Below are 216835 nucleotides of genomic sequence, written 5' to 3'. Positions count from 1 at the left end.
GGGGCGGAGGGTGTTTGGGTGCGGCGGAGGGAACTGGGGCAGGCGGGACGGCTCTTAGCCCGGAAGGTTAGTGGCAGGTTGGCGCGGGGCGGAGGGATGTTGGGGCGGGGCGGGGGGATGTTGGGCCGGGGCGGAGGGTGTGAAGCAATGATGCTGGAAGGCGGGGCGGAGGCCGGGCCTCATCGCCAAGCTCCTGCCCCACCCCCCGAATTGGGCGTTTAGGGCCGACCGGATTCCGAGGTACCCTTCCCTGGGTACCTGGCGACATTAGCCTAGGGCCCCGAGTCCCCGAAACCACCATCACTGCTCCTACATTTCGATCAGGCCGCTGGTGCCGGCCGCGAGGCTTCTAGGAAGGGAGGTCCCAGCCCTCTTTGGAGCCAGAATGGGGGAAGATTCCAGATCCCCTAAAGAAATATAGCGCCGGACACAAGCAGGATTCCATCTCTAAATAAAGTTGTCTTTTTTAACTTTTTAAGTAAAAGTTAAATGTGTCTTTTTAAAGCACATTTTGCCATTTGCACAGTTGCGGGAACTTCGTGCTCCATCGTATATAAAACCCAAGCTGGAATAGCGGTAACCTAGGTGATAACTCACACATACGAAATAGTGGTGGACGAAGCTGTCCTCAGGGTTGTTTCTATTTATGTTGTCCCCTCACCCCCAGGTCTTCAGAAAAGATGTTTTTGAAGACATTCTCCGGTTACCCCCCACCCTATACGAATAGTAAAATCTCCCTGCTCTGTTTTCACTTACTCCTTTGCGTCCCCGATTAAAATGTAAATTTTTAGGGGGTAGGGGCTTTGTTTTGTTTTGCTGTTTCCACACACCTAGAAGGTGCTGACTAAATAGCTGTTAAGTGAATGAAACAATTTAAAAGATGGAACTTATAAACATTTGCTACTTTATATTAATGGAACAACGTCTGAGAGGTTTAAGAATTAAAATCAGAAGGTTAAGTTCCTGGATTTCACATCTAAGATTTTTCTCCATGTTTAAAGGGAATAATAGGGGCGCCTGGGTGGCTCAGTCGGTTAAGCGTCCGACTTCAGCTCAGGTCACGATCTCCCGGTCCGTGAGTTCAAGCCCCATCTCAGGCCTGGAGCCTGCTTCCGATTCTGTGTCTCCCTCTCTCTCTGCCCCTCCCTCATTCATGCTCTGTCTCTCTCTGTCTCAAAAATAAATAAACGTTAAAAAAAATAATAAAGGGAATAATAATGATAATAATACTTTATGTGTTATTTTGAGGATTGTGCCTGCACAGTAAGTGGTATATAAGTGTTAGCCATTCCTACTCATCCTTTAATATCATGAATAAAGCTCTTGGAAATGAACACTGAAAAGAGAAACGCTGGTAGCCAGGACCTGACTGAAAATATTTTGCATCTCGTCTCTGATAATGGACCTTCAAATAATACAACTACAAGTATTTACTTCCTTTTTTTAAAGTTTATTTTATTTATCTTGACAGAAAAGAGATAGGTAAGGGCAGAGGGAGAGAGAGAGAGAGAGAGACAGAGAGAGAGAGAGAGAGAGAGAGAGAGAGAGAATCTTAAGCAGACTCCACACTGTCAGTACAAAGTCTGATGCAGGACTAGATATCACAAAATGTGAGATCATGACCTGAGCTGAAATCAAGAGTCAAAAGCTTAACAGACTGAGACACCTGGGCATCCCTACAAGTATTTAATTATGATAAAACGTCACCTTTGCTCACTGAAAACAGACATATATACTCTCCATTTACTCCACAATATACTTCATTTTGAAATGTCTTATATAGTACCTACTAAAACTCAGGTTGAGACCACAGTTCAAAATGATGGAGTGACTCACCATTACATATTCTTTTGGTTCTATCCTGAATCAAAGTTACCAGATGCAATTCCATTACTTCAGCTCCATGCAGAAATGTCTTCACGAAGCATAATGGACTCATGTCCTTAGCATAAATTAAGATTTTTATACCACAAATGGCCATCTACATTTTTCCTGCATATTTTATAAAACTTTATCATTGTTCAATATCTTTAGTAGATCCATGCTTTACTACTTGAGTTCAGGGCTAGAAAAAAGTTTTGTTTCTCCCGATAGATACACATGCTCAGCTTTGAGAGCTAACTCATCATATTCAGGCTTTATTGCACTCTCAGGAAGCTTCGAGCTAAATTTAATAGTCGGTTATAGCAACTATTCTGGTTTTTTTTAGCATTATAATTACTGCCATGACCTCAGAAAACGACGTATTCTTTTATCCCTATTTTAATGATTTGATTACCCCAATTGTAACTAAGATCTTGTGTCTTGGTTAAAGCTGCCTCAAATATCTTGTAGTAGGCAACTCAACAGGCAGAACTGTAAGTTGGGGCAATTTGTATTCATAGTGTCTTGACCATATTTCAGTTCAATCTTAGTCCTCAAATCCACTTAAAAACAATGGGAAGGTAATGTAAAATGTAATGTGTCTGCCCCCCCCCGCCCCCATCAGTAAAGACATCTTTAAGTGATGTCTTTTGGAAGAGAAAAGAAAGCAACTAGACCAAATTGGAAAAATCACCAAGAAAATAGTCATCTTCAGCATTCATGGTTATTTACTGGAAAAACTGATTTCAAGTTTTCTCTGAATAATAGCACCTTACATTTATATAATGCATTGTTATTTGAAGAACACTTTTACACTGACTTCAACAATTCTGTTTACAAGAGAGTAGTTTGAGGCTAAGTAGCAGTGCTATTGACTCCTCAAGCTTTTATGCACTATTAACGTCCCCTGAAAACTTGAAAACATAAGGTACTAAGTGATGATGGTTAAATCCCTAAGAGGTGACTGGCAGAAGGAGGCTGGCACATGGTATGGCTCTGGATATAGCCTGCTGGGAATTCCTCAGAATTGGGTGCATGTAGGAAGCTGGGTGTGGGCAGGGAGGTTGGGGGGGGGGTACAAAAGTAATACCACATTTTAGCAATTTATCAGATAAGGCTTTGACATACCTACGTGTAACTCACAAGATACTAATGAACTCACTTGAGCTTTGTTTCTGGTAGTGCTGATAGATTCAGAGTTACTCAACCATCTATTCATTCATTCAAAATGCATGCTGAATAGCGATGAAGTTATCAGGCACAATGCTGGGCAAGGGGAATCCACCAGGAGCCAGTTGTGCTCCTGTCTCCGTGAAGATTACAGTCTAGTGGGAAGCCGGATAGGCAGGTACAGGGTGCTGTGAGAATGTATAGGAAGAGGGAAGGGCACCCAGTCCAGATGTGTGAGGTTTTGCTAAAGAGAACATGCACTCACTCAGGTCTCTGCTTAGGAGTTAGCAAAGATGAGAAGCAGGGGAGAAATGGATGGACAAGTGGAAAGGCCTCCAAGTGAAAGAAAGCAGGGCATTTCTGAGGGACAGAAATTAATTTTATTTGCTATGGGGGAATTCTTATATATTCCCGGAACCAATATTGGAAAACCCAAATTTTGAAGGTAGGACACATGAAGAAAAGGAGAGAAAAAGTTTCCTCAATTTATCAATACATAGGTAGCATTCTGGGTGATTTATTTTATTAAAATGAAATTCTTCTGTATTTAATAAAGACTAAAATAATGTAAGGTAAGGGCTAGAATAAAAACCAGATAATGAAGCTCCTCTTTTTCTTGCTATACTCACTGAGGCATTGATGAATTTACTTTAAATTTTTCTCTATGAAGTAAATGGGGGAAAAAACTCCTAAATTACTTAGCCTTCTTCAATCACATGTTAATTTCGATGAAGTTCACTGATTCCTTCAACGCTGATTAAACACCTACTCTGTGCCAGGCTCCTTACTGGATACCGTAGATTCAAGCTCCTGGGAGCTTAGAGTCTAGTGGGAAGGAAATAAGCAGACAATTTGAATCCGGTACAGTGACACTCTGGGCCTACAGAGGAGGGGGTTCCTAACCTGGATAGGTTGTGCAAGAAGTCTTCCCTGAAAAACCCTTAGTAAGTCTTGAAAGATAAGGAAGAGTTAGCCAGGAAAGGGGTAGGAAGTCAGCAGAAGGAGTAGCATAAGAAAAGGAATGACAAAACGTGGTGTATTTGGGAAACTGCAATTAGTGGTGACATTTAAAACGGGTATGAGTTAGGGTATGACAAGATCCAAGGCTGGAGAGAAAGATGTGGGGGTGGTAAATGGCTCTGTTTGCCAGGCTAAAGAGTTTAGCTTTTTATACCCCAAGGTATGAGGTATCACTGAAGGATTAAATTTGGCAGTGATAGAAGATTCCAGTTTATTATTTTTTTAATTCTTATTTATTTTTTAGAGAGAGAGAGAGAGAGAAAGAGAGAGAGTGGGGAAGGGGCAGAGAGAGAGACACACAGAATCCGAAGCAGGCTCCAGGCTCTGAGATCTCAGCACAGAGCCCGACGCGGGGCTCAAACTCACAAGCCGGGAGGTCATGACCTGAGCCGAAGTCGAAGGCTTAACTGACTGAGCCACCCAGGCGCCCCTGAAGATTACAGTCTTAAAAGCCTGTTGGCACTGTGAAAACCGGCTTGGAGGAAAATAAGATTCGACACTGGGCGACTGCTTAGGAGAGGTTGCAGACATCTAGGCAAAAGATGACGAGGCCTGAACAGAGGCAGAAACAATGAACAAGTGGACAGATTAGAGATTAAGGTGTTTGATCTATAAGACTTGGAGGCTACTGAGCATGCAACTCTTGATCGCGGGGTCATAAATTTGGGACCCATGTTGGGCAGAGAGATTACTTAAAAATAAAATCTTTAAAAAAAAAAAAAAAAAGAATGCTCCAAAGGGGAACCTGGCTGGCTCAGTCAGCAGAGCGCGCAACTCTTGATGTCAGGGTTGTGAGTTTAAGCTTCACGTTGGGCGTGAAGCCTACTTAGTTAAAATTAAAAAAAATAAATAAATAAGACTTGGAGGCTAGTGAACTGTGTACAGATCTAAGTAGGTGATGATGCTATCTATCACAAGGAAGAAAAAAGGAGACAGAAGAACTTTTTCCTCTTAGGTTTAAGGGCTGTTGGTGGCAACTGCTGGGGAGGAGGACAGATGGAGAGCTGAGTGTGAGTTTCAGACTGTATTTGATGTTTCAGGTACCTGTAGCAGATCCCAGGGGAGATGTCTGGTGGGCAGATCGACTTGGAAGTCTGCCCATCTGCAAAGAGGTTAGTGGCTTTAAAGCAACACAAATCTATTCTCTTAAGAGTTCTGTAGGGCCAGGTTGGTTCCTTTTGGAGACTTTAGGAGAAAATCTCTTCCCTCACCTTTTCCAGACCCCAGAGGCTACCTACATTCCTTGGCTCACAGCCCTTCACGATCACACCTTTTCTCCCTCTGTTTCTGTCATCACATAGTTTCCATTTGATTCCAACTCTTCCTGTGTCCCTCCCATAAAGACTCTCGAGATTACATGCTCCCCACCCTCCGATAATGCAGGACAACCCCCCATTTCAAGATGCTTAACTTGATCATATCTGCGAAGTCCCTTTCCCTGTATAGAGTAACAATCACAGGTTTTAGAGATTAGGACATGAACATCCTTGGGGGCCATTATTCAGCTGACCACAGAAGTTATGAACATTTAAAAGCCATGAAAAGGGATGAAATTATTTTTGGAAAAAGTGGAAAACCAGGAGAACACTGTCACAGAAGCCGTCACGAGAACATTTCTAGGTAGAAGAGATATACTGCTCAAATGCTGCCAAGAGGTTAACCCAGATAAGGACTGAAAATTGTCAGCTACTTTAGCAACTAGGCAACTGTAAATACAATGTCAGTGAAGTGGCAGGGGTGGAAGCCAAACTGGAGGAGAGCTGAGGGATAAATGAAAACTGAAAAACTGAAGACAGTAACTGCAGTCAACTCTTTGAAGAAGCTTAGCTACAACAGAAGAGGAAAAAGGGCAATAGGGGAGACAGAGACGAGGCCAAAGGCTGGATCAACTTCCAAGTTGATCTGCCTACTAGACATCTCCCCTGGGATCTGCTGCAGGTACATCAAACACCAGGGCTGCTTAGATGCTGAAGGGACAGGGGTGACACAGGAGAAGGGTGTAAAGGTAGAAGAGAAAGAGCTGCGAGTTCTCTGAAGGGTAGGGGGGGAGGAAGAGTTCAGAGAAGAGGCAGTGAGTGGTGCAAAGTGCACAGAATGGAAAAGATGCCTCTATTCCAAAAGGAAGGAGTGAGGATGAGGGTTGGCGATGGGCAGCCAGCCCATAGGAAGCTATCGGTTGGGGAGGAAGAGGTGGCTAAGAACCTCGTGTTTGATTGATGCTTTTCTCTGTGAGGCAGGAGGTGAAAGACCTATCTACTATGAGTGAAGGGAGAGAAGTAGGAAGCTCGAGAACCGTGAACGTTCAAAATGGTGGTGGGCTGAATGCGAAAGGCTATGGCCAGGAATGTGCACAAGCATAGTGGCCAGGAATGTGCACAAGCATAGTGGTAGGACAGCAATAGGTCCAGGGCCTTAATCCATGGGTTTTGGAAGGGAAAACAAAACAACAGAAACTACACTTGTGAGGACTAAGAAGGGAAGGCTACAGTTCTAGAATAGAACAACCTCAATGTATGCTGATGTAGGTATGAGCAGATGTGGCCATTTTTCTAAGTTTTAAACAACTTCAAGTCAGATATGTTTGCTAACATATCTTAAGTCTACCACGGTTTGAATCACACACACTTAGCAAACTTGAAGAAACATTTTTTAAACGTGCAGTCCATTTCAGAGTCGGGGGTGTTTTCATTATGTAGTTTTTATTTTAGACGAACATTATTGTAAAAAAAAGTTCACCTGGAATAAAGTCCATTAAAAAAAAAAACACAGCATCAGTTATCAGTATACAGTTAATGAATTGGCTTAAACAAGATTAACCACATGACAGGTTCACTTTATCTGCAGGAGCTTTTCACAATAAGCCGTTGAAGCAAAAAAAAAAAAAAAAGAAAGAAAGAAAAAAAAATGCCGAAACATACACAATAGGACAATTCTATGGAAAGACTAGATATTTCCCACTAGGGGCATGATTTTAGTCAAATCGTTTATGGCGTTTTGCATTAAAGGAACTACAGTGTCAGCTGCAAACAAACAAAATAAAACCCATCTGTAAGGCCATAGGAATGAATTATAATAATTAAATTCACATTTCAAAAAAGGTAAGAAAATGAAACAAGAAGTTTCTATTAGTTCTTGGCAATAAGAAATGCAATTGCATATGGCACAAGCATTGCAAAAAACAAAGTAAAATTTGAAAATATCCCTAAAATAACTGTTTGCTAATTTTCACTTCTGTAAATTTCAGTCATTTAGAATTTTTTCATATTGAACATGACTCCCGTTAATATTATTAGTCTAAAAAAAAAAAGACTGATTCTCCTGTAAAATTGTGCTGGGATTTAAATTTTTATTAGCATATCATGTACCTCTAGGACAAGGAATTTCATTTTTAGACATTCCTTTTTCCTCCCTTCTTTGGATATCACAAGAAGGAAAAGGAATGGTCCTTTCTGTTAAAAGAAAAATTCTAAAAAACCCGACAGCAGAAATGAGTGCTTAAAATCTGAGCTAAGTAAACCAACGTAATGAAATGCTGTTTTAAAATTTGAAGCTCAGAAGTCCATCTTTAAAGATTAAGTACTAAATTTATAAAGAAATCTAAGTCATGAACTAGAAAAGAAAGTCTCCTTAAATGTATCACTTACTGTTCACAGGAAAAACTTTGTAAGTCTTAATACAGATTCTCAGCATTCAGAATCCGTAAAATGGAGTTATAATCTCTTACTTAGAAATTTCTGCAAACATTTATCTATATTGCACAGCTAAATTTCTTAATGTAGACAGGGCGAGAATACCTTTTTTGCACTAAGTGGATATGACGTGTATGTTCTATTCTAAAGTAAACTATCTCCTACCTCTTCCAATGATGTCTTTAGTCCAAAACAAAACATAAAATCTAAATGGTGCCGGATGCTTAAAGGCTGGCTCACTGTTTTTCTACCAGGTATTAGAATACTAGTTAGCTAAATGAGGTATAATTAAAAAATAGTCCTTCAGAGTAAAGAGTATAGTCTTCGGAACATTTATAACAAAGACTGCACAAAATGCTCACGTAAATAGTAAGAAACCCTGTGGCACCTCCTAACCGACGCACAGGTGGTTATTTTCTCATAATCTGTATGAAGTAAAACATAGCGAAAATAAATTCCCAGCGAAACGTCTTACAATCAACTGGTTTACATGCTAACTTAGTTACAGCACATTTTCATGGTCTGTCATCCTCAGACTCTATTTGAAAAGGTCTAGTCCAATCATTGTCAAAAATTCGCACACGGACAATAAAGTGCAGCCACCGAACCACTAACTGCTGCCAAAGTCTGCGTGTACCTTTCCCCTAAGACCACAAACATGTTCACGCAAAACTAGATTTCTTCAGTTTCAGCAGGGAACAGACAATTATCTGTCACTAAATTCATCTACAAATAGAAAAAATAATGCACTGTAGGTACATTATGAAGCAAAGTGGAGTATTTATTGGGGCATTTTACCATGCAGAAAGGGAATTTCCTATGGTCTTAGCTCAAATTATATACAATTCAGCAAAGCTACATGTAAGAAAATAGCAAGGACAATTTATTTCTATATAACAGAGCATATATCCCCAAATTGCTGCTACTTCAAAGAGCACTTTTAGACTCATCACTTTTACAGGCTCTTTCAAAGGGAAATTCATGGAGACTAATTATTAACCCATATAAGACAAAAGAAGAGAGAAGGAATAAATCAGAAGCAAAGCATTCTGTTAAAAAAAAAAAGTCTAACCACAGAAAATGTCAGTTTTGGTTTGCAGACAACCCCTGAGATATAAACCAAAGTGTTAAGACACCAAATAGTCAGAGGTAAATTACTAGAATTACATTCATACATGGTGTCATAGCACTTGCCTTTTAGAAAGTACTTTGTTACCATTCAGAAAGCTTAACCGCTTGGATATTTTTTCGGAAAATTAGCAAAGACAAGATGTTTCTAAGAAATTATTTTTTCTTTCCAAAAATGTATCTAATTTTAAGATGGTAGATGTACAATCAGCTTTCAATCGAGCAATTACTGATTATACTGGGACACCAGCAGGTGCCTCTAAACCGATAGGTAAATAAAAAAAAAAAAAAAAATCAAGAAGGCTGAAATTTGTCAACATTAAGTTTAGCGTATCCATCAAAAATAGCTCTGGTATATTTGCTGCTGCTAAACTGGACGTAAGTTTTCAAACAAGTACTAAATTAAGGTTGACTGGTCCAAGCATTCTAACACTATGTCTTAATTTGAAGCACAATGCTCTGTGGTAACAAGCAATCCATTTCCATTTTCCCCTCCACTCTAAACTATCAAGCATGGTGGTACCCTCCATGAAACAAAAAGGACCTAACAGGAAGAGTGATTATTAAGAGAGTTCATTTCCCTAATCACCGATTTATTACTCCCTTCTGTGTTTTGACACTGAAGGCTAGGATAAAAGCAATGTCAAAATTATCTGAATTTGGCACATCTACAAAAGGTATACCAGTACCAGTGTTTGGTGAGAAAGGCAGCTAAGCTCTTGGTTGGCTTTGACCCAAATGACTGGACCAAGTTCTGTAACAATGAACCTGAACAGATGGAACTGGGTTCTACACATTCAACAACAGCTGTTTTAGAATGGAAACCTTACTCATATTTTCTCTAACAAAAGGGCAAGACTTTTCCTAGAGGCTGCACTAGGTCTAGGTCTAATTATCTTTATTTAAAAAAAAAAAAAAGAAGCCCAAATAAAACCAGAATAAAAAATCTTTATGTTTACCATCACCAAGAGCTATCTCTATTAAATTTATATCAACAAGTTAATCTCTCTCCCTGTAGGTAAGCTTTCTACGAACAAAGGTCTAAATATAATTCTTGTTAACTCTTGCAGACAGGGATTACAGTAGGAACTGGGTATTACAAACGAAACCAGCAAGCTAGGGAGTGAACCTAAGAAAAAAATATATTACATATGCTGATGTGATGGAACAATAGGACGCTGAAATAAAACCCAAATGGTACATCTCTCTGCCTGTATAAAATTCAGCTCAAGAAGTTCACAATTAGAAACAGACAACAATGTTCAAATATGTTATGTTTTAGATAACTGAGCAGTTACAACAGGTCAAAAATAGGAAAGAACAGTGAATACAAACCCCAGGAAAAGTGAGCTTAAGGTGATTTCCAAATGTAGCTTCTACAGATGAGGCAGAGGTAATCAATTGAAAAAGTGATTTCTTCAGCTACCCAAACTCTCTGACCAAAAGGCCAGGAATGAAGCAAAATTCTCAACCACCTGGAGAAATAAATTGCGGCCTCTGATGAATAGATGGACATTTTTATGAACTTTTAAGATGAATTTTATCAGAATTTAATGATTCTTATTGAAGGAAATCACAAACTAGAGCCCTTAAAAAAATTCTATCAATGCAATAACATTTGGCCACATGAACCAGACCCAACATCTTTTAGTTTTAGCATATTAATCTCTGCGTTAAATGTTTTACTTTTTTCAAACACCCCCAAGTGCACAAGTTTGTCTAGAACTTCACAAGGCAAAAGTGTGCAGATACGAGTCTGAGACTGTGCTGTAGCAGGGAGAGGCTAACACTGATGTGCAAAGTGAAAAAGAAAGATAGCAGCTTCTGGGACAAACCAAAGAAAAAACAAGTTAAGTCCTGCGTATGTCTCCACTTCATTGCTTCCATGTTTGAAAAAAGGAGCCTGTTATCTTTCTAGGCCACGAGGCTGGAACCCACGTGGCGTTCTGTGTCGAGAAGTCTAGGTTCAGTGGTGTTCTCCGCAGCAGCCGGGCGGTGTGGTTCTGAGGCTGGCTGACCTGTGCTTTCAGAGAAGCCGGAAAGGGTCCTTTAGGTGTGCTGCAGTCTCTCAGAAAGAGTTCATCAAAGTAGCGAGCAACGGAAGAAACTGGTCTTCTTTGATCGGTTTTCTGTTATTTTCACTGGTCCACCTACCCCTGATGAATTGCTGTCATTCTAAAAAAGGGAAGATAATAAAGTTACCATGCAAATTGAAGTTTCATGGTTTGGATCCAATTATCTAAAAAACACAAATATCAAATAAAACCATAAATGCGTATTCAGTAGAGTTTTTTTGTTAGAAAGTAACTCGTTAGGCTCTGACATTGTTTCTTTGGAAATGGTGGATTCAAACGGGAAAAATATTTTTAGGATAGCACCTTTTATGTTAACAATATATTAGACAGGAAGCTCCTATTTCCAGTTCAGAGAAATTATAGCCAAAGGCCTGTAAAATTTCAAGGGTAATGAGGGAAACGATGTTAAGATATTGGTATAGGCAATCCTCTTGTTAGATGTAGGAAGAGTTGGTAACATAAGGTATACAATTATATTCAGGCTTCAGGTTAAAACAAACCTCCAATGTGGTCCTAATGATTCATCACTGAGATCGTGTCTAATTTAAGCAAACGTTAACAACTTTAAGATCATAATTACATATAGATATAAGTATCTGTCGCATGAAAACTAAGCTACATAATTTTATGGCAAAAATTTAATTTGTGTCATTAATATTTTAATTATTCTGGTCAAAATTCCATTAAAGACCACCTTTAAGAGTCAGATGAAAGAACTGAGGCAGCTGTGGTTCAGAAGTAAGAAACGTGAAGAAACAGAAATAAGAATCAAAGCTCAACCAGGTGAATACGTGAGTCCAGAAAAAAAGGAGGCAACGTGAATATATCATAATCAGGCCTATCCTTTTAATCAAATAAAAGCACGAATCAAATTAAACAGCATGAATAAGACCACAAATTTAACAAATAGCATAAAGAAAATAAAAATGATAAGTGATACAAACCATTTTTCTGTTGAGTTTTGTCATTATATCCCGTGCAAGTGTAAAAAATGCCTAAAGGTAAACCAAACATTTTATTATTATATGTGTATAGCATATTTTAAAATAGAAATGTGGAATTTTCATTAATTCATTATAAAGTATATTATTTGACACCTTTTAATCGAGAAAAGGACATAACTACAATCATAGTACACACTTGAATAGCCTCTTATTTTTCAATGATATCGTAAACACTTCCAGTGTTATAAAACTGTCATGCATTCACTCACCAAATATTTTCTGCACATAATATCCGGCACAAGTTTCTAATGTGACACTGGCTGAGTTATGGGTAGCTTTCTCGGTGCACCAAGAGCACCTAGTGGGGCGGAGGCTCTAAGTCCCGCCACGTCCTCAGAGAGGGACACAGCACCTGGTTTAGGAGATGCTGAATATCTGTTTAATCACTGAATGAATACCTAGAGCTCTAGAATCTGTTTTCCCAAAAACCTCTACCTTTTATCTCCAATCTCCTCCCTTTCAAACTGCTTTCACTCTTGTACCGAGAATATATCATCTTCCATGTCTTAGCTCAGCTAAATTCCCCACCATGGAAATCAGTTCAAATGGAAGCAGGACAAATCTGACTAATCTCACTTTGTGTCTAGTGTCTCTTGACCCAAACCACACATTTTTTAACTATCATCTCTACTTTGTTTCTACAGAGCCAGGACTTTTTCTTTTTTAAGATTTTATTTTTAAGTAATCTCCACACCCAATGTGGGGCTTGAACTTACAACCCTGAGATCAAGATTTCGCACGCTCCACTGACTAAGCCAGCCAGGCACCCCTCTACAGAGCCAAGACTCTTAAAGCACCTTCAGTTGTCTCCATGCTAAACCCACTGTTGTCACTTTCTTTGTTCCCAAACACTCCTGATACCCCCAAAGATGTTCAGCAGGATTATGTCCAATCAAGCCAAATAGAAACAATGTGACAACCGCTATCATCACTCATTATCAGTGTTGCACTGTCACACTGGTCACCTGTGGGTCTAAGTTTCTAAAGAAGCCCATCCTAGTTCTTATGACAAGCCAACCACACTAAGTTAAAGCTCTGGGCAAACTGCTAATTTCTGTAGAACACCTGGTCAGAATAAGCAGCTCAGGCAACTCCCCAGCTCTGTGTTTCCATAACTCAAAGCTTGCTCTAAGCCACAGGTGTGAGTAGGGTGCACAAAAAGAGACCTACACCTGCTCCATTAAGCCAGGGTATGGAGTTCATTCTGGGAGAGCAATCCTATCTGGGCCATCTCAGTGAACACATTTTCTTCTGTCTCTACCAAAGAGGCTCCCCTTTTTCTGCTTTTTTGTGGCAAGCGGATCTATGCTTATCTATGCTTATGTAAATAAATCAAAAGAAGCTTCCTGTTTCCTAACACCCATTAGCCAACCCGGAAAAAAAATTAGTTTTATTGAAAACAAAGAAAAAGTTCTGATCAGTGTTCACTAGCCAATAAAGTCATTTCAATCTCGATTTTTAGCCATAATGTTATGGTGAGTGGTGAGTAGCCTAAGAAATTAAATGTCTACAAAACCATCAACATTATTGTTTATTGAGTTACATGTATTAACGCACATATATCATTTTTGTGATCAGTTTAAAAAATGTTTTTAAAAATGAAAATATTATTAACCCCCCAAAAAAAAAGAAAAAGAAAAAAGAAAATATTATCAACAACTCTGCCGGTGATAAATAAAATCTATTCTTAGAAGTCTTTAGATGATTTGGTTGTCTTTAACAGTTAACTTACTGAAAATGTATTAAAACTACTCTCTGATAGACACACTTATTTCTACTAAATACTGCTGTGTTACAATGTATCATGCTTAATCTAAGGGAACCTGTTCAATATACGGTCTCTCTCTTGAGAGAGTACCGACATGAAAGTAATTAAGACTCTCCTGCTACAGGCTACTATAGTATGACAGGAACCATGATAAATGAGCAGAGGACACTATGCTTGGTCAGCGAGTGCAGGATTTCCAGCTTCCCAAACAAAGGGCAAAGGTGAACTTAAATGGAACTTTTACCTTCTGTTCTGTGAATCTTAACTGAGCAATCTCATTATAGCCCACATGGAGGCTGGGTGCATTTAACAACCTGAGTCCGCATAAAGTGAGAAGCACAGAAGTTCACAAGATGGAGGTGGAGTTCCCACAAGACATTTACTAAGAAAATGACAAGACGGGGTGCTTGGGTGGCTCAGTCCGTTAAGCATCTGACTTCACGTCAGGTCATGATCTCGCAGTCCGTGGGTTCGGGCCTTGCGTCGGGCTCTGTGCTGACAGCTCAGAGCCTGGAGCCTGCTTCAGATTCTGTGTCTCCTCTCTCTCTCTGCCCCTCCCCTGCTCATACCCAATCTCTCTCTCTCTCTCGCTCTCTCAAAAATAAATAATAAAACATTTAACAAAATTAAAAAGAAAAAAAGAAAGAAAATAACAAGTCTTGGACAGTTGTTTGAACACAGGTACCTAAGCTCTAATGCTACCCCAGAGAAGTCATCAAACATTTCTTTCTTACCTCTTCTACATTTGTACTGGATTTTGCACTTGTCTCCAAGAATTTAATCCCATAGTCAATTGCTAACTGAAAGGCAAACAGAAACATTTAAATTCAGTTCAATTTGCTTCAACATATAAAGCATTTCCATTTTCTAGGTTTCTCAAAGTCCCAAAGGTACAGTATGCAGTTGAGAACTCTTGTGGTTCTCAAATTTCTTTGCTTTCTTCTATTTTTTGAAATGTAGACATCCAACTCATTCATCGTAAGTAAAATGGCACTGCTTCCACTCAAAACACCATTTGAGTACTTCTTTTTTTCTATTATGCTCCAGTTCTCTAATATACTTACAAGAAAAACTGTGATGGGCAACTGGGTGGCTCAGTCAGTTAAGCGTCCGACTGTTGGTTTCAGCCCAGGTCATGATCTCATGGTTTGTGAGATCAAGCCCTGCATAGGGCTCTGCACTGATAGCATGGAGCCTGCTTGGGATTCTTTCTCTCTCCCTCTCCCTCTCTCTCTCTCTCTGCCCCTCCCCTATGCGTGCATACACTCTCTCTCTCTCTCTCAGAATGAATGAATGAATGAATGAATAAATAAAAGAAGAGGAAGAAGAGGAAGAAGAAGAAGACAAAGAAGAAGAAAAAGAAAAGAAAAACCATGAAACAGACACTCGCTCCTACCATTAATTTGGGATTCATTGACGTCTTTTATCTGCTCCCAAAGTACAACTCTCCCAACAGTCACTATACGGACTTTTCATTTTTTTTTAATAAATTGGTGCAGGAGATAATGAAAGCTTAAAATACTAGGTACTCAATGCTTTCGTTTTTATTTGGTTTCTATTTCCATCTACTCCCAAAAAGCTCCCAGTTCACTTAAAATACAAAGACTAAATGAATGTTCATAGGGGAAAAGTTTGCAGTCAGATTTAAAAACAAAATGTATTTTGTATGTATCACTAAAAAAAGGCACAGCAAAATTCCAAGACTTAAAAATTGAAGCCTCTAAGTTAATTTAGAAAATGTTAATTTAGAAAATTTAGAAGTAAATATGTACATATAATAAAGGTTTTTGCTTTTTTTGCAGGATGCAAAATAGAGAAATCCCTGTAAATGAGATCCACAGCTTTGATGAGTTACAAGCAATTTATTCATAATGACCTAAACCTAATGTGTAGTAAAATATTCTTAGGGAAAAAAAGGAACTGGACTATGATTACTATTTAAACTTCACTTATTCTATTACTTTTACTTGAAGAGAATGATTTACTTGACCTTTAAAACTGGACATTTTCACACAGATATGGAAGAAATAGCCTGAACTCTAAGCTGTAGGAATCTGAAAAAGGACCAATTTGTATCTCCCAGAAAACAGCAAATTCTTCAGGAATGAGTCATGACTACACATTATATGGGGATGGATCTCGAATACTAATTCACAACATTCAAGTATGGATTACATCTCTTTGTTGTTTTTTAAAGGATTAAAATCACAGATACTTTTCAAACTGAAACCAATAATTAAATAATACTAAGAAAATAAACGCTTAGTGTGAATAGATTCCAATCTTTATGCATTCAGTTCAAATTTACCTTCTCTCCTCTTTCTTTTGACACTTGTCTTTTGTCATTCATATCACACTTGTTACCCAGGATCATTCTTTCAACGTCTGAAGAGGCATGCTGCAGGGAGAAAATAGTACGTTATAAAAACAGCCTGAGAAAAACACAGGTATTCAATAGACAAATCCTAACCTGTCAGAAACATATCCATAAATTTAATAATAAGACAAGCTTTTACTCAACACAGGGTCTGATTCAGAGGAAAATGTAAAAGATGGGAGGAGGGAAGAGCTACAGCTTAAGAGTCCGTGCTAACTTTTCCCTCAAAGGCTTGCGGTCATTCTCATGCCTTTTTTTGGTACATGAACAAACAGAAATAAAACGGACGGTTAGTCCAACAACAAAACTTCCAAATATTAGTTTAGAAGGAAACTAAAGGATTTAGAAGGATTACCAAATATTAGTAAAGAAGGGGGGAAAAAAAACCCAGTACTGAGTGGGCCAATGAGGAAGGGACTCTGGCTTCTGAACTACTTAAAATATAAATTCATGTAGGTTAATATAAATGTGTACAAAATGATTTTAAAGTCAGATTGCTTTCTGAAATGTCAAAGACATAAAAACACATCTTAATACCAGTCAATCTGGAATTAAACCAGATTTCAAATACGTTAAGATGGAAAAAATGTTAGAAGGGAAAACTGATAAGATGTTGGAATAGAGAGGTATCTTTGCCAGTCCAACGGCAAGAACCTGGGGGTCAGATGTTAAAGCTCTCGGAAGGAGCGCAAGCAAGTCTCTTCTGTTTTCTCATGTGTGAAACGGGGGACTTGGATGAAATTATTTTCAAGATCCGGCCCAAGTTTAGAATTCTGTGAAACTGCTGTCCTGGCTGTACCCCCCTGTCTGACAGGGTCACCAGGCTGGCAGCACCAGAGATCTCTCCCTCTGTGGTGCTCCTCAGAGCGAGGGGGCCTGACCTGGCCGTGCCCTACTTCGTGGCAGCTCAGCCGCCTCTTCCAGAAACAGAAGGAGCCCTTTCAAGTACTCAGCAGGGCTCCTCCGTAGCATCACCATTCTCTTTCCATACATACCTCTTCAATGTTTCTTATCCAGTTTTTAATATTGTCGAAGGACTTTTCATTTGTGATGTCATAGACCAGCATAATTCCCTGTGACAAGAAAATAACATCTTTATTTAGTACTTCATATACTTAAAGTAATAGAATATAATGGCAGTGTACCCCTACCCTCCAGAAACCATTTTTTGTCCTGTGTCCTTTTTAATGAAATACAATAAAAAATTTAAAGTACAGAGAAGCAAAAATAAATAAATAAATACTTCCATCGTCTCACCATGTAAATAGATAGTCTGTAAACATTTTTACTCTTAACCTTTAATGAATTAGTGATTGCAGTAAAGGTGATACACCCTTTCTACCAGACTTCATGTGATAAGAATCAGCACTAACTGGAGCTAAAAGGGTATTTAAGTTAAAACAGAGATAATAGCATTGAAAGAAAGAGATAATCACTTCTGTTGTCTATTTGTTTATTACAAGTAGAAATGTCTTGCTTCTTACCCCTATACTAAGATTGTAACCATACTACTTTCAAATTATTTCCTGGGACGTCTGGGTGGCTCAGTCAGTTAAGCATCCTACTTCAGCTCATGTCATAATCTCACAGTTCATGAGTTTGAGCCCCACATCAGCCTCTGTGCTGACAGCTCAGAGCCTGGAGCTTGCTTCAGATTCTGTGTCTCCCTCTCTCTGCCCCTCCCCTGCTCGTGCTCTGTTTCTCTCTCTCTCTCTCTCTCAAAAATGAACAGTTAATAAAATTTAAAAAGTAAATAAAAATAAAATTATTTCTTTTTTTTAAAGTTTATTTATTTATTTGGGGGCGGGGGGGGGGGTGGACGGAGAGAGCAGGAGAGAGAGAGAAGCCCAAGCAGGCTCCGCACTGTCAGCACAAAGCTTGGTACAGGGCTCAAACTTGAGAACCACGAGATCACGACCTGGGCCAAAAGCCAGACGCTTAACTCACTGAGCTAGCCAGGTGCCCCAAAAAGATAATTTTTAGGGGCACCTGGCTGGCTCAATTGGTAAAGACTCTTGATCTCAGGATTGTGAGTTTGAGCCCCACGCTGGATGTAGAGATTACTTAAAAATAAAATCTTTGACAATAAATAAATACAATAAAATTATTTCTTTTTATATGGGCTAATCAAAATGTCACTATCATCTACGTAAATCACAGACACTTAAAACAGAATACATTTGTTATACAGGTTTAATGAAAAGCAATGTCATCGTATCTTTAAAGACCCTCACGTCTGGTATTTCTAAAAGGCTTATCTTCTAAATGTATCAGCCGATGCTTGTAAAATCTCTATCACCAGACCACACTCCTATACTAAGTGCTAGATCTACCTATCTATCCATCCATTCAACACATATTTAGCGAGCACCCACTATGTGTATGATAACATACTTAGTGCTACCAGCAGTGAACAAGATAGACAAGGCCCCTTCCTTTCAAGCACGGCTAGCAAAGAAAACAATAAACAATAATTATACTAGTAATTATAACTCGCCATTGCTATGAAGAAGCATGGGGAGTTTTATATATATATATTTAATATATATATTAATATTTAATATATATATATATATATATATATATATACTTTTTAATGTTTATTTATTTTGAGAGAATGACAGAGCGGGAGCAGGGAGAGGGGCAGAGAGAGAGGGAGACACAGAATTCGAAGCAGGCTCCAGGCTCTGAGCTGCCAGCACAGAGCTCAACACAGGGCTCGAACCCACAAACCACGAGATCATGATCCCAGCCAAAGTCAGAGGCTCAACCGAAGGAGCCACCCAGGCTCCCCACCATGGAGAGTTTTGAATATAAATGCTAATCTAATCTGGTTGAGGAGATAGGGGTGGTCAGAGAAGGCTTCCCGGAGAGAACGACATTAAAGCCAAGACCTGAGGACTGAGTATCAAACTTGAATTGGGCAATGGGGTTGAGGCAGGGGTGGAGAAAAAACCCACAGTGCCCAACACACAGTAGAAACATTATAAATATCTTGCTGACCAGAAAGGCCCAGAACCCACTGGATTGACTAAAAGAAAGCCATCTTGGTAAGAGTGAACAGATCCAATGGGAGACAAGATGAGGCCAAAGAGACAGACAGGGTCAGGCATGCTTTGGAGACCAACGACTGGATATCAGCTCCCAAATATCCCCTGTCGTCACCAAAAACCCAACAAGTGAACCCAAAAGCAGGTTGCCTTTGTCCCCTCCAAATCTTCTCTTCCTCTTTGTACTCGTTTTGATAAAGAGCAATATAACCCTGCCAGGCCGCCCAAGCAGACCCCTGCGAGTAACCTCCTCACAGCCAGTCAGTCACTAAATCCTATAGGCCCAACAATCGCAATATCTCCCGATTCTGACCCCCGACTCGCACGCACAGCCTTATTCATATTCTCATCTATTAGCCTTTACCTGAATCGCTGGCATTGTCTTTAACTGGTCTCCCAGCTTTCACAAAAATCTACAATTGCTCAGAATGTGTGGAGGAGTTCTCAAACATCTACAGGCTATTGACCTGATTAATATTATGAAGACCAACGGCAAAGCATGCAGTTACTAAACACAGAACATAAAAAAAACAAAAACAAAAACAAAACCTTTAAATGTCTTGTTTTCACATCCAAAAATGTATCGCCCCCATTGTACTAGACTCTAGCTTGGATCCTCTCAACTTGACAAATGAATATTCATGTTTTACTTTCACCGGAAGAGTTACAAAACCCTAAAACACACTCACCATGGCTCCTCTATAGTATGCTGTTGTGATGGTTCGAAATCTTTCCTGACCCGCTGTGTCCCTAAAATTTGAAACAAAGGAGAGAGAGGTTTTAAAAGTTATCGCCGGCATCACCAAGGAGAGACCTTAAGCTGTGGATATAATTCTGGTCTGCTCACAAAGGCAGTGGTTTCAAGGGAAAGGGGAACGAGACGCAGCGGGAGCCAGCTGTCTGTGAGCTGGAGGCGGTGGTGGCCACAGGAGCCTGTCAGGAGCTCACAATGACTTTGGTGGGAAACTTGGTCCTTGATGATAAAAGCAGCAACAGGAAAATACATGGCCCGGCTAGGAACTGGCATATTAGTCAAACACACGTGGGAGAGAACAGAGAACGGTTCTAAATTCTGGGACCCCTGGAGGTAGTTATAATCCTTTCTATAAACGCCTAATGACTAAGGCATCTAGCTCTCTTGACCGAAAGTCTGATTTCTGTACAACGCAAGCAATTGGGCTAGACTTACTACTGTGGAAATTCTGCTCAGAACACACTAAAATGGATCTCCTCGAGCACTTTTTCAGCTATAGAGCCTGGGATTAAATGGGAGCCTGGAGTTTAACACATAGCGGTGACGATGCTTCCAAAGACTTGAAAATACAGACAACGCTTCAAAATTACATAAACTTGAATATATTCTTGCTTTTTAGCTGATGGCATTCTATGAAAACACATCCTGAAAAATTTTTTCAAATTTCTCATTATGCTTATTGAAGCAATCCCTATAAAGGGAGTCACATTGACTTGATATCTGGGAAAATCAGTATTTCTAAATTTGGATGAGCCCCAGAACTAATTCACTCCCTGTGCCACTAAGGCAAGTTAAATTGTAGAATTTAATTGCAGGGGAGAGCGAGGCATTTGTGGAAATGTACTAGAAATCGAATGCATACCAAACCCAAACAAGAGACGAAGGCCCAAGAGAAATATCATAAATTAGAAACAATAAATACCTTAACATTTATATCCACCTTTCCAAATACTTTCCTCTGGTGCTCCCATGATGCCCCACCACCCAGTGCAGTGGTAGGATGACCACCATCCTCACTGTGCACGAGAGGCAACAGGCTCAGGTAGGCTACGGTCTACCACTAAGCCACTAAGCAGCTCGTCGCCTTGAATGACACTGGAGCATCCAGGTCTCGGTTGTTTAGTGCAGGGCCAGGGATCACACCACAGTCACCTTATCCTGCTGTTCTCTCACTGATCAGGCCTAGATACACACGGCACTGGTTTGGTATATGGCAAAGAAATCAGGGGGAAAACAAGCCAAGCACCTTTGAGCCAACTAACCATATTTTGATCTAACACACCGCTGCATTTGGAACCAGCTCTGCCGTGAGGATGGAGGAGAAGCCCTGCCATACTCAATGTTGGTCGTGAAGACTGAATGGAGACTATTTTGCTGCTGAGAGTATTGATAAATAGCGCTATGATGTTACATGAAGTTCTAATTAGCTGACCGACTGCAGGCTCCTAGAAAGGCTTCTTATTGCTATGGTCAGGACTGTTCGGCACAGAGTCAGAAATTCTCTTGGCTTCCCCCTAAAATTTTTAAAACTATCTTTAAAATATTTGGCCTACTAAACATCAATAGATGAAAAGGGCAACCTGTGGTAACCTTCACAATGTTTCCCAACAAATATACTGGGAACCACTCACTATACTAGGCTAATATATGAAGCTTGACATCCTGCTTCAGATTTGGGTAGCTGTCCCAGCTTTAACATTAACCCAGACAAATGCCCTCAGATGGACTTAACTGCTCTAAGTCCTAGGTTCCTCCTCTGTAAAAGAAGGACTAGTGGGTTTCAACATGATGCTCTAGTTCTATTCTTGTTCTGAGATTCAAGGAAGAAAACAGCCTAAGGAAAAAGCTGATATATATTACTTGACTATTTTGCCCTGCCTCCTTCTTAATCTATACTGCTCTAAATTTCTAAGCTTTGTCTACTCTTGTCATCATCGCACATTAGATCAGTCCAGTGTTCCTCATTTTTTTATTTAAAGAGGAGAAATATGAAAACAGATTATAAAGTATCAGATCGGGAGGGGAACTCCAATGTCTTCAGTCCAACCAAACAATTTATAAATGATGAAAAACAGGCCCTAAGAAGGCAAGGCACAGGTCCAAATCCTCAGATTAGAGGCAGAACCTAGAACCTAGATCTGTACTTCCCACAGAAGAAGCCATTAAGGCTTCTTACGGCCTGAATACTTTTGCCTTATCTGATTTCAAAGCTGCAACAACTACAATGATAAAGTGTATGCGCTCTTTAGATTCTAGTTTCCTTCCCTACAAAATTAGTGTTTGTGTAGAATGAGTTCTCAGATCTCCTCCAGCTGTAAGGTTTAGTGGCTTCATTCTTTACCTTCTCATTCTCGGTGGCGACACCTTTGAATATTTACCCACTTCCCCTTGGTTCTGATAAAGAAAAGACGTTTTAGTGATCACAAGTTACCTCTAACTTACCACAATTCACATTTTTTCACATTTCAATTCCCACTTTCAATTCCCACTTAAGGTAGAAACTGTGTATATAATTTTTGTTTTACTTACCATATCTGAAGCTTAATTTTCTTTCCATCTAGTTCTATCGTTCTGATTTTAAAATCAATTCCTGCCAGAAAAAGAAAGAAAGAGATGCTAAATTTCTCCAAATATAATCCAAGTCTTATTAGGAAAAGGACAAAGATTTCTATTGAAAAGAAAAAAAGTCTCTCCAACGCACTGGAAAATGTGAACACAGAGAGGGTGTGAATGGTATGTTTCCTCTGAATGCAGGCTGAAGAAAGGAATGCTAATTACTCTGCAAAGAATTCCCACACATGTTAAATGGAACGTATTATATGCCTCATTATTTTGATACAAATGGATCACATCCCTCAAAGTTCTATAATTTAGATAGACTGAGAACATGCCATATTTTCCACTTCCTGATATACATATAAACAATGATTCCTACCCCTCTGGCCCATCTTTCCCTGAGAAACACCGTGGGACCTCTTTACAATGTCTTCCTCCGTCTCCTTCCATTTGTTCTTTGGGATCTGCCACTGGCTAAGGGAAAAAACAAAACCCCAGGCTCCCAAACCTGCCTGTTTGAGCTCAGAGATGGGAAAACCCGCATATTTATTTTACACGGCTGGCAAGTATCTTATGCACATTTTAATAAATGTTTCTCGCATCTTACTGACTGGGCCTGACATAGCTAGAATGGTTTTTAGCCCTGACTGAACTTTGGAAATTACCCGGAGAACTTTAAAAACCTACTAATGGCTAGGTCTGCTCCTTTCCCCAAATTCTGAGATTCTGACTTAGTTGGTCAAGGGTGGGATCTGTGCACTAGTAATTTTAAAAGCTCTCCAGGTGATTCTAACCTTTAAATAACACTCAAGCGGGACCGTGAGGTAGTTTGCGAAAGTCATTTGGGGCTCTGGCACTTAAACGTTCAACGCCACCCTCACCCATTTTCCCCCCACTATGTAGCTCAAAACTTATTTAGCAATTTCAATTACAAAGAACCACAAAGTCTTTGACGAATATCAGAATGCTCTATCATTTTACCAGAAATAAGCTGCTACCCTCTGACAGGACAAGTTAATGAAAACAATTCGAACACAATTTGCTAAATCCTTCATCTGGCCACTGAGCTTTTAGATTTCCCTATTCTTTTGCATCCTGTACAGAATCCCTTAAAAGCAGCCTCCAAGACATTTCAAGAGAATATGTCAATTATCCACTATATTGACCTAACCATCAAATGCAGTTATTTGCCGGGAGAAGAGTCTTCAACGGCTAAATTACTACAATGTTTCTACATATAAACGTTGAGAACACACAAAAAGGCTGCCATTTTGAGGCTCATTAAAGTCTCAGTCACTCTCCAGTCATTTAAAACATTTAGGGAGTTTTCCATGGACTCCGCCTTTTGTTTTCTGTAGAAGGACTATCTTTCTGTTATTTGAGGCGGTTCTAACATTATCTGTGAAACTTAACCAGCTTTTCACAATTCAGAGGTTTTCAGCGTTCGGAAGAGTCGTGAGCTGTGGGGGTTAGCTTTTGTTCACGCCACTGTCAGGAGCCAGCTGAGAGACACGTGCATAGAACACAGTCAAATTAGCTCAACTTGAATTTAACTAAAGATGGAAAATGTCGTTTATATTATTATTGAAAAGCACTGGCCCTGAAAGCCAAAAGACCTAGACTGGAGGTAGGAAAAGGTGAGGGGACCTAATTAGATAAACTAGATAATGTGTCTGAATGTGATTTAGAAACTCTGAAATTCCAGATAAATGTAAAATATTACATATTCAGATGCTATGATCCTACAGATCTTGTCACTTCACATGTGAATTACGGTAAAAGCGTCCCAGGACTCTGTGCCAACATCTCTCCTGGTTCTATCTCCCCTGCATGCCACTGCAAGAATAACTGTCAACAATCTCCGTGGTAATGTCACCTCAATCTTTAAGAAGCTATGGGCCCAACTCCCTCTGCCTGGAAATACGGCCTTTGCCACCAGAGGCACTGCTCCCCTGACTCGAGAACCCTCAGAGCCTCCCTCCACCTGCCACCTTCTATCTCTCTGCCCCACACCTCCTCCCCTCCGCACGTGCAGGGCCACTCATGCCCCCAGCCTTCCCTGAGGATGCCACCTGTGGGTCCTTCCCCTCCTTCCCCCCTCAGCTCTCTACTTGGCCACGTCCATCCCTTACATAGCAAGTCCTGGCTTAATCCTGTGTTATTTGGTTTTGTTAACACACTCCTCTGAATTGCTCTCAAATCAAACAAGGACTCCAGCCTCTCTTTGCTAGTTAGGTTGCATGCAGAAACATGCATAGATAATAAAAGGTTAAATACTCTTATGAGAGGAAAGGTTACATTCTACTAAGTGTGAAGAGAATTAAGAAAACCTTGGAAATTCTAAGTTTTCTTAGCACACCATAGTAACAATAGTAAGGATGCTAAGAAATCTATTACAATATGAAAATCAAGGTCTTTACATTACAATTAGTTTGATAATAACATCAGTAGACTGTATGGTGGATTAACACTCACTTTGACATTTAAAGGAAAGATAACTTCCTGAGACTACTCCAGAATTAGAAAAACCAGTCATAATACAGGGATACAATTATATCAATCAGGATGCTTTGGCTGCAAATAACAGAAAGCCCAAATCAAACTAGCTTAAAGTAATTTGTTGACTCATATAACAAGGCCAGTGATGAGTTGGGGTTCAGGGATGACTCAATTCAGTAGTTCCGGCTCATTTCTCTGTACCTCCTTGGGCTCTGCCCTCCTGGGAGTATCAGTTTCATCCCCTGACTGATAACCGTTCCTGACCACCCCGGCAATACTGAGAAGAAAAGAGATCATCTTGTGCCTCTCACTGCGAAGTGAGGAAATGTTTTCCCAAAGCCTCCAGCGACCTTTCCGTCATGTTTCACTTCTGGAATTACAACCATGAGAATGTCGTGTTCTCGGGACTAATGCTGAGTTCAGAAACCAATCACTGCCATGGGCAGTTACCAAGATTGAATTAATCTAAACTCATCCCTAAATTTAGATTAATCAAAACCCATCCCTGGAGCTGGTCACTTCCTTGACCCACAAGACTGCTAAAAACAGGAGAGAGTGGAAAAGCTGTTGAATTGGTCATTGTATCTGTCAGAATAATACTCAGATCTACCAATCAGTAGAACTTTATATTCATAGCTATATGAATATCACTATCACTACAACCCTGGCGTGAATGTTACTAAGATTAATGATAAGTCTAGGACTTCATCCGGTGTTCAGCCACAAGCAGAAAATATGAAGGAAAAAAAAATACAATGAGCAAACCAAGCAGCTGCTATGACCTCTCCGCACTAGATCATGAGCTTCACCGTCCGCGAGTCCCAGCTCCAAAGGAGTGGCCTGTGCACCAGGCCCAGATGATTCGAGACCACGAAGAAGGAGGGGGCTGTCTGTCATATCAACAGCAGCAATAACCACCACAGCTCATTCTGGCAGGAAGGGAGCAACTTTTTTTTTTTTTTTAAAGAACTATACAATCTAAAAACATAGCTTCTGAAGAGCATTATGTTTAGGGTAAAAAAAAAGCCCTTCACATTTCAATAGCCTTTTAGAAAGCATCATTTCTTGGCAGTACATAATATGATAACTCATCTTCAAAATGATGACCCTGAGTCATCCCAACTCATGAGCAATCCATCAGCCACCAGGCTTCGTGCAGCCTGCCCAGCTGGCCACACAGCCCAACACCTACGTTCGGGAGACAAGATTCCAACACTGTCTCCACGTGTACTAGAACATGCCCCAACAGTAATTTTTTGATGGCTTTAAAGCAGTGCCAGTTTTTGTCATTAATATTTATCTAGTCAATAGGAAATCTACATTATAAGAAAACATTCCCAAAGGACTCAAAGCCATTTTTATTTTGAATTTATTTATTTATTTAATTTTTTTTTTTTTTTTTTTGATGTTTGTTTATTTTTGAGAGGGACAGAGACAGAATGCGACTGGGTTGGGGCAGAGAGAGACGGAGGCACAGAATCTGAAGCAGGGCTGCAGGTTCCGAGCTGTCAGCACAGAGCTGCACATGGGGCTCGAACTCATGACCTGAGCCGAAGTCAGATGCTCAAACGACTGAGTCACCCAGGCGCCCCTTTATTTTGAATTCACACACACACACACACACACACACACATACTTTTTTTTTCTGAATTGATTCTCATGCTAAACAGTTACTCATAACTGATATATACATTATAAGGAACCAGGAAAACTAGCATGAAAGGAACCATAGAATTCTAGGCTTGGAAAGAATCTTAGAGATGGATTAGTCAGTCCTCCCTGTGTGCCTAAGAAAACTGAGGCCCAGGGAGATATAGCAACTTATCCACATTGGCAAAGACTAATTGAAAAGGGGTTAAAATCAAACTTGGCATTTAAAGATCAGGCCTTCCCAAAGAGATGTGTACGAGAATGGCCATGTCTCCCTGGGGAGGCCTGCTCTTTAAGGGTCTATGGCCTAACACTAGTGACAACGGCGGTGTCCAGCAGTGGGAGAATCCCTTGGTACAGAGGGGCTATCCAGGAGCAGCAAACAAGAGTCACACGAATCAACATGAGTGAATCTAAAAACATAATATGAAGTGAAAAAAGCGACTGCAGAAATTTCTCACAGTCAAACCATGCCTACAAAATTTCAAAAACACCAAACACGGTACTATGTATCATTTGTATATACATCTGTGTGTAATTAAAGTATAAAACACATACACGAGAATGACTATCAACAAAATCAGTATCGCTGTTACCTCTGGAGAGAAATGGAAGAGGAGGGATTAAGGAGAGGTTCAGAGGGACTTCAACTCTGTCATTTATTATTTCTAAAACTCAGTAGTGGTGCCTGGATGTGGAAGTGTTTTATATTAGGTGTACTTTTGTATGCCTGAAATTGTTCATAATTTTTAAGGAGTAGTTATTTAAAAAAATGACATCTGGAGACTCTCACTCATTAATAATAGCAGAAAAATCAAACCAAATTTAGAGATGAAAGGTAACTTAAAAATCTTCGTGGGAGGTGGCAGGGGTGTGGGGGAAGCAGGCGTTACCCCACCCCACACTGCTCAATATACAGAGGGCCTGGGAGCCCTTGGTGACCAAACGTGAGTGATAGCAAGATTAGATCAAGGTCAGAAAGTGAGGGGGCAGATCAGGGCCTTGGGGCAGCAAGGAGTGCTAGCCACTCAGATTTCAGGCAGGGGTTCAGGAGCATTTCCTTCCCTGCCTGGAGGGAAAAAAAAAAAAGATTCTCTTTCGGCTAAGAATAATGAAAGAATACACATTTGGTCTCTGTTGGGAGTGGCACTCCAGGAGAGGAACAAAGGAAGGAGTTCTGATTTTCCATTCCAGTGGGAGAAGGAAGAGGATAGCCTCCCTCCCCGCTCAGGATGGGAGAAGGGGCTATGCCCTGCACCTCTGAAGAGAAGGTAAAGTTGTACTTGAGGTCTCTGCGTTGTCCAGGGTGACCCACAGGAACAAGAGCTGGCAGAGACCTGGCAGTGAGGCTCCAGGGAGGGATATGGTGTGAGCACTTGGCCTAAAGCACTGCTTATCAGATATTTCTCAGAAACCAGTAGTATAGTTGGAGGCAGTTGGAGGGAGGGCCTGGCCATCAGAACAGAGGGAAGGAACCTTTGAACTCAACCCAAGCCCACAGTTAATAGACCTAGCAGGGCAAGGAGCTTGGAATGAGCAGTACTAGGCCACCCTTCATTCCACAAATTAGGTCTAATTTAACATGGAGAGGAATAGATTGACAAAATTATTTTACACAATGTCAAACTAGTCAGCCAACAGATGTTTTATTTACTATCATAACCTTTTTCTGCTTCAAGAGAATAGGTAGGTTGCCCTGGGTTTGTGAAAGGGTGAGACACCCTATGCCGGGGTGTGGAAAGGGTATGAAGAAGGACTATTCCTGGCCTTTGGAACGCCAGGGCCAGCCAGTTGTCCTGACCTTCAGCATCGCTGTGATCGGATGCATTTTTGCCCTGTGGGTACTGTAGCTTAGAACACACACAGCTAGGGGTGCCTGGGTGGTTCAGTCGGTTAAACCTCCGACTTGTGCTCAGGTCATGAACTTGCGGTCTGTGACTTCCAGCCCCATGTCAGGCTCTGTGCTGATAAATAAGCTCTAGGGGCACCTGGGTGGCTCAGCTGGTTGAGTGACCGACTTCAGCTCAGGTCATGATCTCACGGTCCATGAGTTCGAGCCCCACGTTGGGCTCTGTGCTGACAGCTCAGAGTCTGGAGCCTGCTTCAGAATCTGTGTCGCCCTCTTTCTCTGCTCCTCCCTACCTCTCTCTCTCTCTCTCTCTCTCTCTCTCTCTCTCAAAAATAAATAAACATTTAAAAAAATGCAAATTCCCCCAGCCCATGCAATCTGAAATTCTGGGGGGCAGAAACCTGGAGTAATTTGTTAAAGAAAAAAAAGAAAAAAGAAGTACACACATAGCTCTCTCTTCTACCTTGGAACTGTCTTGGGTTACTTGGGGAAGTCAGCTCACCCAGGAAAATCAGGGATGGAGAAGCAGCAGGGACCTTCAACTGATGTGTTCCACACCCGGTTCCCACTCAAGTTCTTTTATAAAAAGTCCACTCTGGCTGCAGCCAAGAGATCCATGAAAAAAAAAAGAAGTCCTATTTCTGGGACATTCAGTCTTTCAGTGAATGACAGCAATGCAAGATTCCAAAGCTGAGTTTACTCACAGCGCCAAACATACATACATATATCAACAGCCAAAAAACAACGGGGTATCTATCCCCTTTGACCCACTTTAAGAAGCAGAAGTCCAATACTGCACTTTCACAATGAAACAGGGGAAAAATGTACTTTGTTTCAAAAGTACATCTGGAAACATCTGTGATCCCAGGCTATCGGAATATGGGTTATGTGGTTGGTCTATTTACATTTCAGAGATATTCCAGAAATAGAAGAAAGTTTCCCAAATATTGAAATCCACTTTAAAGAAATGCTACATCCACTTCCTCACTTGAGATTGTTATTATTAATGATAAAGATGCAGTGTAGACAGATAATGCCAGTTTTGAAACTTTGACAACCTCATTTTGCTTTTTTTTGGTGGACTTTCAAACATGGAGATTAATGAGATTTTAGAGTAGCTGACTTTAGGACAAATAGCTAAAATCTCTAATTAGGAAAACAGATTACTGAAATAGGAAAAAAGAGCTTTAAAATATTTTTTTTCCAAAATAAAAAGGACTTGGAGAAAATGAGTAAAAGTAAAAATAAAGTTAAGAATGTTACTTAGATGGAACGAGAGGAGTTCAAGGCATTGTTCTTTTCTAAATACACATTCTGTAAGTTCACAGAAGTATTTTCACCCAGGACCAATTTTGCTGCATATATTTAGAATCATTTAATTTTTTATTTTGTTTATATTCAAATTTACAATCTGGTTTCTTTTTTGAAAATCAGAAAGTCTAAAATTTAGGAGGAAAAAAAACATTGAAAAGTAAGCTTAGAAGGCATTTAACAACAGTTTCAAATGATCACTGGCAGCCAAATATGTTAGTTTTGTTATATCCAACACAGGAAAAAGAGGATTTTTTTTTTCAAACGTGGGTCTGCAAATATAATCTGCTCTTAGAAAAGACAACTAATATGCCAAAAGAAGACAGAGGTATTCAGATTTCTTTGGTTCTTCTATTCTGTGAATAGGAAGCAGTAAATTAAAACTCTTTTATGGTATAAATAGTGACACATATTACTCCTTTTTGCTGAAAAAGGTGCATGCACATCTTTATACTGTTTTAAAGTTTTCTACTTGTTACTGAATTAAACTCAACTCTTGGCATTCTTGGCATAAGACAGCTGTACCCATACAATTTGATCATACCAACAAAAGATAAACTCATAAACTAATTCTAGAAATTAGGAAGAATTTACTGTTTTGAGCCATATACATATGTGCAACAGATACAAAAATTGTGCAGATAGGAATAGTTTTATGTAAGGTCTGTATTTGAGAGTCTCAAAGGGCTTTGTAGATTAAATTATAATGATTTAATTAACTCTTAACATGTCTTTGGGAAATTATAGGGCAAAATAACAAATTATTATATATACCAAGTGATAACTGCTAAACGAGCTACGTGTTGAATCACATAAGGGGGAAAAATACAACAAAAATAGCAAATAAGGTGCAATAACACAGCTACAACTCAGAAAAAGTAGGCAGAAACACCTAGAAAAGATTGAGAATTTTAAATCTGATTAAGGGGCCAGCAGAGATTATCCAGCATTATCAGCATTTGAGAATGGCCAAATGAATACATGACAAGTCTCTTTTGCAAATCTTGCGTTTTCAAAAGGAAATGTGTTTTAAGTATTACTCAATCTGGAAGTAGCTACGTCCTTGAAGTAGTTAAAATGTAAACTTTAAAAGTTTTGAATGAACAGATGTTTTACCTTCAATAAAATCTTTTTTCAGAAAGAGCCAAATATATGAATTAAACTTTTCTTGAAGAATACAAGTTCAGAATGTCTGAGATTTCCACCCCTTTCCCCATTATTAATTCATGACCATGTCAAGAACCATACTGCTCTCAAATGAAACCACCTGCATCACCTCTGCTCCATCCACTGTTTCTGAGAAAGTGTCCCTTTGCAGTAGGCAAACACAACCCCCCCACCCCACCCCCCAGTATGAGTCACTATCACTTTCCTAAACCTGGAATTTCCTTGTTTGTATTTTGACAACTCAGGGTCAGGTCCATTTCATTTAAGGGTGAAGGGAATACAGTGGTTATTCAGAAAATGAAAATAAAAAAGCAATTCCCTGATTTGACACACTGTTGCTATGGGAAAACCTTCTGCCAAATCACTGGAATCATCACTGGAAAAAATTACAACTACATTCCAATGATGTCGCACCAAAAATGCAGTAAAACTGATCCTTTAGATCTTTCTAAGTATTGACCATGTATCATATTTTCCATTCATTTGGAGGCAAATGAAAGCTAAAAAGAAAAAATACATATAAAATAATATAACTAAGTAACAACATGCCATGGTGCAACTATCTAGAAACAAATGATGTATTTTTTTCCCCTTTGGGAACTGAGTTCTTAAAAGAGTAAACACAAAAAAGATTGTTATGGATGTAATGTATCAGTTAGCAACTAGGACTGAAATAAAGTTTGGCTATAATGTTAGCATTTTTCAGGAAAATTTCCAAATCACTCGTTTAAGAAAGATTTCAGCTTATATTGGTATAAAAGACAAAATTTAGTCATCTCCCTCACCAAGTTAATACAAATCAACTTTTTTTTTTTTTTTAATGGAGGGAAAGGGGTAGGGTCTGTACCAAATAACTGCAAGCTGAAGAGAAGAATCATCAAAAGTCATCATCTCTTTCCTGCAATACCTACCTCACCCCTTCCCATCTTCTCCCGCTGATTTTTCACTAGATAAAAGGAAAGTGATCAGAGATTATAAAATAAACAAACATAACTGCAAACTCACAGTGCTCTGAATCTAGTTAGCAAAAAAAGCCTTTTATTGATCAAAACCAACATCAATGCCACAGAAGTAGAGTAAAATTAAGCAGCATTTACAGCTCACGGTAGCCAGGGTGACAGATGGGTAATTATAATAAGCTATTGCTAATGAGTAAGGTTAAAACAAACAGATGGAGTATATGCAAGTAAAAGGATGACACGAAGATCAATACAAATGGCATGAACAGAGTATAGTTTTTCCCAATCAGAATGAAAATCTTCTGCAGATGATTACATCATCCTGATTTGTAAACATACTCCCTTGTGATATAAAAGTAAACAACACCACCATGAGCTTCATGCGGAGGAAGGAAACACTTCCATGGGGCTATCATGTATGTATGTATGTATGTGCGTGTGTGTGTGTGTGTGCGCGTGTGTACATATAAATATATATGGCCATCCACCTCTACGTACTTAAGACATTTTACTAACTTCAGAGGGTGATAAAGGATTCTGTCACCTACTACTTCTTTGGCTTGACTTTTAACAGAACACAGTGAGGCCAATAGCCAATACCAACTGAGTTGGTAAATCCAAGATCTTCTCTCACTCACATTTCAGATCTACAGATGCAGTCTGGACTAACAAAGGACTAGAATGATTCCCATTTCCTTTTGTACCCCTTGTCCCCAGCTAATTGCCACTTTAATCTTCAAATACAAGGAATGAATAATAACTCAGGCAAAGCATAAAATGAATGAGTTGCCAAAACATGCTACTTCAGAGTTTACGTTTGATCATTATGCTCCCTACTTCCAAATCCCAGTGTTTGGGGATTTGGGGTTAGGAGGAAAGTGTTTGGGGTTAGGAGGAAAGAAAACCTGAACAATATTGACAAGAGACCATTTCTAAAAAGCCATCCTGATATTTGAATGGCTCAGAGAATCATCCAGCAGCACATAACATAATTTTTCTAAAATTGAAAAAACACATTTCAAATTATATTTTATCAACTTGTTTTTATTAAACCAACATCAAAGTGGAACACCCCATTCAAGGCTCCCCATCCCCACCCTCCCCATCTGACCCTCAGGCATCAGAGCAAGAAAACTAACTGCATAGTTTCCAATGACTGGTCCTCAATCTTGGGTAAAAGAATTATTCACTTTATGTTTCCCTTTACCCACTTCTTTCAAAATAGACCATTCTTCCCAAATCCTGGAGAAACGCATTAAGGATCACCGAACGTTAGCACTTGTCTTTCTCAGGTAAGGTTTTCAAAGTTGTAAATATAAAGTATGTTTTTTAAACAGGTCACAAGCAGGAGGTTGCTCCAAATGACAAGCATGTAAGATACAAAGGACTCATTTGGAGGTCTCTAGTCTGATCTTGGGTCCTGGAGGGCAACGACCTGTATTTCCCACAACAGAATACCTATGAGTGAGCTATGTCTTCTTTTAGGCAGGTACGCACACACTTCCTTGAAAATAACACACACCCCTTCAACATCCCCACCCTTGACTTCCCAATGCTAGAGTAGCCACTGAAGGCTTTGTGTCTTTTTCACCATGAAGGAATATTCTGAAGCTATTAAAAGCAATCCTTGGTCATTATCAAGGTTATACAGAGACTAGGGGCACCTGGGTGGCTGGGTCGGTTAAGCGTCTGACTTTGGCTCAGGTCATGATCTCATGGTTTGTGGGTTCGAGCCCTGTGTTGGGCTCTGTGCTGACAGCTCAGAGCCTGGCACTTGCTTCAGATTCTGTGTCTCATTCTCTCTCTGTCCCTCCCCAACTTGTGCTCTGTCTCTGTCTCTCAAAAATAAATAAATGTAAAAAAAAAAAAAGATCATACACAAACTTGCAAAACAAGTATTATAAAAGGAGCAAAATATAAAATGCACTATGTCTTTAACATTGAAAAAATATTATACGTGCTATATATAGTTGAAGCAGTACTCACTACAACTAGACTTCAAATTCTAGATTAAAGAAGCTTTCAGGGGCTGCCCTTACAAAATCTTACCATTGAGTATAACGTCATTTCTTTTTTTTGGGAGGGGGAGTTGGGCAAGCATTTAAAAAGCACACAAAATAACCAATTCACACACGCCATCTGAAAGGGTCTTAAGACTGCAACCATCACCTACCAAACAGACTAGACAAATCTATCCCTCTTTCCCTAATTCCTTCAGTTCCAGTTTACTTGCTATCACCTGCAACAGAATGTATGGAAGACAAAGAAAGGGATAAAGAAACGGAAGCTTACTTTTAACATGATGCATCTTTGTGGCTTCTGCAGAAACAAACCCAAGAGGAAAGACAACATCTGAAGATTTCATTTTTCCATGCTCTCCCTGCCCCTAATTAACACAGATAATTCTGAGTTCGCCATACTATAATTTATTAATCATATTCAATTAATCTAATCAGCTGTAAAACAGGAGAGGGCAACAGAGCAAGCTCTAATAAACTGAGCTCACTGGACTTCAAAAGCCGCTCAGCTGAGGCTCATGGTGAAATCCCACACATACAAAGGGCAAAATTGGCCTTGGTGAATCATCTGCTTTGTACATTTTAGACTCATTTTTCTACTCATAAGGACCCATATTACAATATGGTTTAGAAAAAAGAAACAGGAGGTATATCCAGATTATTTTAAAGTCAACTCAGGGGTACAGAGGGTAGAGAAATCTGGCCTTTGGTGTGTAGCAGGTGAATCAAGTCAGAGTGTTACCATATATAAAGAGTTGAGAAAAATTAAACAAAACGAACTTGACCATTGAGGTAAAAATTCTACCTCTGCAATTGAAAAGATGGTATTTTACAATGTTAAATTCATCGACCCAGTTTTTGGCTGATCCAAACGAACACTGGCAGCCCTGTTAAGTGGAACCCTCAGTTATTAACATGAACAGCAAAAACAGAACTATCCACTCACATGATCACTTTACAGACACAGCGTCATTTCGAGGATGTCCTCAGGCAAGCCTGGGGCAGGATTTCCACATCTGGTGGTCACAGTGTTAGCGCTCCCAGTTTGGACAGCGCTGCCATTAGGTCAGGAAATGCGTACGACAGCGAGGCAAAGGGCTTAAGAAACACGATACATAATGACTGTGTATTTCTAACCCCAAATGGGCTGTCAGCAGAATGAGGAACCTGAAGGAAAATGTCACTGGCCATTCTGGGAAAAGAAGAGATCATCACCACTGGACTGCAGTTCTTTGCATGAATTTCTGAAAGTAAAAGAAGAAAGCAAGACAACTGCACATTCAGAAAAAACTGGTATTTAATCGACTTCAGACCAACCACTGTGGGCCTCAAGGCTGCAGTCCACATTTGGAGATTACTGAGGGCAAAGAAGGAGCAGACTCGGACCTTTTTCAACTCTGTAACCAATTCCTCAGCCGACCTGCGACGAATTATATACTGCCTGACTGGCTACATAGGAGACCTGCTAAGGAGCGCTCGACCGCATACGACACGCACAGTGAGGTTCAGCTTAGTCAAATGTCAATCAAATCAACTAATGAAAGGGCAAATTTTAGTATTTAATTTGATAGGAAGTCTTGAGCCTGACCTGAGCCTGACTCTGTGCTAGGCACTGAGGAACACAAAGACGAAACGTTACGGGCCCCAAGGAGCTCCTGGGCTACGACCGATCAGTAAAATGTCTTACTGTGAAAATCCTATGCCTCACTTGTGTCTTTTGTTAAGGATAATATTCTAAGGTCTGCTCCTCAGGAGCAGGAACTAATGACAGATGATGAACCAACAGAAAACATGATTTCCTAAGATACGAAACTGGCTGCTTTAATTCTGTCATTTCCACAAGCAAGCGTATAATTATCTCCCCAAAGGCTGAAAGTAAACAAGTGGCATTTGTCTATCACAAATGGCAAACATGGTAATAGCAATTTTTCACTGTTGTTGAGAAACCAATTTGACTGAAGGTTTAGGGCAGTTAAAAAAAAAAAAAAAAGGAAGGGGAGGCAACTGACTGGCTCAGTCAGAAGAGCATGCTACTCTTGATCTTGGGGTTGTGTTTTAAGTAACAGAGATTACTTAAAAAAAAAAAATAAGTATGTAAACTTTAAAAGAAACAAAAAGGTGGGGCGCCTGGGTGGCTCAGTCGGTTGAGCGGCCGACTTCGGCTCAGGTCATGATCTCGCGGTCCGTGAGTTCAAGCCCCGCGTCGGGCTCTGTGCTGACAGCTCAGAGCCTGGAGCCTGTTTCAGATTCTGTGTCTCCCTCTCTCTGACCCTCCCCCGTTCATGCTCTGTCTCTCTCTGTCTCAAAAATAAATAAACGTTAACAAATATATATTTTAAAAAAATAAAAAAAATAAAATAAAAGAAACAAAAAGGTACTATACTATCACCTTCACATTCCCTCCTCCAGTGATCATACTACAGTCTTGGTCAAATTTGAAATTTTCTCTGTATTCTAAGAACTTTAGTGACTAGCTGAAAATCAAAATGAGCAAATACAATATTCACAAGGAATGACGTATTAAAAACTCTGTCAGTTTAAACCTATGTTGGCAAAGGCAAAGGGGCTTGGCAAACCTCTGCAGCTCAGCTGTAATCTTGAGTTCCTGACTCCAAAGTCCTTCATCTGATAAGCATGATGAAATTATACTGAAGAGTTACCATTTACTATGAACTAACTACAAGCTAGGTATACCCCAAGGAAATAGCTAACATTCTCCCCCATTTCACCAACGAAGAAGCTGAGGCCCAATGAGGTGTCTAAGACGACAAACGGGTGGCTGGCAGAGCTGGGCTATGTGCTCAGCTAAGTCTGCCTAGCTCCCTTCCTTGGGCTGTCCGCTATGCTAAGGATGAGAATTCTGTGACTCACATGGTACTAAGAGGGGAATCCCTTTCAGAGCCCTTCCCCACCACGTGGTACTAATTCACATTGCAAAATATTGGGGAGGAGCCAGCTTCCAACGCAGCACTGGAAGCTGAACCTAGTTCCAGATCATCTCTGTGTCACAAAAGGATAGGTCTGCTCTGAATGGACCTGAATATTAGGTATTCATTCTTTGAGTCCTTTGAGTATGCTTTGTAGAACCACTGCATAAAGAATTCTTTTTCCGGATTAATCTGAAATAGATCAGATCATCCTGACATCTTTCAAACTGGAAAAGACTCTATCATTGCAAGCTTATTTTGAATCAAAGTGAATCTCTCCTCCAAGGCAAGGCCCCAAATAAAGGAAGTTCGGGAGAAGGAAGAAGAGGCAATTGTCTATTCTTATGACTGAAATCCATTTCATGTTAGTCTACAAAACAGGGATTGGGACACTTATGCTGCCCCGGGGAACATGCTCTTGGTTCTGTAGGAAAGCAAGGAAGAACCAAAAAAGTGTGGGATACTGGGGATCATCAGTGGTCATATGTACTTCTTAGCCACTTGGAGGGTAACTTTGAAATGCACATTAATTTCTCCCAACATGAGATGAATGCTTTACATAACTTGTCTCTAGCTAATTGTAGTTGCATCTTCCAATTCTGAGTTTATAATGAGAAAGAAACTATGTTGGAAATAACTACAAATGCTCATAAAAAAATTCAAATATGACCAGCTGGTAGACTGTTCTGAAGCTCCAAAACCAGTCCTCTTTTCACTACATCTCATTGCTTCATTAGGAGACATTTAATTGGATAATGATATGGGCTATTTTATACCTATTTCTTAGGCTGCACCACAGGGAAAAAACACCATAAAAGACAAAAGAAAAACTTTTCTTTTAGCAAAGTATATCAGTCAGAGTCTGATTGGGGGAAAAAGAACCTCCTGCAAGTATCTGTAACAGAAGGAATTTAATACAGGGAAATGATCACTTAAGCCATGAAGTTGCTGAGAGCCAACTAAGAGATGATGAATAGTTTGGCAACAGCAGGAAGCCACGACCACCCCTAAGCTAGAGAGACAAAAGGAGGAGATGGTGTTACTAGAGCTGAAGGTTCAGAGTCACCCAGTAAGAGGTGAAAACTGTGGTCCCAGAGAAAAAAAACCTCTTTGAAGAAGCTACCCACAGCAGAAAGGGAAAAGGAGAAATACCTTGGTGTCTCGTTTTCTCCTCCCTTCAAATCACCTGCCAGTGTCTCTGACCTGTCAGCTAACCCAGGAGCCTGGGCAGGAAAAGAGGGAGGAATATAGATGAGGGAAAACTAACCAAGAATATGGTTAACCCTTCGCTGCAAGAATGAAATGTGTATTACTGTTGTAAGCCAGAGATCTGGGGGCTGTGTAACAACAAAAGCTGCATGATAAGCAAACACGGTTCTCCATTAACATGAAATAATATTGGGGCGCCCGAGTGGCTCAGTCAGTTAAGTGTCCGTCTTCAGCTCAGGTCATGATCTCACGGTTCGTGAGTTCGAGCCCTGCGTCGGGCTCTGTGCCGACAGCTTGGAGCCCACTTCAGATTCTGTGTCTCCCTCTGTCTGCCCCTCCGCCGCTTGCATTGTCTCTCGCTCTGTCTCAAATATAAACAAACATTTAAAACAACTTTTTTAAAAACATGAAATGATATCAATAGTTATTTTCAACAACTGCTTTGAGGAAAACTTTTCCACCATTAATTTGTGAGCCTGGGGCAGAGGGCAAGCACCCGTACAGCTCTCCAACTGTGCCCTGGTGCTGAAAGAGAAGCACTTGGGGAACCTGTGTAGGAATGCAGCAGGAGGAGGATTCCTGTGTAGGAATCCAGCTGGAGGTGCGAGGCCATTATGATCAGCCCTGGCCATTATGATCTTGCAGCTCCACAATCAACTGGGCAGTTTGGGACGGGATGACCTGGTGAACTGGGAGTGTCATATGCTGGCAAGTCAGGAGCCAGGCCTTCCAAAAAGGAAGTCTGTCACTGAGTCAGCGATGTTGCCAAGCCCTGAGCCCAAGCAGTCCCAATATAGCTCAAGGGTAACCACTGACAATGGTGACTCCAAGCTTTTTGCTTATAATACTTCCATCATACGACTGGCTTCCAGCACAGTCTTTACAGGACAGTCTCATAGTTACTTATGATCCCTCCCTTCTCCCAAAGTAGACTGTAAGCACACGCAGCATGTGGGGTACCCTTTCAGTTTATGAAACTCTACAATTATCCATACATCTTAAAATACATGGTCCCACCCAACAAAGCCAGCCTTACCTTTCACAATTCCTCAGAACACACCCTCAGCAATGTCTCCTTCATGCTCCACTCTGATATTCCCTGCCTCTGAGCATTTGTCAGGATTCCTCCACTGTCGGGAACATTCTCCATCCTTCCCACCGGAATGCTGACAATAACTCAAGACTCAGTAACTCCACCTCCTCTTTCTTCCAGATATCCTAGCCGATTCTGCTCACTCTCTACCCTAAATTTCTACAAAATTTAGAATAAGTATCATTAGAGATGGCATTTAATTATGCTTGTTATTTCACATGATAAGTTTTGCCTTCCCAATTAGATTTAGGCAGACAACCTAGCACAGTATGCAGGTGAATGAGTAGGTACTCAATTAATGTTTACGGGGATGAATGAAAGAGAAGTCCTTTAGAAGCAGGAGCCCTGGAAACTCCTTCTTGTTTGCTAAGCACATCACAGGCACTCAATAAATACTTCTTGACATTGATTAATTACTTCTGGATACAACCAGGTTCACCTATCTCCAAACCGATCCTACTAGAATGCATCTTAATGACTGACAAATTATGTTACAAATTTGGATAATTTTAGGTGATAAAAAGAAACAAACACACAGATACACGAACACTAAAACATTTACATAACTGAGAAAAGAACAAATCACAAAAGACAGTATTAAGCACACATAAAATAGACGTCTTTTTATTTTAGAATGGAAAAAAGACAATAGTGCAGTCTCTTCTAGAGATAAGGGACTGAATGAAAGGTTCTGTTACCATTGTCTCAACTCCAATCCTTAAATAGTAACCTGTTAATTTAGACAGGCTTAGGAGTGGAAGTGATTTTTAAGAATCTTGGGGCACCTGGGTGGCTCAGTTGGTTAACTGTCTGACTCTTGATTTCGGCTCAGGTTATGAACTTGCAGTTTGTGAGTTCGAGCCCAGCGTTAGGCTCTGTGCTGACAGGGTGGAGCCTGCTTGGAGTTCTTTTTCTCCTTCTCTCTCACTCGCTCTGTCTCTCTCGCCAAATAAATAAATAAACTTTAAAAATTAAAAACAATAAAAATCTACACACGAGTAAATAAATACCACTTCGGTAATTATATCAGGAGGACCAATAACATAAGTGCTACCACTAGGGGGGAAAAAAGAATTGGGTATTTCGTGTTGGTTAGAGAGTTTTACTTTCTTCCCAAACCACAGTTTTCTTAAAACTCTGGCAACAATCACAACCATATGTTGCAGATGTCTCTGCTGCATAAAAACTGCTGCCAATGCTCCAACAGCCAGAGTGGCTTCCAGGGCCCCCACTTAGAGAAGAGAAAGCAGGAAACGAAAAAAAGGAGAGAGACAATGGGCTCATTACCCAAAAAGACCCTAACAAAAACAGAGCAAGTCAAACCAGCAGCCGAAGCCCTCCATCAATAAAAGGCTCAACAGTTAAAAGGCCCAGTTTTCTTTCACGGGGAAAAAAGGGTTTTATCCGATTAAATACAGCCTCCAGATAATTGCTTTAAAAAAAAAAAATTGTTTTTTAACTCTTCATGGCCAAATGCAGCCACAGCAGTGACTTCCCAGCTTTTGTGACCCACAGCTAAGAAATACTTTTTATATCACACCACATTACACACATACACATATGTGTGCATGTTATACATGTTATATAACTGAAACAAAAGTTTCACAAAATAGCAGTTGACTTTTCCCCCTTGTTACTTTTCTACATGCAATGGACTCTGTATTTCTATTCTCTTATGTGCTGGTCTATTCTCTCTCCCTCCACTAAAAAAAAAAAAAAAGTTGGTCTGGACACTCTAAATTGACTTCATGACTCAATAATAGGTTGCAACCCATACTGAAAAACATTGGCTTAAAGAACATGGTGGAAGTCAACCAAAGGTCATATGCTCTTTCTTTTTAGAAAATCCATTGCTGATAAGAAGAGGCCCCTCTAGCTTCACTTTTTAATGACAAAGAAAGAAAAAACAAAGACAACTTCAGGGCCTAGCAAGCACTAAAATATTTGTTAACTTTAATAAGCCATTAAAAAGATAGTGTGTGTTGTTGTTTCTGTTTTGTGGTTCAAGTAACATAGAAAGGAGCAGGGAACTAAGTCTTAAAGGAGAAAAAGGAGAATTCTAATAATGGAAATACTGCCTGGGCAACATGCCCAATTTTTTTGAGCATAACATTGCCAGAGGTTTAGCTTCCTGTATCACCTGAGATGCTTTGATCCATCGGCCTAAGGCCAAGAAGAAAAAGAGAGAAAGGCCCATCACAAAAAGGCAGAAGAGGTCAGCATGGTTTGGTAACTGACCATACTCCAAATGAATGAAATAGGACTATACCTTTTAAATGAGGAAATGATTGCCTGAAAAATCAAGGATCCCCATTTAAATGAATCCAGAATGGCTACAGCGCAAACTGTACCAAAGAACAAGAGGCAGTAAATCACAATGAGCGTCAGATAATTCTGTATAATGGAATCAGATAAAATCCTTCGAGATACTCTCCTGAGACGATGGCTCACCCACTCAGCACAGAACGATGTTGACAGCTGTGAGACAGACCATCATTAATAGAAATAGCTATCACGTCTCAAGGGCCCACTGAGTGCCAGGCACTGTGCTAGGTACTTACTATACTTTATCACTATCCTCATAACAAGCCTGCACAGGGGCTATTAAGCCCCTTTCACACAAGTAGAAACTGAGGTCCAGGTGGAGAAGGGCAAAAGTCCAAATGAGAGTGTGGAAGAGGGAAGTGTATGAGAGAGGAAGGGTCCTGGAACTAAGTTATGCAGACACCAGTCTTCAACGTCCAGATTCCTGGTCCCTGGCTGGTGGTTTGGGGCAAATGTGGTATTTGGTCATAACCACCAACAGTAGGTACCTGCCCTGTTTGGAATCGGGAAGCAGCCAAGAATCCTGTAGAGAATGCAGACATCTGACAAGAGATAGAAGTCACAAGGACAGAAGAGCTTTAGATATCCTGTTCAATTTTAAAGACCTTAATTATGAAACAAGAAAAGTAATATAAATACTATATTTATATTCCATAGAAAATATTTTTTCTTTAGGAAAAAAAAAAATACACCACTACATGTGGTTAAGTTAGAAGGGAAAAACCAGAAATGTGAATTCTCAAAAGCAGAATCTCGAATCACAAGGGTTACACAAGAAAAGAGAAATGAACTGTTGAACTGAAATCGGAGGCAAGAGAGCCCGCCCTGGTCACATCCATTGTCAGATGCGCGAGATTTGGATGAAGTCAGAAATGGAGCACACCCATTTCTAAGGAATTCAACACCACTGCAGAATTCTTTTCTCAAACTGAAATCAAGCTCTTGGATAGTTACATTAGACAGACTCTTTATCTCCCATGCTGTAATACCTTGAGAAGAATGACCAGTTTGGATTTTTCAGCACTGGAAATTTCTACATTTTATAAAGTTGGTGCAGAGAAGGAGGCCACTTTTGTTTTGTTCTCAAGAGCAGATATGAAAGACATATAAGAATAAGTGGAAAATGTAGAAAGTTACCAAAATTTACTCATTTTAAGTTTCAATACTCAAAACAAAGCAGGTGGAAAGAACTCATGTAAGAATTGCCCTTAACCAGAGGAAGACTTTTATTTTTTCATGTTTTTTTTTTTTAGTGTCCATATTACAATTTAAATTTACAACTTAAGCTTTTATCGTTATTTTTAAATGTTTATTTTTGAGAGAGAGAGAGAGGGAGGGAGACTGAGCGGGGGAGGGGCACAGAGCGAGATGGGGACAGAGGATCTGATGCAGGCTCCATGCCTACAGCAGCAAACCCTACACAGGGGGCTCGAACTCAGGAATGGTGAGACCATGGCCTGAACCGAAGTCAGATGCTTAACTGACTGAGCCGCCCAGGCGCCCCATTATTATTTTTAAAATGAAAGCTGCATCATCTAAATTCATAAATGCACAGCCTGCTGAATTCAGAAGAGGCACACATTACAGTTTTGAGCATAAATTGAGTGACCAAGTGAACAATAAATTCCTTAGGCAGTACAGGGGCTTTTCTGGGCATTTGGCACTATTTGGAAGACCATGATTTACCAAACACCAATCCACTGGCCTAATCTACGATTGCTCCCCTAATCTAACCTCTGCCTCCCTTCCCACATGCCACCTCCCTACACATTCACTTGTTTTGGGTAGTGAAATAGTGCCAGGAAGACATTTATTCTCACTGGATTTTATTTGAAGAAAGAAGTCAGAAAGCAACTATCTTGTAAAACTTAGTTACAATTGCAGGTACCAGCTAGGAAGTAGAAAACTGAAAATTATTTTAATCTGTGTATTAAAGGTTAAATTATCCCTAGTTTTGAAGAGATATTAGTTAGAACCTAGAGAGTTTCCTTTTGATTTCAAAGGGGAGAATGGGAAGAAAAAGGAAGGGACACAGGAAGAGTGGGGAGGGAGGGAAGCAGGAGAGAGGGAAGACTTAGATACTAAAACATGCTTTAGGTTTCTGCCAGAGTCTTACAAAAACCTAACACAAACCTCATAGTTAACTACTGACAGTGGCATGTGCTTTTAATTATATTCTGAAAATGTGCAAGCAAGCAAGGCAAAATTGTATCATGGTTCTCATTTACATTTATCATTCCCTCTCTACGGGAATATATAATCACATACAGACATCTGTGGATGATTATATGTGAAGACGAGCCTTTCAAGATCAAGTTTAAGAGTTCTAGTGTCTTTCTTCCTATTCATATACCAATCGGGAGGCAATTCACTAGAGCGGTTTTAGTGAATAGGGAAACGTGAGGAAGTCCAGAGGCGATCTCCCCACCATGTATAAAATTTTTATAATAATTTCCCTGATCTCTACCCTCCTCCTTCCCACAGTAGAGCTCAGAGATGACATTTCCTTTCCGTGTCTATGTATAAGAATCACTTTGTACTTCACAACACTTTTCTTTGTGAGGATTCTTTTTTTTTTCCCTTGAGTCAAAAGCAATGCCAAATTATCACTACAATATCTTGACTCTTCTGAGACTCCAGCAGAATTTCCCTTCCCCTAGTTGAAAGTGACATTTTCTAATACAAAAAATTTCCAAGCAAAATGGGGTTAGACTAGAATAAATATGAGTCACAGGTGAACATAAACCGAAACAGAAAAGGTGCTGATGAAAATCCCTCCCTTAACAACTTTATCTCACAATGCCAGTGGTTTAAAAATGACAAACACGGTGACCTATCCAACAGCAACTTAGGTATCAAGTTTTTGTTGCTTTTTGTTTTTTGTTTTTGTTTTATTTTGTTTTCTGCTGTGAACTAGTTTTGCATGCTCCGTTTGTTATGCACCAAGGATGCTTTTATACCAACTCAGGCAGGACCACAATGCATTGTGCTGGGAAGACAGGGCTCCTAGTGATGTTGAACAATTAATTAGGGGCATTTCACCTTCAGATAGGATACATATGAGAGACACTGGTCAGTCAATATGGGACAATATGAAGGAAAATGTGGTGCTTGGCAAAAACAAAAACAAAAACAAAAATCCACCAAAACCATAACTGGATTTAACTGGGGGCTAATTTTGAATTCTACCACACTTACTTTTACTTTTTTTATTTTTTTATTTTTTTTTTAATGTTTATTTATTTTTGAGACAGAGAGAGAGCATGAATGGGGGAGGGTCAGAGAGAGAGGGAGACACAGAATCTGAAGCAGGCCCCAGGCTCTGAGCTGTCAGCACAGAGTCCGACGCGGGGCTTGAACTCACGGACCGTGAGATCATGACCTGAGCCGAAGTCAGAGGCTTAACTGACTGAGCCACCCAGGTGCCCCTACTTACTTTTACTTTTAACAAGATATATTTAAAGGAAGTATTTGCCAACTGCAGTACCAAGAAGCCTTTAAAATTTTTTTTTAATGTTTATTATTTTGAGAGAGAGACAGAGATAGAGCATGAGCAAGGGAGAGGAAGAGAGAGAGGGAGAGACAGAATCTGTAGCAGGCTCCAGGCTCTGAGCTGTCAGCACAGAGCCCAACGTGGGGTTCGAACTCACAGGTGGAGAGATCATGGCCTGAGCCAAAGTTGGATGCTTAACTGACTGAGCCACCCAGGCACCCCATTACCAAGAAGCTTTAAAGAAAATTCAAATTCAGGCTCTCTCTAGGGTCTTACATATTCTTTTTTGTTTGAATGACCAACATAGTTAAAATACGGTAAGATTAAATAAGCCAGTCAATAAGAGATATACCGAGTGTATACAGCCTAGAACAGAGGACAGTTATAACATCCCAGTGAGACAATAATCTCCCAACCTCCCAACATGTAAAGAGGCAAGAATTTTGCTACAGTTTCAGGAACATCTGTTCCTGAATTTCCCCATAATCTCGGCAATTTCTATACTTCTGATGTACAAAGGATGTTCTATTATTTGTTCCCCTGTCAAAAAAGAAAAGTAAGGCCAGAGAAGTCAAAAGAGATTTTAATGCAAAAAACACTTAAGCCAATGAAAGTAGAGTTGATCATTCATTTTTACTTGGGCTTTTGCAGATAAGCCCTCCACATCCCCAACAAACCAAAGAATCCTCCCCCAAACTCTAGCCTTGCTTTTATCCTTCAATACGGCAAGGGCTCCCATGGGTCACCGCGCAGTAGTATCTTTTGGCAAAAGAAGTTTCTCTAGGTTGAGTTAAGGCCTGGCTCTTCAAAGTTAATTAGAACCATACCACATATCTTGTCAGTATGCTGCTAGAAAATGCCTGTGGTATGATGCTAAACTTTCATTCTCCCCGAGAGACAATTCAGTTTCTCATCTTTTACTTATATACCTGTCACTCGTAATAGAAAACAAGTCTACAGTTTAAAAAAAGGAGGCCAAGAGCTGGCCCAGTGGTCAGTGCCCACAGCTGTGGCTGCCACCGTGGCCAGTGCTACTCACTTCCCCATCCCTTTTTCAGGAGGAAAGGCAGGACAGAAGAAGGCGTGGCACACCCTTCCTTCTCCTGCCAGGGGCTTCCGTGTCAGAAACCCTGCCATTTTCTCCATGTCTAAAATGATCTCAGCACTTCAGTGGGAAATGGGGAAACATGGCCCCACTGCGGATGGTCAGGAACCCAGAGAAGAAGGTATTTGGCACTGAAGAGTGCCTCAAACATATCCTAGGAGGCTGAGCTGTTTTATATGTATTTCTCATCCAGGTGTGCTTTTGCAGAATTCAAACGCAGTAACCAAAGATTTGGGGGGGGGGGGGGGGGGGAGCGACAGTAGAAATAGACAAAGTGGGAAGAAGTGACAGGCCTGTATATAGACACAGAGAAAAACCTCATGGTCTTGATCAGGCCAATGTTCACAGGGTGCTGACAACTCTAGGGAAGGCCAGAAGCAAAGAAATCGTAACCGACCACCTGGGGCAAAGAACATTTTCAGGGCCTCCTCTGTCGAAATGAAATCAAAATCAACATGCCAACAACGATTTCACAGGTTTCACAAAAGATGTCAAATGAAATGTGTAAATTTCTCAATTTAACCACCGCAAACACAGCAGACCTTAATCCAAGACTCAGATATCTGGAGCTGCTACAGTCTAAGATGAGTGTGTCTTTAAAAGATAAATGGGCAATTATTCTCAGCACATTTTAATAAGCAACTGTAATTTTAATTTCAGAATCATCAAAAAAAAAAAAAAAAAAAGAGTCTGAACGAATACTTTTAAAAGACCCTTTCCTCCAAAGATGAGAGCTTGACCTAACTACTTCATCAGCACCAGGCGAAGATTTCGGTTCCATGACAATTTTTTTTGAGCAACAATTATGTGCCAAGTACAATGTCTGGTAATGCAAAGAACACAAAGAAGAAACAAGCTTCTGTCCTAAAGAAAGTTATCATGGGGGTGGGGAGGTGGGGACGCAGAGAAGGAAGCCCGTTCTACTTGAACACAGGAAGAACATGGGAGATGTCGTGCACAAGTCCAAAGTACTACAGGGTACCAAGTACCACTGAAGAAACAGGAAGCACCTTCCAGTGGTGGAGGGCTGGGAAAAGGCTGTGACATGGTGACACAAAAAAGGAACATCCGAGGAGCATCAGGAATGAAAGGTAGGATGTCTATAGGCAGATACGAAGTGTGTTCATGAAACCACCCATTCTGGGTAGAGCAGTGATTCCTAGAAAGTTTAATTTTGTGAACCGGTAAAGTTTCCGGGGGGGGGGGGGGGGGATAGTGGTAGGGAGAAGGGAAGAAGTTGAAAGAAGGAATATTCTAACCTAGGAACTGTTATTCCATAAAATTTGCTGGGCTGGAAATAGGCTTTTCTCCCCCAGAGAAGCAAAACAGCAAGAATTCTATTGCAATTTATTTTTTAATTTTTCAGATGTTAGTCAGATCAATAATGGCCATCTATCATCACCATCATTTTACAAATAAAAGAGCATTTGAATTCCAAAAATGTAGGAAGCACATAATCTCGGGAACTTAAAAATGGCATTTCTTCTCACAAAAGGGCAGCTAGTAACCTTACACTGGTCAGGCAAAAGCGTGGCCACAGCCTGCTGGGTACACCTGTTTAGGAGGCCCTGGGTTTGGATGTAGGACTCCTTTAAGAAACAGTAGGAAATACAGCTGACGCCTCACTGTAGGGAGTTTGGAAGGATACACTGAGAAAATTATACTCAATTAGGCAAAGTAAAAAATAAGCCTTTTAAGAGGAGGGGTAAGGAGGTGACATGATTAATACCTAGAGCTATGCTCTATTGTGAATTTGAGCAAAGTGGACAGAATGGAATGGGGGCAGGGGTGTTGCCTAAGTGATGATGGAAGTGCCTAGGCCACCTAGGGGACGCTGCGAAGTCCAGGTGAAAGGTGTGCAGGGCCTATATCAGGGCGGTGGAAGACAGAAAGGAAGGGACTCAGCAACGCATCATATGCAGAATTTGAGGAAAAGGAAGGAGCCTAAGATGACTTCCAGGTCTTAAGCCTAGATAAATGAAAAAGTAAACAACACGAAGCTGACGGTAGTATTAAAAGATATACAAAAATTCATGAAGGGGTATGAGATAAGAGGATGAGATGAATTCATTTGGAGGTGGGACATGCAGGGCAGGAGTTTGGGAAAGGCTGGAGATATAATGAGATAGAAAGCTGGGGAGTCCCACATGGAAGGCCTTGGAAGGGGGCAAGCCTACCTTGTTCATCACTTGAGGATTTTCTAACCCTTTCTACATTGCAAGCACTGTACCAGGTGCTAGGGATACGACGAAGAACAACAGATCCAGCACCTGTGCTCCCGGAGTGCCAACCTAGAGGGGAGACAGACCTTCACGCAGTAATGACGCAGATGAATGTGATTACAAAGTGTATTAAAGTGTCTAATTTCCAAAAGAGAAAAAAGGAAAAAATCGAGAATAGACACTTGGAAAATGACTCCAATTAAAAGGTGAAATGAGGCTACCAATGGAGACAGAAGGCACAGTTAGAAGAGTAGGAAGCAAATTGGAGCAGACAATTCCTGGAAGCTGGTAGGAGAATGAGTTTCAAGAAGCAAGTGATCGACAGTGCCAAATGCTGCTGAGAGGCCAAGGGGGACAAGGACGGAGAAAGGGCCACTGGCCCGTTCAGTGAGGAGGACAGGATGACCTGGACGCAGCGGTGAAGCAGGTGGAGCAGGATTTCGAGGGGTTAAGGCGTGAAGACACAGAAAAGTGCAGGTGACAAGACTTCTCTTTCAGGGAGTAAAACAACAAAGGAAAGGAAAGGAAGAGATGGGGGGGATTGAGGAAACAATACATTTATGGGGTCTCCTTGTTAGACTGGGAATAATTTCAACAGGATTGAAAGCGGAGCAGAAAGGGCCAGCAGAGGAAGAGAAAGAAAAAAACAGAAGATGCAAGAGAGAAGGGGACGACAGCCAGGGCCCCGTCACAAGAGAAAGGGAAGGTGTTAACAGGAACATCAACCAACAGGTCAGCACTACCTCCTTGGAGAGAAGGGGAAAGGAAAGTTGGGACAGTGAAAGTACCCAGAAATCAGAGATGGCAAGAAAAAACGTTGAGGAAGCTCTGGTTAGGAGGTTGTGGGGTCTTTTCTGGAAACGATTGGGAAGAGATGTGAGTGAGCCACATGTACAGCTGGGACTTGAGAAGATGGCATCTGCTGCCAACTCTATCCATTCAACAAACATTCACTGAGGGCCTTCCATGTTCCACAAACTGTGCATTTATGGCTGAGCATAAATGAAGTTAGCAGGCATTTGTTCTCTGGGTAAAAAAAGAAACAGACTGATTTTGTCGCTCTTGCGTCTAGAAAAAGACCATAAGCAATAACAGGTGATAATTACACATCCTTTGAAGCTTATGTATGTGCTAATGGATGAGATGTCACTACTCAGGAGCCCAAGATCCATTCCTCAGAAGGAAATAGATGGTGTTAGTTTACTTATCCCACAGATACCGTGGGCCTGAGCATCAGATAAACCACCTCTGAAGAGACGAGTCATGGTTCCTGTCCGCCAGAAGGTCACAATCAGAAGTGATGTTCTGAAAGCTTCTGCTCTTTCCACGATTTTGGCATATTTCACTGTTTGGAGCATTAACTGAACCCACCATCACAATCTTTATGTTTTATTAGAAGGGAAGACTCTGGCCACCTGAAGGTTGTTAACAAGATACTTTTCTGGATGCAACATAACTTTGGGGAATGGACTGGACCAGAGAGTTCCATGGCATGGTTTTTCAGTGCCATTAAACCTCAAAATGAACTTAAAAAAAAAAAAAAAAAGATTTTAAGTAATCTCTAATAAACCCAATGTGGGGCTCAAGCTCACAACCCCAAGATCAAGAGTCACACACTCTACCAACTGAGCCAGCAAGGTGCCCCAAAATGAACTTTCTTAAAACCACTGCAGCTTTTAAAATTACAAATCATAGAGGCGCCTAGGTAGCTCAGTCAGTTGAGCATCTGACTTCGGCTCAGGTCATGATCTTGAGGCTCCTGCGTTTGAGTCCTGCGTCGGGCTCTCTGCTGTCAGTGCAGAACCTGCTTAGGATCCTCTGTCCCCCTTTCTCTCTGCCCCTCCCCCACTCAAGCTTTCATTCTCTCTCTCAAAAATAAAATAAAATTACAAATCATGTATGTGTCCCTTCCCTACACATAATTCTGCATATGTTATTTCAACTAGAGTCACAATAAAATCTATCTTCCTTACACTGGCCCTCGAGGCCCTTCATGACCTGGTCCCTGTCACCTCTTGTACATATTGTTTTAATGTTTAAAAAAAACTGAAACAAGTGAAGAGCATCTCACCTCATCCTCGTGGTCCAAAGCAAGTACTGTACAAAACCAAACCCAATTTCAGTTTTATGCTTACCATGTTCATGTCATCATTCATTAAGTACTAAATATCACAAGGGGGAAAATTGTGCTTCACGCTCGTACTGACACATTTACTCCCCTAGTTCTCTTGATAAGACAGTTTAATGATTAAAAAGAAATTAATAGCATGTATCAATATTGTAAAAATGTGATTAATGACTTTTTTCAGATTAAAGCATCATCATCTTGATTATTTGGTAAAGAAAAACCTATCAACTAACTTTCAAGTTGGGTAATTTACTCCATTAGAATCAGCGAGGGTGTTTCAAGATTTAATGTATTGTTCAAATTCATGTATGCAAACAAACTCATTAAAATTCAGGAGACTTCACTCAGAAACTCGCTCCACTTAAAATTCAGGGCCCTAACAGAGGACATTGAGCTGGAATATTTAAATTGAAACATTTGTCCCTCCTAGACAGGGTATTTTGCACTGTTTTTTGTTTTTGTTTTTGTTCTCACCCAAAGGAAGAATTCAAGATGCCCTGGGAGTCTGCAGCGGCCAGAGGCTGCAGAGAATTTGCTCCTTACATTACACTGACATGCTGTCCCTGGGTCAAGGGCTTGTTCTTGGACACCTCCTTTAACACCAGCTAAGGCCAGGGACAATCACCTCCACTGTGACAATGAGGCTAAAGACAAATATTTCTAATTCTAGCTTCATAAAATGCATGTGGGCCTCAACCGTAAGAACTAATTCTCTAGAAAACTGCAGCACACCTCATTAAGTAACCAAAATGTTCCCATTCATAATTTTTATGGAACTCATTCCAACAAGGGCTTCCTAAATTACCTGGAAAAAAACAAAACCCTTCAGTAATTACTGAGACTGACTGCATGCTAGACCCTATGCTAACTGCTTTACTATAGTACCATCATTAAACCACCTCGCAATAATCCTCTGCAACAAAGGAAAACTGATACCAAGGAGGTCAAAAGACTTGGTGATGTCACCACTTGGTCACTGGTCAGAAGTGGTGCCACGTTGACACCGCTTCCTTGAAGATAACTAACCTTTTTTTTTTTTTTAATATTTCTGAGTTGCTGGTGGCACAGAAAGGCACAGTGGTTAAAAACACAGACTCTGGAACCAGACTGCCTGGATTCAAATCTGAGTCAGTTTTACTACTAACCGGCCTATATGCCCCAGAGAAGTTATTCAACTATTTTGTTTCTCCACTACTTCTTTCAGAAAATGGAAATAATAACAACGCATCTAAGAGGTTGTTTTGTGAATTACATGGATCAATCATGAAAAATGTTAATCCACGTAAAATGCCTAGAACTGTGCCTAGTATACAGCAGACACTCAATAAATGTTCGCTCTTATTGAAAGCAAGTGCTGTAACAATGAAGCCTGAGGGATTGCCAGTGTCCTCCCTCACAGCTGTCTGGGTCTACCCTCAGTGAACTGGGACTGAGTTCCCTCACACGCACTCCTCTTTTGTGTGTGTCCCACATACCAAAGATAATATACACACTATAATGCATTTCATTCTCAAAATAAAAAATGAAACAAAAAACCTAAAAGGGAGTTCCCATCCTTCCTTGATCAATAAAGAAAATGCTTAAATAATTTGCCCAAGGCTCTCAAACAGGACTTCACTTGAGAGTTTGTCTCAGCAGCCCAAGTTCGTTTATCTACACCATGTTATTTCGTGTTCTTAAGTCTATTTTTCCCCTTTGTCAGTGAATCCTTTGGTTATCACTTAGGATCAGAGTTTTGGAAGAGTCATTTGAGTGTACTGAACACTCAACACGCCCTTTTTGCTTCTGAAGAAATGGGAAGGCCAAGGAAGTTGACTACTGACTTGCCCACAGTCGTATACTGAAAGCCACTGCTACAGTAGCACAAGGCCACTTTTTTCTCTCTGATGTTGGTGGCCTGCCTCTAGGAGGATCTCAGCTCTGCTCCTGAGCTTTTAAGGGCTCAGAGAAACAAAGGACCACTGTAAAAATCAAGAATGCAAAGGCTAAATGAGAGACCTAGGGACTCGCCAGCAGGCAACTTCATGGGTTTTAGCAAATGGACTTTGTTTTATCAAGTTTAGCTGCTTGGGCCTTTCTGCTTTTTGGCCCACAGCAGCATGCTGCAGACTCAGGGCTAGCAAACAAATCAGGTGTTAGTCTAGCCTACAATGTCACCGTGATTCTGAGGAAAGCTGCCAAGCAGGGCTTTACAAACAAAACCCAAAGCAGAGACGATTTCACCCTGAAAAAAAAGAAAGGGACAGGCTAGCACGAAGTCTAAACTTAATTTGTCAAAGGAAAGAAGCTCACAATTAAAGCAGCTCTTCCTAGCACATCGCCATCTATCTAAGGCCAACAACATACAAGCATAACAACCAACGGCCGCATGTGGAGAGACAGTGCTGAGATGCTGGTATAATTAGTTCCCTTTTCACAAGACAGTTGGATTCATAATTAAACTCTGTCCCTTCCTGCCCCCGTTCTGCTGTGCACATGTTTGCCTGCTTCCTAAGGGATTGGGTTAGAGGCCAGGAGACAACCCCAAACCGCAAGTCCACTGACCTCCCAGGGCCAAGAGGCAATGCAACGCATGTCTGCGTTAGCCGCGTGGGAGCTTGTCGAGGGAGAGGCTGATTTCGTCTTTCCGTGCAATACACTTCTCAAGTCAGTTTACACAGTTGTGACAGACCGTTGAAAGGCCCTGCTACTCCAGCCTAAGTGCCAACACACTTGGCCCCATGGAAAACTCCAGGACCCATTCTGAGAAGAGCAGGTTGTTGTGGACAGAGTGTGCTCATGGCTCGTCTAAGACTCATGTGACTGATCAAGTCAATTACTCTCTCAGAACTTTAGCTTCCTTGTCTAGAACAGGGAGATAGCAACTTCTGTCCATAGAGGTGATCATTGAGGAGTTGAACATGAGGGTCCCAGTGAGGTAGGCAACTGATACTGTCTGCTAATCTAACTGGTCTCTTGCATAAAACCCTCAGTGACCCCCGCTGTTCTCAGGACAGACCGTTAAGCGGGTTTAAAGGCCCATCACAACATGTCCTCTAATTTCTGTTCAACTTTACCTCCCACCTCACTTGAGGCTTCAGCCAGACCGGATGTCCTGAGTTCTTCCAGAAGTTGTCTGGTACACCTGCAGCGGGGGAGCCCTCCTTCCTAGCACCCTCCCATTCTACCCAACTAAGTACTCCTTCGGGTTCTGATCTCAGCTTAGACGCCATTTCCTCCTAGAAGCTTTCTCTTCTGCGCTTTCACAACCTCTTATGTTTACTTTGGAGCCGTCTTCATCATTGTGTTAAACTGCCTGAATACTTGTTACTCTTTCCCCCTCTCAAAATTGGTGGACTAAATAAAGTTGCTGAAGGAGTGAATGTAGTGAAAATGAAAATGACTTCGTTTCTGACAGTAGTAAATGACTAACAAAATCTCTGCAGTTCTCACCCTAAGCTTTGTAAGCAACCTCCCCACCCGCGGTCTCTCCTTTTTACTGGTGAGAAAGCAAAGATCATGAGAAGAAGTTAAAAGACTTGACCAAAAGCAAATGGCTAATCAGGGGCAGAGATGTGTTTGGCCCCTACATCTCCTGGTTCAAACACTGAATTTTTTACTACAGAATGTTGACAATGTCCAAATTTTATGCTATACCACTGGTGTCTTTTCATAGCAAGGGAACTGAAGGCAGATGATATGCAAGAGTAAAGAGACTTGACGTCTGAAAACTGATACCCAAAGCCTGGCTCTGGGTGACCTGGAGCCATCTCCACGCCCGCCGGCCTCAGGCTCCCCAAGCGTCAATTGGAAATTTAGCACCAACATACCTAAGCAGCAAAAAGTTTCCTACCTTTTTCGATTATTTTTCACCTACTTGACCATGTTTTATGTGAAGAAAATGAGAGAATTTGAAAATACTTTATGCGTCTCTTCTCACAGAAATATTCTTTACAACCTTCACATGGTTATTTTTCTGGTGACATTTAGCTTTATTATTCAAAGCAAAGCATTTTTTAAAGACAGAATTCAAATTCTTTCAGCAGTCTCCTTAGGACTACAAAAAGTTTAACCGATTTACAACATCAACACAGGCGTGGCTTGAATTAACTAGTGCCATTATTTCTTCCTTCTGTCTTCAAGTCATCAAGACACTAGTGTCCACCTGCAAGAAGAACCCTCGTCCACAGTCATTCACTGAAAGGACAAACCCTTTTTTCTTTACAGACACTACTTGATTTCATAGACTCGCAGGATGATGCAGCCAGAAGAGACTATGAAAACCATCGAAGCCTGTATCTGCCTTTCACAATGAGAAAACAGGCCCAGTCTAACTGTCCTTGGGGAGGGGCTTAAGCAGGGCTGATTGGAAACATGCACCAATTGTTTTTCAGAGTACTATACATTCTGCAATAACAGATAATTGGAATAAAAACTGTGATAAATCATATACTGAGATCACAACACAAATTTAAAATGTATTGAGGAGGGCACCTTTTGGGATGAGCACTGGGTGTTGTATGGAAACCAATCTGACAATAAATTTCATATATTGAAAAAAAAAACAAATTTAAAATGTAATGGTATTTATCAAAGTTGAAGGCTGAAGGGCCAAGATAGAGACACCCCTCTGATATTATATACATGCATGTCTTAAAATTTGATTATAATAGAATTTTCTGGAAGTGAAAGAAATTATTTTGCTTGTCCCACCAATTTTTCATGCTTCTGTATGATTTGAAATTTTCAAAACAAAAGTAAGTAGACAAAATAGGAAACACACTTGCTCAAATTATTTTGTTTGTGGATGACACTTCATTTGTCACTGTTCGTGTTACCGGCTATGACTGAGACAAGCACCAATTTTTTACTAATGAGTTCGAAACAATGTAAGGGAGCAATGAAGTCAAAAGTCACTATTAGTCCTCACACTCTTTTATTTGTTTTTTTTTTTTTTTCAGAGTTTATTTACTTATTTAGAGGGAGAGACAGATTGCGAGCAGTGGGGGAAAGAGAGAGGGGAAGAGAGAATACCAAGCAGGCTGTGCTGTCAGGGCAGAGCCCAACATGGGGCTCAAACTCAGCAAGCATGAGATCATGACCTGAGCTGAAATCAAGAGTCAGATACGCAACCAACTGAGCCATCCAAGCATCTCTATTTCCTTTTTTAAAGATTTTAATTTTAAATAATCTACACTCGACGTGGGGCTCGAGCTTACAACCCCAGGATCAAGAGTCGCACACTTAACCGACAACCCAGCCAGGCGCCCCAATCCTCACACTTTCTTTTTTAAAGTTTATCTTGAGAGAGAGAGAAAGAAAGAAAGTTAGCAGAAGAGGGGCCGAGAGAGCGAATCTCAGGCAGGCTCCGCACTGTCAGGGCAGAGCTGGACGCGGAACTGGAACTAACGAACCATGCGATCAGGACCTGAGCCAAAGTCGGATGCTCAACCTACCGGGCCACCCAGGAACCCCCCAGTCCTCACACTCTTACCGGCAGAAGTTTCTAACTCCTACCCAATAGTTTCTCCAACTGCTAACAAAAGCAAAAGAGACTAAAGGCGTAGCCAGAGAAACTGACAGGGGGAGGAGGGTAGAATGTTGTTTTCATTCTCTTCCCTCTCCCAATCCAACCCCTCTCCCCAAACCCTGGTAAGGGTGAGGTGTTAACAGAGACTGTACTGAGACAGTGGTCTGAATCATTCCAAAACTGAAAGAGTTGACTCTCAATAAAAAATTATTTTCCATGTCATCTGAAGATTTTATTCAGAGACCTTTAGAAAAGAAAAAGTAAAAAATTCTTTGTTGAAAACCATAAACAGCTACCCCATCCAAATTCATAGGCAGCAAACAAATTACAGTAGAGTTAGTCACAGCTCACAATGCAAACTTTTTTTCTTCTTTTTTGTGATGGACTTTGTGTTTTTGTGTATATGAGATTACAATATTGTGTAATACCTATTCCAGACAAATTTTGCACAAGGCCGTAAGAAACAAACTCTTATCATTCAACCTTTATTTATTTATTTATTTTTATTTTTTTTATTGTGTTGATTTATATTGAGAGAGAGAAAGAGAGACAGAGTACAAGTGGGGGGGAGGGGCAAAGAGAGAGAAAGACACAGAATCCAAAGCAGGCTCCAGGCTCTAAGCTGTCAGCACAGAGCCCAGTGTGGGGCTTAAACCCACAAATCGTGAGATTGTGACCTGAGCCGAAGTCGGACGCTCAACTGATTGAGCCACCCAGGCACCCCTTATAATTCAACTTTTAAATAGATCATCCTAAATCTCACGTCAAAACTTGATATTATATTTTAGAGATTGTCCCTCTACATTATATATCAGGAAAACATCTATAAGTTATTAAAATAATTACTGCCAAGTTCTTTGCCAAAATATGCAAAATGTGGGGAAGTCATGCCAGTCTCAGCTCTGCCAGCAGAAAGCTATGCAACACTACACGTTGCTTAACTGCTTTGTGGTTGTGTTTATCATGATGAGGCGGGATTTCATACCTAACCCGGCATTTGCAAAGTGCTCTTCAGTCCTGTAATGCTGTCACAGGGCTGCGACTAGCACTGCCATAGCCTGTCTCTTAATGATAGCAAGACTAAATTTGATGAACATGAGGACATAGAGAGCTTTAGCATTTTTTCCTGGGTGCCAAGAATTAAAATTCTGGGCTGAGGAAGGAGAGCTACTTGGAAAATGTCCCAAGGTTCAGCTACAGGTAAGTACCAGAGTGCCTAATTAAACTGATGCAGAATGCTACAGTCAATACAGCAAGAAAATAGGTGTTTCATTGCAGCCAAGTAACAGGTTGGCTGCAGAGAACAGTTTCCAATTGTTTCCACCACTTTACGTTGCTTTGCAACACTTCTTCCTCTAAAGACAATCAGGCACCTTCCCTTAAGGTTCTTATTAATTCAACTCAAAACGAGACAAATCCCCAAACACAAAACCGAGCAGAGGAAAAGGACACGTTTCTACATACAGTATATCCAATTATCATTCCAGGATAACATTTTCACTACTGAAATTTAGCCCTAACAGGATGAACCACAAATAGCTACCTATTCACTTGAGAAAAGAGACGGCAAATGTGTAGGGCAACGCCACCCATTCTCTCCCTTAGTCACCACCGCAGAGGTCAGGAATCCATCGGGCCCTTGGTCTTGGTGAGCTCAGTTAGGAGCTCAGAACTCCACACCAGGCAGCATGCCAGGGGGCCACTACCAACCAGCCAGCCCTGGCATTCGTGCTGAAGTCTATTTCAGCCCGGCTCTGCATATGCCTCAACACACCATGCCAAGATATTGAAATGGGTCTTCAAAGAAAGCCACTTGATGACAGTAAAGCCTTCACTGAAGCCGTAAAAATGGTAATTTTTTTCTACCTGATGTAATTTTAAAGTGGCAATAAGAGCGGAAGACGTAACTGCAAACATTAGTTTTACTCTAGACGCTATGCCACTCTGGTGAGATACACAAGAAGTTCTATACAATAAATATTTATAATCATCTTTTGAAAAACAGAATTTGGCTTTATTCAACCCAAATGCCCAGCCTGGTTCCAATCCACTCGCTACCTTGTCATTCAAACAAGCACTAGGCAGCATACAGACACAAACAGAGCTCCATCTGCTAATTAAAACTGGGCATGAAACTGTTAACAGGCATCTGTTGCATTGTGTGAAGCTAATGGGCAGAGACAAAGCTGAAAGCTCTTCTGAAGCAAACCCAGTGATGCCACTCATTTTCCATTTGGTATTTATGTCAGTGGGGGGTGGGAAGCGGGGTGTTAAACAGCTTATTATGGAGACTGAAAGATAAGTGATACCGTACCTAGTCTAAAACGTCCCTTTACGTTTTCTACTGGCATTCTTGAGTTAAGAATTCAGATTAAGCCCTTTTGATCTTATCTCAGACATACTGTAATTATAATACTATGGAAGGGAATAATAACCAAAACTCAAGCAATGCTGTAGAGCTCATACAGTGTTTTCACAATTCATCCATCCAGCCATTCATTCGTTCAGTTGATGAGTCATTTAATACAGGCCTTGGAGATTTAAAAGGTGAATAAAGGCTTGATTCCTGCCCCTATGCAATTCACAGCAACCCTGAAAAGTTGGTATAATATTATTAGACTCTATTAGAGATGAAAGAAGTAAGGCCTAGAAGAACAAGTGACTCACCAAGGCCAGAACACTAGGAACGGCAGATGCCAGGACATGAACGGATCGCAGACCCCACTGCTCCTCCTAATTCGCCGTATATCTCCCTAACACCAAACATGAACCAGTCCACTTGATCGGCTACTTGCATTTCACAAACTCCCTATTATGTTATGTTCCACAATATTACTCACCCCTGCAAATCTACTTCTCCATCCCCACTCCAACCCTCCCCTCATCCTGTATCAAATCTCTTTCCCGCAAAATATTCCCAATTCTACTACACCCAAGAGAGCTGGGCCCCAGATGGCTCTGTGTGCAGGCAGGCAGACCGAGACTAGAGCCAGCCTCAGGCCACGCCAGCAGCCCCCTGGTCTTCCACTTCTGGCTCCATGGTTCTTTTCTGATTCAGTTATGGGACTTAATTCACAGATCAACTGCTAAATTTGTCCTGGTCTTCAAAGGCTAGACTTATTTCCCCCCAAGACAATATCCAAACCTGTTTCCCTCCAGCTTTCTCAGTGGGTCCAGACAATGCCAGTGCTGTTGCCCAGAGAACCTCCTCCCTGATTTGCGGCCACATAGAACAGTTGGCAAAACTCTTTTTAAAGTGCACTTATTCTTAGGACATATCCATATTGTATCCAAGACTCAGTTTCCCCACACCCATTCTTAATATGTTGGATGGCTTTTCTCATGCACTAAAACACTGATTGAGGAGGTAAATTTAACCCTTTATTATCAAGCATTAAGTTCTACTTTTTCTGAAATAGTATGGTTATCAAAGCTATCACTTAGATGGAAAACCTCCTGACAGCTTTGAAAGAACACAATGACATTAAAATAAAGCTTTATGTACAAAATGTTCAACTTGAAGTTGCATGTTCCTTGCATAGTTTTGTTTGAGAGTCTGAAACCAAGGAAAACAACTATGAAAATTAAAATCAACTTGCTCTACATATCTGGATTATGCTCGGCCAAATGTTGATAACATCTTGGATAAAAATGTAAATATGACAAAGTTTGTTTTTCAGTCAATAAGTCTTGATAAAAGCCTTGAATTGCTACCAACCAAAAACAGTTTTTAATTTGAAGCTGGGGTTGACACACTTTTTCTATAAAGGAACAGTGAGTAAATATTTTTAAGCTTTGTAGAACACATATGGTCTCTGTTGCATATTCTTCTTTGTTTTATTTTTTAATAACTCTTTAGAAACGTTAACAAGCATTCTTTGCTTATTGATGGCACAAAAGCTGCAAGCCACATTTGGCCTGGGGGCCACAGTTTGCCAAGCCCTGATTTTAGGAAAAGCAAATCCAAGAAAAAAAATGCACTGTTACAGAATAAAACATGGAAAAGTGCTCTGATGAGACCAGGCAGCGACAATTAACCAGCACACTGCCATTAACATGATTTCATTAGTTATTTTGCACATGGAAGGAACGTTAATGACAGGATGCACTTTGATCTTCCAATCTGAAACTATGGACACAAAAGAAAGGGCAAAGGACAGCTATAATGTGCTGAGTTATCCCAACAGAAATTCCTCACAGAAAAACGCATGTGCAAAATCTAATTCCTCCCTGGGAAAGGCGGTGACTTGGATTTATGGAGGTGATCAGACTGATCAAAACTAGCAGCAGCTCGACTGTGAAAAGTGACACAGACTTGAACTAAGCTCTGCTGCTCCCGGCTGCGTGATCTTGACGCTGTCAACTTCACCTTCGTGCTCCTATTTACAAGATTGGGGCAAGGGTATAAAGTAGATAATTTCTAACTCTTTCTGCTGTCAAACTATGACTAAACTAAATAATGAAACCACTCAGGAAATACCCTAACAGGAAGAAGGGGGGAGGGCAGGGGAGAGACAGCCAGGGGAAGACGCTCACGCTGTCCAGTCAAAGGACAGGGCTAGGTTTTCTCTTTCTGTTCCATCAGTACCTTGCTCAGGACAGGCCTTTCCAAGGTGTCAGTATGGCCTCATACGGATAATAAACTGCACCCACATCCCATAGGAATTAGGATGCAGAGCTGACTGTACTACTGTTTCCTAAGTGTCTCAATGTCACATTTTACAGACATTTAATTAAACATTAATTATGATTACATAAGAGGTTGGGGGGAGCTAATCGAAAAACTTTTTTCAGTTCTCAAACAACTGAACTGAAAGGCTCCTTGGTCCTAGGCACTGGGCCTATAATTTCAAGCGGGTAAAACATCCCTACGCAATAGTCAACAAATATTATCCGACTGATACACTGAAGGATCCCCAATAGGCCAGGTGAGGGAAAATGTACCCTCCACCACCCCCAAGAGCAGAAAGGAAATGAGGGAAGCCAGGGTATCAGAGAAGGTAGCAGGACCTTAGAGAAGTAAGAAGAAAGTTCTTGTGTGTGTGAGACAACAGTATCTGAAATCAAAATGACTGTCTCCTTCCTGTCATGATGGCCGAACCACTATCCAACAGGGTCTAAGGATGGCAGATGCCTTTTTCAAAAAATGACTTCCACCTTGACAGAGCAAAATTAAGACTTAACGTGTATCCTCATGGGGAGAAACAAGCACACATACGTAGGTACCAAAGCACGAGCGCGCGCATACGCACACACACATACACACAAACACACACACACACACACACACACACACACACACCCCTCGGGCATTAAGAAATGACTCTTTCCTGTGACGTTGACCTTATCAAGTTTTGTCAGCAAGGCTGTAGCAGAACCTAGGAGAAACCCAGGAACTTACACAATTGGGTACCTCAAAAAACAATTATGACTGGAAGGAGATAGACCACCAACTCTTACCTCAACAACTTCAGATCACCTGGGGATGGGGGAGGAGGTGGGGAGGGGGAGTGGACATGGCTATTAGAGATGTGGACACTCCAAGCCTACGTTTGTGGTTAGTGAAGAATGTGTGGAACTTTTTTCACTAGAATGGTGTTAACATTCACCTTCTTTTCCCAGCTTAATTTCAAGTGCAAAGCATTAGGTTTCAGGTATACAAGTTTTCCTGCTGTTTGAAGGCAGTGTGATACCACTTCCTGTCGGGTTCTGGGGCTAAGTAAGAGGCATGGATTTCCCCTCCTCCACGTCAACTGAAGACACAGCTCAGAGCCTCTTTTAACCACATCCACCCCACAGAAATATAAAGAGCAAGATCACATACGAGACTCACCCCATTTAACGTCTCCCTTCTGTTCTACACAGTTTCAGGATACTGGTTTTCCTGCCTTCATGGCTGCAACCCTTCACCGAACCAATTGCAATAATAAAAAAAAAAAAATCCACACAAGAAAGATTCTAAGCCAACAACATGAAAAGTAATTTTTAAAAGCTACTATCACAAAAGGAAGCAGATACTCTTAGAGGAAATGTGGAACGAAAATTAGGGCAAAAAAAAAAGGGGGGGTTACTAATAAAGCTATTACAAATGAGCAAAAGTCATCCAAGGAGCTTACCAGAAACAGCATCAGCGAGACTCATTCACTTTCGACACAGAGAATGCTTCTGGGAGGGTCACATAGAGAATGGACAAAAGGCTACCCACTCCACTTGTTAGAAATTGTCCTTTACCATCTGGACTGCAATATGCATTCAACAGTGAAAAAGGTTTATTTGGGGTTTTGAAATTAGTACCAGCATCAAAACTACTGTCCTTTGGTTGCTGTGACAGCTCCCACCAAATCTCTTGGGAATATACTTGAGACATGACATTTAAAATCTGCTTCCTCAGAAAAGAAAAAGTCCCACTCAAGAATGACTGCCAAGAACTTGCAACTCAAACTTCCCTAAGCCCAGACATCATAACATGGGTGGGGGGGGGGGGGGATCAGAGCACTCAATCCATATGAAAGAGGCCAGAACAAACAAACAAACAAACAAACCAAAGAATTTTCCAGCTCTTAATTTTAAGAGCACTCTATATCCAAATATTCTTTTTTTAATGGTAAATAATCCTTAAAACATACAATACTCACATACAATTATTACCATAGCACTAGCCCCGTAATAACCCCAGAAGTTCATGGCGAAATATGCTGTAAGAACCATGTGAAAGGTGCTTAAGTGAGCTACTATTAGAAACCACAGACATCACCCAACCAAAAGCTAAGATTCTTAAGGTACTTAATTAACTGCAGCTATTTAATAAAGGAAATGATGTTAAGGTCACTTGTATAGGCAGCTTACAACCAGTTTTGGGGCGCCTGGGTAGCTCAGTCAGTTAAGCGTGTGACTCTTGATTTTGGCGCGGGTCATAATCTCACGGGTGATGGGTTTAAGCCCCACACTGGGCTGCGCACTGACAGTGCGGAGCCTGCTTGAGATTCTCTCTCCCTCTCTGTCTGCCACTCCTGTGCTCTTTCTCTCAAAATACATAAATAAAATTAAAAAAAGAAAAAACACCAGTTTGATTTGCTCTTCAGCTTATGGTAAGTTAGAGATCTCTTTACCTGGACACAAAGTCTTGCCAGTACAAAAGCAGAAAGGACAGCTCCCAACCAAGATCAGGAAAAACTGAATCAATTGAAAGCAACTGGGGGAGGGGGGTGGGTGGGTACAGTGCATGTTGTGATTCATTTAGCAAGTAATAATTAAAACCAAAGCAAAATGCATAGGAAGGCAGGCAGAATGTAAGATCAATTCCTCTGCTGAGAAGTTATTAAACATTCAAGCCCAAGAATTTAAAAAGTTGGGAAGTGTTGCTTCTTAGGCGATGGTAGTAAAGGAGTGAACCATATTTTCCTGACCACACCATTCCCAAGAGTCACCAATTCTCTTAACACCCGTTAACACTCACACAACAATTTAATATCCTGTAGACATTATTCCACCCTTAGTCACTTTTTGCTCTTTCTCTGGCACTTGATCCGAAGGAAGAAGAGGGAGAAAATGGTAAGCAGTGTTTTCGGTTACTGCAGAAAGTCCTGTGCCCCACACTTTCCATTTCCCCTCCCTTTCCCATTTTCTCCGTCTTCTCGGTACACCCGCTCAACTGTATATTCCGCTTCCCCTTTTGCCTCCTGTCTCACGCCCAGCTCTCTTTTACTTTCTCCACCACCTATCCTCACTCTGGCCCCCTGAACTGTTCTCCCCATCCTGCAATTTTGTTCTGCCCCTCCCAGGAGGAGGGATCCAGACCTCTTGCGGCCAGTGCCCCCAATCCCTCACCTCCTGATCACTCATTCCCTCGAATTCCCTTCCGATTGTCGGGTTCTCACCTCTCTTGTCCCTGATGTCCTCCCTTCTTTTACTTCACGTCCCTCCTACTCCCCCCAAAGCTTCATTTCCCCCTTCACATTTCCTTCCTCTTTCCTGTCTTTTAATCCATTTCACACCCACTATCCCCTTCTCTTTCTCCATGAGATTTCGTGTGTCCCCCCCCCCCCGCTCCAATCACTTTGTCCTGCTAAGACCCTTCCCTGTCACTCCCCCAACCCTCTAATTTCCCCCAATACCCCCAGTCCTTGTTCCACTGGTTCCCCTTCCTTTGCCCCCAAGTTCCCTCTTCACCTCCCCCCTCCTCAGCCTCACGTCCCCGCCCGCCCCTCTCCCTCACGCCTTCACCCTCTCCCACTACCCTCGCCACCCTGCCGTCCCCGGGGTCCCCTCCCTGGGGCTCCCAAGCCCTCCTCCAGCCCTCTCCCCCGCCGCCTTGCACCCGCCCCCCACATCTCACTCCCTGTCCCCGGCCGCGGCCCCTCCCTCACCGATGGTGGAGATGAAGGTGGTGTTGAAGGCGTCCTCGGAGAAGCGGAATAGGAGGCAAGTCTTGCCCACCCCCGAATCGCCGATCAGCAGCAGCTTGAACAGATAATCGTACGTCTTCGCCATCTTCTCGCTCCGGCCCTCTGACCGGGGAGCTAGAGAAGCGGCGGAGAGAGGCGGGGAGGGGGCCGCGGGCGAGGGGGCGTGTCCGCCGAGCCACCACCGCTCGCCCCGCCCTGAGACCCGCCCCTTCCCTTGGAGAAGGCCTGCGCGCCCCGCCCCACGCGGCCAATCCGAGGGGGCTTCGTCATCACCGCCCGCGTCCCAGGGCTTGATGGGATTTGTAGTTCCTTTGGAGAGTCTCGGGCGTGCCCAGCGCGGGCTGTCCGAGCAGCCCCAAGGGATATAAGAGGATCTGCTCGGGCCTCGGTGACCCGGTGGATTAGACGTTTCCACCCCTGCCGGGAAGGAGGGTCCCCTTTCGAACTCTGCGCGTAGTGTCGCTGGAACTCAAGTTCACCGTTTTCTTTGTGTGTGGGCGCCTTTCAAATCCAGACCTCGGAATCTGAGTCCCACGACTCCCGTAGTCTCCGGTCCGGACCCGGAGCAGAGATGCCTTCTTTGCTTCATGCTGCTGTGGCGCAGCCTGTGGATTATCTGCAGAGTGCGTTATCTGGCTTCTCCTGCAGTTCCTTATCAGCACCACCTCAAGCCCCCTCCCGCAGCTCCTCAGTTAACAGAGCTCCAAAAGAATGATTGCCGTTCTAACTTGAACCTCAGCTGTGTTCTCTTCACGGCACACAGACCAGAGCCAAATACAATTGGTATTTTAGAGATCTGTTGTGCAGACCGCTCCCCTCCCAAGGCAAGAGGATGGATAAAAAAAATCTGGAAATTGAAAATATTAAGGCTTGTGCTACAGGTCTATGTCCTATAAAATGAAAATCATTATGCGAGGCCCGAACTATGACGTTGGGAATGAGAATCGGATTTTGTCTTGGCTCAGCGACTCAGCTGTTCAATCTCTGCGCCCCAGTTTTCTCATCTGTAAAATGGGCATAAAACAAGCATTTCATAGGGTTGTAAAGAAAATTAAATGAAATACCTAACATAAATGTTTGTGGTGATAGTTACCTTCTTAAGCCCTCTCTCTCCATGGATGACAAATGAAGGGGGGGGGGGCAGCATTGTCATACTCAATGTAATCCTTTATTTACTGTTTTAGACTATTCTATAATTGTTTTGTGGATGTATCATTAAGGCCTCTTTCATTTGCTACTGGCAGAAACCCAACCAGAACAAGTTCTCCTGGAAAGGAAGTTTCCTGGCTCAAGTAAAGCCACAGGGCAAGGAATGGCTAAGGAGGTCTAGGACCAGAGGCTTCATCCAGTCAGGGTTCAATCTCCCATCTCTTCTCTCTTCTCAGTTTTAACTTCTAATATGTCAAATACCTACAGATAAGACCCACATGAACAAAAGCTCTTCAGAGTACTCAATAATTTTTTTTTTATTTTAGAGAAAGAGAGCGGGGAGAGGGACAGAGGGAGAGAGAGACGATCTTAAGCAGGCTCCATGCTCAGCAAGAAGCCCAGAGAGACGCAGGGCTTGATCCCACGACCTTGGGATCATGATCTGAGCTGAAATCAAGAGTTGGTGGCTCAACCGACTGAGCCCCTAGGCACCCCACCTCAATAATTCTTAAGAGGATAAAGGGGTCCTGAGGCCAAAATATTAGAGAACAACTGGCCTAGGCATTTACCTTAGATCTAAGGAAACACCTTATGGAAGGTTAGAGGAGGTTATTAAGGAAACCAGTGGACTCAACCATTAGTGGAATAAGGAAAACACTTGGGACAGTAAACAAGATGTCAGACTTTCCTTCCTTCCTTCCTTCCTTCCTTCCTTCCTTCCTTCCCTCCTTCCTTTCTTTTAATGTTTATTTTTGAGGGGGGGGGAGGAAAGGCAGAGAGAGAGGGAGACAGAGAATCCAAAGAAGGCTCTGAGTTGTCAGTGCAAAGCCTGATGTGGGGGCCCAACCCACAAACTGTGAGATCATGACCTAAGCTGAAGTTGGACGCTCAGCCGATTGAGCCACTCAGGCACCCCGACAGCAGGCTTTTCTAAAACACCTCAAGTGGCTTGTGACTTTATATACAGTGTCAGTGATACTCCATTCTTAGTCTTGTGGCAGAAGATTTGGTTGGTCTTAGTATTGGACTTCACCTTCCATGTAGAAAAAAGATGAAATGTGTCATTAACTCATACTTATTGGTAATACAGTACCCAGAGAGTTGCTGCTAATAAAATGTCTAGTTCCTAGAGCCTGCCTGATGGAAACAAAGGTCTAAGGAGGTCAGTGTCAGTTTCTGCCCCGTTAAGGGAAGGGCTCTGTCCTCCGGCACAGGCTGAGCCTCCTTGCCCCAGTCAGTTCTCGTGCAAGTCTGTGAATTTGGCCTCAACCAGGGCTGAACAAGTGTGAACAGCTCAGTTCTATATCTGCACCTTCATTCTGAGAAAGAAGTAGGAAAAAAATCTTCAAAGACCAGTGAAATCTTTCTTTTATAAAATGTGTATTGATTTAAAATAAATTTTAGTCCTACTATCTGCATGCAACTGTTGCCATTCTTTTTCCGTATGAATAAGAACATACAGATGTGGTATAGAACTTAAGTTCAGAAAAGAAGTTGGGGCACCTGGGTGTCTCAGTTAGGAAAGCATCTGACTCTTGATTTTTGACTCAGGTCATGATCTCACAGTGGTGAGATCAAGTTCTGCACTGGCCATAGAGCCTGCTTAAGATTCTCTCTCTACCTCTCCCTCTCCTGCCCCTCTCCTGCCTGCTCTCTCTCTCTCTAAAGAAAAAAAAAAAAAAGAAAAAAAGTTAGAGTTAAGAATTTTAAAGTCCCTAAATTTCCTTAGGGGAATTTTTTTAATTGATGGGAATTTAAAAAAAAAAATCTGTCTTATTTTCACTTCCCTGGTTTTTCTCTATTACCAAGTATATAATATTGGGACTTTCTAGGTGGTAAGTCTGTGCATCACTGTTGAACCATTCACAAATTTTGATATGTGGGCCCTATTTCAAGAAGAATTCAAATTTTTCTCTTTATGCATTATTAATTTTTAAATTTGTACAACAATGTTACTTACAGAACAGATTTGGTGGTAGGCACAGTACTATTATATCAAGAGGCACCTGGATGGTTCAGTCAGTTAAGCGTCCAACTTCGGGTCTAGTCATGATCTCACAGTTTGTGGGTTTGAGTTCCGTGTCGGACTCTGTGCTAACAGCTCATAAGCCTGGAGCCTGTCTTGGATTCTGTGTCTCCCTCTCTCTCTCTTTGTCCCTCCCTACTCACACTCTGTCTCTCCCTCAAAAATAAATAAACATTAAAAAAATTTTTTTTAATCAGGGTACTTTTCTCAAAGGACTGGACGATAAGTTTATTTGTAGAGCTGAGAGTACCACGTGTAACTGATCACTGATTGCCACCTTGCTTTCTTTCTCTCAGTGGCATTGGTGACCCCTTTCAAAAAACCCATGCTACTGTGCTCTGAGGAAACCACATCAGTATTTTTTGCCAGTTGCCCAGACCCATCTTTGAAATGCTGCATCACTGCAGAGCACTAGGAAGACCAGCACATTCAATCTGATTCTGTAAATATTTACTGAAGCCTTTGATAAGGTTAACATCTACATGGCAGCTTGACTTACAGAAATCTCGATGTCCAAGGAGTTTACTCTCTGTGGTTTTTGTGAGACCAGCACTCTTTCTTCCTGCTTTTGGTAAGTGCTCCTCCCCCACTGATGGCTGTGAATCAGGGTACTCTACTCCTCCAGCCAAAGAGGTGGATGTAAGGCCGAGCTGGGTGAACCTGAGTTCTTCCCGGTGAATCTCCTGATGAGGTGGGGCAATGATACTGAAAGGAGGTCTGAATGGTGGGAGGTCTGTGTGAGCTTCAGGCTGGTTTTGAACAGAGCTTTAGTTCGTTTTCCTGTATTTTCTTGTTGCTGCCCTCCTCTATGTGTTCACCATGTCCTTGGACTGGCTTTCCTCAGGACCGCCATGTTGCACAATTCCAAGGGCATTATTCACATCTCACAGTTTATTCATATGGGGGATCAAAGGCTCCCAAGAATCTACACATATTCTTGAGGGTCTGTGTGTTCTCTAGGCAAATTTTCAAATTTATTCAAGCACTCTTTAACTGTTTTGAATTGCTCTATAGCACTTGAGTGTAAGAAGAGTTACCTTTCTTAACTGCCTAAGTGAAATTAAATTTGGCTGAGACCCCTACCTGGCAAGGGCTGGCAAAACTGGTATCTACCATTATTGGGGCTTTTCCTCCTCTTAATTATATCCTATACGAATCCAGGAGCTTACATGGTCCTGAAACACTAGGGGCAAAGCAGCTTCTGATCATCTGTCTGCACCCAGCAGTGTGGATGCTTCTGCCCAAGCACTCTTGGGTTCTGGTCCTCTGCCATCTGTTGAGCACAGCTGTCCCGGTGGGCTACAAAGATGTCCTTCATGGTGATTATTTTCACTGGCTGATGACTCAGCCATTGAATAAGTTCTCTCTCTGTTATCTAATAGTTTGTGTACTTCTTTGTCTTCTCCCTTACAACTTGAGCTCTTTGAGGAAAAGAACATTTCTAATTTCTCACTGTGTACCCCAGTAGGTACTCAATTAAGCTGTCAAATAAATGAATGAACACCTGATGATCATGCCAGTTTTCTAGTTTTTCAAACAGCTGGTTCACCTTCAGTTTATTATTTGCTTGGGTATTTTTGGCCTCACAAATACCTTTCTGGTTGTACTCTATAGTATATTTATATGTTATTCATTCTGTAAGTATACTGTTCATTGTTGTGTTTAAGAAATCAGTATGATTATATCTTACTTCTCTAGCTTGTCAAGATCATATTGAATGATAATCTCTCAAAAATACCAATTTCTCCTATCACCTGTGTGTCAGCCAAAAACATGCTATTTGTTTAGTGATATTCCAGTGAGACAATTCTATAATTATCTTCATCAGAGAGACAAACTGTACCTTTTCCACCCACTGATGTTTCCTGAGCAATCACAGGGTGAATAATGTCCATTCAAACAAATGTCCATTAAGCTCACCCTATGAAACCAGCTCAGCAAGGCCACTTGGAGAATACAAAGGGATCTATCATATGATCCCTTCCCTCAGTTTGCTTCCCATCTAATTGAGGGGAGAATCCACAAGTGACAAGTTCAATAATAAATGGGAGACCAGTATTTGGCTGTATACTCTTCATTTATTATGATGGGTCAGGTGTTCATTCTGATTGGTTGGCTTTTAATTCAGATTGGTTAGGCATCCATTTGACTGGTTGGGTGTCCATTTTGATTATTTGGGCATACATTCTGATTGGTCAGGCTTCCAATGTGATGGATCAAATGCTCTTGCCAAACAGATGGTTAAATATGTTGCATATCTCAACTAGATACGAAAGTTAAATAAAAATGATATGGTACAAAAATTGCTGCATGAAATTACAGTATCTGCTTGATTAACCAATTTCTATAAACCTAGCTTTTTAGAACAGAGTCAGTAGGTATATAACAAAGGTGTAGAGGGGATGAGAAGATAGTCTGCATCGTTCAGGCCTGAGTTAATCAATGTGACTGAAGGGGAGGCCATCTATAGCATGGGCCCTTAGAATATGGGCAAGGACCACAGCCAACACCCAGATGAAGGCAAAACTCCTTTCCTGGGTGTCAGGAGTGAATACCTAGTCATCTACAATGCAGAAGAAGCCACCCAAGTTGCAACAATTCTGAGTGGCTCCATTTCTGGGCACTGTCCAGCCCACAGAAAGGGGAGGCCAACCTTAGCCTGCATAGAGAGTTGAGATCAATATTTTACTCTACTAAAGGGTGGACTGGAAGGAACCCATTCCACTACCTCTTACATTATTTCTTTTTCTGATAATAAAGTTTCTGACAATAAAATATTTCACAAAAAAATAATAGAAGATTCTAGTAAAATTCATTCCTTTCAGTAACCTAGACATTGCTATGTAGGATTTTGTGTCAAATAAGGCATATGCACTAAATACTATGCATTTTTGGGTGGGGTTTCTTATAAGCGTGGGTGATTAAAGAAAGTTTTGGGACCAACTTTAAAATGGACTTTGATCCAATGGCAAAGTCAAGATACGCTGAAACTCACAATCAGCATCCTAATAGGTATTGAGATGCTTATGGCAGTAAATAATAGAACACTAGATAGCTTGAATAAGAAAAAACATTTAATCACACACTAAAACAATCAGATATAAAACTAATGACAGGTGAGTAATTCAGCAGCTCAAATGACATGCCTGGTACCTGGTTTTTCTCTCTGTCATTTTCTTAGTAATGTTTCCTAAGTAACACTTATTTCAACAGGCCAGCCCAATGTGGTTGCAAAATATCTTCCTGAAACTCCTGAGACTCCTTGCTTCCAGATTCAATTCAACAAAGCAGGATGTAGAGAGTCCTCTTCCTCAAAAGTTTAAATGAATACCCTAAAACTGAGTTCCACGGGACTGGACTGCCCTTCCATGAATCAATCCCTAGAGTCTAAGATTCTGGCCTACACTAACTGGAGTAAGGCTGAGTGTAGGGTCAAGCTCAACCTAAATCATGGGATTCTGTTAGAAACAGAGAAAAGAAGAGGAGACAAGGCGACAGAAGCAACAAAGGAATACTATCACCTGTTTCAGTGTCAAGTGCATATTGGTTTTTGTACTGAGTACCTCTAAGTGGTTAGTTATGTTGGAATTTCTGCAGAAGTCATGGAGCTGAATCCAGGAAAATTCTGACTTGTTCTCTTATACAAATGGATTGATGTTGAACTGGGAAGAAGAGGCAAGAAGGAAATAACTTTGCTTAAGAAAGAAGGGATAGGTGGTCCAAAGCCAGAATTAACATCGGCACTTACACACCTGGTCCCTTTCTACCCTACTTCAGCAAGCAGCTAAGGTTAAACACTTTAGCAGCCTTGAACTTTCTAAGTTCTGGGGTTTTGTGATGGAAAGAGGAGCAGACAAAGCATCAGGTGACTGGGGTTCTGTTCCCAGCTCTGCCACTAACTAACTCTGTGACCTTAAACAAGGACAACAACCTTTCTGTGTCTCAGTTTCCTCGTCTGTAAAATGAGGGGAGTTTGTTTAGATGATTCCTTTTTGTCTATAAAATCCTTTAGGTGTTAAATCCAAACCCCTGTAACAGGTGACCCAAGACCTGCCTTGGGGATTCTGGTTTTACAGACATTGGTCTCCCAGGCCAACCAAACACCCTGTTGAATCAAGGGGATTTATCAACAGCCCCAAGGCCTAGCGGGTCTCTTGGAGGCCAATCAGGGTGTGGTGCTGGGAAAGGAGCCCAAGACACCTAGTTCCTTGTTCCAAACAGCATTCAATTCACCCTATGACTCAGTTATCGTACTTCTCTCTTTCCAAGGAGTGCAAAGTTTCAGTCCTCTCTGTGATGGCAACAGCAATTTATTAGGTTGCCAATCTAGAAGGTTAAGAGAAAAATGAGATTCTGCTTTGTATTTTGAGCCATATCCAGTTATATTCCTGCTTCCAATTCCTATTTAATATGGATAATCATTTCCCAAATAACCTTAAACATAGGCTTCCCCCCCCCCACCTAATTTAACAGCAGCAAGGCACCCTTAATCAGGGTGCATGTTGAATGTTCCAGAACCTAGGATAAAACACCTTACCTCTTTAATTCCTTGCCTCTCACTCTCCAGACAGAACTGAAGCAGTTAGTATGAAATCAAGTAGAACTCTTTGATTACTCATTTTTAAGATGTACAATTATAAGTGATGGTGACAACATAATAGGATGCTAAAGAAATAAGGCTGAAGAGGTGATTCTTTGGGGCCAAGATGAATATTCAGATTAAGAAAAACTGCTAATGAAATCCCAATCACATAGTAATTTCCCACGTATTGCTTTCTGAAACTCAAGTAGCTATATGGCCTAATTAGGCCTGTTTGGGAGATTATCACAACATCTTATTTCTGCCATGAATGGCATCATTCAGCATTTAATATTCATTGAGGCTTTTATGAAACAGAGAGGTTTCCATATGTCTCTAGAGCAAAACATTTGTGTTTGCCATCTGCTACTCAAGAGTAGTTTTTGTAGGAAAAGAATGCAAATCGCTTGGTTCTTTAATTACTTTGGGGTTAGGCTGTACTATAGCTGGGACTGTGGGACAGCCAATTCACTGAAAGGAGCATACGGTTGTTTACTTAGCCACCAAACTTAAAGAGTTCTTTACAAGCAAACGGCATGAAAAGAAATTGAAGCCTAAAACTATTTTTGTCCTTTAAACTCAAGGCAAAGTCCCTTGTGAAGTGATGTGTGAGACTTTTATAAGTTGGCATTAAGGAGACACTATCTAGGGACACTGGACTTTGAGGTTGTTATAGCAAGCCTCAGTTCTCTTTTCTTAATCTTGACACCAAAGGAATATATGACTCAATACTTAAAAAAAAAAAAAAAAAATCAAAGGATCTCCATGAACTCAGTAAAAAAAAAAAAAAAAAAAAGGAATTTACTCTTGGTCACCCAGGAGATAATTACTTGGGCTTTGGACTCTGTGCTGTTCATTTTGCCTTTCCCTCTTTCTCATTACTTTCTCGAATTGTGGATAATTCTCTGCTCAGTAACACCTTCCTAGCCAATGGATACACACCATTAGTTTTGCTTAATCAGGAGTAACTTCAACTGAGAATTTAACCCAACGTGGAAACCCTGGAGCTTAGAGAAATCTATAGATCTCAATTACTGATGCTCTTTGGAGCCCTCACAGTAAATTTCATTCACTGGGATTACTGGAATATAGAATGTAAGAAATTGACAAATCAAAGGGACCTAGTTTGGCTACTGACTATGAGATCCTAACCTCATGGACTTCTGTTTTCTAAGACTATTTTCTGCTTGAAGATGGTATAGAACCAATGAGTATAGAGATCATTTATTGTTTCCAAAGTTTGTATCTCAGAATACGAAGTGAATCAGTAGGTGAAACTAGAAGAATGGGTTTCATGGCCAAACCCTTTTGACAAATTCTGCTATCACAGTGTTTTGATGATAGGGCTTCTCAGAACACTTAATATGCTGATGTGCTTTGTGACTCTTCATAGTCTGGTGCTGAGTGCGGCTTTCCCCACACTTGTGCTCTGAGGCACCTTTTTGATGGAGCACCTTATGGGACCTATGTTCAGTATATATGTCAGGAAAGTGATTTCATCTGAACCCTAGTTTTAGATATGAAGATTGAGCTGTAAAGTCCTACGGTCATGAAGAAAATCAGCATGTTTATAGGAAGGTGTCAGGAAGGGAGGCAACATCCATTTATCAGAGTTCCTGCTGGACTGAGAACATCTGTCCCTGTTCAGGATTCTCCTGAATCCCAGGGCATGGCTCCCTCATGCTACCTCTGTTACAATCACACCCATGGAAAGATTAGCCAAGGGGTCTAGGGTGCTGTGATGGCTGCTTCCTCCTGACCTGGGGCAGTTGACTTGCCCCCAAGTCCTGGGGGACAGACATTGTACTGAACTGAAATGAAAATCACCTTATGTGCAGAAGGAAATTTACCCAGCATTCTAAAAGTGCAAAAAACTAGATTCTTTTTTTTTTTTTAATGTTTATTTTTGAGAGAGAGAAAGAGAGACACACAGTGTGAGTGGGGGAGAGGCACAGAGAGAGGAAGGCACAGAATCCGAAGCAGGCTCCAGGCTCCAACCTGTCAGCAAAGAGCCTGATGTTGGGCTTGAACTCACGAACCATGAGATCATGACCTGAGCCGAAGTCGGATGCTTAACCAACTGAGCCACCCAGGCGCCCCCAAAAAACTAGATTCTTAAATGAACATTCTTGAGGCTGAGTTTTTTCAGGAAATAAGGCTAATGCCAGCGGTCCTGGGTGGCTCAGTCGGTTAAGCATCTGACTCTTCATTTTGGCTCAGGTCATGATCTCACGGTTCATGAGTTTGAGCCCCAATTCGGGCTCCATAGTGACAGCGTGGAGCCTGCTTGGGATTCTTTCTCTCTCTCTGGCCTTTCCCTGCATGTGCTCTAAATAAATAAACAAACAAACAAACGAACTTAAAAAAATTTTTTTAAAAGGTTAATGCCAAGTAATTAAGCTAACATTTGTGGTTTTTTCTTTTGTATCATTCTCTATTTTGAGTGAGTTATAGGATGTGTTAAGGGTCACATCACACCCAGACCAATTTTCTACATTGACATCTAAAGTTCTGTAAAATGGTCTGTGTAATAAAATGTTTTTAAAAATAGATTATTTAAATTTCTTGAGGGCATGAATTATATTCATATTGTATCCCTAATGACCACCACAGGGCTTGGCATACATTAGGCACACAGTAATAAATATGTTTGCATTCATTAGTAAATTACAATCTGATGATTAGACTTTAATAATGATAATAATACATTAATGGTACTAATGACATCCTATCTTTCCAAAAATCTCAAAGATAAATTCCTTGACCTGGTTAAGGTTTAAAAGCAGAAGCCAGTTAACACTCCTTATTTGTAACCTTCTATTTCACAAACGGTTGTGCTGTGATGCGGTATTTCTTTCAGGAAATAATAAGTGGGATCACTTCCGTGTTTGACTTTTGAATACATGTACATAGACTTAGATGTGGAATGAGTCCATAGATACCGACTCCTATCTTCCAGTCATTGTAGAATTCCCCTGTCAGCCAGTTGGCCTGTATTAAACATCCCCAGAGATAACACACATAATAATAATCCTGAAACAATGTGTGACCCTGGAGGGCCTACTGAGTCATCAAAGAAGGATTAAGTCATGTTGGTAAATTACAGTTTTTCTGTATATTCATTCACTTAATAAAAACAATTTTTTTTAGCCCCTACAATATATAAAGCAACTCACTAGGTACTGTAAGGGCAGTAAAGAAACTGATACAGACCATCCCTTAAGAAGCCTGTGGTCTTAGAGGAGAGGTGGGGCACACACATAAGTAATTACAATGCTGGGTAAAATTACAACATGCTGGTAATGTGCTGTTGTGTTAATTTACAGTTCTTTCAAAATTAGCTTATTTTTCTTTCAAAACTGGTAGTCTCTAGGTAAGCAGATTCCCCTGTGAATTAGAATGCCCCATCTCCTGACTATTCTGGATAAGCAGCATCTGTGACATCAAGTTTTATTCGCAGTGATCTGCATTGTCTGGGAGCCATGCTTCTTGTTATATAGCAGGACAGGGCCATCCCAGGAAGGTCTTATTGACCAGCACTAAGTCCCTGACGTTGGACATACAATTCACTTGAACTGGATGGGTGAGGAGGATGAATCACAATGACAGGAAGGTGGGTACTTTGGGCAGCAACATAGTAATACAGGGGTCAAGTTGTTAAGTGACAGCCAAAAATGGGGTCAACATAGGCACACAAATTGTCCTTGGCTCGCTGAGTAGCTCCCTCTGAACAGAGAGTGGGTCTGTGGGGGAGAAGGTTGTGGGGGCAGTAGGAGGATTTATCGGTCCACACCCCAGAAGTGACCATTACCTGATGATGTGAGTTGACTCTTTTTTTTCTGATTTGAGATATATTTTTATCTCCATTTAAAAAAAATTTTTAATGTTTATTTATTTCTGAGACAGAGAGAGAGAGAGAGACCATGAGTGGGGGAGGGGCACAGAGAGAGGGAGGCACAGAATCCGAAGCAGGCTCCAGGCTCTGACCAGTAGGCACAGAGCCCGACTTGGGGCTTGAACTCACGAACCGTGAGATCATGACCTGAGCCGAAGTCAGTCGCTCAACTGACTGAGTCACTCAGGTGCCCCTTTATCTCCATTTTAAAAGCAAAAAAAGTAAGGAATTCATTTACACATCCAACATCCCAAGATCATTATGGAAACACATCTTTCATACATTAGGAACGATGCTGTCAGAGAAAGTTGGTCTAAAGCCTTTCTCTGAGCCAAGAATCCAGAATTTAATACGGTAATCACTCATTTTTTTTTTTAAGTTTTATTTATTTATTTGTGAGAGAAAGGGAGAGAAAATGCATACATGAGGGGTGGAGGGGCAGAGAGAGAGGGAGAGAGAGAGAGAGAGAGAGAGAGAATCCCAAGCAGGCTCTGTGCTGTCAGTACAGAGCCCGATGCAGGGCTTGAAATCATGAACCTCAAGATCATGACCTGAGCTGAAATCAAGAGTCAGACGCTTAACTGAGCCACCCAGGCACCCCAATACTGTCATCATTTAAATATACAACAAATTAACATCAAAGTATACACTTATACATTTCCTTATTTACAACTTTTGCCTTCAAAATTGATGATTAAAAATACTTTTTATGTATGGACATAGTTTTTTTTTTTAATTAAATATTGTAAATCATTAAATGAAACAGATGAGTTAACAAGGAAACTCATAATTTTAACTTTTTTGTATGTCAGGCCAGGACTGGGATCATGACTCTGATTCTGAGGGGCATGATGAGGACAGAGGGATCGGTTTTGTCCCCCAGCTCCTTGCAAGTTTGGCTGACCAAAGAGCAGGGCAGCAGACACCCAGTGTCCCAGGGATTCATGCTTCTCTTCTTCCTTCCACTTGGTCCATTTTGGGGAGGCAACAAAAGGGTCATCTATGCTAGGATCACCACCTAGAGCTTTGGTATCTAGCTTTTTATGGGAGCTCAACCTCTCTGGTAAAATATTTAATTATGGAGTTTATTCATTTGATTCTTGGCCCTTATACCTGCCGGAGACCATGCCTACTGCCCAGAATTATCTGTGGGAGGCAAACAGTCAAAACACTTGAAAACAGCTCATGCCTTTTGTGTTTTATAGTTAAGTAGCAATTACTTATGGTATCCAGATTTGTGCAGACTCCAGTATTAACTCAGACTTTTGACTTATTTGTTATATGGCCAGATAGCATTTGTTCTCAAGTCTTAGCAAGAGGGTCCCTTCCCCTGGGGCCCACTCTTTAGAGAACCCTACACTTGCCCTCTTTTGGTCACTATTCCAAATTGGGCAGGGAATCCATAGGCCAGGAGATGTATTCATTCAGAGTCATGCTCCCTTTTCAGAATATACTCCAGATACCCACACCCCAGAATTCTCAGCCGAATGCCCTGCTTCCAGGAATGGTATGGACCTCATCTCCAGATCTATCCTTCTGAGGGTGCACTGTTTCATTGGTGTGGCACCACAGCCATAAGCAATGGCCAAAAGGGGGTGCTAACATGGACAGAGCTTGAACACATGGTCTGGGATCCTCATCGCATGTGTATGATGCCTTCATGATATGGGCCCTGCCTGGGGCGGTTGGGGATGGGGGAAGGAGGGGCGTCGGTCCAGGCCAGGACTGCTCTCCCTAAACCACCACATTCTGGTGTGGAGCTCTGTGGAGCTAAAATATTCTAAATTTCATATCAATTTTTTAGGTCATTATAAATATATATCTGTTAAGGTAGGAAACTTGCTTGTTATCTTCATCTATAATTGTTAAATATTTAGACGTAAGATTTGTGGGCCTCTGTTTTCACTCTTTTCTTTGTTTTTGTTGTTTGTTGTAGTTGTTTTTTTCCCCACTTTTTTGCACTCTAAGCCCCACAAATTATGGGACTAGGACCTCTCTTAGAATAGGTTTGATTTTGGGCTTGTTTAAAATCTTAATACAGGGGCGTCTGGGTGGCTCAGTTGGTTGAGGGTCCAATTTCAGGTTAGGTCATGATCTCACAGTTGGTGAGTTTGAGTCCCACATTGGGCTCTGTGCTGACAGTTCAGAGCCTGAAGCCTGCTTCACATTCTGTGTCTCCCTCTCTCTTCCCCTCCCCTGCTTGTGCTCTGTCTCAAAATTAAATAAACATTAAAAAACATTTTTTTAAATAAAAAATTTTTAAAAAACTGAATACAAAGGATCTGGTAACAGAGGGTTGAAATGTGGGTGGTGGGTGGGCAGCTTTGTCACCAGGTCAAATTGTAGCATGCTCATAAGCCATGTTCCAACTACGTCCCAATGTCCTGGTCCTGCTCCCTGGCCTGATAGGGGAAATTGTGTGTGTGTGTGTGCATGTCTAACATCCACTGGGAATCAGAAGAATATGACTTGGCTGTTTTCAAATAATTCAAGCCCACATTGCTGCTCTGCTCTAGGCTGCTGCTGTATCCCTGCCAAAATGCTCTTCCCAGTTGACTTCTTTAACCTGCTTGGAGTTAAGAGCTGGGCGCCCTGAAGGCCTCTTCCAGGCGAAAAAGAATGAATGAGAAAAAAAGAATTAGGCCAAACTTCCTTGATTGAACCACTTCACTTCGGCAAATCCCTAAGCCTTTCTATCTGTTTTGTAGGGGGTCAAGTGAGTAGACTAATTCGGTCGTACCTTCGAGGACATTGAGTGGCAGGTTTAATTAATGATGACTGTGAATGGGCTTTGTAATGTAAAGTCATACATAAATGAAAGGGGCACTACAACTATTTTTTGCCAAGTCTGGAGTGCGTCCTGCTTTCCATTGCCACAGTTAAGCCTCTAAGTACTGATCACAGACTGCTGCAGACTTCAAGAGTGCAGAAAAGCACAGCGGGGCTCCCATTACCTGAAGCAGAAAGCAGGGTCGGTAATTCAGGTGGAGAACTGGGGCAAGTAATCAGTGCCCATCTCAGATTCCTGGATGGCCGGTGGCACCAATATCCACTGGGTCTAGCCGGTGGCAGATGATGGACTGGTTTCTGCAAGCAAAGTTCAAAAACAGGTGTATCCATTTATTCCTGGAACCATTCTGGAAAGATTCTTGAGCTATCAAGCATCACATCGAGTAGAGAACTCTTCCCAAAGGTCTCCCTTGGACTTCTTCCTATTGTCTCTGCCTCAGTTTGCTGGCTGACAGCTCACACTAGAGGTGTTTTCTTCAGGGACAGTGTTTACTGAAAATATGCAACAAGAATCAAGCCTAATGAGGATGCATTTCTTCCTTTAAAGTCATGTGTCTTATTTATAGGGGTCACATTCCATGGTTCACTTAAACACATGGCTATATGATTTACCAGAAGTCATACTGGCCTTGCTAAGCATTCCACTTTGGAACGGTTGATTACTCTGGCTAACATGGGATTTCTGTGTCTCTTACACTACTCATCTAACAACATTCATACGCAACAAATCCTAACATTTACGTAGTAAGTGAACATGATTGCTCCTTCTCTTAATCTCTGCAAGACTTTATGTTTCTAGGATGGTGTATCATATGTTGTAATTATGTTTATACAACCTCTTATTATTAGATAATCTGGAGCTCCTTTAAAACCCCAAAAGGGTCTTAATCATTGTTACATTGCCCTTTACATCAGTGTCTTCTTTATAGGAGACACAAAAATACACTTAATCAAATACAATGAAAATGAAAAGACCTAATGGGTGATGAAAATGATAGGAAAGCCTAATGTTCATAGGGAGTTTCTTTCTTTCTTTCTTTCTTTCTTTCTTTCTTTCTTTCTTTCTTTCATTCTTTCATTCTGTCTGGGGAGCTTCACTTTCAAATAATTTTTAATTTAATTTAATTTAATTTAATTTATTTTTAATATAATTTACTGTCAGATTGGTTTCCATACAACACCCAGTGCTCCTCCTAGCAAGTGCCCTCCTCAATGCCCATCACCCACTTTCCCTTCCCTCCCACTCCCCATCAACGCTTAGTTTATTCCCAGTTTTTAAGAGTCTCTTATGGTTTTGCTCTCTCCCTCTCTAAACTTATTTTTTTCCATTCCCCTCCCCCATGGTTTTCTGTTAAGTTTCTCAGGATCCACATAAGAGTGAAAACATGTGTTATCTGTCTTTCTCTGTATGGCTTATTTCACTTAGCATAACACTCTCCAGTTCCATCCACGTTGCTACAAAAGGCCATATTTCATCCTTTCTCATTGCCAAGTAGTATTCCATTGTGTACACAAACCACGATTTCTTTATCCATTCATCAGTTGATGGACATTTAGGCTCTTTCCATAATTTGGCTATCATTGAAAGTGCTGCTATAAACATTGGGGTACAAGTGCCCCTATGCGTCAGCACTCCTGTATCCCTTGGGTAAATTTCTAGCAGTACTATTGCTGGGTCATAGGGTAGATCTATTTTTAATTTTTTGAGGAACCCCCACACTGTTTTCCAGAGCGGCTGTCCCAGTTTGCATTCCCACCAACAGTGAGAGAGGGTTCCCGTTTCTCCACATCCTCTCCAGAATCTACAGTCTCCTGATTTATTTTAGCCACTCTGACCGGTGTAAGGTGATATCTCAGTATGATTTTGATTTGTATTTCCCTGATGAGGAGTGACTTTGAGTATTATTTCATGTGTCTGTTGGCCATTTGGATGTCTTCTTTGGAAAAGTGTCTATTCATGTCTTCTGCCCATTTCTTCACCAGATTATTTGTTTTTCGGGTGTGGAGTTTGGTGAGTTCTTTATAGATTTTGGATACTAGCCCTTTGTCCGATATGTCATTTGCAAATATCTTTTCTAAAAATTTCTTGTTGGAATATCTAAGTATATTATATTGGTTAAGATCAAAATTCTTCTGCTACAGCCAGACCTAGGCTTACATCTTAGTTCAAATGACCATTTATGAGTTCTTGGGAATGGTACTTAACAGGCTCTGTGCCTTAGCTTCCTCATCTGTAACATGTGGATGACATTTCATGGAGATGGTGTAAAGATTAAATGAGATTATCCATATAAAGTGCTTAGTGCCATGCCTGACACGAAATAAGCAAGAAGTAACATTCAGATGATATCACTGTCATCACCATTAGAAATTGTAGGGGGAGGAGTCTTGGGTGCTCTCAGAGCCTTAGAGTATTGCCTCCAGATTTCACAGCCTACCCCATAGTTCCCTTAATATGCCTTATAAATATGAAATAGGAAACCACATAGGTTAGAAATTCCAAGTTTTCTGCTTCTAGCTCCTGATTTCAGATTTTACTCTTTAGATACTTTAAGTATGAGTAAGATAGTTCTCATTCAGACATAACGTAAGGGCTATTTAAAAGGCATTTTGTTGGTTGTAAAATATATTGCTAGGCAATGTGGGCCCTTGGAAATGGGCTTAGCTCCAATGTACTTGGTAAGTCTTTAGTTGAAAATGGCATCTCTCCTCAACATGTGGTCTCTAGATCTGATTGTTCTACGTGAACAAAAAAAAAATTTTGCATACATTTACCATCACTTTGCTGAAGTTTGTGGAGAAGGTGTTTTCAGTTAACAAATATGTCCAGCAAATACTCAATGTTTCAGGGAAAAGACAGAACAACACTGAGGCAGCCTGAGGGGAGGATTTAGACCATCAGCTGCCTCACCAAAGGCAGTCGCGACAATGTTTGGAGGGAACAGGCACCTTATGGGGTCTCTCTCCAGCCCATGCCTCCTTTTCTCAGAGCTTCCCTGACCCTCTTGCACAGGGGTGGGCCCCAGGAGTCACTATCACTCCAAATGCTCACAGACTGTTGGAGTACACGCTCGTGACCCAAGCTGAGACAACCAGATTCTCTTGCCAGGGCATCTGGAATTGGGACACAGGCCTTCGGGTCAGTCACTATTGGCCCTGGAAGTAGGACAGCATATAACAAGGGGCTGGCATAGTCACTGTCATGATGTGCCCTGAGAGGCAGAAAAGCTGGGATGTAGGGAGAGGAGGCTGAAAGAGTGTCAGGGAGAAGTAGAGATGAGAAACCAGGTCACTCCTGAGAGAAAAAGGGAGGTGGCAAGAGAAGAGCTGTCTCCATTCCCAAGGCCTCTCAGGGCTTTGTTCTGACCCCCCCTGAGGCCCAGCTGCCCTTCCTGCCCTGGCCCATGTCCAACACACTCTCCACCTTAGCTCAGGCAAGCTTAAGATGTATCTGTTACGTGAAACCCAAGGACTCTTGGCTGAGGGAGTGGTCTGGCAGAGAGAGAGAGAGGCTCAGCCAGGGATTCTGGTTGCACAGGCAGGGTCTGCCTGATGATGCCCACCCTGGTGATCCCATCACAACAGCCTGCCCAAATCGGACATGCACACGAATCATTTTTGCTGACGATAAAACCGAATGGAACAGATTCATGGCTATTCTTGAAACGACGTTCTTAGTCACTTCCTGATGTACTTTCTTGTGTAATAGGGAAGAAAGTGGCATTATGGATGGCACACCCAGAATTTTGTCTAACCCTGAATACTTGTACGGGGGCATATGTAACTGCAGCTGTCACCGGTCAGGAATTTTGCAGGGGAAAAATAAAAACCAGATGGGCACTGGTCGCTTTAACGATCTGTCTGTCCCCATTCTGGCCACTTGACACTCAGCTTTGGCTCTGCCCCAGATCCAGGGGCAAATCCTATCTCTAGGGAAGGTTTCAAGGAGCCCTGTCTCAGGAGTTCAGGAGACACTGTTAGGTTACCCTGTGACTTGTTCTCTCATCAAACTCTGGTTCTGGCCTCTGGGCTTCAGCCTTCACCCAGGGATTGAGTTGGTTAGATTCCCTGTCACAGGACCTGACTCCTTGATTCCTCAGGCTTCAGCCCCTGCCACCATAACCCAGGCAGGACCGTGGCCCCTTCAAAATCAGGACTGTAATTTGCATACACCTATTCTGTGTAGGTAACACACCTGAAACGCAGACCAAGCTGGGGACCTTGCTACCTGCCCTTCATCCTGTGTGACCCTCCCCCACTGCCACTCGGGGTCACTCACACTGTTATTTCCAAAATCTGCCCCCCCACTTTCACTGCTGCCAATAGTCACATTTGCTTCACTTATGAGACACCTTCTTTTGGTACCTGAATCTCTCTAAATTGCCACATCGCTTGTTATTACTCTGAGGGTCCATGGTCCTGCAGCTCTGCTGGCCTGGAAGACCTCTTCCCTATCACTTCAACTGGGCACCAGTCACAATGCCTAGCACTTAACAGGTGACAGGGAAGCAATGTGGTGGAATGAGCATGGGCATCTTGAGCAGACTTAGGTTCAAATGCCTGCTCCTTCACTTACACAAGGTTCTTAATTCCTCTAGAACACAAAAGAATCGTTGAAAGGATTATATGAGATAATGTGTCTGGCAAGATTTCGTAGTTATTTGATAAAATACATCTGCTTTTCTTTCCTGAACTTATATTTTTTAACAGCTTTATTGATAGTCACATATCATACAACCCACTGACAGAGTGCAGTGCAACGGTTTTTATTATATTCACTAGACTTAGGGTTGTTGTTGTTCTTTTTTTTTTCTCTTGAGGGGAGGGGAGAGGGGGAAAGAGGGGGAGGAGGGAGAGAGGGAGAGAGAGAGAGAGAGAGAGAGAGAGACAGAGACAGAGAGAGAGAATCTTAAGCAGGTTCCATGGCCAGCACGGACCCCAATGCGTGGGGCTCGATCTCACAACCATGAGATCATGACCTGAGCTGAAAACAAGAGTTGGTTGCTTAACCGACTGAGCCACCCAAGTGCCCCTAGACTTAGATTTCTTAAAATGCAATTAAAGCATGAGAAATATGAGGCTTAATAACACTTAAAAAGACTTAGGATGTTAGTCAGCCATACGGTTAGGTAAATAAATGGTGCAATGCTATTATGCTGCCAAGAGAACTTATGTGATATTGGACTGTGCCGGTACACATGTGATGATCAGAACAAGACAAGCAATGGTTCCCTGTGATTCAGAGCCGACAATGTGTTCAGTCATTGGGCCTGCTGTAAGAGGGATGTGGGCAAATCGGAGCATGACCAAAGAAACATGAAAAGGGTGATGAGAAACGGCAAATACTCTGATATTCATCCTGGAGAAGTAGATTCTAAGAGGAGGAGACCCTGTCCTTAATTAGCTCAGGGCATTCAGTTGGAAAATGAATGACATGTGTTTCCTGTGTTCCCTTCCTAGGCCTGAAAGTCAAGAGGTGAATTTATTTTATTTTATTTTATTTTTTTTTGTTTATTTATTTTTGAGAGAGAGACAGACAGAGCATGAGTGGGGGAGGGCAGAGAGAGAGGGAGACACAGAATCGGAAGCAGGCTCCAGGCGCTCAGCTGTCAGCAGAGAGTCCTACATGGGGCTTGAACCCACAAACCATGAGATCATGACCTGAGCTGAAGTCAGACACAACCGACTGAGCCAACCAGGCGCCCCATCAATAGGGGAATTTAAAAGCAAGCAAACTTCGACATAAAAGGATTTCCTCTTGAAAATAGGAATGGGTTGGCCCTTCCTAACCTGAAATTCCATATTTAATACGTTGCTACATTATTAGCAAGTCCGAGAGCAATGGCTTATAGAGCTTCTACTCTGTGTAATATGCTGTGCTCAGGTGATAAAATGATCCAGCAGGTCAGCCCTTCTTCATTTAAAGCCAACCATACAGTTTGTGGGTTAGTCTAGTAGTTCATTCTTTCTCCTATTTTTGATTCCTGCTTTTGATGTAAGAGAAAAGGATGCCCCAAAGTGTCGATATGGATATTTTATTAGCAGTTTTGATGATGGTAGAAATATTCCTAGAATAAGACTTTGGCATTACCTGGTCAGGAGGATTATGCTCTCCTCTTCCCGGCTCTGTGTAAAGTGACTTCATTTTAGTTCTTGAAATTGACCACTGTGGAAACATTTAGGGAAGTCAGCAAACACTACAGATCAGCAACATAACTCTCCCCCATCTTCCAGGGTCCCACTGCTTCGAGTCTATGCTACACAATGACTGCAGAGCTGGCACAATTCACAATGACGACAGACCTTCTACTACATTTTTGGACTATGTGTCTCTATGAAAGATATACTTAGGGCCAATGGTATTTAACTTTCACCTAAGGGTGATTTGGAATTTAAGTAGTTTAACAGAGTTAACTAGTTTCAGATGAGTGGAATATTTAGGGGGAAATATTTGGGGAAGATTAGACTCATTCTCAACTGCCTTCTAAGTCACATCTATTTTTCCTAAAACTTGTAATAACCCAGTCTATATATTTAAAGAGTCTATAGGGAGACAGAGCCAGGACTAAGACCCTCTGGAGCTGGCAAGATAAGGCTCTCTGCTGGCCAGTGCTTGTCCTGCATGACAAGTGGCTCCTTGTGCCACCTATTGGACTTTGAAAGAACAGTCTCTCAGGTTTTGATTGAAAGGTAAGACACCAGCAAGTATTTTCTGCAGCTGGAACAAATTCATGGTCTTCCCTAAGTCAGAACTATTCTAAAAAGCTAGAATTTTACAAGTCACTAAGAGGGAAATCATCATCAGCCCGAGATTCACAGAGCCAACTGATTCCTTTGTAATCAACAAGCTCTAGGAATTACAGTTGGCATTGACTGAGCACTTAGTATACTGTGCACTTTACAAGCATTACCTCATTCTGTCTTCATATAACCTTATGAAGCAGACATAAATATTTTCATTTTACAGATAGGGAAACAACACAGTTAAGTGGCTATTAGGCTTAAAAAGTTTCTGCATTGCCTGCCCGTTCTGTATACAGACATTCTGCAAATAGTTGAGTAAGTTTTTAAATGTGAATAAACAGAGCACCATTCTTCTTAATACTCTGAGCCTGCTGACCCATTAGCCTTTTAATCAGCTTTTATCTAATGGGAAAACAGAATGATTTTCATTTATTTTTGCTTGAACATGCCTTCCAAGGGAAGGCTATACTATCTCCATATCACTATATCACTGTAATATCTCATTAACCTTATAATGACTTACACTTACTTTTTCAGTTTCAGAAAACAAGTTAACTTGGGCTTGGCCAGAATTCTGTGGTCGTTCGGTCTTCTCATCACACCAAGTTGAGGCAGAGGAAATACCAAAGGCATGCATCAAGAAGGACCTATAAAGTTATGAGAGAAAAAGAAGGGTTATGGATAAAGCAGAGGGAGAAGAGTTAGTTCTCAAAGAAAAACGATCAAGCCAGTTACATTGAGTAGATGGCACTCTGGACATATTCCTGTGCCTATCATGCTACTAGACAAGTGGGGGAATGACAGCACATCCTGATCTTAAGAAGCCTATGGACTTCTAAGGAAGAGAACACACTCAGAGGAACATGAGAAGCATGAATCTGCAGTACAAGAACTTGCAGAGAAAAACCACACAAGACAGCAGTGGTCATTGAGAAAGGATTAATGTAGGCAGTAAGTGCTGCAGAAAAGGGAAAGGTTACATTTGCATACATTTTTGCTGACCCCAGCATCTTCATAAAATATCTTCACTGTGAGCTGTGGGGAGACAGTGAAGTATGAGAGAACACCTGGCCTCTCAGTAGCTCACTTCTCCCCTGGAGACTCAGGCAGGCGATGAGAGGGTTTGCAGGAAGCAACAGCTGGAGAGACATGGAGACCAAGCACCCGGCCATCAAGGCAGGCAAGATGGTGCTGGCAGGTCTCACCTGGCTACCGAGTCTTGATGTACCAAATATTAATGATTTTTTTTCCCTCTGTATTTGTCCTTCATTCTACCTTTCAGCAGGAGTAGCCTGTAGTTCTTCTGGGCTTTGCTTTTGAAAATTTTGAGCCCTCTGGAGAATGGAGAGTAGTAGTTCTCAACCTTGACTCCTCCTGGAATTACCTGGGGAGTTATAAAAAACACTGCCGCCTGGGTCCCACCTCCATGTGCTCTTAAACTGACCTGGGATGCTCCTCTGGTGATTCTAATGTGCAACCAAGTTTGAGTCCCACTGACTTAAAAGGTTCCTGGACATAGTAAGAGAGAATAAGATCTACTAAAATGGACAAAGCATCTTGGAAAAGGAGGGAAGAGGGGAACTTCCATGTTGCAATCTAGAGAAATAGCCTTGATTTGTTGTCTGGAGTAGTGGGAATCTGGGTTCTGGTTTTCGTAGAGTTCCACAGAGGAGGTAGGAAGGCTCCAGAGAGAATGCCAGTTGGTAAATCTAGGGCAGTGTTTGTAGGTCTGGGATCTGCATGCAAATTGCCAGGCCATCTTGTTAAAATGCAGATTCTGACTCAAGAGGTAGGGGGTGGGGCCTGAGTCTCCATTTCCAGAAAGTTCTTAGGTGATCCCAGTGCTGCCCATAACATGTCAAAGATCTTCATGGCTAGGACTCTAGGCTGTCTCTCTTAAGATTCCCATTTCCATCTGAAGCCACAACCTGTTAAACGTGAAGTGTTCCACAGTCAGGGGCAAAGGACATCCTTCTGTGACCTGGTCTGATTGAGAGCTGAAGGGCAGACAGACCCATCTACAGATCTCCAAAGCCTGGCAGGCTAAAGAGGAGCATACCCTGGCAGGGGATCCCCATGTCAGGGTCCTGGTAGAGTACAAATGGCCCACTCAGAAGAGATGACTGAAGATAGCTTCATGTAGGTATTATTTACAAGGTTGAGGCAGGGTTAACAGAAATGAACAAAAGATGGTGAGATACCATCCCTCAGGCAGAAGAACCAAAAGAGGAGAATGTATTGACTGGAATCCCATAAAAGCTGTAGGAAAGGGACACCTGAAACAACTGTTTCTTTTATTTTTATTTATTTATTTACTTACTGGGGGAGGGGCAGAGAGAGAGAAGGAGAGAGAGAATCTCAAGCAGTCCCCACACTTTCAGCACAGAGCACAACACAGGCTCCTTCTCACAAACCATGAGATCATGACTTGAGCTGAAATCAAGAGTCGGATGCTTAACCAACTGAGCCACACAGGTGTCCCTTTATTTTTATTTTTTAAGAGGCCTCACACCCAGCACAGAGCCTAATGAGGTACCTGAATTCAGGATCATGAGATTAAGACCTGAGCTGAGGGACACCTGCGTGGCTCAGTTGGTTAAGTGTCTGACTTCAGCTTAGGTCATGATCTTATGGTTAGTGAGTTTGAGCCCTGCATTGAAAGCACTGAAGGTGGAGAACCCACTTCAAATCCTCTGTCTCCCTCTCTCTCTGCCCCTCTCCTGCTCACACTCTCTCTCTCCTTCTCTCTCAAAAATAAACATCAAAAAAATAAAAGACCTGAGCTGAGATCAAGAGTCAGACACTTAACCCACTGAGCCCTAGGTGCCCCACAACTGTTTAACTTCGAGAAGCACAGCCACATGAAGAAAATAGCCCACCATGGATAGATCCAGGGGAGTGAATACCCCAATATTTCTCTTCACCCACCTCGTGATTTCCTACTAATACCTCCCATTGGCCCAACTCAAGTAGAAACCAGAGGACAAGAGAACTCAGCAGATGCAGTCCATCAAAGTCAGCTTCCTGGGCACAGAGAAGGGTGAAGGATGGAGAGGAGATCAGATCAGGGGAAACCTAGCACAATCTCCAAGAATGAGGTGAAATGTTCTGCCAGGCCAGACTACTTAGCCTGTTTAGGCTGCTATAACAATATACTCTAGAGTGGGTGGCTAAAATAACAGACATTTATTTCTCACAATTCTGGAGGCTGGCAAGTCCAAGATCAATGGTGTGGGCAGATTTGGAGCCCACTTCCTTGTTCATAGATGGCAGTGTTCTCACTATGTCCTTACATGGTAGAAGGAGTGAGGGAGCTTTCTCAGGCTTCTTTAATAATGGCACTAATTCCATTCATGAGGGCTCCATCCTGATGACCTAACCACCTCTCAGTGTCCTCACCTCTCAGTACCACCACACTGGGAAGTTAGGATCCAACCTATGAATTTCAGGGGGACACAAACATTCAGCCTATAGTACAGCCCAGTGGGGCTCAGCTTCTGTCAGAAATTCAGCTGGCATGGAAGAGAAAATGACAACAGAGTTTGCACCTGAGACTCTTACCCCTTCTAGATGGGAGCTTACCTGAGAGTGTCAAACATCCTCATGAATGACAGGTGAACTTCAACCCCCACAACGGAGCTTTTGGGACAACGATCGTGATCCTGTTGGAGAACTGGTGAGCAGAGAAGAGGCGAGCTTTCAGAAGTTGGTGTTGATTTCAGGAATGTGTTGAGAGTAAGCCACTCAAGCTTTGAATCCTGACAACAGGTGGAGCACAGAGGAAGAGAAAAAGAATACAACCATGTGACAGTTTGCTGATGACACAGATTTCTCTGAGTTTCTCAGAAAAATACTTAGGAAGGCAGGAGTGTGAAGAGTTATCTTTGGGCCCCACCTCGTACCCCGAATTTCTTAAGACAAAACGAATCTCCCACCATCTTTCTGGGAAAAGAAGGGCACAAGCCAGAGGCACGTCCCCACTCCGGGGCAAGTAGGGATCTGACCTATTTAGAACTGGTCTTGGCTAGCCTGAAATTTAGCACCGGTTAAGTTCCTGGCTTAATTGGAACACCTGTGCGCTTTCCCAGTGTCTGAAGTTGACAAAGGGGGAAGGGAGCGGAGACGGCTGCGCACTTGTGAGGCTGGTACTGAACGGGAGATAACAGAAGCACTTTCTCGGACGTGGCCAGGTAGAACCGCTGGGGAGTTCTCAGCAGTACACAGAATTCCAACTGGCACTTTGGGAAGTCAGGTGGGGGCTCCTTCCGCCGGATCCCTGAGAGCAGGCTGCCAAGGCAAAGGGCCTCTGGGTCCCTTAATTGGCCAGCAGTGCAAAGACAGCGGGACATTTTAGGAGATGCTTAGCTTTGGAGGAGGAGGCAGAGTTGTAGCGTCCAGGTCTTTCTGACCTTGAGTTTTATTTCCCATGCAAGTACTGTGTCTCAGAAGTTGAGGGTTTTGACACTGTACGGGGCATTAGTAAGGAATGGAAGCAATAACTAGTCAGAACACTAGAAAGTGTTCTGAGGGGGGCGCCTCCTGGCTCAGTCGGTTAAGCGTCTGACTTCGGCTCAGGTCATGATCTCATGGTTGGAGGAGCCCCACATTGGGCTCTCTGGTGCCAACTTCAGATCCTCTGTCCCCCTCTCTCTGGCCCTCCCCTGCTGGTTCTCTCTCTCTCTCACAAAATAAATAAACTTAAAAAAAAAAAAAGTGTTCTGAGGCCTACTGCATATCAAGTGTCAAAATCAATTCCAGGTTAATTAAAAAGTTAAAGAATGAATACCACAACAAAAGAATTAGAAGAAAGTTTAGCTGATCCTCACATGGCCAAGGCCTGTGAAAACACAAAAGCAAAAAAAAAAAAAAAAAAAAAAAAAGGAAAAACCAAGTTTGAAATAAAAATATACATGCAAAATTAAAAATTTCTGTATAGTTTTCAAATCACCAAAAAAAAATTAAACAGGAACTAATGAGTTGGGAAAACACTTGCAGCATATGTGATTACTGGTTAATGTCATTAACACAGAAAGGAAGAAATGGATGATCACCTCAATGGAAATATGTGAACTGCCAATAAGCACTGGAAAATATTAATTAAATAACAGTGAAATATGATAAAATATCATACAGTTCTTCAGGATTGACTGAGATAGGGAAAAACATAATATCCAGTATTGCCAAGGGTAAAAGAAAGGGGCATCTCAAATATATATAACTGGAATGTAAATTGGTTTGATTTTTCTGGAGGGTAATTGATAGTTTATATTATTATTATTTTTAAATGTTTATTTACTTTTGAGAGAGAGAGAGCATGTGCACACAAGTGGGGGAGGGACAAAGAGACAGGGGGATAGAGGATCCCAAGCAGGCTCTGTGCTGATGACACTTTAGGTGCTGACAGCACTGAGCCCCATGTGGGCTCATGAAGTCATGAACTGCAAGAAGTCATAACCTGAGCCAAAGTCGGATGCTCAGTTGACTGAGCACTCAGGGGCCCCAGTAGTTTATATTATACACCTTACAATGTGCATAACTTAAAAAAATTATTTTAAATGTTTATTTATTTATGAGAGAGAGGGAAAGACACAGAGTGAGAATGGGGGAGGGGCAGAGAGAGAGGGAGACACAGAATGTGAAGTAGGCTCCAGGCTCTGAGCTGTCAGCACAGAGCCTGATGCGGGACTTGAACTCACGATCCGTGAGATCGCGACCTGAGCCGAAGCTGGACGCTTAACCAAGTGAGCCACCCAGGCTCCCCAAAATGTGCATAACTTGACTCAGCAGTTTGTCCTCTAGGAATTTATCTTAAGGAGATAATCAAGGACGTGTACAGAGACTTACCTACAAGAATGTTTACGACAGTGTTATTTTAACAATGACAAATTCTGAGGAGGGAGTACTGAATGTTAAGATTTGACAGAAATGGGGAGCAGCTACATTGGTCTTCATTATTGTATTAGTTTCCTACTGGAACAAAAAACCGTAAAGTTAGTGGCTTAAAACAACGTACATTTTTTAAGTCACAGTTCTGTAGTTCAAAGTCCGACTTGGGTCTCACTGGGTTAAAACTGAGGTGCTGGCAGGACCGTGTTCCTTCTGGAGACTCCAGGGCAGTGTCCATTTCCAGCTTCTAGAGGCTGCCCGCATTCCCTGGCTCAGGCTCCCCTTCTTCCATTTTCAAATCCAGCAACACAGCATCCCTCACACCTTTCTTTCATCACCGCATCTCTTTCCCTGACTCTTTGTCTGTTTTCCTCTTCCACTTTTAAGGACCTTGTGATCACATCGGGCCTACACAGACAATGCTCCTAGTTAGCTAATTAGCAAGCTTAATTCCAGTTGTCATGTAACCATAGGTCCTGGGGATTAATGCTGAAGTCTTTGGGGGTCATTATTCTGCCTACACTACTGTATTATAGTTCCATATACTTATCTTCATAAAATGGTATTTTGTAATATTTCAAAATCCTAAATTCAACGTCCACTTTTGTGTATGGATGAAAGGAGGCTATATATTGATAGTATGAATGCAGTGTGCACATTAAAAGTCATAATGTGGGGGCGCCTGGGTGGCTCAGTTGGTTAAGTGTCCGACTTCAGCTCAGGTCATGATCTCACAGTCTGTGAGTTCGAGCCCTGTGTCAGGCTCTGTGCTGACAGCTCAGAGCCTGGAGCCTGCTTCAGATTCTGTGTCTCCCTCTCTCTCTGCCCCTTCCCCACTCATGCTCTGTCTCTCTCTGTCTCAAAAATAAATAAAAATATTAAAAAAAAAGTCATAATGTGGGAAAACATGTAACACGGAGCAATGTTCATTATATAATGAATGGGGGAAAATAAAGTCTACAAAAGAATATGCACAAGATAACAATTATGTAAAACCCAAACCCCAAGTGTATTACTGTTTACTATGCAAGTAAATAAAAAATGTTGGGAAGGTCAAAATGTCAATAATGTTTGTCTCTGGATGGTCATTTTAATTTTCTTCAATTTTTCTCCATTTGCCAAAATGTGTGAAATAAAAGGTGATTGACAATGTTATCTAGCACATTTTTCTCCTTGGTATCCTTTTAATTACACTTGCTCACATCCATCCCTCAAGTTCATCCTCATCAAAAATACTTCAGTTCAAAGGGGCACATGCACCCCAATGTTTATGGCAGCGCTATGAACAATAGCCAAAATATGGAAAAAGCCCAAATGTCCATGACTGATGAATGGATAAAGAAGGTGTGGTATATACATACAATGGAATACCACTCAGCGATGAAAAAGAATGAAACCTTGCCATTTGTAACAAGTGGATGGAACTAGAGGGTATTATGCTAAGTGAGGTAAGTCAAGCAGAGACAGATATGTAATTTCCCTGATATGTGTATTTTGAAAAACTCAACAGATGAACAGAGAGGGAGGCAAACCATAAGAGGCTTTTAAATACTGAGAACAAACTGAGGGTTTGGCGGGGGGGGGGGGGGGGGGGGGGGGGGGGGGGGGGGCGGGTAGGTTAAATGGGTGATGGGCATTAAGGAGGGCACTTTTCGCTGGGGAGGTGGGGAGACACCTGGGTGGATCAGTCAGTTAAACATCCGACCCTTGGTTTTGGCTCTGGTCACGATCTCAAGGTTTGGTGAGTTCAAGCCCCATGCTGGGCTCCATGCTAACAGTGCAGAGCCTGCCTGGTATTCTCTGCCTCCCTCTCTCTCTGCCCCTCCCCCACCTACACTATCTGTCTCTCTCAAAATAAATAAACCTAAAAAAAATTAAAGAAAAAAAAGGCAGGCACTTTCCTGGATGAGCACTGAGTGTCATATGTAAAAGATGAATCACTTGGTTCTACTTCTGAGGCCAAGACTACACTGTACATTAACTAACTTAAATATAAATAAAAAGAAAAAAAAAAAACCCACCACATTTCAAGTCTGGCTCTCAGTGACACCATTTTTTTCAGGCCCCAGTTGTTCGCGGAGGCAGGAAGGAACCATGCGGTGAACTAAGCCTGGCAGCGAATCCTGCTTCTTAAAAACTTCAGGGCGAAGCTAACCCAAGGCACAGCCGCATCCCACAAAGAACTTAACGGGTACCTTGGAAGGTGGATGCTCAAGTATAGGAACCCTTCATAATTTCTCCAACACGGGTTAACGGTTTCGATTGACGCTACTATTTTTTAAAAAAACAGAGAACGGCGGCGACAGCCGGGGACCTGGCGGCCAGGACCGTGGCGGGGACCACCCACAGCGCCCGCCGGGTTCCCCTACGCCGCGGGGCTCAGGCGGCCGTCAGCGTTCCCCCTCCGCGGCCTAAGCCCCAGGTGGTTTCCCAGCCGGACACACCGCCTGAGCCTCACTCCGGGCACCGCTGGCTCGACGCGGAGCCCTACGGCCGGCGGCCCTGGCCCAGGAGCCCGCGAGGGTGGTGCGGTTCGGGCGTTCGGCACGAGGGGAACCTCAGGGCCTCTCCCGCAGCCCCTGATCGGCTGACCCGGCCGAAGCCGACCCCCACCACCGAGAGGAGCGCCTAGAGCGGACCGGCCCGCCGGTCCCGACGCTCCGCTCCGCCCAGCCGCCTCTATCCCGGAAGTTGATGCAGCTCGCCAGATCGCGTGCTGCTCGTTAGGGGTGTCGCCTTAGAGATCGGGACTGGCTGGGATTGCGAAAGGATCAACATGCCTGTGAGTTGTTTACTTTCTGGCTTTCCGTTTATTTCGGGCTTCTCTGTCTAGGGGTCCTGGGGGCGGGTTAGCCCGACGCTTCCGCGGGCCCGGGGGTCCCTGCCGAACGCATTTCAGGGGCGCGGATCGCGCAGCTCCTCCGCGCGTGGCGGACTTGTTGGGACTTGCCTGGACGGCGCGGCGTGTCGGGCCCTGCCTGGGCGTGGAGCGGGAGGACCCGGGGCCGCCCAGTGCTTAGGTCTCGAGTCCCTAGCTAGAGGGACACAGCTTCTCGGTAACACTCAGCCTTCTTGGGTTTGGGTGGGCGCTCGCGAGACTGTAGTCTTTGGAGTCTTTCTGCTCTCCTTGTGCTTGGTGGTTCTCTCCTCGTCTCGGAAGCGATTTTCTGTTGGTTTCCTTTTTCAAAACTGTCTTCGCAGTTACCTTACTTGTTAACTGCATCAAGGACAGTCAGGCTTCAGCCGCTCAGAGTTCCTGTCAGATCAGATGTTGAACCCCGGGGGCAGAAGTCACCCCCGGGTTGGCACCCTCCGGTCTACCTCAGCGATTTCTACTTTCAGCGGGTGCACGGTTGGGGTCAAGTTCTTACTTAGCACCACAGTGTTGTTTTTATCGGAGACTGTTACTCAGCGGACTAAAGAAGAACGAGATTAACCTTACCATATGCTTCTTGATCGTCCTAGACCTTTACCGGGACGTAGAGAACGCAAGCATTATAAAAAGTATGGATTAAAGTTAACAGGCTAAAAAAATAACAAGTATCTGACATGTTGCGTCGGCTGAGTATGACTTTTATTCCCTTTTTTGCGTGTGTATTTTAAGTGTGGTTAAATCTGCCACCATTGTGGATTCCTTCTGGGAATAATAATACGTTTTTTTTATTCAGTTGGCTAGAGATTTACTCCACCCGTCCTTGGAAGAGGAAAAGAAAAAACATAAGAAGAAACGTCTAGTTCAAAGCCCAAATTCCTATTTTATGGATGTAAAATGCCCAGGTAAAATTTCAGATCTTAATTCCTTTCTCAAGGAAAATTTCTGAAGGGATTGCTAATGTGGTGTGTATGTTTAGATCCCTTAGGACCCTTTGTTGACTAGCAGTGGGATTACAGAATTGGAATGTCAAAAGGGACAGTCTCCTAGTAAACTATTCAAACCACGGGAGAAAGATTTGGGGGCGGGGGTGGTGAAGAGGAGACTCCAAAGGGGCTATGACATTTGACTTACTAAGTGTTAAGCTATGCAGATGGTTAGTTTTCTTGAAACTAATCATGAAAAGTATGTTGATTCTTCAATGTAAAGCTGTGCTGCCCAGAGTGGTGGCCATTAGCCATAGGCAGCTACTGAGCACTGGAAATGTGGCCAAAATGGGAAATACTCCTTAAGTGTAAAATGTACACCTGATTTTTAAGATGTAGCACATATACACACAAAAACCATATTGATTACATGTTGCAATGGTAATAATATTTTGGAAATACTGAGTTCAATAAAATATATTACTAACTTCACCTGTTGGCTTTTAAAAACATTTTTTATGTGACGTTAAATATGTGGCTTGCTGTTGCAAACATTAAAGTCTTAATCTTTTACAAAGTCTTTGCTAGAAATATGTTGAACAGTATGCTTTATTTTCTTCTGCTTTTCGCTTTCAATTTGCCCTTTTTCTAGGTTGCTACAAGATTACCACGGTTTTCAGCCATGCTCAGACGGTGGTTCTTTGTGTAGGCTGTTCAACAGTGTTGTGCCAGCCAACGGGAGGAAAGGCCAGACTCACAGAAGGTATGTCATTTGGCCGTTTCTAACCCAGTGATGAGATTTTATGATTATAAATGTCTTCCTTTGCTAAAAACCAGTTTAAAAGAAATCTTAAATTCATTATTACCAAAATAGTTGTATCTTTCATTGTATGCTCTTTCAGTAAAGAGTACCCTGCTCAGATGGCTAAGTTTATATTCTTGACTTTGTAAAGAACTCATGTAACTATTATTTTTCTTAGTTTGGAACACCTAATTCTGTTATAGTCATTTAGTTTGTTTAACTTGGAATATTAAACATAAGTCAAAATGGAGCCAAACAATAACTATATACAATAGGACATACAGATTTTTAAAACCATAGAATTTTAAAAATTCCATCATAAATATTTTGTTTCATATATAGTTGACGCATTTGACTGAAGACAGTTTTCATCATTGCTGGCTAAGCAACAGAAAACTAATGTATAAATTAAAATGCCAGAGGTTTTGATTTGTGAGTACCTGCTTAATTAAACATCTCATTTAAAAATTTTTATTTATTCATCTACTTATTAAAGACTTTATTTTTAAGTAATCTCTACCTCCAGTGTGAGGCTCAAACTTACAGCCCTGAGATCAAGTCACATGCTCTACTGACTGAGGCAGCCGGGTGCCCCTAAAAATCCCGTCTGAGTTGCTCTTTCACTTTTGTGCACCAAGAAAAAAAAGAGTAATTATGAATATTGTTTTCCATAGTAGTACTTACAGATTTATAGTTCCATAATTATATTTGAAATTTGCTTGTGATATTTTGGGGAGTTGTGAATTCCACATTGTTCTCACCAGAAGAGTTATAAGTAGTTTGGGAACTGATCTAAAATCTATTTTGTGTGAGCTGGTGAGATCTAAGTATGAGGTCAGCATACGATATTTAAGTGTAGTGTTGCTCTCAAAAGTATACTTGCAAGAGTTTTTAAACCTTTATATCATGCCATGATCTTGGAGTTTTGTGCCCATGTGCTGATGGATGATTAATAGGGTATTAGAGTTTTCCTAGCAGACTTGAAGAGCATCCTAATCAAAATTAGTTTCTTGGGAAAGTGATTCAAAATAATTCCTAAAAACTAAGATTGTATTTTCTCATAGCTGGCGTTAAAGTTTTACCTGTTGAATTTAGGCTCATGGTCTTATGTAGACTCCAACATAGCATTTGAGAAACAGGAATAATAGTTATAGTCACATCAGAATAAATTCAAATGTACAAGATTTATTATAATAAAGTTCTAGTATAAAAGGATAAATAACATATATATGAATGTTAATCTAATATTCCTAAAACTTTGTTTTTTTTTTAACTTAAAAAGTACTTTTTGTCATTAAAACCATACTAGAGGTAGAGTACACTTGTTTAACATGCTCTTGTGATTCCTTTGCAGGGTGTTCATTTAGAAGAAAGCAACACTAATGATCACACAACCTCTTGAATTTGTGTTCTATCGCAGAAAGCCTTATCAGTTCAATAATTCCGGTTAATCTACCAAGATAATGTAATTATGTTTAATTTTGTAAGGTATACAACAGTCATCTCCTATTTTGGTGTCAGTTTTTCAATAAAGTTTTGATTATGGGCAAATTCCCCTTTTTCTTTTTTTTAAAGTATGTGTGAATATGCTATATGTTTATATGTATACTGTGTCTGTGAATTTGGTATAAACATTTTAAGAAGTGTATTCTGATTAGTTTGTCTCATTTCAAGACTGGAAACCCTAAATATTTGATTTTCAGCCCTTTTCCAAATTGCTGTCAGTGGGCTAAATAATTAAAAAATGGAAAGAAGTCCATTATTTGTTAATTCTAAAAATAGTTTGCTATTGCAACTATGGAAACACATTTACAGAAGTACATATTTAATGCTGTAACAATCAGAATAATTACAGAGTAATTATAATGTAATGGTTTGTGTTTTTGTGGCCCTAACATGCTGCATAATTTAGTAGAATAACTGCAGCTGGGGTCTGAGCTATAGGAAGCTCCTTTTGGGGTAGGAAATTTGAGAGGAGACATCAGGAGTAGCATGATTTACCCCAGGATGTCCTGGTTGGGAATGGTAGATGGCATGGAATTCTCTGATCCAGACACATGAGCACCCCTGATTACAGATGTGTGTTGAGTGGCTCTGGTGTCTCCTTGTCATTTTGATAGTTTATGGAGTGATCCTAGGGAGCTAGGAAGTGGAGTGTATCTCCCTCTGGCCACATTGGACTGCTTGTATTTGATGTGTTATCTTTAAAATAGGCACTTAAGATGGGCCTTTGCTATCAAGAGATGTTTCTATATATTCACCCCCCAATCTGGAAGGCTGATCCTTAAACATATTCATATACAAGAGGAATGTGGCACAAGAACTGAAAAACTTGGGGCACCTGGGTGGCTCAACCTTTTGAGCGTCTGACTCTTGATTTCTGCTCAGGTCACGATCTCAGGGTCTTGGGATTGAGCACTGCATTGCCCTCTGCATTAGTCTCCATGCTGAGTATGAAGCCTGCTTGAGATTCTCTCTCTCTCCCTCTGCTTGCTCTCCCCTGCTTGCCCTCTCTCTCTCTCAAAAAACAAAAAAAACTGAAGAACTATCCAAAGTTTGGAATGTCTTTAATATATGGAGAAGTAAATAACCCAAACGTTTCCAAACTTGCTTGGTTTATGGTATCTTTAGAGTCTCAGTAATTTTTTCAGAGTTCCTTGGCCAAAACAAAACAAAACAAAACCTAACAGTTAACATTAAGTAGTTAGGTTCTAATACATGTAAATTAAAAACAAAAGTGGTATTTTTTATCTCATTCTTAAATGACCACATTAGTAATCGAATGGGTGTCCCTTTTGGGCACTGCACGGTTTCTCAAAATTGGGATCAGACTAGACAACTGCCGTCTCCTTTCTTCCACACTGATTTTTGCGTAGTACTTGCTTTTTATCACAGCAATGACCCAAAACCCAGCTTCGCAAAGATATGACATCATCAGGGGTGCCTGAGGACCTCAGTTGGTTAAGCATCTGACTCTTGATTTTGGCTGGGGTCCTGATCTCATGGTTCTTGAGATCGAGCCCTACATTGGGCATTAGGCTCTGCACTGACAGCGTGGAGCCTGCTTGGTGTTCTGTCTCCCTTTCTCTGTCCCTCCCCTGCTCAGCTCTCTCTCAAAGTAAACATGGAAGAAAAAAAAGATCTGATACATCGGAAGGAATGTGGTGTCACATATTAACTACCTGGAACTACAAGTTGGCATGGTATCCAAAAGATATCCAGTATCAAAGCTTTTCTTGTGCCTCAACTCACCTCAGCTTGCACAGTTCAGGAAACTTGGCCCCATGGAGAGCCAGTGGGGATGGCAGCCTATTGAAATGGAAAGGAGCAAAACCTGTGATATCTAATCTAGAGGGCAAATCCCTGAAAATTTCCTTGGAAATAGTACTGAAAGAAAGGGTTTGTACTTCGAAAAACATATCCAAGGATTAAGTTATGGAGATACTTGGCACTGGGAAGTGAATGGTGTATTGACTTTTACTTCATTATTAATCCAAACAGTATTCCTGGGTTTGAAAAATATGCAATAGAACACTAGGACTTTTACAAATGTCAGAGTCTGCCAATAGACCTTGTCATTTAGCCAATAGACCTTGTTATTTACTGAATGCTTTTCTTTAATACTCTTATATTGACATTTTTTTAAAATGTAAACTTTTTAAAAAAGGTTTTAAGTAATCTACACCAAACATGGGGCTCAAACTTAAAACCCTGAGATCAAGAGTCACATGCTCTAAGGCCTGAGCCAGCCAGGTACCCCAGATGTAAACAGATTTTTAAAGGAAAACTTTCCTCTCTTCTCTAAATAGAAAATCCAGTTACATAAAGATAACAAAATAAAATGGATTCTTGGCTCTGACCTGGTCAGATGACAAATGGTTTCTTACCTGGTGGCGCCTGCAAATCATCCAAACAAGTTCTTGTTCTTATCCTTGTTCTTGTCCTTGTTCTTCTTCATACGATGTATATAGAACTCAATGTTGAACAGTGAACATTTCATTCAACACGAAACTCAGTGTTTTTTAGTATATCCACAAGTTGTACAGCCATCACATAGTCTAATCCCAGACTATTTCCTTAGTTCATGAAGAAACTCCATATTCATTAGCATTCACTCCCCATTCCTTCTTTCTCCCAGTTCCTGGCAAACACTAATATATTTTCTATCTCCATGGATTTGCCTATTCTGGACACTTTATGTACATGGGGTCACATAATATGTGACCTTTTGTGTCTGGCTTCTTTGGCTTAGCATAATGTTTAAGACGGCCATCCACACTGTAGCATGTATTAGTACATCATTCCTTTCTGTGACTGAATAATACTCTGTTGTAAGAATATACCTTCTGTTTATTCATCAGTTGATGGACAGTGGGTTGTTTTCACTTTTTGCTACTATGAATAATTGTACTATGAACATGTGTGTACAAGTTTTTGTGTAGACATAAGTTAGATTCTCTTGGGTAATATACCTAGGAAAATTGCTAGGTTATAGTAATTCTGTGTTTAGTTTTTTGAGGAAATGCCTATGTTGCAAAAAGGCTGTACCATCTTACATTCTGACTAGTGACGCACAAGGGTTACAATTTCTCTACATCCTCACCGACACTTGTTTTTATCAGCCTTTTTGATCGTGGCCATCTTACTATGTGTGAAGAGTTATCTCACTGTGGTTTCGATTTGCATTTCCCTGATGGTTAATTATGTTGACCATCTTTTCATGTGCTTATTGGCTTGTTTTTCTTTGGAGAAGTGTCTGTTCAGATCCTTTACCCATTTTTAATTGGGTTGTGTTTTATTGTTGAATTGTAAGAATTCTTATATACTGTAGATATTACACATATAAACAATTTTCTCCCATTCTGTGGGTTGTCTTCAACTTTGTCCTTAGAAACATCTTAAATTCTTATGAAACCTAATTTACCTATTTTTTTTTTGTTGTTTCTTGTGCTTTTGGTGTCATATCTAAGAAATCATTGCCTAATTCATGGTTATGGAGATTCATGCCTGTTTTCTTCTAAGAACTTTCTAGTTTTAGTTCTTACATTTGGACTTGATCCATTGTGAATTAACTTGAATTGTTACATATGGTGTGAGACAGGGGTTCAACTTTATTCTCTAATTCTTTTTAATGGTTGCATACCATTCTATGGTATGGAAGTGCCATAATTTATTAAGTATTATCCTGTTGATGGGCACTTTGTTTCTAGTTTGTTCCACTGTAATCAAATGTCATAAATATATTTAAATACGTCTTTAGTAAAGGTGCTTTTATTTCTGTGGGTTAGATTTCTGGGAGTGGGATTGTTGCTTGGAAAGATAAATGTATTTTTCATTTTAATAGGTAATACCGATTGCTTTTCGCCAGCAATATATGAAAACATTCTCCTCCTTCTCCATCTCTTCCACTAATAAATGGAATCTAAATTTTTTGACATTTTGATGACCATAAGGTTACATATACATCATTGTAACTCTAATTTGTATATCTGCTTACTGAGGAGTGTGGGAATGTAAAAAAGGCAAAATAAGCTGCTATCTTCCTAGAATTCCTTCTCATTTGCCTTTTCTTAATAACACCAGCAACAACAACAACGACAACAAATTCTCCATATTAGAAATATGTCTAAAAAGAGTTGGAATGCAGTTTCCTGTTGCTGCTGTAACAAATTAGCACAAATTTAGTGGCTTAAAACAGCACAAACTTAAATGGATCATCAAACTTAATGGATCATCCATGTCTCTAAAAATAAAACAAAACACACACACACACACACCCCAAAGAGAGAGAGGGAGAGGGAGAGAGAGGGAAACAAGGAAAACATAAACTTATTATCTTACAGTTCTGGAGATCAGAAATCCAAAATGGCAAAAATCAAGGTGTTGGTGGGGCCATGTTCCTTCTGGAGGCTCTGGGGGGAGATGTTTCCTTGTCTGTTCCAGCTTCCAGAGGCTGCCTGCATTCCTTGGTCCCTGACCCCACATCTTCGTACCTCTGCTTATGTCATCACATCTCCTCTGGCCTTTACTTCCTACCTTCCTCTTACAACATTTGTGATTACATTGGGCTCACCCAGATAATCCAGGACAATCTCCCTGTCCAGGATCCTTGATTTAATTACATCTGCAATGTCCCTTTTGCTGTGTAAGGTAACTTATTCACAGGTTCTGGGGATTAGGGCATCCGTATTCTGCCTATCACAGAATACAAAGCTTTAAAATTCTATCCCAGAATTTAAAACAGATTCTGGAAATGTGTCTTTGTAATTCTCAGTGGAAAAAAACTTAAATCTGGGCACCTGGGTGGCTTAGTCAGTTAAGGATCCGACTCTTGGTTTTGGCTCAGGTCATGATCTCACAGTTTGTGGGATAAAGACCCAAGTCAGGGTCTGAGCTCACAGCATGGCCCTGCTTGGGATTCTCTCCTTCCTCCCTCTCTGCCCATCCTCTGCTTAGGTGCCTGTGTGTATGCATGCAGGCTTGCTCTCTCTCTCTCCTTCAAAATAAATATATAAACATTAAAAAAAAGAAACATATAAAAAAACCTTAAATCTTTGTCTGGAAGGGTTAGAATTTATAACTGCATTTTATAGAGAAAAACAGTTACTTTTATAGAATAATGACCTTACCTTATAACCTCTTAGGAGTTTAATGCTACATTTTCTTAACTATAGGCATAAATAATTACATCAAGTTAAACCCAGGCTCAGATAGCCTTCGAATCTTGTTTCTAAGGGAAGTCCGGAATAATTTTCTCAGTTTATCTCTTCTACCTATCCTAGCTCAGTTCCCTCATTGCTATACCAAGTCTATTGTTATTTTCTTGCTTAGCAAAACCTCACCTTAGGATAAGAATTAGGGAAAATAGTCCTGTCAGGTTTAGTTAAAAGCCTACCTTCAAATCTTGCCTTATGGAAGCAGTTTTAGTTTTGCTTATTCCACGTGAACAGAAACTTAAGCTGTCACTGCCTTCTGGACCCAGAGTTCACCAGACATTAGCTTCAGCTCTGCTCAGTGTTTTGTGTTTGTGTTCTTCAGTCCGTGAATATCTTTCTCATTTTCCCACTTCCCATTTTATATGCCATGCTCTGTATTTAGGAGGTGGAATGTAAGAACATGACTCTACTGTGCCACCTCCGTCTTGTCTTTATATTATCTGTGCAGTAATGTAAAAGTTGTGTACCTTTCTTTATTTTCAGCCAGATTTACTAATTAAAATCCAAATATATATTTATTTTTATTCATTTTATGTACCTTAAGAACTTACTATTTATTGTTTATAAACTATAAATATCTATAGTTTTTACTAACCTATTTTTACTATCTATAAAATTGCATGCCACTAAGTGTGACTTTTATTGGATCTGTAAATTTTTAGAGACTTTTTTTTTTTTTATGGGAAGGCAAGATAATGGTTAGAACAGGCTTTACAGCCAGATATACCTGGGTTTGCAATGAGTTCCAATGGCTAATGGTTGTGTGACCTTAGGCAAAATAAGAATAATTTCTACTTAATAGAGTGTTTTGAAGATCAAACGAAGTAACGTATACAAAGTGCTTAGCACAATGCCTGACACATAATAAGCACTTTGTTAATGGTATGTTTTTAATTAAAAAGGATCCTATTAAAAATCACGTACTTTCAAGTTCTATTTTTCTCTAAATTATTTACCCATCTCATTACCGTACTAGAGTATAGTTATGTTAACTATTTTAAGATTTTTTTAAAAGTTTATTTATTTTTGAGAGAGAGGGTGTACACACATGTGTGCAAGCACAGGGGAGGGGCAGAGAGAGAGGGAGGGAGAGAATCCCAAGCAGGCTCCATGGTATCAGATACAGCTGGATGCCAGGCTTGATCCCACAAACTGTGATATCATGACCTGAGCCAAAATCAAGAGTTGGCACTTAACCGACTGAGCCACTCCGGTACCCCCACAGTAAATTCTTGAAATACTTCATTCATTTATCTTATTCCAGATAGCACAGAATGTAAGTGGGAAATTTACATTAGAGAAAATCCAAATGGCTAATGGTTAATCATAAAAAACTCCCTATTCAAATATTTTTGACCTACAAAAACAGCAATTTCATATGGTCCAACCAAGAAAAAGATGTTCCTTACAGCACTGCCTACTAAAAAAAAAAATCTGTCAATAAGAAAACATTATGCGATATAGTTAAGCAATGTAATATTTTACAGCAGTTAAAATAAACTGGCCAGATCACTGAACAATGTTAAATTTAAAAAGGGAATGTATAAAACATGTATACAATGATGCTATTTATATAAATGTAAATAATACAAGTTAATACTGTTATTAGATATGGATACATACATGGCTGTGAAAGAATTAAACAAGGAATTGGAAGGGTAAATACCAATTCCTGATAGCTGTAGCCTGTAGGGCAAAAGGGCTGGAACTTTGGGTTTGGCATGAAGGGGTCTTCAGCTTTATCTCTTATGATACTATTTTTTTTAATGAAGAAAATTTAATGAAATGTTAACATTTTAAATTCTGGGTATTGGGATTGCCATATGACTCGTGTGCTTTCTGCTTTTTTTCTGACTTCACAAAAGTTTAATAAAAATAAAAGATCAGTTTAATACAGGAAGGTAAGGAAAATAATTTGTAGCTAATGATCACCTTGACAACTTGTAAATTGCAGGAAAAACAAAACAAAACAAAACAACAACCCCAAATACAAGAAACTTGTGTCAAGTTCTCTTTAGTTCTTTTCCCTAATATTAAGGATCCGCCACACCAGAGATAGCACTCTGGGAGATATGTACATTTATCAAGACTGTTTCTAACAATATTGAGAAAAGAAGTTATCATGGCAAAAATATCTAAAACAGGAATTCTTTCTTTTTCTTTTTCTTTTTCTAAAACAGGAATTCTTAATCTAGGGTCTGCAAAGCCCTGACATTTGCATAGCACCTCATTTTCTGAGCAAGTTCACAGCTCTTCTCAGAGCTTTAAGAATCCTACAGAAGATGAAAAACATCTAAAGCAAGTGCCTTGTTCATAATACACACTCACTAAATTCACAGGCTCTTCACACTGTGTGGATCCTCCTGCACCTATAGTTCAGTCACAGGGCACTTCTCCCCAATGCCCAGATAACGTTCTTTCCTCATCCTTTTCCCCTAATTCAAATGTCCGCACTTTGGAGCCTCTGAGCAGTTCACTCTGCAGTCTGTACACAAGTTTGAAGCATACAATAACATCACATGATCAGGTTGCAAGCGTATGTATCTTTCAGTATCAGAAACATTGATTTATTTTTATTTTTTAAATGTCTATTTACTTTTGAGAGAGAGAGAGAGAGAGAGCGCGCGCACGCAAGCAGGGGAGGGGCAGAGAAAGGGGGACAGAGGATCCAAAGCAGACTCTGCGCTGACAGCAGTGAGCCTGATGTGGGCCTAGAACTCAACAACCATGGGATCATGACCTGAGCTAAAGTCTGATGGTCAACTGAATGAGCCATCCAGGCACCCCCATTTTCTTAAATTACCATAATTTTGGGGTGCCTGGGTGGCTCGTTGGTTAAGCTTCCAACTCTTGATTTTGGGTTGGGTCACCATCTGATGGCTCGTGAGTCAGAGTCCCACAGTGGGCTCTCTGCACTGACAGTGTATTCTGTCTCTGTCTCTGTCTCTCTCTGCCCCTCAACCACTTGTGCTCTCTTTCTCTCTCTCTCAAAATTAAATAAACATTAAAAATAAATAAGTTGCCATAATTTTATTGCTTTTAGTCACAACATATTTTAAAATTTAAACATTAAATTTAATCAATTAAAAGAAGGCATGACCTTTTCACGTTTATCAAAAACAGCATGGATTGAAAACTTTGACAAATATGAATACAAGACTTAGAGATCAGAAGCCAGAAAGGAATAAGGAGATCAAATGGATCAGTTATAGTGAGAGAGCTGCTTTCTCTATACTTCAACCAACTCAGAAACATCCATGTATTTACCTTTACAGATCAAAGTGGAAAGTGAAGAAACAGGCTTAGGGCTCAGAAGTATAGAAAACCCCTCTTTTATTAGAGTGTAGGAAAACTTTGCTATCTTTTTGAATTTTCCTGAATTGAGTGTATCCCCAATATATTCGTCTATGGCTGTTACAATAAAATTTCCTAATATGTCAACGCTCTAAGAAACCATCTGCGGAGCCAGTCTCCCACACTGAATCAGGGTTGGTCTGTGTGATCAGAAGAATTTGTCGTAAGCGATGGTAAAGGACTTCCAAGGCTAGATTATAGCAGACATTGTGGCGTTTACCTCGTCCTCTCTTCAATTACTCAACTTTGGGGATGCTATAGGACAATCAAGCAGATCTATGGCTAGGTCCATGTGGTGAGAAACTGAGATCTCTTGCCTTAAGCCAGTAGCAAGTAATGGAGGCCTCTTGCCTATAGCCACATGGGGAAGCCACGTTAACATAAGATCCTCTGGTCCCAGGCAAGCCTTCAGATGACTGAAGGTTTTGCTCACATAGTGTCTGTAACCACAGGACAGACCCTGAGCTACAACCATTCAGTTTAGCTGCGCCCACATTTGTGAAACACAGAAATTGTGAGATGGGATAATTTGTTAATGCAATAGATAACTAATGCACATTGTACAAAATGAAAGAAGGCAGACGAAATAGGCCACATATTGGATGATCCTATTGATGTGAAATGTCCATAATAGGCAAATCCAAAGAGACAGAAAGTAGGTGGGTGGTTTCCATGGTCTCGGATGAGAAAGGAATGGGGAGCAATTGGTAATGAGTATTTCTTTTTTGGGGTGAAGATGTTCTGGAATTGAATGGGTGTACACCTGTGGATATACTAGAAACCAATGAATTGTACCGCCTTAAAAGGGTGAATTTTAAGGTATATGAATTGTGAATTGTATCTGAAGTATGTGTTTTTTCACATTACAGATTTGTGACCTGGAAATAGAGTGTGGCTGTAACAGAAACCCAAAATGTGGGAGTGGATTTAGAACAGAGCAGGGGCTGGAAGTTGGATGGACTTTGAAGAGGGTGTTAGTGAAAACCTCAGGAGCCTCGAAGAAACCCTTCAGAAGCATGATGGCCTTTGAGGCTGAAGCTGTGGCCTTAAAGGACAGTAAGGAAAATCTTATTGGAAATCGGAGGAAAGGAATTCTAATTTTGCAGTGGCAGAAACACTTTTGGCCTGCAGGAACACAGAAAGTAGAAAATGTGCCCAGTAAACGGGGGAATCCAGCTGAGATGTCCAGTGTTCAATGTGCCTCCTGGCTTCTTCCTGCTGCTTATACCAAGGCACGAGAGACATAAGCTAAAGGAAGGACTACTTGATAAAAAGAATCAATAATGGATGGTTTGGAAAATTCCCAGACTCTCCAGATGGCAAATGAAGCTGAAATTAAGAAATGGCTTCAAGGCAAAGATAAAATTTAGGGCACTTCCTGGAAAACATGGTTTAAAGATGAAGCTGAGGTCCTGACTATAAAATCCTTTCACTGCTGGAAGAACCAAGATGGTGCCTCAGAGGGCTATATAAACAACAGGGTTTATTAGAAACAAGTGTTTCTAATGTTTACTAACATGAACCTGCCCCCCACCCCACCTCCCTGTGAGATTTGTAGGAAACTTGCCAGGTTGAAACAAATTATATTGGCAGGAACACTACTTAGACTGAAAGGACAGAGCACAAAAGAGGCCTTTGGGCCTCAAACTTATATGAGCAGAAAGCAGGCTGAGAAAGCCACTCAGCTACCAACACATGCTACCTTTCATGAACAAATTATAACTCAGTGGGCGGAACCAGCGGCCTGGAGAATATAGCCAAGAACAAAGAATTATCCCCAGGCCTTGAGTACTAATCAAGGAGCTGCCAACCTGCGTCTGGTTGGATTTCAGAATTGCTAGAACTCATGTATGTCTTCCGTTTCCCTACTTTCTGAAGAGGAGGGTCTATAGCAATAACTGTACATATGTTGTGCCATTGCATGTTCCACATGTGGGGAGCAAATAACTTGTCTTTAGTTCACAGATCTCAGATACAGAGGAACTATACTTCAGGAACTACCCCCAAGGAACCTTATCCATACCTAGACCGGATTTACACGATAGATACTGGGCTATGAGCGGATACTATAATGGAAAGAAATTTCTGGAAAACTTGGGAGGAGGTAAGCGTATTTTGTATGTAGAAAGGACATTAATGTAGACTTGTTAAAGATAATTCAGCTAGGACTGACATTTGTGAATGAGCAAGGAGAATACCCTCCAGGGAACTTCAACTTGGCAGTTTAATTTTAAATTTAATTTGACGGAGGACATGTATGCCCAGGACTCTATAGAGCTACTAACAACATCTGGCATCCAGTTTAAGAAACATGAGGAGGAAGGAATTGAGACCCAGTACTTTGCAGAACTTCTTATGACATCGGGAGTGGTCCTCTGTGAAGGGGTCAAATGGTTATCATTTCATAGTGGTTATGACCTTGGCTATTTAATGAAAATCCTGACCAACTCTAACTTGCCTGAAGAACTTGACTTCTTGGAGATCCTTTGATTATTTTTTCCTGTCATATATGATGTGAAGTACCTCATGAAGAGCTGCAAAAATCTCAAAGGTGGTTTACAGGAAGTTGCTGAACAGTTAGAGCTCGAACGGATAGGACCACAGCATCAAGCAGGATCTGATTCATTGCTCACAGGAATTGCCTTTTTCAAAATGAGAGAAGTATGAAGACATCAGTGCCTTTTTCTCAGTTGGTTGTTATGCTGAGAACATAAAAAATCTTACGATTTTTAGAGCAGAGGTCAGACTGTGGTAGATGACCCCCCATGATCTCCATCCACTTCCTAATATTCATACCTTGTGTAATCCCTCCAAGATTGTATCATGGCTGGTCTGTGTGATCTAGAGAATATAGCATCTGTGATGGTAGATGATTTCTGAGGCTAGGCTATAAAAGACACTGACTTCTGCCTGGCTTATGGCTCTCCCTCTTTCCCTCCCTCTTTCTCTGTCCCTCTCTCTCAATGTCCCTCGAATCACTTGCTCTGGGAAAAGCCAATTAACATGAGACTAAGATACTTAGGCAGTCCTACGGAGAGGCCCACATGGTGAGAAACTGAGACCTCTAACCACCAGTCAAGCGAGTAAGCCATTTTAGAAGAATTTCCTCCAGCTCAGGAGAAGCCTTGAGATGACTACATCTTGTCTGCAACCTCATTAGAGACTGGTGCCAGACTCACCCAGCCAGGCTACTGAATTCTTAAGCCTCAGAAACCTTGAGTTAATTTTTTGTTCTTTTAAACTGCAATAGATAATATACAGTTTCTCATAAACTTGTTTCTGCTGTCATATTAAAATAACAGTATTTGAACTTTCCTGTAGAATGACATTTGCTTTATATTACACGTTCAAAAATATATTTTTTATCAGAATATTTTATTCAAGAATTAACACGTTTTTTCAAAAAGTAAAAATAATAGTTACTTCCCTGAGTATAAAGAACTAATCCTACAATAAAAGACAATTACAAAAGTAAGCAATTAGAGGTACATAATTCTCTGCATTCAATTATACTCTATTACAAATCTATTTTTAAAAAACCTCATGTATTTTGGGATTCATGTTTCCAAAGACAACAACAAGAATAAAACAGCTCATTTTATACCTGTGATGTTAAGATATGTCAGATCTGTCCTTATCAAATTCCAGAGCAATCTTTAAAGCAGTGTTGTTGAGGCCAACCGATTGCATGTTACATATGATAGAAACAACTATTCCTCTTGGGGGAACCTTGTTATTTATAGCTTCCGCATCCAGTTCTTCAGGAAGGACCAGCAGGACACTGCTGGCACCCACTGCACCTCCAGTATGTGAGGCATAATGCCGTTGCTTCCTACAAGAACCATATGTTTGCTTCTTTTCCACGACACCCCATGCCATCGCATATTTACCCTCTTTATCCCAAGACATCTCTGTGTTAGGGACTGGTGTCCAAATCATAACCATCGTTTCTGGTTTGAGATATCCAGGTAAAAGATTTTCATGTGAGTTCTTAAACAGCCCGACTTGGTAACCATACAGCATTGCATTCCCAAATTTCAGAAGGTCACCCACTGTAGACAGAAATCCACCACCAGCCCATTTATAGGAGTTATCCACGTAAGGTGTGTTGACAAGACGTCTCTTTTTATTGTAAACGTAAAATCTAAAATGAAATAAGAATGGTCATTAAAAATTTAATAGTCTACTACTGACTTTACATATGAAAATGAATAGGAAAATATGTACATGAGACAGAATGTGTTTTCATGGAGCGATCATTCTCAGAAACCACTGATTTTCAGTATGATTCAGATTCTAATAAAAACATAAATAATTGAGTAACCAAAGCATAGAATGTGTGTTTTTTCCCCCCTATTGGCATGGCTTGCCCATTCTGAGTGTATTATACTTTTAATACTGGTAAAAATGTACTGATTGTTATACATGATACATTTACACTGTGCATATGCAAAAACACTTCTTGTTTGGTAGATATTCCCAGTCCTTGGGGGCAATGAATCATGTGCCACATGTAACTTTTATAACTACAAGTGTATACATCCGGATATTTAAGAATAAAATTAATATTTGTAAGGAGACTACATCTCCTGGTTAAAAATGCCATGGGAATACTATGTGTAGCGATGTCACATGGTACTTTCTTGGTGTAGTGAGAGAAAGTGGAGTTTGCAAAGCTGTTTGAATCCCAACTCACCCTTCCTAGCTAGTAAAATATGCTTATTTTATTTGACTAACACTTACACAGCTCTTATTTTGTGCCAGGCATTGTTCTAAGAACTATGTAAGTATGAACTAATGACAGTTGGAGGTAGGTACCACTATAATTTCTATTTTACAGATAGAAAACTGAGGCACAGACGGTATAAATTAACTGGTCCCAGGTCACAAAGCTTGTAAGGGGCAGAGTTGGATTCAAACCCAGGCTGTCTGTTGCCTCTCTGCTTCAGCACCCTAATCTGTGAAGTGGTGACAAAAATACCTGCCTTGCTGAGTTAGGAATGCGTGCCTGAATCCCTTTGCACATTTCTGGTAGCTACCTAACGTTAGCTTTCATTTACTCACACACTCAACAATTACTGGTGGAGCACTTACTATGCATGTGGCACTGCTTAGATGCTGGAATGAAATGTTAAACAAAAGACACCAAGCGCCTGACCTCATGAGCTTTCTACTCTAATAGGAGGAGACTGCACCATCCATATTAGGTAAATGGAATGAAATCACACAATAATTAGACATAAAATGAAACGTGGATCAGGAGAATCCGTTCTTTCAAGATGCGTAACAAAATGTGCTCTCAGGTTTGCAGTGTGCTGTCCATCTGTGGTGACCTTCATCTTCTTCCCACCTTGGCTATTCCTAACACTGTCAGACTCAAGCTCACCATTACTTTCAGCTGCTTTATCGGCAGGGTCCCGAACTCGGGAATTTCTTCCTGGGACTGTGATTTCCAGTCCTGCCAAACTCTCCAACTGAACCTGCTCTCTTGCCCTCATTGTGACTATTCCCCCTGGACTCCCATCTATTCCCCCTCGACTCTTCCCCATCTCCCCAGGTCTTGGAGTTCCTCTTGATCTCACCTGACTTTCTGTTTTAGCCTGAACTACTGTTTCAGCTGTGGTCTTACTAGCACCTTTGGGTTCCTCACTCACCAATCTGCCAATCCTGAATAAATTTAGGCACCCCTTTCTTTGGATCCTTATCTGCCAAGAAAGGCTGCAGATACTCACACAACAAAGCTGACTGGTCTCAAGTCATACTCTTGCTAAGGGTTGTCACTGCTGTTACCAAATCTCCTTCTTTTCCTGGTTATTATCTGGTATGTTCTTCACAAGAGCTACTTCCAATCTCTTCCACCCTTGGTCATCCACCCCTGGCCAGTGAGCAGACAACTATATCCTTTGTTTTACTGAGAAAATTCCAGCCTACTCTAGGTGCTTTAGATGGCCTCAAACTTATCTTTTGTCTTTTATCTTAAAGTGCATTTACATTATCACGCGTTATTGTCTCCTTTCCGGTCACTTATGAAAATGTCCTATTATTTTTAAGACTAATTCTACTACCTGCATCTCTGACTGCCTTTTTGCCTCTACACCCTTGTTCCACCAGTTCTACTTCCGAGATCATTTTATCTCCTTGCAGTCTATCCTCCACGCAGAAGCCTGAGACTGTGTCTCCCTCCCCCTTCTTCCATCCATTTGAAAACTTCCAATGGTTACCACTTTGAGGACAAAACCCAAGTTTCTTATGATGGACTACAACACAATTGATGGTCCTCAACAGAGGCAGAACTAAGTCCTTAAGGGACATTTTTGGAGGCATTTGTTTAGGTGGCACAATTATTAGAGGGCTCTGACATTTAGTGGATAAAGGCTCAAGCGTCCTAAACTTCTTATGATGTATGGAAAAGTCCCACAAAGTGGTATTCTCCCATACCGTGTAAGACCTTCCACTATCCCACCAGACACTCGTGGAAGTAAAAAATCTATTTATAGTGGGCTGAGCCTCAAACCTCTCCATTTGGTACATAAACACAAAGTACTTTTTGCATGTTTTTATTCTACGATGCCTTTTTCTTGAAAGTAACTACTGTGAAAACTGAAGAAAGACTGCACTTTATTTTGCTCAAACCTTTAGCCAGAGGCGGCCAACAAAGGCATGAGTTGAAGCACCAATACAATATACCTGTGGTGGTCTGCATTTACAGTTGTTACATTTACGATGCTTTTATGTATTAAGTTGCATCTGACTTTATCATGTCTTCCAATGTTCTGAGTAAACAAACATATTGAAATATCTACTATGTATTATAAATTACATTTCTCTTATTTCTTCTTTATTTAATGTTTATTTATTTTGGGAGAGAGGGTGACTGAGTGCGAGCAGAGGAGGGGCAGAGGGAGAGGGTGACACAGAATCTGAAGCAGGCTCCAGGCTCTGAGCTGTCAGCACAGAGCCTGGCATGGGGCTCGAGCTCACAAATCGTGAGATGATGACCTGAGCTGAAGTCGGATGCTCAACTGACTGAGCCACCCAAGTGCCCCTCTTCTTTTATTTTAGAGTAGTGAGTATATGTTATATGATCTACAACTTTCCTTTCAGGATATTAAAAGAAGTATTATAAAATATTTGTGAAATTAAGGGGCAGAGGGTCTAATGGCATTGAGACTCACCATCCAATATGATTTTGTCCCTCCTTCTTTGATCTCATCACTTAGAACATCTTCCGTTGCTTCTTTTGTGCCAGACTTATTTCTGTATTTGCAACAAGGCAATTTAGCCTTCCTTATCAGTCATGTCTAAAACCAATGTATTTCAAATAGATCCCCTACCTCTCTCCATGTTACTCTTTATCCCATGTTCTCTTTTATTTTCTTCCTATCAGTATCTGAAATTCTTAGCCTGTTTGTCTTTTTCCCATAAAAGCAGGAACCTTACCTATCTTGCTCCTTGATGATTCCCCTATCTAGAACAGTATTTGCCATCCACTGAGTGCTCATTAAACGTGTTCAATATAGAGTGGCTCAGTCGGTTAAGTGTCTGACTTCAGCTCAGGTCATGATCTCACCATTCATGACTTCAAGCCCTGTGTCGGGCTGTGTTCAGACAGCTCAATGCCAGGAGCCTGCTTCGGATTCTGTGTCTCCCTCTCTTTGCCCCTCCCTCGCTCATGCCTCTGTCTCTGTCTCTCTCTCTCTCAAAAAAAAAGTAAATAAACATTAAAAAAAAGTTTTCAATACATGAAAACATCACTTGTTGGCCAAATATTTAATGGAGACACCTTGGAAGGCACTGGAGAGACAGGTTAAACCATACACCGGCTGCTTTCAAGGTGCTAACAGTCTTGCTGGATAAATTTCAAAGCACTATATGAATCACCTGGGGATTTTGTTAAAATGCAGATTCTTCAGTGGGTCTGGGGATGGGGTAACATTCTGCAATTCTAACAAGCTCTCAGGTGATGCCAATATTGCTGGATCCTGGACCACACTCTGAGAAACAGGTTGTGGGGTGATTAGCAAGATGGATGTGAGGACTCCTGAGCACTAGTGAGAGTGAGCCTTGTTGAAATGGCCGATTACAGAGGCCAGGCTGGGGAGCAAAGTCGTTCTTTTGGCTGAGGCAGATAGTTTGAGGGGATAAGTGGCAGAAGGTGATGCTGGAAGACAAGACATGGGCCAGGGGACAGGTCACAAAGAACTTTCTATGTCACGCTAGGAGCCTTGACTCCTTCACTTTAGTTCACAAAATGCTCTGGTTTTCTGTATCCTAAGGGGGGGGGGGAAGCCTTTTATCTTTTTATCCTCGTTACAGCTTCCAGTTGTCAGTCCTTTCTCTCTTCTCATTTACTTCCCAACTACACAGAGCAGCCCATACCTTCTGTTTCCACGCACTCACCCTCTCTAGTCATTCAACTCCTTAAAACCTGGCTTCTGGTCTTTAGTCACTCAACAGTTCTCTTGTAGGTTTTCAAAGCTCTCCTAATTCCCTCATCCAGGCTGTATCCTATTTGCCCCTGCAGCACTGTTAACCAGATTTTCCTCCAGACTCCCCCTTGGGCCAGTCTGCTCTCCGCTTCTAGATCTCAATCCCGATTCCCTACATCTCCTACATCTCCTTCAATCACCGTGGCCCCGCTTTCCCAAGTCTTCTCTTCTACAGAGATAACTATAAATCTCCATCAGTTCCACAGCCCCTGTTCCAAATTACAATCAGATTTTCTACTAGCATTAATAATTCTCAAATCTGGTTTTGGGGAAAGGCAGGAAAGTTGTTTATCAGAATCACCTGTGGGCCTCCCCGCTCTCAAAATTGTACCCTTCCCTCAAAATTCATAACTTTGGAGGGAATGTGGGCATATATAATTTGAAAAATCACTCCTTTCTTCCTTCCTTCAAGAGTGTTATATGTCCCCTAAAAGTCTGAGGCATAACACTGGGAGAAGCAGGGGTGGCCAAAGGTAAGTGCTTTGAAGATGGGCGGGGGTGGGGGTGGGGAGCCTACAGAGAATCTTAATATGCTCTCTTGAGAACCAATGACTTGATATGTGTTTGGTCTTCTCGTTTCTCATAATGAACATGTCCAAAATTAAATTAATCTCTTCCAAAACTTCTTCTCATATTTCTCATCTCCATTAAAACCCTGGTTGACTCTCTTGCCCTCAACTCTCACATCCATCAAGATGCTAAATTCTATGATTCAACTTCTGCTTTGTGACTTACCCTTTTCCCTTCCTTCATTCCTATGGCTTCTCCCATATTTTAGGGCCTTCTTACTTTCTTCCTGAACTCTGATTACACTTCTAATTCCAGCCAGTGAAATCGAAATGAAACCACATAATAGAAATACATTTTCTCATTGGGTAATGTATGTTTTACAGTGAACTCCAAATTTGTAAACTAGGGGAGAACCACCAGTATATTTTGGCTGATAATCAGCTGTGAGTAACTTTCTTTTAAAAGTAAAGCATTCCAAACTGCTTATATCAAAGCTGGAAATTAGTACTCCTCAGGCATTCCTCTTTTAAAATATAAAAATATGGAGAATTTCAGACTCCAATCAAGAATTCCAAACTTTAAATAAACAAATTCTAGGCTTTAATCTCTTGATTCCTTTTCACAGAGAACAAGTTAATTACTTTTGGTGAAAATAATTTTGTTCAGCTAAAAGATATGTTTACCATTTCAAATTCTTAAGGAATTTCTGCTCTAAAAAGAATGGAATATAGACACAAGTTCTTGAGTAAGTTACTGAGACATCTTTGTAACTGAGTAACTGATGGAATAATGCCAGATGACAAACAGCCTCTTCCTACTTATTTAAGAATCTCTAGATTCTGCACAACAGCATTATATAACTATAGAAATCTATATCAACTTAGAAATTGAAAATATTTTTATTTTTACAATGCTTCTTAAATCCCTTTAGAGATCAATATGCACCAGTTCATGTTATATTGTTATGAGAAGTTTAAAAACCCACAAAATTTACAATGCATATTATAAAAACCAATCCCACACTTTGACATTTAGCATTAACATTTGGATTGAACCTATTACTTGAGAGCCTATCAGCTAATGGCACAGAAAAGAGCTACCTAAGTAACAATGCTTAATTATGGAAGATACTGTAGGAAACAAAGCTAATAAGCAATAATCACAAAGATAATAACTGGAGGTACAGACCATATCTACACTGTCAAACTATAGCAAACACTTTGGAAAGCATCCATTGTATTAGCTTTCGGTCCCATCCAATTATAAAAGCGATTTTTGTTGCCAACTATTATGCCAAACTCAGAAAATATGAGCAGAGTCTAAAAATAAACTAATGAAAATAAAAATCTTAAAAAAAAAAAAAAAAGGGCGGAGCACCTAGGTGGCTCAGTGGGTTAAGCATCTAATTTTGGCTCAGGTCATGATCTCGCAGTCTGTGAATTCAAGCCCCATGTAGGGCTCTGTGCTGACAGCTCAGAGCCCGAAGCCTGTTTCAGATTCTGTTTGTCTCTCTCTCTCCCTCAAAAATAAATAAACATTAAAAATTTTTTTTAATATTCTTTAAAAAAATAAAATGAAAATAAGCTAATGCACTGACTAGGGATTCCCCTATCAATAAATTGAGTGTCTTTCAGTACAAGAATATTCAGTCCACTCCCCCCATGGGTATTTGCTTAAAGGGTTATTTAGTTTACTTGCCTATACAGAATATACTTGTTATACAGAATTAATATATCTATTTGTGTATACTAAGTCAATGTTCCTCATCTTCCATTTAAGAAAATCCCAGTTTTATTCAAGACATCAATGTATCCAGCTAAAAACTAATTTCTCTGCATCTCTTACAGCTAAGTGTGGCCTGTTGCTAAAATTGTGGCCAAAGAAATATAAGTAGTATTTTGGGATGGGATTCCAGGGAAATACCCTGAACAGGTGACAGACACTGGGAGGTATTATTTTAAACACACAGATATACACACAGAGAAGTGATAAAGATGATACGTATTTACTCTTGGGTTATAATAACTCTAACAAGCCTGTTATGATAATATAAATATGCTTAAATTTATGATTATGATCAAGGAGTCAGGAGACTAACAAAGCAGTGAACTTGTTTAACATAAACAAATAGAAACATACACATTTACTAAGTTTTACTTTAAGATTTTTTTGTCTTTAAAAAACCGTATCTCTGAAATTTCCTTATACTCCCTGAACTCACTTAAAAAGCTAGTGCTTTCAAGCTCTTTTAAAATAATTATTACCAAAAAAAGAATCAGAGTTGAGTTTTAGAGGCCCAAATAGATACTGTAGTAAGTAAAACAAAAGCAAAGCAAACAGACAGACCATTTTCATAGGTAACAATATTCCCTTCTTCTAGTGCCCTGTTTCAGCAGCCCATTTACTAGAACTAAAATGAATCAACTACCCCTTTAGTTCCACTGGGTACTATCAAAATCTAACAAATCAGAGCTGACAGGAGCCTTTAACAAAAGAAATGGAAACCCATGGCCTTTTCTTTTCTTTCTTTTTTTAAGAATGGGAGATAAGCTGAAATTAACTCAGCATCATATGCCATATTTTGATTTTCGTGCAAGACACGAACAGCAAGTAAGTGCCCTGCAGTCTGTACCTTCATAGAGTCTTCATTTTCGGTTTAGAAAAGAAGCTCAGTGATTACACGTAATGTTCTCTCCCCCTTACATATAAGTATAAGCCTTATCAAATGCCTGGATCTAAAACAAAATAAGGTCATGCATCTATGGCATCTTTACTAGAGAATCATTTTAGATTCAATTGACAAACTCCGGCATTTTCTTATGCTTTCCAGGAGAATGTAACGTGGGATCTAAAAATAATAAACACTACTTGTTTGAAGAGGTTGAGAGCCATAGGCCATTTTAAAATTAAAATTCATTGTTTGCTGCTAACCTAATTTCTTTTAGATCCAAAAAAACCTCTTTTAGGCTGATTTGCAATGTACATTTAATCCTTTTAAATAAACTGGTAATTTTAAAATGGCAATTTAACTAACTATAACAGAAGACTGAACAAAACCAATAAAGGGATAAGAAGATAAAGCTAAAATAATCCACTATGAAAGTACCATTAGGCCATTTGCAAAGCATGAACTAAGAAACATATACAAAATAAAAGTAACAGTTGCTTTGTTAAATGTGTTACCTCTCTAACAAACCAAATAGTAATGAGTGAAATGCAAAAGAAAACACAACCATACAACTCATCATAGTCATTAGTCTCAAAAATTCTCTCCCAATACCCCTTTTACAAATCACTAGTAAAAATTATGATAAAATTTTAGCTTGATACATTTCAATTAAATGACTCAAACTTCTAGAGGGGACAAACCTATCAGTGCCACCTCAAAAAGCAATTAAGTCACCATCACCAACAATGGGATGGACTGACCTCATGTGACTTCTGAGAGACATGACAACTAAATGTAATGTATGTACCTGGACTAGATCCTGAACCAGAAAATAATTTTTTTCCCCTTTCTTTTGCTATAAAGGACATTACTGGAAGAACTGGCAAAATTTGAATAAGGTCTGTAGATCTGATAGAAGTATTGTGTTGATATTCATTTCCTGAATGTCCTTATTTTTAGAAAATATATATTTAAGTATTTACGGGTAAAGGGGCACCATGTCTGCAACTTATTTCCAAATGGTTGAGAAAAAAAGAATGAATAAAGCAATTGTGGTAAAAAGACAACATTTGGGGAATCCAGGTGAAAGGTATATGGGAATTCTTTGTACTTCATCTTGTGACTTTTCTATTAAGTATTAAATCATTTCAAAATTGAAAAACCATTAAAAAATAATAAAAGGTAAAGTATTAGCTACAACATAAGAAAAGAGATGATGGAAGAGCATATTATAGATGCCCATGATAGGTGCAATTTTGGTTCAATTAATAATGAGTTGAAATTATTATTGCTGTCTTTCATCTGAGGAACTTGGGGTACTTTGCAAATACATTCAATTTCTCTTACTTTATAGATGGAAAAACAGACATGCGGAAAAGCTCTAAAATGTGGCACATGTGATTTTGGAACGGAGACAAGGAAAGTTTGACTTTTAATGGACAACACAGCGTTAAGATGTGATACAGCTAGACGCACCAGACGGTATCATTTACCTTGCTCTATTGTAAATCACTGGCTCATTTTCTTCCTGCACAGTTGTCAGCATATCCAAGTCATGGAATATTTTCTGCATATAGTCCAAATATTTATATCCTGAAGCTCTTTCTACTATGGCTGCCAGTAGGGTATAGCCAAAAGTTGAATACAAAAACTGACTACCTTGAGACATCATTGCAAGGGGGAGGGAAGAAAAGAAAATGCTTCATTATTATTTACAATCATAAAACGGTTCCTACTGAAAACTGGCATACCTTTACAACTGGGATATTTGATATGTTAATAAATTTTGTCACCTTTGCAATGGCCCTGCTTACTCCATGATTCAATGAAGATCAGAATACTTAAAATTTCACATGAATCTACTCCTTCTGCGATAATGAATAAGCAAACTTATCCTTCCTCAAAATTAAATTAAAATCCTTCAAACTGGTAACAAAACAGGAAGGGGAAGAAAAGCAAATTTGGTTTCTTGAGTTAACGGTCTTGTTCTTAGTATATCTAATACTCATTGTTTAAGGCATGAATTAGTTGTGTACTTTCTTATTTTAATAAAGTATATGTAGGTAGAAAGACTTTGTTTCAAATATACATTAAAATACAAATATATATTCAAATACAGATACATTTCAAATACATACCTTTATATCATTTGGGATTCTGGAAACACAGATTGTATGATCTGTGCTAATAATTGTAACCTGATTTTTTAAGACAAAATCCAGAATTCTATTCCTTTGTCCTTGTTAATTATACCTATATAATATGTCTTCATGGTAGAAAACAACTTTGAAAATAGAAATGGAATAGAAGTACATAAGCTTATGGTAAATTCAAAGATATTAAGTGGTTTTGGTAGGCATCATACCAAAAAATATGTTTACAAACATTTTTTGTAGTCAGCTTTTTGGGAAATAAAATTAAGTTGATGAAAACTATTTTCTCTAAGGAGGGAAAGCAGAAAATAAGTGGAGCAATTTAAACACTAAATTAGACACTGAACACTGACATATTGGCAATATTTTATCATGCCCTCTTTGGTCCAGATTTTATTTGGAGAACGTTATAACATTTCTCCCTAATTTTTCAAAAATCTCTTGATACAGAAAATCCACTAAATGACTGATAAGGCTAAATCTAAACAACTTGCTACCTGGAGGGTAGGCTGTGTCAAGAACTACAGACAAAAAGGCCCACACTTGTCTAACAGCGAAACCCATGCCGCAATCATCAACCACATCCAGTGCTCTCGGGGTGAGATCATCTTAGATTGTCTGAAAATTAATACTTCAATAATGATGACTTTGTTAAGAGAAGGAATTAACACTCACCAGGTTTAAAGAACAAAGGGTCATTTTTAAATAATCTTAGTGATTCAATTGAATTTTCAAACTTTTCTTTCAAATATAATTCGCCTTGTTCAAAATCATTCTTTTTCTTGCCAGGTTTTAAATTCCGGCCTTTGGCATCATTATCTTGCTCTATCTTAGCTTTAGCAAAGTCACTCTTTTCATTACTTTTGCCTCCTTTTTCTTTGAACTCTTTTTCGTGGTCAGATTCCACTGTCCCTTTCATCATCTTCGAGGCTTTGTAAGCTTTCTCTTCTTTCACCTTTTTCATGTCCTTTTCATAATGACGAATTCCACTTAAATGGGAGATCAACAATCTTGTTGTGACAGAAACCTAATTGTAAAAACATGGAAATTCAATTATAATATTAAACTGTATAATAAGAAGTTAGTAGCCTTAGAATAATGCCTCAGTACTGTTTTCCATTTTAAACTGCTGCTGGAAAAACATGTCATGTTCACATCTTCAGCCTTAAGTTTCAGAAAAATACACAATCACTTATCATCTGGATAAAAAAAAAAACTTTAATCCATTAACAATCATTAAAAACAAACTGAAGAATCTTGTGAAACATTTTAAACCATTTAACATGCCGTCAGTAAAATGAACTATGAGTTTCATCACCTTTTCACCTTCGTATTCTTTTTCTGGGAATTCAGGAACATAATGTTGTACTGGAATATCAAGATCCAGTTTCCCAGCTTCCCACAATTTGGCAACAGCAACCATGGTGAGGCTTTTGCTGATACTGGCAATTCTCATAACAGTCTCTGGCTTGCAGGGTACTCGGTTCTCAACATCAGCATAACCTAAACCTTTAGAAAAAGAAAAGCAAAAAGTCACTATTAACAGGCTTCATGGTCAAAAGAATCTTCAGAAACTGAAGCAATACTATCTTAAAACATCCCATGTATTTATCTAAAGGAAAAGATATTCCACTTAAAAAAATTTTTTTTAACGTTTATTTATTTTTCGAGAGAGAGACTGCGAGTGGGGGAGGAACAGAGAGAGGGAGACACAGAATCTGAAGCAGACTCCAGGCTCCGAGCTGTCAGCACAGAGCCCGACTCAGGGCTTGAACTCATGAACCTCAAGATCATGACCTGAGCCGAAGTAGGAGGCTCAACCAACTGAACCACCCAGGCACCCTGATATTACACTTTGATGAAAAAGTCAACACTTAAGGGATGAGAACCTCAGTAACACTGCCAACAGTAAGGCTAAGAATCTTCTAACTGAGCCAAAATTACACACTGTGCACGATAGCAATTTTCTATCTGCTTCAGATCCTAATTATTCTTAGTTTATCTCAACAATTCAGTTATTCCACATTTCACATAAGTTATTCTATATTCTTTAAAGAAAACATCTTTGTTCTCAGATTATATTTATTTTTTATTCTTGAGTTTCCATTAAATTCCTTAAAATAACCACGCAGGAAAAGTAAACGTGAGGGGCACCTGGGTGGCTCAGTGGGTTAAGCAACCAACTCTTGATTTTGGCTCAGGTCATGATCTCACAGTTTCCTGACTTTCCCTACACCAGCAGCCCAGAGCCTGCTTGAGATTCTCCCTCTCTCTCTCTGCCCCTCCCCTGCTTGCACTCAGTCTCTCTCAAAATAAATAAACTTAAAAAAAAAAGTAAACGTGAAAAGGTGTCCTGCAAACCCAATCTAGGTAACCATCAGTTTACCTCAGCTGCAAACCAGAAGAAAAAAGTCCTAGAGAAATTTTTAAGTTTGTTTTTATCTTCTGGAGGCTGAAAGTGTGAAAATCTAAGCGATAACTGAAATCTGAAAAGAACAAAAAGGATACAACGATTGTTTTTAAATTGTAAATGTAGATTATGCTGAAAAATATTTACATAAAAATAAAGCCCCCACCCATAAAGCTGACATTTATATAATTTATTATATTTTTTATAAAATTAGTATTCTGATTAGGCTATAATTATACTTGGGAGAAGAATCATTTTTCTTTAAATTCAAAACCTTATTGTTCCCATCAACTTCTCTTAAAAATATTCATTCCTTTGGGGGCACCTGGGTGGCTCAGTGGATTGTGTCGGACTTTTGATGTTAGCTCAGGTCATGATCTCACGGTTCCTGAATTCAAGCCCCAGCACTGGGCTCTGCACTGACAGCATGAAGCCTGTTTGGGATTCTCTCTCTTTCTCTCTCTCTGCCCCTCCCAACTCACTCTCTCAAAAATAAATAAACATTAAAAAAGCACTCAGCCCTTTATTTTTTAAAAAATGTTTATTTATTTTGAGAGAGAGAAATAGAAAGCAAGGGAGGGGCAGAGAGAGAGAGAAAGAGAAGAGAGAGAGAGAGAGAGAGAGAGGGAATCCCTCTGCACTGCCAGCACAGAGCCCATCACCCCGGAAATCATGACCTGAGCCAAAATAGGAATTAACTGACTGAGCCACCCAGTCACCCCACAAGTACTCATTCCTTTAAATGATATCTGACACATTTCCTAAAAGTAGGGTTCTTAAAAACCTGGAATGACCAGTTGGACCAATTCGTGTGCATTGGGTAAGTAAATCAAATTATAAAATATGCTTTGATAAAAGTATCATAAAATGATTAGAAATCTCTCTCCCAAAGTCTCTAGTTTTTGTTTGGAAAAACAAAAGTAATAAAGCAGATTGTAAAACCCACTAAGAGAATTATGCATACCCCTAGTTCTTAGTGCATTTTACAGAACAGGGGGCTCAATAAATTAACTAAAATTTAACTAGCATTAAGTGTTATCTACAAATATGCAGGAGGTAACAGATTGTTCTATATACAACTTTCAGGACGGTAAATCTGGTCCTTAGACACAAGCCGTCTTTATGATTTCAAGAGTCACGTTTAAACTTTGCTGTTTACAGAAGGCCCCATTCTTTATTCCGTTAGAATTGTTTTCTCTACAACACGTATGGTCTTAGGAAAACTGAACATTTCATGGGATTCACTCCACGCGGTAAAACATCAAAAGTTCATTCGCCAACTGGCACAAAACAAACCACTAAATAACACTTTTCTGAGCCCACCTTCTGACCAGACTTCTTTTCCATCTACAGAGACTCCAACCACTATGCCAGGGGCGCCCACCTCATCCTAAGAGCGAAGGGGAAAGAACAGACAGTTCAAAGACAGGCGGAAACACCTCGCACGCCCGCCAGCGCCCACCTCTAGGGCCTTCCCGAGGCCCCGCCCTCACCCCGCCCCTCCGCCCGGACCCCGCCCACCCCGGCTCGGCCAAGACCGGCGCTAACGGTGAGGGGCGTGCCTGGTCTGCACTGAGGGCGAAGGGGCGGTCCCCGAGGCGGGCGAGGTGACCTCCGCCCCCACTTGGGCAACCCCCAAGAACGTCTGACCGTGGCCGGGCGGCCGGGGAACGGGAAGTCCTTCTCGGAAGCCGACCGCAGGCATCCCACCGCCTGGGGTGGGGTCCGCTCGGCCCGGGAGATGACCACCAAGACGCCCCATTCCGGGGTGACGCCGGTGGCGGGGCGCCGGGTTCTCGGCAGCCTACGCCCCCGTCTCCGCACCTTGATCCGGTGCAGCAGGTCGCGGCTGCTGTCGATGGCTCTGGCGAAGCGCCGGGTAGGGGGCAGCATCGGGGTCTGTGCAGACCACGGAGCGAGGGGCTGCTCCTGCGGCGGCAGCGGCTCCGCCTGGGGCGACGCCTCGGGGTCGGGGGCCCCTGGGGACTGCGTGGGGGCGGCGCCCCTCAGCCCGCCCGCCAGCTTCACCCCGAGCGCTAGCCCCAGCCCCAGCCCCAGCCCCCCGACCCAGCCGGGGCCGAGGGGCGGCAGGCCAGCGCGGTGGTGGGCCGCGCGCCGCCCGCGGCCCCAGGCCCAGCCTCCGGGGGTCGCGGCCCGGGCCGTCACGGCTGACAGGAGCCGGTACATGGCGTCCGCTACGAGACCGAAGCCTCGGAGCTCGCGCAGGCCGGGCGGGCGGCAGAGGCGCGGGGAGGGGAGGGGACTGGATGGAAATGAGGAGGCGGTGACCGCGCGCAGACCTTAGCAGTCGACGCCGGATTCGGGAGCGCCGATAGCATCGAGCCTTTCCTCTTTTCCCTTTATCTCCTTGCCTGGTCTCTTTGTTGATGTTTCTTCTTTCCCCGCACCGGTTTTCTCTTCTCTGCCTCTCCTCAGATCAACTGTCACCTCCTCAGGGAAGCCTTCCCAGTTGCCATCCCAGCGGAAGTACTCGCCACACCTTTTTGACCCCCCAGTGCTCACACCTCCTTAATAATACTTAACGCTTTCATTGAACTTATCTGATTGCTTACCATACAGGCTATGACCTCTTTGGAGAGCTGTGACTTTTACTTTTGGATTTTCAGCTCTTGGACCAGCGCCACGTACACAGCAGCCACTCTGCAGGCATCTCCTTCCACCGCGCCCAACCCCCCAACTCTCTCTCTTGCCATGTCCTTTCTTTATGCCTCATTTCAGCTCCTTCCATTTACTTGAGTCCTTTTTAAAATCTACTTTTGGAGGTCCAGCGTTACACCACATCAAGCGTTAAGTTATATGCAGGCCCATATTAAAAACAATTTTTCTTTTTGCTGCAAACATTTAAACGTTTTTTTGCACTTGAAATAATTTACAATTAGCTATCATTTCTGACATCTGTAGATGATCAGAGATTACTGTGAAATAAGAAATCTAACATCAAATTGCTACAAAAAGGGGCGCCTCGGTGGCTCAGTCGGTTAAGCCACCGACTTGGGCGCAAGTCACGATCTCACCTTCTGTGAGTTCCAGTCCCACATGGGACTCTGTGCTGACAGCTCAGAGCCTGGAGCCTGCTTCGGATTCTGTGTCCCGCTCTCTCTCTGCCCCTCCCCTGCTCACACTCTCTCTGTCTCTGTCTCTCTCCCTCTCAAAAATAAATAAACATTAAAACATTTTTTAATTGCTACATGTAAAAGGTGTATAATTATTGCTGAACAAGTAATGGCGATGTTAATTTTAAAGATAATTAAACACTTATCCATTTCAATTTTACAATTATGCATATTTAGTTTTCAATATATATATATATTTATTAGGGAGACACTGGGGCTAAAAAATTATAAAGCACTGGGGCTGCTAACAAAGCCACTACCAGCAAGAGATCAGGGTATCCTAGGACTCAGGGGTTTGGCACTGAAACTCACAGAGGTCTCTAGAGCACCACCTGCAGTTAGAATGGACAGGTGCATTCTATCAGATGGTATTGCTGGAAGCCCCACTACTCCAAGCACATGAAAACAAGAGAACAAAAATACAAAGGCAAAAAGGTAAAAGACATAGCTAGTGGTGGTCACAATGAGCTCTCATTTTAGTATTCTTTTTAAATTTGTACATATATTTTATGTACTCTTCTGTACTTCTCCTTGGATCAAAAATGGAATAGAAGCACAGAGCCATGCAGAGAGCAAAAGGCAAGTTCCTGGTGGACTTCCAGCAGTTCAGAAGCAGGTAGAGGCCACCCATAGTATAGCTTCTGTGAAGGTAACAGAGAATAAATGTTCTCCATGAGAGCTGAGTACCTAGGAGGCAACCTGACCAAACAGCTGGCAGAAGTGTTGGCTACGTCTTTACTATCACCATGGGGCAAGAGCCCAGAACGCCAATATTTTAGCTTGCTCTGGACTGGGACCACAGACACCAGACAGAAGAAAAGTAAACTTTTACTTTAAAAAGTAAAGACAGAAAGAGGAGGGGAAAGATAGGAATAGAGAAAAAGGAAAGGAAGGAAAAGTAAGAAGGAAAGAAAATTTCCATTAAGTATAAACCGGCAAACCAAATTTCCTAAACATATGAAGGAAAATATTTCTAAGAAACACTGGCAATAATCAAAAAGTGAAATACCTCAAACAAATGAAAGCAGTAGGACAATCTATAGGAAAAGAGAAAAAAGAAGCCATTCCCTGGTTAAAAAAAAAAAAAAAAAGGTTGATAGAAGACAAAGTATGTTTTTTTCCCGAAGAATCCTCGAAGAGAGAAGTGAATGCCTAATATTCACAAAACAAGTAAGGAATTATGAAAAAATAGGAATAAGTGAAACAACAAAGATATTAAAAAGAATTTATCAGAAATTGTGGAAATAAAAAATCTTGAGAGATTTAAAAAGAGCATCTTTTCTGAAGTTGGAAGTATGAATTTGGTGGGCTGCCTTTATGTGAGGTCAGTTTTTGTTTTCCCTCAATGTTTACTTTTGCAGGCTAACCTTCTCCAGCTGCTCTAATCGTTCTTCATATCTTAAGGTTTCCGGGCCCCAAACCGGTTCTAAGAACTAGCAGACACTGTGCTTAAGGGTCCACGGTAAAGTGAACCCATCATCTTCCCCCTTCTGGACAGTTGGCATTTTCACCAGTTGAATTGCAAGACTGGTTCATAATGAATATGTGGTCAGCAATCAAGTCTTTTTGTTTTGTTTTGTTTTATATAAACAATATAGTCAAACCTAGCTTCCCTTCTTTAGCATGTACTTGCAAGATTGATTAACCTTTATCTTACCTGTTTTGGTTTAGTATTTCTTTTTGTTGTTGTTGTAATTTTTTAATGTTTATTTTTGTGAGAGAGAGTGCAAGCAGGGGAGGGGTAGAGAGAGAGGGAGACACAGAATCCGAAGCAGGCTCCAGGCTCTGAGCTGTCAGCACAGAGCCTGACGCAGGGCTCGAACCCATGAACCATGAGATCATGACCTGAGCTGAAGTTGGATGCTTAAGCGACTGAGCCACCCAGGCGCCCCTGGCTTAGTATTTCCATTGGCATTATTTTTAACCTAAATTCTGTCGCTGTCTATGTTATAATAACCTTTTGGCTTTCATATCATCTGCAAACAAGATAGGCAAGCCTTCCATCTTGTTCAAATATTGAATATGACTGGACCTCATACAGAACCCACTAGTCCACCAATAGAAACTTTTCTCCAGGAGATCAGAGATCTAGTAGCCAGTACTTTTGATGTGGTTGTTTAAACGGCTGGCAGCCCATCATTGCTATTTGTGACCTGCTAGTGTGTGATGTCCTGAAAGTACTTCTGTTTCCTCTCCTATTTTCCTCTTCAGAATGTTTCCCATTGCACGTTTGATCTAAGGTTCATTGAAGGCTTTTACAGAACCCTACTCTTAATCATCCAACACATATTTATGGGTATCTGCTCTTTACCAGACAAAGTTGGTGCTAAGGTTACAATGGTTACTCAAAACAGACACATACCCAGCGCCCCTAGAGATCACAGGCAGGAGGGTAAGATATTCATGAATCATATAAACACACAGATAAATGTAAAATTCCAACTGTAACAAGAGCTGTGAAGGAGGGGTGCATAGTGTGTTGAGAGGTGATAATGGTGAGATTTGATCTAGTATTGGAAGATTAGGGAAGGTTTTTCTAATGAGGCAAAATGAGATCTAAGATCTTAAGGATACATGGGAATAAACTTGGTCCAAGCATGGACAGAAAGAGGAGGAAGTGTCCCATGTAGAGGGATCAGCAACAGCAAAGACCCTGTGGTAGGAGGGAGGAGGGTTCATTCAAGAAATTAAAAGTGGCCATGGCGGCCGTCATGGAAAACAAAGGGGAAAGAAGTGAGAAATGAGGCTGAGCACTGACATTCAAGATCTTATCTCCGCTTTGATTCTTTGGAAGAAAGAATATTCTTCTAGAGCTGCTTCTTGCCACAAGTCCTATTCCACCGTATCTCAGTGCAGTATAAGCAATACTATCTGTTTTCTAGGGAGACTTTCAAAATTACTTCATCACTCATACACTGTGCTTTGGTGTGTAGATATCAGGGGTCATAACTATTAGTTAATCAGCTTCCTGCCCAACCTTCCAACCACAAGAATTTCAGAGCACTTCCTCTTTCATGCTGCTGTTTCCTTTGTTACACTTGTGGTACCATACTATCTGGTTTTAATGTGTTCTTTCGGTAGTTTATTCTTTCATCCCTTAAAATTTAGTTGAGGGTAACTTGACTTTGGATGGCAGCTTGAGAGTGTCTATTAGCTGTTTAAAAAAATGCTTGTAACTCATGACCCAGCAACACCATTTTAGGTTGTACACTCTAGAGCTATGATTTTCAAAGTATGGCACTTGGACCATCATTATTAGCATGACCCGAGTCATTAGAAACGTATATGTTCAGGTTTCACCCAGATCGACCTACTAAATCAGACACTCCAACAGGGGTGCCCAGCTATCTGTGATTTTAAAAGCCCACCAGCTGATTCTGATACATGCTACAGTTTGAAAACCACTCTAAAGAAATACCTGCACAATTGTATCTGATAACTTTCGCTGTTAAAACAATGACTTGACTCACAGTTCTTCAGACTGGCAGGTGGTCTGGACTCAGGTAGGCAGTTTTGATTTCCTCTGGCCTCAGTCGTTGTCAACAGTTCGTGCTGGGTTAGCTGGGTCTGGTTGGTACAGGATGCCCTCAGAAGACAGCTCAACTCTCTTCAGTGTGGTCTCTCTTTCTCCAACCAACAGGTGGGCCTCAGCTTGTTCACGTGGTGGCGGATAAAGACCCAAGAGAGAAAAGGAGAAGGATTCAAGGCCTCATGAGGCCTAGGCTTGGAACTGGCACGCTGTCTTGTCTGCTGCATTCTCTTAGCCAAATAAGCCCACGGTCATCCTAGATTCAAAGGGAGGAGAAACAGACGTTAACTGCTGATGGGCAGAGCCTCAAAGTCATATTGCAGTGGATTCAGGGAGGGTGAAAAATTACAATGGATACAGAGAAGATGGCCCGTTTTTGCAATCTTTCACACACGCTCATACAGAAACAATGCAAGGGTGTTTACTGTAGCATTTTTAGTAATAGCAAAACATTGGAAAACAACCTAAATATCCTTCAGTGAAGGATGGGTAAGTTGTGGCACATACATACCACGTGGATACTCTGTATTCATTGAAAGGAATGGGCTAGGTCTCTCTCTAGGTTGCCTATAAGAAATGTAAAACAACCCCCCCCCCTTTTTTTTTTTAATTTTTTTTGTAACGTTTATTTATTTTTGGGACAGAGAGAGACAGAGCATGAATGGGGGAGGGTCACAGAGAGAGGGAGACACAGAATCTGAAACAGGCTCCAGGCTCTGAGCTGTCAGCACAGAGCCCGACGCGGGGCTCGAACTCACTGACCGCGAGATCATGACCTGAGCCGAAGTCAGACGCTTAACCGACCGAGCCACCCAGGCGCCCCATAAACCCCCCTTTTTTAATGAAAAAAGAAAACTGAGAAGCGAGCGAATTGTATATAATAATACCATGTATACATTTTTAAAACCTACACAAACAATATTACGTATTTTTGATGGGTACACATCTATGTTTTTGAAAGTTTTTTAGGTTTAAAAGTATATACAATTAACCCTTAAACAACACAGGTTTGAATAGCATGGGTCCACTTATATGTGGATTTGTTTTGATAGAGTTCAATACTGTAAATGCATTTTCTCTTCCTTATAATTTCCTTTTTTAAATGTTTATTTATTTCTTTTGAGAGAGAGAAAGAGAGTGCGTGCACACATATGAGTGGGGGAGGGGCAGACAGAGAGGGAGAGGGAGAATCCCAAGCGGGCTGTGTGTTGTCGGCACAGCTCAAACCCATGACTCGGGGCTCAAATCCATGGACCATGAAATCATGACCTGAGCCGAAATCAAGAGTAAGATGCTTAACTGACTGAGCCATCCAGGTGCCCCTTTCTCATGATTTTAACATTTTCTTTTCTCTAGCTTACTTTATTGTGAGAATACAGTATATATAATACTTATATATCTGTATCTGTATATGTCTGTACATATACGTATATATCTGCATACATATATATGTATGTATCTAAACATATATATGTATCTGTATGATTCTATTTATATAACATTCTGAAACTGACAAAATTGCAGAAATAAAAAACAGATTAGTGTTGCCGGGGTTAAGGAGGGGGTTGGGCAATATAAGAGATCCTTGTGGTGAGGATCTATATAGAGATCCTATAAGGGGCAACATACGAGATCCTTGTGGTGATGGAACTTTTCTCTATCTTGACTGCATCAACTGTCAGTATCCTGGTTGGGATACTGCCCTAGAGTTTTGCAAGATGTTACCACGGGGAAACTGGGAAAGGGTATGCGAGATCAGTCTCATTTCCTAGAACTGCATGTGAATCTACAATTATCCCAAAATTTTAAAAAGCTTATTTAAAAATACAAGATGTAGTGTGAACCAGGATGAATATGCCAAAACTGAAATGTAATCATGCACATCCCCTACTTAAATGCTCTAAAGTGCTATTTCTCAACAGGAGAAAGTCCAGACTCCTGTGGGTCGTCACGTGGTAGGATAACCTATTGAGAAACTTTTTTTTTTTTTCTTTTCAGAATTGGATTTACCACAAAGGAATGAACGACATTTCCTTCTCTGCCAAGAGGGTAGCCAGGCCCCTGCAACCTGAAGGTCTGGGCTTTTCTTATCCCCCAGGGGGCAGTTAACAACTGTAACTGGTTGTTTAAGAGATCTCAACCCACCAAAGTATAAACAGAGAAGGGTTTGTTTTTTTCCCAGCTATCTACTTTGCTTGGCTAAATCCCTTTCCAACTGGGTAGAAAGGAACTTTAGTGACATCCCTGTCTGGTCCCAAACGTTTTCAGTCACATCTAGCTATTAAAGTAGTGTAATTTCAAGGGAACATTCAGTTGCTCTAGGTACTATTTCCTTTGCCAAGTGCAGTTCAACACCCTCTCTCCGGGAGCTGGGCAGGCTGCCTCTTGCACGGAGGCCCCTGGCAGAGGTTGAAGGGGGGCTTTGGCTTGCTTGCTTTCATCGCCCTCTCCCCTCCTTCCAGTCCCTCACGCCTACACTCACCACCAGGAGCAGTTGTGGAGTCAGGGGGCTGACGGGAGAATGGTGGTTGGTGCAAGAATGGTGGCCGGTGTGGCCCTGGGTTTGGGCCATGCAGCTGGCGGAGCCTTAGAGAGCCTGCCCCCAGAAGGCACGGTTGCCTGTGTACATTGAGCGGGAACTTCCAAAACCCATGGCTTTGCAGAGCTCAGCGAAGGTCTCCCAGACTAAGTTGGAGGCTGAAAAGGTTAAGTGTCCAGAGAAGAATCCCACCTACAATAGCCTCCACAGACCCGGGGACTCCTCGCCCCTGGCAGAGCACCACAGCAACAACAACCATAGACAGGGGTCCAGCAACACAATCCCACAACTTTCTGGGGCTCTTGTTTAATACTAAGGTGGTGTAAGGAGTCCCACCCCCACAAACAAGATCCATCTAGTGCTTTTTACCAACCTTGATGGGTTTGCTATGTTTGATTTGATTTATGCAAATGAAAGATAAGGCATTATTTGTACCCTCAGCCCCATGGACACTGCCATTTTTATTGAGTAAATAAATGAGTGGAATAATTCATTTCTGTTACATTCTGTTACATTCTGTTACAATTTCAGCACTGAATCAAGGTGTAGTGGATATGTGTCATTCGGTTGGGCCCCTGCAAAAACACTTTTCCTTTCTTTGAGAGAATTTCCTCTCTTCTGAATTCTGCCTCCTTGGGGAATAAGGACAATCATAGCAAATGCTTACATAGTGCTATTCTGTGCCAGGCACAGGTCTAAGCTCTTGACGTATATTTCATTTTAGCAGCGTGCCAACTCTAAAGGCAGCTAGTGTTATTATCCTTGCCATTTCCTACATGAGGAAATAGAGGTACAGGGAAGTGAAGTAATTGGCCCAGGAATTTATTTTCTCAGTCTTGCTTCACTTGGTGGCAGGTGTGTGAAGTAGGCTCCACCAATCAGAGGTGCCCGTTTTTGGAAGCTGGTAATGCCATCAAGGGTGCTTCCCTGGGTGGCAGTGACAGGAATTCTTGTCCAGTGTCCAGTGCCTGTCTGGGCGGCAGGGCCGCCCCACTGCAGGCCTGGGCAGTGTTCCAGGCTGCGCACTGCTCTCAATTTTCCAGCTTTGGGGAGTGCCCTAATATTAACAACTCCATGCGTGTCTCCTGTACATCTGCCGTCAGGCATAATTAAAAATAGTGCCCTTTCCCTCTCAAATGGGGCGAGAAAATATATGGTCATCCCACCCAATATGTTTCAATAAACTCCTTTTCTACTTGACCTGGCTACAGTGGTCTTTGTAATCTGCAGCAGACAGTATGCTCCCAACTTTCCCACCGCCCTCACCTCCCACTTCTCATCAGGGCTCTTATCTCGAGTTCTCAGAGAACAGGCTACTGGTTGCCTCCAGGCCTTTGCACAAGCTTTTGTTTCTTCCCGGAAAGTTCTCATCAACATCTGGGGTTTACCCAGCAAACCCCGCCCTGGAGGGTGTGGGTCGCTCCCTTCCTGCCTCCATCTTGCCCTACATTCCTCCATCGCAGCACTTAGCCCTGTGGTACAATTTGACCTAACTCTTTGGATTTGTTTTTTTACCCAACTTTTTGGATTTGCCAATGATCCGTGAATTCCTTCAGAGCAGAGACTATTTCATCTGGGTTTAGCCCTAGTGCCTGGCACATGGTGAGCTTTCAACAAGTATATATTGAAGACTCTATATGAATGAGTGTAAAATTGTACTTTTTATAGAAAAATAGTTGCAGTCTGCTACTCAAGTTCCATCTTCTAAGGTTTTCATTTGCTGGTTTTGCTTTTTAGCTTGAGAGAATCCTACTGGAGGACTAGAAAATGGAATTCACCCGGGGAGAAGACCTTACTAGCACTGGGCCATCTCACCCCCTGAGGGAGGAGAGCTCACCATCATTGGACTTTATTATGTGCTGGCTACTTGATATGCATTTGTACATTGAGCAGTAGGTATTATCTCCCTGACAAGTAAGAGAACAGAGGCTAAGAGAGGCTAAGTTGCTCAAAGAAATAAAGTCAAATGGAAGAATTGGAATTAGAATTAGGGTTTGCTCCAGGGTCTATGCATTTTCTTGCTTTGTTCCCTGGGGATTTGTACAAAGTGATTCAGACAAGGGAGTGTGTATGCATTTGCCATGTAGATTTACAGAGGAGGCAGGGCCACAATAGCTGCCTCCACCCTCCATTCCCTGCCTGCCATTTCTGCATACTGTCTTTTCTGCCTGCTTCTTTGACTCTATCTTCTTTTTTTATTTTATTTTTATTGTTTAGATTTATTTTTGATAGAGAGAGAGAGACAGAGCGCAAGTGGGGGAGGGGCAGAGAGAGAGGGAGACACAGAATCCGAAGCAGGCTCCAGGCTCCGAGCTGTCAGCACAGAGCCCGACGCGGGTCTCGAACTCACGGACCGAGAGATCATGACCTGAGCCGAAGTCAGAAGCTTAACCGACTGAGCCACCCAGGCGCCCCTGACTCTATCTTCAAATGGAGACAAAATAGCCAGTGGTATTACTTGAGGATTGCAAAGCTGGAAGGCACATCAGACATTATATAGTGTGGTGGTTTTAGTGGGATGGGGCATTTAGGAAGGCATTGAGCTATTTTGTCTTTTTTCTTTTTTTGCTTATCATAATTGGGGGAGGGAGGAGGGGGGCCCCTGACATTTAGTGGAACGGGGCCCAGGATGATTTTGAAAGCCCTTCACTCTGTGGGAGAGTTGTGCTGGCAAAGATTTTCTCCGTGACCAAACTCTGGCCAGACCCTTTTGAGCCCTCCTCTCGACTAGGCCTCAACCTTGGCTATAAAAAAACCCCCATAAACCGACACTAACAGTTTCTAACAGCTCAAGGCCATATCTCTAGGGGGACCCTCCCCTCTAAGGTGCTTGCCTGACAAAAATCAGGGCTGCCAAAAGCATTTACTGTTTGTGTCAGTCAACACCTGAAGATAGGCCATCTGTCTCCCAGTTTCTATGGGTGTGTAGGAACCTAACTTCAATAACTAGCAGGTTATTAACAGGTTAACTAGCAGGTTAATTCAGATGCCTTATACACAAACAAACTCTCTCAGCTTTTTGTAATTTTTCACTTCTCTGATTCTGTTCATTCTGCCCCCTCCCTGTACCCTCATTTTTCCTTTAAAATACTCCAGCACCTCTGTATAAATCTGAATGGCCCTCTGCTCTTTCCTCTACTGTCAGTGGTTCCTGAAGAAAATCTGTTTCACCACTTGAACTAATGCCCTACCGTGTTTTCTTTGATGGTGCACCGTGAATTGTTCAGCCCCAAATACTATCCTTCAAAAAGAGATCCTTGTTTTCAAAAATAAATTTTTAAAAATGTTTTTTTAAAGTTTATTTTTGACAGAGAGAGAGAGAGAGAGAGACAGAGACAGAGACAGAGCATGAGCAGGGGAGGGGCAGAGAAAGATGGAAACACAGAATCCAAAGTAGGCTCCAGATTCTGAACTGTCAGCACAGAGCCAGATGTGGGACTCGAACCCACGAACCATAAGATCATGACCTGAGCCGAAGTTGGCTGCTTAAGTGACTGAGCCACCCAGGTGCCCCAGAGATCCTTGTTTTCAAAGCGAGATCTTATACATGTGTTCACTTAGTGATAATTCATTGAGATGTATACTTATAATTTGCGCATTTTTCTCTCTGTATTATATATATGTGTGTGTATTTATGAGAGAGAGAGAGTGAGAGAGAGAACATGCAATGAGCGGGGGAGGGGCAGAGAGATTGGGAGTAAGAGGATCTGAAGCAGCCTCTGTGCTGGCAGCTGAGAGCCTGACGCTGGGCTCAAACTCACAAACTGTGAGATCATGACCTGAGCTGAAGTCGGATGCTGAAGCGACTGAGCCACCCAGGTACCCCTGTATTTTATATTTTCATGTAAAAGTTCATGTATAACAAAATAAGAACTTGAAAAAATGAGGGGTGCCTGGGTGGCTCAGTCAGTTAAGCCTCTGACTTCGGCTCAGGTCATGACCTCGTGGTTCATGAGTTCCAGCCCCACGTCGTGCTAACAGCTCAGAGCCTGCAGCCTGCTTCAGATTCTGTGTCTCCCTCTCTCTCCTGGCCTTTCCCTGCTCATGCTCTGTCTCTCTCTCTCAAAAATAAACACTAAAAAAAAATTTAAGAAAAAGGAAAAACTTGAAAAAATGATAATAAAGCATAATTTAAGAAATAATCATTGAAACAGTGTTAAGTGGAAAAAGTAAGACATTCTGCTTTGCAGTAGTAAAAACACAAACACGTATAAAGACATGAGAATGTAGAGGAGGAGGAATTTGTAGGATTACGTGTGTTTTTTAGAAGTATGTTATTTAATGGTGTACTTAAAACAAACTTTATTGAAATATAATTAAAATATAACAAGCTGTATGTATTTAAAGTGTACAGTTTGATTAAGTGTGAAACCATCAATCACAATCAAGACAATGAACATATCCATCATCCTCTTTTTAAAAATTTTTTATAAATTATTTTAAAGTGTTTATTTATTTTTGAGACAGAGATAGAGTGAGCAGGGAGGGGCAGAGAGAGAAAGGGAGACAGAATCCGAAGCAGGCTCCAGTCTCTGAGCTGTCAGCACAGAGCCTGATGTGGGGCCTAAACCCACGAACTGTGGAATCATGACTTGAGCTGAAGTTGGATGCTCAACTGACTGAGCCACCCAGGCATCCCTCCATCATCTTCTTTACAATCCTTTCCTGCCTCGCTAGTTGTTTCCCTATCCATTCCCTAAGCAACAGTTTTTTGGCACTGTAGATTAGGTTGCATTTTTTAGAATATTATGTATGTGAAAAAATATGGCATGTATATGCCCTTTTTTTTGTATATCTTCTTTTACTCAGCATAATTATTTTGAAATTAATACATGCTAACTCATGTATTAATAGTTCATTCCCTTTTACTGGTGGGTGGCATTGCATTATATGGATATACCACAATTTGTTTATGTATTATTGGTTGATGGACATTAGAGCTATTTCCAATTTGTGATTACTACCAGTAAAGCTGCAATGAAACTTCATATACAAGTTTTTGTGTGCACATAGGTTTTCATTGTGCATAGACCTAGGACTGGAATTGCTAGGTCATATGATAACTCTATGTTTAATCTTTTGAGAACCTGCCAGATTGTTTTCAAAGCAGCTGCATCATTTTACTTTCCCCCCAGCATTGGATGAGAGTCCCAATTTCTCCATATCCCTGCCAATACTGTCTTTTTGATAACAGCCATCCTTGCAGGTGTGAAGTGCTATCTGATGTGGCTTCGCTTTGCATTTCTCTGAAGGCTAATGATGTTGAGTTTATCTGTCATTTGTACTTCTTCTTTGGAGAAACGTCTATTTGGATCCTTTTCCCATTTATATAACATTCTTGAAGTGACAAAATTATGGAAATGGATAACAGAGTAGTGGTTACAAGAGGTTAGGGACTGGGGCAGGAGGAGGAGAGAAGGGAGTTGGGAGCATTTATAAAAAGCAACCTGAAGCATATTGGTGGTGATGGAACTGTTCTTTATCTTGACTGCGGTGGACACATGAACCTACGTGTGTGATTAAATCACACAGAACTAAATACACAGACATGCACAAATGAGTATGAGTAAAACTGGGAAACCTGATGTGTATTGATGGATTGCAGTTATATCAATGTCCTGGTTGTGATATTAATACTATGGTTTTGCAAGATGTTGCTACTGGGGAAAATTGGGTAAAGGGCACATGGGATTTCTCTGGATTCTTTATCAGGGCATGTGATCTACACCTATCTCAGAAAATAAAATGTTTAATTTAAGAAATGCAATTAAAAAGAATCCTCATGATTCATTCTTCAACGAAACATAACAATTCTTAATATGTACGCACCTGACAACAGAGAGTCAGAGTCAAACGATGTAAAGCAGAAACTGACAGAACTGCAAGGAGAAATAGATGAATCCACTGTCATAGTTAGACACTTCAACTCCCCTCCATCAGAAATGGACAGACAGATCCTGCAGGCAGAAAATTGGGGATGACACCACCGAAGTCAATAACACTATTAATAAATTGGATATAATGGACATCTACAGTTCATTTTATCCAGTAAGAGCAGAATACATATTTTTCTCAGGCCCATATGGAACATTCACCAAGGCAGACCCCATTCTTGGCCATAAAACACAAAACACACCTCAACAAGCTTTTCTTTAAAGTTTATTCATTTATTTTGAGAGAGAGAGTGCATGCACAAGCTGGGGAGGGGCAGAGAGAGAGAGAGAGAGAGAGAGAGAGAATCCCAAGCAATCTCCATTCTGTCAGTGCAGAGCCTGATGAATTGAGAGATCATGACCTGAGCTGAAATCAAGAGCCAGATGTCTAACCGACTGAGCCACCTAGGCGCCCCTACCTCAACAAATTTAAAAGAATAGAAATCATACATCTGCTCTCAGACTCTAATAGAATTAAAATAGAAATTAGTAACAGAACAAAAATTTTAAAAACTAAAAAAAATTTTTTTAAGAAATTAATAATAGAGAATAGCTAGAAAAATCTCAAAACATCTGGAGACTAAACAACACAATTTTCTTTAAGAAATGTTTTTTAAAAACCTTTATTCACTTTTGAGAGACAGAGAGAGACAGAGCATGAGCTGGGGAGGGGCAGAGAGAGAGGGAGACAGAATCTGAAGCAGCTCCAGGCTCTGAGCTGTCAGCACAGAGCCTGACGTGAGACACAAACCCACAAACTGTGAGATCATGACCTGAGCCAGAGTCAGATGCTTAACCAACTGAGCCACCCAGGCACCCCTAAATAACACACTTCTAAATAACACATAGATCAATGAAGAACCTCAGGGAATTTAACTAAAAAACTATTGAACTTGGGGTGACTGGGTGGCTCAGTTGGTTAAGCCAGCAACTGACTCTTGATTTTGGCCCAGGTCATGATCTGATGGTTTATGAGATTGCATGCCCCCGTTGGGCTCTGTGCTGGCAGCATGGAGCATATTTGGGATTCTCTCTCTCCCTTTCTCTCTGCCCCTCCCTGCTTGTGCTCTGTCTCTCAAAATAAATAAATAAACACTAAAAAAACCCCACAGAAACTACTGAACTAAATGACAATGAAAACATAACTTCTCAAAGTTTGTGGGATGCAGCAAAAGCAGTGCTTAAAGGGAAACTTATACCACTAAATGCATATATTAAATAAGAAAAAGAATCTAAAATCAGTCATGTAAATTTCAATCTTAGGAAATTAGAATAAGAAGAGCAAATTAAATATACAAAATAAGCAGAAGAAAAGAAATGAAAGTCAGAGCAGAAATCAATAAAATTGAAAACAGAAAATCAATAGGGAAAATCAATGAAACTAAAAGCTAGTTCTTTGATTAGAAGATCAATAAAATTGTTGAGTCTCTACCTAGGATAACAAGAGAAGAGAAGAGAAGAGAAGAGAAAAGAAGAGAGAAGATACTAATTACTAATATTAGAAATGAAAGAGGAACATCACCACAAATCCTACAGACATTAAAAGAATAATCAAGGAGTACTATGAACAAGTCTATGTCTACAAATTTGATAACCTAGATGAAATGGACCAACTTCCTGAAAGACAGTCTGCCAAAATGCACATAGAAGAAATGGATAATCTGAGTAGGCCTCTATATATTAAAGAAACTGAATCAATAATTAATAACTTCCTAAAACAGAAAGCACCAGGCTCAGATGGGTTCACTGGTGGATTCTAATAAATATTTAAGGAAGAAGTTAAACCAATTCTCTACAATCTCTTTCAGAGATTAGAAGCAGAGAAGAGGGAATACTTGTAAACTCATTCTATAAGGCCAGAATTACCCTAATACTAAAACCAAAGTTATTACAAGAAAAGAAACTATAGACCAATACCTCTTATGAGCAAAGATACAAAAATCTTCAACAAAATACCAGCAAATTGAGTCCAACAATGTATAAAAAGAATTATATACCATGGCCAAGTGGGATTTATCCCAGGTATGCAAGGATGGTTCAACATTCAAATATCAATTAATGTAATCCATCACATCAACAGGTTAAAGAAGAAAAATCATATGATCATATGGATAGATGCAAAAAAATATATCTGATAATATCAATTTCCATTCATGATTAAAAAAAAAAAACCCTCTCAGTTAAGTAGGACTAGAGAATTTCCTCAACTTGATAAAGAATATCTATAAAAAACCCTACATCTAACATCATAATTGATGGTGAAAAACTTTCCCACTAAGATCAGGAGCAAGGCAAAGATGTCCCCTCTCAGCACAGCTTTTCCACATTATACTGAAGTCCTAACTAATGGAATAAGACAAGAAAGCATATAAAAGGTTTACAGACTGGAAAGGAAGAAATAAAACTTTTGTCTGTTGATGAAATGATCATCTATGTAGAAAATCCATAAGCATTGACCAAAAGCTCTTGGAACTAATCAGCCATTATAGCAAGGTTTCAGGATACAAGGTTAATATATAAAAGCTAATTTCTTCCCTAATATACTAACAATGAACAGGTGGAATTTGAAATTAAAGACAATACCATTCACATTAGCACCCCTCAAACAAAATACTTAGGTATAATCTGGAAAAATATGTACAAGACCTATATGAGGAAAACTACAAAACTCTGATGAATAAAATCAAAGTAACTAAATAAGTAGAGAGATATTCCATGTTTGTGGCAAGGAGGACTCAATATTGTCAAGATGTCAGTTCTTTACAACCTGATATATAGGTTAATTGCCATCCCAATTAAAATCCTGGCGATTTATTTTGTGGATACCAATACACTGATTCTAAATTTTATATAGACAGGCAAAAGATCCATAATAGCCAACACAATATTGAAGGAGAAGAACAAAGTTGGAGTATTGACATCACTCAATTTCAAGACTTCCTTTAAAGCTACAGTAATCAAGTACTGGCAAAATAACAGACAAATAGATCACTGGAACAGAATAGAAAGTTCATAAATAGACCCACATAATTATGGTAAACTGGTCTTTGACAGAGGAGCAAAGGCAATACAATGGAGAAAAGATAGCCTTTCAACAAATGGTGCTGGAACAACTGGATGTTTATATGCAAAAAAAAAAAAAAAAAAAAAAATCTAGATACAGACCTTACACTCTTCCAATAATTAACTTAAAATCATCACAAAAACAAATTAAGAATGAAAAACTATATAACTTCTAGAGAATAATATTGGAGAAAATTTAGATAACTTTTGGTCTGGCCATGACTTCATAAATACAACACTAAAGACATGCATGATTCATGAAAAAAATGGATAAGTTTGACTTCGTTGAAATTAAAAATTTCTGCTCTGCAAAATACACCATCAAGAGAATGAGAAGTCACAAAGGAGGAGAAATATTTGCAAAAGACATATCTGATAAAAGACTGTTATCCAAAAAACAAAACCTACAAACCCTCAAGCCGAAAAAGATTGTTAGTCAAAAATATACAAAAAACTCTTAGAATTTAACAATAAGAAAACAAACAACTGAATTAAAAATGTGCCAAGGATCTCAGCAGACCCCTCACACAGATGACAGATAAGCATATGAAAGAGGGTTCCACATCATATGTCATCAAGAAAATGCAAAGTAAAACAACAGTGAGATACAACTACACACCTATTAGAATGGTCAAGATCTAACTGACAACACCAAATGTTGACAAGGATACGGAGCAACTCTCATTCATTGCTGGTGGGCATGCATAACAGTATAGCTGCTTTGGAAGACAGTTTAACAATTTCTTACAAGACTAAACATATTTTATCATAATCCAGCAGTCTCTCTCCTTGGTGTTTAGCCAAAGGAATTGAAAATTTATGTTCACACAAAAACCTGCACATGGATACTTATAGAAGCTTTATTCATAATGGTCACAACTAGGAAGCAATTAAAATGTTCTTCAGTAGGTAAATGGATAAATAAACTGTAGCACATCCAGACAAGGGACTATTGTTCAGCAGTAAAAGAAAGAAATGAGCTATTAAGCCACAAAAAGATGTGGAGGAAACTCACATGCATATTACTAAGTGAAAGAAGCCAGTTTGAAAAGTCTACATACTGTATGAATCCAACTACACGACATTCTGGGAAAGGCAAAACTATAGAGAGTAAAAAGATTGGTGCAGGGATTAGTGGGGAGGGAGGCATACAAAGGTGGAGAACAGAGGATTTCTAGGACAATGAAACTATTCTGTATGATACTATAAAGTCATTAAAATTTGGTCAAACCTATAGAATGTACAACACCAAGAGTGAATACTAATATAAACTGTGGACCTTGGATGATAATGATGTGTCAAGGTACGTTCATCATTTGTAACATACATACTGCTCTGGTGGAGGATGTTGATAATGGGAGAGGCTATGCATGCGTGGAGGCAGGAGATATATGGGAAGTCTCTGGAATATTCTGCTCAATATTGTTGTTACCCTAAATCTGCTTGAAAAATGGTCTCTTTTAGAAAATGTAGGGTGCAAATGAAATTGTGATGAGTTCTGAAGTGGGTTCAAATCCCTGCTCTGGTACTAACTGTATATTTAAAAAAAATCCAAACCTCAGGACCCTCAGAATGTTTTCATGTCTTTTCCTGAATGTGATTATTGCACAACTTCCGATTTCTGTCTCCTGCATGTAGACTTCTCTGGTTAATATCCGAGCTAAATGTTCTGTCTTTTACCTTGATCTTTTGTTTGCCAATCACTGTCCATGTTGTTTATTCTGATTTAGTTTGCAAACCATTGAAGGCATGACTTTGTCTTACATATATTTGTGTCCCTCATATACAAAGTTCAGCACCTGTTTTATGACCTGTTGGGTCTGAATTTGGGTGATGAGTCCTGAATTTCAGTTTTTTCATCTGTAAGGTAGGACTCATCATAATGACACTGAATGTTGTTGTGACAATTAAGTGTGCTTGGACCTGTAAAAATGATGAAATATAAACTTTAGTGAGGGGGCCAGCTGATGAAGAGTACAAATTAGAACTGTTTATTCGGCCTGTAATATTATTTTTAGTGAAAATTAAAACAAACAAACAAACAAACAAACACCCAAGATGTCAACTACTAAAGTCACCAGTTCTTTTCCTGCTGCATGTGAACTAATCTTCCAGTTTCTACTTAGATGGTTTGTCTTGCTCTCACATCTCTTTTCCTTCACTTGTCCACTTCATTGTTTGGTCACTGCCTCAGTGATTAAAGACAAAATAGGAATTCAATTCCTGTGCCTCTCCTGGATTGGTACTGACAGAAGGTTAACGAAAAACCCTGTCTTGAAATGTCATAATGACCTTTTTAAGGAAAGGAATCAAGTCACACGGGAATGCATTCTCACTGGAGTAATGAGAATGTTAAACACCCGGGAACTGGAACCAAACCCTGCACTGCCACCCATGTCTCCTCTCTACAGAGCAGCAGGGAGGCTAACACTGCGCTCTGTCGTTCTGTTACCGTGGATGACTGTTTCCCTACTTAGCGACTCAGCTGCGGGGGGCCTGACAGGCAACCGCACTTGACTGATGGGCGAGTTGTGCGGCAGAAGGGATCTTGTGGAGGGTCTTTCAGGCAAGCGATTTCTCTCATGGCCTTAATAACAACTAGCCTCAGATAGATTAACTCTGGGGAAAGTAGAAAGGATTTTTTTTTTTTTTTTTTAGGTCCAAAAGGCAAAGAATGAGTTAACAGATTGCTGCAGGCATCTATTTTAGTCTCACAGCTCTGAACAATTTCCAGCTGCAGATGTTAAAATATCCAAAATCCATGGAGAACAGAACAGATGACATTATTCATCCCGCCTATGCTGCTCTGGGGGCCTCCTGCAATTCACAGCATTTGATGACTCATGTGAGGAGCAACACTGCCTATGCTCCCAGCCCGCGTACTGTTCACTTCAGCTCATAAAACCTTTTATAGACAGTCACTGCAGGGCCACACTTCCAGGCTGGGGATGTACAATGATGAACAAGTTCCAGGGGACCCTCAGGAGCTCACAGCCGAGAAGGCAGGTGGAGGGCCCCTGCACGTGGTTGAGCAGCCTCTGGCCTGCACGAGGGTGCCTGGGGAGGGTGCCTGGGCTGAAATCCAGCCTCTACTCTCATTGCCAAGCCACGTGTCTGGCTCTGGAGGAAGGGGTGCCTTTTTCTAATACACACAAAGGAGCAATGTGTGTTCCCAGGGGCCCTGGATAGAGGTAGAGGCCTAGAACTCATTCATACAGGAACATAAGTGCTGTAATAGATACAGGTATCGATAACTATGAGAAGGAAGGAGAAACAGGGAAGGAGTCAAGAAGAGTGACAGAGAGGAAGGGACATTTCAGGAGGGCCTTGGAGGAGAACAGGAGGAACAGGAATTCACCCTGTAGAATTGATGAAAGAAAGGCAAACAAGGCAGGGGAAACAGAGTGAGCAAAGGTGCAGGGACTTGACAATATTGAGGCCTGTTTCTGGAAGAGAGGGTGGTTCAGCCTGGCTGATGGAGGTGAGGCCAGAAGGTAGGCAGGTCTGCTAAGCCACATTGAAGATGCTGGGCTTCAGCCAGTAGGCTGATGGTTCTCAAACTTTGGTGTGACACATGAAAGGCTTATTACAAGTGTAGTTTCCTTGGCCCAAGCCCCTGAGATGAGTTCTGACTCAGTAGGTCTGGAGTACGGGGGTTCTTAAGAGTGAATACTTGGGGCACCTGGGTGCCTCAGTTGGTCGAGCGACTGTCTTCAGTTCAGGTCATGATCTCACAGTTCATGAGTTCGAGTTCCGCATCGGGCTCTCTGCTGTCAGTGCGGAACCCACTTTGGATCCTCTGTCCTCCTCTCTCTGCCCCTCCCCTGCTTGTGCTTGCTTTCTCTCTCTCTCTCTCTCAAAAATACATAAACATTAAAGAAAAAGAGTGAACACTTAAAAATGATTTTCCCATTGGATTTTGATCCAGTGGTCAGAGGAGAAACAGCGGTGAGCTAGAAGGGTGTTCAGAGGAGTTTAGCCAGCAAAGGGTCTGCCAGAGAAAACGACCATCAGCTGCAAAGTTGAGAGTGGGGGCAGGTGGTGAAACCCACTTTGCCAGTACATGCTCTATCTGAGAGGGGCACCTGGGTGGCTCAGTCGGTTGGGCAACCGACTAAAGCTCAGGTTATGATCTTGCGGTCTGTGACTTCCAGCCCCGCATCGGGCTCTGTCCTGAGAGCTCAGAGCTCAGAGCCTGCAGCCTGCTTCCGATTCTGTGTCTCCCTCTCTCTGCCCCTTCTGTGCTTGCTTTCTCAAAAATAATAAACAATAAAAAATTAAAAAAAAAAAAAAAGAAAGCTATCTTGGAGACCAGCCCTTAATTAATCCACACTCAAATGCAAAGGTCAGATAACAGTTTTAAACTGTGAAGAAAGCAGACAGTAGGGACAGAGGCACGGACTTCAGGCCCAGCTCTACCCACTGTGGGTTGGGTCACTTCAGGCTAATCATTTCCCTTCTGGGTCTCTATCTGTACAGCAGTAGGACCACTGAGGCCCCTCTTGGCTGTATCATCTGGGACTTTGATCCCTCCTAGTGAGAATTCATTGTATAAAAGGATGCTGGAAAAGAAAAAAAAAAATCTCTAATAGCGGAAATTAGAATAGGCTCAGAGTTGTTTTGAGGAAGGGAAGTTCTTTCTTTCTGAAACCTTCTCAAGCCTCTCTGTGCGCCTAGCACAGCACTCTGCACCTTGTAGGCACTTAGTACATATTGCTTAATAATGAATAGCATCCAGAGGGTCAGAGTTGGCTCATCAGGACAGGTCACATCTGAAACTCCTCCCCTGTGCTTTATCCGGCCTATATTATCAACGGGCATTTAATGTAGTGACCCTCCTATTATCCAGACATTCATTAATTAGGGTTCTCGATTATCTGGATGTTTTAAAATATTCTCAGGTAATGTTAACAATAAACCTGAGCTATCTATATGTGATTGGGTGGAGGGAAAGAATTAGAAATTTTAAAGGTGATGAAAACTTTCTCTTGGACTTACACAGTCTTTAAATATGCAGACTGTGTCTTTAAAACTTGCCAAATGAAGGTAGTTACGTGGGATATTTGAGAGTATAATAGAAAGCAGAGAAAGCAGCCTTTGGTTTAGGAAATGATGTTCCTTCCTGTCCTAAATCAAAAGACAGGTATAAAGTTCCTTCACTAAAAAAAAAAAAAAAAAGTTTATTTATTTTAGGGGGAGAGGGGCAGAGAGACAGGGAGAGAGAATTCCAGCATGCTCGACACAGTCAGTGCAGAGCCAGTCGTGGGGTTTGAACTCATGAATGGTGAGATCATGAACTGAGCTGAAATTAAGAGTCGAATCCTCAACCGACTGGGCCACCCAGGCGCCCCTGAAGTTCCTTCATTTATCAGTTTGCAAATTGGAAGAGTCTATGGCTAGAATGTAGTTATGTCTAGAACAAGGCAGTAGGCATGTTACACTCACTTTGGTCAAGGAAACGTGGAAGCTGTGACCAGGAAGGCATGAATTTAGGAGCTGTTCACCAGTTGAGGCAGAAGCTGTTGGTGTCTTGCCCATATTTCCATGCCAGCACCTGCAGCTCTGTGCCCGTGAGGCTTCTCTGGTGCCACACATTCTCAGTCCTGCACATGAATGTGGCACACAGGAGATGTCAGAGGGTCATTGCCATGCCACCCTCACTCCTGTGAAAAGACAGACTGTTGGGGCCAGGTGTATGCCTTAATTCCCTTGCTCCTTGGATAGAATAATTGTCTTCTAGAGTTCCCTGAGGGTTAAGCTCCAGATGGGCACAGTGGTGACCTGCACGATCACACGTCATTCCTTGCCCTGTCTCCCCTCTCTACTGTGGCTTCCTAGAATCATCTCCCAGACAAACCACCTACACTGGAATCCTTGTCTCAGGTGCCAGTTCTGGGGGAACCCAACTGAGACATCAGGCCACTGGAAGTGTGATCACTGAGGCCGTTGATTTGTAGCCCTGGGGCTAACAAAAGACAGGGCTACCACATGGCTTACACAGCCCTAGAGAAAGTAGCTGGAGAGTCCCACATAAAAAGAGGTGAGCACAGGAGAAGTGCATGGACAGCAGGGTGGTGGGGAGCAAGAAGGTGGGAGAAAGCAACCTTGATGGGATGTCTACTCTGGCCCTGAGTCTGGGTTCAGCATTAGACATACATTATCTCTATCAATCTGTCCAACAACACTATGAACTAGGAAGCTGTCACCTCCATTTTACAGGTTAGGAAATGATGATCGAAGGAAGTTAAGTAACTTGTTTACAATCACGTGACCATCGAGTGGCATAGAGAAGGGATTTGAACTTCGGCCTCTCTGGTGCCAGTGTCTCTGCTCTATTCCCCAGAGCTCACCGAATAGCCCACACATAACTAGCAACTATCAGTGACCAATGTGGTCTTTACAAAGAAGAGCCGGTGGTTCCGCAGGCCAGGCCGGGCTCCCCAGTGGAAAGGACCTTAGGGAAGCTGAGGTCAGTTGTCTGTGTTTCCCACTCAAGTGTGTACCTCTCTGAAATTCATTCAGAAATGTTCCATGAGAAGCTGTTTGTGTGCCAGGCACCTTGGAAGGACCTAGGTGCACAGTAGTGAGCAGACTTGCCCCAGCTCTCATGAAACCTAGAGACCCATAGGGAAGATGGATCTTCGTCAAATAATCACACTCATCAATGTGTAATTAAAAATGAAGGTAATTGCTCTTAAGGAAAGAAACATGGCTAATGAAAACTTAAAACAAAGAGACTTGTTCTAGATTGGGGTCCTCAAGGGAAACTTTCCCAGGAAGTGCCATTTGAACTTTGCTCATCAGGCGGGTGAGGGGAGGGAAGGAAGATGCTGTGAGGTTAACGTGGCTTCAAGCCGAAGGGGATGGACAGGAGGAAGGTCAGGATGAGGCTGTAGAGGTGGCCAGGGGCCAAGGGAAGGGTTTTGAGTTTCAGCCTAAGAGCAAAAGGTCAGACTTGGGTGCTGAAACCATCGATTTAGTTAGAGCGTGGAGAACAGACTCTGGGTGAGGAGAGGGCAGAATTGGTGCAGAGCAGTTAGGAGGCTCTCAAGGTAACAAAGGCAAACCATGAGTGTGACCTGGCCACCGGGGTGGCAGTGGAGGAGAAAAGTGATTGGTGTGGAAATTTGGAGGTAAAATCCATCAGGGCATGGTGGAAGTTTGAAGATGAGGGCACAGAGGGGAAGATGGTAAAGGTGAAACCAAGCCTAATGGCTTACATAAACTCCTATTAACTGAACTGATGTTTACATTCAATTGCAATGAAACACTGTTAAAAGGACAAAATGCCCACTCTTGTGTACTTTATGACAGGCCTGATGAGAACAGCTGCCTTGCATGTGAGAGGGTTGCACATCCTTATGAACCTCAGACATGACCATGGTGGTGGCTTCCGGAAGAAGTTTACATATCCAAGTTCAAGTCCTTGGGTGGCCAACATAGTTGATGCTTTTCCTGTCAGACCCACTCTAGCGGGAGGGGTTGTCTCTAAAACAGAACCACCAGACAGAGCAGGCTGACCTCAGAGGGAGAAGCTTACAATAAATCGGAGCATTCTGGGAAACCAACCCCAAGAATTCTGGCCCCCTTCCCCACTTGTGACTATCTTACGAACTTTAGGATTTGGCAGTCGTTCAAACCAAATAACTCTGGGGTGCAAAAGGCAACGGAGTCCAGAACAATCTCTGCCTCATTGTTTCAGATTAAATATCTCAGAATCCTTGCCCTTCTCCCTCTTCAAATACAGCATATTTTCTGGTGCAATGAGAATTTGCATAAACATTTTTTTTCTCAATAAGCTTTTCTATAACAAAGCATTTGGTTGCTTCATTGGGAGAGAATTTCCAAGATTTCAAATGTGAGTGTCAGGTCCTAAGTATCCTGGTGGGACTACATGGAGGTCCCAATTAAAGTCACTTGTTAAAGGGAGCAGGCACTTTTGGAACAAACATCCTCTCAGGTTCTGCTATCTAAGGGTCAGAGAGCCCTGGCCTCCCAGCTCAGCAGAGAGGCAGTGGGGGAGGGGAGAGTGCATCCTGGCATGAACACTGAAGGCTCCCAAACAGGGAACATGGCCAGTGGGCTCCAAACAGGGCCATTACTTTTGTTCAATTACGCATTACGAAAAGGGTAAGAAATGAGGGAAGCAAATTAAAACTCAGTAACTATTGCATCCAACACATAACTAAGGCTCTAAAATCTCATAGTTGAGATCTATGTACACCTGAGCCCTGACTCCTACCAAATCCCATACTTCATCATTAACATCTGTGACTCTCAACTTGTACTTGAATCACGGGGGGTTGGGTTGAGGGGTGCGGGATGAGGGTGTTAAAAAACAAATTAATGCGTTTGGTAATGATTTCATTCATTACCACACAATATGTAAGTCACCCCAAGTCACTCTGCTTGTGGCCTCGGCCTTATCTGATGGCCAATAGGGCAAGCTGTGGCCACTTCTGTTCCGTCATCTGTTCTGCCTGTCCAGGACACTCTTTCCCCCAGTAAGGCACACACATGTGTTTCCTATTTGAACCCAGTCCCTATACCCTCTCTTAGCACTGAAACGTTGTAGCGTCTAAGAACATGAACACTCACTCACCCCTCTGGTTCTCTCCTTTCTGGCCTCCTCTAATTCTGGCTTCTAGGAACCAGACCTTGGCTCTGACCTGCTTGGTCAGTGCCTACACCGGCCATTGGGGATTGTGGGGCAGATACTTAGATCCTCATAAGCAATCTATGAAGTAGAAACTAATATATTCCCCATTTTACAGCTGGGGAAATTAATGCCCAGAAAGGTTAAGTGATCCAAATAAGACCACCCAGCTCTGGACCTTACTGTTTTTGATTCTATAAGCCAAATAATCTATTATTCTAAGTTTCAGCTGCAAAACAGAAGAAAATTATTAGCCACATATTGGGTGGCAAGCATTAAAGAGATAGAGATGTAAAATTAGTGAAACCAGCATAAATAAGGCTGGAGTCATTGGGAACCAACTGAAGAAACTCTGGGCATGAAACATTACCCCAAGTATTTTGTATTAGTCAGCTCTGGCTTTCATAACAGAATATCATAGACTGGGTGGCTTAAACAATAGAAATCTGTTTTTTCACGATTCTGGAGTTGGAAGTCTGAGATCAGGGTGTCAGCAAGGTCAGGATCTGGTGACGACCCTCTTCTTGGCTCGATCACATACATGGTGGACCTCTTGTGTCTCTTCTTATAAAGATACCAATCCCATGGTATCAGATCCTTACTCTTGTGACCTCAGTTAATCTTAATTACAGGCCCTTCTATAAAATACAGTCACACTGGGGATTTGAGCCTCAACTTACGAACTTTGGGGGAAATAATATAGTTCATAGCATGCTCCTAAAGGAATCACTAAATCTTGGAAATAACACACAGTCATTCTTTTCTGGCACATTCCTTCCCCGAAACTCATTGCTCCGCCCAGCCTCCTTTCCTGAGGTAGGGTGGAGGGAGGGGCACCTTCCGTCTATGTTCTACCCTCAGGCTCCAGGAAAGGTTATCCAAACAGACTTTAATTGTTTCTTTTGAAGGTTTTTCCTGCCCTTGGGTTGCTTAGTCACATAAATACATCAGGGATTCCTAGAGAAAGCCCCCAAATTCTAAGAAGCTGGCTTCTACCTGGATTCAATGTTTTGTTCCAAAGTTCACTCAGTCAATCTTTCTATTTTAAGGAAAGGGAAAAACTAAACTGCAGGGCAGATTTTATTTCCAGAGTCATTTTAACCTTTTAGGTAAAAGAGGATGTTAGAAAACAATACCTAGGGTAGGCTTGAAGGACTCATCCTAATGACAGTTATGACTTCCAAAAGCATCCTCCAGGTTACAAAGACAAGCTTCTCTCGGAAAGATCTTAACTTCCCATTTTTCTCCTGAGGCTTTTTCTTATTAAGTTGTTAGAAGCTGTTAGAATCTGGACTCACTGAGAAAATCTTAAGAGGCCCTTGCTATGATACTTAACCAGAAGTTTAAGTGAAGCTCTAACAGGGCACTCCTGTGAAAGAAAAGTTAGAACATTTTAGTATGTCAGGGACTTCAATCACAATTAGGAAAATCAGTTGGGAAATTTCTAGAACAGGTTGGGAAATCTCTCAGAGACCTATACTATCTGAATGCAGTAAAGGGGTAAGAACCCATAGGAAAGAAGACCCACCCATGGTCCCTCTTTTTCAGAGGATCCACTTCAGCTTCAGCTGGCAGACCAGAGGGTAAATCCCCTCTCTGTCGCTTACCATTTTGTTGCCAAGTTCCTGTGTGTGGGTCTCATTTTTCCTGAGCATAAGACTAAGAGGGAGTGCCTCCTTAATTTTGTGTTCTATGTGCTTCCTTAATTTTGAACCTTAAATGCCTCACTCCCCTCACCCTAGTCCCACCCTGGATGATCATATCTGCCTCACCGGGCTTTGTGAAGATGAAATTATGGAGTGTATCAAAAGTACCTGGCACAAGGTGTCCATTCACTAACTGCTAGTTTTTTTCTTGTCCTCCTTCTAAAAATATCATTGTAGAAGGGACTATACCCTTACTTATCATCTAAAATCTGACTAATGATAACCAACATTTATTTAGCTCTTAGGCGCCGAGCATTACGCTAGTAATAATAATTGACTGATTACTTTCAAGTGCTTTATATCCCATATTCTAAATTGCCCATTCAATACTCTTATGAGGTAGAGATTATAAACACCTCCAGTTTACAGATGAGGAATCTGAAGTGAGAGATTAAAAGATTTGTTTAAGGTCAAATCTGTAGGCAAGGGTAGAACTAAGAGTTTGGCTCCAGGGCCAACGCTGAGAACAAAATTAGGGAATGAGACAGTTCTTGAAAGGGGAGAGAGAAGAATCAAAAGAGTGAAATGCTTTTTTAAAATCTTCTTTTAGAAATCAAAAATGGCTGCATGCTTTCTTCTCCAAGTGAACATCTGTATTAGATAGGTAGGCACACTCTTATTTTGCAGAGGAGCTCAGAGAAGTAAATTTCTTCTCTAGAGGCACCTAAAATTTCTCAGCAGGTGGCCACATGTCCATGTGGGTTTTCCACTGATAACAATGGCATTGTTGGGGTCTGTGGGTTTGTGAATATTATACCACTCTCAGCCACAAGTCAAGTGCTAATTTTCTGCTCATACTTGTCTTTCTTGGGTCAGGAATTCTTCATGGTGCTGTAGATGCAGGTATGTATTATCTTGGTTTTGTGGCTCTGTACATATTCGGTATGTTTTGTATTTATAGCTGTGTAATAGCATAAGGAGTTTATACATAATTCCATGCTAGTATATATTTAAGTAGCATTCAAATAAAATTAATTTTGGTAAGCCTAGAGGTCTACAAGATATTTCCCGTGAAATGTATGTAACATTGAACCCCAAATAATTCAATGGGGGAGAGGGAGGGGGAGAGAACAGAGAGAGACAGAGAGAGACAGAGAGAGAGAGAGAATTTTAAGTAAGCATCACTCCCAGTATGGAGCCGGACTCAGTGCTTGATCTCATGACTACGAGATCATGACCTGAACTGAAATCATGAGTCAGACACTCAACCGACTAAGCCACCCACATGCCCTGACATTAATTTAAAGATGTTTTGCTAAACAAGTGATTTGCTACTAGTAACATGAATGTGATAATGATGCTGATGATGGTAAAAGTTGAGTTTGCTAAAGGACAATTTTGAAAAAAGTTAAAATCATGACTCATGCAAATATAAATAAACATATGTCAAAGATTTTACTGAATTCATCAATTAATGAGGGAAACAGGAAAATGTAAAGACCAGTCTAGAACGTGTTTGAGAAGCTATGTATTTATCAGTAATTTAATAAAGGAATTTTAGGATATAATTACTAGGTTAGATACAGGACTGGTTAATGTCCCATAAGGCAATAAATTACAACACTTGGAGTTCCCTTTTCTACTAAGCAAAAATCATTTGCATCTCTCCTAGGAAAAAAATCTGTAACCTAACATGTAATTTTTCAAAGTCTGGGAACATTATTTTACTTTATTTTTAGTAATCTCTAGACCCAATGTGGGGCTTGGACATGAGTACAAGGGATCAAGAGTCACATGCTCCACTGACTAAGCCAGTCAGATGCCCCTACATCTGGGAACTTTATTAAAAACTGAGTCCAATTAAGTATACTACTCTAGTTCAGTGGTTCTCAAATCTGGTCCATGAGACTCCCCCTGCCCAGGTCTGAGAGAAGCTTTTAGGGATCTATGTGTTCAAAATTATTTTCATCATCATCATCATCATCATCATCATCATCATAACATTATTTATCTTTCTCACGGTGTTAACAGTTTCATTGATGGGGCAGGAGAAATGGTGGCTGACACTGCTGTCACTGTCACATAGATCAAGGCAGTGGCAGCGAACTGAACTAGTTGGTGTATTCTTCACCATGCACTCCTAGAGAAAAGAAAGTGTTTCACTTAAGAATGTCCTCGGTGAAGCCATAGAAATTTCTTCTATTAAACCTTGCCCACTGAGTAGAACTCTTTTTTAATATTTGGTGTGACAAAACGGGAAGTGTTCACGAAGTATGATTAGTTGCCTTGAGGAGAGACACTCGTAGAGGTGAACTGTGAGCTGAATTAGTCACTTTTTAATGAAATGCCATTTTTACCTAAAAGGATGGTGGACAACTTCTTCTAACTTGGGAGTTTGGCAGACATTTTCTTAAAAATGAGCCAGGTAAGCCTGTCACTTCAAAGAAATCCTATAACAGTATTTGTTGCCAATGGTAAATCCTGAGTTTTCAAGTGAAAATTAGAATTTTGGTAGGCTTATATCTGACACCACAAGCTTGACAGCTTTCTAGTACCCCGAGATTCAATGAGACCTTAATGAATGAAGTTGGTATCGTATAATGAAATACGCTGACATTTGGAAGATCTATACAAACATGATGTTAGGAAATTCAAAATGCAACACGAACCAGTGGATTTTAATATAACCAAATATGAAAAGTTCATTGCTATGGCTCCAGATTCTACCTTGTAGTTAATGTTTAAGAAACTACCACTTGTTCAATTTTGATGTAATATCAAAGAAGAATGTCCACAACCACCTGAAAGTCTATTAAAATACTCTTCCCTTTCCAAAAACATATATGTGTGAGGTCATGTTTTGTTCACATCTGTCAACCAATATATCAAAATGGGCTGAATACATAAGCAAGTATGAGAATCCAGCTGTCTTCTGTTTAGCCAGACATTAAATGGATTTGCAAAAATGTAAAATAATGCTACTCTTCTCGCTATAATTTTATTTTGCAAGATATATTTTCATTAATAATGTTAGATGTTAATCTATAATGGGTTTTTTATTATCATTTAAAAATAAATTAGTAAACAAATCTCAGTTTTTAATTTCTAATACATAAACATTGATAGATACAACTCATATAAACAAAAGCTTTTGGGGAGACTGGGTGGCTCAGCAGTTAAGTGTCTGACTCTTGACATTGAGTCAGGTCACGATCTCACAGTTCACGAGTTTGAGCCCACTGTGTTGGGCTCTGCACTGACAGTGTGGAGGCTGCTTGGGATTCTCTCTCTCTCCTGCCCCCTCTCTCTGCTCCTTCCCAGCTTACTTTCTTTCTCTCTCTCAAAATAAATAAACTTAAAAAAAAAAAGGATTTTTGGGATTCTCAATAATTTTGAAGAGTATAAATGGATCCTGAAACCTGAAAGAACATCGTATGCTATGGACGGAACATGTTGCCAACCTTTTTTGGGTATCTTCTCTTGACAGAGTTCTTATGTATTTGGTGTGGCTATACATAACGAGTTGTGTGATAACTTTGCATACCCACCAGTTTTCTGGTTGAACAACTGGGAAAGTTTTCTTTTCTTTTTTTTTTAAATTTTAAAAAATGTTTTTATTTTATTTTTGATTGTTTGATTTTTGAGTGAGACAGTGCGCCAGCAGGGGAGGGGCAGAGACAGAGAGGGAGACACAGAATCTGAAGCAGGCTCAAAATCACCAACTGTGATAACATGACCTGAGCCGAAGTTGGACATTTAACCGACTGAGCCAATCCAGATGCCGCTGGGAAAGTTTTCTTCATACAATGTTCTGTGATGTCCTTGGCCTCTAGTTGTTTAGATATTATGTAGATCTCTATTCTTTTCTTCCTCTAGTTGTGACAATTCTCATAGCATTTTTTGGCCCCAATACTATCTTACACAGTGCCCATGTAGATACTGAAATCATGTTATGGTATTCAGTGGCCATCTAGATGACCCAGAATCTGCAAACATTAGTATTATTTTAAATAGGCATCAAATGACAAGACCTGAAAGTCCTCATGGAGCATTCACGGATGCCTGAAGGTGAGTGTACAGCTCCCGGCTCGAGAAGCCCGAGCTACCTGGCTCAAGCATATGTTGAATGAACCTCAGAGACACTGGAAATGCTGCTGTTCTCAGCACCAATTACATAGTTACTTAGTAGTTTCTTAAAAGCTATCTCTAAATGCCATTTGAAGAGTTGTTCTTATTTCTATGCCCCAGAACTCAGTTCGAAATGTTTTCCTCTTAGCTTGTTGATTACCCACAGACCAAAAAATCTATGTCCAGGTCCACCCTTAGTTCTTCCTCCCAAAGTTCCCATCAGACATGTCATATGTCTTGTCCCCCTCTCACACATGCCTCCTTGTTGTGGGTACAGAGGTCCTGAGTCACCTTCCTTCCACAGCTCCATACTCTGGCTCCCCCACTTTGCAATGAAGCTCTCCAACAGGCCATTGTGCACATTTCCCAGGCACACTAAGCACAAAATGTTCCTTTCTTCCCTTAAAAAGTCAATCACTATTTCCTCCATGATTCCTGTGCTGCAGAGTTGAGTGTGAACACTCACTGCAGTCTAGGCATGTCCTCTTATGTCAAACAATTGTCAAATATAGTAAAACCTTGGTTTGCAAGCATAATTTGTTCCAGAAACATGCTTGTAATCCAAAGCACTTGTATATCAAAGCAAATTTTCCCGTAAGAAATAATGGAAACTCAGATGGTTGTTCCACGACCCAAAAATATTCATATAAAAATGATCACAGTACTGTAATATAATACAAAATAATAAAGAAAAATAAACAAATTAACCTGCACTTACCTTTGAAAACCTTTGTGGCTGGTGTGAGGGAGACACGAGAGGAGAGTTACTGTGTAGGATGACTTTCACTATCACTAGTGCACTAACACAATCACTGCTGTCTATCGGCTCAATGGAATCTTTCACTTTTCGTGCAACTTTAACGAAGAACCTATCTAGTGACACTTGCTTTTGCCTCCTTTTGAGGATTTTGTGGAAATTAGATATTGCATTGTTGTTAAACATATTCATTACTCGCACAGCTACAGCCTTATTCAGGTGGTGCTTTTCTACAAAATTTTGTTTCCCACATTTTACACATCTCCCCAATCTCATATAGAAAGTGAGGAATTCTCTGCCTTTTTCTCCTCCTCCTCTGCAGACGAGATACAGATGTGGACTTCTTATAAAATCTTGCAATTTCGGCCACTCGCGTACCTCGTTGGTACCTCTTGATGATTTCCTTCTTAACTTCCACCATAATCATCTCCTTCTTCTTATTGCCTTTCTTTTCAAGCTCTTTCTGCATAGGGGCCATTTTATATGCTCGTATGGGTGTTAACTGCAGTATAGTATTAAACTCTTGTCAGATACTATATTTAAATAATATATTTAATTAAAAACTGGCAATAAGGCAGCAGAGGAAAGGGTCTATATCTGCAGGCAGCCTGACCTAGGATGAAACAAAGCATTCCTAAGCTTTTTGTGTGGAAAAGCAAAGGACCGTCCATAGGTGCTTTGAAGTGACAAAAAATACACTAGCGCCCATTGTGGGCACCTTCCAACATTCTGAAAAATCACTGATTTCTGCCAAACACCGTGGCCTGAGACTGAGCATCTGAGCATGGGAGACAGTCACCCAAGATCCTGCAGTGGGAGAGAGTGAGAACCTTTGGCTCAGTTGTGATCATGTGACGTTTGGCATCACGTACTACTTGTATTGCAAGACATCGCTTATTTATCAAGTTAGAATTTATTAGAAATGTTTGCTGGTCCTGCAGAACCCTCGCAGAACAAGTTACTCGCAATCCAAGGTTTTACTGTATTTAGTTCCTGCTCTTCCACTTACTAACTGTGTGAACTGGGCAAATCACTTAACCTTCTGAGCCTCGGTGTCCCCAACCACAAAGTAGTAATGATACGCCATGCACTGCCTGTTGTGTGGAGTTTTGATAATGAAGGATGTGAAAGTATTTTGAAAATTGTAAAGTGCTAGTCAAAGGCAAGCTGAAGAACTGATCCATGTCAGCAAAGTCACAGGATATAAAATCAATGCACAGAAATCGGTTGCATTCCTATACACCAATAATGAAGCAACAGAAAGAGAAACCAAGGAATCGCTCCCATTTACAGTTGCACCAAAACCCATAAAATACCTAGAAATAAACATAACAAAGAGGTGAAAAATCTATACACTGAAAACCATAGAAAGCTTATGAAAGAAACTGAAGACACACACACACACACACAAATGGAAAAATATTCCATGCTCCTGGATTGGAAGAACAGTGTTAAAGTGTTGATACTACCCAAAGCAATCTACATATTCAATGCAATCCTTATCAAAATAACACCAGCATTCTTCACGGAACTAGAACAAACCATCCTAAAATCTGTATGGAACCAGAAAAGACCCCAAATAGCCAAAGCAATCCTGAAAAAGAAAACCAAGTTTGGAGGCATCACAATTCTGGACTTCAAGATGTATTACAAAGCTGTAATCATCGAGGTAGTATGGTACTGGCACAAAAACAGACACCCAGATCAATGGAACAGAATAGAGAACCTGGAAATGGACCCACAAACATATGGCCAACTAATCTTTGACAAAGCAGGAAAGAATATCCAATGGAATAAAGACAGTCTCTTCAGCAAGTGGTGCTGGGAAAACTGGACAGCAACATGCAGAAGAATGAACCTGGACCGCTTTCTTACACCATACACAAAAATAAACTCAAAATGGATGAAAGACCTCAAGGTAAGACAGGAAGCCATCAAAATCCTCGAGGAGAAAGCAGGCAAAAACCACTTTGACCTTGGCTGCAGCAACTTCTTACTCAACACATCTCTGGCAGCAAGAGAAACAAAAGCAAAAATGAACTATTGGGACCTCATCAAAATAAAAACTTCTGCACAGAGAAGGAAACAATCAGCAAAACTAAAAGGCAACTGATGGAATGGGAGAAGATATTTGCAAATGACATATCAGATAAAGGGTTAGTATCCAAAATCTATAGAGAATTTACCAAACTCAACACCCAAAAAACAAATAATCCAGTGAAGAAATGGGCAAAAGACATGAATAGACATTTCTCCAAAGAAGACATCCAGATGGCCACCCAACATATGAAAAAATGCTCAACATCACTCATCATCAGGGAAAATCACAATCAGATACTACCTCACACCTGTCAGAATGGCTAACATGAACAACTCAGGCAACAACAGATGTTGGCGAGGATGCAGAGAAAGAGGATCTCTTTTGCATGCTGGTGGGAATGCAAGCTGGTGCAGCCACTCTGGAAAACAGTATGGAGGTTCCTCAAAAAGTTAAAAATAGAACTACCCTAGGACCCAGCAATTGCACTACTAGGTATTTATCCAAGGGATACAAGTGTGCTGTTTTGAAGGGGTTCATGCACCCCAATGTTTATAGCAGTGCTATCAACAATAGTCAAAGCATGGAAAGAGCCCAAATGTCCACCGACAGATAAATGGATAAAGAAGATGTGGTATATACAATGTAGTATGACTCGGCAATCAAAAAGAATGAAATCTTGCCATTTGCAACTACATGGATGGAACTGGAGGGTATTATGCTAAGTGAAATTAGTCAGTCAGAGAAAGACAAATATCATATGACTTCACTCATATGAGGACTTTAAGACACACAACAGATGAACACAAGGGAAGGGAAGCAAAAATAATATAAAAACGGGGAGGGGGACAAAACATAAAAGACTCTTAAACATAGAGAACAAACAGAGGGTTGCTGGAGGGGTTGTGGGAGGGGGGATGGGCTAAACGTAAGGGGCATTAAGGAATCTACTCCTGAAGTCATTGTATTTGCTAACTAACTTGGATGTAAATTAAACAATAAACAAATAAAAAAAACAGAGGCAAGTTGGTAGTAAGACCGACATTGACATATTTAATAGCCACTTTATGATTCCTCCCATTGAGGCTGGACAAGAGTGTCATCTCAGCCCAATTAACATATTGAGGATGTAGGAACACAAGATTCTTAAAGAGAGGATTTTTTTTTTTCTCTGCAAGATGTTTGCTTCTTCTAGTTGCAGTATATCGTGTTTGAATGTTGTGGTGCTTGATGAAATTTTTTGGCAACCTACGACTGATGGAAATGAGAAATCACTTGCCTCTCCAAGTAGATCATAACTGCCTCCTTGTTCCAAAAAGAGGTGCTCTGTAGAGTAAATAGTTTCAACTTAAAAATAGAACATCTGCACCCTGAAAGGCCAGGCTTCTTCTTATAATGTAACCATATTTAAGACAACTTGGAAATAAATAAAAATAATCCAGAATCCTACTATCTGAATACAACTTTTTGTGTATTTGCCCATTACTGTCCAGTAGTTGTCATCCTGAAACACGGATAGCTTAAGATAGCTGTATTTATAATGTACACACCATTTCGTATTCTACCCTTTTCCATTTAACATTATAGCAAACATTTGTCCATGTTTCTACATAGCCTCCATGTTTATCACTGTAATGGCAAAATAATATCCCATGAAATTAGTTAATCATAATCCCCTTTGGGTCAGAATTTACATTGTCTCCAGGTTTTTCTTTTGCTACTGTTAATAATGCTGCAATGGAGAGCTTCTTAAACATAGCTTTATGACTAATTGAAAAATAAATTCTCACGGGTAGAACTCTTTCCTCAAAGGGTATGAAAAATCTTTAGGATTCTTGCAAATATATTTTTATTGCTTTCCAAAAGGATTTCCCTATTTATAATGCCAATAGATGTATTTGATTTCATTGCAAACATTCCAGGATTGAGCAATTTATTATAAAATTTTACCAATTTAAGAGGTATAAAATGCTTAGAGTTGATTTACTTTTATCAATTAAAAAAATTTTTAGTAAACATTCAGTGCAATATTAGCTTCAAGAGTAGAATTCAGTGATTCATCACTTACATACAACACCCAGTGCGCATCACAAGTACCCTCCTTAGTACCCATCACCCATCTGGCCCATCTCCCACCCACCTCCCTCCATCAAACCTCAGTTTGTTCTCTATCTTTAAGAGTCTCTTGTGGTTTGTTTCCCTTTTTTCTCACCTCCCCCATATGTTCATCTGTTTTGTTTCTTAAATTCCACATATGAGTGAAATCACATGGTATTTAAAGGAAAGACAATTTTCAAGGACTGCTTTTTAATTTTTTTAACATTTATTTATTTTTGAGAGACAGAGCACAAAGAGGGGAGGGGCAGAGAGAGAGGGAGACACAGAATCAGAAGCAGGCTCCAGGCTTTGACCTGTCAGCACAGAGCCCGACGCGGAGCATGAACTCATGAACCATGAGATAATGACCTGAGGGGAAGTCGGGCGCTTAACCGACTGAGCCACCTAGACACCCTTAAAGGACTACTTTTTAGAGGAGAAAGTTTGGGTACCAAGAAGAGAAATCCAGGAAGCAGACAGTACCTTTCTTTAACACTTTGCCCATCCCAAGAAGGTGAGAAAATGAGCTGGTTCCCAACCTCTGTTTCAGAGGATGAGAAGAGCCGGGCCTGCCCTGGAACTCACATCACATTCGGGCTTCCGGTATGTCATAAAGGAACAGTCCTGCAATAGTTTACATACTTGCTGGAACTCACCAATAGAGGGTTTCAGTTTCCTGGAACTTCAAAACCAGCAAATACAAGTTACAAATATTCCAGGAAGGGATATAGGTTTGGCAATGTGAAAGTTGATTATCACCCAAATACTGGCATCTAGACCTAGTCAGAAGGAATTTTCAGGCAAACAGAATCTGGTGTGATGTTTATTGCTGCTTAGAGGGAGCCAGGCCTCCTAGCTTTGCTACTTGCACAAATTCGCAAGAGAACTTGGGGGTGGCAAAAGCCTACTGTAGTTTTCTCAGTTTCACTTTGCCCATTTGCTAAATGCATTGCCTGAGAGAAGTGCTATGAAACATGTGAAATGGAATCTTGGAAATAACTCTGACGGTCTCAGATAGAAGTGACAATTTTAATTATGAAAGCTTGCTCCAATAAAGAAAAATCAGATACCCTTTTTACTATTTCATATGCTGGCTGAGATATTCTTTTTTTAAGTTTATTTTTATTTTGAGAGAGAAATAGAGAGGAAGTAGGGGAAGGGCAGAAAGTGAAGGAGAGAGAGAGAGAGAGAGAGAGACAGAGAATCTCAAGGAGGTTCCGTGCTGTCAGTGCAGAGCCCAATGAGGGGCTCAAACTCATTAACCATGAGACCTAAGCCGAAACCAAGAGTCAGATGCTTAATGAACTGAGCCACCCAGGTGCCCATCTGGCTCAGATATTCTTCACAAAACACACAAAAAATGACTTGAGCCTTAATTTCAATAGACTCAAAAGCAGTAGCAAAATATAAAGGGGAACACTTTACTGAAAAAAAATTCTTTTAATTGTTAAAAATGTTAAGGTAAGCAGAGGTGATTTCATGCATGTAGAGACGTTTCCTTTTCCCTGGTTTGCCCTTTACATATTTAATTTTTTTTCTCATAAGGTAGATTGTAGAGGGAAAAAAATCTTATTTCATCTTAAAAACAACTGTGTGAAGCAGGTATTGTTGTCTTCATTTTATAGATGAGGACACGGACGCACAGAAGAGCAGGGCCTTGCCTCCAAGGTCACACAGCTCAGAGTGTGCCTCTAACTCTCCTCTTGGAGCCCTTCTGCTTCAGCTGAGGGTTTGCTCTCCCTGCATTTGAAATTGAGCAAAGGCTGATGTTCTTCTACCCAGGTTATAAAGGAGGTCTGGGAAAGACAGCGACGAAGATCCTGAGAAACTGCACGAAGGTGGGGAGAAGCCCTCGGGTGGAGAATGTGTGAACAGCAGGTGGCAGCAGCGTCCTTGGAGTTGTGGTTATCCTCTGAGTCCTTGGAAAGCAAGGTCAATGCGCACCATGGAAGGCATGGATCTAATGCCTGACCTCTGCTCTCTGATCTGTCTCCCGTCCTTCATCCACCTCCTGCTGAGCCAAGCGGACTGTCTGACACCTATTAAGGTGTTTCCCTTTCTCTGCAGTGTATCCCTGAGGAACCAGGGGAGGAAGACTGGGGAAAATGACCCAGAAGTCATTTGTAATGGAAAGGCTCCATCAGATAATTAATGCCATGTACAGTTGTATGATGGCGGCATGTTGCCCTCTCTGATCCTTGACATCCTGTTCTGAAAAATGGGGATAATAATGGCCACCTGTTTCACAGGGTCATTGATTGAAGAAATATGATACGTGCAAATCTTTGGAACAGTACAGTGAATACAACTCATGCTGCTCATTAGTACTATTCTTTGTAGATGGCTTTTTCATTTGCAAGGGCTTTCGTGTCTATCATTCCATTCCATCCTCCCTCCATACTCTGAGATGCAGATATTATGTCCGTTTAACAGAGAAGGACTCAGGTTGAGTCAGAGGAAGTAAAAGTTAGCATGAACTTTGAAGTCAGACAGAGGAAGTCAGATTCCTCTGAAGTGTGGGAACACATGCAAGTTAATGAATGCTTCAGAGCCTCGGTTTCTTTGTCTGTATAATGGTGATAATATCATCTACCTTCTGTGTTTGTTATGAGGGTTAAATAAAATGACATATGTGAAGCTCTCTGGTGTAGTTCCTCTTACATAAGGAACACTTAAAATTATTAGAACTATGCCTTAGGGTCAAACATACAGAAGGCACCCCTCACAATCCCACCACTCAGAATTAACTCTGTTATTATTGCGGTGTGCTGTTTTTCCCCTCAGTGCTTATATGTAACATGGCTGAGATCACATCACGTATGGAGATGCAACCTGTCCCTAAGCAAGTGGCAGAGCTGGGCTGGCTCCAGGTCCAAGCTGTCCTGTGTAATCACTGGTCTACACTGCCTCTCTGATGTTAAGGCTTATTACATGGCTTTGGAGAAACTGATGAAAAAATGTTTAAATGTTTTAAGTTTGAAAGTATACACTTAGATTCAAAAGCACGTAAAGAAGACAGAAGTAGCCAAAACAGTCCTATCATATGGTTAAAGGCTAGAATTTTGCCCGGAAAAGTTGTGTTTGATGTGGAAAAAAATTAACGTCTGCATATTTCTGTTTAGCCAACATGTTGTTAAAATATTACTGCTGGAGTCGTTACAATTACAATGAATAAATTTGGTAAAACTAATAAAGCAGTCATTTGACAACACTGATTAAATTGACAAATTGAGTGAATTGATCATTCAACAGACTGAGTTTTGGGGTACACTGACTTTTGGCAAATTGGCTTGCATCTATCGGTCATGGAGTAGTATTGTTGAGTAACGAATATCTGAATGAATGAATGAATGCACTGAATCTTGCTATAAACGAAATGATCTTCCCTTCTAAAACTCAGTGACTTTTCAGTGTACAGATTCAATACAATCCCTCTCAAAATACCAACAACATTTTTCACAAAACTAGAACAAATAATACTAAAATTTGTATGGAACCACAAAAGATCCTGAACAGCCAAAGCAGTCTTGAGAAAGAAGAACAAAGCTGGAGGTATCACGATCCCAGATTTCAAGATAAACTACAGAGCTGTAGTAATCAAAATAGTACAACACTAGCACAAAAAATAGACACATAGATCAATAGAACAGAGAGACCCCAGAAATAAACCCACGACTATATAGTCAGTTAATCTATGACAAAGGAGGCAAGAATATACATGGGGAATATACAATGGGGAAAAGACAGTCTTTTCAATAAATGGTGCTGGGGAAAGTGGATACCTAGATGCAAAAGAATGAAACTGAGCCATTTTCTAACACCATACACAAAAAATAAACTCAAAATGAATTAGAGACCTAAATATGAGACCTGATACTATAAAAATCCTAGAAGAGAAGAGAACACAGGGAGTAATTTCTCTGACACTGGCCATAGCAATTTTTCTAGATATCTCTCCTAAGGCAAAGGAAATAGAAGCTAAAATAAACTATTGGGGCTATATCAAAATCAAAAGCTTTTGCACAGCAAAGGAAATCATCAACAAAGCAAAAAGACAACCTACTGAATGGGAGAAGATATTTGCTAATGATATTTATGATAAGGAGTTAATATCCAAAATATATAAGGAACTTACACAACTCAGCACACACACACACACAGAAAAAAAAAAACCAATCCAACGACAAAGAGCAGAGGACCTGAATAGACATTTTTCCAAAGAAGACATACAGGTGGCCAGTAGACACATGAAAAGATGCTCGACATCACTAATCATCAGGGAAATACAAATCAAAACCACAATGAGAGATCACTTTACATCAGTTAAGATGCTACAATAAAAAAGCAAGAAATAACATGTTGGCAAAGATGTGGAGAAAAAGGAACCCTTGTGAAAGGTTGGTAGGAACATAAATTGGTACAGTCACTGTGGAAAACAGTATGGAGATTCTTGAAAAAATTAAAAATAGGAATACCATATGATCCAGTAATTCCATTATTGGGTATTTACCCAGGGAAAACAAAAACAGTAACTTGAAAAGATAATATGCACCCCTATGTTTATTGCAGCATTATTTACAATAGCCAAGATGTGGAAGAGTCCATGAACAGATGAATGGACAGGGAAAATGTGACACACACACACACACACATACACACAATAATATTACACAGCCATACAGAGGATGAGAGCATGCCATCTGAGACAATATGGAGGGACCTCAGTGCCTCTGAGACATACAGAGGATGAGAGCATGCCACCTGAGACAATTATAGAAAGTAAAATAAGTAAGACAGAGAAAGACAAATAATATATGATTCCACTCATAAGTGGAATGTAAAAAAGAAAGCCAAATGAATAAACAAACAAAAAGCAGGATCATAACAAACTAATGGTTCCTAGAGGGTAGGGTTTGGGGGGTTGGGCCAAATGGGTAAAGGGGAGAGGGACATACGGCCTCCATTTACTGAATGACTAAGTCTTGGGAATAAAAGCGCAGCATAAGGAATATGGTCAGTGATCTTGTAATAGTGACGTAATGGGACAGATGGTAGCTATACTTGGGGTGAACATAGCATCATGTATATATTTGTCAAATCACTAAGCTGTACACCTGAAACTAATGTAACATTATGTGTCAACTATTCTCATATTAGAAGAGAGAGAGAGAGAGAGACAGATCAAATTTGTGGTCACCAGAGGTGGAAGAAGGAGAGAGACAATAGGATGGTGGTCAGAAGGTCCAAACTCCCGGTAATCGGATAAGCAAGTACGGGAGACATAACGTACAAAATGATGACTAGAGCTAACAGTGCTGTATGATGTACAGGAAAGTTGTTAAGAGAATAAAGCCTAAGAGTTCTTGTCACAAGGGGGAAATTTTTTCCTTTCGTCTTTTTTTCTTATTGTATTGATATGAGAAGATGGACGCTAGCTGAACCTACTATGGTGATCATTTCACAATATATGTGAATCAAACCAACATGCTATACACCTTAGACTTACATGGTGATGTATGTCAATTATTTCTCAATAAAAGTGGAAAATAAAAAAATAATAAAATGGCGCGCGCACACACACACACACGCACGCACACACACAAATTCAATGAGTTTACATGACGTCAGCATTTTAAGAGCCTTGAAAGTTTCCTGAGACAGAAATTCTGGTTCTAGAATCATGTTGTGTGCACTTCTGCTCCAAATCCATGCCGATGGCCTTGGTTGGTTGCTCAGCATCCACCAGTGTTTCCCGGTGGTTCAGGGTAGAAGCCCACACTGTGGGCTTGGAGTCAGAGGAACCAGGTTCCGACCTCATTCGGCTCACCCAGAGCCAGCCCCAGAACACTGGCCAGCCGGCTCATCCTTGAACTGTTTCCTCATCTGTAAAATGGGCATAGTTCTGAAGCCTGCACCCTTCCCTTGTTCCTGGCATGACTGTCAAAATCAAATGAAATATTTAAGTGTTCTCTGGGAGCAGGGAAGTGCTAGATGGATGTGAGTTCGTTATTGTGAAGCAATTAGACCTCAGGGTCCAAAGTGCACTGGTGTGGTGAGGAAGGGGTAGGATCTTCCTGGGGAAGGAGGGCCTGGCCTGCTCTCTCCTTTGCTCTTTGGCCTTGCCCTTCTGGTCACTGACACCCGGGACAGAGAGACGCATAGACCTATTAAACTGCCCCCCACAGGTCATCTGCCTGTGAAGAGCAGACAAACAGCAGCGGCCTCATAACCAGCGCCTCTCCCCTGGACACTTCAGGCTGAGGTTGTCTGTGCAGAGCCACTGCAGGAAGGGTGAGGAGAGCAGCCTGGCCTCTCCCACAGTCACTCCTGGGCCCGCAAGGGCTGCTGATGCCCCCCTGGTCTGGCCCTTCCCTCTCACCACAGCGCTGAAGCCAGCCTGTCAGTGTTCCGAGCTAATGTCTACCGGCCACCTTTGCTGACTCACAGAAAGAAACCTGCAGTCAAGGACACCTCACTGGGGAGGGCCGAGGAAGGGACAGAACACAGCTGGGTGTGCCAAGAGAGCTTGGGAACACCAAAGACAAAAGAATGGTAGTGGCGGGGAGTGGGGGGAGAAGTCTAGAAAGCACTGTTTTCTTGTCTCCTCCCTTTTCTCAAGTGCAAGAGTGAAAAAGGAGAGGAAGGGCATTCTTCAAAGGGAAAAAGCAACCAGGGTAGGCTCTCAGTGCTTGCATGGGTGACAGTACACAGGCACTGCCATCAGGAGACCTACCATCGCTCAGTGAGGCTGCGGGCTGGCCGGTTCAGGCCAGAGGCCCTCCAGCAGCTTCTCGCCTCACAGCCAGGCCGCCTGACCTGCGCAGGCCTCTTGCTAGCAGCCAACCAGTAACGTATCACCCACTCATTCTGGCTTACTTTCTCTTTCGTGACTTGTATCAGCCCTAGCATAGGCTCAATGTAGCAGTTCGCTATATGTGTAAGGTACTTCTTTCCAGAAAGCGTCACACCCACCATCTGAAAGCTCGTACACTGGAGGTCACAGGGTTTAAAGCACTTTGGTACAGATGGACTGTGAACTGAAAGGTTCTGAGGTTACTCACTGCAGTGATTATCTCGTATCAGCTGGGACCTCCATCTTACCCCTTGGAGATCTGGTTCGACTTGTCCTGAACCCCAGTTCCAAGGCCTGTGACCAGCGTGAGTTTTTGACTATAACAGGCCCCAGGCCCTTTCAATTAATTTTGGAATTCACATTCCACATCATAGCAAACACGTTAGAATATATCCATATTTCACATTAAATACAAAATGTTTGCTAGGCAAAAAAAAAAAAAAATCAAAATGAGTTTTGTTTTCGAAATTATTTAGCTACTAGTCATTCATTTACTATATGATTATGATATCTAGGCTGTCATCAGACATGCACAGGAAATTTTATAGGGTGAGAATATCAAACCATAGTATTACTTTCAAATACAAAGGATTTATAAATACGAAATTTAAAACTGCAGTTGACATAATTACATGTTTTATAGATGTTTAAATAAAATGCTTTAATTTCAATTTTATACTTTTCTCCTGTGTTTAGACCTGTTCATTGTTTTTCTCATATGTTTTCACGGGCCTTTGAAAACCGTACATCTGCCAGAGGCCCTGTACGAATGGGGGCTGCAGACCAGGTGGCCTTGCTGAAGGTTGCTAAAAGCCTTCGCAAGATTTTGGCCTGCCCCTCACCTCATTTCTAGCATCCTTCTGATTCCTTTCTCCTGTATAGCTGCTCATGCTTTGGTTTCAGCTGGTACGAAAACTGGGCACAAAGCTCCTTCAATGTCTCCTATAAAATACCTCTTGGCATTTTTGGGTATTCGGTATTCACCTCTTGGTGGAATCCTGGATCAGGGCTGGTCACCAGAAAGACTGAGGATAATCAGAAGCTTGGATCGTTCAGCCTCAAAGCCCTTTCTCTGAAGAGGGCAGGGGGCTGGAAATGGAGTTAATAATCAACCATGCCTACATGATGAAGCCTCCATAAAAATTCCTATAATACCAGGTTTGGGGTTTGGGGGACTTCTGTGTTGTTGAACACACCTACATGCTGAGATGGTGCCCTACTCCACCTCCTTCCTCCTCAGGAGCCCTCTGGATCTTGTCTTATGCATCTCTTCATCTGCCTCTTCACTCATTACCTTTACTATGTCGTTTATCATAAACTGGTAAAACCTAACTCCTTCCCTGATTTCTGTGAGCTATTCTAGCAAATTAGTGAAGCCAAGGAGGGGATCATGGGAGCTCTATTTCTAGCCAGTTGGTCAGAAGTACAGGTAACAGCCTAGGATTTAGGATTGGCACTTTAAGTGGGCTCAATCTCACGGGATTGAGCCCTTCACATATGGGAGCTGATGCCAACTCCAGGTAGATAGTGTCAGAACTGAACTGAATTGTAGGACACCCGGCTAGCGTCGGAGAATTGCCTGAAGTGTGGAAAACCCACACGTCTGGTGTCAGAAGTGTTGCAGGCATGGTAGTGCGTTGATTTGATCATTTTGGTCAGATTCAGAGTTTCTTCACATCAGGAAAAGATTGGGGATTCTTTGTGTAAGGGTATTTCACAACATATAACACATTACACTATGAAAACAGGGAGATGGAAAAGTTTACCGAGGCAGGCAGAATGAAAACAAGCCGTTTCCCATTAAGTCTCTTCAGTTTGCATCCTGAAGGTGGAGCTGACTTTTAAACTTGCCCACCAGCAATGTGGAGTGTGGCTGGAAGGCACCCATGCTGCTACCGCCCTGTGGGTTCTCATACAGTACTCGGCTGTGACACTCTAAGGTAAGAAGGGAGAATGGAGCTTCAAGGCTCATACTGGTGAGACCAACGAAATCCCTCTGGCAAATCCAGGAAAATCTAGAATTCCAGAGGGCCAGGGGGAAATCACAACTTTCAGACTGGGGTCAAACTTCATCAACTTTCATAACTGGGAGATGATGTCTAACTTGCAAATCCCTGTGCTGCCAAATGAAGCCAAGTTCACTTTCCTTGAGGTTGACCAACTGCAAAATAGAAGTATGGGGAGGGAGTACATGTGGGGATGTGGGGGCCAGAATAACAATCCCATCTTTTCTGGTAAGCTTGAAGGGGGGGTGGTTGGGAGACGATGAGAGAAATACCCATTCTAGAATTCCTATTCTTGTTTGTTCCTGTCCTGTCCTCCCCACCTTCCTCCTCTTCCCAACACACACACACACACACACACACACACACACACACACACTCCTTGCAGCATGGAAACCATTTAGCTGCAGACAGATGACTTCCCAGGCATACTGTTGGGAGTATCTAGAGTAAATCACTTCCTTCTCTATCCCCGGGAAAGGTCTCTCTCTTGCTTAAATCATAATTCAAACAGTCTGCCTCCAGTGAGCTGAGACTGAGATAAAGTGCACCAGCACCAACTGCCTGAGCTCCAAGAATTAGGAACAAGACAAGATAAAGAGAAGGTGCCTTTGGGGTAATGCAGTGCCTGCTTCAGACAAACCTGACCATCAAAACTGAGAGAGAGAACGTTTTCACTTCTCTAAACCTAAATAATTATTTTAAGTAGAAATATAAAAAATATTTTAAAATATGATTTTATGGGGCACCTGGGTGGCTCAGTTGGTTAAGTGTCTGGCTCTGGATTTTGGTTCAGGTCATGATCTCATGATTCGTGGGATCGAGCCCCGGATCGGGCTTTGCACTGAAAGCACAGAGCCTGCTTGTGATTCTCTCTCTCTCTGCCCCTTCCCTGCTTGCTCTCTCTCAAAAATAAATAAACTTTAAAAATATGATTTTATTTATAAGATTTCTATTTACACAAAACTTTCTAGGAATCTACGTATCACATGAGTGTCATTTCCTCACTAAAATTAGATTATATCCAGTGATTTTTATAAAAACTATTGGAACAAGCTGATGGGATAAGTATAAGAGCCTTCCTTTAGAGTAGACAGGCAGCAAACTTGTCCTGTAAAAAGCCAGATAGTAAATATTTTAGACTTTTGGAACACAAGTCTCTGTTACAACTACTCAACTCCATAGCTGTAGCACAAAAGCGGCCCTAGACATCACATCAATGAATGGATGTGAGTGTTCCAGTAAAACTATAAACACCGACATGTGAATCTCATATACTTTTCACATAACATGAACTATCATTCTTCCTGTGAATTTTTTTCAGCCCTTAAAAAATTTAAAAATCATTCTCAGTTCTCAGGTTGTACACAAATAGGTGGTGGGTTGAATTTGGCCCATAGGTGATACTATGCCTTGTTTATAAAATTCCCAGGACACAAATATAATGAAGGTAATGTTGTGTTTTTGGTTAATGTAATCCATTCCCTATGGTTCTGGTATTTTAAAATAAGACAAGTGGTAAGCAAAAAGAAAGTTAAAGGAATAAATTATTAATACAGGAATTTCAAGAAGAAAAGTATTTTCAAGAAGGTTCCTCATTTGACACTTTGTAAAACAAGTATTGACTTTTCCTTCAGACAGGATGGATTTCACCTCTATAAAGTTAAATAGACTTTTATTGACCTGTATTATATTTCAGATAAAGACAATGAAAAAAACAGTTCCTGCCTTTTGACAAGGGGCAACTGCTCGTAAATAATCAAAGGTCCTTTCTATTTAGTAATAGTATCCAACCATTCATTGAACAAAGCATGTGTTGAACACCTACTTCATGCTAGGTCTTGGCTTAGGTGCCAGAAATTCCAAGATAAATAAATTCCAAAGATGTTTATTGCAAGTGACTTTCTTCCTCACTTCACTTAGTTTTTATCTTATTTTCTTGAGGAAAACCAGAGGCAGGAGGTATGGAGGGTCTAGCTGGCTGTCCCAGATGGAATATCAAAGTGGGAAACCAGAGCGTGACTACTACCTACCTTAGCAGGGCTGGGACTAGCGTGAGATGAGTGAGACCTCGAGGGTATAAAGGTCAAGGCAGCCTCACACACAAGTGCTGCATGACCTTGAGAATGAGCACCTCCTTATATCTTGCACCCAGGGCCTCTCAGTTGCCTCACCCTAGTCCTGGCTTGTGCTTTAGCTCCCTCAAAGCCCTGCTGTGGTCCTGGGAGGGCTGGAATATAGGCCTTGATGGGTTTGGGCTACCTCATGTTCAGGTCCCCTTCCTAAGATGTCCCAATTTCCTCATGAGGAATTCCTCCTTTCTCAAGGTAGTCTTGTGGAAGCCTCCCCTGCCACCCCCGCCCCAGCCTCACCTTCAGGGCCTAGGATGGTGTGAGGGTCTGAGCTTGGTGTGGGCATCACGTCTTCCCTTCCCGGACTGTGACTTCTGAGCTGAATGAGTTGTTTTCTGTTTTCTTCTCACCACCCACATGACATCTACAGCCTTTCTGAGTGATGCCAATGTCACATTCCAAGCCACACCTCAGAGCCCTGCTGTTCCAACTGTGGTCCACAGACCAGCCATGCTGGCATCACCTGGAGCTGGTGAGAAATACAGATCCTCTAGCCTGCCCCAGACCACAGTCAGAATCTGCACTTTGACAAGATTCCAGGTGATTCCAGTGCTCATTTAAAAGTGGGAAATCTATTGTATAACTTTCCCCCACCTTCCTCCCCTTGGGTTTCACAGCCACAAGGGCCTGGGAAAGGGCCTTCCTGGGAAGTGCACAGCTTGCTGAAACTCAAGAAGGCTCAGTGCTGGCCCTCCCCTTCCTAATGGGCTTGCTCTCTAAGGACTCCTCAGCCCAGGGCTCCTTAGACCCACTCATCCAGTCTCCACTGGATGGCTGACACTAAAATAAAAATATAGGCATTGACTTCAGAAAATGGTAACAGTACCACCCTTTGAATCAGCCTCTCTCCAGAGACGCTCCTCCCCTTTAAAAGTTTGGGGTGGTGAGGGGCGCTTTGGTGGCTCTATTGGTTAAGCGTCCAACTTCGGCTCAGGTCATGATCTCACGGTTCGTGAGTTTGAGCCCCGCATTGGGTTCCGTACTGACAGAGTCTGGAGCCTGCTTTGGATTCTGTGTCTCCCTCTCTCTCTGCCCCTACCCGATCCACACTCTGGCTCTCTCTCAAAAATAAATAAACATTAAAAAAAAAGGTTTGGGGTGGTGGGTGCAGGAGACTCAGAAAGCTACTTCAAAGGGTGAAGTTTCCCTATAAAGTCCTTGAGACTGACACAGGACGGTGGATGGTGTTGGTTCTCTTAGAGAAGGGGCCTGCTCTGTCTTCCTTTCAGAATGGGCCAGGGGTGAAGAAAGGGCATTAACAACCCTACTATTTCCTGATAGCCTGCCATGTACCAGCCCTGGACAAATTTGACCTTTCATTCTTTTTAAAAAAAAATTTTTTTTTAATGTTTATTTTTTTTTTTTTACTTTTATTTTTATTTATTATTATTTTTTTTAATTTTTAACGTTTATTTATTTTTGAGACAGAGAGAGACAGAGCATGAATGGGGGAGGGTCAGAGAGAGGGAGACACAGAATCCGAAACAGGCTCCAGGCTCTGAGCTGTCAGCACAGAGCCCGACGCGGGCCTCGAACTCACGGACGGCGAGATCATGACCTGAGCCGAAGTTGGCCACTTAACCGACTGAGCCACCCAGGCGCCCCAACCTTTCATTCTTTAACACAACCACAAAGGACAGGCTTTCACAGAAGAGGAAAGTGAAATTCACAGAGCACAAATTTCCCAGCTGTTAGCTGGGGAGAACTCCAGGGATAGAACAGGTTTTATCAGTGGTGCAGACTCACAAAAACACATGAAAACATAACACATAAGATGTAACTGTGGTTGGCATTTGCCCCATGTGGGTAGTGATGACGACTCTGGGTATGGGTGTGTGTGAACGTGCATTGGGGGAAGGTGGGATGGGGTCCTCAGGAGAGTCAAAGGCACAGGTGAGAAGCCTGGAGAGGAACCCAGCTCCTCGTGATGGTGGGCCATGGCATTGGTGAGATACGTAGTTGGCTTCAGATACCGTTCACACATTTATAATTCAAAATAAAATATCACTATAAAATAAGTGGCAATAGACCAAGGATATTCAAATTTTTCCAATGATGACTGCATCAATGCTTTTTTGGGAGAGATATAAAATATTAAATTCTACCTTTTTTTTCCCTTCTTTTGGGTGCTCTTCTTTTGCTGATGCCCTCAGTGCCCATGCTTATAGGACCCATCTTAACACCAGCTCTGAAGCCAAGAGACACTCCCCCAGCTATTTGGAAGTGGTGGTAACACCCTTCACTTGGAAGACCAGTGGTATGCCTCATTGTTAGGGAGGTGGGGAGGCCGAAAACTTTAGTGAGTCACTGCTCTAAGGATTTTGGAGTGCTTGTTCTCCCCATTCCTGGGCTCTGAGTCAAGAATGTAACTGAAGCCCCAGACAATGGAGTGTGAAAGAAAAGATGTTCCCTAGTGTCAGATACCCTAGCCAACCGGACCCAAAAGCACAGAACAGGTGCTTGGCTTTAGTTCCTGGTGCTGGCTGGGTCCCTGCACCCTGCCCCACACCCCACACCTCTCTAGACAAAAGTCACAGTTAAGAAGCATGGGCTCCTGCCTCCTCCAGCATATCTAGGATCTGCTCCAACTGAGAATAGCCTGTTCCTCCTGCCAACCCATTCTTTCAAGGCTAAAGATACAGAAGGCAGGAGCCGCAACCCAACAGAGGACACCAAGAAGCAGGACCTTACATGTAAGGATTTCACCAGAGGAGGATGAGAGTACTTTATGGTCTGAAGAAAACTTTCGTGTGGCCTAGGTAACCTTCCAGTGTTCGGGGGAATAAGATCAGCAACGAGGCGAGCTGGGTTTTCACAGTGTTATTGGGAAGTCCCCAGGAAACCAAACCCTGCAGGCAAACCCCCATCATGCTCTGGTGAAGACACAGGAACTGGGTACACAATTTTGGATGCCACGGAAGAGGTGGAAAGCTGGAAAGCTGGCGATGGTTGGTCATTCCCTTGGTCACTAAGGGTCTACTCAGGCCCTTCTCCTCCTCACTGGAGAGGGGCTGTCTACACTATTTACCAACCCTGGCTTTGAGTCCTGAAGGGATGTGAATCCTCGCCTCCTTGTGATTTCAAAGGGAAGATCCCACTGAACTATCTGGCCCTGTACCATCCTGATGAACATCAGAGGTGCCTCATAGGTAAGTATGGAAGGGACAAGGGCAGCCTTTTCTTTGAAGCCTGAGGAGGATGGCTATAAGGGCTGAACACAAGGACACAAGACTCAGGTATATTTAAGAGATACTAATACAACAAAAGAAGTTGTCCATCATGGAGTTTTTTGGTATCAGGCACTGTACTGAAAAACTTGACATGCGTAATCGTATTTAGTCATGACCTTAATGCAGTTACTGTTAGTGTCACCCCCATTTTGCAGATAGAGACGTTAAGTAGCTTACTCAAAGTCACACAACCCGAGATGGCTTTCAAATTCTGCTCTAACTCCAAAGCCTGAGATTGTAACTGCTGTCCTAGGCTGGGTTCTCCGTAGTGTAGCTTAAGTTAACTTATTGCTGCTGCTACCCTCTGTCACTGTTCATTACCAGTGATGAAGCGTCTTCCTAAAGCTGAGGCAAGAATGGCCCTGGACAGGGCCTCTGGGCCCACACACCCATTATTCACTTTTATCAATTCTGGGTCTAGACCGGGGTATAGGAGAGAGGGTAAGTGCTGTAAAAGCACTGCTTAAAAACCAAGTTTCTGTGTTTTTGTTGGTCTGTGGAGATTGGGGAGAAACAGAGATAACATGTAGAGCTGGATTTCTTAAAAACCTCTATTTTAACCAGTTTGGGAAGCGTTTGTTTTGTTTCTTTTTTAAGAACCCAAAGGCTGGAACTCAAACGGGCTGCCTAGTCCTGGCTAGAGCAGGAATCACTACATAGTTAAAAAAACAAACAGCTTAACATTCTATTTAGGGTTTGCCTGCACTTAAAAAGAAATAGCTTTGTTTGTTGTTGTTTTTTTTAAGTGTCTGTTTCCATGTCCTATATATGGGAAATATCCTATCACAATGGGATAATAGGAAATATCCAAATCACAATGAATCTCTACCAGTTCTAGTTATGAAAGCAAAAAAAAAAAAAAAAAAAAAAAAAAAAAATCAGAAACATTCCAAATGATCAAAAATAGGAGAATAATACATCATGGCACACTAACCATATGGAAAATCATATTAGTAATATCATAAAGTCTAGGCTAGCAACATAGAGAGATACCTACGCAACATTTTTTGAATAAATAATATAAAGTTTTGAAGAAAAAGCCCTAAATATATACACAGGTAAAACATACGAAAATATTATTTTTAAAAATGGAGGTGAGATTATGAGTGACTTTTCCTTTGCTGATTTTTTCTATAGTTTTAATAACATGTAACACATGAAAAACTCACAGGGTATACAATTATATTGTGGTTTGGACCTTATGTATACATTTTGGCTTATTTCCTTTAAAACCTGGTCTCCAAATCCGGCAGAGCTTTTCATTTGAGCTTGCAAACTGCTGCATGAAATTTACATATTCCTTTAACTACATAATAAGTATCTATCCCTGTTATACAAATTGGGGCTAATTCTTCAGGTTAGAGTCTTTGTCATCCAAATTTAATTATGCCATATTTATCCATAGTGCTTATCGTTTGGGGGTAGGAACCAAAACTAGAAAAGCAAAAGAAGAGTTCCTATCAATACACAGTGAAATTCAATTTTCTCACATACACCACCTCACTTTTCATCTTTGCATGAAAGCTGGAAAATGAATTATCTGGAGACCCCCAGGGCCCCTAACCTATTAGGAAGGCTGAAGTCTGGCAACCCCAGCAGGTCAGGTTGCTATCTTCTCTAAAGGCCACAAGAAAGAGCACTGGGGAATGGTCCCAGGGGAGAATGGAGTGTTCATGGCATCTCCCATCCATTTGCTTATCCACAAATCAAAGGCTCCCTGCAAATTTCCTTACTGGCATAGAAAGCTGAGTTTAGAGTCTCTAAGAGTCTATGCAAAGATTGAGAGATGCTCTAGGATAAAAGCAAAGGTATGGTAAGACCCCAAAAATGTAATAATTTAAAACAAGTTAAAATAGCCTAAGACAAAGAATAAGAAGGTGGGTAAGAAGGGAGAATTTTTCAGTTAAAATCTGGCAGAACAAAACTACAATGAAAAAAACTTGGTGGCCTGAGTAAAGAGCAAAACCAAAGCATTTTATAAAGGAGCAGAGGTCTCATTTCTAAGGTTTGAAAGGTAAGAGTGAATCGTGAACTGCCTGTAACTGGAGTACTTCTGAGAAAACGATGCAGCACACCCAGGAGGGCCTTTTCCACTGGTTTCAGGTGGTTAGCTATCTTTCAGGAAGGAGGCATGATGCCTGTGTTTTCAATGCACTCCTGTAACATTTACTCTCAATTTTCCATGCAACCAAATCCTACTGTTTTTATTTTTTAATGTTTATTTATTTTTGAGAGAGAGAGAGAGCATGTGGGCATGTGGGGGAGGGGCAGAGAGAGAGGGAGGGAGACAAGCAGGTTCTGCACTGACAGGGCTCGAACTCACAAACTGTACAAATCATGACATCATGACCCGAGCTGAAGTTGGATGCTTAATTGAGCCACCCAGGTGCCCATTATTTATTTTTAAATGTTTGTGTGTGTGTGTGTGTGTGTGTGTGTGTGTGTGTGTGTGAGAGAGAGAGAGAGAGAGAGAGAGAGAGAGATAGAGAAAGAGAAAGAGAAAGAGAAAGAGAAAGAGAAAGAGAAAGAGAGAGAGGGATCGAATGGGGCTCTATCTCAGGAACTGCGAGACCATGACCTGAGCTGAAATCAAGAGTCGGACACTTAACCAACTGAGCCACCCAGGTGCCCTCATATCCTCTCATTTTTCCAAGTCTGTGCACTTCTTCTGTAGACACTGAGGGCAAGAAGTCTATTTTATGCTTTTTTCCTTATCGTCCTACAAACCCCAACCTATATAGTTCCTAAAATAATGTGCATGCTTCTTAGGTGAAAATGGAATTTCTTAGTCCTATAGGCTAAATCATGTATAATCTTAATTTCCATATATTCTCTAGTTACTAGAGGACAATATGGAAGTCCTTTCTGTGTTTAAGGGAAAGTGAACAAAACAAGAGATTGGAGTAGTAAAAAATTGTAACCAGAGAGGGAAGAGAGATCACAAGCCAGAAACAGACAGAAGCTTTCAAGTATAGAATTAGTAACTGAAGAGATGTTTTGCCAGATGTTTTGCCTGAACAGTTTTGCCAGGATGTGAGTCTAGAAACACTTCACTGAGGCACATTTTCTTTACATTTCTTATATTTCTATTCCTAGACAAATTGTTCTTTTTCCTTTTTAATTTCTTGGGAAGGTGCTAAGGCAGACAATTCTGGAGTACTCTGGAAAGGAGTACTTGGTGAAAACAGGAAGAAGACAAATCATGGGAAAGGCAGTCTTCAAGCTGAATAAACCAGTAATTCATCACTTCTCAGCTGGGTTCTGAGAGGTACGACGTAGGAGTCCCTATGAAACCATCACCCACCTTAATTAAGAACAAAAATGAAAAACCCTATTGCCCAGGTGCTGGCTCACATTTCTAACACACTCTCTGGGCTTTTTAGCACCAGTACTAAACCCTTTTGGGAGAGTGACAGGGCTCGCTTCAGATAATGGTGTCCTTGACACAACATGATTCAAGCAGTTCTTTGGCAAACTGTTTTAGTGTGAAACATGGTTTTCACAGAGCAAGTGGGCATGGGGCAGGGTAGAGTGTGGGGCTGCTGATGCAGAATGTAGTCAGCCGATCAAACCTGGCTCATTGGAAGGCCACAGGGCTATACTATTCTACCGCATGTACCCGAGAGTTTAATATCCGATTTAGGAGATAAGAAATTCTTATAAGAAATAAGAATTCCAGTGGAAAGGCAGCATTGCAAATCCAGAGTATCTCCGGAGTTGAAAATAGATCAGGACTCACCAGGATGAAGTGTGCTTCCTTCTTCCCCCCCCCCCCCCCCCCCAACCCCATGCAACATACACCCAGAGGAACTTTGGCCCAGCCAGACCCAGGAGGCCCCTTGGGAGACAGGACCGACAATCCTGCACTGCACCCCCCCACCCCGCCCACCACACATGGCTTGTTTTGCCATCACCAGCTTTCCTCTGGAGATGTGGATTCCCAAGCCGTCCTGCCCAGCGGCTCCTCAAGAACGAACCAGGGGCAGTATTCCTACTGTCTGCTTTCCTACTCACTAGCACATCCAAATGCAGTTTGAGAAGCCAGCAACAAAAAACTGACTTTCAAAGGCCAGTGTTTTTGCTTAAAAAATGAAATCTCAATTTATTGCTTTGAAGCATTTTTTACCGGGGTGCCTGGGTGGCTCAGTCAGTTAAGTGTCCAACTTCGGCTCAGGTCATGGTCTCACGGTTCTTGAGTTCGAGCCCTGTGTGAGGCTCTGTGCTGACAACTCAGAGCCTGAAGCCTGCTTCAGATTCTGTGTCTCCCTTTCTGTCTCTCTGCCCCTCCCGTGCTAGCGCTTTGCGTCTCTTTCTCTCAAAAATAAACATCAAAAAAATAAAAAACAAAAAACACATTCTTAACCTTCTGTGCATAGATGGTTAATGACTCTGTTACTTGAGCGTTTGTGTCTGGCCATTTGTCCAATCAAGAAACGCATTTTGAATGGCTCTTAGGTGTGAGGTACTGATTCACTGCAACGAGTGGCCTCCAGAGGAATGGTCCTGGAGGTTTTCACTCCAAAAGGAAAGAAGGTATTTTCCGTTTTCCTAAGGACCCCAAGGAAGGAGGAAAGGGGCTCCAGCTGAGGAGCAGAGAAGGGACTGGAGGTGGCAGGAGCATCATCACAATCCACCTCGGTTAGTTCCCAGGCTCGTGGGGAAGTGAAGAAGCACGTGAAGAAACAAACCCTCTCCCTTAAGGATCAAGAAATGACTGCTCAAATGGTGAAATTAACCGAGCTCACACAGTGAGCGGTGGGGCGGGTTTCAGAGCTTTGCCCATTTGCTTTCCAGGCCCCTCGGGAGAGCTGAACTCCATGGGATTGAACTCAAGCAGCTGAGCGGCCTTGACCAAGCCACTGAACCTCTCTAGGCCTCCTTCCGGCTCTGAATCAGCATTGCGGTTAGGGCATCAGCCTTGGCAGGCCCTGATAAGGCTGTGACTTGACTCTTTGTTCTCCACGGCCTTGGTAACAGATGGAAATAAAACTCTCACAGGCGGCTGGCACCGGTCTTATCCTCCAGGTCGATGCCCATTTGTCAAAAATTCCGCAAAAGTTGCATTCCTATTAGCGGGCCCTCAACATAGCTTCATTCATTGTTTGACACACAAAATTTATGACATCTGTTGGAGGAACAGAGCTCTGAAAACCCTCAATGTCAAAAAGTATACATAATGGAAGGTACACTTCTTGCACCGCCTGACATCTCGAATATTTTCCCAAAACCCTCTGTCTCCAATTCTGGAAATGATGGCTCCCTGAACACCCCGGGACTTTTTGTTTTGATTGGAGAATTCAGACTTTTTTTCTCCCCCTGTATGTACATCTGACTGCAGATTTTAAAACAAAATCACATCTACAAATTGTGTTGACAAGTTGAAAAAATGGCTAACATGCACTCAAATGTTTGTTCAAGTAAAAAGCCTTCCCCCCCACCCCGGAAGGGGGGGGGCGGAAATCAGGCCCAAAGTATTAAATTCTGGAGGATACATACCAGCATACTCAAAAATTAGATTTTCTTTCTGCTAAGGACATCTCCAGGAGCAATAATAAGTAGAGGAATTGTTCTCTTCAATGCCAGCCTCAAAAAGCTCAGACTGTGTCCAGAAAGCAACGGTCTGCACAACTCTCATCGTAACTTTAAACATTTTTGGGAGATGCTTATTTCTTACTTGTAGCCCTTTTTCTGTGGAGAGCCACCTTGCTTTACCTGAACAAGGCACGTTTTCCAACTTCTCATTCTGAAATCCGGGCCTGTTAATGGAATTTAGGGTATGAATCTTGAACTATTTCTCTGTACTTCATGGTTTTCTAAGCAGTGATCATACTGGCTTCCAGCCTCGGTGTTTCCACGCTGAAGAGCCCTCATCTTTCTCCTGACCTCACAGGGGCGGCGTGTTCCGGGATTATCACATTGGAACAGACCCAAGGTGAGTGCCATGTGGAGACAGGGTGTTCCCCCCATCAGAAAGATCAGGTGATAATTCTTTGAATCGGTGAATAAGTTGAATAATCAATGCCTCATTAATTATTTCAGCCGACCCCTGAAAGCCAGGGAGGAAGTTAGGCAGTAAACCACTCACTAGGGGTCATGTTGGCCAGAGAGCTGACTCTGCATACACCTTCCCTGTCTCCTCCTTCCCCAACCGTATTTGCGGCTTCGTCTGTTTCTAGCTACGTCTGGCAGTTGATCTTCTTCTGCCCTAAAGCATCTAAAACAAGTGGAAGAATCCAAACAGGGCTCTGGAGTCACACAGGCCCAAATCTGAAGCCAGGACCCCCTCCTTGTGAGCTATGGGACTGTGTGTAGTTTCATGGACTCTCCGAGCCTCGGGTTTTGTGTAAATAAAGCAGGGACCGATGTGAAGCTGAAGTAACACTCGGAAGGCACGTTAGTACAGGTTCTGGCAAGCGGTATCTCAGAAATGAATTAATAATCATCACCATCTGGAGCAAAGTTTAGCATTGCCCCAGCCTTACCAAGTCCGGTATCAAATCTGCTCTGCTGTAGTCCATGCACATGCGGCATGACGAGGGCGGCAGCGGCTAATGGTTATCAAGCATGTCCTGCGTTCTGTGTTACGTACTTTACTACAAAGGTGACGCATTCCAGTCCCATGTAATATCCTAGGAGCTAGGTGAGACTCTCGTCTCCACTTGATTGATGAAGAATCTCAGATTTAGGGACTTGATGCAGCTAGGCAGCTAGGAAAGGTCAAGCCAGACCTGGCGCCCAAAGTGAAAGGGTGCTGGGTTCAGGAAAGGCTGCTGGGCAGAGAGGCCTTCTTGGTCTTGCTGAGGATGGGCAGGGGTGAGCCTAGGGGCGGTGAAGACGAGGGGAATTTGAGACCCAAGGAGTTTCTTTGCCTTACACACCCTTTCTGTGGAGAGAAAATACCTGATCAAAGGACTTGAAAGAAGAGCTACAGATACACTTCATACTTTTCAATGAAAATATAATCTGTCATCCAAATCCGTTTCCATTTATTTCCATCCTCCCGTGTTTGCTTTCCAAGAGAACGTCCTTTTCCGCCCTGCAGCACAAGTTTGGCCAACTAATAGTGTTCGTAATCTTTCGTTTGCTGTGAGTCTTCAGGAGCGACCTGTGATATTTTCAGTTTCCAAGTCCAAAAAGACGAAGATGTATTGGAGTTTAGAACTCAAGACAAGTGAGAAAGCAGAAAATCACAAAGACCCTTTACAGCAATACTTTTTCGAGTCACACTGCTGGGGGACAAGGGCATACTTGGTGCATTCACTCACTATGTGTTGGTGTATGTGCCATCGCTAGGGACTTAGCTAAGACTTGAGGAAAACCCCCCAAACCACTACAGTCACTGTAAAAGCCTTTACGTATGTGCAGATATATGACCACATCATGGAGGAAGGCTTTTCTGGACGGGGTCTTTCCTGCGGGTTCTAACTCTAACAGACCAAAAGGATGCTGCCTCGAGAGCTTCTGGAAGGGTAACACTCAGAATTCGGTTTCCCCCAATCTTTGGGATACTGTTTTAAGAAACCATTCATGAGGGAAGGTAGGTTGACCACACCATCTAAAGTTCACCAAGTAAAAACATACAAATGACAGGACCACCAAATTTAGAAAATGTCCTACAATGTGCATTTTATTCCATACCATTATACAATGTTTACATATAGTTATAACTCTTAAGAAAATGATTTTTCTTTACCAATTGTACGTAGTGCCTAAATCTTTCACTTGAACATGGAGAAATGGAGAGTGGAAGTCCACATCGAATGCTATCCTACAAGTTGTAATGAGCCGCAGGTGTGCCAATGAGAAGGCCCTAGAAGTCTTAAAAGAGCAGCGTGCCTTACAAACCCTTGGCGTTAGTGAATTCAGGCATACCGGATCCGCAGTCTCATCTCATAATAAAACTCAAGACAAAATAAATTAGTGTCGGACAGGATTCTAAATTGTACAATATTGAACGAAAGACCACAGTGGGACCTTTTGCTTAAAGTAGCACCAATCCACACCTGATTGCGTTTTCAACATTAACCTTCCTGTTGAATACAGCGTTGGCACTTTGAGTGGAAATCTTTCTGCTTTAGTGAGGATTCCTAGACTGGCTGAGTATACTGTGTTGCAAAACTCTCTACTAAGTGTGGCAACGTCAACCCGGGAAATGGCACATTTAAGTCATTACGGCCCTGCCATGGGCTCGCCTTGTCTGTGTGTATGTGTGTGTGTTTTCCCCACCCCCGACCTAGCTGGTATCTTGTGGATGTTTCTGTGACAGTGTAAAAGTAAATAAAAATGCGTTTAAGGGGTTTCATGGTAAGCGTGGTGTTTCAAAACAAAACAAAACAAAACAAAACAAAACAAAACGACAACAAAATGACATGAAAGAGTGTGGTCGCAGCTAAGGAGGGTTCACATGTTGTTTAACTCCAGTAAAGTCTGATCCAGCATCTGGTGCATACTAAGGTTTTCTTCTTTGGCATGAGCCACTTTCTCTGTGATGGGATTAGAAAATTAAGTCATGAATAGCTGCACTTTGGACACAGAGGCGGTTTGTACATTTAGGCAGCAAACATCAGTCACAAACAAAGATGAGATGATTAGGACAAGGCATGCTTGTAAGATACTGCTCATTTCCAGACAAGGACCTACAAAGGGACAAGACATCTCTGACCCAAAGGGACTAGAGGCACAGCAGGTTCTCACAGAGCAGTCGGGGGAACCTCCACCAACAGGCCACTCGGAACAGAGCACGGGTGGGGCTTGGTGAAGGTCCCCCGGCCGTATGCCACGGGGACAGCGACGGTGCTTGCAGCACTCAAGTTACTTATGGCAGACATTTCTGAGTTACAGGCAGTTAAAGATCTGGGAGCTGTGTTTAACACAGAAGACAGAGATGATATAAGTCGGTATTCTGACAACTTTTAAAATGATTTATTTCTGTTGCTCATTAAAAAAAAATATCCAAGTTTCATGCACACTTCAGTAGGACATTCTCTTACTATTCTTATATTTATTATTAGCATGACATTCTCACCAGATTCCAACAACACCATTAGACGGAATAAAAGCATACCTTTTAGACAATCAGGGACTTCTGACATGAGCTCCTGTTTTCAAAAGCTATTTTGCCCAAGCATAGGTACATTTAATCAAACGCTATACCAGATATTAAGAAGTTAGGAATATGAATATGTAATAGCAATATATATATATATATTATATATTGCATCATATATAATATGTATACGTATATAGTTACACACTCCTTGGCTTTGGCTTTCTAACTTAGGCAGAACTCATTCTCTGTGGGAAACAGAAAACAATTTTTGGTCCCCATTCTGTATCAGTTCAAACAAGAAGAACTGCGATTGCTGAATTGATTGTTATAAATGTTTGATCCATATACATACACATAACTTTACCATAAAAGCAGTTTTGGGTTTAAAGAGAACTTAATTATTCCAGATTATAAGAGGAAGAAAGACGCAGATGAAGCCAGCCTTTCTGCTAACTCCCTCCATGTACGATTCTGCAGAGAGCAAGTGCTGTCGGCCCTATTAGTTGAAGGCATGGCAGTCCTGGACTTCCTGCCCATGGGCTCCATTCCTAGAATTCAGCCCAAGTTCTTTCCCACTTAAGTTTAATCCTCATTCAGGGCCAGCTTTAGTTGGTTAGTTAGGCGGCGGTTTTGCTCAAGTTGCTGGTAGAGTTGATCTGTACAGGTCAGCAAGCAGGTTAGCAGAAGAGAAGAGGCAGAAGGAAGACAGGTTAGCCAGATGTGGTGAAGGAGTTAACAGAGATCCCTCAGGTCACCTGCCGAGCAGCTCACCCTTACCCGGTGGTCGTCTGTCCCGTGCTCAGGAAGGATGGGTGGGAAAGGCCTGATAGACTCAGGACGAGCCAGGATTTCTGTCTTGGTGGCCAGGGAGGGAAAGGGAGTGACAGGGGCAAGAAAGAGAGAGGGGGAATGTTCCTCTTGCACCTTACTAAAACCCCTAGGTGAATGGAGCCGAATGCAGTTCCTGGCAACAGCCTGAGGAGCCAAGACAGGGGGTCATTGTGGAGATCTTACAGTGAAACCTGAACCCGCCCATTTTGCCCACCTCTTCCAGGAACCCCTTTCACTTGCGCTCCAGGGACTGGCTCTCCTTTCAGGCAGAACCAGGAGGGCCCCCCACCCCCACCCCCCGGCTGCCTGTGCACTCAGCTCTTAAAATGCAGAACTAAGCTCCCTGTCGGTCCCCCAATCACCACCATACAGGGTGCACTCTGACCTCTCGTCGTTTTGACACAGGGTGCTACACTACTCAAACAGCACAACAACAAGCCCGTGTCTCCATGCACAAGTGACGTAAAATTCATTTGCCGACTTCTTGAAGAGAATGGCGTTCGTGTGTGGCGCGAGATGGAGGCGTACAGCACGGACAAGACCTCAAACATCCACAAGGCCACCGGCACAGCATCAGTTTTACACACTGGCGTCTAATCTGCTCATGCGCTAGGGAGGCCAACTACAGGTGTCAGTCTGTATCTGATGGCCCAGGGGATGCCCCCGAAATGACAAGAACCTGGCATTTACTATGAAAAGTTGGAGGAGATACGACTGGTTCAAATGACAGTGACAACCTGGACCCAGAAATTCTACCGACCGATCTCGAAAAGCTGACAATCCTAACCCCAGGGAGAATGAACCCATCCAGCCTCTGGACCCCAGGGGTGTCGGGAAATTAATCAGTTCTTATGTCAGCTTTCTCTGAGAAGTGACAGAAGATGGGGAAGATGCTAGGTTGCACTATGCTTTCTAGCTTGGAGTGTCTGCTACTTTGTCCTCTTTGCTCATCCTCATTTTCTGGATATTCAAAACGCCGGTCAAATGTCACCTCTTCCAGGTAGCTCCAAACATACACCATCTAGGAGTTTGGGCTCTCTTCACTCCTCTACCTTCCAGCAAAATGGCCAGCTCATCGAGGGCAAAGAACATTTTGGGCTCAGCTCTTCACCACCTCTCCGCTGCCTTCCACAGTGTCCTGCAAAGGACACATGCTTGGGGGTTGCAAATTTAAACCCCACTGGCAATATTACCGCTAATGCAGGGGGGCGATTGCCACAGGCAGGCAGGTTTGGCCAAGCTGGAATAAAAGAACTTTGGAGAAACCCTAGAGAATCCAGAAGGTCAATGTAAATTCAGCTTAAATGACAGCTGTCCCTCCACATCCCCCTCTGGGCCTGCTCCACTTCAGCTGTCATGGAGCTGCCATGCCTGGGTAGACTGGGGGCAGGAACCAGAAGTGGTTTTACATTCAGAAGTATTTTCTGCTCCTGTCCTACCTCCCAGATGTCTGGAGCCTCCAGTGCCCAGACTCAGGAATGCTTTCTGTTTGGTCCAACCAGGTTCTTGAAGCAGCTGCAGCTATGGCCTGACTCTGTGAACTAGAAACCTGGACACCGGCAATTTCTTGACAGAATCAAGGTGCTATTTATCCTTTCGTGCACCCCTACCTCCTGGGGCTCTTCCAGATTTGCCTTCCCAATGCATCATTTTCCCGTTTCTCCTTGTAGAATGTACTTACACAAAGTGTGAAAGTCTCTGCAAAGTTTTCCCCCACCACCCCCCCCAAAACAGATGTGCCTCCAGAATTAACTACACATCTGCTCAGCAGAACTTGGAGACCTGTCATTTTGTCTATAGCAGGGAGTAGGGGCACTCAGAGAAGGGCCCCCTTCTATTACTAGGAAGTTAAAAAAATATATGACAGGAATCACGGTCAAAAGCAGACCCAAGGAGCTTTAGGGGGAAAAAAATCCACGAAATTATAGAAGGCTTTTTTTACACTCTCAAGGGAGAGACACCGACTTCCAGATTCCAAATTTTAAAAAGTCTACTACACCAGTATTAAAATGCTTTAATTTATGGCCCTCTTAAAGAGTATTTTTTCTCTACTCTGATGTCTTTGTGGAGCAATTGACAATATTTTCAGTTTGTCTACATTTGAGTATAGTGGTATATGTCAACACTCTCAGGCTAACAAAAACAGATCAAGATCACTCACGTTTAAAACACAGGAGGAATAGAGCCAGACTGCTGAGCTGCAGAAATGTTGGGAATTAAGAAACAAAAATCCACATCATTTTAAAGTTCTAATTTTGCAATTTCTTTTAAAATCACTTAACCATTGGCGCGCCTGGGTGGCTCAGTTGGTTGGGCCACCGACTTCAGCGAAGGTCATGATCTCTCAGTTTTTGAGTTTGAGCCACGTGTTGGCTTTGTGCTGACAGCTCAGGGCCTGGAGCCTGCTTCAGATTCTGTCTCTCCCCCTCTCTCTACGCCTCCCCTGCTCACGCTCTTTGTCTGTCTCTCAATAATAAAAAAACGTTAAAAAAATTTTTTTTTAATCACTTAACCATTGTTTTTAAAGTAAAAATAGCGAAGCCTAAATAAAATATAACTGTATTCTGGGGCACCTGGGTGGCTCAGTCAGTTAAGCGTCTCTTGATTTCAGCGCAGGTTATGATCTCACGGTTCGTGAGTCCCAGCCCTGCGCTGGGCTCTGTGCTAACAGCATGGAGCCTGCTTGGGATATTCATTCTCTCTCTCTCTCTCTCTCTCTCTCTCTCTCTCTCTCTCTCTTTCTCTCTCTCCCCATTCCCCACTCACACTCTCTCAAAATAAATAAACTTAAAAAAAAACTGTATTCTGAACAATTTCCACTAACTACACTGGCAAAAAAAGAACCAACCCTAATGGTTATACTTTAATAACAACTACAAATGAAAAAAAAAAACTGCTATTATCACAAAGATTATGTATGCACAACTCCTCCTAAAGAATACATAAGGTCCTTACGGGCACAAAAATGAATCTTGCCTTAAATGTAACCATATGTAGAAAACTTAAGATGTCATCTCGTGATCTAAATGAAGGTGGCTAAGTAATGAACATACTTTTAAAAATCTTTAACTGTTCTTTGTGCTGTAAAGGAGGATCAACAATAATCTCAATAACACTGGATCCAAGTTCCAGTATGTGAAGTCCCAGCAGCGTGGGACGGCTGTGGAGCCTTCGGCAGAGCCTTGTGTTAGTTAGCTGCAGCCCCACGAACAGGGCCAACTCAGCACTGACACATCTAACTACACCTCTGGCAGAGGAAGGCACTGCTCAAGGCACACCTGCCACTCCAACAAGCAATGTGCCCTGTGTGGGTTCTCAGTGAGGACTATACACCAGCACCATCACAATCTCAACAAAACACCCCACTCTTTAATCTTTGGAAACCAAAACTCTGAGAGGGACCCATGCTTGAGTATTTTTTAAAAGTCCAGTGAGGAACTAGTGCTTTACCAACGTTTAATATTCATGTTCAGAATGAAAAAAAAAAAAGGGTAGCAGCCAAAACTAAGCCTCCTATGTGTGAAGCAGATTTGTAGTTTTATTATTTAGTTTTGTTGAAACTGAGATGTCAATAAATAAGAAGTAAAAAGAATAGCAAACAGAAATAGCTTACACAGTGTTTATTTTACACTGAAATGAGGAGCTTCTGTACAATGGAAAGCAGTGTGCCTGGCTCTCAGGCAGGATGCTAAAAGAATGAGCCAGGTCAGATGGAGAACAGACAAACCGCAGAGCTCAGAGAGGTGGGACAGCCAGCTTGATGAAGGGGTCTCAGGAGAAGTGAAGCAAAGAAACTTATCTGCATGAGGAGAAAAGGTGGGAGAAAAAGAAAAAAAGTGGCACAATGGAAAAAAGGAAAAGCAAACTAACAGATGAGAGCAGCACTTGAAACCCAGGCAGGAAGCAGACATGCAAAACCCACTGCTAGCCGCACCTGCAGGACGATGTCCCTCCTCGCCCACCCGTGTCTAGACCCAAGGCCAGCACAGGCCCCTCTGGGTGACGGTCCATCATCAAGAAGGCCCACGAGTAGAATTCAAAAACAGGTTTTAAGCTAACTCACCTTTCAGAATATTTGAGCATTCTTGGTGCCACAAATTTTCCCTATAGAATCACCACATTTTAGCACCAGAAAAGACCTAGAGACAGATGTTCTGATTCACCCCCGCATTTACAAACGAAGGAAGAGAGGATGGAATTCTCTCTACTTTCCATGGCGACAGTCACGTCTCTAATGGTGATGTGGAAATTCTATAGCCTGTAAGGCAGCAGGCACATGCCACACTCTTTACGCTACCATGTTCATACATGGGTGGGTCTGAAATTTCCAGAGCTTAGGTGGAATTCAGCGCTATATTATTAGAATGAAGAGAACGCTCTGTGGAACACTCCAAGTTAGAATTTAGAGAGGCAGAAGAAGTGTAATGCTTAGGTTGGGTTAGCAATACGTGGATTAGTTGCGTATGATCGAAGTTCGCATGTGAACAAGGTATCTACTCTCTCACTGCCTCACACAGTTAAAGGTGAGCCATTAACTGCTTAACTCATACTGTGTAATCGGTGTCTCGTATCCCAATTCTTTGACACCAGCTGTGGTGTTCACTGTGAATATTTCAATGCCGTTTATTTAAACACAGAAAATTAAAGCCTCGGTTATTCAGCAGATGAACCATTTCTCTCCAGAATTCTTACAGGTGAGGAAGAGATCATCTCTCAACCATCCCTAGGCTGTACTGGATCAATCTCCTCTCAGATCCTCAGTAACCAGACACTTGAGGGTTCCTTAAGTGTATATTTCTTTTACCAAAAATGATCCTATTGTATTTAATCGAATCTCGGGAAACCGATCTTTGATATTTCCGGGGAAGCTCCTGCACCACTGCGTAGCCTTCTAGTTTTACTTGAGCCTCGTTTAATTTCCTAAAAGGGTAGTGCTCAAGCCATTCATATTTCAGTTCACTGCTTGGTGGGGACAATCTAGCTCAGAGATCATGAAATGAACACATTCTGAAGGGAAAATGATGTGTATAGACTGACTTAATCTACTCGGCTCTTCTATTAGTAGAATGTGAGCAGACAATAACTATCCTAGATTATGCAGAGAGAGCAAACAGAAAGGTGTGAAGATGGAGATTCTGGAGGTACAGAAGGCAGCAGTGGTGAGTTTATCATATTAGCGTGAGGGCACGGATGTGAGCAGGCAGGGTGGATCAACATTTACATGGAAGTCATATCGTTGAGAGCGTGGTCCAGCTCCTCGCTGATGGCTTTGTACTTCAGTTTCTGAGCGTACAGCTCGTCTATGACCAGGAAGTGGAAGGCAGAGGTGCAAGGGCATGGAGAGTGATCAAGAGATGGAGGGTGAGCGAGGGTGGCACGGACACCATCCCCACACAGCAGCAAGAAAAGGGCAATGCATGAAGGAAGTGATGCCGCAGCAGGTGGCCAATGCAGGAGGCGTGCGTTTTGTTTTTAAATGAATTGAAACAAAAACAAAAAGAACAAAACCCATTAGAAAATAAAACAAGAAAGACTCAATATGAAAAATCATAACAAATAGGATTGGTTTCTCAGTAAATCATGTTACACCCTGAATACAACCACAGAAGGCCGTCTCCTGGGTAGGTAATAGAATAGCTTTCCTTTCTATAGCTATATTTTAATTCCACTGGAGTAGTCAGCCATCTGCAACTCTCAACAGTGGAAAAAATTCCCAAGGGCAGTGTTTTGGAAGGACAATTTGTGACTCTGTAATCCTTATCTGGCTCCGCCTTCAAGCCACTGACTTCCTGACCAAACCAGACCACTGGGATGTCGGTTTCTTAGTGTCCTGTGAGCTACTCCTTTGGTCTTCTCACTAACCTACCCTGTTACTGGCCCACGAGGTTTGAAAAGCGAGGACAGCCACACGTTTATGGTGGGGCTCTTGCCAAGTCTGCAATTTAGTTTTTGTAGCGATGAAGGTTTCACACTTTGCTGCACTTTGGCAGACTGTTTTACAACCACCTGTCATTCTCTCTTCTCCACTAGCTTGGATGCCTTCGCCAGCCCCTTCTGCCTTTCTTGTATATTCTATGCATTCTCCTTTCTTTCCTTTTCATAGCTGACCCTTCACGAGCCTCAGAGTTCAACATTTAGGATTTCCGTGAGACAAAGGCAGGTGTTACTAAAACAAAAACCTAAATATCTTAGGGGAGAAAGGCTTGAACATAATCTCAAAACACAATGTCCTATTACCCCCACCCCCCCCCCTTTCAGAATATAGAGCATTTACCAAAATATTAAGGACTTAAAACCACAAGAACCCAACTGTTACATTGAATTCACACTTGGAAGACGAGTTGTGTCTAAAAACGAATCCATGCCACTCTGACAATTAGGAGGTATCAATAAGCAGAGAATACACTAAGTCATTCTCACCTAACAACAACAAATAAACCTGCCCCACTTCTGCACAGTGTGAAGGAAAGCTGGATGGCATCCGCCCTTACAAAGAGACGTGTCTCATCTGGTGGCTAACAGTCATCTGGAGAGCAGAGGACTCAGGTCCAAGAGTTTAAGAGCCACAGAATGAAAACCCCAAAGGACAGGCAGGAAGAAGGTGCAAGAGCAAAGAAGTATATCCAGGAGGATGCACTTGGATTGGCAAAGTGTTCCGCCAGGTCAGTTTTCAACCATAAGGACTAAATTAAAAACAAAACTTAAGATCTTACCTTCTAAGTCATCAATGCTTTTCTCCAATTTAGTTACTGACCTCTCCGCAAACTCAGCCCGAGTCTCAGCCTGTAACGATTCCATTTATTTTAGTCAAAATCGGGAGGTTTTACATTTCTAGGAGCTACAAATACAGGGAAAACTAGAGAATCAAAATCAAGCACAGCACCCATAAAACGGGTCTGAACACTTCAGTCAGTCACTAGCACAGCGCACTAACTCCAACACCACCTTTGAATATTCCTGACTTGGATCACCATACTTTTGAAATGAAGAAGCCCTGACCAGCTTTATACAAATGGACTCATTTAAAATCCAGTTGGCTTCCTCTAAAACACTCATAGTATTACCTCCTTCAGCTTGTCAGAAAGGACCTTGATCTCTTCCTCATATTTGTCTTCCTTCTGCGAGTACTGTAATTAGAAAGAGCGTTCCAGATGTCAGGCTACAGCTCACTCTATACTCAGGTCTTCTAATACAAAGAAAGTGCCAGCCCAGCCAACAGATGTTGAGGATCCCTTAGGAGGTAACGGAGCCTCTGGTATCAAATGGCACACTACAATACATTCTCTGTTTTCTTGCCTATTGTTTTACATGGGATAAGAACAAGATAACTTAGCCATGTGGCAGTTGGTTTAAATTGAATTGTTATAGACGAGTCACATACTCGACATAAAAGATGTTCTTTATTAAAAAAGAGAATCTGTTATCCAATAATCATCAGGAAATCACCTCAAAATCATGCCATTTGCTAAACAATATGCTTTCGTCAGCAGGGCCTCAGAAGAGAAAAAGGATGGGTCTTTCGAGCAGCTCTTAAAAGATGCTTCTCCCCCACACCATGCTCCTGGCCTACCTTCTCAGCCTGAGCCTCCAGTGACTTCAAGTTGTTCGTCACAGTTTTCAATTCTTCTTCAAGCTCGGCACATTTGCTAATGTTTTCGATCAGAGGCAGAAAGGGTGGGAGACAAGCCCAAAGAAGGAGGAGAGAAAAAGGAGAGGGATGGGAAAAAATGAAAACCGAGTCCCAGAGAACAAAGGGCTGCCTTAAAGTAGCCAAATCATCAGGTATTAAAGAACTCAATTGTGCCGAGGACACTGCCTCCTTAAACTTGCGCCAGCAGAAAGGCAGGGTGACAAAAATCCGGTAATTTTGGAGTATGATAATTTGGCTTCTTTTTGGCTGCACCAAAGAGCATTTTGAAGGAAAAACAAAGGAGTTTAAAGGACCCAAAGAAAGCACTTAAAGCAAGACAGAAGACAGCAGAGGGTGTCGTTATACCGAACGAACCAGTAGACACTGGAAGCTGAAAGGCGTCTGGGTTGCAGTTAAACCTAAAACCACACATGAGCCATCAGTACCTTATCCTCTGCAGCCATTAATGCTTTCAAGGTCTGATCCATTATTCTTAATTGTTCTTCCAGCTGTCGAACTTGGCTGTTAGTGGACACAGGAAATGCACAAGGCCATTCTCAAAATCAGTGTGCAGGTAAGGCATGCAGTGATACACGCATTCATACAGACACCCCACACAAGTCCTCCGTGTTCCGTACTCGCAGCTCATCCATGTCGGATGAGCACAGGAGGAGCCCGGAGCTGAAACAGGTCAATGTGCAGCTGCCAGAAGGTCATGCTGTTTAGTCACTGCTCTGTAGCACCCCACACACAGCAGACCGGCACGGGGCCTGCTTACCTTTCTGAGAGCTCAGCCCGCTCCTCCGCACGTTCCAGGTCACTCTCAATGATGACCAGCTTACGGGCCACCTGTAGCAGGACAAACACAACACACACACACACATACCATGGGGCCAGCAAGCTTTGAGTATGGGGGCAGGACACGGAGGTGGGTACTGGCTCCACCGGCCCCTAGAAGTTCTTATCGACAAATGAGATGACCCTCTTTCCCGTGGATGGGAGAGAAGCAACTCGCTACCCGGAGGGCCAGGGGAGAGCAGACCAGAGGCTTCTGCTCACAAACACTCAGAGTCGCTCGTTTGGGGGAGGCAGTCTGACTTTAAGTCTGACTCAGGTGAAGTCCATTTAATTACAGGGCAGCCAGCCCAAGTGTGCAGGAAGGGAGAGAGAGGAAATTCACCATCTTGAAAATAGCAGAATGGTGAGACAAGATGCATCCGATGCTGTGAAGGTGGGGGCTGCCAAAAACCACTGAAAATAATCCTGAGAACTCTATCAATTTAGAGCTCTGTACCTCAACCTCCTCTTTGTGGAGGAGGTTAAAAATGACAACAGGATACCAAGAGAAGCTAACTTGAGATGAGCTGGTAAGATGACTAATGGAGTCAACTCTGTATTTAGCAGAGGAAAGGACCTGAGAGCTTCAAAGGGATCCTTTGAAGCATTTCAAAAGTAGCAGGCATAGTGTAACCTGGAAGTAATAATAGTAATAACGATGGTGGTAAATAACAATAATAGAAAAAAGGAGTGTCAATGCCATTTCAAGACAGCCGTGACACATTAAGATAAAACTAAAGCAACAGTCATGTTAGCTGTTATCACAGGAAGTTGTTCTCATGGAGACATGGCCAGAAGCTGATTCACCTGTGAACCTATCCTGATAACAGGATTCTACCACCTTGAAAAGAGAGGACACATTGAAAAGGGCCTCTTGAATCTACACGGACTTTAGTGCATGGACTGTGTCCCTATGCTGCCTGAACTGGATCATGTTAGGTGAATCACACCAGGAAGAGCCGCCTGCACGGTGACAGTATGAGACGTTCTTTCCACAAGTGAGGCCCAACTCTCCTCTCTCCTGGCCAAAGGTCTTTTGTCCTCGTCTGGGGGCTGCACAGCTGGGATATCGCAGGGGAAGCTTTGGTCTTTCTCAGTGCTACGGCCTGGCTTCATGATCAAGACTGGGATGCCTCAGCAGGATCAAATAAGAACTGTTTTCTGGAGACAAAGGGAATCTGCTTCTCAAAACCACCCATTTCCACCAAGGAAGCAGATCGTTTCACTGAAGAACGCAAGGCTGTAAGCACTGCTTCCTGGCCCCCACCCAGGCCAATGCAGGGGAGTCTGTGAGGCTCTGGGCCCCAAGATCTGACCTCTTCATACTTGCGGTCGGCATCTTCAGCAATGTGCTTGGCCTCTTTCAGTTGGATCTCCTGAATTTCCATTTTCTCCTCATCCTTTTGGGCTCGACTTTCAATGACTTTCATGCCTCTGAAAAGGAAGACAAGCAGAAGACCCAAGGTTTAGAGGAGACCTCTGTAAACCCACACTGCGCTGCACTGGTCCGTGAGGCTTGGTGTAACTGGCAGACCAAAATAGAGCACAGGGCTGCTTTTATTTTCCAAACGATGAAGCAAGAGTTTCCAGAGCTGAAGGAAGAAAAAGACATACACTTCTCTGTTTATTGTGAACGAAACCTCACACTTTCGATACTGGTGAAGCTATCCAGGGATCTAATGTTAAATGAAAGGTACCACGTCAGGATCCTGCTTGAAACTGGGAGGCATGGAAACAGGAAAAGCCAACATGCTTTACTTGCTATATAAATAATGAGATTTCTTCCTAGTTAGAACAAAAACAAATCTGTCTTCGTGTACTTCTTCCTACAAAGAAGGTAGCTGTTCTCACCCCATCAGTCACAAACGTAAACATTAGACCGAACCATGTGACGCTGCTGACACTTGACTATGTCAGACCTACAAAAATGACAACTTCATATGGGTCAGCCTAATACTTTAGATGAAAAACTGTGAGTTTTGCCTTTAAGAGAATTCTTACATAATAGAGGTGTTGACAGAGAGATTGATGCCATCGTCTGTGCTGTCTCTGGGTCTCACAGTGTTAAGTTTTCGAAAATGTAAATTGTTGTGGGATGTATTACAGTTTTATGGAATAAGTCATTTTAAAATGGGATTCATTAAAAAAATAAAAATAAAATAAAATGAAATGGGATTCGTTTACCAAAATCTAAGTAGGCAGTTCGGATGATGAAGTACTACAGGATGCATCAGAAGACTAAAATTCTTGGCTTGTCTATAAATTCACCATGAGACTGTGGGCAGGCCCCATCAACTTCTGAGCCCTTGTCTTCTCATTTGTAAAAAGAGGGGAGTGGGGTAAGTGATCTCTGAGTTCCTTTTTTTCCTACAAAGTCTAACATTGCCAGATTGCCTTTTACGTTTACTGGCAAGTATATTTCAGGAAGAATCAGCCACAAAACCACTGGCATGTGTGCACGGTAGAAGATGATGAGTCATCTTAAGGAATTCCAAAACTCTTGGTTAGGGAAGAAACAATAAGCAGCAGTGAATAAGGAGCTGGAAACTTCAACTTAAATGCTTCTTTAATCTTCAAGGCTGAAATCACTCTTTACCCATGGTGGCAGGGTGCTCACTTCTATCGGAGTGAGTGGACAGAAACTCACTTCTATCGGAGAAGGAGAAATGGAAAGAATGATGGATTGCCTTCACCTGCCCAGGCCACAGCACTGATGCACACTCCCAGTGTTCTGAGCCACCACATTACTCTGTCATGCTTCCAAGCAGGAAAACTCTCCAGTCCAGTCTTTCTTGGAACGCTTCTATGCAATATGAATACATTAACTTGAGCAGTTGAACAACTTCTAGAATACATGGAGTTGTGCTGGGCTATATGGCCATGGTATTCCTTTACTACCACAAAACTGTATCTTGGAGTAATAATCAGGTGGAGCCAGGTTACAGGGAGTGGGTTCTGAATACACGAGTATCCGACTATATTTACATGTGCACCAGTATCTTACCAACATTACTAAGTCCAAAACAATTTACTTTTGCAGATAATATTTCTGTTTTATCTGTGCTTCCTCTTCCACCAATTTGCTGGTTACTTGACAACTGATAGTGCATGGTTCATTTATCTGGGCCCAGTCTCCTTGGTGTATTTTAAATAAAGTTTATCTTTTGGAAATGTCTAACTGCTCTGCAGTCAGCAAGAATGAAAGAACCAATAGGCATCCCTAGCATTTCTCATTTAAAGGTCCATCTCCCTCTCTGGACGATGAGCTCTATGAAGGCAGGAATAGGAGCTCTTTCTTCTTTGTAACCTTGGGATTTCAAACAGTGCTTTGTACACAGGGGCTCCACTAAACGTTAAAGGAACAAACCTAGTAAAGTTATACCTGGGATCAACTGAGGAGACGATCCCACCAAGGCACTGTAAAATTGTGAAGCCCCAAAGATCAGAGAAGCCCTCCTGTTCCACCCGGAGGAGAGGCCTGTGCAGAAAGGTGGGCTGGGAGAGGCACCCTCACCTCTCACTCTCATCTGCTGCCTTCTCGGCCTCCTCCAGCTTCTGCAAAGCTGTTGCCAGTCGCTCCTGGGCACGATCCAACTCTTCCTCAACCAGCTGGATGCGTCTGTTCAGAGAAGCTACATCGGCTTCAGCCTAGGCAGAGACAGTGAAAGGCATTTCAGACTGGGAGAGAAAGTGAGGGCACTGCCTACAGGAAGTGGCTGAGCCAGAAACACCAATTTCTGACAGGAAGCCTGGCCGTGTGGTGAGCTACCTCTAAGTGCATTACACGCCCTGGTCAAGTCCAAAGTTCTCGAAGACACTGCTACATTGATTTATATAGTGAACGTCCACACTTGCGTGTGTTAAGTCCACACGCACCATTCTCAGTGGAGAGAGGGACCGTTACCAAGTGCTCTCTCACTTGGTTCCTTTCTTCCACAGAACTCCACAGTGGGTCCCCCTGACTGCTAAAGGGGCGCTTCATTACGGCCACCTCACTCACGGGGGCTCGAGCACTGGGCAGAGACAAGACCTACCGAGGCTCCGCCACATAGGACAAGAGCAGTCCAGCCGGAAACCAGACTCAGGAGTCTGCATTCTCCTTCCTCCTGGCTACTTTCTCAAAGGAGTCTTGAAAGGAACTAAAGTATTTAAAAACTCAGCCTTTCTAAAATATATGCCATAGAGACACAACCGCCCCTCCCCCACTCCCGTTTCAGTAACCCCTTTAGGAGAACTCGGTCATATGCTGGAACAGGGCCAAGACAAATTTCCCAAGTGTTCTTGAGATAAGCTTACTGGCATTTCTTGCAAGGTTGTTACAAGAAAAGTTTCAAACTCCTTAGGAGAAAGCGGTACAGATACTATTTTTATTTAGTATCTGTACCTAAATTAAGATGTTACTTTTCGGGGGATGCAACGATTAGCTGCTATCATAAGCACTTTTTACTGTGAGCCTCAGAACACTTGCAAGTCTATGATGATCCGTTACATACACTTGCATTGGTGTTTGTTTTAATACTATGCCTGGAAGTCAAAGAGAGAACTTACTAATCAGGTACCATTTCCTCATCTGCAGCCACTGTGAATGTGTGCTTATCATGGGGTGAGAAGGTTTTCAGGACACCACTTTAGAGTTTTCTAAAAATTACCATACATACTTAAGGCATGCCAGTTCTATCCATATTTCTGTGTGCTTTACTCAGTTGGAAGCTTCCTACATGTAAGGAATCATAGTTCTCTGCACAGAAAGAATATGGGCTCAGTAAATGTCTACTGAATAAAATAAATAATTTAAACAAAAGCAACTTTCTTAGCTCATGGACTCCTGACGTACTCAGTCTGAAAGGCACATGTAGTGAGAGGCTGTGATTATGGCCTTGAATGAAATGAATACGAGAATGTTCAGCTCTTTGCTCCTCTGGGTTTGTAAAATTTTAAATGCCAAGTTTTGTCTGGGAAAGAGAAGTTATTAGGGCATCTCCAACCATGGTGAAGGACTCTTTATAAAAAATTCAAATACACTTTTATCTCGACAAAAATTAACTATGTAGTAGTAACAGGCTGACGGAGACAGGGAAAAGGAGAAATGGGAAATGGCTCTGAGGAGGACAATTTGCATCCATATAGGCCCACAAAGTAAATCCTTAGGGGTGCACAGCTAGTAATGGGTTCTGCTAAGTCTGACCGGCCAATGAGTATGTTTTTTTTTCTAGAGGAGGAGTGAGGGTAATAGGGACAATGCATTTCTTACATAAAAGGAACTGTCGTTCTAGCCCTATTTCTTAAAAATTGGAAGGAACTATACATTAAGGTCAGGTCAGCTTTGTTCACTTTTTTTGTATTTTCCATTTCTAACACAATTCTATTCCTTTTATGAATGGGGCATGGTGGTGGGGGGTTGTCAGGAAACAAGCAACTCTGAAAGCTGAAAACAAAAATGAAGAGCAAAACCAAAAATACCTTAGTAGAATGTCTAGGTCATACACTTGAAAGTATTCCTCACCTTTCGTTATTATTTTGAATATGAAGGCAAGTATCTTCGTTACAGGTGCTATGGCCAGAGAAATGTCAACATGATTTTCAAAATGTTTTCTTGTAGCCACCACACTCTAAGGTTCTGCTCTGTGTTTCACCTGGGCCCCAACCCTGAGGACTTTGTACTCATAGAAAGAACAGGGTTTATGCTCTGGGGAAAGGACCTTCCGGGTGGCAGGGCAGTCTAGGTCCCCAGCTTGTCATGTGGCCGGGGCATGGAGAGTAAGGAGACCATGCCCCCGTGCTCATTCCTGCCTCTGCACACAAGATCTCCCTGCCTAAGCGGCCCCCGTCAATCCATAGCTTCCTTCTTATTGCCCCTCACTCTAACCACTCCTTCCTTTAGCTCTGGACCCTGAAACGTAAATGTCACTATTTCCCAGGAGCGTGTCGTAGAACCTTCGACTTCTTGGCACTATATAGGGCCTCATACAGGGCCCCCAAGCAACAACTGGGAACAGAGGTCCATTCTAGGAGCCAGGACCGTGCACACAGCAGACCTGTGGCTGGTTCACAAAATGGGGTCTCATCTGTTTATCTGGAAGAGTCTCTAGGCATCATCCAGCAGTTCCCACAACTGGCTGTGTGTCAGAATCCCCTAGAAGATGCGTATTAATAATGCAAACTTCCAGGCCCCATCCCCAGAAATTCTGATTCAGGAGGTCAGAGGGGACGGCAGACATCTGCAACATAAATATGCAACCTGTTCCATCCCTCCACCTTCCCGGCCCCACCATCCAAAGAAGCTGGCAAATCCTGTGGGAACCACTCTTCCCGCTCTCCTTTCAAAAGAAAGGAGAGAGGGAGCTTTGACCCACAGTGCTGACCCTGCTCGGGCCATACAGACATCAGTGGGAGACAAGACTAAAACCCCAGTTGCCTGGGTCCTCGTGTGTGGGCTCGGCCACTTCTCATGGCCTCCAGGGATCTCACAGCAGCCCTGGAATTAGTGGTTCTTACCTCTTACCTTCTCTCTTCCTATGTTAGAGTGGCAAGTCCCCTATAGCCTCTCTCAACGCAACTCCCCATGTGACAGAGAGGCTTTGATGACAGGCCTAGGAGAACAGTTACTGCACTGCATAGCATCCACTAAACAAGCCCTCTCCGTCCCTTCAGAGATAAGGTATGGTATTCCACTGAAAACTTCACCAAGTAGCACTCATGGGTGACACCTCACAGGTAGACACAGAGCATCTGGCCTCAAGCTGGGAAGCCAACACCCGCTGCCCCTGAGCTTTCACAGCAGCATGGGCAAAGGTGCTTGTAGGCTACAGCTGGGACCTGGGAGCAGTGTCTGGGGTACGTCTATCTGCACGTAAGCTTTCCCTGGGAAAAACCTGGATTCCCACTGGCTTCTCAGGCCGTTCTACATTGGGATGGTCGCAATTTTGTTTCGGTCCCTGCAACTCAAGTTTAAGTCCATAAATTAATTAAGGAAACTTCTTACTCTTATTTTTACTTGTGTGTGTGTGTGTATGAGAGAGAGAGAGAGAGAGAGACAGAGAGAGAGAGGGAGAATATGAATGATTGAATGAATATATGTGTGTGCTTTGGATTATGCTCTGTTCAAAAGGCTTCTAGCTCTTACCTTCACTAGCCTTTTATTTCTGGTATGTGTTTTCTAAGTTCTGAAGTTTATTTAGGTATTCTCTAAGGCTCCTTCATCACAGAACCTGGGTAGTCTACCTAAGATTTAACCTTCGGTTACCTCTGCCAGTACAAGTCCCCAGCCACATGAGCATCTGTTATTTAAAAAGCACATATAAACAACAAGGAGTGTGGGAAGGGTCAAGACTCCAGACGCAAATCATTTCCAGGCATGGAAATCACCCTTAGTGCGCTGGGTTGGCTTCTTCTAAAAATGTGTTGATAACTGCTGGTGGAGTCTTTCAGTTTGGGATGCTAGTTTCTTTTACTTCAAAAGTGCTATTGTGTCCCACCATGTAATGAGCTACTCAGAAAAGAGACTGCTATATTAGTAAAGGCTACCAATTATCTTCCTGCACATCTGTTGTTAAACAGCCAGCAGGCACTTTGCAGTTGTGCCTGGCCTGTCCTGCACCCAACCCAAAGGTACCAGCTACCTACATGGAAAACAAGGGTGGGCACACGGCTCCCCCAACCTCAACAAGGTACTATACAGAATCAAGGGTAGCAGGGCCACTTCAACATAGCAAACTATTACTCCAAATCAGATTTGACAGCAAACTTTTATGATGCCTACATTTTCATGAAATCCAGATGTTTTGGCCAATATAACTATATATATACATATATATATATATATATATATATATATATATATAGCAATGGTTTTTACTTTAAAAAAGTATTCTAGTTAAAACAGTCAATAGTAACTAGGAGAGTAACATTATATCCTAAAAAATGATCCTCTGGAATATGTTTTCAAAGTCCTGCCTGAACCAGAGGGGAACATGGGATGACCAAAGGTCAGGCATTTTTATTTCATGCAAACTGTAGTTATACGGCGAAGGTTTCACCCAACTTGCTGTGTAAGACCAAGTGACTACAGCCAAGTTAAACTTCTGCCCTTATATGGTAAGGAAAGGGGAAAAAACCACTGATGACATTAAGGGGCACTCCCATGGATAATAGATAAACACAACCTCCTCTATCTGTGCCAAGGCCTATAATTTATGAGGCATATTTGTATAATGAGGGAGAACGGACATGAACAGGGCATTGTAGTGCCCTTGCCTTGCCTACATATGAAGACAGAAATCATGAGTGTATATTCCAGTTATTGCCAGCCTGGGGTTGCCAGTGTGAACACAAAGCGCACTCTTTTGAGTTTCCTGGTCTCAGAGCTATTTACCAACTTGAAAGTGGGAGAGGGCAGGGGATTTCTGTTAATTGGTTATTTCCCATGATTTAATAAAATTACTAGTTGAGAACCTATAGGATACAACTTTAAGTCTCGTTGTTTGCTGGATACCACCCAGAAAGGAGGAAAGACTGGCTCCTTCTTGCTACTCTTTCCTTTGATAATAAGAAAAAACACACAAGACCCTAGTGTGTCACAAGACCTAGAGTCAATCATTATATCAAGCAAAGTATCCTCATTCCAACATTTTGAAGGGCCCACACACCCTGGAAAAACAAACCAGTAGGAAATAAGGGATAACCAAGTTTTCCAAGGTAGTACTAGCCTAAGAGGGCCAATTAACTACAGTACATCTGAACTTTTCAGAATCAGAATTTAGGGACAACTCTCCAGTCAAGTATTTCTTGCAGCGGCTCATGATTTTGTCACTAAACCTGTATCCTTGTGGCTAAGAGAAACTGACTGCTAGCTTAACTCACAGCTATGTCTGACAACTACCAAGAGACCACCTTAAATTAACTCCCTCTAAATTACAGTTGCAGAAGTTAGGAACAACTCTCAATCTGCAATGGTCTCTTCTGACTCAGTCCTCAAACTGCTATCTTAAAAGGTTCTGGGGTGCCTGGGTGGCTCAGTCAATTAGGCACCCGACTCTTAATTTCAGCTCAGGTCATGATCTCATGGTTGTGAGATCGAGTTCTTGTGTCACCAGACTCTGCCCCAGGCGTGGAGTCTGCTTAAGATTCTTTCTTTCTTTCTCTTTCTCTCCCTCCCTCCCTCTCAAAAAAAAAAAAAAAAAAAAAAAAAAAGTTCTGTGTCCAATCAACCTGGATAGAGTGTTTTCAAAATTACTTCCAAAAAATTCAAACTATTTAAACCACTTTAAACACAAAGCTTTGAAAAGAATGAAAGCATCATCTTTAGCCAGCAGGCCCAGGAAGACTACCGTTAGAAAAATGATGTACAAAAGAGAACACATGTATAAAAGTAACAATATGCCCTTCATAAAATTAATCTTCTGTGTCTAACATCAAACACTAGGACAGGAGTCTAGTCTATAGAAGGCTCTCCTGCAGAGGACTACATGTTCCCTTTCTGAGGAGGGTAAGGGGAGCTCTATCTACTCACTTCCACCACTAATGCCACCTCAACCAAACATTTCCTCCAGTCTGCCCACATCCTCTCTCCATCAAGTTCCCAAAAGGAAAAAAAAAAAAATATATCGGTTAAAAGCATTTATATGCAGTGCTTTGACATGTAGTGAAAAGAGTAGGCCATTTTCAAGACCCTTTGAATAGGTGGTGAACTGAAGGCAAAGGAGCAAAGAACAAAGCCAAGTGCTGTGCAGTTTTAATACCAGCTGCCATTTAGCACTTACTCTGTGTGTCAAACACTGCTATAATTTCTTTACACATACTAACTCCTTTTGCCACCTCAACAGGTAGGTATTATTATTATCCACATTTTAGAGTTAGGGATCTGAAAGAACGAGAAGTCATTCTGCCCAGCATCTCACAGGGAGTAAGTAGCAGAAGCCAGAATTCAGATCCTGGCAGTCTCGGTCCAGAGTTCTCATTCTTATCCATCATGTTCTATTAGTTCTAATGGTTCAAGGACAGCTGTTAGCCAGGCAGAGAGAGAACTGGAATCATTTTATTGCCCTGTCAAATTCAGACACATCAATGGGATCTTTGCTGACTTGTTCTCAAGAAAACTGTCTTTCTTATTAATTTCCTGATTCCCGTCTATTTTCCGCCAAATTTCCTCTAGTTAGGCCTTCCTCCTAGGAGGACCCATTTGTTTCTATGTATTTTATGCAAAACAGGTATTGAAGTTTCTGCAGCCAGCCATATTGCCATTACAAACGCCTAACCGGTAGGATTTACTTAACTCAGAAGAATGGGTCTGTATTAAGCACAGCTGGACACCATATTATGCTTGTCATAAAATTCCCAAGGTGTTTGAGTATCCTGATTTAAAACACACACTCGAAAATCAACAAATAGCAAATGCCTGAGCTACCTCTGAAATCCTGTTCCTGTATGTTGGATACATTTGCCTTAGGAGAAAGGAAGGAAGCCAGGTATTACATTCAACATGGGGGAGGGGGAAGCCGGCAAGAGAATACACCCAATGATCGTTGACATGTAGCCAACTCTTCTCAATACTCGGTAACAAAGGAATATCTGTATATGACCACTAGGGAGGAGAGATGGTTAATACAAAGGGAAAGGTAAGCGGGTCTCATACTATGCATGTCATACATACATGTATGTCAGAGCCCGGCGCTGTCAATGTCTCAACCACCACAAAGAAAACCAATGGTCAACGGGGATGGTGGAGTTTAGCATCCCCCGGCCCTAAAGTCTGGCAGTGCCCCAGACTTTCCCTGTCAGCGCCCCTTTCCAAAGGAACGGATTTCCAAAAGGATTTCCCTCTTCCCTCCCCACCCTTCGAGTAAATAATGCCAGCAGCGCAAAGTGCACATCCCGAGGGACCCGAGACACCCGGGCCGAACGCGAATAACCCCAAAATAGAGCCCTTTCTGGGAAAGCGCTGCTTCCAGAACCTTCTCAACACCACTCCTGCTTCCCCTCGGGGCTTTTACTTTAAACCAGCGAAGATGGAAAGGAAGGGCTGAAAGGAATAGGCAGGGCCCCTCCCTAGAGTCCGACGCCAGCTGCCCCAGGTGCGCCAGGTGCGCCCCTGGTGGCGTGGGGGCAGGGGTAGGTGGGCTCTGGAGGGCCCTGCACAGCTCTGTGGGCCCAACTGGGGCGGAGGCGCCTCTGGGTGGGGGTAGGTGGGCAATGGGTGGGTCCCTTACGGTCTCCCTCAGCTTCCTCTCGTAGTCCAGCTCACGCTGCAGGCTGCCCGCGCGCTCCTCCGCGGCGTCCGCCTGCTCCTGCAGGCTTCGGATTTTCCTCCGCACCGCCTCCAGCGAGCTGCTCCCGGCCATCGCGCGGGGCGGCGGCGGTCTGGCCGGCGGACTGCGGTGGGAGAGACCGGCTGCTGCGCTCCGGCCGCCGCTGCGGCAGCCGCACTCCTGAGCGCCCGGCCGCCCCGCCCAGGCCGCGCCGCGCCGCGCAACGGCGGCGCCCCCAGCGGCCCAGGACCAGCCCGGAAGTGGCGGTCTCCCGGGCGGCGCAGGCGAACCGCAGGCGGGTGCGCGAGCGCCGGGGGCGGGCACAGAGGGCGGGGCGCGCGCCACGGACCCCGGGAATATGCAACCCGCGTGAGACACTGCGCATGCTCGCGGCACCGGGGCTGTCGGAGGTGGTGGACTCGCTTTGGGACACCTGGAGAGCTGGGCCCGGCCGGGAGGGAGGCCAGCGCGCCAGGGATTTTACTGCTTTTCCTAGCGCCCCTCCTTGGCTCCGTGGTGACCCCGGGTAACGGACCTGGTTGCTAAGGGCGGTGGTGCCGCCTACTGGCGGCGGGAGTTCGCACTCGGGAGTTCAGAATTCCCAAGCCCAAGAGAGAAGCTGAGTGGAGGAGTTTGGGGCCTGAGTGTGTCCCCAGGACCTTTCTTCGTTATAAAGAACTACAGCACACAAGATCCTAATCACAACAACCTTCCTCTTTCACTAAACTCACGAAGTGAAAACCACTAACATATTGCATTAACCTTGATTAAACCTAACATATTGATTAAACCTTTCTAAATGCAGCGTTCCTAGGTAGGTTAGAATCCGGCTCCTAGAATCTCTCCTGGCTGTTGACTTTGGCCAAGTAACTTGACTCTTCTGGGCTTCATCTATAAAAGTGGAATTAATAGCAGTACTTCCCTCATGGGGCTGTGGTGAGATCTATGAAATAAAACAAAGTGCCTAGCACAATACATTGTACATAGTTAACTCAAATGATAGCTTTAGTGAATAAATATGCAGGCACTGCCTTAAGAGTCAGGTGGGGGCCCATCACGGGCTGTGTTCTCAGGGCCACGAACCTCTTTGGGGCTCACTTCCCTTTCCATAAAAACAATCATCTCACGGGTCCCTTATAACTTACAAGCTTCTCTGGTTTTAGATCAGCCTCAGAGATCTTCTGGAATCTGACCAATTCTGGGCTGGACTGAGATGCCTTTAAAAGGCACAGCCATGAAGGCTACAGAACACTATGAGAGCCTTTGGCTACAGCTGGATGAAAACCCAAACTCTGGGAACCGTCCTCTGCCAATTCTCCCATTTGGGCTGCGTTTTTAAATGCCTTCCAAATCTCATGGCTTTCTTCCTCACCTTTTTCACAGGAGGCCCTTCAAGTCAATTCCTGATGTATTTAAGTGTGGGAATAATGAAGAACAAAAACATACTTGACAACCCCGTCCTCCTTCTCCAAAGCCCTGACAAGGAACCTCCTTTGCTTTCCTGATTCATTTTCTATGGACTTTGTCACAGTCTCCGCTGAGACTCTCACAAACCTCAGCATGTGCCCTCACGCCCTGTAGGTGGAGCCTCTCGCTTTGTTTCCACACAGTTCATCTGGTCAGGCGGGAGGTTACAACTCCTCCCCCAGAGGAGTCCCGACAGTGGGCCTCCAACTTTGAAGGTGGAGGAAGGGGGCGCCAGGGAAACTACTGGACACTTGCAAGTGCTCTAAAGCAGCCAACTAATGACTTAATGTCCTGCTTTTCAAATACCTGGGAAAGACAGTTTTAGGTGAGTTCATTTTAATGCTGATGTCATTTATACAAGAGTTTAGGACAGTTCTCAACTTTGGGTGCACATTTAAAAAATACTAATGCGTGAGTTCCACTCCCAGAGATTCTGATTTAATTGGCCTGGGGTGCAGTCTGGATTTGGGCTTTTAAAACCTCCCTAGGAGATTCTGTTTACATAAGGTTGAGAATCACTGATTTAGGAAGCAAAGATCTGCAAGGAATAAAGACTCACATACTGCAAATATCAGATACATCACAATATTGGGGAAGGGGTTGGGGGCCAGAGAAAAAATGGAGCCTTTGATCCCATTCAGCCTCATTTAGGTGGAACACCAAAAGTTTCAAAAGAAAACCATCAGGATGCTTGCTACCTTGTGAATTACAATCTTTTAAGCTAGGAAGACCCTTCTTTTGGAATAAAATTTGTAAAGTATTGGTAAATATGTAGAAAAAGGTTTTAAGTAGTAGGAAAATATAAAAATGTTTTTAAATTGGTGAGTAATGACAGTGAAATGTCCTAACTCCAAATGTAATATGATTCTACCTCAGGAAGCTGACCTCCTATCTCCCGCTTTCTTTAGTGCTATCAGTCTCTTCCTCCTTAGCTCTTGATTATTTTTGTTAGGAAATCACTTTAAATATAGCGTTTCTTTGCAAATGTTCTTCTTCAACATCCCTACACATTCCAAACAACCTACAATATCTTAAAAGTTCAATGATCAATCTACTATAAAAAAAAAAAGGTACCATATTAGCGACAGTTTTCCAGTAGGAAACCAAAACACAGTTTCAAAAAGCTCCCTCCCTTGCTAACCCCGCCTCCACCAAGGTGGCTTTAAATATCCTCATCCACTTCTGCCCCACTTCATTCCAAAGCTCCCTTAAACAAAACTTTTCAATAAAGACATGATAGCACTACATAGTTACAATAATTATGATCTTTTTTTTTCCCCTTTAAGAATTGTAGTTGCTTTTTTCTCCTTCAGTCTTACTAGGCTATTTTCAAATTCTCTGCATTCTTTTCCTTATAAGGAATATCTCTCCTTGATCTATCAGCGGCTCTTTTGAAAAAGCTAAATAAACGTCCTGCTGGAGAATTTGGGGGAGACAGACATCCTCCATTTAGCCTTACACGAAGCAGACATATGATCTACATTATACAAAGCAGACACAGAGTTATATGTGTTTTTTGGCTCTTTTTCTAAAGCCAGGTAGTTTGTAGCTTTAATGTTTTAGCTAAGTCAGTGCTTCTGTGAACCCCATTTCCAGTAATCTTGATGTTCATTGAAAAAAGAATTTTTTTTTTTTTTGGTCGATTCTAAATGTCCTATGTCTGGATTTCCCATTTGCAAAGCATGCTTGGAGATTACACTTTAAGCCTTTCACGCCACAAAAAGCCATTACTGGTTTCAAGGCCCAAGACCCTCCAGCAATTTGCATTTTACTCTCATACAAAAAATTCTGCCATTGTGCTTGGTAGTTCAACTTCTGGGCACAGCTTTCCCCGGTGCTCATACATTCTTGGAATTGTTACTAACTTCCCAAGGAATTCTTTCCTAATTGGGCCTCTAGCCTTAATGAGCTTCTACAATGGAATCCAACAGTGTGAAAAGAAGTCGTTCCTTTGGAAATCTAATGCTTGGCTTGACTTATGGAGCAGAAGAGACAAGCTCTTCAGCTAAAAAGATTCCAAAGGGCAATGGACAAAGTGCTGGTAGAGTTTTTGCAGTGTGTGCATCACCCCTGAAACTATGTGGTGGTTGTCAGAAGGCTGACAGGTGGGGGTGGGGCAAGCAGGAGGGGCAGGGGGCAGTTAGCTCACTATACCATATAAAGCACTGAGCTATATATAACTCCCAGGGTACTTTCAGGATCTAGTGCTGTCAGACTGCAGACCCAAGCAAGTATCATCTTCCCAGGCAGATCTTAAGGGCTGGATTAAGGCTTCCCTAGTGAGCAAGGAGGCCTCAAGTGTCTCTGCACCCCAACATCAAGCTCAGCCTTCTAAGTAAAAGTAGCACCATGTCATTCCTTCAATTTAGAGACCAGGCCCTCTGTACCCTGACTAGACTCACCATTGAAAACCAGGCATTCCCACCCACCAGAGGCTGCAAAGGAAAGAAAGTAAACTAGGCATTCTGTTTGCACAAACCTTGGTGATGACACCGCAGAGGTTTTCTGCCACCAGGGAGGCAAGGTTCACCTCCAGCATCCAATTTCAGCCACTCCACTCCCAGCTTCTCACCCACCCACCTCCACCCCCAGGAGTGGGGGAAAGAAGGAGAAAAAGAGAGAGGAGTGGATGAAGTATAAATGAACGTGTGCAATAGAAGTCTGAGGCAGCATCCAGTGCTCTGGGCCATGTCAGGGCTGTGTGCGGGTGTCCAGCAGGAAGAGGTGACCCTCCTCCATTGCCCCTTGGCCATTGTGGTGACCTCAGAGTGGCCACTGGGCAGGAGTTGAGGGAGATACTGTGTGCGTGCACTTACGTCAGTGGCCTTTTTCTCCGCCAGCTCCAACTTCTCCTGGGCATCTTTGAGAGCCTCGGAGTATTTGTCCAGTTCATCTTCGGTGCCCTTGAGTTTCTTTTGCAGCGACACCAGCTCATCTTCCAGCTGGGAGTTGGCCGTGAGGGACGGGGAGGGGTGGGGGTAGGGTGCAGCAGGCAGCGTGATCCCGCGGGGGAGGGGTGTGGGTGCACAGAACCAGAAGGACAGGGACAGCAGAGAGAGAGAGGGAAAGACAGGGAGGGAGAGAGAAAGAGAGAGACAGAGTTAGCCATTCGTGCGCCGTGCTGCGCCGCGCGCCCCGGGTACCTTGGCGGCGGCCTCATCCGCGGCCAGGAGGCTGTCCTCCGCCTTGTGCAGCTCCTCCAGCACCCGGTCCCGCTCGTCCTCCGACGCCCGCAGCAGCTTCTCCTTCGCCGCGATGTCGTCCTCCAGCTGGGGGGCAGCGGCGGGCGGGCGCGGGCGGCCGGCACGGACCGGGTGTTAGACACACACAACACACGAGCGCCTGGTTGGCTGCGGCCCCTCGGCTTGGGGCGCTGCCGACTCGGGGTTCAAGGGTCTCTAAGTAACGTCTTCTCTCCTGAATATGGAACCGCACTGTGGCCCACCCTGCACCCCCACCTCCCGCGGGACGAGAATCCTGCCAAGGTCCCAGCGCGCTCAAGTCCACCACTGCGGGTGCAGAAAAACGCCCCAGTCTCCCTGGCTTTCAGGCCGTACTCTCCATTCTGTTCCATCTTTGTTCTTAGGAAAAAACTTCATGACTCGACCCCCCCCCCCCCCCCCCCCCCCCCCCCCCCCCGCTCCCACCTCCACCTCCCTGCCCCTTCCCCCTGCTCAGGCTCTACCCCAGTTGAAGGTTTTATTCTTTCCAGTCAAAAGTCCAGAAGAACTTCTAACACTTTCTGGACTCGATTCACCCTAACCTGCTCGCCTCCCCACTCCGGTCCAACACTGATCCCCGATCCTGAGAGTCAAGTGTCTCTAGGAGTCGAGAAGACCTCGCGGGCTCTGGGAAGCCGAGGAGGGAAATAAACGTCCCCGGAAGAGACCAAAAAGTTAGCGTAAGCCTGAGTCTTGCTCTTCCCCTCCCCCTTCTCAGCTGCGCGTCCCCGGCCTCCCAGGAGTGGCGGGGTGGGGAGTGGCTCCCCTTGTCCTCGGGGTGAGCGGCCGGGAAGGGGTGCCAGGCGCTCAGGGCCCGGGGGCACCGTGAAGGGCGGGGGGAGCGCAGGGCCGGGGAGGCGCAGACCTGCTTGCTCCTGTCCTCCGCCGCCTTCTTATCGGCCTCCGCCTGCTCGGCTCGATCCAAGGCGTTCTCCTTGTCGAGCTTCAGCATCTGCATCTTCTTCTTGATGGCGTCCATGGTGGCAGCGGCGAGGGGCCCTGGGGCTGCGGCGGGAGCGGAGAGGCGAGTGCGCGGTGGGGCGGCCGAGCCGAAGTGCGAGCGCGGAGCCGCCTGCTGCTCCCAGATATGTACTTTCCCAAGGGGGCGACCGCATTCCTCGAGACAGCCAATACTTTTTTGGAAAAGCTTTTTTCTCCTGCCCCCTTTCCCCCTCTCCTCCCTCCGCCCCCTGCCCCCGCCCCGCTCCTTCCCGCGGGGGCCGCGCGCCCATTCGCTGCCGCCTGCCGGCCTCCCAGTTGACGGTGGATATGACTATATATGGGGACCGGAGCCGCCGAGGCGGCGGCCGGGCGAGGCCGCCCTGTTCCCAAACCTGCGCGCCAGGGAGAGGGCGTCCAGGCCTCGCTGGGGCCGAGCCGGGCCGGGGCCCTGACCTGTGCCCTGTGCCCTCCGCGCCCCCTCCTCCCGGAGCCCGTGCCCTGCCGTCGGGGTCCCGAGCCGGGCCCGCCAGAGCCCCAGGAGGCCGGGGGAGCGTGGGTCAGGTAGTGGGCGCGCGTGGCCCCGGGAGACGCCAGACCCCGGCGCTCTCAGCATCCCGCCCCGGGGGCCCCCGGAGCAGCGGCCGCGCGGGGCCCGGCCTGCGAGTTCCCCGCACCCGCTCTGGCCCCGTGCTTCCCTGGCGGCTCTCAGCTCGCCAGGTGTTATCTGGACGCTCCCTTTCTCGGAAACTCAACTGGTGCACAGAAAAGGAGAGTGGAGAGGAAGACCCGGGGGCCGCTCCCGAGACTTGCCTGCTGGTGCGGGTCAGGGTGTCTGCGAATCTGTCTTCTGTGTGTCCTTCTTCCCAGGGGAGGGGCAGTCAAAGACTTCAGGGACACAGGACTCAGTTGGCTTAGTTGTGCGTGCGCCTGTGTGCGGTGCAATGGCCAAGGGTAGGAAGGCGTGAGTCGGCGTGTAGGTGGGTGGGTGGGAGTTTAAGCGGAAAGAACGTTGAGTTTAGACTCGGGCACCTTGGTCTTGGTTCTCCATCACCAGCAGCTGTGTGACCTTGACAAGTAGCTTCAGTGCTGCAGTTTCCTCATCTTTTCATATCCAGGGTGGGGGAGATGATCCCTGAGATGCCTCCAGATCTAGCTTTTTGTCATCCTTCTTGCACTGATTTTAGGGTGTCAGCCTCTTTCCATGTTTAGGTGCTCAGACACCAGGTTGCCGACACGTGGGCTGAGTGTCATAGCGAAGTCCTTGTACCCACAGCCATATCCCTGAGGAGGGACCGGATCCAGCTCTGTAGAGTGATCTCTGCTTGGAGGCAGGAGGATTTCCTCTCCATCTCCTACACCTCCCAGCTCCCAAGGGGGAAAAGCCTGTTCTTTTCAGAGCTTTGGTGGGAGAGGAGGAAAGGGGGCTGCCCCAGGGTCCTGTCTGAGACTGGCTGTGATGGAGTTGGTGAGGGTCTTGTTAACAGTCCCCACGGAGCAATTCACAACCTGTACTACATGGATACCGAATATTCCCCAGACGGTGCCTGAGCAGATTAGGCAGGCCAAACAACTTGTAAGTCCTTCAGAGAATGATCAAGTTCCTCTCCAGGATTTTATCAGGTTTCTTCCACTAGCCCAACTGCCCAGGCAGGAAAAAACACCCTGACCTAATGGTCAGAATGTTAGACCTGTGTACATAGGAGCTGCGTGGCACAAAAATGCACCAGAACCCTTAAATCACCATGTGTCAACGCAGCCACTGGAGCACAGAAAAGTTCAAGGCCTCTGGGCAATATACAGATGCATGGACCATAAGGAGCTGACTCCCTACCTTGGAGCTCCACATAGCGGGCAAGAGTCTAGGGAGTCAGACTCTAGGATCCAAACCCGGCCTGGCTACCTTCTTGCAATGTGGCCTTAGCCAGGTTACAATCTCTTTGAGCCTCAGTTTTCTCTTCTGGAAAGTAGGTATAAAAAGTCTTCCTAGGGTTGTTCCAAGGGTGAAAATGAGATAAAGAGTGAAAAGCATTTTTTTTTTTTTTCGAGCACAGAGCAAAGAGCTCAGTAGATAGTGGCTGCTTGGGTGGCAAAGGGCAAATCATTTCTCCTCTCTTGGCCTCAATGTTCTCATCTGTGAAACTAGGCAACTGAACTAGAGAAACTCCTGGAGAGATCATATATTACTAACTTTTCTCCACTGTGCCTAATATAGCAGAGGAACTTGTTAAAGTTTCCTTAAATGTCCAATGCTACAGACCGTTCATTAAACACGCCATCGGTGAGGAACTGCTACATACTAGGCAGGCACTAAGCTCTGGGATTCCAAAGTGAATCCGGCCTGTCCGTGTCCTCCGGGTGTTCAGCATGAGCAGAGGTTTTAGAATTCAGAGGAGGAAGACCTAGAAGTGACCGGGTCATGGCAGACAGAAAACACACTTTTCTGTAAAGTGGTGATTTTTAAACTGATTTTAGAGGAAGGGTAGCAGTCAGAGAGGAGGGTATTGGAGGAGCCAAGGGAAGAAAAAGGAATGTTTGATGGTGGTTGGATAGTAGGCTTATTTGGGGGTGAACACGAGACTGGGACATGAGACTGGAAAGATAGATGGGGGAATATGGGACTTGAATCTCAGGTTCACACGTTCAGGTCTTCTCATGTGGGTTGAAGTCACCCAGTTCTGTTACCCTCTCTGCTCCTCCCACCTAGGTCCACATTCAGAGGAGGAAGATTGTGGTGTCCAAGGGTGGAAACAGAGCTGCATAGAGCCAATTTTTTAAATCCTTTAGTGTGCCATCATTGATCTTACACTGATGGGTTAACGTAGCAGGTCCCTGGGTTCCCTCATTTCCATCTCGCCACTGTTGAGAATTTGCCCCATAAATAGCCTCATGGCCAGACCCCACCTAGCTTGATGGACCGCACCGTCTATGACCTGCCACCAAGGGCTAGGACAAGCAAACATGACTTAACTCAAACAACAATTTCTTCCACACTGGACAGATCTTCTGGTGGCTGGAGAGGATTAAGAGGCGTGGGCTGGACAGCCATGTGCTATAGTGCATACGCCTGTCCCCAGATGATTGGCCATAACTTAAGGACAGATCCATGGGCTAACCAGGGACATAGGTTGCAGCCTGTCAGGCCAAGATGGACTGGGCCACTCAGCTTTTCTCTCACTGCAGTTTGAATGAAGGAACATGGAAAATATGAATCATTAGCTGTGGCTGCTGAAACAAAAGGGGTTTGCAGTCTTGGGCTGAAGATGCCTTGTATGAGGGTGATTAAGGGTATTTATATGTATTTTGGCTTTCTCTCCAATCAGGGCCTTGGTAGGATTGCACATCCCCACTCAATTAAGTTAGTTGTGGTCATTGACTTGCTTTGGCCAAGGAAATGTGAGTGGAAGTGACGTATGGTGGACACTTTAAGAGCACATGCCTCCTCATGTTCCCTTTTCAAGATTATTGCTGCTCTGTCATTCTAGGTTCCCAAGTGGCTGTGATAAGAGGAGCTCCCCCCTCTCCCAACTAACCCTTGGTGAGCAAGTGCTCGAGTGAGACATAAACCTTTGCTATTTTAGGTCACTGAGACGGGGGCTGTTTTTACTGAAGCATAACTAGCTTCTCTTGACTAATATACTACAATAGGTCATGCATCATCTAAATTTTGAGGAAGCAGAGAAGTCTGGTTATGGAGAAGGAATGGAGTAGATATATCAAGATAAACAGAAGCACCATTGAGAGAGAGAGACTGGGAGAATATGATCATATTTCAGTTCCGAGTGTCCTTATAACAACTCCCTTTCTTTCCTGGGGTAACATGAGAGAGTCTGTGTTCTTTGAAAGTGAAAAGCTGACCAAATCATGGCGTTGTAGAAGCCTGCACAACACCTTGGCCCTGAGGTGCTCTGTGAACACTAAGAATGTCTGTGGAATTTCCAGATTTCTCCAGTGCTTAGTATTCAGTCATTTCTCAATCAATGTTTGTTGAATGACTCTTCAATGGCTACAGGTAAGCAGGAGAAACAGGACTGGGAAGGGAAGATATCAAAACTAGTCTCCAAAGATTTATTTCTATTGAAAACATGAGCTCGATGGTTTATTTTCTGAAGAATAAATGTAAGTATTGTGACGGGGTAGGACAGACGTCCTTCAAATATATATTGAATGCTTGTGGTATGCAAGGCATTTAACTAGAGTTTATGGGATCACGGATGGTGAACCCAGGAAAATCTGTATGTTGAGGATAAAACCCTCTCTCTAGGGGTCACTTAATGTGTATTTGCAACAGTGTTACTATCATTGTCCCAGATGCTGTCTGTGCCTCCTATAGCTATGAGGATCACATATCTCAGGTTTTCTAGGAGAGCTCTAGTATTAAAAATACTGTCCCTTTACTCCCATGAGAGCACCCATACCGGCCACACTACATTTCCCAATATTTGGTTAGAAAAGAGAGTTGGGGCACCTGGGTGGCTCAGTCGGTTGAGCGCCGACTTCGGCTCAGGTCACGATCTCGCGGTCCGTGAGTTCGAGCCCTGCATCGGGCCCCTGTGCTGACAGCTCAGAGCCCGGAGCCTGTTTCAGATTCTGTGTCTCCTTCTCTCTGACCCTCCCCCATTCATGCTCTGTCTCTCTCTGTCTCAAAAATAAATAAAAACGTTAAAAAAATTAAAAAAAAAAAAAAGAAAACAGAGTTAACATAAGCAAAGCTTATGTTACATTAGCGACACCTTTAACAGGAGCACTTACCTGAATATGTACGTGAGGGTTTGTTTAAAAAACCAAACCAACCGAAAACCTCATTACCTGATAGTCGCACCTTGTTCGACAGCAATAGCTCTACCTGTGTATGGTGACTGCCCCGGAGTCAACAGTGCTGACTCAAGCAATTAAGGGAAAGTGAAGAATCTATAATTAAACCTAGAGACAATTGCTTCTTCCACTGGGTTTTGGAATGCAGCGTGTTATTATGCTCATGGCTCACTGTCTCACAGAACAAGATACAGCATGTTCTCCTCGTACACAAGGGAGTTTTCTTTCTCAAGGGCTTGTGATGCTACCACCAAGGACCCAACGAAAATAGGCTCTGTTTCCAGGAAGGGTTCAGAGCCTTGAGAAAAGTCTTGAGGCTCTGTGGATGCCTTCCTCCATTGTTCAGCGACACACGGCCGGTCCCATATCCCGCTGCGAGTCACCCGAGTATGCTTGCGACCTGGAGGGTTGGCACGGGCAAAATGGTTCTCCCAGTATGAAAAGAGGCATATGGCTTTTCCTGCCTGACAAATCTCTTCTTACGACAGCAGCAGGTTTAATCAAGCCTGATTGTCGTAGGTTTAATCAAGCCTGACTTGTGGAATTTAGCAGCCTCAAGAGTGGCCATAGTCCCTATGGACGTACGGTTTAAAAAGCACTTTCAAGTTTATTACCTCCTCCTTACAACTTGTGACAGCGTCAGGATGAGGACTGTTATTCCCCCTCTAGAGATTGGAATGCCAAGGGCAGTGGCTGGCTCCAGATCACCTAGCTGGGAGGTGGGAGTGCAAGGATAGGAACGTGGATGTCCCAGCTCCCAGCAACGGTGTTCTTTCCATTAACCCTTCTGCAGTCGTGTTTATATTAATATTTGATTTCATATTGAAAAGTAACACATTATAAGGTGAGGAGGAGAGAACTCAGGGCCACCAGAAGTCATTTATCCATACGAACACGGTGAAAAAGTGACAGTAATGAGGCTGGGACTGAAAGGGTGTCTTATCTTGTACAGGCCATCTCTGTACTACCACCCCGGTTCCTAAACCCCACCGCCCTCGGCTATTGGGATAACCTGGTGAGAAAGCGTGTTTGGGCCAATGAGACCTTTCTCTATGTTTATGGCTCAAGATGGGAAAAGAAGGACATCTTCATGAAGAGAGAAAGGCAGGTACATTAATTTTGTTCCTAGTAGCTTCAAGGGAGAGTTTGAGGCAATTGTTAGAAATCTACACCTGCTAAAAAAAAAAAAAAAAAAAAAAAAAAAAAAAGAAATCTACACCTGCTAAAACCGTCGGGTTGGCGAAAGAATGAGCCACCAATCAACCCGGGTAGTATGTTTGGGGGAAAACGAAGACAAGATATGAGGCCAGCATAGCAGCTTCCTCAAGACCCAGACTGTGCAGAAATGAAAGCGTCCACAGACTTTGCAGTCCAGAGACTTGAGCCAGCCTCAGGGGCCACATTTAAGCTTTGGAATGGTTTTAATCATTACTTCCCGGCAAACCCCGCATTCTTTTCGCATTGGATGCCACCTGTTCATTTTTATATTTTTATACTTGGTTCTCAAGTTTCCCCTGATGTCCTTAACAGGAACATATGTGAAAGTGACCTTTGAAGACTCCTGAGTGGCAGGCAGAACCCCACTCTTGCTCTGCGGATGTGAAACCTGACACAGAAATGCCCGTGGACGTGGGCTAGCCTGAGCCTCACGTTCTAGCTGACATCTAGCTACCACCCATCCAGGCTCTCGGAGGACTGCTGTGTTCGGCATGCGCAAACCTGGGATTTCTAGAACTTTGTTCCTGCGACTTTGCCAGGCCACTGCCAACAGCTCAATTTTCAGTGGCGATTGTTTGGGTTGGAGGCCTATGGGTGGGCCCAGGTTACTGAAAATAAGCAGTGGACTTCCTTGTTTTCGTAAAGACCCTTTCTTGGCAGTCTAGCAAAACCCTTCTCCGTCAGCACTTTCTACTGGGACCCTGGCTTCTCCTTAAGAGAGCCCATTTTCTTGCTTTAATCGAAATTGCTATTTCTCAGTAAAAATGCTTCTTTGAGGGTATTTTCTCCAGAGGACCATTTCCACATCAATGACTGCAGAGGAGGAAAGAGCCTGGCCTTTCCTACTGCTTGAGGTGGAGGAAACTCTGCTCTTTTTCTGAGGTGCTGCCGCTTGAGGAGGGAGCTCCCAGCAGCAGGCAGAGCTCCAGAAGAGGCTGGTTATTTTTAGCATGGCCTTCTTTCCTTCCCAGCACCTGCCATGATCTGTGACCCAAGGGGCTGCTTAAATGCTAGCAAGATGACTGAGGACAAGGCAGCCTGAGCTCATGTCCTAAAATACCACCCAAGGGAGGCTTTTCTTACAGGAGCCATTTCATTTCCAGCTCTGTTCCTTGTTCCTCCCCAAAGTGTGGGGCTACTACAGATGCTAGCTGAGACGTGTGACATCTTGCCTTGGGAAGAGGTTGGAGAAAAACCACTGGATCTGTCTATCTAGATGCCAGCCAGTTGAGTTATAATGACTCTATTCCTGGCTCCCAGCTTCCATTTCACCCTCTACTGTTTGTGCTAGATAGAGGGAATACGAGAATCTCAGTCCACATTTCCCTGAAGCAAAATCCTCTTTTTTTTTTTTTTTATTTATTTTTGGGACAGAGAGAGACAGAGCATGAACGGGGGAGGGGCAGAGAGAGAGGGAGACACAGAATCGGAAACAGGCTCCAGGCTCCGAGCCATCAGCCCAGAGCCTGACGCGGGGCTCGAACTCGCGGACCGCGAGATCGTGACCTGGCTGAAGTCGGACGCTTAACCGACTGCGCCACCCAGGCGCCCCTGC

General features: G+C 42.3%; 4 protein-coding genes and 1 pseudogene across 27 annotated transcripts; 2 read left to right on the top strand and 3 right to left on the bottom strand.

The window, feature by feature from the left end:
- Positions 1-6924: 6924 nt before the first annotated feature.
- RAB8B (RAB8B, member RAS oncogene family) lies at positions 6925-64494 on the bottom strand. The gene is made up of 8 exons (XM_049613760.1): positions 64285-64494; positions 22428-22488; positions 19834-19894; positions 17090-17167; positions 16026-16115; positions 14452-14517; positions 11890-11940; positions 6925-11045 (listed from the first exon to the last, which is right to left on the bottom strand). The coding sequence occupies exons 1-8, from the start codon at positions 64406-64408 to the stop codon at positions 10953-10955; spliced, it is 624 nt and encodes a 207-aa protein (XP_049469717.1). The 5' UTR covers positions 64409-64494; the 3' UTR covers positions 6925-10952.
- TPM1 (tropomyosin 1) lies at positions 22593-209385 on the bottom strand. Of its 22 annotated transcripts, none has more exons than XM_049613741.1 (10): positions 209174-209385; positions 207904-208029; positions 195892-196025; positions 193694-193811; positions 192319-192389; positions 191987-192062; positions 190975-191037; positions 190624-190693; positions 189132-189210; positions 22593-30095 (listed from the first exon to the last, which is right to left on the bottom strand). In XM_049613741.1, the coding sequence occupies exons 1-10, from the start codon at positions 209285-209287 to the stop codon at positions 30068-30070; spliced, it is 879 nt and encodes a 292-aa protein (XP_049469698.1). In that variant the 5' UTR covers positions 209288-209385; the 3' UTR covers positions 22593-30067. The 22 variants fall into 22 exon arrangements, with proteins under 22 accessions (XP_049469698.1, XP_049469697.1, XP_049469713.1 ...); XM_049613740.1 differs by lacking the exon at positions 191987-192062 and adding an exon at positions 191481-191556; XM_049613756.1 differs by lacking the exons at positions 22593-30095; positions 189132-189210; positions 191987-192062 and adding exons at positions 181631-182513; positions 191481-191556; positions 208231-208356.
- On the top strand, positions 94098-97543 carry RPS27L (ribosomal protein S27 like). 2 transcript variants are annotated; one of them, XR_007453844.1, is made up of 5 exons: positions 94098-94174; positions 95061-95169; positions 95843-95953; positions 96335-96424; positions 97347-97543. XR_007453844.1 is itself a non-coding variant. In XM_049613761.1 (4 exons), exons 1-4 carry the CDS (start codon positions 94169-94171, stop codon positions 97373-97375), a joined length of 255 nt encoding a protein of 84 aa, XP_049469718.1. In that variant the 5' UTR covers positions 94154-94168; the 3' UTR covers positions 97376-97543. The 2 variants fall into 2 exon arrangements, 1 of the variants encoding a protein (XP_049469718.1); XM_049613761.1 differs by lacking the exon at positions 96335-96424 and having other exon boundaries at positions 94154-94174.
- Positions 100369-124951, bottom strand: LACTB (lactamase beta). 2 transcript variants are annotated; one of them, XM_049613733.1, is made up of 6 exons: positions 124117-124951; positions 123616-123682; positions 121201-121391; positions 120558-120909; positions 119223-119388; positions 100369-110206 (listed from the first exon to the last, which is right to left on the bottom strand). In XM_049613733.1, exons 1-6 carry the CDS (start codon positions 124477-124479, stop codon positions 109675-109677), a joined length of 1671 nt encoding a protein of 556 aa, XP_049469690.1. In that variant the 5' UTR covers positions 124480-124951; the 3' UTR covers positions 100369-109674. The 2 variants fall into 2 exon arrangements, with proteins under 2 accessions (XP_049469690.1, XP_049469691.1); XM_049613734.1 differs by lacking the exon at positions 100369-110206 and having other exon boundaries at positions 119250-119384; positions 124117-124950.
- LOC125909056 (CCR4-NOT transcription complex subunit 7-like) lies at positions 107082-108741 on the top strand (annotated as a pseudogene).
- Positions 209386-216835: the final 7450 nt, after the last annotated feature.

The sequence above is a fragment of the Panthera uncia genome (assembly GCF_023721935.1).
Source record: "Panthera uncia isolate 11264 chromosome B3 unlocalized genomic scaffold, Puncia_PCG_1.0 HiC_scaffold_1, whole genome shotgun sequence".
Classification (NCBI taxonomy): Eukaryota; Metazoa; Chordata; class Mammalia; order Carnivora; family Felidae; genus Panthera; species Panthera uncia.
Note: the sequence above shows the minus strand (reverse complement) of the source record. Positions and strands in the feature narration are given on the sequence as shown.

Excerpts from the sequence above, each read along its gene's own strand:
- LACTB (XM_049613733.1), bottom strand. The coding sequence starts at position 124,479 with ATGTACCGGCTCCTGTCAGCCGTGACGGCCCGGGCCGCGACCCCCGGA. Across the intron at positions 121,392-123,615 it reads AAAAGAAGTCTGGTCAGAAG|GTTTAGGTTATGCTGATGTT; the intron begins GTGGGCTCAGAA and ends CTTTTTCTAAAG. Across the intron at positions 119,389-120,557 it reads CCCTTTGTTCTTTAAACCTG|GTAGTCAGTTTTTGTATTCA; the intron begins GTGAGTGTTAAT and ends TGATGTCTCAAG.
- RAB8B (XM_049613760.1), bottom strand. The coding sequence starts at position 64,408 with ATGGCGAAGACGTACGATTATCTGTTCAAGCTGCTGCTGATCGGCGAT. Across the intron at positions 14,518-16,025 it reads CAAAAGAAAGAGGAGAGAAG|TTAGCAATTGACTATGGGAT; the intron begins GTAAATTTGAAC and ends TTTGCCTTTCAG. Across the intron at positions 11,941-14,451 it reads CCAGTACAAATGTAGAAGAG|GCATTTTTTACACTTGCACG; the intron begins GTAAGAAAGAAA and ends GTTTACCTTTAG.
- TPM1 (XM_049613756.1), bottom strand. The coding sequence starts at position 209,287 with ATGGACGCCATCAAGAAGAAGATGCAGATGCTGAAGCTCGACAAGGAG. Across the intron at positions 193,812-195,891 it reads GCAGCAGATGAGAGTGAGAG|AGGCATGAAAGTCATTGAAA; the intron begins GTGAGGGTGCCT and ends CTTCCTTTTCAG. Across the intron at positions 191,557-192,318 it reads CGGGCTGAGCTCTCAGAAAG|CAAATGTGCCGAGCTTGAAG; the intron begins GTAAGCAGGCCC and ends CGAAAACATTAG.
- RPS27L (XM_049613761.1), top strand. Across the intron at positions 95,170-95,842 it reads TATGGATGTAAAATGCCCAG|GTTGCTACAAGATTACCACG; the intron begins GTAAAATTTCAG and ends CCCTTTTTCTAG. Across the intron at positions 95,954-97,346 it reads AAAGGCCAGACTCACAGAAG|GGTGTTCATTTAGAAGAAAG; the intron begins GTATGTCATTTG and ends ATTCCTTTGCAG.